Source organism: Cuculus canorus, chromosome 2 (assembly GCF_017976375.1).
Source record: "Cuculus canorus isolate bCucCan1 chromosome 2, bCucCan1.pri, whole genome shotgun sequence".
Classification (NCBI taxonomy): Eukaryota; Metazoa; Chordata; class Aves; order Cuculiformes; family Cuculidae; genus Cuculus; species Cuculus canorus.
Genome location: NC_071402.1, coordinates 11,807,265 through 12,095,622, shown reverse-complemented (window position 1 = coordinate 12,095,622; position 288,358 = coordinate 11,807,265). Strand labels below are relative to the sequence as shown.

Below are 288,358 nucleotides of genomic sequence, written 5' to 3'. Positions count from 1 at the left end.
TTCATGATCTCTTGAAGTCCTCTAAGTCTTCAAGAATTTCCTGCCATAAAAGACCATGAAGTATTTGGAGTAAAAGGAAAGGTGACTCCCTCTTCGCTGATCTCTTTCACTACCACTCTAACCTGTCAGGCAGAAGTACTACCTTCATTTAAAATAAAGGGATGGAAGTAGGAATACTCATTTTTAGCATAACCTATTACAGATTCATTCACTTACCTATCTGCTGAATTGTAGTACTCTGTCATAAAGCCAACATAAGGAATCAATATTTCTAAAGGAATATGAAAGGACTTTTTTTCCTTGGTTTTCCAGTACCATCTATAGTAGCTTTTACGTTACCCTGGTTAAGAGTCAACTTCTGGCTAACATGTATCAGATCTGTCTGAAAAGCAAAACATTTTCTTTTCTGACGGTGGATGTGAAGAATATGTTTGTATTAATGAGTGACTGTCTCATTAATACATTTAATTGAATTATACACTCCATAAAGAAATATTGTCCCATTATTAATATATACTAAGGCAATATCCAAGAAAAACTTCTAGAGGAAATAACACAGTGAAAAGACTTTCCATCTCCTTTTTTAAGCAATGCTTTATGTTTCCTTGAACATAAAGACTGTATTGTCAGCCCACAATTTTAGGAGTTTTAGGGAATTTGTGCTGCTTTCTCCTCAAAACAAAATGTCTTGGTAGTATTTTAAGCTGTGACCACGTTGGTTTGATTCAGACCCACTACCAATGGTTTGCCATGAAAACTTTTGTCTTTTACTCGACACACAGTCACTGCAGAAGAAACTCCTGTGTGGCACTGGCCTCTAATAAAACTATAAATCAACCATCAAGAGCATTGTTTAGCTCAAGAGCAAGTCAAGCTGCTGATGCCCTCTTCCTTGTAGGTGGCCATTCCCTGGTCACGTCCACTGAACAGAAGATGGAGTAGCACTCCCTGATCAATGCACCATTGGAACATATAGGGGTACTGGGGATATCAGGGTATTCCCTCAACTCACGCAGCTCTGGTTTACATGTAGAAATTGCCAACCATTAATAAGAATGCTCACATTGGCTGATGAGCACTTTATGCTGATTTAGCTTAATTTGAGAACAAATTCAATTAAGCTGAATCAATGTTAGCTACTAAAGGGGTTGCACTGATTTAACCAAATTAATTTAGAAACCAATTTAGTTAAATTGGAACAATTTGCATCTGTAGACAAACCTACATCTAGCACACATTCTCTCACTGACTTATTTATTTAAAATAAAAACTCCTTGCAGATCACTTTTCCTTCTACACTTGCTTAAGGCACCACATCTTAAAGACAGTTGGAGTGGACAGGTGAATGTGCATATGTGAACATATATGTGCATGCACACTTATACATAACATTTCTTACAGAGCCTTCTTTCAGTCAATTTTTTTTTTCAAATTTTGCCTAATACCCCAATCCCTTGACATTCTAAGTAAATGAATTTGTTTAAATTAATGTTTACGCTCATGAACACTGAGTGGGTTTGTTTTGGTTCACAATTCACATGCAACGCATCTGCAGAGGATCTGTTTTCTCATCTTTTTTCATCTCTTCTCCAGCACAGCTGAAGCAACGTGCAGAGCATACCACGACGTGCACTACCCACACCCAGAAGTGCTTTACTCCCTCTGCTGCTGTCCTCTTTGATGGAGGATGTCCCAGGATGCCAAGGGCAGGAAGACAGCCATGTGCACTACAGACATGAAGCAGCCAAGGGCAAACATGCTTGGATTAGTCCTTGCCATGCTGGCCAGTGCTGCTGCCTTATGCCACTTGTTCATTTGATATAGAGTCAGAACCAATCCAACATGTCCTCCCAAGCTCTGCTCAGAGGTGGGGATGATAATAATGTTGTGCCACCTCCTCATAAGGTGAGGCTGGCGGGAAAGAGGAGGAACAAATCTTCTGTCACCCTCAGTAGCATTTCAGGCAGGGAACAGGGCAGATTTGAAGAGTGACGCAGTCAGCAAACACATTTCTATTGGCATGAAAACACATGAAGTCCAAATCTCATTCACCATCAGCCTCTTGATCAAAAGCAGCAGAGATTCTGTCCCTTTCCAGAAACTCCCTTTCAGGAGTTTGTTCCTCCTTGATGTGCTGATGCCAAGCAAGCCCAGGTATTTATAGAGCCCAGCTGCCCAGCAGCAGTTTCACAAGGCAGAAAATTACTCTAGTGACATGGTGGTCAAAATGTCATCCCTCCTTACTCCTCAAAAAACCAAATTTAACACTATCTACAAGAGCTATCCCTATGATACATCAAAGAAGTTCTAATGAAATAAATGTAAATATAAATTCTGGCTTTTCTTTTTATTTCATATTTTATAACACTACAATACTGAAATGTAGCCCTGGATGCATGGCCCAGCGTCTTTGTTTATTCTGCTGAAGCAGAAGTTTGGGCGAGCATACCTCCATCACCCACAGCTGCCTCCCATGTCACACCCGCGTGCTTTGATACAGCTGGGTACTGATAAAATTGCAGTTAGCAGGAGCAATATCCCTGTTACCTTTCTCTGTGATTTCAGCTTCCCAAGGATTAAAGTGTTTTCTCTGAAGGAGCCTCACTACATATCGCAACACCAAAGCTCAGCAAGGACAGAAACTTCCTTTGTTGTGCAAAGTTATGACAGGAAATAATGCTGGGTTGGACTGATAAGATTTTCACATTCACCTGCTGTGTATCAAATGTTTGGGAAAGGTGTGTAGCAGCACATTCGAAGTCAACTATTCACCACCAAAGCTTTATAGCAGCTTTGTAGATGGCAGGCTTCTGGGTGCAAATAAATTTATATCTCTTTCACAAAGAAAGTTCGAAAAGAGTATTGATAATGCATGGATAAAATGACTTCCTGACTGGGAATAGTATTACAACTGCTTCCATTCCTGCCAAAAGCAAACCTACAATGAAACAACCACAACTTTATTTTTAATACCACGGCAGCTCTGTGTTGAAATACTTTTGCACATTGCCAGACACCATCACTTGTGCTCAGATCCTGTTGGATCACAGAGGTTTCTAAGCTGCCCATCAGTATTTACACAGTGTTAGCGTCTGTTGTGTTTTGCATGGGATTAAGTATAATCAAAATTCATGTTAACCTTTGCAAGCTAGCATCAGAGGAAGGCATGCATATTTCAGCTAATTAATTAACAGGAGGATGGATGTGTTAACGTGAGCCTCTTGAAACTCATGTTAATAACCCACTAAGGGTCACATTTGCAAGCAGCAAAGTTTCTGTGGCTATACAATGAGCCATAAATTATGGGTGAGGCCATTTTCTTTTCCATTCCTGACTACCTAGGTACAGGCGGCTGTTACGGCTCTATTTACACAAGAGCATGAGGATTGCTTTTTATCCTTGTTTTATGTCTAACTTTTGCTGTGTAATTCATTAAAACCCTCTGAATGGCACTGATCACTGTGTGAGGAAATGCAGGGGTCTCTTCTGCATCCACTCAGAGGAGGCATGGAGGCTATGTAGCCTTCATTGTCTAAGGTTTCCCTGGTGTTTTTCAGTCGGGGACTGAAATTAATTTGCAAGCATCATATCAGCCATGCCTACATCACTGCACAGAAACAGCAATATACTGTAGACAGACGTTTTGTGGAGGCCTGCTGCCAGCTGAAGACTGTCCCTGCCGAAGGTCACATTCCCACCTCTGCTGCAGTGAATCTGTGAGCATCTTAACCTACCGAGACCTATTAGCCTTTTACTTGACAACAGTCTCCCAACATCTCCTACAAGCTGCAAAGAGCTACAAGAGTCGTAGAAGTGGGAAGCAGCTGGGCTGGTGACATCCACTTGTAGCCTCCCTGGATCTATTTCACAGATATGCGCACTGAACCTAAGATCAAAATGAGGTTCAGCTAAAAAATTCAGATGAGAAGCTGAGAGTCTCTGCATCACCTCTCCACACTGCCTGTTCTGTACGGCATTTCCACTGATCTTCAAGCCTTTTTAAAGACTCTGTAAGACTTCAGATGTCTCTGGACAAAATAAATCCTGATAGGGCTACTTGCAGCTGGCAGAGGTGGGGAGCTAGGTCTCCTTCCCCACCATGCTTGGGAGCCATCTGCCAGAGGTTGTGCGCACAGGTCATCAACAGAGCTATGAAGGCCCACACAAAGCCCTCAGCACAGGAAAGACATAGACCTGTTGGAGGAGGTCCAGAGAAGGGCCACAAAAATGTTCAAAGGCCTGTAACACACCTGCTACGAAGAGAGGCTGAGAGAATTGGCATTGTTCAGCTTGGAGAAGAAGAGAAGAGAAGAGAAGAGAAGAGAAGAGAAGAGAAGAGAAGAGAAGAGAAGAGAAGAGAAGAGAAGAGAAGAGAAGAGAAGAGAAGAGAAGAGAAGAGAAGAGAAGAGAAGAGAAGAGAAGACTATATTGCAGCCTTTCAATAATTAAAAGGGGCTTATAAGAAAGATGGGGAAAATTTTTACTAAGGCCTGTAGCAATAAGACAAGGGGTAATGGTTTTAAACTAAAAGAGGAGAGGTTTAGACTAGATATCAGGAAGAATTTTTTTTTCTCTGAGAGTGGTGAAACACTGGAACAGGTTTCCCAGAGATTTGGTGGATAACCCATCCCTGGAAACATACAGGTCAGGTTGGATGGGGCTCTGAGCAACTTGATCCAGTTGAAGATGTCCCTGCTCACTGCAGGGGGGTTGGACTAGAAGACCTTTGAATGTCCCTTCCAACCCAAACTGTTGTACGATTCTATGAAATGCAGAAGACAAGGGGAGGCCAGAGTAGATGGTTGAGGAGTGTCAAGACCTTTTTGGGAAATCTGGTTCAGCAGCAGTCTGCAAGGGAAACAAAAGGTGGAAAGTGGAGGAAACAGAAATTTTTTGATGGGGACTACTCTGCTGCTGGGCTGTACTGCCCACCTCTCCAAAAACAGCACAGTGAAACAGAGCAGAGCCATGTGCTCAAGCCAAATCCCTCTCCGTCCTGTTGAGTTCAGGATTACAGCTACCTTGACAGCTTTGTCCTGTAGTGGGGTTGGCAGGGCCAAGCATGTTTCCCACTGGGCTGGCTTTGTAGGAGATGATCTCTGGTAGGGATCAGCAAAGCTCCAGCTCCTTCGTAACAGGGCCGAAGCGATACCACAGTGACAGGCAGCTCCAAGTAGGCTGGGCTGGGAAACAGCATCACATTATCACTACCTCCTGCTGCAGCGATCCTCCAGGTTTAGACACACCCTGGTTGTGTTGGAGATGTGGCATTTAGGACATCAATTTTCTCAGACATCTTGTTCCCAGGTCTCTCCACCAGAAGATCCTTTTATTATTTGGAGAAGTTGCAAATATGTGGTGTAACTTCTCTAATGACAACACAGAGGGAGAGAACAGACTCTAATAAAACAGGAAGATCCAACATATAATCTGAGATGTTAATTTCAATTTGGGATGATTACTCCTCATGTTTTATAGCTACCATAGTTCTCAGCTCCTAGAAAGGGTGCAACTATATGGGATATGTCTAAAAAGTCTGATGGAAAGAGTAGATGAAATTGCCCAACACATTCATCAATGAAGTGCCCTGGATACAGGTTTCTTTGCACAGGTCACTGGCTGCAATCGAGAGGCTTATGGATCTTGCCCCGAGGAAAAGGGCACGTTGAAAAGCCACTGAACAAATCTTTCCCACAGCATTTAATTCCTGCTTAGTCCTGTTTGGAGTTGGTGGGTTAATGCCTTAAGCACTTCTAACAAAATCAGCCAGCTTAAGCACCAGCGAGAGTGGGAAATCATACTGTTCATCACCGCTGAGCTTGCATTTATCTGTATGAATCAGAGCAGACTCTGTTGCAAAGATACCCAAGCTGAAAACGGAGGGAAATCATATCTTAGTCATCTCGTTTGCCCACACTTTTGAGCTAGAACAGCAAAAGCATTTATTTATCTGCCCCTCAGTGGCAGATGGGTGCACATCTGTTCCGAAGGCATGTTGCACAGGTCACAGACCAGGTCTCCGCTCCCTGACTTGGGAACCTGAAGGTTCTGTGCATAGTTAGGCAAACAAATCCAAATACTACAATTATATCCCATGGTTACTGTTTCTCCCTTCAATGCTTTTGCTGGGCAGTTTACAATTCCAACCGAGCAAATGAGCTGCCTGCCAAACCACTCTGATCTACCTTAGGGAGAGGACCCAGGCAGGGATCAGTATTAATTGCATTTCTTCATCCCAGAGGGATCCCACCAGATCATCAAAGGAACAGGGACTGTTGTAGCACCATTCCAAACAAACATGATCAAGAGCTTTCATCAAATGTCTTTCATGTGTTTCAAAATGCAGATGGTGTTTCCAGTCACAGCTTGAAGAAGCCACCAACTCCTGACTAGTTTGTCAAAAGGTTTCATTTAAAGACCTCTTTCTCACTGAACACTTCTACAAGAAGCTGAGCATCCACCAGCGTTAGTGAAGAGATTGTCAACTCATCATCGGTCTCTTCTCGTGTTTTGAAGTTCAGTCCTCCAGATCCAGCAGTGTAACTGTATGAGTTGCTCCCTACAGCTCCCTAATGCTGCCTCATTTGCTCACATCTGTACTCAATTGTTGAGACTAAATAATTGTTCTCCTTTCTCTCTCTCTCTCTGCCCCAACTTCACAGTCCAATCCTTTCTTCCACCAGCTGTGGCGCTCACATAACCCTTTTGGAGACCTGATTCTGCTCATTCACGTAGCAAAAAAAAAAAAGTACATGGATGGATGTGTCAAGCACCTGAGTTACTACAAGAGACACAAGAGTGTCTGCCATCAGTGGCAGAAGCAGGGCTGTTTCTATTTGTTGACAGTAAACAGCTCTACTTCATTTCACCAATGTCTTAACCTACCTTTTAAAAAAAAATCATAGCATGAATGAATAAATAAATAAGCAAATAGAGGAAGGAAGGAAGGAAGGAAGGAAGGAAGGAAGGAAGGAAGGAAGGAAGGAAGGAAGGAAGGAAGGAAGGAAGGAAGGAAAGAAGGAAGGAAGGAAGAAGGAAGGAGGGAAGGAAGGAAGGAAGGAAGGAAGGAAGGAAGGAAGGAAGGAAGGAAGGAAGGAAGGAAGGAAGGAAGGAAGGAAGGAAGGAAGGAAGGACTACAAGTTTTTTACATTATTTGTTTAAGCCCGCATCATTTGGGGGGGGAGGGAAGCTTAAAGTAGAAAGGAAGAACATAAGCACTTATTTCAGGAGGAATCATAGAATAGTTTGTGTTGGAAGAGACCTTAAAAATCATCTAGTTCCAACCCCAATGCCATGGGCAGGGACATCTCCCACTAGATCAGGCTGCCCAAGGCCCCATCCAACCTGGCCTTGAACACCTGTATGGATGGAGGCATCCACAACTTGCCTGGACAATCTGTTCCAATGCCTCAAAACCCTCACTGTGAAGAAATCCCTCCTTAAGTCTAGTCTAAATCAGCCCCTCTCCAATGTATAGCCATTGCCCCTAGTCCTATAACTACAAGCCTTCTTAAAAAGTCCCTCTCCAGCTTTCCTGTAGGCCCCATTCAGGTGCTGGAAGGTCGCTATAAGGTCTTCTCGGAGCCTTATTTTCTCCAGGCTGAACAAGCCCAACTCTCTCAGCTTGCCCTCATATGGGAGGAGCTCCAGCCCTCTGATCATCTTTGAAGACCTCCTCTCGACTTGTTCCAACAGTTCCATATCCTTCTTATGTTGCAGATTCCAGAACTGGACACAACACTCCCAGTAGGGTCATGCAAGAGCAGAACAGAGGGGCAGAACCACCCCTCAAACCTGCTGGCCATGCTTCTTTTGATGCAGCCCAGGATACAGTCGGCCTTCTGCGCTGCAAATGCACATTGCTAGCTCATGTCGAGCTTCTCATCAGTCAGCACCCCCAAGTCTGTCTCTGCAAGGCTGTTTTCAATCACATCATCCCCCATCCTGTTTTGAAAGTGGGGATTATCCTGACCCAGGTGTAGGACTTTGCACTTAGCCTTGCTGAACATCATGATGTTCTCACAGGCCCACTTCTCCAGCCTGTCCAGGTCCCTTTGGATGATATCCCGTCCTTTCAGTGTGACAACTACACTACTCAGCTTGATGTTATCGGCAAACTTGCTGAGGGTGCACTCAATCTCGCTGTCAATATCACTGGCAAAGATATTAAAGAGTACTGGTCCCAATACCAACCCCTAAGGGACGCCACTTGTCACAGATCTCCATCTGGACATCGAGCCATTGACTAGTCTCTGAATACAACCATCCAATCAATTTCTTATCCACCAAACAATCCACCCATCAAATCCATATCTCTCCAGTTTAGAGGGAAGGATGTTTTGGGGGACCGTGTCAAAGGCTTTACACAAGTCCAGATAGATTACATTCATTGCTGTAGTTACTTCATTATAGAAAGCCACTAAGTTGGTCAGACAGGACTCGCCCCTGGCGAAGCCATGTTGGCTGCCACTAATCACCTTCCCATCCTCCATGTGCTTTAGCATAGCTTGTGGAAAGATCTGCTCCATGATCTTCCAGGCACAGAGGTGAGGCTGACAGATCGGTAGTTCCCAGGGTTGTCATTTCTACCCTTTTTAAAAATGGGGACAACGTTACCCTTCTTCCAGTCACCAGGGAACCTGATTGCCATGACTTTTCAAATATTATCAAGAGTGGCTTGGCAACCACATCAGCCAATTCACTCAGGACTCTGGGATGCATCTCATCAGGTCCCATAGACTTATATATGTTCAGGTTCCTCATGTGTTCACAAACTTGTTCCTCCCCTACAGTGGGAGGGGCTTTACCCCTCTGGTCCCCATCGTGTTGTCCATTGATCGGGGGGGATGAAAAGAGTGTTTGTCAGTGAAGTCTGAGGCAAAAAAGTTGTTGAGTACCTCAGCCTTCTCCTCTTCTGTTGATACGAGGTCACCGTTTTCATCCATCAGTAGGGGTACGTTCTCTTTAACCTTCCTCTTTTGATTGACGTACCTGTAGAAGCCCTTCTTGTTAGTCTTCACTTACCTTGCCAAGTTCAGCGCCAGCTGCACCTTGGCCTTCCTGACTCCATCCTTACAAAACCAGGCAGCATCCCTATACACTTCCCAGTTTACTTGTCTCTACTTGCACTGTCTGTGCAGTTCCCTCTTGCTCTTCAGATTGACCAGAAGATCTCGACTCAGCCACACTGGTCTCTTCCATTCTCTGCCTGATTTCCTACATCTGGGGACTGTGCACTCTTGTGTTTCATGGAAAGCATCTTTAAATATCTGCCAGCTCCATTCTGCTCCCTTGTCCCTGAGGACCATGTCCCAGGGGGTCCTACTGAGTAACTCCTTGAAGAGCTGGAAGTCTGCTTTCATGAAATTTAGGGTTCTGACTATACTCCTCACTTGTCCCATAACCCTCAAGACCTTGAACTCCACCAGCACGTGATCACTGCAGGCCAGGACATCTGCAGTCTTGATGTCACTGATGAGCTCACTTATATTAGTGACCATCTGGTACAGTATTGCATTTTCTTGGGTGGGAGACTCTACTAGCTAGGTTAAGAAATTATCTTCAATGCACTCTAGGAGTCTCCTGGATTGCCTACAGGTTGCTGTGCTGCTTTTCCAGCATATGTTAGGGTAGTTGAAGTCCCCCAGTAGGATGACAGCTTGTGAGCATAAAGCCACCTGTAGCTGGAGGAAGAAGGCTTCATTGATTGGCTTTCCTTGATCAGATGGCTTGCAGTAAACACTAACTACAAGGTTCCTGTTGGTTCCTCGATTCTGACCTAAAAGCTTCCAACCTATTCAGCCTCGGAGTTGCCAGAGGAGTGAGGATGATCATGACAAACAGACAGGGACAATAACCTATTACCTTAGCTCAGTTCTATCTAGAATAGCATGTCTGATCACAGCCTTAGACCACAAACGAAGCGCCAGAGGTACAGGTTTACCTACTCCACAGATCAGTCATTGTGCCCAGCCACACTCTGCTGCAGCACACCTCTGAGAAACCATTCTAACCATCCTGCACCTGTGGTTTTGCCGACTTGAAACGGTAATTGCAGGCTCAGGACTCAGTCTTTGAAAGCCAGCCTGTTATATCTAATTTCAGGCAGTGCCCTGCCTAACAGTCATGAGCAAGGTGCCAGCTAAAGCTATGCAATGAGGCTATTATTATAGCCAGAGAACAGGAGGCGTTGAAAGGAAAAGACCTTGGCCGCCCAGATGGAGGACTACAGAGACACTTATGGGTATACACATGCTGCAAATAATTACACTTACTGCTAACGGCCCAGTTTCACCGAGCTGCTGCTGGAGTGGCAGAGGCTTTGCAAGCAAGTCAGACTGTTTGTAAGCCTGCCACATTTGCAAGTGGCACAGAAAACACCCTCTCCTTTCCACTTGTTACAATGATAGGGAAGAATCTCATATCTCCACCACCAACTGATTAAAGAAGGGTACAGAAGGCCGTCCCCACCTCCTTTGCCTATCAGTTAATTAGCACACAAGAGTTTTGTGCTGTAAATAAAGGGTTTTCTTCAGCTTCTTCCCTTTGATTTGGCTCTCAAAAGCAGGTCTTCAATACATATTTCTAACCTTGAAGGAAATGAGAAAGTACAGCCACTGATGCCCTCTGTCATGGAGCAGCTTTTTGCATCAGACCAGGGAAGAGAATGGCAATCTGCCTTACTTGAATTTCCAGTCACGTGGATGCTAAAGAAGGAAAAGAAAAAGGAACCTACCACCTACTTCATAGTTGGCTGTGAAAAGCAAGCACCATCCTAATGGCAATTACAGCTTTAATGGTACAAGGAACCAAAGATCCTAGGCATTTTTAGAAAGAAATAAGCCTGTGAATCAGTGGCTCTGGCGAAACTCCAGGCACATAATTTCTGTCTGGCTCCCCGCTATCTTAGTGCCATCGGCTTGATAAGTGACTTAGAGTTATCTTGAAGTGCTGCAGTGTTACCTGTGAAAGCAGTTTCCTTCCAACCTGGAAACAAAATGTATTTCTAACAAATGCCTGGGTTTTATTTATAAATATATGTATACACACATGTATAGATCTTATAGCCTTTTAGCTGGATGTATGTGGGTCCTACTGCCTGGACGGGTCCCTGCTGTTGCTAATGGAATTCTATGCAAGCATGAAAGACTTCTCGCTCAGATCGGGTTCCTTGACAAGGGAACATAAAGTTTGTAGCATAAACTCTGTGCAGGTATAGGACTCATCATGTGTAAAGAACCCCAAACTGTCTGAAAGGGCAATGCATCATACTAGCCACTCAGTCTAATTCTGGTTGCTCTCTCCAGCACTGCACTTTCACTGGCGTCACTGGAGTTTAACCACTGAGAATATCAGAGTACACTTGATTTTTTTTTTTTTTTTATCTAGTTGAAGCTGATTAACAGATTTGGGTGTCCATCACCAATGTTCATGGTAGTGCTTATGTTTTGAAGATATGCAAGAGGTACCCAGTTACACATGTGTACGCATGCCATGAAATGTAGGCAGATAATAATTATCATCAAGGTAACATCTACAGGTTTTGAGTCCCAGGCACAACCAGGAATCAGTTCCCACACTGAATAGCTAACGTAATATAAATTTCAAATGGGTAGAGGACGCATTCATCAGATAAAGAAAACACTAAGAGACAATTAAACAAATAGTGGTCTGAGGGACAAGAGACCTAGCTCGTCAGCTGCTTAATGCTAACATGACACATGAAACTAAAAAATTAATGTCTTCAGAGGGATAACTGTCCCACCCTACACAAGGTGTGTGCATTCCTGCACAGTAAATCAGACAACATAGGAGCAATGTTGCTGAATGGCTAGTGCCACTTGCTATGTCAGAGAAAATTCAGGTGGACATGGCCAGAGCTCTGGGAACTACAGCTGCACAAACATTTGGCCAGGTGGAGCCTGTGAAATCTCTGCAAATCGCAGGGAAATTATGCAACCTTGCTGCAAATGTTTTGGAAACAGTGTTCATTCTTTTTTCTGTTCACTCAGCAGGGATTACGGGCATAGTAACTTCATCTATTGCTTTCACAAGGAGATAAGGGCAAGGAAGGTATAGGGCAGATAAAGCATCTCTTTTTTCCCCACCCTCTTACTTCCTCCAGTGCAAACTTAAAAGCTGCACAATGCAGCTTGCGTGAGCACCTCTTATCTAGTTAACACAATGTAAGAGAATGTACAATTAGTTTATTGCTTCCTGCAGCTGTACCACCTGAAGTTCTGATCTATCTCGTCAAATATTGTAAACGACTGTAAAGATGGTCAGACACATCCCTACCTTCAAAAAGGGACCTCTAAAGAACATGCAATGAGCACAGGGGCCTCTTTCAGAGGCCACAAGATCCAATATCTAACAAAGACAGAAGCAGACTATCTGATACAAAACATGTTGGCTAGTTTATCCTTTATCTCACAGGCCATAGTATGGAATGCATTCAAATTTATTTGAGGAACATTTTTCAGAGACATATTCCAGGCCTATGACTAGCTTCACCCAGTTTGACAAATGTTATTGTTTGCATTGTATAGAACAAATAGAGACTGTCAAAGTACATTAAGACCCTAACTTTACCTAATTTTCAATTCCCTAATTCAGCAATTCCCAAACTTTGTAGTCAATGAAGAGAAGGGCTTTAGAGGGAGATGCTGCTCCTCAGTTTCCCACCTGGCTCTGTGCCCTGGTATAATTTGAATAAACTAACATCTTCTCTCACCTCTTAGAGGGGAGGGTGCTTTGCCTTGGATAAGGTCACTCTGTACATCTCAAATTCCCTATTTCTAAGAGTGTCAGTTCTAGAAAAGACCACTGAAACCTATGATTTTACTACACGTAATACGAGTGTAAATTTTGATAAATGCAAAGTCTGATTACGTCTCCAATTGCTTATTGGAAAACCTCTGAACCTTCCACAGTGATGATAAAAAGCATGTGGTGAACAGCATTTAAAAAAAAATGTCTGTGTGTTCTCTTGAACATTACTTTGTTTATACATGATTTGGTTGATTCCCTCCCCCACCCCCAGAGGCTCTTCTTTGAGGGTGTTTGAGGAACATGCAGTGTATGAGCCACTGACAATATTTACTGAGTGAGTCTGGTAACAATCAAGTAACCTATATGTCTGCTTCTCATTATTAAATATTCCAGACTTTTATTGAAATTATTAGAACCTATTTAATGGCTCACTGAGTTTAGAAACCATACAATTTTCCTATTAGCCATTTACATCTAAATATTTATGATAGCAGTTCAGACAAGAAAAAACAAAAGACACCAAGAAATGAGGAAAAGGGAGGCATTTCCTCAGCTGCCCGGGAGCAAGATACCTGTGTAACTCTAGCATAAACCAGCGGTGCAAATTAAAGGAAGCTAACTGAGAGACACGAAGCAAATCTGTTGATGATGAAAGGAGAACTTGGCCGTGTCTTTAAGAGAGTCTGCATAAATTTGGATACAATGTTCTTTTCCATGATTAAAGAGAATATTTATAACTACTCGTTTAATTTCTTTTGGGTGTGTTAAGGTGTCTTCCAGTCAAATCTCTACCTAGTATGAAGAGATTTATCTATTTCTAACTAGAACATAAGGCAAAATTCCAAAGCATTTTCCACCTGCATACTCAGGGTCTCAAAAACTAAAACCACAGCAGTGGAGGAGGGGAAAAAAATCATTATTGTTTCTTCTTCAGATGGAGTTTTGATGGAAGGCCAGAAAAGTCCCCAAAAGGAATACTTATTTTAAGGAAAACAGTCATGAGAGCTTGGGAATAAATTTATGCGGCCTATATCTTCAGATACTCTAAAGTCTCTATATTTTTAGATACTCTGAAGTCTGAGCTATCAACAGAGCAGAAATACAGAAGACAGAACTGTTCCATTTGTCTGATTATGAGAAAGGACGGTCCTGCAGCCAGAATCCTTCAGTTCTGGTTATTTGGGCTCAATTCTCTGTACCAGTGCAAGCAAAACCAATGCAGGGCAACACCCTCAGACTACCATGAAGAGGACATAGGCTGTTACGATGGATGACCAGCATCTCCTGCTCTGTGCGTGTTCCATGAAGACAGATGTGGTTTAGTTCAGTTGCATCAACATGGCATTGAGCCTGAGTTACAATGCCTTGTCACTAGACCAGAATTATTGGCCTCAGCTAATACCATGGTGCACAGCTTCTGTACAGGACTTGGCTTGCATCCAGCTGGCTTGCAGCACTGGGAAAAAGGATATGAAAAATTTCTGACCCATTCACAAAGAAACACTGAACTTCAAGAGCGTAATCTTCAAAATTGCTCTCCCATTGTACAAATACCTCTAGTTTTCACCTGGGTTGTGTAGGCTCTTAATGCCTCGCTTGAAGCTTCTGTAGGAGTGTTGCACAATACCAAGAAGAGAGAAACTTGGCATCTAGCTCGTTCCTAAACCTGATCAGGAATGTCAAAAGCCAGCTGGTTTTCATTTTGGAAAAAATGAAAAGAGAAAAAGTGATAGAGGTGTGTACAACTTGCCACTGTCAGAAAAGTGAATCAACAACATCACAAAATGTTTGGTGGTTCGGTGGTTTTTCAGCTTTTCCTCTGCTCCAAGGAAAAAAGACTTGAGCAGAATAAAAACTAATTCCACAGACTGCTGTGAAAGCTGGTGTGGGACGGGTTATGTGCAATATACATAGGTGTGACTGGGAATCTAAATATAGGAGTGACAAATCACTAGGCCTGGGAATTCCGGACTGACGTAGGAGTTGTGTTGCTGAAGAAGTGCATGGCTTCAGCTAATTAGGTCATGAGATATTAGCACCTTTCTCTTTACGTTCCCTTTTCATAAGGAAATAAAATAACACAGCACCTACAGATAATAAGATTAGAGAGTCAGTAATTCAAAAGACATGTAATGGAAGAACTGGAGTCATACAAGTGTCTCCTCATACCATCCACATATATGCATGTAAGGGACACTCCTTTTCCAGGAAGTTTCATCTCCAAAATGACTTCTGAGGAATCCTCTTATGACAATGCAAGGAATAACAAACCTCCAACTGTCTCCTCTTCCCTTCTGATTGAATTTGCTGCTCCCAGAATAAAAACACTGGAAAATGCAACTGTTTTCATGCAAAATAAAGTTTCCTTGATTGGAGCTGCTCTAAGTCAAAATGCTAAGCCTTGCAGAAAATCAGCAGGACATGAGAGCTTGTTTACATCTGCTGACTGTCACTAAGATGGGAAGGTGTAGAGATGTCTGGTAGCAGGCAGCAGGATAAGGGACTCTGGAATACGCAGTGATATACATGTACTCCTTTGTGAGTGTCATAAGTGAGCAAGATAGTGGGCATGACAAAACCTGATCTTTTCAGACAGGAACCTCAGGCAGGGGAGTTTGGAGCAGTGACCAAGCTAATGCACAATGTGTGCCTTGACCTATAATTTCCATTAATATCACAAGCTAATGGATATTGGTAATTAGTTGCTTTAAAAACTGAAAATGATTAGCTGCGTGCATAGAGCAGATGATGAAAGAAATTCACCTCAATTTCACACTTCAGCCCAGCTGCCTGATATCGCAGGACAGCATTCTGTAGTGCATGGTGGTAGCTCAGTTGAGCTAGCACCGCTGTAGATATTCCCTCTGCAGGCAAGGGTCCCAGGGTCTTCTCTGTAGGAGGACAGGGACTCCGGATTTGAGTGTGGAATTTAATCTGTGTTCAAAGGCGAGTTCATAGATTATAAACCGACCTCAGAAGAAGGTCTGAAATGTCAGGGGGAAAAAAAAAAAGTCCCTCTCTGTGGAATTGAGTCTTCTCTCTTATGTCCAAATATCTCAATTGCACTATCAAAATGACACCACATAAACTCAGGATAGGGCCTGTTTCCACAAGGCTTCCCTTCTCCAGTGCATGTGCTGTTTAATTGCTCCTCTTCTCAATTGATTGAATAATGAAGAATATGTCATTGCCTACTTTCTTTTTACACTACAGCAAAGCTGAGGCAAGAACATGATCTTCCCATTTTTGTCTATGACAAACAACCAGTTTGAATTATAAAGTACAGTGTAAGTAAAAGCAGGAAATTGTAAGCCACATGCAGAATAACTACAAAAGAGTATTGGTTTTCAGGCTATCCCTTTATCAGGTAGTGAATTAGATATAAAGCTATTTAGTTGAAAGATAATAAGTTTTATGCAGCTAATAAGTCAATCTTATAAGGAATATCGCTGGCTTCATTGTCTGTGTTAAGCCGATCTCTACTTAAACTTCTAACCCTCCCCTGGGTCTCATTGTGTACCCTATGAAGAGAGATTGAATTTTAAAACATCTCCTCCTCTCTGGTACATTTTGAGATAACGAAACACAAGAACATAAGAGCAGCCACACTAGATCAGACCAAAATTCCATCTAGTCCTGCATACTGTTCCCAGCAGGGAGAAGAACAGACAGAAAGAAAAAAAGTGAAGAACAAGGTGGGTCTATAGGGATGCCTTCCCAGAGTAGCCCTGCATCCTGGAGGTTTTTATCTCAGAAATTTCCAGACTGAAAATTATCATATATTGTTCAGAACTGGCCTGTTTATCACTTCTGCTCTTCACTTCTTCATTATGATTGTAGCGCCCTGTCATGCTCCGTGCTGTCTCTACTCAGTCCTGTACACAGATATGACAGAAAACAGAAAACTGACCATCTAGCAAGATGAGAGATTAGAGATGAGAATGCAGGCAGGATCACTGGGAGATCTAGGAGGAAAACTGCTTCTCCTGCTCCCAGTCCCATGACAGCACAGTCCTGCCTAATGCACTCATTTTCTCTATGCTTTTGCAGAAGCTAGACAGCCAACAGGTTCTTCCCCTCATTGTCTCTTCTAAAGTCTCTCTGTTACTTGATATCATCAAGAAAACCACAGTAAATCTTTATTAACACATTCAGTAAGTAGTACTTATTCTTTGTACTGTTCTACTGAAATCTAGTCAAAGCGTTATTAATGTTGATGGAATTTTCCCTTTGGCTAGCTGAGTGCAGGAACAGACGGAGCCCAGCTTTGCTAAAAGACTGTTTTCTCCACACCTACTTTTCATTGCTTCCTGGGGACAGAAAGAGAAGAAGAAAACTGTCACAAGTGAGGAGCAACCCGGATAGCAGTTGCAGTGCTCTATATGAACACCAAAGCTCTCAGTGCTGCAGCAGAGAAGCAGGGGTCAGCACACAATCCAAGTGCCTGAAGCCCTTCAAATACCTCATTCCGTGACATACGCCTGAGCAGTGCTGTATATGTGTGCATCTGAAATCAGAACAGTAACCACAGCTTAAACTCTTGCATTTTCACCCACATTGCAGCTTGATGTTCAAGCCATGGTCTTTGCATCTATTTTTCCTCTCTGATGGGTTTGGAAAGTGTGCACAGTAGTGTCCCTCAGCAAGTATGATCAAACAGCACCCTGATTTCGGATGTGGTTAAGCTTTCAAATGAGATATCAACTTTGAGAGTTTGGGAATCAGAAAGTACCTACTCTGACCCCTTTTCCAGTTCTTCCTCCTAAGGAGACTGACAGATTTTTCTAGACATCTTATGATTACGCAGATTAGAAATGCAACGGTCAGTGCAACTTTTTCTATTTTCAATTCCTACCTTTTTATTTTTTCTTTCTTTTCTAGAGTGTGCTACACAGATCCCGGTGTGAAAAAAACAAGAAGAAAAAATTGCATTTGATAACATAACACAGCATCATATGAAACAAAACTCTGGACGTCATGGGAAACGTAAATGTGATAGTGATAGTTATTTTGTAATATTTCAGCATAAGGCAGAGAGTACTGTTTTATCTCTGCTAGATTCAGTTTCCTTGCTGCCACTGAGGCAAGTTTGCTTAACAGTACCAATTAAGACCTCACCCTCTGAAATAACTATTTTCTTCTGCAAAAGAAGAACAGGAGGCAGATCAATGTATTTCAGGATATAGCGTAAGGGAGAGGCACGTATATGAGTTTCCTGGGATGTCATTTTTAGTGGTGTCAAAACTGCCAGGAAGATAAAGGAACTTAAAGGAAAAATATATACATCTACAAATTAGTTCCATCTTTTCAGTTGACAAGTGCTGGAATTAAAAAGAAATACAGGAAAGTGAAAAAGAAAAGGACGGTTACCCATCCATTCCTACTTCTTCAGAAAATCGGCCATGTGAGAAAAAACTATCACACTCAAGAGACAGCTTCTCTCTCTGAGCTAGCTGGCTATGACAAGATGAGCCACAGTGCCACATGCCTCAGTGCACGAGTCAGCTCAGACCCCTCTAGCAGGGGTCCTTGTTGGTAAAATAGCACATTCTGCATTCTGTAAAGTCACTATGCTATTACTAACATTTATTTGTATTGGGGCAGCTTCCAAAAGGTCTCCCTTTCCAGGTCAATGACCTCATTGTGTTAGTAGAGAGAGAAAAGTTGTCCCTGAAAAGCTAACACTTTAAACAGAAACTATGAGCAATAGTGGTAACCCAAATCAAAATTCTGGAGATATTTCATTACTTCTTGTCATCAAATCACTTGACTATAAGTAGGACATAACTGGAAAACAGAAAAGCAGCCCATGCTCAGATATATACTATACTATACTATACTATACTATACTATACTATACTATACTACACTACACTACACTACACTACACTACACTACACTACACTATACAGAATTTCTTACATATTTAAATGCCATGAGTCAGCGATCCCTAGATGTGGGTCTTGCAGCAACCACTAAAAACAAGAGTTCACTGTAGAAACAAATAGGTTAACACCTAAAGACTGTAATCTGCACTAATACAATCACTTAAATGTAGCATTTTCACTTCATTGTGTTGGTTTAGGTTCATTTTTTTGAGCTAAATCACCCATGAATGGTGAAGATACTGTAATTTGATTTTGTACTATATGTAACCAAACCAACAGGGCATCGTTTTGTACGTAACTATAAACAGCACGGCAGAAATGAAAGCATGGGAGGGACTGGGATTTTTAAGCTTGAGAAGAAACCGAGCTGAGAAGTATACTACTATGCCAATCCTAGAGCTTGAGAGAGGACTAAGACAGGCTCCTTAGTCTTCACTGGATAAAATATATTCAAATGCATTAACTTCCTCAATGTTTTTATTTAAGCTCAGGCATCGAAAAACTGGAAGGTTAACTCTGCTCTCTGGGTGAAGAGGGATGGGGAATAGCATCATCTAATCATGCTGCAATTCCTGGGGACCAGGTAGTTCAGCTCATAGAATCATAGAACCATAGAATCATAGAATGGTTTGAGTTGGAGGGGACCTTAAAGATCATCTAATTCCAAGCCCCCTGCCATGGGCCGGAACACCTCCCACCAGGCCAGGTTGCTCCAGGCCCCATCCAGCCTGGCCTTGAACATCTCCAGGGATGGGGCATCCACAACTTCCTCTTCCAACAGCTCCATACCCTTCATATTTTGAGGATTCCAGAACTGGACACAATAGTCCAGACGAGGTCCCACAAGAGGGACAGAGTCACCACCCTCGACCTGCTGGCCATGCTTCTTTTACAGTTGGCCTTCTGGGCTGCAAATGCACATTGCTGGCTCATGTCGAGCTTCTCATCAGTCAGCACCCCCAAGTCCTTCTCCACAAAGCTGCTCCTCCATCCTGTTTTGAAAGCGGGGATTGCCCCAACCCAGGTGCAGGACATTGCACTTGGCCTTGTTGAACCTCATGAGGTTCTCAGAGGCCCACTTCTCCAGTCTGTCCAGGTCCCTCTGGAGGACATCCATTCCTTTCACTGTGGTGACTGCATCACTCAGCTTGGTGTCATGTGCATATGTCAGGGTGGTTGAAGTCCCCGAGTAGAATGAGACCTTGTGAGCATGAAGCCTCCTGTAGCTGGAGGAAGAAATCTTTATTGATTCATCCCACCAAGTTTCAGTGATAGCAACCAGATCACAGCTTTCTAGTAGCATGGTAGCTTCCAGCTCCTCCTGTTTGTTGCCCAAGCTTCGTGTGTTTGCATAGAAGCACTTCAGCTGGGCTGTTGGGTGCATGGCCTTCTTAGTGGAAGACCTCTGATTTCCCTTAAGGTGTTCTGAGAAAGTTTCCTTCCTGGCATCTACTACCTCAGGAGCCTCCCACTCATCTCTATAGGACTTCAATTGTGCCGCGGCATCCCCAACATGCCCCAGGGCAGCAGGTGGAGGACCCATACCAGCACCCCATCCCTCCAACCATAGTGTGTCCTCCCACATCTTGTCACTGGCAAGCCTGATATTATATCCCCCCACTTCACATCTATTTTAAAGCCCTACCAATGAGGTCTGCAAGTTCCTGAGCAAAGACCCTCCTCCCCCTTTGAGAAAGGTGGCTCTCATCTGATACGTGTAAACCTGGTGCCGTGTAGGCCATCCCATTGTCAAAAATAACAAAGTTATTACAGTTCCACCAGCCATAGATCCATGTATTAAAAGACTGAATCGGTCTGATCCTTATAATGTCGCCACCTGTAACTGGAAGGAGGGAGGAAAAAATCACCTGGGCCCCAGATTCCCTCACTAGCCATCCCAAGGCCCTAAAATCTTTTTTAATCATGCTTCTCGAGGAAGTGTAGCATCTCTGCTGAAAATTCAGAGCGGTTTAAAGGGACACATTTAGAGATGTAATGTGCAGAATTTTATACCTATATGTTAGCTGATTCAGCTCAAATAGAGCTGGATTGTTTGTAATTCCTTGTTTTCTCTACAATTTCCTCACATGAGTGATTCCTGACTTGTGGCAGCCACGCCATTTAGATTACAAAAGTGAACAAAAATCTACCACAGTAGTAAGAGACTCCAGTCAGACCGCATTTACCAGAACCAAAACCAGCATTTTTGTTAAGATTTGTAATGTATCACTGACACTCTGAGAGCCAACAGCTTGCATTTTAAGTGAGGTATTGATGAGTCTCCGTTGCTCAACCTTTTCATTTAAAAGTCGAAGTATATCCAATGGCTCCAAATACAATTCTTTTCTCTTTCACCAAAAACCACAACTTTTGCATTACAGTTTCCTGAAGCCAGTTCTCCCCTCCAATGGAACTCCTCACTTGCTTTGCTAAGTTCATTCTGTGAGGGTAACTTCAGATCCACGACCTTCTTAGCAGCAAACACCAGCAAGTAAGGACATTTTCATCCTGCAAGTCCCATCCAGTGTTTTACTCTCATTCTGTTCTTGCCCACATATCCCATTTCCAGATATCAGAAAAGGCCTTTCATGACAGATGGCATGGTGAATGGGAAGTGACTCTCCATGCAACTTGTGCACCAACTGGTTTCAGAAAACTAGTAGGTTTAGCATTAGTAGCACTGTATTTTAAAGCCAGGTACCTCACGTTATATATCTACATAGATAGGTTGGTTTTCATGCTTTCTGAGCACCGATTTCCCATTGGCTGGTTATATTTTTGCAGTGTACTATGCACAGAGTAGATGTCCCAGATAAGAGGTAGTCCTCAGTAAACAACAAAGGAGTTTAAAAAGACTCTTAGCAGTCTTTTCTCAGCTAGCTAGTCACAAGCATGCGTCTTTAAAACTAAATTTCTGCTTCATCTTTTCCTCTAGAGTTAAGTCTGGCTGAATTTTTAATTCTTTTTTTCCTAGAAAAACTTTGTCATTTTACAAATTCTTATTTTCTTGGATGTGGTATGAGTCTGAGAGTCTTGGCCTTCCTTTTCAGTCATGGGTTACAGCAGAGTCAAACTAACTGGACTTATCAACTTCTCTCCATTAACATCCCAGACATGACTTTGAATAAAAGAACAGATTGCACAAGTATTCTTAGGAGAAATTTAATTTACACTATTGAAATTACAATATTTACGGAAGAACCAGACACAATCTCAGTAGAAGCTTGTATTTACCCTTGGGAATATCAAAACACAGACCTTCTTCAATCTTTACAGGACCATAGTGTTTCTAACAATCTAAAACATAATTTTAAGTAAGAATACTCTGGGCATTGTGAGAGGTGCTTTTGAGGCCCCAGGATCTTCAAGCCCTTCACAGTCCAGTAAAGGGTGTGGAATTACCAAGGACAGATAATGGTAACGCCCTTTTCAGCAAACTGGGTTGAGGTCTGCTGATGAAAAGCACTAGAAAAGAGTGAGATACTATCTATGCCAACACTCAAATCAGACAGCCTCGTGTACAATCTGTTTATTTTTATAGTGAAGTATATTAGACTGCCAAAAGGACACTTCATCATCTATAATAAATATTCATCTACATGTATCATGTACTTGAGCTGCATGAACGATGAGATCAGAGTACAGAAATGAATGAGAAACTCATAAGATAAATGTCATCTTTCAGTGGTGTTGTTGGGGATAAATTGCAGATGGATATAAACAAAGTCAGTTATTTCATGCAACTGTTCCTTGATGCAACATAAGCTGTTCCTTATGCCTGTACTAAAATCCTAAACTTCATAATTTCCCTTTCATCAGAGAAAAGCACGAAGAAACAGCATGAAGTGCCACTAAATGAGGATAACTATGTACAGTAACACATAAACTTCACTACATATATTTTCCTAGTAACAAAGTTCATAAGCTATGTTGTAGAACAAATCCTCCCTCAGCTGTGCTTCCTAAAAACCTCCATTAACTGTGAAAGAAATATTCTGATTTACGCTAGCAGAAAATAGGGCATATTAACTGAATTTCTACACCAGCAATGACCCTGAAGCATGGCAAAATACAGTTTCTATGACCTAGGTCTAGTAAAAAGGGAAAATAAATTTATAAGAATCCTTTGCTGACTTTTTTTGATTATACAAGGTTTAGATTGGCTGGTTTTGAGTATACGAACACTGTTTTAATTTTTTTATTGTTGTCCTTAATTTTGTTAGGCAAGGAAATCTTTTTTCCTGGAACAGTCTTTTATTTGGTTTTGAACTGTGCAGCTAGTCCATGAATACGCAACAACTGCTTTACATGAACAACATGAAGAACAGTAGACACAAAACCTGTAATTTGTAATATGCCTAAAATGCAAAGTTACATAGTGAGACGGGCCCTGTTTCCTATGCTCTGTCATCATCAAATAAAAAATAAATAAATAAAAGCAGAAAGAAATTGTCTTGAAGAAGCAGTTTGAAGATTCAGTAACTCATGAGTGTTAATTCTGAAAATGTGTTACATGCTAGCAAGAAGATAACATTATAACCATGACCTGGATTTTTTCTTTTCAAACTAGAAATTAGATGTAATTTTAAAATTAAAACCTGAACAGAATCTGAATGCGATCACGTTGTGTCTGAGATACCTATACATCACAGTTGGTCCACGCAACCTCAGTCATGAGGCTCTACACATTAATCCATCCCAGGTAAGGCAGCTCAATTTACTTTGTCTCACAGCTGAGGCAGCATTAAAACAGGGCGGTTACTTGTTCAACCAGCTTCAGCTCCACACTTGCCAATACACCCAAGTATTTTTCTCTCACACTGTCCAATAGTGCAACCCTAAAATCCACGAAAGTCAGCTACATCACTTCCAGGACCAAGGGTTTGGGCTTTAAATTTTCCTTGCTTTCTGAGTATGCAGGGAGCCTGTTTTGCCAACACTTACTGACTCCAGTAATAAATGTGTTGCACGCGTTGCCTTGGGGGATGCAGCTTAGCATTTTGCGAATAAGTGTTTGCAAGATCTGACTCTGTGCCTCTGCGCCTCTGCAACAAGAGCTGGCTGGCCCTGCCTGCCGTTTTACTGAATTGTGGATTAATGAAATATAGAAGAATAAACAGAGATGTTCTCTTAAAAGGCACTACATTTGAAATTTGGCAGGCTGCAGTACATTATACCACCAACCGCAGGGTCATAATGTCTAAATGCATTGTATATAGAAAATAGTTACCAAAAAGTAAGTATAGTCAGCATTTGTAATAAATAATAGCTAATAAATAGCAAAAGTATTACATTTTAGGATGTAGGATCCTATGTCTTCCATTATTTAGCAATTTATTATATGAAACCCATTGACCTTTCCAAGCTTTCCTTTTCCCCTTTCTTTTTTGGTGAAGCAAGAGTGTTAATTATGCTTTAGCTTTTTTTTATTGAGCAACATTAGCATACAAATAGGCCATCAATAACCAATTACAATCTCCATCTCAGAAGGAAGAGATCTACAATATTACATGTGGCTAACACATACACACAAGCCCTTTTAAAAAAAAAAGCAGAGTAACTCAGAGTTGAATAAAATGCACAGGAAAAACAGACAATGATAGATGGATAAATATCAGGCTAGCTCTCAGGCAGGGAATTCAAAAAGGTCTTTCTTATTCATCAGCCAAATACAAGTCTATCAAAATAACCCTAGTTTTCCCCAGACTGCCCTGCCAATGACTCCAGAGATTAAAAATCCATTCAGAACTCACGCTGGTAACATTTATGAATTTTACTCAAGTGGAAACTATCAATTGTGTCAAATGGCACTGACTTATGTCTTAAGCAACATTTGACTTATTGCCAGCGAAACATTAAATCTGCTTGCTTCTTTTTTATAGTGGGGGAACTATATGGGAGAAAGGGTTATTTGTTGCATTTATCACTGTAAGAGTAGGTTTGCACTAAAGATGAATAATAAAACAATCGCTGTAATATTTTTTTCTGCAAGTATAATGCGTTGCTGCTGTGTCTTTCATTGAAGACATGGTTTAAACCTAAAGCTGCATTGGTTTAACTAAATATGTTATTTTAAACCTTTTTAGTCAAACCAGTTTCACTTCATACCAAGGTCCTAAAACAGACTTCAAATGCAAATAGAAGGTAAAATAATTTTAAAGTGTCCACACAAGGTATTTCCACATGTTTACCAAACATTTAAATCAATTTAATCTAAAAATCAGTTATGTCTAAACATATGGTCAATCTATCAATGAAGTTATAGAAGTCACTGACCCTCAGCTGAAATGCAGTAAATAACCAGATGTTGGTTCATGGACCATTGTGAAAAATGTAAATGGCATACTTTAAAAACCATCTTTGGTTGAAGGATGACCTCTTACACTACATGCCTTGATCTGTTGCAAGCTTCTTGTCTGAAGCAGTTTATGCATATTCTGTTAGGGGAGTCCATGCTTTATGGAAAAATATCGAGTAAACACCATGAATTAATGAAGTCAAAGCCTACTGAAGAAAAACCTGTCTACAGCTTTCATGCAAGTTATCTTGACCTCCTGCCCCTGTTTTTTTCCATCAAAATGACAAATAAATCTTTGAAAACTGCGTAACGCTGATTGTCTAAAGGATCTTATGCTGGTTTCGGGCTTCAGCAGACAAGTTGTGCCAAATTCTGCCTCGCTAGTTGTGGAGATGATCCCTTCAGCTGCCCACCTTGCCTGTGAGCAGCAAATATCATCTCCAACAAAGAGACGCATACAGGCATTCTGTTGGCAGACAGAACAGTTTGCAACCTAGCATTTTTGTTTATACAAAGACAGATCAAGTTGTGAATTTCAGCAGCCAACATGCCAACACTCATTCCACTTTTCCATCTCCCCTGTGAGGGTGTTATCTTCTCAGCTGCCCAGGAGGATTCAAAGGACACACACGCACACACACCCCCCTCCAGTTTTCCTCCACTGCAGGAAAAATATGAGCTGCAAAATCTTAGCTGCTGTCAGATGATTCCTCTGGTTTTAAAATACAATGTGACGTGCCTAGATTGACAATTATGTTTTAACTCCACTATTCTCTTCAGTTCTTGTAAGATCTCAATTTTATCCTCTAGCATTTCAGTGTTTTACCAGTGAAACTATGCATGACATTTTCTCATGGCTTTTTCTAGTGATGTTAGTATATGGGTTAATGACACTGCCAAGAACCATACAGAAGAAATTTTCCATACCCTAATACCAGCACTGCAAAACAGAATGGAAAAGACTTGAGGGCAAATGTTCAAAGGATGCCGTCCCATGAGATGTGGTGAGAAAACCTAACAACTCATTGTCAACAGCTTGGTTGATATCTTTTGAGCCACTAGCCCAGCACAAATTATGCTGTAGGTTGGGAGGTAGAGATCAGACAGCAGTTTCTGCAAGCTTAGGGAGCTGAAAGAGCTCACAGGAAGGATACTCAAGGACCAAAGTCAGAGAGAGAGAGGAATGAGGTGGTATAACCATGATGTGGCACTGTTCATGGAAAGGGCAAGTCACCTGAAACCAAACCCTAACGCAATTTCTAATACGGTAGGATGTTTCCAGTCATTCTCAAAGGGTTTACTGACCTGTTTGCATGATGCTTGCTCTTTTGATTCTTTGAGTGTGGAAAGAATTACTGTCCAGGGAGTTCTATGGACAGAATGATCCAGTATTGTGAAGGAATACATCGTATACAGACTTCCCCTATGGATATCTTCGTACTTTTGGAAAGTACTTAGAGAATACGGCTGTGAAAAGATAAAAGGGTCTCAAATTCTCCACAATGAGAGGCAGCAACAGGGAATTGTTCTTTGATGTACTAATCCATTAGATGATTAACTAAATTCTAGAAGATTATTTTTCCATGGTTAATGGCACAAGAACAGTCTTACAAGACAAGGAAGAGGACTTTTCAAGACTATCCATCCAAAATCTTATATTGGATTTCTGAACACTAAATGTACACATTGCAGTCTGAAATGTGAAAATTCACTTTTAAATTCTACTATTTTGTTAGTTTTAAAATTAATATATTTCTTTGAATCTTCCCTATTTAAAATACAAAACATAATCAAAATGAGCATTTTCCCAAAAAAAAAAAAATTAAGAATTCTCACTCAACAGGAAATCTTTTTCTAGCAAAAGTGAGCTCTCAATCACACATAGATTTTAGCACTCTCTTTGTAACACTGCACAAGTATGCCAAGGCTAAGCTTTTGGAAGTAATTATGTTGCAATTCATTTTCAAGATATTTGAAATCAGCAGCCCAACCCAAAGACATCCATTCCAATTTCAGGATTACTGAACATTCTCATTTAATCATAAAAACACACTTTAAAATCACAGCTGTTATTAAAATAGAGATAAGATTAATCTTAATTAACCAGTTGTACATCTGTAAACAAATAGACTAATCATATTCCCTAAATTGCAAGGGATAGCTTTACATCAGTCTGAGAAGAGATTTTTCTTTAATTTCTTGCTGATTACAAATTACAGTAATAGAAAGTGTGCATTATGAAAACAATAGATTTGTAACAGCTCTTTTAAATTTATCTCCATGATTTAAATTGAAAAAGGGGGGAATGAATGCACATTCTTATGCTTGTCTTCCTAAAACTGAGATATAAGTCAGGCTAGTAAGTGACAACTCATTTAGTTATGGTGGCAAATCTAACACTGGGGCAACTCCACTAACTTCTTTGACGTTGCTTTCGCTTCTCTGAGAAATAAAGTAAAAAGGAGAAGTTGAAATCACAGCTCTGATGCTATCTTGGCTTTGCTGACAACCATTTTCAGATACCTCCATCACCATTTTGTTGCAGTTGGGAAATTCTGACATGATCTATGCCAGTGGTTCATAATCTTCCCAGTCTTCAATAAATATCTACATATTACACCTCCGTAAAGACAGAATTCTACATCAATATTACTGACAGGCTATTTCAGGATTATTTCAATGACATTTTTATGCCTCTTATTGCTAAGTCAGGTGGGGGGGAAACCTTCTAATTTTCTTTTAATTTGAATAAAACTTACCGTTTCTGTGATGTGTCAGCAACTCCATTAAAGTCTCTAATTAATTTTACACAAGTGATTGAAATAAAAGCAGATTATGCGAATTTCTGTGTCTTTCTTCCTTTGGCTGCATCCATCCGACTAAGCTAAAGCAAGAGGTTATGACTTATTACTGTTCATAGTCACACAAGTAAAGAACTGGAAGTGTGGATTTTAACTGATTAACTCAATGGTATTTCTGAAATGACTAATAGCTACTCATGAAACAAAAATTGATATCATCAGATTGGGTTTGATGCTGTCATTTCCAGTGAAGGAAAAAATGTTGCCATTTCTAGGTGTGATGGAATTTCATTTAGTCTAGGTGTGTTTTCACTACGATGAAGCTAAACTACTTTGGTAGAAGAGGTTAAACAATTGCACTGAAAACAGTCTTGACTGCAAAAGTGTTTTAAAAGAAATAAGTTTCTAATTTCCATAATAAGTGTTGATTTTTTAAAACATAAAACTGTAAAGGAAAATTATTCCTTTGGTTTGATTTGGGTTGGGTGGGCTGGGTTGGGTTTGAGAGGGAACAGCAGAAAACTTTCAGGGAAAACTTAACATTTCAACAGAAATTTTACAGTTTTATTTCACCAAAATTTTCAAACAGCAAAACTTGCTGCCATGTCTATTTTTCATTCCTCATGGTGTATCTTTGATTGCACAGCAGAAGTCTACACAAAAGCATTCTGATATTCCTTAAAATATCAAAACATTTATATAAATAGACTTTCCCAGAAAAGATAAAAGCACTTGCCAAATGTTAACCAAAATATTGAAACAAGATTAGAGTACAGAGAATATTCATACTACTCTTAAGATACGAGGTTCTAATCTTACATGGATAAATTCACTCAAGATTTTTTAATTACTGAAGTGAGAGGCTGAAGTGTAAGTTTGGCTTTGTTACTCATTGACTGTTTAATTACAGCAAGGAAAGAAAAGCTACCAAAATTTCCAGTGAGATGTGGTTGAAAGTATTTGTCTTCTTTATATGCTTAATTATAACCTTTCCAAACTTCTTAGAACAGCAAATTGATTCAAGAAATTAACAAAATGTTGACAGGGTGTATACATTGGTAGGAAATTCTTAATGATGTGCAAAATCAACCATCTATGTCTGTCATATCTACTTGTCCAACAGAAAAGTATTCCTAGATTAAGGTTGAAAATGTTACCGCAGTAATGACAGGGATAAAACTATAAATTTAACATATTCTACCAAAGCCAAGAAAAAATAATCTTAGACTGAATGTCTACTCCTATTTTATACTAGGAAAACAGATACTAGAATAAAACTGAGATAGGGAACACAACTTTGCCTCACCTCTGTGCCTGGGAAAATCATGGAACAGATCCTCCTAGATGACATGCTAAAGCACATGGAGGATGGAGAAGTGATTAACGGCAGCCAGCATAGCTTCACCAGGGGCAAGTCCTGTCTGACCAACTTAGTGATGAGGTAACCATAGCAGTGGACACGGGTAAACAAACAGATGTGATCTATCTGGACTTCTGTAAAGCGTTTGACATGGTCACCCACAACAACCTTCTCTCTACATTGGAGAGATATGAATTTGATGAGTGGACAGTTCGGTGGATAAGAAACTGGTTGGATGGTCATATTCAAAGAGTAGTGGTCAATGGCTCAATGTCCAGATGGAGATTCGTGACAAGTGGTGTCCCTCGAGGGTCCGTACTGAGACTGGTGCTGTTTAATATCTTCATCAATGATATTGACAGCGAGATTGAGTGCCCCCTCAGCAAGTTAACCTATAACATCAAGCTGAGTGGTGTAGTTGCCGCACCAAAGGGGTAGGATGTCATCCAGAGGGACTTGGACAGACTGGAGAAGTGGGCCTCTGAGAATCTCATGAGGTTCAACAAAGCCAAGTGTAAGGTCCTGCACCTGGGTAGAGGCAATCCCCAGATTCAATACAGGATGGGGAATAATGTGATTGAGAGCAGCCCTGCAGAGAAGGACTAAGGGATGATGGTCGATGAGAAGCTCGACATGAGCCAGCAATGTGCGCTCCCAGCTCAGATGGCCAACCGCATCCTGGGCTGCATCAAAAGCATGGCCAGCAGGTTGAGGGACATGATTCTGCCCCTCTATTCCTCTTTTGTGAGACCTCATCTGGAATACTGTGTCCAGTTCTGGAATCTTCGATGTAAGAAGGATATGGAGCTGTTGGAACGGGTCCAGAGATGGGCTACAAAGATGATCAGAGGGCTGGAGCACTTCCCATATGAGGACAGGCTGAGAGAGCTGGGTTTGTTCAGTCTGGAGAAGACAAGGCTTTGAGGAGCTCTTATAGCTACGTTCCAATACCTGAAGGGGGCCTACAAGAAAACTGGGGAGGGACTTTTTACAAGGGCTTGTAGTGATATTACCAGGGCAATGGGTATAAAATGGAGAGGGGCAGACTTAGACCACACACGAGGAAGAATTTCTTCACTATGAGAGTGATGAGACACTGGAACAAGTTGCCCAGGGATGTTGTGGATGCCCCATCCCTGGAAATGTTCAGGGCTAGGTTGGATGGGGCCTTGTGCAGCCTGATCTAGTAGGATGTGTCCCTGCCCATGGCATGAGGATTGGAACTAGATGATGTTTAAGGTCCCTTCCAACATAAACTATTCTATGATTCTATGAGTCTATGAGTCTATGACTAAATAAAACCAAAGGAAATATATTGCATTTCTAAACTGTATATTTTAAAGAGGTATTTGGATGAAAGACTTGAGATAACGCTACCCATTCCTTCTCAGTTTCTCCACCTCTTTCCTATTTGGCTTCATTACAAAGCAATAAGCACCATCTTCCTTTGGAATTTTGTGCTGCTTTGCCCATGGCACTTCTATGAAATTTCCCTTGGGCCAGAACTTGCTAAGCAATCTTATCTTCCCAGAAGTCAGTGGTTTCAGGAAGGATTGAGAGCACCTTGAAATCACAGATTCCTATCACAGGCTTTCTGCCTATGTGTGTCTGGATCCCATTAACTCCCAGAGGGCTACACAAAGAACTTTAGTTGTCCTTTTTAAGGACCAAGGATGAGAATGTCCAGAGTTTGGGTCTTTCTCTCTCTCTTTCTCCTTTCTTTTTCCCAAATGAGGTAGGTAGGGTTGGGTTTCACAGGTTTTTCCCTCACCATGAGAAGAGAACTTGAAATTATAGGGTCCTCACAAATCATAGGCCTCAGGTCCTGTCTGAGACACAGATGTGGAGTTGAATATCTGAGGCCAACATTGCACATCAAACCAAATCCTCTCTGACTGCAGAAGACTGCAGGTCCCCTCCTCTCAAACAGTAACAATGTGTTTCTGCCATCCTTCTCCAGCAGATCTAGAGGACCTGAGGCTGCAAGGTGAGACAGTTTGCCTTGTTGATCAGATGAAAAACAATCCCCTGGTTGTCTGAAGTGTGATCTGAGCTTGCTCATCCAGGAGCCACAAGCACCCAACATCAGACATGGGGTGGGCAGATTGGCAACATACAGTTGGAAGCACAAAGAGCAGAACATTATCAACATAACCTTGTTCTCCTACAAAGAGTAATATGGAATTGTACTGTAGGTAATGTGTCCTCTGCAAAGTGTTTTCTGGGGGACACTACATCCCAGAAATGCTTTGTACAGTATCACCTAACTAAAGATTTTATTTCTAAAATAACTGCAGTAGAGCATTAGCAGATAAAATGAGCTAGAACTGCTGTTCCCACAGGGTAACATAGACCCCCCTCAGTCCCAGAATAAATGTTACAGGAGTGTCTGTGTTACCTTGATCTAATATATGAATTAACTCAAACAATCTGGCAATCAGTTAATTTTGGAAGAAAATTTCTCATCTGCACATGCCCCCAGCAAAAATTAGGTTTCTTTTTCTGTCTGATCTCTCTCCCTACTTTCTAAACTCCCCCATATGAAAGTGTATCACCCTTTAGCTGTTCCCTAGCACACAGCCTGCAGCTGGCATACAACCAGTGAAACTCCAACCCATAACAACATCAAGAAACAATTCCCACTCCTGCTATCACAAGAATCCTGTTCAGCTTTGGGGGTGGGTGGCTCAATCAGAAACTTCATGACAGATCATCCAGGCCAATGAACAATTCATTTTTGGAGCTACAGATAAAGAAATCATAGCAGGGTGCAAAATGCCACCCAAACACCTCTCAGGAATTATTTTCATATTGTGGAGATTTATTTGTAGTAATATTAGAGAGATTACTGTTTACAAGTAGCTTTGTATTTTTAAAATGCTTCTAACTAATATGTATTGGACGTTTCCACACACAGACAACCTTTATCTCTTGGGTTTAATACATTATCAGCTATGGAAAACTATGGGCATACTTAAAACTTCAAACAAGCTATTAATTTTGTAATTATGGAAATGAGTAGAGTGTATTTTGTTTCCTAGAACAGTTTTTCCCGGGGGAGCTGAATACAGTGCTTGGAAAAGCTTGTTTTTTAAAAAAAACCACACAAGTTGTTATTCACTGAGGGACCAAAGCAAGAAATCCCTAAATATAACCCCAGATATTGAAATATGTATAGAACAGGCAAAAAGATTTTAAAAATCCACAGACAGAAAAAAAAAGTATTCTGGAGATGAAATTCACTTAACCTGATGAATATCTATCAAAGTATGTGTCTGTATACAGGCAGGTCACCTGAAGAAGTCTTCATAGTCAGCAGAGAATTAGATAAGCAAATTAATGAAGATGGTGACATAATTAATCTCCTTAGTTTCCTACATTCTTAATTGCATTTTATGAGTTCTATTAACTGCTTTGACTAGATCTCCCTTGGCTATAATAGAAGTTCATGATGTGGGGATCCAAAAAGGACAGACTTCACCCTAATCTGCAAGGTGTTCTAAGTTCTCCAGCACCAGAACACCTTCATCGCAGTCCCTACATACTAAAGTTCACTTTCACATCTGTATTTAACCAGAATCTTTCCCCCATTGGAAAGCTGTATTGAAATCCACAGTTGAGGCCCTTCTAATCCATGCGTAACCATTTGAGAGCCAGTGTGTACAAGTCTTTAAATGCTATCCACTTTAGAGGTCACATTGGATACAATGCCTAAATAAGATTCATCTGTCTGAAAATTCATTATTAAAAATGTGGTGTAGGGTACATGACACATACTGACATGCCAGCTTGCCTACTACCAGCCTAACTGCTCATAAATCACCTCTTCAAAAATGAACCAGTAGAGCACAAGAAGTTTCTTGCAAATATCCAGTGGCCCAGTATCTATAAAATCCATGCTGTCAGAGTATGAATATGTTTAAGACATTAAATCATTTGCTTCTATTCTATAGTTTAGGCATAAGGCAGCTGAAGAAAAACCAACCAATCAAAAAACCTCCACCCTTGTGATACTGTGTCTATCATACAGATGATTTGCCTGAAACTTTCCTGTTGCCCTAATCTATATGACGGACAAACAGATACACAATGCATCCAGCTGTCCCAGGCAAAAGAGTAGGTGCAGGCAATGGCCATTCTACCTACATCTGCTCATGAACAAGCCCCAAAGTCCACAAAGAGCCCCAACTGTGAACGAGGAGGGTATTGAGCTATCTATATAGGAATTAATCTCCTCACTTTTGTAACACTTCCTACTTTTGGTTTGAATATGAACTTTGTCTCCCTTCTCAAGGCACAAACCGTGCCCTTGTTTATCAGCATGATGTTAGCGGCACTTGCAAACAACTCTCTTGATGTTCTACACTAGGTTTTGCGTAAGAGAGCAATAAATCACACTACTGTTGAATAGTGACCGCACGTTTTTACCCATACTTACCAGAAGCAAAGTTGTAGGAAGTTCAGAAACATAAATAAAAACAGGATTTGAAAGTTAAATCTTCAGGACTTGCTATCTGGGTCACATCATGTTCTTCCACAGACTTCCTATGCCCATTTTGATGTGTGACCAAGCCTCTTTGTGCCTTATCATCCTCTTCACACTAGCAAAGCAAGGAAAGCAGCACTTCCCTGTCTAAGGCTGAATGCATCAAAGAGTGTGATGTACCCACATATTTTGGCAATAAAGTTGTAGCAGTATCTCAGATAGATAAAATCTCCTGCAAACAAAATATTGGATTCTTTTAAAAGAATATTTTTTTCAGTTCAATCAAGCTAAAGGAACAATATGTATTATACAAGCAGGTTTTCTGATTTAATTAGCAGGGTTTCAAAGTCCCCTCCTGTACTCAACACTCAGGGTTATGGAAATTGTTGCCAAGCAATTACCCCTTAAATTTGCTTTAATCCATGCCGATCATTTCCCAGAGTTGATCATTACTACAGACTTTAATTGCTTTTGTTGGCTTGTATGTTGCTGGAGTTCAAACAGAACAGATTAACAGAAGGCTGCCAGCCGCAAAACTCTTTGAAAAAAAAGGCGGGAAGGTGACTTAAAAAACCCATGGTGTACTTTATTTCAAGGACTTCCCAGAATTGTGGTTAACACCTATATTAACCTCAGAAAAGGTTTGCAGGAGTTAGATCCTGATCTCACTGCTATCAGTTTTATAGCAGTGCTGGCCATCTGTGTCATATGGAGTTGCAGGAATGAAAGTGAGTACAGAACTGGAAAAACAATGGCTGAATCACAGTAGAAAGAAGGGAAAGAATATTATCTTGAGATAGAGCAGTATGCAAAACAACCAAGATACTGAGTGCATGTAAATCACAAGCCTATGTCAATAGAAGAGATGGTCCCACACTGTCACTTCTTGTGTGGTTTGGGTTTGGAGTTCTTTGAGAGAGAAGGGCATTCTCCTATGCTGAACACACAGCCCAGTTCCCAACACTTCAGATCATGTAATTTCTCTTAAGGAAGCTACCAGGTTCAGCAGGAAGTTGGATTGCATCCCTGATAAAAGCTATCGTCTTCTTCAATAACATGGTTTATCTATTAAGTGGAACTGCTTTTAGAAGAGGCTCAGTATGTTTGCAACATCCCCCTGGTAATGAGGTTAATGCACCCAGTACGGCTGATCCTGTGGTGTGTTCATCAGGAACATCTTCATTTAAACTCCGGCTATATTTGCAGCCATTCAGCACTTTCCCATCTAAGACAAACTCATCCATTACTCTTTTTTTCAGTTTGTTTCCTGCATGAACATGGAAAACCCCACTACATTTCCCTACTCCTAACACAGACTCAGGCTACTATAAAAGAGAGGGAAGTTTTGTCCACACACTACATTTTTTTTCCCTCCCACACCATCATTATCTCTTTTCTTTTGTAGCTCAGTAACACCTAGAAGCTTTGGCAGCACACCAGAGATTTCACTAGCTCTCAGCATTGTACAACTCCATGGTAGTCTCAGGCTTTAATCAGGTTGGTATCACAAAACCACAGCAAAGGAATGACAAAGTATGTACATGCAATATGCTTGGGAATGGGCAAAATCTGGGAAGAAGAAAGGGAAGGAAATCAAATGAACACTACATACAAATATGATGAGGGATAACTGGATCTGCAATAAGGTAGTGGTAGCACACTGTCATGATAGAGTGACAAAGTTATGTTTACGTACTTTACGTGGGAGGAATATGTTGGTGGGTGCTACAGCCACCAAACGATTATCAGTCATATTGTATGTTTACACACAGTTGTGCTATGACAAGAACAGAATTTCTAGGGAGGGAAAGAAAAAGACCTAATTTTGAGACATTGATGTTGCCGTGTCCACCCAGCACAATGTGAGCCCAAAGCAGTCCTAGTCTTTAGATCAGAACTCATGAAGCATATGTTCATACAACTCTCAGTAGAGGTACCCACCACAACCTCAGAATAAAGTCCTGGAATGAGAGGCATGTCAGATTTGTAACAGCAAAAGTCTGCATTTCCATGCAGAGACTACAAGCATCATTGCTCCAAAGTCCTTCTCTTTCATCATTCCTTGTCTAGCTAAACGGATATTCTCTATCTAGTCAAAGCGGTATGTTCAACAGAGACGTGCAATTGTGCTATGATACTCTCCAATGCAACAGGCAACATCTAGTATGTAGCTGCAATTTGGGATCTTGCTACTACCCAGAAAATTTATTTAAACTGAACAAAGTGGGAAACGAACATTAAGTTTTTGTACACTTTCATAGTACTTTTGGAGAAGAAAATGAGGTAAACAGGGAATTTGAGAAACACGAAGACATTAAGATGGAGGTCATTGACTTCAAGACAGAATATTTTAACCAAGCAACTGATGTTGCAGAGGTGGGAGGCACTCTTCACACTGCATGGCAAAAGACTATCATACAAAGGAGAACAAGAGAAACTTGCACAACAGAAATAGGCTCAAATGCAAAAGGACTAACAAAAGTCCCACATCTGGGAATTACCACCATTAATATTTATCATTAATAGGGGCTTAGGAATGAGATGCAGAAGAAATTATGTATACATTCCACAGAGGACTATATCACCATGCTACAAACGTGAAAAAGGAGAATGTAATCCTAAACTGTTATGGGATACTTCAAGAAAAAATGAAATGGGATTAAAAAAACACACAAAACTGTGAGGGTTACCTGTACAATTCTAGCCATATATTCTCAAATCAAAATAAAATGGGAATGCATAGGAAGAAAATTTACTAGCATAATCCATATTGTCAAATGAGAAATATTTTTTTTTCCTATAGGGTATGAGCCAGGAATAGAAAAAAAAACAAAACTATTTAAGCTGAAGAACTTCGTTGACTCAAGAGGGGATCAAGTACACACGAGCCATAAATACAGGTTCAGCAAACAGGTTCAGAATGTACCAGACATAAGACTTATGGACATACTGAAACAGTGCATCATAACATAAACCTCCTTTTCTTTGAAAACAAGGTTAAAACCCCTGTCCTAAAATCTAGAAAATCAGGTAAAATACACAAGAGTACTTGTATTTATTTTTATTTTCAAGACTTGGCTTACAAAGAGCCTTCCTACCACTCTGTGGACTCCTCAGCCAGTTAATAGACACAGGAGTAATTCCTGGACCTGTAGAAGAAGCAGGGTTTGGATTCATCCCATGTCACACAGGCAGAAGACTTTCTCTATATTCAATGGAGATGGAAAATATCAGAATTGCTTCCCCAAGACTCCTCCTTCTCTATGTTGTTGACAGAGAAAGTCCACAGTGATTATGGTCCCTGTAATGTCAAGTGCTGGCTCTGGCTGGAGCATTGTGTTCATCCTACCACGACATGTCCACTGGCACAAGTTGTTCCGGAAGAGTTTCAAAAGCCTGTGAGCAAAAGCTTGATCCAGGGCTTATAAACACTGCAAAGCATGCTGGCTTTCTGAAATGAAGGGGGATGGTGAAAAACTTTTTGTGTTTCAGGAACTCTAAATACGGGTGGCAACTATATCACTTATACTAATGATATGAGCATGGCTTATTTATAGCTCTGGAATAAGGAAAACATTTATTGCCTACTTTTCGTTGATTTGCCATTTTTACGGTGCCAAATCAAGTTTTTATAAGTGTTCTCTGTCTTTGCACGTTAATTCCAAAGTGTGTAAGGTGAAAAGAATGCGAGGCTGGTGGAAAAAATGCATAGGATTTCTTAAGGAAATTTTATATTGTGTGGCAGAGACAAGAGAACCAAAGGGTCTTTTATCTGTAAAGCACAGAATTTGAGAAACAAATTTTAGTCAGGAAAGTCTACAGTTTTTTTCTACTTCCTTTGGCCTCAGGAAATGAAGTATCACTTTAAAGTCGAATTGTGAGAGAATGCTTGAATTTCTTTTCCCATTTCAGTTCAAATGGGTGCCCACTGTAGACATTTCAAATAAAAGCAAGACTTTTGAGCAGCACTCAGTCAAACAAATCAAGGGTTGTCTCAAAGAGGAAAGTTAATCCACTGAGTTACAAAACCTGTTGCAGAATAGGGAGATGGAACAGATTTTTTGGAGAAAAGAATGCAAGAATATTAAGTGAGAGGGAAAAAAAATTATCTAAGGCACATCGTCAGACTTCAGCTCTGTCAGGTTTGAAGTTGAAGTCTGAACAAACACCTGGGGCATATATAAAGACCTATGTAATGGCATCCCATCAAAGCCTACTGAATCAACTTTGCCACCTTCACATTTCACAAATACATATTAATCAACAAATGTCATACTTGACTGCATATGTCTGTAACCTTCTTGAGCCAGAAAGCTGTATCTTGGTTGCCGCTAATGTACCTATTTTTTTTAACTTCCTCAAATTGATACTACTAGATGTTAGCTACAAGAGCCGCTTCCTGACACACTTAAAAGTTCTTTGTACTTTTAGTCATATGTTCCAGTATGTATGCAAGGTTTGAAATATTAATCATAAAAGTATTCTCCCTGCAGAAAAAGTATCATTATCAGACATTGCACAAAGTGCATTTCAAATTGTTCTTAACTTTCTGTCATTTAAGACTTTTAATTTCTGAATGTAATTATAAAAATGAAAGATTTGCTCCCACCTTAAGCTCTGTTAATCACATGGTTAAAAATTGGACAAACATTCTTCATCAACAAACCCAGCTCAGCCTGTATATGGTTACAACCTTCACCCACTGTGAACAGATTTTTTCCTTTCCATAGGATGCAAGAATGAAAATGTTTAAAAAATACGATGTATTGTATCTTTTTCTTAATCTTGCCTTGTTTTAATAATCTGCTGTTTATTTCTCCTTGCACTGGCAAATCAGGAAGCCAAAATAAATGTCATTATTTATATCACCCTTAAATATCTCTGAAAAACCTTCTTCCTCCTTTAGTATACTTCTAGTGAATACATTTTTCCATCAATAACTTTGGCTTTGGCCTTTATTTGAGACACCACCCTCTAATATGATGTAATACACAGCATTCACACGTTCATTTTGAATCCCAGCTCACACAATGGTAATGAATGCTTTAGGAAGGCAGACAGGCAGACACCTAAGTTTGAGCTCCTGTTCTGATTTCTTGCTATCGGTATCCCACAGTCCTGCCCCATTCCCTGCCTTTGCTACCTATTGCCACATCATAGCTAAATGCAGGGCCTGACCATAAAACCTCATCTGCTTAGACAGATTCCTGCACCCCTCTGGAGCCTGACACCTCAGTTTGGCTCCTTGTTGGTGTGAAGATTTGTTTACAGTCCTGCAAAAGCCAGATTAGCGCTGATGTGGATGAACTCCTCAACATCATACTCTGTTTGGCAGTAAAACCTCAGACATGTTCACAGAGCTGAGCAAGTTCACTAACACTGTGAAACAGTACGGAAAGGACCCACCAGCAAATTCATTTTACAAAATAATATTGTGTCAGATCTGCAGATTGCACTGATGTCACCAATACTTTCATCACTGGGTATTAAGATTTCTTTTCCTTTCCTTTAATCTTTGAAGATACAACTTTCCACCTGATAAAAATCAGTAAAGTATGTTGATAAGAACATAATCAGCTACGCCTTTAGATTAGGTTAGATTTGATTTAACTTTATTAATTATTCTGCTTTCCAATGAGTAGTTCAGCCATCTGATTGCCTACCCAAACCATAGCAAAACATCCACATGTATTTTGTAACTTGCAAGTGTGCTAATCTGAAGGATTCCTCAGGGTATAAAGGTCTGATAGAAAACTTAATGAGCTACATAGGAATTTCTTCAATAGCTACAGTCATCTGTAGGCCAACATCTGGATACAATGTCCAGTTTGAAAAGATAGGACATATAAGAACCAAAGCAGAAGCAGAAGGACTATATGTCCCAAACACATTTTAATGTCAATAGCTTTCATCCTTTCTGGGCAATAAAACAGTTGAAGTTGAAGTGTCAGAGTAGAGCCTAGGAAGAACCTAAAGTGAGCACAAGAATACAGATTCCCAGCTAATAAGAGTGCTCCACTGAAGCAAACAGACAAGAAAGTGTGGTCAAAGGAACTACAAAGCTTTATGCCAATCAAGGGTGCAGTCAAAAGAGTCTTGTAAACACACCAAGAACACCAAATATTTCTTCATAAATTAAAGCCAGACAGGCCCATTAAAGGATTAAGTCTGGCTCTTGTATGACATACTCCATCAAACCACATACTACAGTCCTGGGCTGAGTGTAGGAGTTTAGGTTTCACAAAAGCTTATCTTGCAGAAATGCATACTGTCTTGATTTGAAAATGAAAAGATCCAGTCTTTTCCTTCAGGATTCTACCCCTGACCAAAAGGTAGAGAAAAAAAAAAAAACAAAACACAAAACCAAAAAAATAAACAAAAAAAAATCCAACAAAACAAAACAGAAAACCCCAAGCATCTTAGCGACAAAATCAAAATTCAGCTTCCAGCCCTTGTTTCTCATTATGCCTTTCTCTGCTAGACTGAGCAGAGTTCAACACCCAATACTTTCTTTCCTGGAAGTATCTCTATGCCACAGTCAAGTCATCCCTGTATCTTTCTGGCTAAATTGGACAGATGAGTATCATTAGTTTGCTTTGTGTTGCTTCTGCTTAGAAGAAAGAATTTTACTACCTAGATTAAAATTACACCTAATAATTACAGTTTGCTCCTAAAAAAAAAAGAGTAAATTCAACAAGTTATTCAGTAAAACTGACAACTTTTCAAGGTGAAAATTGGCAAAGAAGAGAGAAAACTAATTCTAATAAAAACATCAATCCAGACATACAATGGGGAGTTTCCATGTGGTCTGTTATTCAACCATTAGATGTCCCCATGCAGCATTGGGATAGGGAACTGGCCTGGCAAAATGGACCAAGCAGCAACTCAACCTGAACAGAAGCCTGTGGGTTTGTTGCATTCACTGTGTGTATTTCATACACACTGCTTGAGAGCAATGATGATTTTCTGAACGATGACAATAACTGAATGGTTCTAGAGGGAAAAATACAAAGCTGAAGCTATTATGAAAAAACTCACTCAGGATCTTGTTTAAACAACCACAGGTTGAACCCTAGTTATTAATGTCAGTTGTCTCCATACAAAGAGTCAAGATTGGAGTAGACAACAGAGGCCAAGTTATTGCTGGATATGTATTTAAATACAGATCAGATCTAATTATTCGGTTCTCCTACACGAGTGGCCAAATTGCATTTACCTAGCAGAGCCACACTTGACTTTAGAAAACAAACAAGGCAAGACCACATCTTCAGCTGTTGTAAATTAAAACAGGCAATTACTAAGTTAATCTCCAGCACAAGTGAGATGGCTGGAGGAGTTAATGCTCATAGAGATTGCTAGCCCTGCCACTAGGGCAGCCTGACACAATGCCCCAAAACCACTGTAGTTTACAGAAAGCCATGTGAAAGTAAACCTTCGTTTGGGGTTCCAGTCATGGTAGTTCAAAATCAGCTTCACCAGCATTTCAGTAGGATGATGACCACCAGGAAAGAAATGGTGAGGACAGCTAGCTATTAAGCCATTGCTTAATAACTGCCTTGGTCATCCCAGTTCAATCTGCCTGTGTCCATGAGTGACCTCCCTCCTTCACTGACAAGCATGAACACCTTCAATGACAATTTCAGTTGAATAGCAGGTGGTTGAGAGTTTTACCTTTATTTATTATTGTAATGATGAACTTGCAATCTTAGTTCATCTACTGAACAATGCAAATTTTTTGCTTTTTATGTACAAAACATTGTGGTATTCTAAGCAGTATTAATTCTTTTGTCCACAGAATCCTTTCATCTCTTAAAACAAGCACAGTAGGTGATCCTTTTTAGCACGACTTATTATCAATGTTTCTTATGGTTCAATGGGTAATCCACCAAAAAAAAAAATCATTAAGGAGTGCATTTCTAGATTTACTTAGTCAACACACAGGAACATGAAGACACTCTCCTTTTCATTAACCTAGGAGCCAGCTTGGAGATGGCACAGGGAGTTTCACAACACTTCCTTTCTGCAGTGCAGATGAAAGGCTGCAGATTATTCAGTAGTGAAGGTGTGCCAGGAGAAGACAGGAACATCCAGGATGACAAGGCTGTCCACACCCATTACCAATTTTTAACCAAAGACTGAGCCACAAGCAGATATGTGCCAGTTACCTCTATAAAACTATTTTTTTTTAGATGGTTCAAAGATAACACTGCAAAGACTGCAGAGGAGAATTTGTTAGTAGCCCATGTGAAGAGCCCCCACCAATGGGCCAGCACTTTATTCAGTTAAGATGTTGGTAGGGTTGGCCCAAGTATCTTCATCTGGAGTTGAGTCGAGACCCTATGTGGAAAAGCTTCTCAAGGCATCTGAGAACATTGCATTTTTCTGTCTCCAATGCTGTGCAAGACATTAGTGGCACTATATGCTTTACTTGGAAAAAAACCATTAATTTCATACCAACACACCTCTCACTTCTGTCATGCTAACCAACAGGACTACAGGCAGGAATATATGCTCTTCCTTTCTGCCCCAGTCAGCTTTCTCTCCTCTTGAGACAGCAGGTACTTAGTCTGGCAGCTCTGGAGCAGTCAGTTTCACAGACATACTTGGCTCATCCCACAAGTGGTTAACCAAGACACCAATAAACTACTCAGCAGCGGACTCCAGAAATTTACCACCGCTGAGTTCTCCCTTGCGGCTGGATTCCAGTAATGTAAAGCCAACTTCTGGCTCCAGGTGTGCTAGGAGATGGCCAGAGCCCCAGACCCTGCTCTCTGGCTCCCTGCAGGCTGCACACAGACCTTGGGTTCTGGGGCCCCATAACACATCGCGTCCCCCTCATTTGCTTTGGCTGCTCTTGGATGGCTGGCCTGAATCTTCCCTGGTTGCTGTTGCAATAATGGTTTGAGAATCATGGGGTCAAGGCAGGCCAGGAGACCTGGAAGGCTCTGGCTGGAATAATAAGGGATTTGTTCGACCAGCAATAGGCAGCAGGTTTGACTCTTTTCCAGGATTAGGGCTATGTTAGAAAACGTCTGAGGTTTGGACTCCAGGGCTACAGATGGCAATTCAAAACCTCCTCATGTAGATGCACTTTAATGCGCCAAAACAAGCCCATATAAAAGAAGTTTCTGCCAGGAGAGTTTCTTTTAGGTCCCCAAGCAGAATAAACAGAGCACCTCTGTGAAGGAATAAGGGCATGCTCACAACAGCTTGGTCAGTCTAGAAGCATCGCCTAAGATCTCAGAGGCTTACCTGGTGTTTGGTACATCAGCAGAAGCTTCTCAGGTAGTCCTGGCTGCCAGCCAACCCAAAAATGAAGCGGGGGGTGTGCAGCAACAGGCTCAGTGTCACATAGCATAACGAGGGGAGCCCAGCTCCCCTTGACTGCATTCTGATGTAAAACCAGCCCTTTCTATCAATGCAATTCTCCCTTTGGACACCAGTGAGTAAGGATGACTGATGCAGGAGAACAGAGCATACTCAGCTAGCTTGGGGGGAATGAGGAGGGGTAAACCTACCACTCCACCCCCCCTGTAAGCATGACTACTAACTCCCAGATATGGAGGAACGTTCTCCTCTCCCTCCTGGCTTGTCCTGCCACTCCTCCCAGCTGTCTCACTCCTGCCAGCTTGGGAGGTCCTTAGAGCAGTCCTGAGGTCATTTTGGTGAATTGGAGTGACAGAAAAGTACCTATCACTTTTTGCTGGGTCACTCAGGACAGAGTCAGATCAGGTCCCAGACGAGCCTGCCTCCTAGAAAGTCATGAAAGGATTCAGTAGCTGGAGTGGAATTGTGATAACCCTGACCTTGAAACAAGATGCAGTTTCCTAGGGGTAAGGATGATTAAACACTGAACAGTTTACCAAGTGAGAGGAGGATTCACTTTGCTTAGATCCTTTATAACAAGATTAGATTTCTTTATCAAACCTATGACTTAATCCCCATTCTGGGGAGAAGTTCTATAGTCTAAGTAAGCCAGAGAGGAGAGGGGAAGAAGTTTGCTAATCACTGCCTCTTTCTTGACCTGAAGCCTATTTGTCTCTGAACATACCATAACTAATGACAGTTGTGGTGCAACAAGATCAGAAACATTTACTCCTTCCTCCAGCACACCCTGCCTCAAAAACAAACAAACAAAAAACCCAAAAAAAAGAGGTGAGGAGAGTGCTGGAGGACCTATGGATTTCTGTTTTTTCTAACCCTGTATATGAGATTTCATGAGTCAGTTTAACAAGCAGCATTGGAAAAGGAGCTCTTCCACCAAGTCTCTTATGGACATAAGGTTGCCCTTTTTTGCACACGCACTTTGTTTTCCACACACTGCACTTCCCAATCCTGATACAAATGGTAGCTTTCCCCAGTAAGCTACACTGGCCCCTGAGGTCCCATAACAAGAATGAGGTCAGGTCACCTTGCTGCCAGTGTCTGGGATGAGGCATAGGGCAAGTGAGAGACTCTCCTAGATAATACATGATACTTGACAAGCCTGAACACAGCCAAGTAGGTTTCAGAGCTTCCAAAGATTCCCTTCAAGCAACCTGATTTCCACCAAAGGTGACACAGATAAGCTGTTGTCCCCATGCCCTTCAGGCACGAGGAAAGGAGCAGAAACAGAACCTGCTCTTACACAGTAGTTCACACCATGGCTAACAGCATGTTCCTGCTGCATTTGGCCTTTCTGTCCTATGGCTTCATACTTTCCTTTGCCAAAAGCACATCAGTTCACCCTCCAAACAAGATAGAAAATAAATAAGAAAAGAGGTAAAACAGAAATTTCCCAGCCAACAATCTCTGCAAGATTATTGTTTTTCAGACAGTGTAAAATATTCTGAAACTTTAAAACTGGTAAGATATTGGACAAATAGACATTTATATTTGTTGGATTATTACAGCATCCCTACCAGCACCAATCTCACAATGTATGGTTCACAGATTTTAAGATCAGGTGTTTAGGATAATCCAGGCAGCATAACACAAACCACTGAATTTCAGCCAGAATTTCATCCACATCAATTCTGTACACTCAGTTCAACATATTGCTTAGGCAAAACCTTCTTTCAGCTCAGTGAGATCTTTGATTTGTATACAGACAGTTCCTTTCCATTTCCTTTGAAAACAATGGCTAACATTAGAGGAAGACAGGAGACAACAACAAAGCCATCTCCCTCCGAGGATCTCCCTTTCCCTCCCTAGAAAGTTAGGAAGGAATTCTGAGTAATTTGCACCAGAGGCACTCACATCTTATGCAAACTGCTGTAAAGTGGAAAATACCAGGTGACAGCTCCATCCTGGAGATGCTGCAGCCCTCAGCGGGCTTATATAAAAAGCTATAATCCACATAAAAGTCTAATGTGCCTTCAAAATTACCTCATCTTTTATTTAGAGGTTATTTCACCCTTGCCTTCCTTTATCGCATTTTTATATGAGTCAAGTGGGGAAGCTGGACAAAATTGAAGTAATTTAGGTTACTAAGTGGAACTAGAGTTTATGGTCAAAGTTAGGCTCCGGAGGAAGAACTCCCCATCACCACCTCCATAGCCAACCCACCTCTGCTTTACAGTTAGCTTAATTTTGGTATTTCTTCCCAGCTCCAGCCCCCATCCTCTGTTTGGTGATAAGGTCATCTACTGAAAGAGGAAAATACAAACAGCAAGCTATGGAGAAGAGTTGAACAAGTGATTAAAATAGCAGCAGGGATTTTTGTAGAGGCATCCTTTGTACAACCAGAGTGAAAATTCTGGCAACATTTCTACTTCATGGGGTCACTTTCTCCAAGGAGGGGCGACACACATACATATGCACACACATACCAAAAAAAAAAAAAAGAAGCTATAGGCTGTGCTTTGGGCATGTCAGTGATGTGACTTAGAAATTACTTTTAACTATGCAAAGATAACACCCAGGAAAACAGTGGAAACCCCCTCCTAGAGCAGTGTGTGATGCAGAACACAGGAGAGAAGTCAGTTCTGCTTCTCACAGCTCCAACCTGCTTGGTAACTTGAACTCACACTGCTTTCCCATATCTTTTTGTTGTCTCCCCTCTACCCCTTACCTATTTTGAGGCTATTTGGAGCAAGCTGCCTCTATCTGCGCAGCACCTGGAAGACTGATTACAATCTCTAGGCTCTACTGTAACATAAATATTGAGATTTCAGTTGGCTCCAAGGTCCACATATCTCACTGACTATTAACAAGTTAAAAGTTCCTACTTGGGGGGAAAAAAAAAGTTATTAATTTTAATATTAGCAGTAGCAGTTCTGCAGCTAATATTTTCCCATTTAAAACAGAAATAATGCTGAAGAGCAAGATGGAGTCATTCAGGAAAAAACGCCAATATTATTTTTTCTTCCTTGACAGAAAATTCTTTATACTCCCAGATATCTCTCTGGTGCTTAATGGTATAAATTATCCTGAAACCTATGGAGATTAAGACAACAGTTGCACAGAGACTGATTATCTCCTAATGGTCTGCTACAGCCTTCCAGTGAAGCTGCTAATACCAGGTATCTTCCAAGACCAGATCCCAGATCCTTGTCTGCAATTCTGCTTCAGCTTTTCTGTTGTATTCTGTTCCTGTGAAGACCTTTTCCAACAACTGTTATAACGTAATCTGCCAGTGATATCACTGATGCACTCCCCTCATCTGGCTAGATTTGGAAAACTTTCTGCAAACTGCTGAGCAAGCAGGCTTTGCTGGCTCCTGCCTCTTAAAATGCCAAAAAAAAAAAAAAAAGCTCCAGATCCAAAGCTCTGACTGTCAGGAGAATTGAATTATGCAGTGAATTCAAACTCTGAAACTTCAGTTTAGATGTAATTTGAATGCAAACCTGTGGCTTTCAGTCTTGCGATACACCTAAGAGGCACCAAATAAAATGTTTTCTGAAGTTGACTAAGAATTTAATTCTTCCCTTCAGGTAGATATTCCTGTGTTTACTTTAGAGGATGACATAGACGTAGCTTAACTCAGTAGCTAATCAATAATTTAATTTTGATTCCTAACTAAATGGGGCTTGATAAATATCAGACACTTTTAAATTGGGTTTAATTAGTGTTTATGGATGTATTTGAGGTCTCTGATTCATAAACTGTGGCAACTCCACACTGAAGCAACCTAACCTTGTCTTTCTGCTAAAAGCTACTGCTCTGTGCCTGTTTCAGAGGATGGTCCTCAGACACTCACGGCTTAAGTGCCTACATCCTTACACCCTAACGGGAAGTAATCTCGTAAACCTTATCACAACGCTGGCGTTCAAAGGAAGCGATGTTGGTGATGAAGAGGGGGAGAACATCAAAGAGGCAGCCAGGGAGGGGCCCATCTTTGAATTTCCAACTGTGGGTAAGAGGCGGTTCAGGAACAGCTGATGAGAGTGATGAGCAGCACAGAAGACGTCAGCACGGGGAGAGATGGAAGAGATTGCATCTGTTTCCTTCAGAGAATATGCAAACAAGGAGTGACATAGTGGAAGCACGTATAAAAATTAATAGTCTAGAGAAGTTCTGGCTACCTAACCCGTCTCCCAACACACAAGAGACCCTGTAGTAAACCAGAGACAATTGCACTTCAGCATATGAGTATTTTAAGGGTAATAACATCTGCAGATCCCATTTTCATCATTGGTCAATACCAAAACTACACCAGAAAATGAAGTACAGCCACGGTGATCAGCTTGCAGTTGGTCTTACAGAGAAGACTACCCTGCTCTAGGGAGAAGGAAGGCTTAATCCTGAGCACAAGCCATGCCATGTCTCTCACCCTCTGGGCTGGAGCGGGCTCTGGCCTGCTCTGTGCACCAGCGCAGACAGAGCTGGTTGGGTGGAGAAATTAGCTGGAATCCAAAAGGTGCGAGATCCTTATCAGGATCCACTGTTGCACTGAATGGGGAAGGAAAACATGAAGGCAGAAACCAGTCAGTCATGTGTTGGTGGAGTTTACAAAGAAATGCTCTCTAGGGACATATTATTCCTGACACTTCCCCACTCCTTTTCATAAGGAGGTTTGGTGAACCATTGGGCTGACACTGTAGTTATCAGGCTTTGGTACTCCAAAACTGAAGCTAACAGCCACCACTGCCTGATGGAAATGATCACAATGCCACCAACTAACTAGGTCTGTCACCTTATGACTTTCCTAGACATAGCAGAAACATAACTAGCACATACTGGACTCAGTGTAGGAAAACTGCATGCCATGGGCAAAGGAAGATATGCTTCTAAACATGCAGTTTTGCCAGTGTAACCACATTGGCCCTTAGGATGTCTGTCTGAAAAGCTGTGGTGATGGAAGTTCATGCTTCCTCATGTCCTGACATAATGAAGGGGCGAATTTATGCATCATACTTCATTTTAAATAAATATCAATATTTTTTCCTCTGGGCTCTCCTTTCTCATTTTGTCAAGAGTAATGATTATATCACAACCAACATTATTATGCAAAATTAGAGGAAATTAAATGCATTAGAAAGGTAGCATCACCTGAAGAGATGTGATGGCTTCTCATATTAGCTCAAACATCTTTCTCCCTGAAGCCTGACCGTAGGTGCAAATTAGTGAAGCATGACGGGACATAGAAAGAAGTACTATCCTGTTGACCCAGTTTTCATAGAGAGTAGTGTGTATAATTATTTTAGCCACTTGCAGTTGATAAACCAATCCCATGTGAGGTTAAAAATTATCCAGGCATTTACTAGTGACACAGCAGTGTGCTAGAAACCTGCACAGCAAATCTGTTCAGCCACAGCTATGCTGGAGGGAGGTGTGGTGAGGCATGATCCAAGACTGAGACAGCTTTGCTGGCAGATGTCCTCAGCACAGAGAAAGCTCTGTTGGCTTCTTTATTTCGTTCTGAAATGGTAAAAGAAATAATATAAAAAACATCATATTTTGCAATAAGGTAGGAGCTGCACAAGGGCAGTGTGTACAGTACTCCAGCCTGCAGGGGTACCAGTATTATTCAGCAGTAAATAAAGCAGTTCTGGAACTACTGCATTGCTGCAGGAAAACCACTTCCGATGGGAAAAGTTATAGTACAAAAAGTGCAATTTTGTCTATAAATAGCATCAGTGCAAAGGATTTCTGCCAGAAAAGCTGTGACATAGAGTGCCCCTTCTTCAGGCCCTGGCAGATGCCGTTGTGTCTGCAGAAGTCCACAGCAGAGACCAGGAGGAATTTGCTGAGATAGCATCCCTCCGGGTCTGTGCTGATGACACCACTCCTGTACATTACCAGGCTACGATCACCCACACTATAGGTTGCAGTGTTGAGCTTGGCACTTTAAGTTCAAATAGCAAGTTTTCCCCAGGGATGAGGCTGGTGCTCCCAAGCAGCAGGGCAGCACAGGTTAAGCAGCCAGGTGTGAGGACGACCTCCAGATGTTCAGTGGATTCTGCAGCCCCGGTAAAAATGTTTACAAAAGAAATACAGCTTGGTGACAAATCACTGCCTTGTCACCCCCTTTTGTCATCCCTAACACAGCCTTAACATACCTTCCCTCATTTATCAAGTTTTTGCTTTGTATATCTGTATAATTTGGAGTGTAGAACCTTTTCAGACCACCCACCTGGAGTGTGAGAGACAAGAATTTATATGTTTTCATTTTTTCACAACTAAAACTCGTTTCTTTTTTGTATTTGATGTGTTGCAGAGCCTCAGTGAATCCTCAGAAATAAATACTGATAGAGCTGTTACTAATTCATCTAAAATTAGGTGACCTACTTGGTAAAGAATTTTCCCTGTAACTTAAAGAAAGAGCACAAATGAATATAATTATATAGGCATAACTTTCTATTCTGTCTTGGTTTTGTTTATGTCATTTGGGAAGGGATTTAAGTCGAGCCAAAACATTCCAATTTCTGTTGGGGAAAAAGGTGAGACTCTTAAGGTAACTGATAGTTACACTACACAGTCTAATACTTTGGTATTAATGGTAATGGTATAATGCACCATAAAAAAAAATATCTAATTCCCATCTCTTCTGTTACAGCTTATATCCTGATTTCATGCAAAATTGGAGTAACCTATTAATAGCAGTGAACTTCCTAAAGTTTTATTCCAAATTAAAAGATCTTCATCCGCTCTTAGTGTGCAAACTGCAAATACTAGTCTAATACAAACACAACTGAACAGTAAACCAGCTCATTACATCCCATGTCTGTGCTAAGTAATGAGCATGCTACATTAAAAATATCAGTACAGGCAAGTTCTCTTTCAACAAGACTTCTTCAAGACTGGTCAGATAAGGATTGGGGTTTAATTATGATATTAAACCATTTTTCCAGGAACTATTCCGATTTGCTCTCAGGTACAGAAAGTACACATCAGAAATAAGTAAAAATGTACCCATGGTTCACCAGGTCTGTGTGGTCCACATCCACATGAGATACAATATTTATAACATGCCTTAGTCATATCCACCAGGGAAAACCAAATCATGCTCCTCGAGACACTCTGTTGTCATAAGCACAACAGTCATAAGCACAGTCATAAGCACAATTCTGCTTAGCAAGCCAACCACTTCACAGATCTTCCACTGAGAAGAAAACACTTTCCCTAGCCCCAAAGCTAAACAGAGATTATTGTACAGCATCCCTTGTTTACACAATGCCACTTTGCTGTGGAGGACAGGCCCAAATCCAACCCAACTGAACCCTCCTTGGTGGCTAAAGCAGTGTCATGAGACCCTGATTGCTGCACTGTTGGGACTGCTATGCCCTGGTGGCACTCAGATGTCACCCACTGCCAGCTTGGCGTTGACAGCCACCCTGTATGAAGTGCTGTGTGTGGGAGAGGCAGGTACCAGATCCTCCTTTACTTCTGCTTCCATCCTGCAGAGATTGTGCTTTTCACAGCTCAGTTATTAAGACAGATGGTTGCTTGCAGAGCCCAAGGCATATGGACAGATGGGCTCTCCTCCCCTCAAAACTACAAGCAAGATCTTGCTGACCTTGCCTGTTTTCTCGGCTGGAATTGGTCAAAAAAAGCAGTTTAGCATAGCTTCTACTACTGCTTCCACTTGTGGTAAACTGAGACCAATGCAAATCTTAGTTTTCCTTGTCTGCCTACAGAGACCCAACATTATGTTGGGGCTTGCCAATCAGAGATGAATCTGAGCTAGTCCTAAGTTCTGTGGTGCTTGATCTCCTTCTGAACTCAGATTGCTCCCCTGCTACATTTGTTCCAGATCTGACCAAACAAGGAAACATTTAGCACTTCACCCCTATATACACAAAACAGCACATTACATTTTTTCATGTTGATGATTACATGCATTTATGATACCATAAATGCTTAGAAGAGCCTTAAGGATCCATGTGGCTTAGGAGGAGGGAGGAAGAGATAGTAAGGAATATTAGGGAAATATTGATATGGTAACATGCTGATCTCAGATCACATTTAAACTAGTGTTGGTACAGGTTCTCACATGGGAATAACTCTGACCCATCACCTGCTGATGAGGTCGATCTGATTCTGTTTCCCTGGAAGTAGACATGACAAACTATAGAGGGAAGGAAAAATAGATGTAACACAACCAGCGCTACAAACCACTGAGAAATTTCAACTCCTAGTCTCCAAAGGGTGTGAAAAGACAATATGCAGAGCTTTAGAGAAGGCTAGTTGAATTATGGCAGTCCCTTCAAATCTAAACTTTTCTATTATTCAACTGGAGAGGAGAGGAGAGGAGAGGAGAGGAGAGGAGAGGAGAGGAGAGGAGAGGAGAGGAGAGGAGAGGAGAGGAGAGGAGAGAGAAGGGGAGGGGGGAATATCTCAAAATATCCTTCGTGGTGAGAGCTAAAAAAAATCAGTTTGGTACATTTGCAATCCATACAAGCCCTTCTATAACTGCTGCAGCAAAATTTCAGATATTGATGCTGCGGGACCCACAGCCAGAGCAATGAGACAAGCAAGTACTTGGTGGGACATTGAGGCCTTTGCATTTGGACCAGAAAAAATTGCAACAATCAGAAAATTGCACCAGTCATGGGCAAGAAGCCTGTAGAAATTAACAAAGGCTATATGAGCTTTAGCAAACCTCTCAAGAAACCTAATTTGAAATCTAGTTTGAATTTGTGACAGAATTCCAAGTCTATCACTTTACTGAAAATATTACGGAAGTTAATTTGCTTTCCCTGCTTCTTTTATAGTAACATTGCCTTGTATTATTTCCCTTCCCCAAACTCTGTTCTTTGCTCTGCTTTGTTGTCCTACAACCTTCCACTCAAAGATGTCAAACCACCAAAAAAGCGAGCAATGTTGCATCCAGCAGAAACAGGAGTAGAGGAGACAAGTGACCCCATGGAGTATAACGGCACGGCAAAGTATTTTGGTGTCATGAACCTGATGTTACAATTTCTCAGTAACAACAGGGCAGATTTCCTGAACTGAAGAGGAAAACTGCTGGCTTTTAGCTCACAAAGCCCTTGACTCACTGCTGAGAAAAATCCTTCACCTACTTGCTGAAGTCTGTCCTGCCTCACTCCAGCTATGGGAATCACACAAGTGACCCATTACTAAGTGAAAACTCTACTCCAGCAGCCTATTTGGTCACCACATCAGGAGGTGGCAGGTGAAAATGGAATGCAGTATTGCCTACAGAGATTGCTCTAAAAAAGGGATTACTGAGGGAGCAGAAATCCAGCACAGAGACTGGGAATTTAATAACTCCTCTTTAGATCCCCATCAAGAGCGGGATCAGCAGATGGGACCCACAATGACTTCATCATCCTTGCAGGGCCTGCAAACACCCTCAGGCATGCCTCTGAGTTCCTAGCTACACCACACTTCCATCTTATTCCCAGCAGACTCAGCCTAAGGCAATGCGGGGCACCAAAGTTTGCCCTCAGGAAGAATATCAAACCATTCCCATGCCCCAAACTTTTCCCTTCACACACCCCTTTGGACACTGAGTTAACCCACATTTCACCCTCCAACCTATTTCTGTCTTCTTTCCAGAGGAAGCAGCGTTTGCACCAGTCCAAATCCTTCAACTTGCTCATGCACAGGCTACTGGCCTCTATTTACACATCACCTCCAAAGCTTTCATTTGGCAGTCAGTCTGGAAAATGCCAGCGTGCTATATTAACCTGCATTTCTCTCTTCATTCACCACTCTTAATCAGTAATTGGGAATGTATTAATGTGGGACTAAGCCACGAAGTTTGCATCTGGGCTTTTCTCATGTTCAAAGGAGCTAGCACCAGAGTCTGCTGAAGAGTCACCCCTTCCTCACGCAGCACTTGAAAGCTAGTGTATAGCAGCGACTCTCCATCACAGATTTCCCTCTTCTGCTTGAATATATAGTAATTGTGATTCTTTTCCCCTGCTTTCCCAGCTCTAAGCCATCAAATTGTCATTTGGTCCAGCTACTGAAACTGTTTTGAAACTACCAGCATTTCTAGCTTAACCAAAGTCTTTGCCTTCAGGTAGTGATGTAACAAAAAGGGATCAGTGATACTGGATGAGTTAAACAACATTAAATCTCTCTGTAGTCACTTTAGGAATGAATATATGAGCCGGTTATTACTGAGTTTCATGTATATGTGTGATAGATAAGCCTAAGTTTGCAGCAAGATATATATTCTGGTTCCACAGGCTCTGAAATAGCTGCAAGGTCGAAGAGAGAGGCAGAGGAAACAAGATCTCCTCTCCTCTGCTTTGCCTCAGGTGGCCCATCTCCCCAGCAAGGTGTCAGGATGCAAGCTGAGATCTGAAGTTCCATTGTGTCAGTTTTCATAGTGCAATCTCCCCATCATGTTGCCATGCTTGGGAGACAGATATGTTCATCAACATCCGTGGTTATGCAGGTGTGAAAGGGTCCAGAGGTTCCTGAAGCAGTTGGAAGGGACATTAAGAAATGGTCCTCACCATCACCCTCTCCCAGGGTCTTTGTGTGGTCACCAAAATCGTAACCACCATGCTGCCCCCACAATGGAACAGGGAAACCTATAGGCAACAGTCAGAATTGCCAAGTGAACAACCTTGCTAAGGATAACTACCTGAAACAGCACTATGCCAGGGACAGTTATTCAGACAAGCTTCCAGTGCAAATCTGTAGATGATCACGCGCCTTCTTCCCTCAGATCTTTTATTTAGGTTTGCAGCAGTAGTAACCAGTTTGGCAGCAGGGGTAGACTTACACTGCAGCTTTCATACAAAGCAGTAATGCAGTGATGCATTGATACATCTGAGGCATCTTAGAGCTACCCAGCTTATGGTACAGCCCCTTCTCCACAAACTGCTGATCTCAGAAAAGGCTGTAAAACCTGTATGGGCAAACCAAGGTAAGTAAATGTTGTCTAAGCTCTGAGTTGCCATGGGACTCCATGGTACCCCTAGTTTAAAGCTGCTTAGTTCTGTCTTGACCACGATAACACAGGACTGTGACACACATACACCTCTTTGGCTCTATTGTTTTAACTGAGTGACCTACAAACAAATTGTCCAATTTTCCAAGTACATAAAAGCTAAGGGCAGTCAGGAAACATCACCACACAAAAATAATCGGAGAGATTTCTCATTTTTTAACTTCTGGAGAGAACCTCATCTACTCAGTGTTTATTCTGGGTCTCTGAAGGAGGTGTATAGCACCTCTCACACTGCCAGCAGTACAGAAGACAATGACCAAGCAAGTAAATACAAGAATGTAAGGATAATCTTGCACCTTCCAATCAGAAAGGTCATGACTAAATTCCACTGCGCATGCGCACACACACTCTCACATACAATGCCTTTTGCTTCATAGACATAATATCATTAGGGACTGTTTTCTTTTGATTTTGGAGGAAAAAAAAATAAAAAGGGAAGCTCAAAAAACGCATAAGACGAAGGCAGAGATATCTTTTGGTTAAATATCAGAGCACTTACAACATAATAGATGTAGCACATTGTTAGCACATTGTGAAGCTTGTCATAACTACCTACCTAAATTTCTCATCACATGTGTGGGCAGAATTTGAAATTGTGAAGCATTCAGTAACCTCAACTCTTAACTCATATTTTTATTTGTAGTGATCTATTAAAAGAAAAAAAAAAAGAGAGAGAAAAAAAGAAAAGAGTACATAGTCCTTAGTAAGGAGCAGAGCTAGATGGTCCTAAAGTGATATATTCTTATTTTTTATTTCTCTTTTCACCAAAAGCAACATCCACCTCTCATTGTCCTTTCCCATGATGTTCATGGGAGGATACATTTACACTAGAAGACGTAGACCAGAGCTATATTGGTACAGGAGGGTTACATAGATCATTTAGCTGCCATAGTTTGGATCTGCAGATAAATCCCAATGGAAGTGAATAGTAAGCAGAGATATACTCTTCTTTGCAAATGCACAGGCCTCAATAGGTTAGAGAAAATCTAGAGCTTCCCAGATTCCCTTGCTCTATTCCTGCATGCAGAGTTGGATCATGCATTTTGGTCCTCTATACCTCGCTTCCCTCTCCCCGAGACACACCTCACAAGCCCTCTTAGTGCAAAGGCAGGCAGTACAAGGTCAGCAAAACATACTTGGCCCTACACAGGAGCTCTGAGCATGGTTAAATGCCTTCGCAATACAAATGATAACAATAACAAGAAAGGCTGTAGCTCACTCAGGACCTCTTCTTTCCTTTCTAAGGCTGGGTGTAAGTAATGTTCTTATCTTCTAAGAAATACCTCTGGGATATCTGACTAGGCGATAAGTAGAAAGAAGAGAGACTCTCTTAACTGCTGATCAAGAGGGAGGAGAGTGATTAGCATCCTCTGGGGAACACCTTGTTGATGATGGCTGCTTTGCATTGTTGAGGGTGTAAGAAGCACCTAAATTCCTCCTCCACAGAGCTCTCAGCTGCTGATGAAGTTAGTTCTGCATTAATCCCTCAGCACACTCCTTGTCAGGTCAATATCTGATCAAAGCTTTTCTTGCTGCAGTTGTAATTGCAGCTCTCTGTAAGCCAGCCCGTTTTGAGAAAGGGATGTAGTCTGAATGTCAGTAGGAGGAAGGACTGGACTTAGGCAACACTAAGAATCTTCCGAAGTAAGAAAATAAACCGAAAGTGCCCTGCAGGGGGACCAATTAGTGGCAAGGCTGAACCAATTTTTGGAGTTTTCATGTTGGGGTTTGTGGCCCTGGTAGCTGATTTGATATGCTGGGTCTCAGCAGTCTCCTGGAATTGTCCATCAGTGCACAGTGCATAATCCCTTCTAGAGATGTAGCCCAGTTTCTGCCATGCACAAACTCAACAAAGGCGAGGAGAAAACAGGCACAGTGAGGCAGATTTCTTCCTATCAAGTCAAAGCCTGGACTAGCACTCAAGCTTTCTGAAGCTCAGACTTAATCTTGAGGAGTGGATCAATGCAGATGTGTGGGTACAACCCACTGCATTGACTTGCATTGGTAGTTCCAACAGATCCAAGTTCTCTCTGACCACATCACCTTCAGCAGTGGTAGTAAATGGCATGCATGTGGCTCTGCACTCACACTGGGATCCTGTATTGACAGTCTGGCTCTGCAGCCAGACCTGAGGTGGTTGGTTTGGGGAGTGCTGCAATGCACCCTACCATCTTGTTGCTGAGGTCTCCACAGTCTGGGCAACAAAACACAGATATAAGCACATGCCCGTTTAGGCTCTTTCTGCACTGAAGGATCAAACTGTGCTTTACACATCTCAGAAAAGAGCTGTGACAGAAGTTCGCTCCCTCCCAGACATGCTTGCTCTACCAGCAAAGGTGCGCCCTCATTTCGTGTGGGTGCAGTTGCACAATATGAAACAAATGCCAACCAGATCAGAAATACATCTCTGTCTAGCAGCAACCTACATCTGGATGGTCTAGAAAGAAAATATCACCTCACACTTTCAGTTACAGTCCACCTTTTAAACTAGGCAATCCTAGCCAGTAGCAATGATGTCCTTTCTCCCCTCTTTTTACAGTTTTTATCTCCCCATATTACTGCTCACACAAAACACCCATTTTCAAGCATGGAATTTCCCCTTCAAATAAAATGCAGCAGGAGGTTTCACAGGTTAATTATGAATTGGTTTAAAGAGCATTTACCAAGAATTGTTTTAAATCCATGTCCCTTAATTTCATTTGATGCTGCATATGTCTTGCAGTGCAAAGGGGAGATGTGGCTCTATTGCCAGTATCTGCCAGATGAACATGTTCATCATCAACAGTGCAGGGAGTGATAAGTCCCTTATCTGATAAACAGAGACAAAACACTCCCTCTTTCTTATCAACAAATTGAGTTATCAGCCAAGTGAAGTAGTTTTTCGGTAGCCTTTCTGACTGCATTTTGCTTTTAAATCCATACTGGCAGCAAATGTTCATGGATGTATTTCCTTCTCTTATGCTTATTTCAAAATGCAGCAGCAGTCGCAGATAAGAACGCTTCATCTCCCCAAGACATCTGGTCTAAGTGCTGTTAAACAGTTCTGAATTTGGTCTGACTGCTGGCAAGTGAAACTACACTGAATGTAACAAAAATTATACTAAAACATCGACAAGATGATGGTTTTGAGCTTAAAGGAATACAGAGGCTGTAACACAAAGCCTGAAGACTGAAGCTTGCTAACATAACCGTCACTGACGGATTAAGCCACGCTTCTTGGTGCTATCTCTCACTTCTGGGTGCCTGATCTAAGACTATTAGGACCCGAAAACATTGACCAAGGTAATGTTTTTGCTATACCTGGCTACACAAGGCCAAATCCATTCAGAATGTACGGAACAATATAGTAAAATTTGAGAAAAGTTAGGGGTATCAGACACGTGACATTATTAGGAGATTCTAACAGCTGAGTGCATGAAAAGGTTTTTAAGTATGAAGAGTTAGAAACTATGCAACATCTTTTAGGAATCAGTTTGATAGAATGTTCCCCACTGGCAAGCTCAGTGCTTTAGGCAGCTACTCTGAAAGGCTTTGCACAGTGCTACCCATGAGAAAGGTGTCAGCATACCACCAGCAGAGGATGAATGCGCTGTGTCAGCATCACACTAACTTGAGCAGAGGACAAATGCGCTCAGCTGTTTCTCAATGTGTTTCTCAATGCACTATCATTTTGGCTGAATCTGGCTGGAAAGTTAACGTCAATGGGACAGCACTGAAAATTATTTCTCCTTGACCGAAGAGGCCAACTATACTTATTCCTAGCTCACCAATTCATTTTTTTTAATGTGACTGTTCCTTTGCCTGAAGCAGCCCTTAGAAAACATGTCTTGATAGAAGAAATTCATGGAGGACAGACATCTTAAGTCAGAAATGTTTCTTGTTAATACCTACAAACTTCTTGCTACAAGCTCATCTACCTCCCTCCCATAAATGCACGGTCAAACAAGAGCTCCAGGACTAATATAGGCGTTGACAACAAGAATATCATTATTCATCCACTGCGCAAGAAGAGCAAAACTCATGAGTGCTCTTGAGCTTCCTCAGCATGGAGACAGACAGGGAGCTCAAATAGTCTATGTGGGCAGCTTGAACCAGAGCTCTGGACTTTGCATTGGTTCATACAACCTTCCAGCTCTCCAGAAAACTGACTACAACCACATAAAAGCTGTAATAAGACTAGTAACACCTCCATTCTCCAGTGCTTTCCAGAGCCCACATATATATATTTCTTTAGATGTTCTTCCTGCTTTCTTTCCCAGAAAGTTTTCCTGTGGCTGAACCTGTTAATTTGGTAGCAATCAGATGCCTCATCCGTATAGCAGCTATTTTGCAACCAGCTGCGTTATTCCTGGAAGAGTTATATACTCTCACCTGTTTGTAGGTGCAACAGGACTGTTGGATATTAATTCTCGAAGAGACAAGAGATAATTATAATAATGGCCCAGCTGACAATAGTTTCAATAGTTTCCAACCTCACTGTCAGCTGACACATTCCTTCCTCCAGATAATATCTGATACACTCAGATATTTCTGAAGCTGTGCCTCCACAGGATGTGCTGTAAGAACTACAGAGAGCTCCGCACTCCTCTGCTTTCATACCAAACCTGCAAGGAAGTTGCTGCAAGAAGGGCTGTTTATTTTTCTTGAACATTAATAAGAAAAGCTGCTGCATAACTTCCAATCTGTCCCTTCTCTTCCAGCTATTCTGGCGCTCTGGACCTTCTTCCCACCGGGTGCACAGGTACTGCAGACCCCCTTGGCACCACACTGAGTGGAAGGGAACTTTCTCCAGTTGCAGGTGCAATATGGAAGTGGCTCCACATGCATGGGTAGGCAGAAAGACTCGTTCTCGCAACCTCACAGACGATATCCAGTTCCATGCAGGGTGAGGAACAGGGAGCATCATTCAGAAACTCTCTCCTGCTACACTGAAAGGCTGGAGCAATGTGATGGGAGAGGCTCAGATCCCATCTTAGCTCCAAAGATCAAGGCTTCTAAAATGAATGAAAGTCTTGAAAGTTGGTACCTGAAAGGATCATTAAGTAGTTGCAAATAGCCTTACTACTTTAAAAATGACTTAATCAAGCAGAGCTAGGACGTCTTAACAATCTGATAATTGTAGCATAAAATTTAGGGAATGCAGAGTCCTGGGGATGCATGATTGCCCTTTCTGGGCTGATTGTTCTGAAATAGCTCTTCTTTTTCTTTTTGAAGAGAAAACTACCCAGATTTTCAAAAATAACTTTATCTTTCACAAGAGCCTTGAAAATATTCTGATTTATCAGTGCAGATTTCCAGTGATACACCCTTAATCCGCAGCTGGACAAAACTCTTTTTCTATAAGGGAATGCCAAAGCTACTGGTGTTAGGTCAGATCCCTCCCAGTTACTCACAGCAAAAGTAGTTAATTTGTGTAGGAAGGGCTAATTCAAGCTCTACTCCCATTTTCCTTCAATAGGATGTAGATTAGTTTACAGGTAGCATATTTAAACAATATATACTATTATGTAGCTGGTGTGGAGATTTTAAAATGGTTGCATATATATTTGAATAGTTTTATTTTATATAAATAATATATTTATAAAAATAAATATATATTTATATTTTATTTATATAATATTTTAACATATATTTATATAATCAAGGGCTGCCTGTTTGAAAATAAACTAATAACTGTGATAGTTTGAAAGAACAGCAAATTGAAACTGTAAACAAAGGCAAATTAACAGCTGTGGTAATTTTACCCTGCAGCAAATAAGGGGAAAGGTGGCACAGAATGGAAAGACTAAAGCTGGTGAAAAGGATTTTATTCCCCACATTAAAAAAAAAAAAAAGTTAGTTACACTACATTGAAGGTATTTTTCCAGTGCTATCTTCTATTTCACAATCACATAGCACGGGATAAAGGAGGACGCATATTTTGATACATACCTGCATGATGCCAGACGTCCTTTAAAAATAGCTAATGTTTTAGTCTCACTAAAGATTTGATTTCATATGCACTGTCAGATTAGAAACCCAGCTATCAAGCAGGTTCAATTTCTAAAATATTTGGTTTAAAAATTAAAAAATGAAAATAAAAAGTCCTAACTCAGGATCCTGAGCAGGACCGTCTCAAATCTCCTCTGGTTTGAGCTGAAGATTGGTGTTTGTAGCGCAAGCCAAAGTAGAAGTTCAGTCTCTCTCCTAATTCTCTGGATGACAAAATTTACCTTTCTGGCATTTCAGTGGGTTTCTGTCAGGGGCACGGTCAACATAACACTTTCTTTCCCCAGGCCTCTTGCCACTTAGTTTTCTTCTGTTTTCTTCTGTGTGCTTCCCTTTTCCTGATGGGAATAAAAGTTGTGAAATTTTCCATAGTGAGGAGCACAGGCTGATAGATCACCAGAAGAATGGGGCAGAGGAAGAAGCTGCTGTGTTTCCTGCAAGTACTCTGGGACACATATCTGAAAGCACGTGGGAAAGTAAAATAAAACATTTACAGCAGATGTTACTGTCACTGATCTCATGACATCACTGTCTGAAGGTGGCCATCCACAAGGTGAGTATGAAAACAGCCTTGTCTTCTAACAGCAGACAAGAGTTTAGTATTTGATACCCACTATTTCTGGTTTAAAACTAGAATTATTTTATTTTATGATACTGTTGTGATCCTCTCATTCATCTTTACTGATGCACAGCACCCACAAAACCCACTGCTTTCTTCTGCAAACTGCATTATCATTCTAAAGACTTGCAGCCCAAAGCTTGGGCTGCTGTACTGGGCTGGTCGTGATGGGAGCTGCAGTGGTGCTGGTCCCTCTACATCTTTGACTGGAAGTGTATTTCAGTCTCTGTTTTACAGCACAGCACACAGACAAGGACAGTGGCCCTCCCAGATGTCTGTATTTCTCTTTTGCTCTGGGGAAGTCCATTGAGAAGGTACTTGTTAGTGCAGCATATGAGTCTTTCTGAGCCTGGAAGGGGTGGGTAGGAAGACGGTATTGATTTACTCAATGCTGCGCAGCTTGCAGAAACGCTGTCAGCTTCTGCCTACGCACATCTCACCTCCTATTGTTAAAGAAATTACAGCCACTGAAAGAGATGAAAAAAATAACACATTTTTTTTACTGTTTTTCATAGTAATAACAGAAATCCAGTTCATCTTGTCCCTGTGGTATGGACTGGGGTCCTCTGAGGGACTGGGGCAGCTGTGGAGACATACTTCCCTGCATGGGTGCCATCAGATGCACATAGGTGCAATTAACCTATTTTAATGGTTCTTGAGTGCGCGGACCACATTTGTTTGGGTAAATCTCATGTGCAAGGAGCCAGTACTTTCCAGGACTAATTAATATCCAGCTAGTGCTTTCCTATTTCTTACCAGTGGAAGACCAGCAACCTGCAAAGCTGTGGAGAGCTCCCGTGAAAACTTCAGCAGACCTTTCTGAAGATAGATTGAAGTTCATGGTGATTCTAGAACTATTAGATGGCTTATCATTGGCTGAAAAAGAAACTGCAGATGTGGTGTCCCGAAAATAAAATATGCAGTAAGTAGCACAGACATGCATGGCATTACAAATTGTCTCAGGGGTTTCCAGGCTCAGCGAGATATGAGAGCTTTTTCCACCATCTCCACTTCTCTCTCAGGTTTTGCTTTCATTTCTGCTTCTCGCAGGTTCCCCCTCTGCCATCACACATAAATTACACCCAGGCTCCTGGCTCACCCCCCTTCTGTTTCCTATTTATCACTATTTATCTCACGTCAAAACGATCACGTTGACTCTGCTTTCCCCTTAATGTTATACTTGTGTATTTATTCTTCCCATATAACAGCTATTTTGTCAAAATTGCCTTTTTACTGGAGATTTATGCTCACTGATTTCATATCTTGCCTGTGTTCTTTTACAGCTGGGCTGGATATCAGAGCAAAATGTCTTACCCATGCTGAAACTGTCACGGAAGACCTGTGCTGGTACACCTCAGAGTGGGCTCCCCAAGAAAAGCAAACTTAGAGTCTGTAAGAGAGATGAAGAAACCCTATAGAATATTTTAAAGACTGTTTACTCTATAGGCTGTATTGTTTCAATAGCACATTTCTTCCAGTCCTCTTTTCCTGTTTTTCCATTCATGTTAACACAGGGTATTTTTAAGAGTCCATCTGTTCATGTCACTTATTCCTCACTTGAAGTCACAATCCTCTGTGACACTACAGTAAACTGTGATACTACAGTAAATTGTTCTCTCTCTGACTGCAGAGCATCATGAACAGGAATATGATTTTCAACCTTATCTGTACTGGAGTAGTTTCAAAGTATTTCTACTCTTACCAGCTCTGGCTGAACTTCAACATCTTTTACAATTTTGAGGACATTTATTGTGTATGGCTATTCTGATGCTGTTCCTAAATAGACAGAAGTGCCTACACCGTGCTTTACTCTAGTTATAACCAGATGAATTTGGATCTTGTACCTTTCTGGCTGGGTTCAGTCCTGCCTTTAGTCACGTTATTTCCATTCACAGCAGCAAGATCTGCTACAGACCGGGGGGTGATGGCTTTCAAAAATAGCATCACATATTTTAAGCCACCTCTGAGCAAGGGTAAATTCGATTTTGAAAATGTCAGTAGGTGAAGCATCCACATTATGACTACACAACGGTTCTTGGTTGTTTTCTGATTCTTTCTGCGTAAAACTGTCCCTCCTTTACCAACAACACATGGGACAGCAGAAAACGGTCCAAACTCTGCCTGTAGCTACTCCGTGATAAGCGTGATATTTGTAAAGACTCTGCGTGCCGAAGTGCTGCTCAGCAGAAACAGAGCGCTAAACCGAAACGGGAGTTATTTTGCGGGAGGAGGTTGAGGTGGTGGAAGAGGGGGTTGTAGGTGTAGAAAGGGGGTTGGGGTGGGTGGGAGGGAGGTTTCGGGGGTGCGGGAGAGAGTCGGAGGAGCCGCAGGTGCGCGGGGGTGGGCGCTGCCTCCCGCGGGCGCGCTCCGGCCGCCAGAGGGCGCGCTGCCCCCACGGTAGCGGCCGTGGGAAAGCGGGGCCGCCCCCAGCGCCTCTCCGGGGGTGGGGAGAGGGCGTGGGGGTCCTCTCGCCTGGCGTTGGCTTGTGCTCAGAAAAGACCTGGGAGAGGGAATAAATAAATATATCGATAGGAATACCCCCTTCCTCCCCTCCGCCTGTCTGGAACCGTTTTGAGGGCGCACCGCGGGGTATCGCTCCTTCTCCAGCGATACGGGGAAGGATGCGCGGGAGAACCGCAGGTGCGGGGGCTGCGCCCGGAGCGGGTCACGGTGTCCGTGCGGGCTGCCGGCGGCATCTGCCGGGGGGGCGGTCCCCATGGGACCCGCCGCGTTGCGAGGACACCCGGTCGGGGCTCGGCGGCTGCTCCGCGCCCCCTCGGGGTGGCCGAAAGCGAGGGGTGCTGGTCACCCGGGGGGGAGTCAAAGCCGGGGAGGGAGCGCACCCGGCGAACCGCGCGAAGGAGGACTCTGCAAGGTGACCCCCGCCTCCCCCCGCAGCCTCCTTCTCCCGGTTTAATCCTCCGCAGGCGCCGGCAGAGGCGGGATAATGGAGCGGCGACCGGGGCGGGGGGTGCCCGAGCCACACACGCTTCTTTGTGCCGGGAGCCAGCGCCTCCCCCTGCCCCCGGGGCCAAGCGCTTGGAGGGGGGCAGGGGAGAGAGCGAAGCCCCTTTCCCTGCCGCCGCCATCGGGGGGCATCGCGCTCTCCCTGCTGGAAACCCGGCGGGAGGAGGGGAAGGCGAGGAAACGCCTTTTAATCCCTACTAGTATGGAGCGTGTGGTTTTTTTTTTTTTTTTTACTATGTTTACTTCCGACCTCTCCTCGTAGTAAAAAGCCAACCAAGAAAAAAAAATAGTAAAATAAATTTAAAAAAAAAAAAAGGTGGCGGAGCTCTGCATCGCCGCCTTTCCCGGGAGGGGCGGGGAGCGCAGCGCATCCCCGCGCAGCCGGAGGTGAGCGCGGAGGCTGCGCGGCTGCGGGGCGGGAGCGCGCAGGGGCCCCGCGGTGCTGCCCCCGCCCCCGCGGCGCCTCCCGCCCGCCCCTCGCCGGCGCTTTAAAGAAAGGAAAACCAACTAAAACTTCTATTGTACCGGACAGCGCGCGCCGCGCCGCCTTGGATCCTACAATCTGCCGCACGCCGGGAAGGCGGCTTCTCTCCGCTGCTCTGTGTGGTTTATTATTTCTTTATACACCGTGGTGGGACGAAGACATCTACGTTCTTTCGGCGTTTTGTCTTTTTTTTCCCCCTCACCCTCGCCCTTTCCGGAGGGTTTTTTTTTTTTTTTAATTATATTTTACTGCATTTTTTTGCCCCCCTTGTCCTGTTGTTCCCCGCAATAATTGCCTCGCTACGTTTCGCAGCTGGCGCGTTGGAGAAGCCGGTGAGTCGCGGGGCTCTGCTTTGCCCATCCCTCGATCGGTCGCGGCGTTTGGACTGACGCGGTGACACTGGGGGTCCCTCCCGAGGGATGTTCTCCGTGGGGGCACCGGTGTCCCCGATCCTTTTTCTTGCGTTCGGATTTTAATTTTTTTTTTATTATTTTTTTTCTTTTTTTGATTCGGCTTTTTAGCTTAGGTTTTGGGTTGGTTTTTTTGTGTTGGGGTTTTTTTGCGTTTGTTTTTTTTTTTTGTTTTTTTTTTTGTTTTTTTTTTCTGAAGGGGGGATTTGTTTCTCCCGCGTATACGCAGGCAGGTTATGGTTATTGCACCTATTGCGTATATGCATATATATATATATATATATATATATGTGTGTGTATATATAACGAGATTGGGCAAAGTTTGCCAAGGTCCTCTCGCAGCTCGCCCAGGTGGGCGGCTGGGGAGCAGCCTGGCTCTGGGCTGGAAGCTGCCGGGCATGGGATGGGGATGGCGCTGCAGCCCCGGGAGGGAAGGAAGGGGCTCGGTGGGAGCTCGGTGGCGGCGAACGAGGCGCCGAGCCCCAGTGGAGCTGCCGGAGCCCCTCGGGGTGTAGGGGGGGCGGGGGGGCGTACGGGGAGGAGGGTGGTCTTCCAGCCCGACCCCTCGGTGATCGTTGTTCTGCCGAGCGTGGAAGGGAGGGAGAAGGGTGCGAAGGGGAGGGAGGTCGAGCGTAGATTTTTTTTTTTCTTTATTATTCTATTTTTTAAGTTACGAAACGCGGCTGCGCGGGGAGCCGGGAGGGAGCGCTGCGCGGTGGGAGCCGGTCCCCGCCGCTCACCCCGGTCCCCCCGGTCCCTCCCGCAGGCACCAGCCGCCACGATGCCGCTCAGCGCCGGCTTCCCCAGCAAGAACTACGACTACGACTACGACTCGGTGCAACCGTACTTCTACTTCGAGGAGGAAGAGGAGAACTTCTACCTGGCGGCGCAGCAGCGGGGCAGCGAGCTGCAGCCCCCGGCCCCCTCCGAGGACATCTGGAAGAAGTTTGAGCTGCTGCCCACGCCGCCCCTCTCCCCCAGCCGCCGCTCCAGCCTGGCCGCCGCCTCCTGCTTCCCCTCCACCGCCGACCAGCTGGAGATCGTGACCGAGCTCCTCGGGGGGGACATGGTCAACCAGAGCTTCATCTGCGACCCGGACGACGAGTCCTTCGTCAAGTCCATCATCATCCAGGACTGCATGTGGAGCGGCTTCTCGGCCGCCGCCAAGCTGGAGAAGGTGGTCTCGGAGAAGCTGGCGTCCTACCAGGCTGCCCGCCGGGATGGGGGGAGCAGCCCCGCCGCCCGCCCGGGGCCGCCGCCCGCGGGGCCGCCGCCGCCCGGCATCGCCGCCGCTTGCCCCGCCGCCTCGGCCGGGCTCTACCTGCACGACCTGGGCGCCGCCGCCGCCGATTGCATCGACCCCTCGGTGGTTTTTCCCTACCCGCTCAGCGAGAGGGCTCCGCGGGCCGCGGGAGCGCCCGGTTCCAGCCCCTCGTCCCTGCTGGGCGACGACACGCCGCCCACCACCAGCAGCGACTCGGGTGAGTGGGGACCCGCGCGCGGCCGGGGCTGCAGCCGCCCCGCTCCCTTCTCCCCCCGCCTGGGCTGTTGCTAAATGCCACGTTAGCGAGGCGCAGAGAGGCTCCCGAGGAATGCATTTCGTGGAAAACCAGCCCGGTTCTCCCTCCGGAGGAAAGGGGGTGGGAAAATCAAAAGATCTAAAGAGAGAGGGGGGTAAACTTTCATATGGGAGTCAAGAGTGGGTCTCCGCCGCGGTGTCCCGGTGCCACGCGCGGGCTGGGAAGGAGTTAACTCCCTCCCGAGAGCCGGGGGGGAATGGGCAGGCAGGGAGGTGCTAGTGAAAGTGACTGCACAAGGGTGGATGGGGCTGGGAAAGTTTTAGAAATGCTTCCTTAGGTATTTGACAGCGTGTTCCGCTCCCTCATAAATTGGGTTTAAAAAGTGAGTTTCTACTGAAAGCGCTACAGCCTTCCTTTTTTTCCCCCCCTTTTTTTCCTCCCTCTCTCTTGGATTTTCCACAAATTAGCAGATCGAGAGAGATTCAGAAAACGTCTCTGACTACACATATGTGTTAAGTAAGCTTTCTTTTGAGGCGTGGCCAAAGCCTTCTAAATCCTTAATTAGGAGCAGCTGAGTCTGGGAGCTTTATTGCGCTGTACTGCTGACAACCGAGGTTAAACTTTCCTGCTATCTTTCATACGCTCCTCAGAATTACGCAAGATCTCTGCAACTTTTGAAATCAGGGATCCGGGCATTGGAACGCGGTCTGTGTCCTATTGCACTTGAAGCTTTGCTTCCTTAAAGGGAAGGTTGTTTAGGGGCAAGTGGAGTCCAGCAGCATCAAATGGGTGTAGGAAGGGTTTATAGATGAGTTCCTTGCTGTGCAGCTCAGAGTGACCTCTTATAAATGAAGTGATCTTGAGACTATTTTTGCACAGATCAGCTTATAAGTCTTTTTTTTTTTTTTTCCTTGCAGAAGAAGAACAAGAGGAAGATGAGGAAATTGATGTCGTTACATTAGCTGAAGCAAATGAATCCGAATCCAGCACAGAGTCCAGCACAGACACATCAGAAGAGCACAGTAAGCCCCACCACAGCCCGCTGGTTCTCAAACGGTGTCACGTTAACATCCACCAGCACAACTATGCCGCTCCTCCTTCCACCAAGGTTGAATACCCAGCTGCAAAAAGGCTAAAGTTGGACAGTGGCAGAGTTCTCAAACAGATCAGCAATAACCGAAAATGCTCGAGTCCCCGTACATCAGATTCAGAAGAGAATGACAAGAGGCGAACACACAATGTCTTGGAGCGCCAGAGGAGAAACGAGCTGAAGCTGAGTTTCTTTGCCTTGCGTGACCAGATACCCGAGGTGGCCAACAATGAAAAGGCACCCAAGGTTGTCATCCTGAAAAAGGCAACAGAGTACGTTCTTTCCATCCAGTCGGATGAACACAGACTGATTGCAGAGAAAGAGCAGTTGAGGCGGAGGAGAGAACAGTTGAAACACAAACTTGAGCAGTTAAGGAACTCTTGTGCATAGGAACTCTTGGGCATCGCTTAGAATAACCCAAACTAGACTGAAACCATGATAAAATATTAATGTTTCTAATATCACTCATGAACTACACCAGTCCATCAAGTATGGAACTATTGCAACTGCATGCTGTGCGATTTAACTTGAGACTACACAACCTTGGCTGAATCTCCCAAGGGTTTGGCCAGAACCTCAAAACTGCCTCATAATTGATACTTTGGGCATAAGGGATGATGGGACATTCTTCATGCTTGGGGATGAACTCCCCAACTTTTTTTTTTTTTCTTTTAAAATTTTGTATTTAAGGCATTTTTTCATATGAGAATCCAAAAAGCAAAAAAAAAAAGTCGTCCCCAGATTGCTGTATATATTTACACATCTTATTGCCATGTAAATACCTTTAATAAAGTCTTTATAGAAAAATGTGCAACATTAATACACAACAGTTGTGGCAACTGGATTTATACTTGTCTTGAACTTCTGTGCCATAACATTTCACAATTTTGTTTTTTATTTAAATACATTTTTTCTTTTAAAAATATTTTGTTTTTAGATAAATAAATATTTGCCCAAAATATAATTAGCTAAATCCTGTGTAAAGACTTTGCTTTGTCTCCCACTGTTGTCATTAGATGCTTATTTTCACGACATCCATGTCATGGCAGTGACCTGACAAAGGTCAAAGAGGAGTTGGGTGAGAGGTGATAACACTTTTGCAGCTTAGTAGGGAGCTGTTTTTTTCCTCTCCCCTTCTATTAATTCAAATAGGTGAAATTGTTAGACTAACCCACTTTTCTGTTACACCAGTGTCACAATGAAGGTGCAGGTAGCAATGTCTGTCTTGGCTGAGTTCAGCTGCCTGCTGAAAGTAAAGTTGAGGTGCTGTACTTTTACACCAGTCACCCCTGTGTTATGGGCTCTGCATTCCTTCCAAATACATTTAATTACATTTTCAGGGCATGACCTCCATTCTGCACTAGAAACACAGCTACATATTTGGAGGGCTGCTTTGTAGTAGGCTCACCTTAATTGCTTCCTGTTTGATTTTGAATAGAAGTTAAATGGGATAAGAAAACAAACTGAGATGGTGAGTGTTGAAGTGGTTAAAACAACAGCGGTTTCCCTTTTTAAGTGCTGAAATCAGCAGAGCCAATCTTCCTGGTCAAACACCTTAACGCTTTATTAATATGAATAGTTACTTGGGATTTCAAGGAATACAAAGTTCAAGGACAAGGGCATGGAAAAACATACTATGGGAGCAAGGGAAAAGAAGAGCTATTTCTCACCTGGAGACCGTGTTCAGACAGATTCCTAACATTTGCCAGACATATTAAATCATATTTACATCTAGGAATTGTTTCATGATCAGCTTTGGGTGGACCATAAAGTACTTGCTTGACACAGCTCATAAGGTCAGATTGGATTTTTTTTTTTCCCCCTACTTTTACCCACTTACCTCCACTCTGGTAAAAACTTAAGCAAGAAATCAATGAGCCCTTTGATGTTGAGGAAGAAGGTGCTTTTTGAAAAAGTCGAACCTTGTATTTTTCTGTTTTCATAATCCCCATTAAATGCGTATTTGCTTGGTTTCTAACCACATGGTCAGATAACACCAGTGGCAGCAGCTGAACTGTGACTGATAGTTCAGGTGTTCTATTGATTTTGAGTTCAGAGCATGAAGAAGAAGAGTTGAGTGTGGATGTACATGGGGTGGAAAGCGGAAGGAGCTTTTTAAGGTAGATGCCAATGCTCTCTGCCCTACAAAGCCTACAGTAAGATTCCGAACAATTTTGCACATGAGGCTTCCAAAAGGTGTGTCTGAACCTCATTCGATGAGGTGCTTTAGGTGCTGGGCTGAAGACTTCTTGGGGAAATAAATCATTGTTATAAAACCAGGAGAAAGTAAGCCTTTTTCCTTCAATTTGTCTACACTACCCGCTTGTAACTGGCTTTATAGAAATAGTCTGCAGTTGTTTTTTTTTTTAGTGTGTGATTCAGAGTTTCACTTATGAAGAAAAAGAATGATGCGAAATGAAACTGTTAATTGTATCTGAACTGTAAATCAGGGCATCTTCCAGGTCTGAATAACAGAAAAGTTCTATCTTTTATTAGACAAGATAACTTATTTTAAAAGAATATGAATTTCACTTGCCTTTTGGCATGCTCCCTATGTTAGCTATTGCTTTGGAACAGAAGCTAGCTGTGTTTGAGAATTTCTAGCTGCATCCCTATCCTCCAAGACAAACCAGGAGGTAAAGATCCATCCACAAACTATGAAAAAAAGTCTGTCAGCTTTGGTTCCCTCTTCCATGTGTTGGGAAAAACACCTCACTTCTTCCCATTAAATGAGGTTAGACCACAATAATTAATAAACTTATTTGTCGGCTTCTTAAATTATTTGGAGAATATTTTGGGGTTGTTTTTTTTTCTAGCTGCAGAAGTTTCTAGGTCTTTCGATGAACAGGGTACTTGCAGGATACAAGCATCAGTTCTGCTTGCCACTTTCCGACTTGAAGAGTACACTAGATCATGAAAATGATCACAACTTGTCACTCTTAAAGACTGATTTTTCTGCGATGACGTTTCATATTTGACATTTCTTACTTTGTTGAAAGATTACAAGGTACCGAATGAAGGTAATAAAACTGAAATAAATTTAACATTTATTTAATAATTTAAATAAATTGGTGAGGGGCTAAAAAAAAGCCTCCTGGTCACTAAACTGCTGCTACAATAAAGAGGAAGGTGGCTTCCACTTTCCAGCTCCACACAAGAGGTTAGGACATTTGGAAGACAGATACCCTGTAGGACTTTCTGGGATGCAGTTAGCAGCACATTGTATGTGGATAGGAAAGTGTTTGGTTTTGCTGCTGTTTTGGAGCAATAAAGGAGATGAGCTTATAAAAGAAGCTTCTGAGCCTTGAAATAAAATACAGTATTTACAGTGCTTGCCAGACAGCTAAACCAAAACACTACTTGAAATACAAGAGGCATTTTTAGCTTCATCTCTCTGCTCCTTTGCTTTCACAGGAGATTTCAAGCCACTTCTCTTCCAGAAAAGCATTAGACAAAGTATGGCAGCAAAAGAAACTAGAAACAAACCATCATAGTGAAAATAAAATTGCTTTTATCATATAGTCTCACTATTCTCATTTAATAATACTGAATTTTAGGGTTCCATTTTAATTTTTTTCCTGTGTATAAGTTCGTCTTTCCAGCCAACTAATTATCTGAATGACTTCAGTGTATCAACACAGAACGTGCTGGGGGACCATCGGGATGTACAAAAGCACCTGTGTGGGCTTAATTCACCTCCTGTCTGAGTATGGGGCAAGTTCATGTTTCTTCCAGGGAAACAGACTCATGTCAGCAGAGGATGCTCTTGAAAATTTTATCACTGCCTATAAAGAAATCACTTTACTTGCCCCTGCCATAACCACTCTTGCTCCTTTAGCACTTTGCAACCATTGCAGGCACTTGAGAGATGACAAACATTTCATCAGAGTTGTATTAAAAGCAGAATTTCAGGTAAGTGGAATAGAATTACTGTAAACTGGAAATAAGCCAGGCCACTACAGTTAAAATCTGAATGTATTTCAAAGCGGAAGGTAGAGGTGGTTGTTTCATCTACAGAGATGAACCACCTCCTAATATGCTGGAGATTTTTTTTTAATTTTTTTTTTTTTTATTATTATGAATCCATATTAGAGTCACCTGGCAATGAATTAACAGAAAAATAAAACTGAATGATAGGGGATCCTAATATAAGCAGGCAGCTTGGGAAGAGACTCAGGATTTACTTCCCAGCTTATGGGTTTGCCATTTCCTCATTTTAAAGGGACATCTAAGGGAGTTTCTGAAAAAAGACTGCTGACTGAAAACTAAGCCCTGGTTTCCCTTTGAGGTTTCCACTCAGATGAAGCCTAAAACTATCTAGTAAAAAAAAAAAAAAATCAAGAAACGAGAGAGATGAGCCAACAAAGCTGGATTTCATTTTCAGTATAAAACATTTGACATTCAGCAGGTTTTGCCTGCTTTTGTGCCATTTACTCATCTCAGTCATAGCTGTAGAGTTAGTGAGGACAGACAACAGTGCAAACATTATCAAGATTCAGAGTAATAGCTCAGAAGTCAATGGGAGGGTCCATGGATTTGGAGCATCTTGCTGATGGCAGTGGACTCAATGGTTTCAGTAACGCACATCACAGAACGGCTCAGTTACTGTGCATCCAGGTGGAAAACAGGGTTGAGTGAGACACTGGCCAGGCAGTGACAATACCACCTTTTAATCAGTTCTTGACTACACAGTAGTGTATTTTTTCACATTTTTCTCTGTAAACAGAGACAATGAACCTTCTCCCTAAGTGCCCCCAGACTCTATCTTCCTAGGAAATGAGATGAGTTCATTTTTGTGATAATAAAGAGTATGACCCTTGGTGCTGAATATTAGTGCATATGAAAAATTTTTATTTGCCACTTACCAGAACCATTTAATGTTTGTAGTTACCGAGCGAACCTTGCTTCAAGCTGTGACCCATGCATGGGTACCTCAGCTACAAGGCACATCTGCACGGTCATGCTTGAAGCCATGAGATGTGAGGGAGAAGTCGTTGGCTGAGAGTGGAGTTGTACGACTAGCTGACTTTGATGGCAAAGTATCGTATTCCCAGAAGAACTGCAGTTTCCAGCTTGATGTAGGACTTGCTGAGCTATTCCTCGTTCTACATATCTGGGAGAAAGCAGCTAGACAGATTAGTTCCTGACATTATTATGGTGACTGCATTTTGTTGCTAAACTCACCCTTCACATATGTCTGTTTATGGGTTTTGCCATGGCTTCTGTTTTGTTGACACATTTCCATTCAAGACAAAACCTTTCTTGCAACCATGTATAACTTCTCTTGCAGGCTTCTATGCTCCAATTGTGTGGAAATATGTTTCCCCTGTAGGATCAAAATAAACAAAAAAGAAGAAATAAAGGAAAAAGTGTTGTGAATGAAGAGGTTTTAAAATTCAAGCTGCAAAACAGAGCAATCTGACTAGGTAACAAAGACTACCAAGCAGAGAAACACTGCTTGGAACTAATTAGCCTCATCAGCTCCTTCATGCTAATTTATCCATGATGACTGAGGACAGGAGAAAAAAAAAAAAAGCAACATAAAAATTACAGGAATAGCGCTTTATGTACAACCACTATGAGAAGACAAACCCCTCAAAATTCTGCAGGCTGAAGTGATAGCATGCGTGATCAAACGCAAAGCCCTGCTCCTGCAGCCACATCCCTAGGGACATCTCTGGATCGCTGCAGGTTGCAGCTGCACAGCAGCACTCCCCTTCTCCAGCACAATTTTCTTCCAGGCATCACGCATGTGCAAGGGGCTGCTTATAAGGATGCAGCTGCTGGAGTGCGAGGTTCTTTCCACTTCTTCTGCCATTAATCTCCTCTGTGACAACAGCAGAACCAAACAAAGCCTCTTAGTGCAGGTAGTTTCTGTGATCTAGCGCCCAGCTGAGTGTATGACAAAGCTCTTGTTGGCTTATAACCAAGGCTGCGCTGCGCTATGGATGAACTGGGGAAGAGGGATCAATGCTGCAACTGTGCAGATACAGCAAATATGAACTAAAAGTCTGCATGCTTCCCCACTGTACAAAAACACCCTCTCTCTTCTTCTCTTGTAGAAAAGTGGTGTCTACGATACCAGGTGGGCTCCTACCCCAGCACTGGACAGACCCCACAATTCTCAGCTTCTAAATTTTTTCAGTCTCGTTTCTTTAGTTCATTCAGGTTTATTCAGTCTGATATGGGCAATGCTGTTTCCTGGAATTCTTTGCGTCTTCATGTGACTGCACTGCAATCAGTCCTTAAATAATTTGGTTTTATTCATGTTGCATGTGTCCCAAGAAGAAAATCTGTTCAGTAATAACTGCTACCAGAACAAGACTTTCCAATGAGGAAGGCCAGTGTTGAAGTATCAAAAACTAACTAAAAATGTAGACAACACAGTGAGAATGCTGGATTAGACATCAAAGAAGATCTTCCCACCCCCAATTTCTGTCATGGTTTTTCCACTATTCCATGCTCTACTTTTAGGCTACACATTAAATGCAGGAATAGAGGAGTGACCAGAATTTATATTAAAAGGAGATAGCAACATATTTTGCCAGCATTATGTTATAGTCCATGTTCCAGGCACATAGAAATTTCAGAGAGAAATCAAATATTGTCAGCTAGTTTCTCAGGAACCTGAGTAAAGATATTTCTGCCTTGAACAAGACTAAGTTTTCAACTGTAAACAGCATAGCTATATAACAGCTACAACCTAGCTTTTAAATATTAGGTTTTGTTTATATTGTATAAGTATGATGGACGGGAGTGGAAAAGGAGCTGGTTTTGTTTTCTACTTTTATTAACCAAGTATTTTTCATAGATAGAGATTTTACAAAAATTATCCCGACAGTTTCTAATAGTTCACCACGTATTGGCTGCAGACACTGTGATTCACAATGGATTCAGAGAAGAAAAGACATTCTATTTTGATAAATTGTACTGTTTAGTAATATTAATTTGATCTGCAAAATTCCTCTCATCTAGGGTAAAGTAGAATTTTCTTTGGGCACAAGTAAAATCTTATGTGTTCTCATCTTTCATCATTATGGTAAAGAGTAAGATAATATTGTATTGTGCCTAGACTTCTACACTTTGAGGGAATGTAAAAGACTATATAAATATCTTATGAAGTGATTGCAAAATAGAATTGACATCAAAGTGATTTAACTATGTAATGTATTATTCCCTCCCTGTAAAATTGGATTCATACTGACAAACGCTTTCCTCCTTTTGCATTTGTGAAAGAGAGAAAAAATATTACTCTTCTGCCCTTATGTAACAATATAGCATTTCTTCTGTGTTTTGCAAGGGCAAAAGCATTCATCAGCTTCTGTACTTTTATTCAAATTTAATTTTTGGCTTATGGGGTTTAATTAAAATTAATCCACCCCTTTCCCATTCATTTCAGCAGGCTGCCATAAAAGTCAGACCTGAGCGTGACACCAAAAACAGTGAACACAAACTGAAAAAGCATTAATGGGGCTCTGAGAACCGAAATAATTGCCACATAGTTATGACCTCTTAGCAGCTGGAGCAAAACATCTGGGCAGTGAGGTGACTGCCACAGAGGTCTGTGCAGCTGCACCATGCTGCCTGGCTGTGCGGGTTCTCCCATCCCTCTAACTCCTTTTCCAGTCTCTTTTTCTCTAAATCAGTGGCCAAATTCCCATTAATGATGTCATGCACTACTGTACGGGAATGCTACGTGCCAGAAAATTTTAAGGTCAGTTAATGTTTCCATGCGGTTCCTCTGTATATGTGGCTGTTTCTGGCCCTTGAGGAGCTTGCTCAGAGGAACAGTAACTCCCATCGAAGAGTGCCAGCTCCTGCAACAGACACACTGCATGCATACAATGCAAAGTACCGATGCAGTGTGAACTCACTTTGCCAGTTCAAACCTGTTTAAAACACTTTGAATAAAAAGCCTTGTCCTGCCAGATGTTACGGCATATCTGGTATCCTATGACAGCCACTCTAAAGTCATCATGAACACCCCATAGTGTGCAGGTCAATGATAGCATTGATACGAATCGTATTATCCTGCTGGATGCTCCAGCCATGCATGGTTTCGATTTTGTGATTATAAGGTCACCACAACTTATTTATTCCCTAATTTAATTGGCTTTGTGTAAATTAGCTTTCAATTCATACTTTAGTTGTCTTGCTCTGCATTGGGAGCAAAATCTCGGCCTCTTCACGAAGCACCACACAAACCACAAAACACTTATTGACTCCAGCAGGGCCAGGATTACAACCTTAATTTTGCAATCTTTCTTTAATCTTCTCTTAATTAATTTCATTCTGATATCATTATCTAGGTTGCTCCATTCATTTAGCATCACAGCATCTATCTCTTCATTCTCACTGGAAGACTTTTGTAACTTTGCAAATGTTGCAGTTCTATCTCCCGTTCCTACCTTTTGATCTTTCCTAATGATCTTCCTTTAATGTCTGCTGAGCTCAGCCTTTTATCAGGCAAAGCACTCCACCCTCCCTAGTAGAAGGGGGCACTGCTCTGATCAAGGTAGGTATGAGGAGCTAAACTTCTACTGTCTGCCTCTCAAGGTGATCCTGCTGGCCCGTCCTGGCTCTACAGCCAGTTTAGAAACCGGTTCAGCCAAATCCATTTTAAAACTAAAGGGCAAACAGGATTTCATAAAGTTTTGCAGCCCATTCCTGTTTTAACTAATTTCAGGTCCTGCATTGTCTCTAGTGGGGGGTTTCTTGGTAACTGCCTTGGGTGGACAATTCTGGTATGGGTGGGAAAATGCAGTAACTCCACTGCTTGCAGCAGGCAATTTAAGTTGAGAAGTATATAATCCATACTGTGATCTCATTCCATTTACTTTGGTTTATGAAATGAGCTCAGCTGATGCTTTATTTTTTTTTTTTTTTTTGCCTTGCCACACAAAATTACCGTGCTGCTGCCTCCATACAGTTAATCTTAATGGGAACACCTAAGTATAGAAAAGCTGTTTCCTCTTCTTGGCTTCCGTGTGACTGTGGCTCAGCTGATGTGAAGCAGAGACCCATTGAAGAGGACAGGCAATGCAGCCAGGTCAGGGTGAGAGGAGCTCAGGTGCCAGGGTGCAGACTGGCAGGAAATGCAGCAGGACCTCCCCATTGGCCCCCAATCCATCCCATGACACTGGAATAAAAATGCTTAGAATTGTTTGAGTTGGAAGGGACCTTAAAGATCACCTAATTACAACACCTCTGCCATGGGCATGGACATTTTTTCTGGTATAATCTCTTCCTAAGTGGAAAAAAATATTAGCATGACTATGCCCTTACTACATCACTGTAATGGACTGGATTTTTTAAAAAAATGTGTCTATCTTGGGATAACGAGCTTACAAAATTGCTTAGGCAACTTAGACTGTGGCATTACAGAGTAATTTCCACTATGCCACACATGATCTACCCCTTTGATCGCTGCAGTAAATACCTGGTGATTTATCTCTATATTGAGCTACTATCTGCTGATGGCAGACCACGGTGAAATAGCTGGCATGCTGGATATCTTCATGGTCTTCATCAGAGACTCACAGATAAACTGAGGTTGGAAGGTACCTCTGGAGGTCATCTTGTCCACACAACCTGCTCAAGGAAGGCTACCTTGAGCAGGCTGCCAAGACCATGACTTTTTGACTACAACCATGACCTTTTGACTACAACCATGGCTTCTGAGTATCTACAAGGACAGAGACTCCACAACTTCCCTGAGTAACCTGTGCCAGTGCTCAGTGCTCAACATCCTGGTCATGACTGCTTTGCAGGGTGGGTCTTGTTGTTACACAGCATTTAATACAGAGTGCGTCAATATTCAGAGGAGCTGAGCAGGTCTCATTGCCTTCAACTATGGCTAGAGATTGCTTTCAAAGATGAGGCAAAAAAAAGCTGCTGCAGTTTTCATCTCCTGAAGTAGTAATGATTTCTGGGTGAAAAGATAGCAGAGAGAGGATAGGTCTGGGATACAGACAGATGCAAGTGCACTGCCTGCCCTCTGCCATTTTTTCCTGGGTAACTTTAAACTCTGATGCACTCTGGCTCTCAGGCAAGGCACATTTTAAGAAGTTCTCAGATGTCAGTGGATGCATAGCTCAGCTAAAAACAAGCACAAATGGAAAATCTTGTCCTTTGGTCTTTCCTGTCATACCAAGGATTTGCTTTGACGTCTTTAAAACTTACCTAGTCTGCCCTCATCTTCTCACTTCCATTCACTTGTACCTATTGGGATCATTTTGCCCTAAGACAAATCATCCGAACAGATTGGGATAGCTTCACTGTTGTGAGGTGAGGAAAAGAAGACACCCCTAAATCCTGAGGGCAGAGACTGGACACTGTTAGGGAGGCAAATAACAGCACGCAGCATCTGTGTGGTGCTGGTTTTCTTGAGTTTTTCTTGGTCCATTTGTGTGATGCTTTTCATACAAAGCATGCTTTCTCTGCCCATCATCACCGAGGTGAATCTATGCAACACAACAACAAAGAGCTCTGCCTAGTAGTGGAAAGGTCTTTTCCCAGCACATACTACAGTTTGCTTAGATGAGTGGCTAAAAATGGTATGTTGATTCTAACAAAGATTGATGGTCAACATGAATATGCCGCCTGCCTCACTTCTCTGCTGGACACTCAGCAGAGAGCCTGGCAGAGCTTAAACAGTGGGATCGCCTGTTGATTTGAGGATTAAAAGCTGTCTGTTAGAGAGTGCTCTGAGAAAATGTGCTAAGAGCTTCTGCTGAAGGGGCTAATTCATAATCTAGTCTAGTAGCTTCATAACCATGTCTACCATGAAAATTTGTTATCAGCATACTGTTTGAATCACAGATCAATGCACACTGATTTTGACAAATCTAATTAGATTTGATGGGGAAGAACATGTTTGCATTTTTTAGGCTCTGTAGTTCCCATCTCTTTATGTGTAATTTCATTTTTGATCTGTTTAACAGTGCTTAATGGTTGTGAATCATGATATTGCAGACATGTCAGCTATTGTTATCCCACTCACTTAGCCAACCCCATCAGTTATCCTGTATTGAGAACGGGAGACTGGGAGTCAGTACTCCCACGTCTCCCAGTTACACCAGCCAGAAGTCAATGTGTGCTCCCTGTATGGCTACAGGCAAGATATTTTACATATCTGCACCTCAGTTTGCATATCTGTGAACCTATGTGTACATATATATGCATCTTAGGGGCATTAGAAGACTTCATTGATCACTACTGCTTCTAAACTGTTTCCATCTCTTCTGCTTCCATGGCACAGCTCAAAATTAATTATCATTTGAGATGCAGAAGGTGCAGAGCCTTGTGCTTATCTACCTTTGTGAATACTGTGGCTGCTCTGATTTCAAATTTGCCTGTAACATGCAGTTGCTTAAATCTCTTCTTGGTATAGCGAGGTTACCACCTACATGGGTATCCATCATGAGGTCGGGGCTTTAATGGGACTCTCTCTGAGACTAAACTGGTGTGCTGGTGAGAAGCTTATGACAGATACCCACACCAGATACTTCTCACACCTCCTTAGGTCTTTTCTCCAGTTCCTGAGGAGTTTACTTAGCAGCTGTTAACCACTTTGTCTATATATTTATATTCCCAAAGCAGGGGTAATCCTGTACCTTGTAGCACGGGAACAGCAGCATCACGCCTATGAAATGGGCTTCCAACTCCCAGGACATTATCCTCTTCCACTGCACACTTTACCTCTGACACAGAAGGTGGGAAGAAAGGGGCCAGCACAGGACAAAGGCTGAGATGCCTCATTGCACCCAGGCTGCAGCCAGGGCGTGGGTAGCAAAGAGATGCAAAGGAGAGTGCTGAACCAGGTCTCCCACTTCTTACAGAGGTGCTGGATCCTTATATGAAATGCGGACAAGTGGTGCCACCATTGCTAGCTGTGCTAAACAGAGAACAAATCTCACAAGTACCTTTGAGGAAGATGCCAGCCCTGCAGCCACAAACCAGCCCCCCTGAGTCCCCAGAGGACCCAGACCCAGTGCCTGCCCCATGCTGCACCCACATCCACGAAGCACTTTGGGAAGGTTTAACTCTAAAGGTGAGTGCACATACAGCAACAGGGCTTGAGAGAAGAGGGACCTCAGGTCCAGCATGGGTTTCACATACTCCCATCCTGCTGCAGAATGAGGACTGTGAATTGCCCTCGAGCATGATTCGTGGCTTGGTTATGTCAACATGGCTGTTGTGACACTCTAGGAGCTGCCGGTGTCACTCTCCCTTGAAAACTGCTCACATGAATGTTGTATATTTGTTATAGATGGAGAGATTAGCGTGAAGGCTAAACCACAAAGTAAACAGAAAGGGAAGGACCCTGGGGATACTGTGGTGGTGTATGCCAGTTTGGCTGGTCTGACCTGTTCATAATGTCTAACACAATAACAGGTGCCAAAGAATAATCAGAGAGTTAAACAGTTTCCTCTTTACTATTTAGCAACAGGATCCTTGTGTGAAGAGTGCAGGGCCCCTGCTGTTTTCCCACGAGCTGAGTCCTTCAGATACGGGCAAGCAGACACAAGGCTCTTCTCCAGAGGCTGGTGGCATTTTACCTGCTCAGTCTGTCCTTTGCTGCTGTTGAGACATACAGTCTTCATGTGGGCACTGCTAGGTGCACAGGGCTCTCCTGCTCTCCTCCTCTCTTCACAGGGCCAAGGAACCCAAAACAATGCACCCTGGACCTCTGCATCCCCATAGCTGGGTAGCTCCAGTCAATTTGCAAGCAAAGCATCTCCTGGAGGATGTCCTCTGGGTTCACCACACTTGGTGTGGCTTAACTCCCAAATGCTGCAGCATCGGCTTCAGTGGGCTTGCACTGTGTATCTCATCTCCTGTGACCAAACCAATGGCAATTACCTCTTGTCTGACTATGTCTTCATGTTCTGGGTTTTCTATCCCTGCTGACAGCACCACTTTTCACTTCCTCTCCCAGGCCTGCAACTTCTGTCATGATCTTTCACCCTTCATACAAAACAAATAAGCTTGACTCCTCCCCAAGGACTCAGTCAGTCCTTTTCTCAGGGGCTTCCTTGGGAAATGTGACCGGGACTCAAATGATGCTGTCTCTGTCTCTGGAATTCTCTCTTCTTTCTCTCACAACATTTGCTTTTTCGCCACTGATGCTAAACCTCTGCTTACACTTTTGTTAATTCTCTCCCAAACTGAAGCATGCTCATCTCTGGATCTACTTTCCATCCTGACAGACCAACACAAATTTAGTAATACAGACATTTGGTTTCACTTTGTCCCACTGCTTTCTTGTTTCTTAGATCACATTCAAGCTAGTCATTGTAAATACGCTCCATAATATCAAATGGATTATTTTCAGCTCTCTGCCCCACAGAGCATCTTGCTGCAGACTCAAACAGGCATCACTTTAAAACGTCACTGTTTTTCTTTTTCTTTCCTAATTCTGCAAACCTGGGAAATATATGGAGCATCTGAGTCACATACTCCCATAGTTGGGCCATCTATGACAAGCCTGTTATTTCTGTGCTTCGTATCAACTTGCATATCCTCCTTCTTTGCTCTGGAGTCACTACTAAGCTACCCTGAATCAGAGCCTTAAGAAATCTCCCACTGCTTGGAAGATGCTCCCACTTTTTTGCAAAACACCTTCCCTACAGTCTTGCACAGAAGGTTTAATCACACAGTTTTGGGGTCCTAGCACAACTGCGACCAGCTTCACTAATATAGCTGTCTTACAAGATGGATTATCTTTCTTTCTTTTATCCACTATCTTTCTCTATGCTCAATAAAGCAATCGAGAGAGGTACTAGCCTACATTTATGGATAATCTGTATGAAGAAATGGACAGGCAGAAATATAGTGACAATTAAATTGGAAAAAAAAAAAACCCAAACATTCTGGGGAGTGGAACTGATAATGATGATGGTATACTGTGCTCCCACAACTTTGGACACAGATATTTCTTACATGCTTTGATAGTCACCATACTACTATAACACCTTTCCCCTCTCAATCCTTCATCTTACATTCACCACTGACAGCACATGGAAGGCAGCTGAAGTCTTATCAACAGCTTCCAGTCTTTGCTTCTGCTCTATTATTGTCACTCAATCCTAGCTCTTAGAGCTTTGTCCCCATCAAAATCATAGGTGAGCCACCATTGCCTAGAGATAGACCACTGTTCAGAAATAGGAATGCATTTTCTCTAATACAAGAAAAATTAAAAGAGCAGGGAGTAGTAATCAATTATGATAAGCACTATTGCCTTATACCATTATTTTACCATGGAATGAACTTGATTTCAGTAAATACAGCAGGAAGGTGTGTGCATGGCTGAGGAGAAGAGCTGGTTCTGTCAAATCATGACACCTGCTACAGAACAAATGGGTGTACACTGGCTTTGAATACATTCAGGATGGAAATTAGGAGGTTTCTAAACTTCAGAGAAGTAAAGTTCCAAGATAATAACCAAGAAGGTGAAGTGAGGACAAGACACTGATGCTCAACTTGATGACTTCACGGTCAATCTGATGTGAAATGATAGCTCCTATTACGAGAGGAGCAGATGCAATAACCCAGCCCTTTCTTTGGAACATCTGAGATGACTTAGGTTTTTAGACAGTTCCAGAATTAACCTGGAACAAGATTAATGCCTGGACAAGGGAAGGTATAATTATTGCTATGACTGCACGTTCTCAGCTGTTTTTTTTCTGCTATGTCTCTCCATGATCCATGTTGGGGGAGGAATGTGTAGTGGTTTACCCCAGCCTCCACGGCACCTACCTGCCCTGGCTTAGGACTCTTCACTTTCCAGATGCCTGTGGTTACCAGTTGGAGACTGTCACCTCTGTGCTACGCTGACTGCAGGGAGCACATGATCACTCTCATTGGCTCCACTGGCACTTCACCTGACTTGGCCAGCTTTGCCTGACATGGATTAAAAAGCACTCACATGATCCCTGAAGCCAGCAAAGCTGGTGGAGCCATACAGAGAGGAGCAATAGCAGACTGCTGGAGGGCAGAAACCTTCAGCTGGCACAGCCTTGTTGCAGCTTGGCCCCTCATTTTTGCCTCAGATCTTCTTTTGGCCCTGAAAGTGTACACTGCATCATTTGGCCTTGATTTTGCTGTGTTTAACTTGTAGGTGTGAACTTTGAGCAATGTAATTGCCTCGTGTAAGTGTCCTAAGCTGCCGTAAGGATGATTATACTCAAGTGCTTTATTGACACGGCCTGAATATACTCAGGTTGTAATACAAGAGGATTTTTAGAGTACAACCATTAGAAAGTCTGCAGGGCTGAGCAATGCAAACACAAAATATATATATTACGTGCCTGTGCAAAGAGGCTCTTTGTGGTACCTCCTGCAATGAGAAATGCTGTGTGTGATGGAAATGGTAGGTTCCCCCATGACTGTGAGGTTTCAGCCATGCCATCACTGCAGGAAGTGCTTGGTGGTCACCTACCATCCCCTTGCCAGCCTCCCTCAAAAGGGTTATGGTATAAAGAGTGTTGTGTGCATTTTCACAGGGGTCTGGAGCCTGACTGCCAAACCTTGGGGCTGTCTCACAGTGGATGGGAGCAGCATGTCCTTCTTCACTGGTCACACCAAAAGGCAGGCAAATGCTTTCACTCTCTTTTGCATGACGTTTTCCTGGCTTTGTCATGCTGTTAATTGTATGCGAGACACCTGTCTCTCATCCCTGATTCACTGAGCTGTGGTCACAGCCAAGCTGCTGGTGCTGTAGTGACACACAGGTAAGTCTGTGGCACTGGGAAAAACAGTATTAATTTGAACTGATGTTTAACAGGAAATTTTGTTCGTATTTTGCCAAGTAAGAAGGGAGTCCAAGGCAGAAAGGAATGAAAGCTCAATTTTCAGGGCTATTCGATACACATTTCTCTCCTGCTCTAGCAGCCAGGAACTGTGACGGAGCCATCAGGGCCCCATTTAAGGGCAACACCCATGTGAAGCCAGAGTAATAGCTTTACACCGTTGCTTCCCCCAAACTCTGGAGCAGGAACAGGCTTGGGAATTAAAAAAAAAAAAAAAAAAAAGTGTCAGGCTTTTCCAGCATTTGGTCTCTTTTCAGCTGACAAAATGATCTTTTGGTCTGAGTAACCATAGATTTTAGCTGCTCTCTCAAGTTCACTGAGCTCAGGAGGTAATTTATTTAGGACTTGGTCTCCAGCCAGCTGTAGGAACATGGACCAAAGCAATCTCCTGCACTCGTCTCCTGCTGCAGCATGTTGCTGAAGGGTATGGCACAAAGACCTTCAATCTGCCTGATCAGGAGGGCTCTCTCTGTGTGCATGCAAAGCCTCTTCATCCAATCCAGCATTGTGTCTTGCTTAAACTGCAGCACTACAGAACTGTAGTTTGGATAAGTTCCATTTTATCCCATAATTTTGTACCTTTTGTGCTAGCATTTGCTCCTCCTGTAATGACTGGGTTGTTCTTGTAGATCTGCTTTTTATTGCAACATTCAAAGCATTGTAGGGGGTTGGGAACATATTTACTAATTAAATGAAGCAGCATATGCTATCCATATTTTTCAATACTGCTTTGCAAATCTCAATGTGCACAATATAGATTTCCCCTAAGCAGACGCTGATCAGCCTTTCATGGCAGAGTCAGCTCCCAGATCGGGCACCACAACCCATGCTGGTGCGAACAGGTACTCTCGAGTTGGGCACATGCTAGGGGAGCCACGCTGCAGCTCCCATGTTGTCGCAAAGGTGCTGACACAGAAGGATTTTAGATTCTTCCTGGTCAAAGCAAAAACAGTATGGGGAAAAAAATCATGTGGCATTGAAGCTTCTGCCTCTTTGAGTTCCAGCCTGGAATCGAGAAGGATATATTTAATTTTTCCCCGCTTTGTTTAAAAAAAAAAAAATTAAAAAGCAAAATAAAGCTTGTTTTATCCATATGCGGAAGATCTGCCTTTGTTTTACTGCTTCACCAGTCTGCAGCCTGTTCTGTGTTGTTGATGTTTTTTTAAGGGACTGCGAAGCTACTTCCTGTACTTGAATGTGGGACGCTTGTATCCTTCTCTCATGTGATTATTTGGAGACATCCATGGTATTTCAGCATTTGAACTCGGAGATAATTGGATATTTTTTGAAATTCATGATTTCTATTAGCAAGCAAACTCATGGAATTTGGGAGAAACGTGTCTGGAGGCAATTTTTAAGGTTAAAAAGCAGCATAAGATGAGCTGCAAAGGCTTCAAATGCTTCACATTCATTCCCTTATGTTGAAGCTGACCTCGCTCTTCTGCAGCATGTGCCATCCCAACAAAGCTATCCCACTCGGGACAAGGGTGGTGAGGCACTGGAACAGGTTGCCCAGGGAAGTTGTGGATGCCCCCACCCTGGAAGTGTTCAAGGGCAGGTTGGATGGGGCTTTGAGCAACCTGGTCTAGTGGGAGGTGTCCCTACCCATGGCAGGATGGGTTGGAACTGGGTGATCTTTAAGGTCCCTTCCAACCCAAACCATTTTATGACCCTATGATTCTTTGATTCTACGATTCTATGATGTGGTGCCACAGCCTCCTTTCCCATACATGCTGCTGCAAACCATTCTATGATCCTATGATCCTATGATTCTATGGCGTGGTCCCGCAGCCTCCTTCCCCACGCACACTGCAAACCATTCTATAATTCTATGATTTTATGATTCTATGATCCCATGATTCTATGACGCAGTCCCGCAGCCTCCTTCTCCATGCACACTACAAACCATTCTATGACTCTATGACGTGGCTCCGCAGCCTCTTTCCCCGCACATGCCGCAAACCATTCTATGATTCTGTGATTCCCTGATTCTGTGATTTTATGATCCTATGATCCCATGATTCTACAATGCGGTCCCGCAGCCTCTTTCCCGCACATGCTGCAAACCATTCCATGATTCTATGATTCCATGATATCACGATTCTATGACGTGGTTCCACAGCCTCCTTTCCAGCTTCACCGCAAACCATTCTATGATTCTGTGATTCCCTGATTCTATGATTTTACGATCCTATTATTCCATGATTCTACCACGCGGTCCCGCAGCCTCCTTCCCCCGCACCTGCGTGTCCGGGGATTCCTTACCCATTCATTTCTCTCTCTATCCATCCCCACGCCGTCCCGGGTCCCGCGGGTGCCGCGGTGGGGGGGGGGGGCGGGCGCTGCCCCGAGGCTGCGGCCGGCGGCGGCGGCGGCGGAGCACGGGGGGGGGGGCGGTGACGTCACAGAGCCGCTCGCCAGCACAACGTTCCATTGAGGCGAGCGCGTGCTCGGGCGAGCACATGGGCCCGAGCGGCTCCTGCCCCGCTCCGCACCCCTTCCCGCACCGGGTGGGCACGGTGAGTTACCGGGGCTGCACTTAACGGCGGTGAGGTGAGACGGGAGGGTGTGGGGTGCTGTTTGCATGCTTCTTTTCCCTTTATTTATTTTTATTATTATTATTATTTTATCCCTTTTTATCCTCGCTTTATGATATGTGTCACCCCGGTGGGGGTTTTGCAGGTCACGGTGGAGTTTGCAGCTTGTTTCTTTGGCGGGGTGGGGGGGTTCGCATGTGGATGGGGGTGGGGAGAGAGGAATTGCGTTTCGGTTTTATTTATTAATTTAGTTATTTATTTATTTTTAAAAGGCTGGGCCGACGGTAGGCTAAAAATAGCAATCGCCAAGCCGAAATCCGTGCGGATGGGGGGCCGGGGATGCTTTCCAGCGTCAAGGCATCGCTGCGCTCCAAGGGGTCCAGCTTTGATCCGAGATAACGCGGCGCGCATCCCCCGCGCATCCCCCCGGGATGCTGCTCCGGGGCACTGGGTGCCCTCCTCCTTCTCCTCCTCCCTTGGCCGGGGGAGGATCTGGGGACAGGGTGATGATAATGGGGTCCCGCAGCTCTGTGGGGGGCGGCAGGGGGGAAGGGGTTTGGGGGGGTGTTGGGTGTTTGCGCCCTATGCAGTTGCGCGGAAAATGCGCGCAAGCTGCGTGTGTTTGCGGGGTGAGTTCAGGTGCGGGGCTGCTTTGCTGGGGCCGTCGTGCACACGGTTTTAACCTGGGTAGCACGAGGGCTCGAGGAATAAAGAGGGAAGATTTCTTGGAGGCTCCAAAGACAGATTTTACAAAGGTTTTTTTAGGCCGTCTTTTCCTTAAAAAGCTGTGGATTTTTCAGCTATAACTTTCCTAGGCCGCATTTTATTTTTAAATCTTAATGTTATTGAATTGTTTCTATTGACATGGGGATTTAGGGACTTCACATTAAACTGTGGATTGCTGCATCTTAAAATACTGTGCAGAGAAATGCCAGCAGAACCCATCATTGCATATGAAAGATGCTGGAGGCCTTCCGTGAGGTCTTTTTAATCCCACTCAGATTGACAAGTTTAGACATGTTTGCCTGTCCACGTATCTGGTCAGGCACAGCGGGTTGTGAATCCCGCGCTAGTTCCGCTTTACGGATATGTTAAAAACCAGACATTATTTAAGTCATTGATTGGGAACAAACAGCTTTTCTGGGGGTATATTACGATATATTAGCCATTGCTAAGTAAAAAGAGCATGATACATTATGTACACGTTATGGCGTGTGAAATGGGAGTATTTATTTCTTCATGGAGCAGAAATACAGTCTCACTACTGTCAGTCTGTACCAACTGTTCTGGGTTATCATAAGAGCACTTGTGTACGTTGTTTTAAAATATGACTATTTTAAAAAAAAAACCTAGCACTGAGGTGTTAACATCACTGTAAGTAATAAGGATATAGTCTGAGATTCAGTAGTCTCTCATAAACATCCGGTTTCCTTTCAGTTGTGATTTTTAAAATTAGTTAATAAGTATGTATATTTTCCAAGCACATGGACCAGTCAGATGCTCTTTTGTGCTAGATGCTGCGTATCCCTGGTAAGCCGCAGGGGGTTTCAAGCTATCTTTTACATACTTTGCATCATTTTAGCAATGCATCTTTAACTTTATTTTTTTTTCCCCTCTCTCCTGTCTTTTACAGCATTAAGTCATGAGTCTGGCTTAGAGGTAGCTTAGCATTGTTGTAATTCTGATGGATGAGACCATAAGTTTGTGTATTTTAAGTTATACTAAGGTAGTCAGTTGTACAGGTGCAGTTTGTCAGCCAGTGGGAATGCCTCTATACCTGGTAGGAGTAAAATATACTGTACACCTATACTTCTAGCATCCCTGGGAGAGAGACTGTGCCAGACGGACGGCATGGGGACAGCGAGAGCAGTGCCAGCTCTCTGCCTCGGCTAAGCCTGATTTTTCATCCTTTGCATCTGTACACTGATGTCCACGCAACGTCAGAGGAATTCTACAATAGTGAAAATAAGGATGGGCTTAGGCTTGCCACTGTTGAAAGGCCCATCTGTTGCGGAAGTGGATTTTGTGTCTGAATTAGTTCTTAAAATGGAATATTGGCTCCCTGGCTGAATGTGCATGCTTGGAATATGACTTCAGTGGGAGCTTACAGCTTTTGGAGATGATGGTGAGTTGTGTCTCCCGATGGCACAGAATGTTTGTGCAGTTCTGCAGTCATGGTGCTCTCTCTGTGTGCCCCTGCAGACCCGAAGCATAGACTTTGGTTTAATTAAGGACTCTGTCTGCTAAAATTGGAGCTTATGCTTAATTCTTTGCAAGATTTGAGCCGCATCTTCCTGTTTTTAATCAGAGTGCTTTTCAACGCTTATGCTTCCTGGCTGTATGTTTTTCACTAACTTTATACAAGGATTTGCTGGCAGGGGAGGATACCGGCGTTGCCGATGTTGTGGAGCAAGGCTAGGGAAAAAAAAAATGATAGCTGTATACTTTTAGGATATTGATACTTCTTGTGTTCTTTTGTCACCTTTCAGCTGAAGATGTTCAGTGAGTTGTTTCAGTATCACTGTTTTTCTACTGGCTTCTTTCTTCAGGCTTTCTCTGTAATTATGCTGGTGCAGCTCTACTAGGAATTGCAAGGTAGGGCTTAAAAGTATGACATCTTAATAAAAAAATACATCTTTTTTTCCCCATTGGTCTATGCAGACAAAAACATTGGCAGGCCGTAAGAAGGGGAAACGCTGGCTTTTGTGACCTGGAAGGTGTTTTCTGCTGCTTACAGGAATACTGAGAGTTCGTCTTTTGCTCCCTGTAGGTGAATTTAATGAAGGCTGGTGTCAGGTACCCGTAGTGCAGTGCACAGCAGCTCTGTATCTGTCAGTTGAGCAGTGCAAGTGGATCCGTCAAAGTCACGGTGGAGCGTCTCGGCTGATCTTCTCCGTGCATTGCTGCTGTGGAGGCCGAGGTGGTAGGCACACTGCACACTGCTGACCAAGGGGACAGCAGCATGATCTGGGGTCCTCTGTAAGCAAAAAGAGTGCAGAGATGCAGACTGAACTATCAGAGACGAAAATGCCTACCTGGTCAGGAAGCTTTTGCGTGCCTGCAGCAAAGTGATTCAGATCTTATTTTGAAGCACAGTGCGTTATTTTCTGTCTCCTGGTAGCTTTGGTAGTAAACACCTGCATAGTTCCTGGTGAGATTTATGAAGAATGAGGACGGAATAAAGGCTTAATCTGTCTCTGAGACCCATTAGCACTGTGTCTGGGCCACGTTTTCCCTCGTTGCAGCTGCATCTGTTCCTCAGCCTGTCTTCTTATGGAGCAAAGTGCTTAGCGCTCTGGCAAGAAATACATCTGCAGCTACACATGGTTTATTTATACCTGGAGATGCAGTACGTGCTGTTTGCTTGCAATATTGGTACAGTTCTGTGGAGGATAGAGGGGTTTTTTGTGATTAACAGTGTTGCGATAATGTAGCATCCTGAGTCTTTTCTCCATTTTCTCTCTGGCAGGTGCCAGAGGTTGTTGGGGATGAGGCTCACGGTGGTGCTTTTTTCCGTGTTGCTCCAAGGGTGACAGATAAGAAGCAGCAAGATGCTTACTTGCTGCATCAGCTCCACTCAGCTGATACCAGCAGTCTGTAGGGTGACACAGACATGGGAACCTACCAGGCGTACGAAGCGGTATGGATGGTTTGCAAGCATCCAGATATGTATGATCTAAAAGCCTATTAATGCATCCCCGGGTGATATCATTCTTTATGTGAATTCAAAGCATGATACGAATATCATTGTGGAGCTGTATCCTGCAAATCAGAAGCTGGGTGAGTATCACTCAGAGTTTCCAGGCAGGTTTGTGCCGTCCACTCTGATGCCTGTGCTGCCATGTCTTTGTTGCTTGATAGCTTTTATTTGTCAGCAGATACTGCAGTTGCATCCCCCATCACCTCGAAGGAAAAATGATCTATATGTGATTTGCTGCTGGTGTAGTGCATCAGGCAGTAAAGGGCTCTCAAATGCAGCCGTGACAGGCAGAGCCAGAACCGGTGGCTGGTAGATACTTAAATTTAGAAATTGTGGAACAGTTGAATAGCCAGGGTGATTAGCAGCTGGAACAAATGGCCAAGACAAGGGCACATTCTCTTTCTCAGTCAATTCTGTCTTAAAACCTGAGTCAGGAAAAACAATACAAATTGAGTAGAAATTATTTGGTGGATTGTTGCAAATCAGCTCACTAAAAAGTCCCTTGATGGGAGAGAGGAAGTTTGACTGTGCCCGCCCCCTACCATAAGGTTTTGTTGGGTGAGCGTGAGTGACCTGTGCTGCTGGAGAGTGGGCTGAGCTGAGATGGGGCAAGAGAAACACCCTGGTGAGAAACAGCAGCCCAAAGCCTTGGAAGGACTTATTTGCATGGAACAGTGTCATTGCCATGAGATGTTTCTGAAGACAATGTTTTGTCACCTTTTCTGAGTGTCTCCATCAGGAATACTCAGGGCCAAAACATGTACATGGCCAATAGCTGCAGGACATTGAGAACTTCCAGAGGGGAGAGGATGGCATCTCTGGGGTTCTCACCTACAAGCTGTGGGCTTCTCCAGACACAGGACTCGGCTCTTCTCCCAGGGGTAGGAATGAATGGCCGAGAAGCCTAAAGGAAGCCCCAAAAGGCTCTCCCTGTTTTGGGGAGAGAACGTTCCTACCACAAGAGCAATGCCCAGAGCTGCAGGCTGCTTCCTTGTGGGCAGGTGGAGAGCAGAGGTGGTGGCAGAGACAAGACCACAACCATCACATAGTTTATTAGGCAGCTTGTGGAGCCCACAGCACAATGCCAGTTGTGCTGGGAACCTCCAGGCTCTGGATCAGGGCAGTGCAGGGATTTTAAGGTGGAAAACTGGTCCAAGTCCTCCTAACCACCCATCATCTTTCCTTTCCTCCATCCAGCTGATATGATCCAGTCCACTTCTCGTTTTTCTCTGACCATACCTTCTGTGCTGCCTGGTTTCCCTGGCTAACAGCTGGTTGGATGCTTGATCGGCAGTTTAGCTTTACTGGTGGAGTTCAGCTGGTTAAGGGGTATATCATGCCAGTAATGTCTTTAATGTGGATGCAGCATCCTGATTCCTTGCACTGATAGAAGCCATCAGGTTAGTACTGCCACAAACTCTTCTGTATTTTGCAAACCCTACAGATTCAAAGTCAACAAGAATCAGGTATGGACCAGCCTCTCTGCTGCCCTGTTATCTTTGATCTCGGGACATTTTGTGCCTTTCCTGAAGTCCCAGCTGCTGGATTTAAGAGGTTGCTTGCCTTGCTTTTTTCCTCTCAGTCAGAAGAACTAAAATTTTTGATGTTTTCAGTGGTGCTGCAGGGGCATCATCCTGTGGGGCCCTGTATAAATCTCAGCTGGGGTTGGGAAGCTATTACTGATGACTTAGAAAGAAGAAGAAAAAACAAGAGCCTTTTTTTTGAAAAACAAAACCAAAACAAAAAAACTGGCAACTTACAATTCCTGATTGACTTATCATTTTGTATTTTGAGTCCTGATTTTCGTCATATCATAGCCATCTGTTTTTGAAAATGATGACTGAGCAAACTCCTGAACAAAATAAAATCTATTATGTTGCTTTGTGCAGTTCCCTGCGCAGGTAGCGACTGAGCCCTGAATGCCCAAGTGGAAGGGGCTTGCAAGGCTGTGCAAAGAATGAGTGGTGCAAGAGTGGTGCATTACTGCCTGTGTAGGTTTAGGGAAGGTGGCTTTTTGTGGCCAGCTTTCAGCCAGATGCTGTGTCCTTGTACCCCAGTGGTGGTGCATCATTGCATACACGTGATGTTGTGTGTGCTGGTTCGCATGGTGGAAAAGGCAGCTGTAGACTTGTGCCCGAGAGTGTGGGATGTGGCGCAATGCCCAAAGCCCAGGCTGTATATTACATCTCCTTTTGCATGGAAAAAGGTCTAGCATGTGTCTCTCTTTGCTAATATTGAAGTTTGGTATTATTATCATCATCACTATCATTATTACTATTATTATATTAGCTGTGTTGCAGACATAAAGTTTATTATACATTAATATAGTCACACTATAGCAGCCTCTACATGTGAGGTACAAAACCCCCTTTATGCATCAGCTGATGCTGTAAATAGGTAGCCACACCTATCAGTGCAATGACCTATAATTTAGCACACAGAGCAAAAAGCTACCATGAGTCCTTTTGGAAGTATTTAGCAGTGTTTCCAGCCCTATTAAAATAATAATAAGTTACTTGTTTTTTTTTCTTCCTTCATAAAAGTAGGAAAGCCTGAAATACACTTTCCCAGAAATGATAATGGGGGAGCAGAGGCCAAGAGCTTTGTTCTGCAGCACAGGCAGTTGAGGTGCTGCTTAGGGGATGTAGATGATGATGTTTTCTATGTGAATTGCTGGATCATTTTATTCACAGGTATCTCACATCTGGATCTGGTTCTTCTTAGTTTGTTTTTGGAGGCGGAATGGGAAAAGCTTTATAGTTTTCTTAAATGTTAAAAAAGGTTGCTACTAGCTTGTGTTCTGAAAGACTAACAAAAATTACGCATGTTTGAAGTTACAGAGGAAAACAGTCAGCCTTATTTACAAACTGTGGGGTAGGACTGAAGACTCCAGAGGGTTCTTCTCACCAACACTTATGTTTCTGTCGTTACTGAAGAAAAACTGAAATGCTGAGCTTCAAGTCTCTGTGGAATGAGATGGAAGGAGGCCCAACTGTCATGAATGCACAAGATTAGTAAGAAAACCTATTAAGGTGAGCACATTCAGAGAGGAAGAAAGATGCTGCTCTTTGCAGCTTCAGCCCAAGAAGCTGAAGCAGTGAGAAGTTAAGCTTGAGATGTTTTCCTTATCTTGGTTAGTTATTATTAAGACTCACCAGACCTGCTGGTTATAAGTAGCTTGGATAGGTGATGGGATTCCCAGTACTCATCTGTGGATAAGATTGGGGGGCTTTTCTCTCAACAAGCCATTTCTTCTCTCTCCCCTTCCACTCTTCTGCTTACCTCTTTCGTCTATGGACATGTTGGGGTAGACGCTGCCTTTTGTACAGTTGTTCACAGCTTAAGAACAGTAGAGCCCTGATGTCAGCTGAACTATCAGAGCTTCATGGAAAATTATCAAGGTCCTGCACTTGTGCTTGACGTAGTCAGAAATGGCAACGGTGACTTCAATAGGCTGCTGTCTTGGAAGGGGAGGTCTGGTGGTTACAACCAATGCAACTAGACAGGAAAACATACTTCTGAAAACTTCTTATCAAGTAGCTATATGGGATCCTGCAAGTGCTGAAGGGTGTGAAAAAAAACTTTCCTTAGCCCTTAGCTTAGTGTGATACGTAAATGTGAGTACTGGCTTTGCAACTTCGTAGGATCATTGATGAATGATCCCATGCCCATGATTCTTCATATGGGCAAGCAACAGCAGGAAAAGGGGATAGGAAGAGAGGTTTCCGATGATTTTGTAATTTTAGTTTTAAAGATAAGTGCATCAGATAAAATTTACAGGTTACTAGGTGATAACCACCTTTCAGACAGATAATACTGGCCTGTTCAGAGCTCAGGATGTTGTCTGTTAGCATAAAACATAACATTATGTTGCTTGGTGTTGTAGGCTGTAAACTACTTTTGGTACCCAATGCCCCTGCCTTCCTTATAAATCTGGAAAACCTAACAGGCTTTTAGCTAAGGCCTTGTTTTGCAGGATGTTCTCAGTACCTTTTAGTGAATATTTTTCTTGGGTACTTTTGTGAGATGGATTACAGAAAATAGGATTACAACTCTGTGCATCTCTGTTAATTAACTGCTAACATGGCCTCATGGAGCAGGGAGGTATGGGAGCAGAAAGTATGGGAGGGATTAAGCAACATGCGGTCGCTTGTAGTGATACAGCATGACTTGAAGAGCTTTCAGTTGGTCTTGCCAATGCATTTCACCTCCTTCCAATAATATTAGGAGTGCTAATATTCGTAGCGACAACCACCTATATTTTGTTCTGCTTAGAAAATCTGTTGTCTCCACTGTGGCAGCAGAAAGACAGCTAAAGCTCATGAAGGTACAAGATACCACCAGGGAAGGGGGCAGCTTGTGGGATCCTGGGAGCTGTGCTTTCTTGGAAGTCTTGAAGTCTGGGCTAAATTTGTTTTAGGCTTCCCTCAGGTGTGACAAAACCTGTAGACCCATGAAATACTGCTTATAACATTAATATTTCATTTGAAGGTATTAAGGGGTTTTGATGCCTTTTAGAAGTTTGCAAGTGTTAAAGCTGAGGTTGTGTTGCTGTGGTTTCACTGGAGGCCTCACCAGCACAATGAGTCTGCCCAGAGAGGCTGTCAACCTCCTTCCATGGTGGTAGGCTGCCAGAAGAAGGAGCCTAAAGTCATGTCCAAGCCCTTTAGGGTATCTGGTACCACAGAAGAATTGATGAGATTGCCTCTTCCCATCAGTCTACTCTGCTGTTTACAAAGGCTTGCAGTGATAGGACTAGGGGCAATGGCTATAAACTGGAGAGGGGCAGATTTAGACTAGATGTAAGGAAGAATTTTTTCACAGTGAGAGTGGTGAGGCACTGGAACAGGTTGCCCAGGGAAGCTGTGGCTGCCCCATCCCTGGAGGTGTTCAAGGCCAGATTGGATGGGGCCTTGAGCAGCCTGATCTAGTGGGAATGTCCCTGCCCATGGCAGGGGGCTTGGAACTAGATGATCTTTAAGGTCTCTTCCAATCCAAACTATCCTGTGATTCTGAGATTCTATTGGAGATCCACACTGGCATAGCAGTAGGCAACCTGGCTGGGCAACCGGGGATCAAATGACCAGGGCATGAAGATGATACATAGTTGTTTAACATTTTGCCCCCAGCAGGACACCATTGGCTCATGGGTAAGGAGCTGCTCTTTGGAGCTGAGCTCCAGCAGTGCAGAAGAGCTGATCAGCATGAGGAAGAGGTTGAAGAGTCTGCCACTGCCGTGCTGGCTTTGTTGACTTGACAGTACACGTCCACAGCTGGTCAGTTGAGTTGGTGGCTTAGGAGCAGTCTTGAATTTCTTCTGATCATGAGCTCTTCTCCAGCAGTGATGGTGTTTCTGTCATCTTTGGCTGATTAAGAGGTGCAGCCATATCTTCCTGGTGAGACTTCTCTTGGTCTTGACAGTCATTGCATCTTGGCTTGACAACAGCTATGATATACCTGAGTACAGAGCCTGCGAGGGGAGGAAGCTCCAACCAGTACAGAAAGCTGCAGCCCATTTCCTCTGCTGTGTGAGCAGCCTGCGGTGTCTTTCTATGCTGGCTTCTGCTGAAAATACAGATAAAGTTTTGAGATCTTTTGTTCTCTTTTTAGGGTGCTCCCTGTATTGCTTCTGGTAGCAGAAATACTGCTTAAAGCTTTGTGCCAAATACCATAGGAGCTTTCTGCAGGGGAATGAAACTCTGCTCTCTGAGGGTTCAGTTTCACATGGACGGGGCCACCCCAGGAGATGAGGATCACCACAAACCTCATCAAATTCTGGTCCAAGTGCGAGGTATGTTCAACTGAAGGTCCTTTTTCTAAATATTTAGCAGTGTTTTGTATAATGTTTAAATACAGTTGAGGAGCACATGAGCAAAACAAGACCATGGGGCTGGGGGAAAGAAGGGAAATAACATGTATCGGATGTTAGTTCATTACTTAATACAGTACCCAAAGGATAACCTGCTGAGGACTGCATTATTTAAACTGATCATTGAGGAAAATACATTTGACTGTAATCCCAGTTTACTTGCAGTGATTTGTGCCCCTTAAGAAAGTAAAAATATTAGGAAATAGCAAAATGGAGGTATTTCCCCAGACATCCTTAACTCTGCTCTCCCTTTCCTCTCCTCACCCCTTTTAAACTAGGGTTAATTAGCAGGAATTTTCTGCAGAGACAAGATTGGGTTGTAACATGCTGTCATTTTAACTGGTCAAAACAAGCTATTATAGCTAGCTCATGTGTTAGATGCTAATTTTAGTTTTCGTTTATTTATAATAATGTTGCCTCCTTTATCACCTTGTGGATAGGATAATAGATTCCAAGTTAATTCGTATATGACTCTTGGTCCCCATCTGTTTTGTATGCGATATTTAAGTAAACAAGCACGCAAAAGAGGAAACGTGAATTCAAGATCACGATGGACATTGCGGCCATGTTAGTTAGGAATTGTTCTCTGTGTGGTTTGATGGATGTGGTGCTTCTGATGTGGGTTGCTGCTTACTGCTGATTATTTCAGTAGTGGGGGTTCTTTGCACCATTTCCATTAGTGGTTTAAGTGGGATTTCAGAGAATCTTTGCTTGCATTCTGCTGTGGTTCACCCCTTCCCAGCTTCCTGTCTAAAGATTTTTAGATGTGCCCATCCAGGGTTGCTGTATCTGGTGAGATGATGGTATCTCATTTTTGCATGTCTTTTGCTCCATTCTGGTCACTCTGCCTTGTTTGCTTGTACTTTCTATCTATATCTTGGTTTTTCCCTAGATCATTGTGGCTCTGGGACAGAGACTGGCTTTTGTATTCTAATTTTGTATGATGTCCAGCACAGATACACTCGGTATCTCAAGCTCTTTGGCGATGCTATATGTAATCCAAATAACTGATAGCAGAGATACTCTTCCTGAGGATCTGTGCATGTGATGGAGCTGTGATGGTCATAAAAGCGCAGTTGTAGCATGAATTTTCTTACATGGTTTCTGTGTTGTTATAGCTCTGAATAGCAGTAAATGTGGGAGCCAGCTTGGTAAAAGAAGTGCAGGTGAAAACTGTCTATACTGACCTGTCAGAGAGAGTGGCCAATGGTGAAGTCTTTGGTTTTATTCATGGCAGTGTAGATAAAGCATGGCACATTTTTTCTAATTGTGTGTGTATGCATATACCTATATCCAAGTAGCTTTTATATGCCTTTTGAGATATATATACACGAACATATGTGTGAAAGCATCATTATCTAGCTCCAACTTTGCTTCCTCCTCCTGGTTTCCCTCTGCTTCTCTTTTTCTGTTTCACTTCATGTTTGAGCTTTATGCCTGTGGTGTTTTTCATAGGTCTATTTCCCTTTTTTCTGACATTTTTTCCCCTTCCTTTCCTATTAAGGCTTTTCATTCTTTGCCTTCTTGTCCATGTGTTTCTGCTCCAAGTTGTTTTATAATTTCTCTTCTGCATGGCTCCTCCTTTCTCTCACCAAGGCAGGTCGGCTGAGCACGCTGTTAGCATCTTTGCACACTCTAAGAGTTCATAGCCTGAGGAACAGATGCAGCTGTACCCCTTATTTCTTTGAAAAAAAGAAATAAAAGACTCAAAGCTGCTGTCGTTTCCTTTCTCTCTAAATGGCTCTAAGTTTTGGCTTCCCTTGCCTGGTCCAGATTGCAACTGCTGTGGCCAAGTAGATGTTTCTGAGATCTGATGGTAAGAATAAAATTGGGGTTAATGGCTGTAGTGCTTCTCCTCTGCATCCTGGGCTTGGTGATGCTAAGTGGTGGCCTGTGGTCACCTCCCTTCCTTGGCAGTTTCAATCAGCACTCAGAGCCTTAGCATCCTGCTGTCACTTCTCTTACCTCTGTGCTGCTAATTTTAGTAGCCTACTGGCTTGCTGCAGGGCTTTCCCACCTGGTTTTAATCCTGTTTCTGCGGATGGGATGTGGTCCTTAGAGGGCTGCCATGCCCTGGTGGCAGAGGGCTTTCAGGCACATGAGCAGTTGAGCAGGCAGATTGATGCGTGCATTGGTGATGGTTCAATTGATCTGAGCATTCCCCATCCTCCTAGGAAAATGCTGCCTGGAGAGTGAAGGAAGGCAGTGCTGGGAGCAGATGGAATCTTAAATGGAGTTGGGGGCATACCTCGCACATTGCTTCCCGCTTCTGTGCGAGCACAGAGTGCTGTGAAGCACAGCGTCTGTTAGGGTTTGACTCATAGAGCATAAGGCTGTTTTGACTGCTTCCCATTACAGAAATGGAGAGATATGAAATGGGAAATGCTTTGATGTTGATGATCTGAAGAACATTCTCAATATCACTTGACAGCAAACATTTTATTCTTGGCTGCATCAGCCTTGCAGCAAGTGAATTGGTTGGGTGGCTTTGCTTGCACAGCTGTTTTTTTGTTTGTTTTTTTTCCCTCAAAATCCCAGGACTCAGCACTGCATTTCCCATGGTGGAAAGCCAACGCTTCCCAGCCCTGGTTTGTGGCATTGATTTCTTCGATGGGTGGCAATTCCTGAACATGCCCAGCCTGTGCACTCCATGGAGGTCAGGTGGGGTGAGCTTGGTTTAGGCAAGTGGATCTGTGGAGGGAATTTTCCTTTGGATGGATGGAAAGACTTTTTTTTCTTGGAAAGATGTAACGCGAGCAGAAAATTTTAAGAGATATCATCAAGGTGAATAAACAGAAACCAAACTCCAGACTTTCCCCTTGGTGTCACTGATGATAATACGTTCTTAAGTGAAATGTGAACACTCAGTGTCGTGTTTCATTTAGGATGAGTCTTCATCTCTTTTTTCTTATTCCTTCCCCCCCCGCAATGCAGGCCACTTGCACAAGTGTTGCAAGTGTCCCATGCCATCCACCCCACAACCTGTCAGCCCCCTTGGACAAGGGGCTATTTCCGGCCATGGTCATAACCTGATCTTGTGGATGACCCTTGCACCCAATGATCACTTAATGCCAATTGTTAGGGTGCTTTGCAATTTTTGAGATTCTTGGGCCTGATCTTATTTCCCTGGCACACCCAAATGGGATTTTTTTTGCCCTGGTTTAGTTTGATTTTGAAACAAGTTGTTTATCTACTCACAGTTTTGGTGCTGTTAGTCCACAACACACAGCAACTGAACTTCTGTAGTAGTTGCAGCCTTTGGGGTGGGACACTGAATGACACTGGTTGACTTGGGGGATGCAGAAGACCTTGCCTTGGGAAGGATAAAGAGCAGGTCGAGGCTGAGGCAGCCTGGCAGGCAGCTCAGAAAAACTGTTTTTGAAAGCCAGATCTACTTAATGCAGAGCCATCACTGAGCAGGTTGACCCAGCTTCAATGGTGAGGCTTGCGATGCTGCTGATGCTGCATTTTTGAGCTCAAGGATGGTAGACTTGCCCCAGGTATGGTGTACTGGGACAGATGCTTGTGTTTTTCTTAGCTGGCATTCTGTCTCTGGCCCTGCTCAAAGCTGAATGTTTCAGAAGAAAGAAGTGGGAGAAAGTTAAATAGATGGCTAACAAGTACCAGATCATATGAGCAGTTTTCTACCAAAACATCTCAAGCTCAGTTTGACTTGTGCCCAAGTCATGCCTGCCTAGCAGAGGGCTTAGTGATGAGTTGTAGGTGGCAGATTTCAGCAAGCTTACGGCATGTAAACAAATGAATGTGTTTCTTTCCCCTTCCTGACTCCAATATCTAAGTGTGTGGCCTTTGCTACTTGAGTGTCTTTCCAAGCAGCTAAAAAGTTTTTTTGAGTAAGTAAAATATGTTTCTATGCTGCAGTTGAGAGATAAATATAGCTAGTAAATTGAAAGAAAGCCATAGTATGTGTTATGTTGCCTTACCCAATATTTTTTTTCTTCTTTTTGTGGTGATTCTGTGCTAACTTAAAATGGAAAACCTCCTGAAAGATGTTATTTTTCCCACTGAAAGAAATTACATGCCAGAATGTCATCCATTCCTTCAAGCGCAACCAGTAAAGGATTAAACTCCCCACCCCTCTTCTTCAGCTGAGTGTTGTGTATTTGGAAAGCAGGAGTATTTGCAGCTGAGCCCGCAGTAATAATCATAATTCAGGTTGAGAAGCGCAGAGCAGCCTGTGATTAGCAAAATAATTATTGCACAGTGTATAAATTGAGAGGTGAGTTTTTGACATGTCGAGAAGAACGCACGCTGCAGCTGCCTGGGGAGGCAATCAGCTCATGTCACCTTGTCGATGTTCTCCAGTAAAACTGAGTGCAGAAACCACACAGAGAAAAACATGCTTGTAAAATGATGATTGCTTTTGAGCTTTCCAGTAAGTTCTACTGATGAAAGAGGATCCAGAGATCTTGTAAATAAGAGTTTTACTCTGCTTTGCTCCCCAGGGTGATTTTCTTTCTTTTAATTTGGATGCAGTTATTGGATATGTTCTCTCTGCTTGCTGGGAGACCAAACTTTGACTATCTATTTGTTGGCTCTAGGACCTAAAAAATGGGCTAGGAAACCTTCCAAAACTTCTCCTTCATGGGTGCTGTTTCACATCTGGGTCAGGAGGATTGAGAGGCATCTCTATTATACCATTCTGCTCTGACATGTATAAAGTCAAGTTTGTAGGCTCATAGCTGGTGACTCGTTGCCTTAACATCTAATCTGCCCTGCTGCATAACAGCAAGCTGGGCATTTTACACGTGCTTTCCCTTCCATGCACTGTCAGCAAAGGCTGGGTTTCTCCTGGCGGAGGGCAATCAGATGTGCCGAAGCTGCCAGTGCAGGAGGGGTTGGGAGGTGGCACCATGCAGACATGGGTGCCGTTTGCCATCACTGGTGCAAGGCTTTGGGGCAGAGCTTACTCCTGGGATGTGCAAAGGCAGGGCCAGCCTGTTGGTACTGACCTAGGCCCCCGAAAATCAGCAGAGCTTGGGAAATGCTTTCTAAGGATGGTGTTGGGATTAGCATCCTCAGATTTGAGCTGTTGTCCTGCCTCTGCCCAGGCTGCTGCCCAGCCTGTATACCCTCTCCCTTTTTTTTTTTTTTCTTTTCTGTAATTTATCTGCCTATAAATATTGTACCAATAGAAATAAGTCTTTAAAATAAATAGTTATAGGCTAAAATGAATATAGGGTACTCTTACAGGTTTACAACAGTTTAACTGAAGTCTAGTAGACAGCTGATCTCTTCCAGACTGCCTTAAGTATTTGCATAGGACTCATACAAATAGGGCTCTGATTTTCCCCCATGATGCCTGCTGCTGCAATCGGCAAATTATAATAATTGAAAAAAAAAAGCCTTAATTAGGCTTGTTTTACTTGAGGCAAGCAGGTGGAGTGCATCCTTTGATCCTTTCCAGCCTTTGTTTTCTGTCATTTCATCTTTTTCTTTCCTATATCTCTTTTGTTAACAATAATCAGAAGGATGTGTGTGTTTGTGCATGTGTGTGCATGTACAGATACACATACCATACATTCACATACACATACCTGCTCTTTTTCTGTATTATAAAATACATACCTTTTTTCCCTGTATTAAAGACAACTGGTATTGCCTACATGCAACTAAACAAGCTATTGAGATAATACCACCGTGTATATTGAGGTAATACCACCGTGTTCAGGAAAGCCCAGTGAACATTATTCTAATAAGAGGATATTCTGGTCGTCTTGATAATCAGCCCCACATTGTAAACTCATTTTGAGTCACAGCTTTAAATCTTTGTTCCAGTGGAAAAGACTTTTATGGGCAGCTCAAAGAGGCATTAAATCTTGTTTTTTTAGCAGAGTTTTAGTAGAGTTGCTTAAAATAGTACAGATTCTGAATCAGAAAAGTGACTCCAAGGGAAAGGAGAAAAATTGAAACAATACAAGTCATGGTTTGGTGGCACAAACCTTTTGTCCCACCCCAGACCCTGACAGAAATTTGGCAGAGGCAGCAGGCTGAGTTTCCTCGCTGCATGAGACTGCATGCTTGCGATTGCTCTGCACAGTTGTGTTCCCATCTTCTCTGCTGGTGGTCACCCCTCTTTTATTTTCTGGCCTCCCTATGCCAGAAAATTATTTTGGAAGTAAAAACTATGCCAGTTTTATGCAGACTTATTCCCCTGCTTCACACACCTCCCCTGTGTTTGCAAGAAAAAGGCTTTCCTGGAAAACATGCCATCAGTTTGGAAACATGGTGTCTCCATGATTTTGGGGTTTGACCTCTTTTTCCTTTCCCTTCTTCCATACTGCAAGTAGGACATCACCAACCTGTCCCTCAGCTCTTCCCACTAGTTTATCCATTGCCTTTGTTTTCAGTGCTGATTATTGCCATGGCCCTTGGGATTATGGTTTTGTCATGACAGAGCATTTTATTGAAACAATCCATGCCTTGGGGAAGGTGTGACTTGTGTGCCGATGAGGTGGCAGGTGGCTCAGAAGAGTCAGTGCCCAGGTCAAGATGAGTCTGGGAAACCAGTCACGATTTTCCAGTGCAGTAGAAGATGCTTCTGGATGCATGGTGAATTTTGAAGGCAGCATTGCAGCAATGAAGCTCAAAGCTCTTATATCTTTTAATCTTCTGAGACTCCATCTGGACTCCTGTGTCCACCTCTGGAACCCTCAGCACAGGAAAGATATGGACCTGTTGGAGCAGTACCAGAGGAGGGCCACAAAAATGATCAGAGGGCTGGAGCACCTCTCCTATGAAGAAAGACTGAGAGAGTTGAGGTTGTTCAGCCTAGGTATAAGGAAGAAATTTTTTACGGTGAGGGAGGGAAACACTGGAATAGGTTGCCCAGAGAGATGGTAGATACCCTATTCCTGGAAACCTTCAAGATCCTCTCCAGGAGAGGTTCAGATTGGACATTAGGAAAAATTTCTTCACTGAAAGGGTTAGGAAGCAGTGGAACAGGCTGCCCAGGGAGGTGATTGAGTCATTATCCCTGGAGAGGGATGGATAGATGGAAAAGATGGGTAGATGAAGTGCTTAGGGATATGATTTAGTAGCGGACAGGTATGGATGGGCTTGTTGATCTCAAAGGTCTTTTCCAACCTAGTGATTCTATGATTCCATGAACAGGGCTCTGAGCAACCTGATCTAGTTGAAGATGTCCTTGCTTATTGCAGGGGGTTTGGACTAGGTGATTTTTATATGTCTCTCCCAACCCAAACCAGTCTATGATTGTATGATTCCTTTTGCTGTTCATTCCTGAGACGTCGAATGTTGAATGGCGGCATACATAATTTTCGTCTTCTTGTCCAGATGCTGATCTTAGTGCTGGTGCAGCAGGTTGGGTGCCCCTCGTGTGGCATTGCCCATGCTCTTGCTGTGCTGCGGGTGATGGCTGCTTGGCTGTTAGTGCAGCCCCTTTCTTATCCTCCTGGATTCTTGATGGGGGACCTTTTCCTGGCAGGTGGGAAGGGCTTTCCCCTTAACTGGCCCAAGCTAGCTCAGTGAATACCTCTGCTCATATGCATTTAGCCTGAGTAAACAAGAACTGTGCTCTCAAAGCTGCTTTATCACACAGGAACAGCAGAAATGTTACAAAGAGCTCTTACACTGCACAGGGCATGTATATGCCTGGATTTCTCTTCCTCTGTCTCGAGTATTTCCTTTGTTCTCCTGTCTCTGATACTAGAGCATCTTTCCAAAATTAAAAGATGACAATGATCTTAGTCTTTTCCTTATAGCAGTCCTTGAGCAAGGAGGAATGGTGAGATTAGCATATGGAGCTCATATATTTATTATTGATGATGCCTTTAAATGATTAAACAACTTTTCCTTACATTATTTAGGGGAATTATGGTATTCATCATTAATGGAAGGATGTCTGGGGAAGTGTGTGATTCACACTCACAAATACTTTATCTCCTCCTTTTGTTGTTTACCTCTCCTAGCTCTTGCTTGTCCTTTTGGAGTCAGTATTTGTCCTTCTGTCAATATCTCCAGCTGCTTTCCTCCACGGTGTAGGTGACCCGTGGCTGTACAAAGGTGAGGTATCATTTCTTCTAGACAGGTAACTTAACTTGCAGTGTTGCTAGCACATAAGGAATGTGATAATCTGGGTAAGGAAATAAAGTTTAGAGACCCTTAAGTACATTTGAGAGCTCTTTCTAACAAATGTTTTTCATATTAATATTCTTTATTTTACTGTCAAGGATAACTGGAAGCGCAAACAACTCTGGCATTAGGTGTGCTTACCTCTCCACAATATGATGCAGTATCACAGCTGCGTTTTATTGCAAAATGAGACAATGTTAAATGATAATTTGGTTGTGACAGGATAGGCTTCCCTCTGCAGAAGATGGGAGTCCCTCTGCACCTCTTAGTTTTACTGGATCCATAAATCATTAAAGTACTTTTTTTTTTCCACACAGTAGAAACACTGTTACCATACTGCCCTTTCCAATTGGAAAATGTGTCTGCTAGCTTACCAGCTATCATACAGGGCATCAGCATCCATTGGCGGAGCTTGGATTGACCTCTGTATAGTAAATTCATTTTTTAAGTCAGTTGTCTTAAATCATTAATCTAAAAGCTATTTCTTAAAGAAGAGGATATTTAGATGGAATCTTTATTGTTGATATTCAATATTTTGGCTGAAATTATCTGGCTCGTGCAGAGTCTGACCCTGTGAGGTGCCTCCACGCTCTATATGGAGATAGGAACATCAGCTTAAAAAACCTTTTTTTTTGAGTCAGTGGCTTCCTCTAGAGCATACAGAACAGAAATAGACTTAAATAAAAGGAAAAAAAAATCTAAATAAGAGATTATCCCCTCCATTCATTCTTCTTCCTGTCTTTATTAATATTTGTCCGAAATTAATATTTCGGACTCAAAACTCCTCCCTGTAGGAGCCTGGAAAAGGGTTAATGCTTTTGTAACTTCTCTCCCTGCAGCTTTATGAGGAAAAACATTTTTTTGATACTTCTTCACCCTGGTTTGTTGATGCCCTGCTTGCCCAGCTTCTCATGCTGGAAAAGGGAAGGTGCTTCTCACCTGGGCTCTCCAGGTTGCTTGAGTGCCCTTACATGGTCTTTCTGGGAATAGTTGAGTAGTACAAGCAGAGACCTCACAGAAGTGTGGCAACTTCGGAACACAGTGATTTTGGGAATGGACTCAGAGGAAGCTCTCAGATATTTCTGCACTCCGTGTTTTGCAGCCCTCATACTTTGGGCAAGCTGTTGAACTTGGAGGCACTTGGTTATGCAGGACACTGTGGTGGTATTGGGGGAAAAGAGGCCCCACTCCATGGCTTTCAGTGCCTATCGGTTCAAGTCCAAGAACAAAAGGAGTTATTGTTTGGTTTTTTTTATCCCATCTAATCTCTCTACAGAGGCTCTGTTTAATGTCATACTCATGTTTGAAAACTGGAATTTGTCTGCTACTATTATTATCCCAATGCAAAGGGGCCACGAGACTTTTTGTTTGGTTCAGCCTGGCCTGGATCACTTCGTGCTCGGGTTCCTGGCTGCAGGATGGGCTGCCCAGGCCACGTCCTCCACAAAATAATGCTTTCCCCCTTATTCTACAGCAGCCTGTCCTATAGCTACAGCTCCTTTTGCTCTAAAAATCACCAGTGGGGTGACAGGCTATGTGAGATGCTTCTGGTGGTCTCCTTCCCTATGACAAGGTATACTTCATCACCAGCGATGCTGAAGACTCAGAGAAACCCCATGCAGCTCCACCATCCTGCTTCTGGATTCCTTCACAGCAAACTAACCCATCTTGGGAGCTAAACCGGCTCCTTTCAATATAGGCAGTGCTGCTGCATGGATGCTTCTTGTTGCCAGCATGAGACTGCCACCTCTCTGAAGTTGTAGTCCCATGTCAGGTGTTTTCCTCCCAGGAAGCACTTGGCATCCAGCTGTCCCCTGCACCGTGGATAACAGCCCATTTATCTCCCTGTTTGCGCTGCGCCTGCGCTCATGGCCAGTCACGCGGCTCCCACGGGGCCATGCTGGCTTTGCCTGCGCTGAGCATCCACGTGGGCACGTGGTCAGGGCGTGCAGAGCTCACCCTCTCTGGCCTCTGATTTGGCGGGGAAAGAAGGAAAAAAAATCCCTGAATTCTTCACCGCTGACTGTAAAGGGCAATTATTTAGTAGGCTTTTGGGCAGAGAGAGTGCAGAGTGGTGAGGCTGCTCTGAATCTGAGCTGTGAGGCTGCACTGGGTGAATCATGGAGGGGGGGGGAAATAATCTCTGAGTCATAATCCCTAGATTGTGAGCGGATTTGCTTTGGGCTTTTTTTTTTTTTTTGTGCTCATGCATGCTGACTAATGCACAGAGAAGCAGCGAGAGCTGGGGGGGGACCATGTGCCAGCAGCTGTTTGTGCCTCTGCCACCACTGGGCAGCAGGGCTGGGGAGGGAACACGCTTGAAATAGCCCCATTTTGCAACCAACACCTGCTCTTTGAGCATCTCAAAATGATTTACAAAGGGGTTTAATACGCTGACAGCCACCCAGCACCCACAGCTTGGTGATATAAATACACTGAAGAGCCGTTATCTTCCTGGAAATGTCCCTACATTAGGCCTTAGACTAAGACTCTGAGGAACATGAAATCTGTGTATTTTTACAGGATATCTGATGTTTGGCATTTTATTCTGTCAGCCAGCTCTCATTGTGAGACGTATAAAATCAATATTCATTTAATAAAATAGACCTGCCCCTAGCCCTTTACTTGCACTGCAGTAGGGGCAGGGGTGGAGTATCGAACTGACTCCCCAGAACTGGTGCCATGCGCAGAGGTATCAATGTTGAGAAGCAGTGGGCATCCCCAAAGATGTGGCGAGAGACTGTGGTGGTTGCAGGTGGTTAAGTTGTGGCTGCCACAGCTGGTCCCCCCAGGAATGGCAGCTTGTGCCTTGGGAGCCAAGTTTTTGGCTGTCTTCATATTGTAGCTGATTTCCTGGATGAAGTAACCAAGCGACATTAATTATGTTATATTGCCAACATGAGCTGCTGTTTTACACTCTGTGTGTGTTTAAAAATATTTTTGAGTATTTCTGTTGCTTGAACTGTACAGAACTGAAAGCTTAATGCACAGATGCACACCCGTACTTGCACACACATGCAGAAGAAAGACGTGAGGGTGGTTGAAATTTCAGTGAGCAAGTGTTTTTGTTGTGATATGAGACTGTTCTTTTTGCCTTATGCTGTCCTTAATTAATTTTTCATCATTGTAGGTATTGGTGTTAGGATAAATATTCCTCCCCAGAGAGTAGCTGGTGGCATCCCAGTCCAGGGATGACAGCTCAGAGCTCCTGGTACTGAGTCCGAGTTTCATTGCTCCGAAAACTGCTCTGGTGGAGTGACAATACATAGCACGGAGCTTATACGTTGATTTGGGGTTTTGTTTGCCCTATGTAAGATTATTTTTCAGTTTCCTGATTGCATTTGCCACATCCCCATAGGAAAGGAGGTGGCAGTGTTTTAGGGGGACAGTACATGTTTGAGTGATACAGATGTCACCTGTATCTGGTGAGATTACCCACTCCCCTGCCACTGCATGTGACTCATTCTGCTGGGACAGCCAAAACCAGGACCCAGAAAGAGATAAGCTTCTCCAGAAAAAAAGGAAAAAAGAAAAAGCTTTTTCTGATTTTCCTTACCGTTTGCCTCCACAGAGTTATTTCTAAATTATTAACATTTCATTGGCATAACTACATTGGTCGGGGGGGGCTGTGGGTCTGTTCTGGAATTTATTTTAATTTTCTTTTCATCCTTTTACTGGCTTCTGACACATCTTAAGTACAAATCAAGCCAAGGCAAATCTGAGATGTCTTGGTTTCTTGTCTGTGGAAAGCAGCTATATGTCTTTGGGTGTGAGGATGGGAAATTTGCAAGTCTCTGGATATGGATTTTCTTTTTCTGCCGTGTGTGCAAGATTGAAGGGGGAAAGGAAGTCTTTGGATAGTACAGTAAAATTTGTATTTTTTGAATACTAAAGCTTTTGACTGCATGGAAAATCTTTAGTGTTTTGACATGTAATTATTTTATTTCTTTTTAATCTATTACTTACAGCAATGGAGTATATATTCTTACTTGGTTTTGCTGACCTGGAATACTGACAGACTTTTTCCCAGTCAAATCCAACACATTAACATAGGGTCACTTCGCCAACCTGCCTGATTGCTGCCTTCAGTCACTGTCTCAGGCAGCCTGCTTAGGCCAGCCTTGCCTGCTGAAGTGATGTGACCTGCAATGCTGTGATGATAGCAGCCTTTGGCACATGATCAGGCTGGGCCAGTAGTAATGTTTTAAATAAATATCCATCCAGCTGAGCTTGGTCAGGGGTCTGAAATGAGAAGTGGATTCCCTTTGCAAACATCCTCTTCCCTTACACTGAATCAAAATAAAATGGAGATACTAATGAAATTAATGCACTCCTGGCACATAGAAGAGGCTGAAGACAAGTGCATTAAAGCAAGTGAAACAATCAGAGAAGCTTTACTGGGGGTAAAGCTTCTGTGAGGCTTTGATAGAATGAGGGCAAACTTGTATGAGATACCGAATTTCCTCTATGCTTTATAATTGCATAATTCCCTGTGCTTTCACAGGCCTCCTTACTTGCATATGGTTGTCCAAACGTTAAGTAATCCTCAGCAGCTTGGGTCTGTTGGTGGCTGTAGTTTCTTGTCTTGAAGGGCACAGAGGCTTCATGCTAGATGAGGATTTGCTGAAGGCAGAGATCTTCCAAGAGATTGGTACCCAGCTGCCAGCGCCTAGGACAACCCATCCATGCACAGAAAGATCTGTCTACACTCAGGCTTGTTATATTCCAAAGTAAACTACGGTGCTACCTTAATCTGGATCAAAATTCCCAGTTATTTATGAACAGCTATGACTGGAGCATTTTAGGTGATGCACCCTGTGGTTTGTTGTGCTGGAGGAGCTTCGGATTTGTTCCCAGCTGGTTGCCCCTGTCCTTTATTGAGTCTGGAAAACCTGGGCTGAGTTTTCCCCTGTGTCAATGAGATGTATCTCAGCTTAGGTAAAGTCGGTGCTGCGACTGTGCCTGTATACAGCCAGACTTTCCCATCCACTTGGCTGAGAATTAGAAGGCAGACCTGGGGAGGGAGCAGCCTTGTAAAGAGGTGGGGCGTCCTGGCTGATACAAACCCACTGGTCTCATGAAGACCCTCATAGCTCCTGAGTCAATCCTTATGTTAGAAGGCAGTGGAATACAAGAAATGAATCTGTTTGTGTATCCTGGTAGTTGTATTGGAGTCACTGGGGATGACCAGAAGGAAATGGTGTCACACATTGGCAAGACAACAACTGAATTTACTGGCTTAGTTTAGATTTGGTTGTTGAAAATCTGCAGCTGAAAGGCTAAACTATGAGCCTAGGACTTCAAAGTAATTGGTGTCTAAACATATGGATCTGAAAGCTGGAAACCTATCAAAGGTACAGGCAAAGCGCCTTTGAAAACAAATGGCTTGGAAGAAATTTAAGAGGTAACCTCCAAAGATAACCCAAAGAAGTGGTAGATTTATTTGGAGGATAAGAAACCAGAGTGTCTGCTGGACAGTGTAATGGAGTCACACACTGGGAGGTGGTAGGGACAACCCCTCTCTTGAAGCATAGTCATATTATATGGCATGTATCATAGCATGCATGGCAACCATGAATTAAGAAGAGGAGTCAGCAAACCTCTTACTTACATGGACTTACATAGGGCAGACTTTGGCCTGTTCAGGACATTGGTTGAGAAACTCCCTTGAGAGACAATCCTGAAGGGCAAAGGAGTCCAGGAAAGCTGGACATTCTTCAAGAATGAAGTCTTAAAGTCACAGGAGCAGGCTGTCCCCATGTGCTGAAAGACTAAGTGGTGGGGAAGACAACTGGCCTGGCTGAAAGGGAACTTTTACTGGGACTAGGGTCAAAAAAAGGAGAGTTGATCACTTTTGAAAGAAGGGGCAGGCAACTCAAGGAGAGTACAGGGATCTTGTTAGGTCTTGCAGAGAGAAAATTAGAAAGGCAAAAGTCCAGTTCAAACTCAATCTGGCTACTGTTGTAAGAGATAACCAAAGAAGTTTTTGTAAATGAGACTATACTCATTTGTTCTTATGCCAATACTGTCCTTCAGCTTAAATCACTAGCTCGCTCTGCCTTCTCAGCTAAGAGAGGCTTGGCATTCCACATCTGCTCCTGGCAACTCACCCCTCTAATGGGCTCTGTTCAAATGCGTCCTACCTGAACATAAGCTCCTAGAGGGAACACAGCATCTTGGAGGTAGTGCATCCTGCTGTTACTGGTATAGCCTTACATCTTCTTTAAATCTAGCAGAAATACTTTGTTCTCTGGCATTCTCCAGGGTGGAGTCAGCCTGGAAGCCCTGCTGACCTGACATTCCATTCTCTTCCCAGTCTTCAGCAACAGCCAGGGTGTTCAGCAGTAGCAGTGTGGTGTTGGTCATCTTCTGATCTGTTGTGCTTGGGGAAGTGTGGTGTTTGATCCCAGCACACCTGCAGAGAAAGCTGAAATTTCCAGTAGGACCAGCCTTAACTAAAACCAACCTTTGCCCGAGTCTGTCACCAAGCCCTAAGCTTGGTATCTTGGCAGAAAGAGTATGCAGTACTTGAAGGAGCATCAATGAAAGTTGTTTATTTTTCATGGCTGAGTCTTTACTGGGGTTGTTTGGCAATATGATGTATAAAAAGTATGTGTAATATGAGGGCATTTTTATTTTTAGTTATAATTGTGGCAGATTAAAAAGACATGGTTGTAATTCTGCAGTGGTTTTGTTATAGTCATGGGAACTCATCGCTTTAGAGCCAATACCTGAGCTACCAAACTGGGGAGTTGAGGTCAGGATGCTGCATAATCACAGTGGCATAATAGACTTTCTGCTGCTGCTAAGATGAAATTTCTGCCTCCAGTTTTCTGAAGACTTTGGATGCCTCAGTACTTTGTTTAAACTATTTGCATCTTTTTAACTGGGGGTCGCAGGAGCTGAAGCAAAACATCAAAGCTTTTAAACAGTGCCATGGTTCACCTGGCTTTCAAGAGGCCTTCCTCTGTCTGTGAGTTTATTGCAACTCCGTCTACTCATGCAATGAAGGCAGGACAAGCCCCTGCTGTAGGCAGACAAAGAAGCTTTTTGCAGCAGTGCAGTTTGAAGTAGACGTGTACTCTACTGTATATAAGGGTTTTATCTCTGGGAGAGGTTTTTCTGTCCAGTTGTACTTGTGGTGCTTGTAATTTGAGGTCCATCTGCCTGTCTGGCCCTTAGGAATGAACAGTCAGGGCAGAACAGATGCTAACAGGGCCCTTCCTTTCCTTGCTTCATTACTTTTGGGTGGAAGGGGAAGGAAGGGAAAAAAAAGAGAAAAGCAAATACAGGAGCAGAATATCTGCTGCAGCTGTTTGAAACAGTAAATGAACCACAGTGTGATATTGTGGGTGTTTGTTTTATATTTCCTCATCCAGCTTTTATTATCACAGTCTTGGCAGTGGGAAGGACCATTCTCAAGACTTGATGCCTTGCCTTGGTGATTCCCTGAAACCAGATGTACTCCCATTTACTAGAGTGCAGAACCTGCCCAGTGCTCTGGGTGGCTTTGCCTTTACTAAGGATTATCAATACATAATATTCATGGAAACTCATTGCTGCATCAGCACACTGAAGTCATCTGAAATGGGTTGCTGTTGGTGTTGTGTGATCTTATATAGGAGGAGCAGTGGGCAGCAAATGTGTGGGCTGTCTTACTTCCACTCACCTGGGCTGGGGAGTCAGCACCCTCCTCTACTGCCAGACGTGAAGTTTTACCCTGGTGACATTTGGAATAGGTCTGATGGAACAAAAACACATGAAGAAAAGTATCTGAGGTAAAATATGTATATCTATATGTCTACATGGAAGTATATGGTTGGTGACCGTGTGGTTCAATGGGGCAGCAGGGGTGGTGGCAGCTGGTCTCCCAGCGATGCAGCCACTCTGGTAGATGTTGTCATCTCTGTCAGCTGTTTTCTCTGCTTCCCAGAGGCTGCCAGTCTTGCCATGAGCGGCCCGAGGGGAACTGTGTCAGCTTCTCAGCTGCTACCTGTTGCTGCTGAGGAGTTGGTTTGAACTGTTGATTTAATTAAGCTGGAGAATGCAGCAAGTCCTTTGTGTGCACTGGTGGTAGGTTCTGGCAGGAGTGTCTTCTCACACCTGCCAGTTGCATGGGTCTGCTCTCCAAAACTTCTGAGGCTGGAGACTGGATGTTGAGCAAGAGCAGTGATTGGTTTTGGTCATGTCTCCTGATTCCTTTGTCACTATGTTTAAAAACCATCCTTTTCAATGGACGGTTCATCACATGGTCTCTGGAGGGTTGATATTCTTCTGAGTTATTCCTGATCCCTTTAGATATGCAGAGCTGTGGTCTTTAGGTATGGTGGCTTAAGGTGCCTCAGGGCATCCTAATGAATAGGACTTCATTAGTGCAAATGAACCACTTAAAATAATATACAATAAACTACTGCAGGGTTCCGGTTGTGCCATCCGGTTGTGGCATCCGTGGGGATGCTTGAGGGCTTGGATTCAGAAGGCAATTTCACAGAGGTCCCTTTCTGGGGGGCATGAAGAGGAAGAGGGTGGCAGGAAGTGGTGATGTTAAGGCAGTTGAGGATCACAAGGTCCAGTGTCCCACAAGTGGGGCTATTTGTAGTGTTTCATTATGCTGTGTTAGAGTCAGAAGAGGACGAACTCCCCCAATCCCTCCCAGTCTCATGTGTACTCTTCAATGACTTTATGCTGTCAATGCTCATGAGAAAACAGGAAGATAGGATGCTCTCATATCAACTTAGGTGCATTGATGCAGATCTCTGCCGATGGAATTGTTTTGGTTCAAGGAAAATAATCAATTTCCCTCTTTTTTTGGGTCCTGACTGTTGGTGGTGCTGATACATAAACTACATGGGGAAGTATGTGGCAGCTGTGCATGTTCCCAAAAATGGCTGAGAGTGGTCATACCTCCTCAAATATAGTTAAAACGTGCTCAAAGTTGTTGCAGATACTTAACATCTTGCTTGCAACAAGCTGTTTGCATCCAACTAGAGTAGCCAGGTGGACCAAGGTTGGCAGCTGTGAGAAAATATAACCCTGAGAGAGTGAATTCTTACACAAATTTGGCTTCTGTCGGTGAGAACAACAGTTAGCAGCTAAACTGGGCTTTGTTAACTCAAGGCCAGATCTTTGGTGTAGGTATGGAAAGAGCAGGCTGGCTTTGGCATGTCTGGATATGGACATGATGCATTTACTAGTGGTAGGTGGTGGGAAAGCCCACATCTGCTGTGAAATGAACACTGCTTTCCTTGGAAAAGTACTTACTGAGATAGTGATGATGGACAGGTCTCTCTTGATAAATGTGACTTCACAGATCATGTTTTCAGCATCATGGAAAAAAAATGGAAAAGGTTTTGTAATCTGTCTAACTATTTAGAGGACAGATCTGGGGGTTAGAAGGGTTTACATTCTAAAAATAAACATTAAAAATAATTCATGAGCTTAGACCAGGTTATTTCAGGATCAAAATCAAGGCCAAAGCACTCCAGCATAAGTTGCTGGGTAATTTTTGTCAGCTTTCTTAATCCATGCTGCTTTTGAGGTAGGAAAAAATGGTAATATATACCAGGATCTTTCCACTCTTTTCCTAAAAGGATTTTCTTAAGAAGTCCTGACTCTTCTGTCAGTTTCAGCCCTCTTGGTGTGTTGTGTGATGCTCTTTTCTTTTGGTATCAGTTCACCCATCAGGAATAAAACCCGAGCTTTGGTGCTTTTTGTATTATCAAGACTCTGGTAGCATCTTTTTGCTATGGTTATGTGTATATAGTGGCAGCATGTGGATGACTTGAAAGTGGTTTAGAAGAACTGAAAGACAGATACCAAAACAAACAAACAAGCAAATAAATAAATGTCATCAACATGAATCCAGACAGGTAAACCAAAACAGTAGCAAATAGATAGCTAAATACATGGGTTTTCTGATGCCTCACTGGTTGGCTCCAGTAGTTCTGATAGCTTAGAAGTACATCCTAGTGGATGGCACAGCTGAAGTGAGTACGTGAGCCAGAGCCATCTGGGCACTGGAGAGGATGTGGAGGAATTATGACCAGGCATGATCAGCCTGGTCCAGCACAGGAGGCAGTGAGAGTGTTTTGATTGAACTAACATCACACCGAAACATCCTCTTCGTGGCACTTTCCTCTGGGGTGATGCATTTCTGAAATGTTCTCCCTCTGTGAATCTCACAGAGATGCTGGCTCTCAGATTCTTGGTCTGTTGTGCTTCGTTGCTGGGCCATAGAGCCAGGGAGCTGGTGCAGGAAAATCCATCGCAGCTTTTTGACATGCTGATGATGTTCTTGCTGTGCTGTTCCCTGGTGGCCCTTTATGGAAAGGGAGCATCAGTCCTCTGCTGAAGCTGCTGGGGCTTTTGCTTGCATCGTGGTGTGAGGCAACGCATGTGGAGGGATGGATGGGGACTGAGCTGTAGCAGGAGTCACCAGGCATGGGAACAGGCTCCCTTCTCCTTGGACAGCCTGTTCTGATCCTCCTCGCTATGGGGATGGCTTTGGGTCTGGGTCCCACCATCCCTGCCGTTAGCTCGCTGTGTACTGTGAAGTTGTTACTCTGATCCTGGGACTTGTTGGAACAAGCAGCCGTGACGGAGATTGTTTTTCCAATATAATCTTTTATTGGGAAAGCAGCTTGGCAGATGTAGGTGAAAGGTGATGCCAGGAGGCTGCTGGCACAGGTTGGCCAGCACTTTCCAGGCTGCCTCCTTGGCTTTTTATAGCCTTGCTGCATCATGCTGCAGCTGCCACCCACCTCTCAGTTGCTTCAGGATCGCAGGGCAGTGTTGGGACTGTGTGTGCTGTGTCAGCGGCAGGAACACATGCTGGAGGTTGAGTGTGCAGCAGTGTAAGGTTTGCTGGGTTGCATCAGGCACAAATGTGTCTAATCTGATAGACTGACTTCCAAATAAGCAGCATTAGGTGGGTCAGAGGAGGGCAGAAGGTGTCATCTTTTTGAGAAAAAAAATGATTAAGTTTATGTCCTGTAATAATTTTAATTTTTTGTTCTTTGTTAGCCCTGAATCATAAAGTTCAGTTGTCACTATGCAGCTTACTGTGATACTCTTGATGTGTTTAAGCATCCCCTCCTTCTTTCTTTTCTTTTTGTTAAACCATGGGAGCTTCCTTCATCAAATATATCCCACAGTCAGATTATGTACCACGTGTGTCATCTTTGCATTTGCTCTCATAAGTAAATGGGGAAAGTAAATGGAGAAAAGTGGCTGGAAAGGCCATTAACTTCTGCTCCAACATCATCCTCAGCAGGAATGAATTCAGACCATTAAGGAGTTTGGCAAAAAGGGTATCTTGATGAACAGTCTTCAGAAAGAAGTTATTTCAGATATTTCAGCCAGATAGCCTCTGAATCCTTGCAGGCTGGATGAGGATTTACAGTTTGGGGCTACCATTGCTTGATTAAGGAAAGATAGTATCTGCCTGCAACAATGCAATAATCTCTCTCCATTCTTGGTGATACAGGAAGGGCATCTAAATAAAAACAACCTTCTGCCCCTCTGCCCTGTCCCTGGGTCAGATCATGACCATGAGAGAGAAATTCTGACTCCGTTGAAAGTAATGAAAAGGCTGAAGTGGGACTCTTACCACCTGGGAAGAGTAAGTCAGATGCTTAAGAAAGGCTGATCATCTTCTCAAGCAGCTCTTGGGAAGGAGAGGAATGGTGCTTCAGGCACAGGCAACAGCTTTGCATTGAGTGCAGCTTGCGTGCTTCAGGCAGGTGGTGACAGATGGATTTCCTTTTGGTGTTAATGTGCATAGTAGGTAAAAGACATCCCTGGCTTTGTGTGTGGGTTTGGTAAACACGTCTGTGTGCCCTTCTACTCCCTAGAAGCCTGTATGGATGTTTTAACTGAGTCTGGAACAGGGGAGCCACAGAAGCAGAGCATGGCCAGTGCTGCAAGAGCAGTTGTACATACTCCAGGTATTTTTCCTCCCCATCCAGTGAGCTCAAATGGAGGCTTAAGCTGCTTTGTCCACCTGACCATTGCTTGCTTGCTTGCTTTTTTCGCCCCCCCCCCGAAGCAAATCAAAGAGCAGTCACCTGCATCACTCTTGGCACTGAGGCAGTGCTTCCAGTAACATCAGCAGCCAAGAGTAAAGAGGGCAGTAATGCCTAACCATGGGATGTCTTGACAGAGTTAACCCCGCACCCTGCAAAATGTCATCCCTGCAAAAGAAATGGGACCTTATGGAGTGTTTTTCTGCTGAGACTCACTAAGCAGGTCTTGTATATAAACGCAGTATTTAATTGCATTCACATACAGCAAGTAGTAAGTGGCTGGGAATTCCTTTGATGCTTTGAAATGCTGGTGTAACAACAAAATAATCCTGTTTTAGTTATTTTTCTCTTATTTTTTATCATTCTAGTCTGAACACCAACATGTGGCATTCATTCCAAAAGCAGCATGCAAGCTCTTCAGAAAACCTGGTTATTAAACATTTAAGAGCCTGGAGATGACTAAAATAAAAATACTAGTACCAATAAATAGGTGAGAAGAGGTGCAGTACGTCGCCAGTCTTGGAATAAAATTTAAAAAAATCTCCTCTCTGAAAAGAAGGTTGCAGGAAGATTGCAGGAAGGTTAGTTGGTTTTGCATGCACATTTGGGCATCAAAATGGTGAGGATGCTACTATCATCTATCTATCTATCTATCTATCTATCTATCTATCTATCTATCCATCCATCCATCCATCCATCCATCCATCCAGCTGAATTGGAGCCTGACTGCTGTCCTGTTTGTGCATGGTGCAGGGTTGATGGGAGGCAGTTTCAGGAGTGAGGAGCAAACAGATGGCTCCCTGCCACTATTAGGCTGTGTAGTTTTTTGGCAAACACAGAGAGGGTTATACAGAAGTCAGGCATGTTTTCAAAGGCCTTGTTTTTTGTGTTTCTGGTTTTCTTGTGTTTCTGTTTTTTTCCCTCTTGATTTAGGTGCAATAATCTTGACAAAGGATATAGGTGTTGTACAGGCAAAAGCTGAGTGATGGACACGTAGGGATGACTTGGTTTTGGTGAGGAGGGTTAAAATCATGGTGCATGGTAGGGAGTACTCTGCAGGTATGAGACAGTGAGCATGAGATGGGGCAGGTAGAAATGGAGTCCAGTCCTTTATGGGAATCTTTGCATCAGCAGTGAAGGGGCTTGCTCTTGGATATCAGCAGAAGAATTAGTCTTGGGCTGCAACTTCATAGTGTAACTGTGTGATGTAATAAATAAGACTTTTCCATGCTGGATTTAGTTAAACCAATGCAACATCTATGTTTGGATGGAGCCTAATCCTACACCACTATGAAAACTCTCCTAATAATAATATTTTCTTTCACCTCAAGAAAGTCTTGAGGTCATGCCTGCTGACTTCACTGAGCTGCACATTAAAGAGTGGGCAGGCATTTATTTGGATTTGCTAGTTGAAATGAGTCAAATTATTCCATGGGTTTCGGTTTAATGGCAAATGCTTTCTGTTATTATTCATGGAATATTGAACATGTGTCCTTAATAAATGAGAGCTTTAAAAAAAGTAACAGGAAGACAGAAGCCTAATCTGCCAAAATGTCTCTGTGTTGCTATTCCCAGAGATGTTTTGAGATCTTCACCTCAGTTGCCTTTATGGAGCTGTGTGCCAACCCCAAGCACGTGGGGCTTCTCCTGGGTTCTGCGGGGGTACTCGAACCTCAAGCCAAGTGTGACAGTGCGCAGGGAAAGTCACTACCACTAGGCTCCTGTCTGGTTCTCGGAGGAGGAGGCAGCCACTGAGAATTTAGCTTTAAAAACAATGAAGTATTAAGCTTGAAACAAGCCAACCATGCAAGGGGTGATTTACACTCATTAAGAAACGGCTATTTCATTTAGCCCTTGCCCTCTCGCTGCTTCTCAACTATCTTTGGGTTGGTTTGCTTTAATTGCAAAAAGTACTCCCAGCAGGAGCAATGTGTGGTTTCCTTTGGGTTGATGAGTTGAAGTGGTCCAGAGGAGCATGAAGAGGAGCAGTGGGCTCAGAAATGTCCCCTTTTGGCCCTGTTATACCAGCAAATCAATTTTATGTGCTTGAGGCTAGAGCTGGATTGGTCCTATGACACAGTGATCAGGCTTCACCAGCACTGGGATCCTTACCTGAGTCTTCGCCCTGCTGGTACCTTCAGACAACGAACCCCACTATCCCAACTCTGATGGCTGGTACATCTCTACCCTCTTGGAGCTGAAGCAACAGCAGTGTGGATGCTTTAACAGGGAGAATTGCAAATCCAGTTAAATAGAGAGATTGCAGGAGGCTACAGGGGTGTGTATGTGATGAAAGCAAATGTCGACTGCAAAGGAAATGCCCTGAATTGGTAGATTTTCTCTTTGAAATTAAGGGGCTTGTGTCTTCTGTTGGCTTTTTTTTTTTTTTTTTTTATAGCATCTAATTATTCTCTCTGTTAGCCACTTTATAATTTTAGCACAACTCCTTTGCTCTTGGAGTGGTGTAGTCTTGTGACAATTTCAGCATTTGTTTAACTGTAAAGCATGTTTTTAGCCTTCATGGTGACAGCCTAGATCCTGAAGGCTTAAAGAATAGGCCTAAGATAAAGAACTGAAATTGTAATGAGCAGGAGGATTATTTTTGTAGCTGGGTCAGTGATTTTTCCCCCCATTTATTGTAAGCCTGTAGCTAATGCTGTAGACTATAAATCATAAATAAAAGGTAGCGAAAAATTGCTGGAAGCTCAAGACTCAGCCGTGCTCTGGGAAGCCAGGCTGGTTCAGGATGACCAAGCCAGATTTGGAAGGTTGTGGGTTATTTTAGCCAAGGCAAGAAGTGAGTTTGTTTCCCAGTAATCCTGCAGTGATGCCCATCAAGGGACCCAAGCACCAAGCTGCACATCAGGACGCAGCTGAGGAGCACTGAAGATGGAGCAGCAACTCCATCTTATACCTGTGAGAGCTCTTGCAGATCTCTGGGTCTTGACGTAGGCTGGTGGCAGAGTAAATCATCTTCTTGCTGCCATGCGCCTGCATATGGGACCCAAGGAAAGAAAGAAGCTCTTGTTTGCACATGCCAGTGGCACGGGAGGTGAAATGGTGCCCATTTGGGTGTGAACAATGGGATGGAAACCCAAGTGAGCACCAGTTTGCAGTGGATGGGCAAATACCAAGTGTTTGTTTTGTAAAGAATTAAAAGAATTCAATAATTTTATTAAGAAATTGTACTGATTAGGCTCCCAGTCAGGCTGATCTGGAGCTTCTCCTCTCTGGTATACAAGACAGTAATCAATGCATGGTTCGAGTGTCCTTTTTACAAGGCTTTGCTGAGTATATGCAAAACTCCACTGGTTGCATCCCCACTAGATATAATAAGTGCCTTTTCTTTCTTTTGGAAGAGAAGTCAGCTGGTTGAGAGGGGTCTCCCCCAGCAGTGTTCACACAGAAGTGGTTTTTCTGTGTGACTGAACTCTTTATCATCCCTAATCTCCCGTTTGAGTCTTTGTCGTGGCTAGTGGTTGCCTCCTGCATGCTGTAGCAACTGTGGAGTCACCAAGGGCTTTTTGGAAGTAGTGGAGGTTTCAGTAGGTTGATTGAAGTGCTTCCCTTAACAAAACTGTCAGGACCAGCCCTTTCTCCACCCAGATGGGGGTACCTGCCTTTCATTTTGATGCACGGATCTTCTCTTTTCTTTTAGTAGTTAAAGTTGATGGGTAGAGATTATTGATTTGAATAAGACTGTTTTAAAAAAGAAAGCAAACAAGTAAAACAAAAATCCATTTCCTCCTACACTTGAAGGGGCACAGCTTATCTCTCTGCAAGCTTAGCCTGGGGGTCAGCATTTTGTAAAACAGCTTTGAAGCCAGAATACACAATCCTGGGAGAGCAGAAGGCATGAAGTGCTGTCCTTTGTTTTACATCCCTCTGCACCAGATCTGCAAATCTGATTTCACTGTCGTGTGCATGCCATGCCAGCAACTGGAAGGAGAGTGAAGGGGTTGCAAAGGAGCTTTGGTCTCACCTCTTCTCAGCTGAAGTTGTAATTTCAAGAGAAGGGTAATTTGTACTGGGGTCTTGCACAGCTCTTCTGAAATGAAATAGGAGAAAAAAAATGGATTAGGGTTTTTTTAATGAGTCAGCTCACTACTGAGTGAGCCACACTCATGAAGCATCACTCAACGGTCTGGTGGGTGTTCCTCCTACCCATCTTTTGCAAAGAGGAGAGTATATGGAGTGTCCTGTTCCCTACTAGAGGTGATTTTGATAACATAGCACGAAATAAAATTATTTTTCTTAGTACTGTCTCCTACTAAGTTGGCAAACATCCTTGTCTTGAATACTATAAAAGGGCTAGTTAATATATACCTTACAATTTGTTCCTTTGATGTTTTCTATGCAACAGTCTTCCATTTATTAGGAGAGTGTCTCCCTCCACAACTCATTAGGGGATATATTGAATTTTTTTCCTCTTAGTATAGCTATGTCATCTGGTACAGATGGAGGTTAAGATTATTAAATCTTACTTTGAAAGTGGTCCAAGATGACATTAGGTGCTTAAAAAGTCAGATTGTGGGACAGTTGCTTAAAATTTTGCTTATTGTCTTCAAAGCCCTTCAGGGTTAGAGGAACAGGATTTATAGTAAGCTATCCCAGCAGTGTTTTAAATAATAGCATCTCTGCTTGTAATCCTCATTTGGCATAATTTTGTGAAGACAAAATAGGATAGTCATGACCTGCATTTTGTGTGAGACCTTGGGCTGTAAAACTACATCTCCTCAGTCTCTTGGGTGTTGGTTCATGTTGGTTGGCAGATCCATACTGAGTGTGGATGAAGAGTCCTGGGGATGCAAAGGAGAAGGATTTGTGTCATAATACCTTAAATGGAATTTCCAAGCTTACATTTTAGAAAGTGTACTTTCTTGTGGAGGTTTATGAGAATGAGTAGTTCTTGGAACCTATTTTCTGTTGCATGTAGTTTTATTGAAGAACACATCTTTGGGATGAGAGCACGTTGAAGATCCAACCTACCAGGCGATCTATCTGTGCTTATATTTCTCCTTCAAACATCTTTTGCTTGGAGTTAACAGGAAGGAATTGACTTTTGGGATGAAAAATGATAGAGTGGGACATGACAAATGATTCTTGCCTCCATCTTGTTTTCCTAAAATACTCGTAATACAAACAGTGGGTTGTATTACAGTGAGCATCTAAGACTGATATGCAGAGGCAAGTTTACCAACTGTTGGGGGTTAATGAGCAGACTGTAATGGTCTCCTCCTGATTTGCACTGATATTTGGGTGTCTTTGTGTCTTTACCTGGTCCAAGGCTGGTGGAGCATCTGTGAAGTGTCCGCCTCATTAACCATGTCCCAGCCATAGCTACTTTATCTGATCAAAAGCCCTAGCTCTAGAGACCGCCTGGGGTTGGCTAGACTTGTGAAGCCCTCAGAAATATTCAGGTTACTCCCAAGAATTCAGTGTTACTGTGGGAAAGGAAAAAGGAGCAGCAGCCTTTACCTTTTTTTTTTTTTTTTTTAGGGGAAAAGGTACATGAAATATTCTTGATTTCTCTGTTACAAGGATGTAAATACAATAGGCACATGGTAGAAGAGACTGTTACTGGTGTCCTTCAATGATTCCAGAAAATAAGCGGGTTCATGATTCCTTTGATACAATACTGAAGTCCTGTTGACCTTAAAGCCTCTGATTTTGCCACTCTTACTGCTATGCCAGGTTCAGTCTCTAGCTTGTTTAAAAGTACACGCCTAAGAACAGGGAGGTGCCTGGGTTACCTACCCACTACTGAACTGCTGCCTTTCAGCAAATATGCCTGCAATCATTTACTTAAAGCGAGCTGGAGGATTTGGAGAAAAATAGAAAAGTTGGGTTTTTTTCTTATTTTTATCTTCCTCTGCTAGGTAGCATTGATTTTAATAAGCAGTCTCTGCATCTGGAAATCTTCTATATGGAGATGCAACAAAACCATTTTGGGATGTTCACTCTGTGTTTAGGAAGGAAGTTTGATGTTGAGCTGAGTACATGCTGTACACTGTGCCTGGTGGATGGAGCAGCAGAGGCAAATGCCCCTGGTTGCATTCTTGGCCATAATAAAGTTGTGGCAGGAGCTTACTACAGCAGGTTGTGAAGTTTAACAGGACCCTCACTGCACTTAGCTCACATGGCTGGGTTGTAATGAACATGCTGAAGCGGAAAAAAAAGCCCTTTCCTTAAAACAAAACCACAGGCATAGAAAACACCCTTTGTTTTTTAAAAGCAGTGCACTTGGGACTTACTAATCATCAAAATTTAGCAGGTGGAAACTCCTTATTCTTTTCTCTTTCCCTCCATATTTCTTAACTAATTACCAACGAGTCTCTTAACTTTTTTCGTGTGGCTATTAATCATCCTGGGGCTTTCCATAGCAAGGCATGTTTTGCTTGCTGCTGGTTTCCTTCAGCTCATGTTGACTTGTTCTTGCTGATCTTAGAGACGAGTCATGGGCTCAGAGTGCTGCTCTCTGTGTTGAAGCTGATGTCTTGTTTACTTAGAGCTGGACGTGTGCTCAGCGCATTGCGTTTCTTCATGTGAATGATTGGACTCTTGTTGTGTACTAGTAACAGAGGTATTCCTCATCAAGGGATGAGGAGGACAAATGTGTTTTTCAAGGGGTGGCCCATGACTTTCAAAATCTGGATATTCTTTGAGGCCAACCGACCAGATGACCTTCAGTAAGTTATTTATGGCAAGACCTAAACTGTTGATGTTTGCAAGGAAGACCCTTCGATTTAAGGGGGGAGCAGAAGGCTGCTGAGAGCCTAGAGTGCAGTGAGCTGGACGTGGATGTACGATCTTCATAGCTGGCAGAGTGCTTAGCTTTAATGACCTGGTGCGTTTTAAGGGAAGAGTCCAAGGAACTGGAAAGTTGACTTTTCAAGGCGTCTCTCCTGGGCAAAAGTTTGAACTTCATGTGCATCCCACACTGGGAAGCACTGAGACAATATCGTCTGCTTACATTCGGTTGTGGAAAGTGCTGAGGATCCCCCATACCATGAAGGAAGATACTTAAAATGAACATTATTCATCTGTCATTGGTTTATCAGTTGTCCTAACCCTTGTATCTGACTAGGAGAAGCCCATATGCTAATGTAAAAATATGACGTGTGCAAGATGCTAGTCCCCGAGTTTTTCCATAGCCCTTGGGTCCTGCTGCCATCCAGCTGGGCTTGAAGGCAGAAGATGGGAATGATATGAGTGGAATGGTGTATGCGAAGTGGAGGGAGAAATAAAGGAAAAAAACCAAGAAAATGATGTTTTTTGCTCATTGGACAGTGAGGACTGTTGGGCTCATCTCCCAGGAGAAATGAGCAAAGTACATATTGACACATCCATGGTGGAAGCAGGACAAAAAGCCCTGCTGCTGCTCTGGAAGCTGCATGACGAGAGGCTGGGTCTACAGGGCGAGTCTCATTTCTCTGGTAAAGAGATTTGTCTCTGTTTGCATATTCTTATTTTGCAGGTAATTGGTTTGTAGAGAAAACTATTAGCGCAAGGATTTTAGGTAGGTGTTCCTGCAGTAGATAAATAAGTTTTATAGGCATTTTGAGTATCATATAGTCATCAAAGTGGCTGAGGTTCATTGTGTAATTAGTGGGATGGGAGTTATTTTGGGGAATTCAAGTCCTTTTTCCAAAATATTCTTATCAGTTCAGAGGGCTGGGTCAGACCTTCTCCAACTTTGTTTCATTTAGTGGAAGGGAAGTTAGAGAATATTTAATTTCCTAACTCTCCCCATCACTGGAAGAACCTAGAAGCAAGGGCAAGGCAATTTAAATTTCTTTTTCCATGAATTAGCAGACTTCAACTGCAACTCCATCTGCGAGCCTGTCTACAGATGGCAGGTTGCCTTGTACTGATTCACATGCTGAGTTTTGTAGTTAACAACAAGTAAACACATTGCAAAGATACCGGATTTTCATGGGTTTTGTCATCCAGTCCCATTGATGGCATCATGACCCAGGTTAGCTTGGGTTGTGGTAAAGCTGTGTTTTTACTGTAGAGAAGGCAATTCTTGTTTTCTCTAAGGAGGAAGAAGTTTTGATTCAAAGCAGGTTTTTGTACTTGAGGTGATATAAACATGATCAAATTCAGTGGATTTTTATTTAAAATATCACATGATTCTCCTAATCAACCCTCTAAAGGGAGTATCTGGGGTAAAAATCATAGGGTTTTGTACATTTAATTATTCACTTGATTTTTTATTTTTATAGCTGATGACATTTCTGGTGTTTGAGGATAGCTATTGACACAATTGGCAAAACAAATGATTGTCACGTCTTTTATTTAACCGTGTGCTATTTGATCTATTTGCTTGCACTTTCATTACTCCTTTGCTCAGTTACATTACGCAATGGTATCACCTTCCTGTGCTGCTGCAGCTAAAATAAAGCAAAAAAGCCCCTCCTTTTGGCTCTCAGCTGCTTTCTCCTGTTTTTATTACAGATGAACCAGAAAGCAATGTTGGGCAGAGTTATTTGAGTTCCCTTTCGGTCCTTTCAGTGCTTGCTGGGCATTATTTCCTGGCCTGGCAATAGCTTGTGTTTGTGCAACAGTTTTCATATCTTAAAATAACAAACAAAAATCCCAGCAACTCTATTCCCAGCACAATTAGTATGATCAGATTAAAAAAGCCCACAAGAAAAACACTTCCCCCTCCACCCCACCCCCCCTTCCCGATTATGATGGTTTTATATACATAAAATACTAGAATCCTTATGACTAATTCCCTGGGTATTTTGAGCCACTTTGCTGAGACATGTTTATTTTCTTTGAATGTGGAGGTGGGAAGCATGGCTCTGCCTGGTAGGAGGTCAGAGAGGTTTTTTGTGCTCTAGAGGTGTATGTTTCTAGGATCTCAGAGGTAAGGTCTTCCTCGTGGATTGGGACAGACCTGATGCAGACTCCTAATGCTGCAAACCATCGATGGATATGTACCTCTGAAAGCAGAAGGCAGGTAGGTGGTCCTGCTGACCTGCTGCCTTAAAACTCTTTCCATCCTTGTTTTCCCTGGTAGAGAAAAAACCTCATTAGATTTAGAGAGGGTGGAAATAAAAGAGAGGGGAGGAAAACTGTCTCCTTTCCTCTGAAAAAAAATCCAACAAAATGAAAGAGGGTTTTGTAAGGACCTATTTGTTATGTGAGAACCCTTACAGTTGCTGGCTTGTTGTCCTACTGTCACATCATCTGGCACCTGTGAGGCATCTGGAAGGTGTGGCCATGGTGTGTCAATACTCAGTATGAACCTCATTTAAATAAACCACGCAAATTGAAAGAACAAGGGAAAAAACTTACTATTGTGCAAAAATAAATCAAAAGATATGAGTTTGCTTGGGAATAAGCTTTGTCCAATGTGCTAAGAACTGTTGTGTAATGGCCTGTCCCCTTTCTTTCTCTGAAGGTCCCAGTCCTATGCTTCCCAGTGGTCTGGAGTAATGTTTGGAGGAGCCTGGCAGTGTGATTCTTTTGGAAGCTCCAAGGATTGTTAGGATCATGGAATGTATGGACTCTCAAAACCCTCTGGAGAACGTTGGCTGCAGATAAAAGCACCTGGAAATTCCTGCCATGTTTTTACACTATTTTTTCCTGGGTGGCCCCATGTCATTTGGGAAGGAAGCCTCTCTGGCCTGAGGATTATAGCAAACTGATCACTTACTGGAATACCTCCTCTTGTGTTTTCTCAAGATACAACCATTGCTTTACCCAACAGAAGGATAATTTTTTCTTCCCCCAGAACTTTTCCAGTCCAACAGAACTCATGTCCAGCAGGTATGTAGATGTTTTTTTCACTCATTATCCAGTTTACTTCCCTGATGTTTAGGAGTTAAATAGTTTTGTTTCATTACTAGCCTCTGCTGAAGGTACGACTTTCCAAAGTCCTTAGTGCCATGCTCTGAAAGCGGCTTTTCCTTGTTAGGACACAGACCTGTTTGAGCTATTTATGTGGAGGACTGGGTTCAGCTTCTCCTGAAGGTTTTGTGCCTAACCTCAGCTTTACATGTAAGGAAGGGGATGGGGCTGCTCATACCTATTGCTCCTTATTCCTCCTCCTAGATCATCCCAGGCCCTTAGGCAGCTACTTGCTGTGTTCGTAACCCACTGCTGGCATTAGCCATGCGTGGATATGCTTATTGGGCTTCGTTGTCTGGTTTCAAAGGAGATGACATGTTTTCCCTCTTCTTAATTTAACAGTATTTCTGCTGAAGAACGTCATTTTGAGCATGATTTATCCCATAAAAAATGAGATGGCTTTAAATTTTAAAATTAAAAGTATTCCTATTCAATATAGACACGGATAACTCAATAGCTGTAATGATAATAACCAAATTTGCATTTTTATAGTCATTTGCAATGAGTTAGATGTTTTTGTGATGCTGATAAACTTTTTCCCACCCTTTTTTTCAATACCAGAGCTGTGTGGTTGTGTTGGTCTCTGTGGGTATCGGTTTGCTGTGGAAGTCATCCTTTCTGGCAACTGTGTTGGTTTGAGTTGAACCTACTCATGTATGTGGGCAAACAGATAGCGCCTTTTAAAGGACAGATAAAAAGTTAGCTCTTTGAGTCTGGCTTAACTTATTTATTTTTACTATACAAAGAGGAGGTGCTGAAGGGAAAGAATTGAAAATGTTTTGCTATACATTTATTCTGCATTCCCATCAGCATTTGTGAAGCACCAAAAGTTTCCTCTTCTTGCTTTGTGTGATTTCGCATCAGATTAAAAGAAGGAAATGCCCCCCCATTTGTAGAACATTTTGTAGAACATGGGTGTAGAACATGTGCAAGGGGAGACAAAATTGGTCACCTCACTCTTGAATTTAACGGCAGCCCATGGGCCAAATGGAGATGGTAGACAGAGACTGAGTATAAAAAGGTTCTTTCCTTTAACTAGGAAGACAGGCAAATGCTTCCTGTGCCTCTAACATAGTCTAGAATTAACCACGGGGATTTGATGGGTGAAACACAGCATTGTGCCAGATTGTTGGGGGTGATTAGCTGTAAACCCGTTTGACAGGGTTGTATGTTGAGATGTGACCTACTCCAGGAGGAAGACTGCCTGGAGGCTTAACCCAGGAGAATCTGGAAGATGCCACTCCTCAAAGAGGATGGAGACCCTCTGGTGTTGCTTTCATGGGCTTTATGCTCTGCTGCAGAGGTGTCTTCTGGGACCAGGATGCTCAGCATTGGACTTCCCTCCTTGCTGAACTGTGCTCCTGCTATGCTCACTTGGCATATAGCAGTCCAGCTCAAATGATGTAGAAAATACACTGAGAAATGATTGAATTTCTTCTGCGCGATGCAGTTCCTCTTCTGTATGTCTGAAGGCTTTCTTTGGTGGCCAAGAGAGAGCAGAAGGATAATTAGAAAATCTATATTCTGCAGCTGATTCCTCCAGCCACTCCATCTGCACCTTTGGTGAAGTCACCAAATTTTGCTTAGGTCTTCATGTGAAAGGTGATACCATCATGTATAATGGTATTTAGGTTTTCTCTTGTCCCCTGGCTTTTTGTTGTTCAGTACAGAGAAGCAATTTTCTACACCCGAATAAATGTTGCTAAGTTTTACCTGAGCTCACCAAGCCAAACTCCACTCATTTAAATCTGCTGCAATGTGCTGGTTTGCATCAGCAGCGATGGCCCTGGCTGGGGTTCCCGATGGCCCTGGCTGGGGTTTCCTATAGCTTGAGCATCCCGGGATCCCACTGTCTGATAGCTTGGGCATCCTGGAATCCCACTGTCCTCCCATCTCACTGTCCTCCCTTTTCACTGTCCTCTTGGCCCTGCTGGGTCTTCTGCTGGTGAAGCTGGAGGTGAGACATGGCCAGACTGTGCAGGATCTGTCCCTGAGTGCCACTGTAGAGCAGCTTGAAGCCTTCTGATCCCATGCACTGAATAAAGACTACTGAAAATCCAGAATTTGGCTGTGTCTTTGGCTTGGGTCACAGCCCTTCAGTTTTCCTTCTTAACCTGAACTAACTTGCATGGGTGGCCAGGCCCCGTCTCTGTGGGTTAATCAGGAAAGTTGTTCAGCCCATTTTTCTCTCTCAGGAATTCGGAACACAGCTTTCCCATCACTGAAATTCCTCCTATTTTATTAACTAGCCCCTAACAACTTCTAAGACACCTAAGAAAGATGGATCACCATCAGCGTGAGCTTCTTATCTACAATTAAAGCAAACACCATTGATATCTGTAGTCCTTTTTTTTTTGTGGCCAGCTGTTTGATAAAGATGTAGCAAACCACATCTCCACTTGTTCCTGTGAGATGTGAAAAGGTCTTTTGTCAGCAGTGCATTGTGGCAGAATGAGCTTTATCTTTTGTATGTAAGTAGCAGCTTGGGCTTCCCTCCTTCCAGGCAAAGAAAAACCTGGCTGGAGCCCTGAAGACTTGGAGCATATGTTCAAAACGTGTTTTCTGTTCTCCTCCTAGCCCTTGTTGTGCAGCCTTTCAGGAGGAGCATCTCTGTAATTTGATGTGGGGGAGGTCCTTGGGTTTTTTTCTTGTTTAGGGAGCCAGAAGAGGTTTAATCACCACTTGTACACAGGTTTCCTCATGGATCTTCAGTATGAGGAGAGGTGTTGGCTACAGTTCTGGAGTACAAGCAGTATTTGAGGTCACCCCAGGAAATGGGATATCAGTTGCTCTCCTCTGGTGCTGCAGTCAATTTGGTGCTTCTGGAGACCAAACAAAACCTTCCCATTGCCTGGTAACCTCAAGCAGCCTCAAAGGTGCTTGCCCTCTGCATTGCATGGATCTGTGCTGACACCAAACAAGGAGAAAAGTCATGGTAAATGTATCCTGAGTCTTGCATTCTGCATCACCCCTTGCAAACGGAATCACATAGGGCCTCCAGGCACCTGAGAACCTGCCAGTACCTGGAGGGGTTGAGGGTGGGGGAGAGACTGAGAATTGCAGCTTGGCAAAGAAAAACGTTCTGTTTGCAAATTTACAGCTGTCTTTTATGAGGAAGAAAAAGCATCTTGGGTTTTGTTCAGAGCTGGTCTCACCCTGTGCAGACATGGGACAGCTTCAAAGAGAGTGTAATGTAAGGTCTTTCCCCTCCGTCAGCAAGAGCATCCGGGCTGAGGGGCTGCCAGGTGCATTCCTGGGTGCTAGTTAAACAGTGAACTCCATCAGCATTTAAAATGCTTGCTGTTAAAATAGCAGAGACTTTCAGCCGGAGTGCAGAAGATAGGGTCAAAATGTCCTTTAGGGGGTAGATCTGTGGACAGATGCATGTTATTAATTATAAAAAAAAAAAACACAAGAAAGCTTCAGTCTGGCTGCTTGTGAGGGTAATGTATTTGGGTGTGTGTTTCAAAAGCACATAACTGATTATAAAAATCACCGATGGGCTAAGTTGGTGTTAACAGTGGTTGGATGACAGTGAAAAGCAGCCACGGCACATTGCAGGGATGTTCTTGCCATGACTAACCTCTTTCACTCTCACTGGAGAGGAATTTTTTAGTGCCCAGCACAGACAAGCACTGAAATTGCAGGTTTGCAGAAGTTTTCAAATCTCTCCCCAGCTGGCAGCAAATAAAGGAATCACAAGTATTTATTGGCTTAAGGGGGAAAAAAAAATAACCTCAAAGCTATAAAATAAAAAGCTTCATGCCATTTTTTAGGGAGTCTTTCTTTATGGGTTTGTGAGTCAAATGCATCGAAGCCTGGCAAAGGAAGAGGATTTAATCTACAGATGCTGTCTCTTCTTTGATAGTTTCCTGCTTCTAAAATTACTCCCAGTTCTCTGGAATTGGGGTTGAAACTAGTTTCAGCTTTCAGTTTGTGGGCAACCTACCTTAACACTTCAGCAAGCTGCAAGGGTTGGGGGCAGTAAATGCAACTAAGTGGTTTTTAAAGTTTCTTGTCTTGGCTGCCAGAAGTCCATTTGCCACTTTTAAAATATTTACAACTGAATCTTTTAATTCTTTTCTTCCTCTATTTAGGAAAAGTGCTGAAACTGCTGATGCTGAAATTGTGCTTCTGTCTTTCTTTCCCTGTCGTGCCTGCAGGGTTTGGAGTAGAGTGTGCCTAGGGCAAGGGGGGATGCTGTTGTGCTCATCCTGCTACTGTTGACCTCAGGACTGCAGTGTGGACTACATTGGCTTGTGCTCGCTGGGCAAGGGTGAAAGCCAGCTTGAGTGAAGCAAATTGAATGTTTATCTCAGTCCTTAGGTTATGCTAAAGCTTTCCTCCCTTTTGCAGTGTGTGTTTTTGCTCCTTAGATCTGCCTCTCTCTTGGGGTATTTGCTTGCAGCATCTGGTATTTGTGCCCAAACAGGGTGTCTAATTTGGGATATACAAAGCCATATTTCATTTATTTATTTCTATTTCTGTTTATTTATTATTTATTTTTCAAGGTCTGAAATAATCCTGCTAGTATGAATTGAATGGTCCTCTATTTACCACTTGGAGATTTTTGCTCTGCTCTTTATATTGACTAAAGCGTGATAACCATTACTTTCAGAATAAAAGTGTTTCTTTATGTGAGATCTTTGCTTTCTCCACGAGCACCTGCATCTGCTAGCTTACTATGCACAGTAAATACTTAACTATCTGCTGACTTACTGTGCTGCTTCAGGTTGCAAAGAAGCGGTGAACTATCACAAGACATGTCATGCTAGCAAAGCAAGACTTATCTGCTCAGCTCTTGAATCCTTTGCGTTGCTTTGAGGGGCTCTGGAGAACTGGAAGTGTAGACAGGCTATTTTCTTGGGCTCCCTTCTGCTGAGCAGCATTATGTGGATTAATATTGAGGAACTTGTAGTGAAATTTGTCTCATGCCATGAAAATGTAAAGCCTCTGAAGCTGGCTGGCATCCCAAGGCTGCGAGAGGCCCATGGAGGGGCCGTTCAGTGAAGGTGGCAGCATTTGCACTGTCCTAAAGCAATGCATGGGATGTGATCTGAAGAGTTTGCAGTAAAGTTTTAATCGTCTCGAATCTGCTCTGGCTTGTAGTTTTGGGCAGCAGACAAAAACCACCGGCCAGGAATGGGTGCCACACAACCAGCCTGCCACCAAGGAAAGGCATCTGCCCGATCTTCTGGTCCTGCAGAAGCAAGCCAAGTTTAGCAACACAAAATATTGGTTTGGGCAGTTTTTTTTCTGAGGGTGTTTCTTGAGCTGGAAGCAAATGTCACACCCATCCTTGTGGCTTTTCCCTGGCAATGTTTTGCGGATCCTGTGGTTTCACTGGCTTTGCTTTTGCAGGAAGGTATCTCCTTCTTTTTACCTTTGCAGTGTCAAAGCCAGGAGGGTGAATTAGAGACCTGAGGCTCCAGCAGCAGAAACGGGACCTGAGTGTGTGCTCTGCTTGTGTGCAATAAAACCCGTGTATATTTTTACATAGGTTATCACAGATAAGTTGGGGAGTGAGGCACAGATGCATCCCAAACCTGGTGCCTATGGAAAGTGGATCCTTGGCCACCATCCAGGCGAGAGGTCCATCTCCAGCCCAGGCTCGACACTGCAGTTTTCTTGGCCAAAGGGGAATGTTGGAGGCATTCACTAGGGTGCTGAACGATGCTGGGACCCCCACAATGCTGTGGTTCCCCAAGGGCCACAGGGGCTGTCATTGCCCTTTGGCTTGTCCTCCTCCACAGCCTGGATCTGCCCTCCTGCTGACTGACAGCAGCTCTGTGGCAAGTGGATGCTGGAGTCACCATTGCCTGGCTGTCACTAAGCTTTTTGCAAGGAGCATCTGTTTCTGCTGGGCTCCCTGTACAGTTTAATCCAGGGCTGCTTTTGCATCAGCATCAGGTGGTTTTTGTTTGACCTTCGCTCTGCTTAAAAATTAAATACTGAGGGACTAGAAAGAGAAGTAATCTCCCAGATAAGCAGTTTTCCCTGCTCTTCTGATATTCATGGGGGAGCTGGCCTACCCTGCCTGTGGATGACTAAGGAGGAAATTCTTTTTTGCTTAGGATAACGCTGAAAGTTCACTGGAATTTTTTTTATCATGAGTTTATCACTTCCTCCCTTGGAATTCCTAACTCTTACTGTGCAAGGCAGGAAACAAATAATGGTGACCGCAAGATATGGAATTTGTCTTCTGTGGAAAAGATGCTGAACAGCTAAATGGTGCTGTTCTCAGGTTTACTCTGCCTTGCATGGGGGAGTTGCTCCATATCCAGTTATATAAACAGGCTGGGTAAGAGTCATGAATATTCTAGCAGCTACCATCTTTCAAATGTGTTTGGGTTTTTTTTAATGTTGGGGTTAATTAATTCTCATATCTCTTGGATATAGGCAAGCGTAAGCCTGCTCATCACACAGATGGGGAGGAGGTTTGGATTTATTACAGGTCTCTGAGACATGGCAGGGTCAAAGTCAAGTTTATGTGTAAAGAGTTCCTGGTTCACTTTGTTAATCTCCAAACCTCCCTGTTTTTGTAGAGGGAATCTGGCTGTATGTATCTAGAGAACACAGATGGAGTTTGGTCAGATGAGCACCTTTGAGAGACTGTGTTTTTCTGCTAAACGTGTGTTTATTCTCTCAGTGTTTGCTTCCCAGTGAAAGCTTGACAGTTCTGCTGGAAAGCTTTGACACTGCAGAGCGTTGTTTACTTCTGAAACTATTATTATATTTTTAATATCTATTATTCATCTTTTGTTTTTAAAGTGACATTATATCATAAAATTGCTCCTAGATTTCAGAGCTTTGAGGAAAAGCTGTTTTTTGTCCCCGGCTCCCTGTGACAGCATTGGGAAGTGCTTTACCCTTTGTATCTCTGTAGTCCTCTTTTATGAATGGTGAGTGATGGCAGGAAAGTATAAAAGAGCGCAGTGAAGCTGGTTTTGATGTTCATAAAAGACTTTGATAAAAGATGCAGCACATAGACGTGTTATTTTTCCTATTTTTAACTTCTTAAGACCATAAAGCACTCAGATCCAATATTTATGTAAAAGGGAAATATGGGGGCTGTATTTCTTCTTCTTTTTCTTTTCTCTCTTTTTTTCTTTTTTAGGATCAGGTGAATTTAAATTGAAAAGTTTCTCTTTTGCATGCCCCAGTAAAATTTGCTTTCTTTCATGAAGCATCGGTAAAGCAAAGCCCGTGGCATTAATGGTGTGAGTGATACTGAAGGAGACCAGCTGCAGTTTTGAAGGCTCCTTGGTCACAGGCTTGTGCCTTCAACCTCCTGGTTATGGCTTGCTCCAGTGGACCCACCAGCCATGGTGATGTGTGTGGTGAGGCGTACGCTTTCAATAACAGGTTTCTCCCCAAAGATCTGGGGAAATAAAATGTGGAAAAGCTGGGGCAGCTTCTTTCCTTTCTCTGGAAGTCCAATTACAGAAAAGTCATCTCTGTAATAAGCAGCTTTGCTTGCTCCATAGAGATGAGAGGCTATGTGAAGGATGGGTAATTGGGGTTTTACTGATGAAAGCACTTGTCATTATTTCCAACCTCTTACATGTTGCAGTCTCCTCTTTAATCTCATCTAGCAGCGTGGCTTGCTTGCGGTGGGCCTGTGTACTCATGCATGTTCATGTGGATGTACATGCGGGCATGTCCATAAAACTTCATCATATGCTTTCCTGTGCACGTGTGCATAGACATGCCTGGATAGAAGACACGTGTGAGAAGGAGTGCAGATAGCATGTGCACACATGGCATGGCCATTTGCAGGGTTGAGTTCTTTATCCGTGCAAGGGCCTTCATGCTAAATATTGAGACATGTTGTAATGATGGCGGCGTGTAAACCTAACATTAACATCCACCTAATGGCAACATCCTCTTGCTCAACACCGCATTTTTATTTTTATTGGGGTGAAATGCCTTGTGGAACACCCTGTGCAGGGGAGAACGGGTCCTGTTATCCCCTGGAGAACCCTAGGACAGAGCAACATTGCCGAGTCCCACCTTGCTGCAGTGCTGATAAAGGGTTTATCTTGATGGATGAGCGCAGTGGGGGTTTTGAGTTCTTCAGCAATGTGCAGTCATCCAAGGGGCTGTTCAAATCAGGTGCTGGGTTTGAAGAAGCTGGACTTGGGCAAAGACCTCTCAACCTCTCATCCATCTGAGCTGACTAAGCACCTCCTGGCCAGTTCCTCATTCAGGAACTTGTATGCGAAATTGTAAAAGCAGAGGAAATTGCCAGCTTTGGGTGATCTTCAGAAGATGCTGAGGTGTGTTTTTATGGGTGGTTCCAAGAGGAACTCCCTCTGCTGTTCCTCTTGGAGCTTGCGAAGCTGGACACTGAGCATCTACAGGGTGAAATGTTCCTTTGAGGTGTTTTTGGCATAGCACAGTGCCTGCTTGATAGCCTCACCTCTCATGTGCACCTTTGTGATCGTGAGTTCCCAGTTATATACCAAACGAAGGTTCCAGGACTGTTTAGCTGGGTCCACACATTACTCTATGGGATGAATAACTTGAAATCACCACATCTGAAGCACAGTCTGATACTTGTCTTGGTCCACCCATGAAACTATATAACACCAGATGCAAGAAGGTGCTGTCATCTTCTGCTGTGTGACTCGTTGGACTTAGCTGGCTTATAGCAGAAGTGTGTTGACATATACAGGTTGTCCAATTAGCCAAAAAGTTTGGGTATCCTCAGTTATTCTGTAAGATATATAAAGACTGTTTTGCCGTTGGAATGGACACTATGGTAAACTGGAAAAGCCATTAGTGAATCCAGGAGAGACGAAGGGACAAGTCAGGGTAGGACTTGTTCTGCTGGAGTAATACTGTGCTGTGCCCCACCTGCGTCGGGTTGGTTGTGTGGGCTTGGATTCTCAGAGGTGTTTGCAACCTGTTGTTGTGCCTGCTGTGCAGCAGCTCAGATGCATCAGTTGTATTTTCTGAAGTAATCCAGCCACCTTGCTGTGAGTTGGAGAGGACACACCAGGGGCTCTCCAAACTCTGCTGCTCTGTGTCATTGGACAGAGCTGTGCCAAAGCATCTGATGAAACATGGACCTTGGCTCATGGTAGCTGCGGTTCATCTTCTTTTGAAAGAAGCTGGGAGAGGTGCTCCGGAACAACCACCAGAGAAAGTGTCCAAATCAAAGGTCTGATAAGTGTCAGGGTCCCCTTTGCTGTATTTTCAGGCTCTTCCGTAATCAGTTGTCATTTTGGGATCTGGGCCTATTTGAGCTCAGTGAGTATGAACTGAAACTTAAACAAACAGTGGCTCTTCTATAAATATTTAGCTCACACTGTCTAGGAGCTGTAGGGAGCAGAAGAGAAAATAAATTTGAAGTTCATAACTGTCTAAGAAAGCTATTGAAGGATGGCACTTAGACACCAGATTGGCTGGCACATAGTTTTTGAATAGCTATTCCACCTTTTTTTTTTTTTTTCTTTTCCTTTTTCTGAAGAAAAAGATGTATTTAAACATCCTTTGCAGAAACATGAGGTTGCACCCTTCCAATGTTTACATGGCTGTCTTGCGGATTTAAATCAATGTAAAGTTTTTCTTCAGCTTGGCTGATTGAGCTGGGTGTTCCAAGAGGAGCCACAGGATAGAGTAAATGGATGATGTTCCCTGGCCCTGTGCATCTTTCTTTGCAAATTTGGACTGGTCATCAGAAGGATGTACATCTGTGTGGAAGAGAAGGATGTGTCTGAGTGTGTGCTGTTATCTGGCCACCTTGATAATAGGACAGTGGTTTGCAACCGAGATGGCTGCTGACGAAGTAGCTGGGGTCCCCAGCAGGGTTTGTGTAGACAACGCTAAATCTTGGGTTGCCACATTGTTCCTGCTCTTGCAAAAGCCTCGATAGTGCTGTAGACCTATCCCTGTCATCCTTTTTTGCCTCTTAAATATGAAGATAATATCCTTTTTTTACGTTGCAGAGCTCTTGCAAGAGTGGGAAAGAATGAAACATGCTGATAACAAATGGTATCAGTAGCCGAGATGGGGAAAGGCATGTGTGCTTTGAATAAAAGCAGGGAACTACACTGCACAGAGGAGTCTGGTATTATTGATTAAAAAAGAAAAAAAAAGTTCAATCATCGATTATTTTCTTTCTCCCTCTGCCCCCTTTTAGCTGAACTGAACTATGCCATGCTGTGCTATTAATATAGCAATAAACCTGAAGTATTTGGCATGCTCTGTGAGGCACATTGCAACTGCTCATACTGCGCCTTGCCCCTGGTTGCAGCATCTTGGCTCTTTCTGTATCAAGATGCTTGTTGTGCCCTGTCCCCGTGGTTTAATGCTTTGCCTGGAAGATTTATGGCAGAGAAGCAAATGCTGGGGAAGGGCAGGTAAGAGAAAGGTAAATTTCTCATTTGCCAGCTCGTTGAAACCACTGTTGGGGTTTGAGAGAAAATGTTGGTGTTTGAGTTTGATGCTGTGGTGGGCTTGATGTTTTTTCTCTTTCAATAGTTTCTTTTACTGCCCTTCCTAATTTAAAAGGAGAGGTTTAAATTATTAATGTTTCACCTCCAAAGCAAAGGGATTCCAAAGCCTTTGGCAAATCTCTGCTGAAGCATCTAATATAGAAAAGAACCTCATTATTTTTCCCAACTCTACCTTTGACTGAAGCCCCTCCTTTTGTCCACAAGAAGCACTCTGCAGAAGTGAACAAAGAGCTTGATTTAAGTAGAAGGAGATTTTCTCTGAAGATATTTGCCCAGAAAACATAAAGATGATAATGATTTTTATTTTTTGGCATACCCTTTGCAGATCTCTGTGTTCCTGACTCTTGCTGGAGCAAGGCTCTGCTGTGGGCAAGTGCCAACGCTCAGTCTTGGATGCTTGGGTGCTGCTTGCAAGGGATGGGTGTCTTTACCTGGTCATTTTGGCCACAGTCCCTGAAGCATCCTGGAGATGAGAAGCAGCTGAAGCTTTTGACATCAACCCACACCAAAGCTGTAGTTAGAGCTCAAGGCTCCTGTTAGATTTATGACATATTTGCCCTCTAAACTCCTAATTCACTTTGGATATTTGTCCTGATTTTATACCAAATCTCGTTCTTGCTACTTGAACTAAAGAATAAAGTATTATAACTTTGGCTCAGGGCAACTGTCCAAGGGATATATTGGAATACACTTGGCCTTTGAAAAGAAGGACTTTAGTCTCCAGCCCTGTCAGTCCCTCTGGCTCCTGGAAGTTTTCCTTCCAAATGGTTCCTTCAAACCTCAGAGAAGAAATTTATGGTTTTTTTCAGAGCTATGATTAATACCATTTTTACGCTTCGTTGCAAAATGCCGCACAATGAATGAGACCAGCAGGGTGGTGGTTAATGGGGGGGAGGAAAAAAAAATCATCAAACACACACTTTCAGATGCTATTTAGGAAGAGGGATGTGTGTGTGTGTATTATATAATCTCTTATAAACTGTAGGGTTGCATTCCTATTAAAAGGAAGGAGGGAAAAAAGGCTTAAACCTCATCTATGGAAAGAATGTCAGAAATAGTCGAGAAGCTGAATAATTACAGTCTTTTTGCACCGAGTCAGTGAAAACCAAGTTAATGGACAGGACTGCTCTGCAATACATCTTTGTATTCACAGAATCATGGAATAGTTGAGGTTGGAAAGGACTTGTAGAGGTCATCTGGTCCAACCTCTCAGCCCAAACAGGGCTGCCTGCAGCCAGTTGCCCAGGACCACATCCATATGGCTTTGGAATATTTCCAGGAATAGAGACTCTGTGACCTCCCTGGGCAACCTGTGTTGGAGCTTGGTCATCCTTGCAGTAAAACTAGGTGCAGTGCATTGTATTCCAGCAAGTCAGTTGTAGTTCGTTGGAGCTGACTTGAGCATGCAGGGGAGATGGGTCTGCAGCTGGCTTGGGCTCACCAATGCCTGCTTGAGTCTTGTGAGCTAGTTGGGCTTAGCATAAGGTGCCAAAAATGGTCCCCTCTCCATCATGCTAGGAGGCTTGCTGCATGATGACAAGGTGTCCGAGAGCTTGTGGTCCCTCTGGTTTGGTTTTGAGGCTGTGCTTGTAGCTGAACCTTCAGCTAGTTCCTCTGACTTCTGCTTCCATTCCCTAGACAACATGTGCCTATTTGCAGTCAGCCAGTCACTATGCCACTGGACTCTGGGACTCGTTTATCAGTATAAAATGAGGCTAATTACACCTTTGAAGTGGTCAGCATCATCAGAGCTGCAGCATCAGGTTCTTCCCCACAAAGCTCCATCTCGTTGCCAGATGCTAGGGAGAAGAGGCCAGGGGGTTTACTGTGGCTGTGTGCCCAACGTGTCTTGATCTTGGGGACGCAGAGGATGCCAGTGCATGTGGGAGGTCACCTAAACCCCTGTGGGGACACTGAGATCAGCATGGATTTGCATCCTGGTAGCTTCATGTGCACACATGGAAAACAAAAGCAAAGCCTAAGACTGTGCACAATACCTGGTTCCTCTGCTTGGCCTCTAGTATTTCCTCATGTCATAGAATCATAGAATAGTTTGGGTTGCAAGGGACCTTAAAGGTCATCTAGTTCCAACACCTCTGCCATGGGCAGAAACACGTCCCACTGAATCAGGCTGTTCAAGGTCCCATCCAACCTGGCCTTGAACACTTCCAGGGAGGGGGCATTCACAACTTCCCTGGGCAACCTGTGCCAGTGCCTCACTACCCTCATTGTGAATAATTTCTATCTAACACCTAATCTAAGTCTTTCCCTCTGTGATTTATAGTCATTTCCTTCGTCCTATCACTACCTGCGCTTGTGAAAAGTCCTTCCCTGGCTTTCGTGTAGGGTCTCTTCAGGTATGGGAAGGCCTGCTATGAGGTTTTTCTGAGCCTTCTCTTCTCCAGGCTGAATAACCCCCCCAACTCTCCTAGCCTGTCCTCATAGCAGAAGTTCTCCAGATCTCTGATCCTCTTTGTAACCCTCCTCTGGGCCTATTCCAAAAATTCCATGTCCTTCTTAGGTTGGGGATTCCAGAGCTGGACACAATATTCCGTGGGATGTCACAAGAGCGAAGCAGAGGGGCAGAATCACCTCCCTTGATCTGCTGGCTATGGTTCTTTTGATGCAGCCAAGGATATGATTGGCCTTCTGGTCTGCAAGCACACATTGTGAGCTCATGTCAACCTTCTCGTCAATGAGCACCCCCAAGTCTTTCTCCGCAGGGCTGATCTTAATCATGTCATCCCCATCCTGTATTGAAATCGTGGATTACCTTGACCCAGGTCTAGGACCTTGCACTTGACCTCATTGAACCTCATGAGATTCTTCCCCCCACAGAACACAGTAGCCCTTGTTTGTTGTCCTGGGTGTTTTTTTGTTGGTGGGTGTTTTTTTGTTGTTTGAGTGGGGGGTTTTTTGTTTGATTTTTTTTCCCTCTAATCCACTTTCTTTTCATGCTGTTTTGGTTGCTGATAAGTGATAGGAATAGCAGGAATGAGATGATGGTTCCCAGTGAATGGTACTACTGTCCACAGATGCATCCCATCACCACGTTCAGCCTTCATGCTACTGACAGCAGTGTTTTCTCATTAAAAATAGACCACAGACAATGCCACTTCCCGAGGACTGTGATTTATCATTTAATAACAAGTGGTTACTCATTTCCTTTGGAAAACTTTCTGGAAGGGTTATTTTGCTTTCTCCCTTTGCTTCCTTTTTTTGTAGATTTCCTTCAGAGCCCTGCATTACCCTTCAGAGCCACTGAATCTGTTAAATGAAATGTTCCCTTTTCAAGTGGGAATCATATTTATGATTTAAAGATCATGAAAAAGCAAGTCTTACCTCTTTGGGCATGAGATTTTCTTTGTAAGCTCCTTGCAAAGTTACAGCTGAGTAGGTGAGTCTTGGAAAAAAGTGGTGGTGGTGCAGATCCTGGGTGTGGAATTAAAGATCTGCATGATCTGACTTTAAAGAAAATTTCAAATAACTTCTGAATTTGTATTGTCTGAGTTGCCAGCTCTTAACTGTGATACCTCTTGGTATAGCAAGTTCTCCTGAGGGATGGAGGGCTTGCAGACCTATTTGGCAAACTCATACAAAGTGTAGTGACTTCACAAAAAAAGTGCTGAAAGCTGTTGAGTAGTTCTTGAGGAAATCCTAATGGCTCAATAAACAAACTTGGGAAATGTGCAGAAGATGAAATCATCAGAAGTGGATGCTTAAGAAGTTAAAAGAAATGGCTTATTATTGGATCAGAAAGGCATTTTGAGGGTCAGTAGCAGACTGCATGGCAGACTGCAGAGGATATAGAAGATGAAATACAACCAGAGACATTGCAGGTACTTTAGGTCATAGTACCTTCTCTCACAGTTGTTTTAATCAGCTACAGGGGTGGTTTGAAGGCAAGATAAATAAATGCAATGAAGACAAGTGCAAAAAAGTGCCCTTGATAATCAAGTGCACTTAAATACCCAAAATGAGCAGTAACGGACTAAGTGCAGAAAGGGATCTGGGAACTCCAGTGATTCGCAAGCTGGTTGTGAATCAACAGTCACGTGCTGTAACAAGAAAGGCAGATCTTGAATAGCCCACATAAAAATGGGAAAGGTAATAATTCAATCACGGTTGTCATATAAAACCTTGTGTGAAATACAGCATCCAGTCTCAGCCCTTCTATTTTTAATAAGAAAGAGGCAGCTTGGGAGGATTAAGCTTCTGTTTGGGAAACTTTACTTATGAGGAATAAGTGGAAGATTCGTATATGTTAAACTTACGGGGAAAAAAAAAAAAAACCATCCCAGACATGTCAGGCATTAGTTTGATAGGATGCTCAGTTCAGCAATAGTTTTGGAGCCAGATATCTCGCTTTCCTGGTGTTGGCTATACCGTGTCTCATCATGTGATTGGTTGTATAGACACTGCTTATATGTCCACACTGTGAGCTAGGACAAGGAACTTCTGTGAGTACAGAAAAAGCCAAAAAGTGTCCCCAAAATTATTTCAAAGAATGGCTTTGCAGTTTTGCTGAGACAACAGATAGCATACAGGAAGAAGCAAGGAAAGGAGAGGTGGTTGAGCATCTGTTTGGAGTTGACACATGAAGGAAATACAACAGATTTGAGGCATCCAGAAAGGTGGTATAGTACAGCATGTGATGTATGTCTGTGTCTGTGGACAGGACTAGAAGAAGATTATGAACAGGGAAGTGCTTCTCTGGATGCTGTCTTCCAGCGCATCATCTCTGTCATGCCTGGTAGCAGCAGGGTAGGCTGGCATTTCTCAAAGTGTAGGTGCCAGCTCCTGATGGTGGTGGTGAAGGAGAACGAACTGCTGGAGCTTGCCCAAAAAAGCATTAGAAACCGCTTTGTTAGCAGCACAGTGGCCCTTCCCGGATGGTGGGGTGAACAGTGCTTGTCGCTGAGAATTGCAGCTAAGTCTTGCTTCCTTCTTGGCAGAGCTGAGCTGGTGTTGCCTTGGAGAGCGGCATGAAGACAAACAAGCCAAGAGAGAGTTCAGAACCGGCTGGCTCTCTGAAGTCCCTTCTGACCCAGTGTTTCTGCAGTGCTTCTATGCAGACTTTGGCATGACTTCTGCCCTTGTGAGTTCTGCTGAGGCTGAGTGTCCCAACACCTCCTACTGTTCTGAGTCCAGATTTCTGACGTTACTGTATTGCACTTGGTTTTTCAGCTCTTGGGAGTAGTTTGGTTGACCACAAATTGGTCACTCTGTGCTGCGATGCAAGCCGATGCTTTCCTCCCTTGTAGATGCTAAACCAAATACCCCTGCAACTGCCTTATGACAGTGATATTTACTCGGCTAGTGTGTGCAGCTGGTGGCAGTGCTCTGGAGCCATGCAAGACTAGATGATTCAAGCTGATACTTTGGCTTACAATTAAATGCTAAATGCCTGGTTGTTCTGCCATACCAGGGTTCCCTTTCCTTGCTACTTCCTGCACAGTGCAGCGCATAGCATCTGTGCTAGCTGTCTTAGAGGATGTAGATGTGAGCATTACTAGGAAGCCTTCAGTTATACCTATGTTGATGCTATAAATTCACCTAAAAAATTTAAATTCTTGTTATGCTTGCTTGTGACGTGCTGGCACTGAATCTGACTTGTATTGATCTTGGTTGCTTAAAAAATTACAGCCTGGTAATTTGTCTTAAAAAGGGCACAAAGAAAGCGAAGAAGAAAACAAGTGATTTGCTGCTATTCATTGCCTTTTCAAGGCTAACAGGCTGAAGCTTACACCGGGGAGAAGTCAAATTGCACGGTGTAATATCAAAAGGAGTGACCACAAAATGAAGTTTGTTGGTGAGCTTGCAGGCGGGCTGGTGTGGCAGGATTGCTAATGATGGAGCTTGGGAGTTCTTCAGTACGGTTGTAGTGGCAGCTCAGGGATGTGTCTTTGGGCATGCAGGAAACCCATCTTCTGCAAAATGCAGTGAGTGGTTTGGGCAATGCAGAAGGTCTTTGATTTTTCAAATGCTCAAAAGAAGCTGCGTGAGCCGTGAGCATTGAGGGTGAGGTTTTTTAGGGATTTTTCCATGACTCCCTCCAAATTTGCACTTTTGAGGCATGCAGAATAATGTCTCTGCACTTGCTATGTCTCTTCTTCAGTTTGCTTCTGCTCACTTTGGCCACTTGCTTTCCCATCTGTCTTATGGAATTTGGACAAGTGTTGCCCTCTTTCCTTTTCTCACCTGTTACCTTCCTCAGTGCTGTTATTTCCCAAAAATGAGAGTGAAAAAGAACAAGGAGACATGGAAAATAACTACTTTTCTCCCTGGAGGGCACGAAGGCTGATGCCTGAGAAGTTGATGGGCAGCCAGAGGGGAGCATGCTGGCCTCAAAATGCGGGGTAGACTCAACATGCAGAGCTGCTGCAGGGAGCCTATATTTTGCTGGTCACTTGTTTCATGCACAGGCGTGCTCTTAGCTAGCATCACCCTTGCCCTGCATTTTTCAGGTGTTTCTCTGTGCAATAACAGATGTGTCATATTAAAAAAAAAATAAAATAGGACTGGTAGGAGCTGTGAGGCTTGTGAGCTGGGTTGGGTCACTGCCTCTTCCCAGCCTGCTAAGGAAGAAGGAACTCCCTTCTGCAGAGCTACAGCAACTGAGTCCTCTGGCCAATAGCACTCCCTGTGTGCAGCTGGCCAGGGCGCCTTGGGGCAGCACCAGCTCCAGCTCTGTGCCGAACAGTGCTCTGCCTCATGTACTGCCACAGCCACGAATCCTGTTCTGTGTGCTGACACGGGGACCATGCTTGGCAGCATCTCTTGAGGATGGGGTCATGACACCGTGGCACAGTGCTGTACTTTAGTCCATGGGGGTAGTCCCGATGGCTCTGTCTACTGAAACCTCTGGCCACACACAACTTTTTTGCCCAACTTTTGCAAATGTTGGTGGTGCTCCTTTCTTCTCTAGATTTGTACCCCGTAATCATTATTATCAGCAAGTTTTAAAAGGGCTCCTGCTGGTGTGCGCTTTCTCCTCTCTGCTTGCACTTGGTAAAAAGCTGTGTGGAAGAGTTGATCCATACTGCGTCCAGGGGAGACCCTGCGTCTGCATCTGTTCTTCTACCCACCCACATCTAATGGGCAGAGGAGTGTGTTGGAGTAGAGGAGCTCCGTGCTAGCAGGTCCCTAAGTTTCATTCTCCCCATTGCCTTTCATCTGTGTTCTGGATGGAGAGTAGCTGTTAGGGTTTTTCCACCTGCCAGCCCTGATCTGATTGCACTGGTGGTGGGACTGTGTGCCTGAGAAAGCGCCTGTACTTGGAGCCACCATAGCCACGGAGCCCTCGAGCTCTGATATGGGTGGAAAAGGGGGTCTTGTGTTAATTGATACAAGGTTCACTTTGGAAGTGTGGAGGATGTCTGTGGTCCAAGCTATGTGTCTCATGGTCCCCTCAGCAGATACCACTTAGATTTATTCTGATCCAGGATCAGCTGCTCATCGGGGGGCAGCATCCATCCTGCTTGGCCACCATCTGTCTTGCCTGTGTTTGCCTGCTCCTGAAATTGTTCCCAGAGTCTGACCTGGAGTCATAGAGCTGGCAGAAGGAGTAGGATGCAGGACTCCTGATCCTACCAGGAGATGTTTAATGTCTTTGTTCTTCCCTCAGTGCTTTTGTCTCAGAGCTGTTGGTGCTGCAGGGCATACTGAAGAGCTGGATGCCAGGCAGCTTTTGTATCCAAGTGGATCATCCATCCTCTGGTCATTTCTTCTGTGAAGACATCTCTTGGGTGGGTTCATGCCTCGCCTGGTCAGTACCTGTGTGTAGCATCCCTCTTGCAGAGAGCTCTGTGCCATCGTCCCGGGATAGATGCTTGTGCGTGCAGGTCTGCCGTAGCTTTGTTTTCACCTGCTCATTAACAGGCACTCTTGCTTGGGGCGAGGCATCAAATGTGCTGAAAGTGGAGAGCCTCTGCTGGCAACCGCCAAACAGTGATGGACTGGGCACTGCTCTCTGCCCTGGCTCCCTCTTCCTGTTACTATCCTCATTTTTCTACTTTCCTCTCTCCAGCTCCGCAGCTGGGGGCTGCCAGTGACTCTCCCAGTGGTGGAGCCTTGCCCTGGCACCTTCCTTTGCTCTTCCACCCTACATTTCCCTTCCTCTTCGTCTGCTGGGTTGCTCTAATCGACTTTGGCTCCTGTCCCAGGAACAGTCTCTCAACACACACAAACCAGGAAGGCTAAAATAACACTTAAAAATTGTTAAATAAATAGCAATCGGGCTTTACTAAATGGGAAACACAGCCTAATTTGTTAAAGGGGTTTTTTTGTCCTCCCTCGGATGGGGGATTTGGGCATGCGGTGTGTATGAAGCATTTCTTGTAGCTTGTAATCTGCCCGTCATGGCCCCAAGTGGGCAGAGAAGGGTTATGCGACTCAGAGTTACTAAACACTTACAGTAAAAGTGTAGTCATCCTGAATCTCATCCAAAGAGTTTTAGGTTTTGGGGTTTTTTTTGTTGTTTCTTTTTTACTCTTTTCCCCTTTCTCCTGGCAGGATGCTGCTGCGTCACTTGCATTCTTCACCCCAGCTGCACTGAAATCATCTGAGCCAGGCGGTAACTCTTTTTGGGCTGCCAGCAGCAGCCTAGGCAGTTACATCGTGCTCCATTCTCTCTCCAAGAGCTTTATGCACAGGGCAAGTGCATCCCATCTCCTTCAGCAAAGGAGCAGCTACTCACATGGGCTGAGGTGCCCATTTTCCTGAAACCTGCAAAACACTCATTCTCTCTTGTGCCTTTTCAGATCTTGAGCAAAAATAGAGAAGCAATTATTATTTTGTGAGAGAGTGGGGATGGGAAGGTCTGGATAAGTGTTTGGAAAACACCCAGGGAAAACGAGTGCCGGCAAAGGCTCTGCCAAGTGGCAGCTGAGATTGACTTGGGTACCAACATTTGTGTGTCAGAGTGAGAAATGGACTTCTCAGGCAGAACACAGGGAACTGGCTGCATCCCAGCCCACACCTCCCTCCTGGAGCTCATTCTGCAGGAGCCCAGGGAGATGGCACAAGACAGGAGGGGAGGCAGCAGTAGAGGCACTAAGACTGGTTGTCTGCTGTGCTCCGGTGCTGAGTAGGTTGTCCTTGCCAGTTCCTGCTTTTTATTCTTTCTGTCATCTCTCAGAAGATGCTTCTCTACCTGTCTGCCTGTCCAGGCAGGTTTGGTGCCCTGCTGACCATGTGCAGAATACATTATTAGATCTTTGCCAGGTAGCTCCAAAGGCTGCCTTAAGGCTCAGTTTATTGGAAAGCAAGATGCTTTCCGAGATTGTGCTGGCAGTTGCCTATCTTAAGCATCACAAGGTGCCTCACTAAATTATTTTATGAAGTGAGGGATACAGAAATTGCTGTTGTGGCTGGGGCAGTGGCCTTGGCTGCCGGCAGCAGTGTCCTGTGCTGGGGAAGGCTGGATTGGCGTCTTCAGCGTTAAGGCACCTGCACCCTGCAGAGCTGTGCACTGAGGATCGGGTTGTGCTGCTCTTTGTAAGTAAAAAAAGAGTCACAGAAAGTGGGTTTCTTTAAAGGTCATTAATTGTACAGTCAGCTCTCCCCTGGCTTTTGCAGGGACTGCTCCTGACAAGGACTGGTTTCCATACTGACTTCGTGGAGGTACCAGGGCTCCACAGCATGGGACTGAGCTGCAGTGCTGCTGGGTATCAGTGCATCTGCACTATCTGTTGCAGGCATCAAGTTTCTTCGTTTTTTTCTGGGTTACACCATCCCACCTGCCACCCCTCACCTATGGTGGGGATGCATGAGCTGCGCCTGAGCTCACCATCTCCGTCACTCCTCACTCAACACCACGTTTGAGTAAGGCAGGTGGTGTGCTGCTACCCTGGGACCTGCTGCTCTTTCAGACTCTTCTCCATTTCGTTTTACACATGGATTATCCCAATCCACTGTTATGAATGGTACAAACGTCTATGTATTTTGGGAGACAGTTGTTTCTTATTAACTAGCTGAATGGGGTAGAAATAACCTTTAGTCCCTGTAGTGGAAATTGCATAAGTGACAATTTTACATTTCTGTCTTCAGAGCCCCAAAACTGCTCATGTAAGCATGAGTTGTCTGTCAGAGAGGGGCTTTGCCCTCCTGCTGCACTAGCTGTGAGGGCTGCAAGGGCTGTCTGTCTGTCTGAATATGCAGTGAGAGCAGAGTAAAATTGCTGGCGTGGCCTGAGTGGGAATACCCCAAATTGACTTCAAATGGAAAAGGAGTAGTTGTCTGAATACAACCTGCAAGCCTTTAATTCTTTGTGACAGTGATACCTGAGCCTAGTTGTGAGCCTAGTTATTCTATGGAATCATAGAATAGTTTGGGTTGGAAGAGACCTTAAAGATCATCCAGTTCCACCGCCTCTGCCATGGGCAGGGACACCTCTCACTGAATCAGGCTGCCCAAAGCCCCATCCAGCTTGGCCTTGAACACCTCCAGGGAGGGGGCATCTACAACTCCCCTGGGCAACTGTTCCAGTGCCTCACCACCCTTATTATGATTTTTTTCCAAATACCTAATCTAAATCTTCCCCTCTCTGATTCATAGCCATTTCCCTCATCCTATCACTACCTGCCCTTGTAAAAAGTCCCTCCCTGGCTTTCTTGTAGGCTCCCTTCAGGTACGGGAAGGCCTGCTCTGAGGTATCCTCTAAGCCTTCTCTTCTCCAAGGTGAACAACTCCCCCAACTCTCACAGCCTGTCCTCATAGCAGAGGTTCTCCAGTCCTCTGATCCTCTTCGTAGCCCTTCTCTGGACCCATTCCAACAGTTCCATATGCTTCTTAGGTTGGGGATTCCAGAGATGGACACAGTACTCCAGGTGGGGTCTCATGAGAGCAGAGTAGAGGGGCAGAATCACCTCCCTCAATCTGCTGTCCATGCTTCTTTTGATGCAGCCCAGGACACGTTTGGCCCTCTGGGCTGCGAGCGCACAAGGAAGAATAGGTATCTCGAATATCAGTGTTGCAGTGGTGGTGGAAGCGCCGATTCTGTATTGGAAGAGGAAGGTTTGATAGAAGGTATAGTAATCTGTCTTAGATGGTTTAATTTTTCCCTTTTCATCCCAAACTGTAAATGCATAGTTTCATCCACTTTGAATGGGTCTTTTTATGTTGGCCTGCCTTTCAGATTAGGTAGACTCATGTTTCTTCAATATATAAAATCAGTCTGGCAGCCTGGTGTTACACTTCAGCCTCCCAAAGAGACATGCAAGCATAAAGTGAGAAGATTCAGTGTGTACTAAAACACTCCACATATTAAAAAAAAAAGTAATAAAACCCTCTGTGAACATCTTATTTCAACTTTGTAATAAAACTCACTGGTCAGTAAATGGTGGATCTCCTGTTCCCATGGAGAAAGGCACTTGCAGACTTAAGAGTTTGCTGTGGGAAAGGGTAAAAAAAAATAAATCAAAAAGATCCACTCTTGGTCTTGCAAACAAAGGTTGCCTTGGATTGCAGTCACATGTTGCAGTTCAGCTGATCTTGCTCATGCCAAAAGGGGAAAGATTCTAGTACTTGCCTAAACCCCACTGAACTGGTTTAGGGAATTAATTCAAAGAAAATTATTCACCTTTTTTTTTCTTACCTATTTTTCTCTTAGATCTGATTGCCCTGCATTGGCTCCCCAGGTCAGTGGAGCCAGAGGAAACTGAGACAGTAGCACCTCCTTGATGATGTATGGCCCTTGTGTGAATTTAACTGTGATTTAAAACTGTGCCATCAACAAATGTCTTCTGGCTCTTCTTTGTTGAGCATAAAGGACTTTCTCAGGTACCCAAATGGGAGATGCCATCGAGCATTTTAAGTCATACCCGGTGGCCAAGTAGGATAGAATATCCAGGCAGAAGCACCTGGAAGAACATTTTGTCGTTAATTGCAACCCTCAGACACATCAAATGAACTGATAAGCTAATATTGGTGGAAAAATCATTGTACATGTTTTTGTATTCAGTAAATACTCTTGGCCAGGTCAAGCTCCTTCCCTTGGGTACGCCTCTCTGTCCATGCTGGATGGAGATATTCAGGAGACCCTCATATGGCTGGACATTATGTGGAATTACACTAAATTCACTGCTTTGGCTTCACATAGTTGATGTTTAGGTAGGTATGTACAATACATGCATTATATATGGCTTTTTGGAGCAGAGCCAGTGGAACAGGTTTAGCTTTCTTCCTGGGCAATTTTCTCACGGTTTGGGGCTTGCTTCTAATCTTTACAAACTGAATTGGGTCCCCGGGCTTCAGAGGGTACTTTCTCCAAGGGGTACAATCTCAGCAGAGCCAGATATTGAAGTTCTTTCCAGGACTTTGTCATCTTACCCGTGTGTGCTGGGTCTGGCAATCTCCAGGAGTGCCACTGCCCAGATCAAGCCAGATTCTTGCCTTTGTGGTACCCCACATATCTTTAATTGGAGGAAAAAGTCAATTACTCGTAAGGCCCCTTAGACCTTTTAATTTTGAATGAGCTGCTGGTTATTTTTTTTTACCCCAAAGTGTTATGATTAGGGCTGATGAATTAAAAACAAGGAGTGTAAAGCCATTTTTTCTTTTAATTTTATAGTGAGAAATCATATCTCTGTTTCTTCAGCACGGGAGAATGAAATATTTGCCACTTTCCAAGTTTCCTGTGCTGCCCTGTGGCATTGTGCACTTTTGTCTACAGCACCCTGTGCTGAAGATTAAAAGCTTTGGTGCGTGCTCCCTTCAGGGCAATGTGGATTTCTCCTCAAAACCCTCAGTTCTAGTGACTGGTTTTATAAATGCCTAAAAAATGAGGCTTGTACCTTATCTCTTGGGAGATCGTTGATGGATCCATTTCTCAGAAAGATATTTTATTCAGTCCTTTAATGCTGTGCCACTCCCTTCATTCAGATGCCTGGAGTCTTTTATCACGTCTCCTCTTACTCATTGCTTAGCCAAGTTGGGCATATTTAGTTCTTTTAATCTTTCCTTGCAACTCAACTGTCTTTAATCATCCTTCTTGATGTCAGAATGTTTGATGCCCACTTTTACGGCAAACTAACCTAGTTTTTTTTCAGCGTGCATGTGAATCTTTTGGTAAAGGTCCCAGGAGAGCAGTCCTAGCTCCACAGCCAGTTGCCCGGGCTCGTGCCTGGTTTCCTCAAAAGCTCCCTCTAATGTCTCAGTGTGGGCGCCAGGGAAGATTTTTGGCTCACCTTGTATGCTGTTGGACTTGGCACCCTCTGGGAATAATTAACATGTTAATTTGTTGGATGTAGGCAGCAACTCCCCCCAAGATGCTTCATGGGTTGGGTTTCCAGAGACAGGCTTCTCTGGGCATGTGTAGGAAGGTGCAGGTGCTGATGCTGTTCATGCAAAACAGGCCCAGGTTACCGTAACCTGTGTTTCCTTCCTGTACTTGCCAGCAACAAGGGTGAGAGAGATGTTTAAGTTGCTTCCACAGTCACAAAAGCAAAGCCTGGTGATCAGTTTTTTTCAAGTGCTTGTGCTGCAGGTCAGGGCAGTATTTCTATGTTCTGCCAAGGTTAGTGGCCCCTTCTTGCTGCTGATATTGATGCTATATTTGCTGCTTACAAATCTGTTTTGTATTCAAAAATAGTCATTCACAACTTCTTAAATCAATTTGAACCTGTGGATTGCCACTAGCTGTTACAAACTCAGCTCTGCATCCCCTTAGGGCAGGGTCTTTAGGCTTGGCTGTCTGAAGTTGAGTGCCTCTTTTCCTCCATGGAGATGTCCTGAATTGCCTCCACATGCCTCCTGGAGATTTGTTCTTTCAGTGGTAGCTGTTTCAGAAAGCTCAACTAGATCTTTTTCTTAAAATAGCCGAGCTTAGATGCTGACTCGAAAGGGTTAAGGCACCCGATCTCTAGGTTTGCTGGGTCTGGGCCAATGCTGTACAGCTTGGGGTAGCATCCCTGACATAGACTTTGAATTACAGAGGCTTGACAGGGATTTGGACGGACCAAAAGCTTGCCTGTCCCTCCCCCACATCCCGTTCTTTGAAAATGCTTCTCATACTCTCCCAAATTTAGCAGTGCAAATGTGGCTGGGTTAAGTATGCTGAGTGATGAGGCTATTCTGATGGTAATAAAGGTCCCCTTACCCCACTCTGCCTCAAGCTGCTGTATGATATATGGCTGTGTGATGTATGACTGCTGTGACAAGAGGCCCTGTGGCCTGGGAGGAAAGAGAGGAAGCGACCCTAGCTGGTGGGAGAAAGCAGACTGCTGGACCACTGACTAGCGTGCTGGTGGTGACCAGAGCAACGGCCTGATGTTGCTGTGGCTGTCCTGTGCAACCCTTGGGCTAATACATGGGGGTTCAGCAAGGCCTGGAGGTTACCACGAGAAAAATCTAACGTCCTCTCGTTGATGCTGCTGGGATCCTCTGGGTCATGGAGCAGGGGTCCACTGCCTACACCTCTTTTCCTCACAGCTCTTGGCCAACCCTGAGCGAGGACCACAAGAAGAGCGTTCCTTCACCATGTTGAGCTCACTACCTCTCCTGTTTCCTCCCATTACTTTTGAGGAGCATTTGAGGGATTGCTTTAGAGCTGACAGTGACATCTCAGGAGGACCTCATTGTGTTTGCTTTGGTCCCCCATTGCTTGATCGTCACAAGTGTTCGTTGTGGGACAGGCTGTAGAGCTCCATCTCTGATGCCAGTCTATTCACTTCTGCAAAGCGTGCTGGCACCTCAGCCACTCGTGAGAGGCTCCTCTCCACTCCCCAATGTATATGTCTATTTAAATATAAAATATAGGTATTAAATGAATATTTGTATATTAAAATATTTAAATGGATATGTAAGCTGCAATTTATGTAAAATTGTTTTGCAGTGGAGCCTTATTTTGAAGAACAGAGGTAATGGATCTTCTTGGTTGGTGGGAGGGGCCAAAATTGGGCTTGCTGACATTTCTTTTGTTACAATGTCATATAGGTCTCTGTTGACTGCAAGGGAGAGAGGAGGAGCATGTGGAAGGGAGGTCATATCCTGCCAGGGTTTCCTGGGGAATGAGGTGAGTGGTGACAGCTTTCTGCACTCATGAGCCTGGAGATAAAAGCTGTCTTGGGCTCCCTTGCACCCCTTGGGTGTGAGACCTCTTCTGTTGAACCTCCTGACTTATTTTTTGCTTTGGGTTTCCCTGTATTTTGCCTCTTCAGGGCTGATGGGAGGATTTTAGACTGCTGTTATGCATGGGGTTTTAGAAGGGCTGGAGACTACCTTGAGCATGCTGAGGTCTGTTCACTACACAGACCTTGTTTCTGCCTGTGTTTGGACTTCACAGCAGAGGACTTTGCTCCTCTGGATTGAGAGATTTCTGCTGCAATTACCTGCAACTGAACTAGACACATCCCAGCCTCCTTTTACAGTCCTGGAAGGAGATGGATATTTTTAGGAAGTGCCTGACCCTGACCTGCTGTAAGCATCTGCATGGGATGAATCATTCCCCACAACACCTGCTCCTCTGCACTGTCAGTGCAGCACTGACAGTTTAGTTGTATGTAGGGTCTGCAACACGCGTAATGTCTGCAGTCTGCATAGGACTGGATTTTAGGATGCTTGCTGGCGGCTGGTGGTGTCAAAACCAACTGCATGAAAGCTTGGGCTTCTCCTGAGCTGCCCTTAAATTTTCTTCAAGGTTTGTACACAGCCTTAATCTGTGAGCTACTTGTCTGAGCTCGCTCTCAGTGTTTATACACCTTGACTGGCACTGTAAATATGTTCCTGAAGAACAGGGTATCATCACCATGGCACTTTCAGTCCAACTGGGTCATCTGACACTGGCTGTTGCAGTCCCCGTGGGGACCAACAAGGTGACTCCAGCCCCAGGAGCAGCTGCATGGAGGTTTCAGGGAGGCTGCTGGGGCTTCTTGGGAAACTCCTAGGAGCCAACCCCGGGCTGCTCTGGCCTCTGGGTTTACAAGCAATGTGGCTTGTGGCTTTTCAGCCACAGGAGGGTTTGGAACGATGCTTACCCTGGCCTTATGGGAGCCTGACACCTGTAGCAGGAATATCCACATCCCAGTAACTCTGCTACTGCATGGCAGGCATCAGGTGCAGTAATGTGAAGAGCTGAGACCTCTGTATCAAGGCTTTGTTGATTAGCATCTCCCTTTTGTGTATTTGCTTTGTCCCTCCCATATATCTGCTTTTGCTGGGCCACCTCCTCCACTTCCTCTCCTCACCATAAGCTTTTTTTTTTTTTTTTTTTGGACAGGAATGTTGTTTTCTCTGCATGTTATCAAAGTGCTCAGCATGTGCTGGCTAGTCTGTATTGTAGTATGGATAAATATTGGGTAGAAAAGGTTAGACTCTAAATGTACTAGCTGTCTTACCTAAGCAGCTGCGACTGAAAGATTTTTGGTACGCTTTTGTTTCTGCTGATGCTCTCAATATGCTGTCCGAGGTGCAACCTGTTGAGAAAGGGATTGATGTTGATAGTTGATACAAGACTGTCACCTTAAATCAAGGAATAAATATAATTTCCTGCAGTACATCACTGTTGTTTAGTTTTAAGTGGGCAAAGGGAATGTATGTATAGGTTTTTCTTATATATGGAGTTTCTACTGCAATTTACTGTTAGCTTTTCTGTGTTACTAGAAAGTTAGAGTCTTTTCTCTGCAGTCCTGGAGAGAGGAAATACTCCCTTTTACAGTGAGGGAAGCACTGTCACATGGAAATGGTGTGGACATTGCCCTTTGCCTGAGCACTAGCTATGTGCAGGAGGGGGACACATGCATCTTCTGCCTTTCATCTGTCTACCTTAGGGACCAGAAGATGTTGCAAGGACTCACGGTGCCCATGGGTTTGATGCTTGCTTCTGCCACTAGTCTCTTTGCTCTCACGTCGTGCCTTGACTCTCTGTCCAGAGAATAGAGATAAATTGAGTCTTTGGAGTTGTGGTGGGAGTTATGTTAAGGACGAGCAATGTAACAGGAGATCCTAGTGTTGTGTCTAAGCAAGGGCAATGCTTTCTGCGGTATCAGTAATTGCCAGCAAAAAGCCTCATTTTTACTTCTCTGCTGTCTGACAGGCTGACTTTTCCATGATAAAGTTCACTCCAGCTTTTTTTCTCTTCTCCATCCCTCTGTTTTGGAAACATCTTTGTGCTGGGCTGATACCTTGAACACCACTGATGGCATTCAGAGCTCAGCTGTGGAGCCGCCAGGCTCATTACCTGGTGTGAGGCTCTCCACTTCCCTTGAATTTGGTTTGCTAGGGTGCTTTGGGATTCTGGGACAGTTAAGCGGGGAATGGGCTCATCTCCATCTTCACAAAGGTAAACTGGGCAGCCTGCATGAAGTAGGTAAGATTTTGCAAGTGGCAGTGGGTGTAGAAGGAGGGTTTTCTATCTGCTTCCTGGCAGCTAAGAGCAGGTGTTTAGTCAACTGGGAGTTGCCCTAAAGGCAGAGAATAAGGATGCAAATGACCTTTGAAACATAAAAGGAATCATCTGAATGCCCCTTTCTTCAGTTTACCTCCATCCTGAGTAATTTGCATGAGGCAAGTTGATCAGCCCTGAGAAAAGGCAGTTGGGTTGAACATCACAAGGTGACTCTGTCAAGCCTTGTAAGGATCTTGCAAAAAGGCAATATCAGGGTGAAGTCCAGAGGCCAGGTCAGGAGATATGTACCACTTAAGAAACACAAAAGGGCGGACTGTGTCAGGGTGAGCAGTGGATGTTCAGGCACCAGCAGCACTTTTGATAGTGAGTAATTGCACATGGAGGCTAGCTGGTGCTTGTGAGGTCCCTGCAATGGAGCTTCCTCCAGGTTTTGCAGTAGTTCAGCTATATCAATGCTGATCCCTGGTATAGGATTGTGCATAACAGCTTAAAAAGTTCTTTGGTCAGGGCAGTCTGAGGAACGTTTGGTGAGTAGAGCTTGCTGAGCTGCTGCCCATTATACTGTTGCAAGCGTGACATAAGACCAGTTAGTTTCAACCTACTTGTAAGGATTTTAGGCTGTGCTTTGCCTTATGTTTGTTGCAGTAGCAGTACACAAATCCAGCCAGTTGCTGCAGCTCAAGGGGGTAACTGTTTAAGTGGTGTCATCCCTTCGCTTGAAACCACTGTTGACTTAGGAGCCTTCTTGGCCAGCATTGTGATGCTCAGTGTGGTGGGGAGTGGTGCTAAACTGGGATGCTTTTCCCATCCTGCCCTGATGCTACTGTGCACAGATTTTACGCATCGCCTGGACTTACACCCAGCCAGGGCTTTTAATGAAGTTAACTTTTTTTCTGTGATTCGGACCTGCACACGTGTCCCGTGAGTCACCGTCAGCTCAGCCGTGGCCACAGACAGCTGATCTCCCCCAATCTCTTGCATGTGCTTTCCTGCAGTGTGACATGTCCCACTTTGTTTCATTGATAGTTTCACTAATTTTCCCAATGGTAGTGAACACTTCCTCAATACTCCCCAACCAGATGCTGACTCTTTCACTGTGAGGGTTAAATGCTTATTTATTTTGTGGGCTTCTCCTCCCTCTTTCTGATTTCACTTGATATGTGCAGGATGTGATGATAAAAATCTGTTTGAACTGTCTCCTATTTCAGACATTTTTACTTTTTCAAAGTAGCTATGTGGGATGATGAGCATGTGTGTGTATACCTGGATGGGGAGGTAGGGAGGGAGCAGCAGTCTGGGCAGCCCCATGCTCTCTGCAGGCTCCATCCTCACCTCTGTGGGTACCCAGACGTTTGATCAAGGGTTTCGAGGCATTATATCCTCTCACAGCCATTGCTACAAATCTGGAAAAAATAAATGGTGATGTTCAGTCTGATCTTCCCTCAGCTTGTTGCATTTTCCTCTTCCAAGATTTTAGCTGCTTCTCCTGAGTCACTCCTAGCATTGTCTGGACTAGCTGGCAGCTTGCTACATGCGATGGTTACAGGTATGGGTGCCTAGAGAGAGCATGGCATTGGTACAGATTCATGCAATTTACTTTGCAAATTGCGTGGTATGGCTGTGTGGGTCTCGTGTGTTTCTGAGGGGTCCAGTAGCAGACAGTTTATATTTAGTTATATCAGGTGTTTTCTGGTCTTCCTTTTTTTTTTTTTTTTTAGGTTTTGCATCAATTGGTTGCTCAGTTCTGCTGCTTCCTGTTAAAGTTAACGGTTTCTATAATTGGTTAAATCACAAACATTTTAAAAGCTCCTCTCAGAGACAGTTTTTATCATCTTTTTGTCCTCTCATTTTCACCATGTCTTTGCTTTCCTTTCCATGCACAGAATGTCCTGACCTTGGTTGTCTCCCCAGGGTGTGCATTGTGTTTCCTGGGAAGCTTAGGGACATAACAAGGGGAGTTGAGTTGAACGAGATCATCGAGACATGGTTTATGGAGGGAGTGAAGCTTGGGGGGAGGCAGGAAAGTCCTGGGGAAGCAGTCAGGCCATCGGCATCTCTTGCAACACAACAGGACCCAAGGGAGAGCCTCCAACACACCGGCTGGGAGGAACCACAAGATAACTAGTGCTACTCGCACTGGAGGAGGGCAGCTAGCACCTCCGGGGATGGAAATGTCCCCACATCTCCAGATGACTTCTTTCAATGCTGTACCACCTTGCTTATAGGAAAGCTTCCCCCAGTGTCCTATACAATCCTCCCAGGCCACAATCTATGGGTTTTGCCTGCCATTATATAGTCTGCTGTCTTGGCTGTGATGAGGGGGATGTTGGAAGGGCTTGGGAGGAGGCAGGGAGAGAGCTTCTCTGGGCGACTTGTGGGCAACAGAGTGGACAGTGAATGCATTAGCAGCGTGTCCTGTAGAGGTGTCTCCTTCAGGAGATGTTGTCCTTGTGAGAATGTTTTACCTTAATAAATCTGACCTCTTTGCAGAAGATCATGTTCATTTTCTGAATTATGAAGCTGCATATTGAAAACCAATATGGACTAAAGGGGGCTAAGAAGGATTAATTATTAAACATGGGGCGAATTCTGCTAACCTCCGTGTGCTCTACAGGTAATGTTTCTAAACAATAAGCCTGAGTCATAACTGCTTGCTGTATTGCAACCTGCAGTCTGATCACTGTTGGCTTGGAGAAGATGGCACGCTGGAGCCAAGGGGCTTGACTAGTCCACATTGATGGGCTGATGGGTGCATGGTGCCAGTGCATGGAAGTAGGGATTAAAACTGGGTGGCAAAACACATGAACCAAACTGCCAAACATCTGCGTATACTGGACTTGGATTTCTTTTTCTTTTGTTCACATGTGTTTTCCTGATTTTTTCAACTGTATTCTCAAAACAAGAGGACCTGAGAGGTCTTTAACAGCAGTAGATAAAGGAAAGGGTCACCTTTATGAGAGGGGGTTTATTGCTCCAGTCAGGCATGAAGCTGATGACTCGTAATGAGATGGATGGTGTTTTTCCATCTTGTCATTCCTTGTGGTCACGACAGGGAGAGCTGATGTTCCTGTAAACTGGCCATGCCTAGTGACATGCCAGGAATACCTCCGTACTGGGTTGCATCCTTCCATGGGAATGCATCAGATATACGTTGTGATGGGGATTAACTCATTAGGCCTTACCGTATAGATAATGCTTTACAAATTGTCTTTTCCTGGGGAGATTTCCTCTCTGGGCATAGTCCCAAAGTGCATAAAGTGCATTACTCTGGCTGTTTTATGTTACTCTCAGATGCTTTGGTATTTTGGATAAACAGCAGAAGTTGCAACTGTTTCCCTGTGCTCTTGCCTGTGGAGGTGCTGCTGGTGCAGGCATGGCTGCTGGTCAGTTGAACAGAACCAGATGGAATGGGGCAGAAAGGGCATTCCTCGTCCACCTGCTGGGAGATAGCCTACCACAGAGGTTATTCTGGAAGAGATGTCTTATCAGTGGGAGAAAGTGGATTGTCTTGCTGAACTGAATTTTCATAGTTCTGTAACAGTTGTGCTAAAAAAAAAAAATTTTATACTTCTTAGCATTAATTTTCTTGTGTTTTCTGAAGGCACAAATGAAAGCTTTTAAAGAGGCTTCATTTTCCGAAAGGGGGAAGAGCTCAAGCTTGAGTGTGGAGCACCTAGTGTTGCTGCATACTTCCTGTGTGACCTTGGACAGCTAACACAGCTAGAGCAAAAGTGTCCAAAAGAGTGACCCAGAAGCTAACATTCTGGCCCACTTGGAGCTGTTGTAACTTCGTGACTGTGCCAGTTGGAGCTGGTATTTGGTGTACTTCACTGCCTCTGACTGGCTGTGGGTAGACGTCAGGTGAGATTAAGTGAGAAGTCTGAAAAAAACTGCGATTTCTAATGCAAGCTCCACGTAAATTCAGTGGGAAGAGAGGGAATAAATGATGCTTTGGAGCAGTCTGCTTCTCCATGGACTATGGAAAGTTTCCAGAAAGTTGGCTTACACTAGATATCTAACTTCTAGACAGCTAAGGTTAAGGAGTGAGAATTCCCTGCTTCTAACTTCATAATGTCTCTGTTGCTTGTGTGCAAAATGAGTTTAATATTAAGTCCTTGTTTCCGTGAAACAGAGGATAAATACAAAATTTGAACCTGCTGCCTGGCTACATCCTCTGGGGGAGAAGGGGATTGAGTTACGCTGTGCCTGTAATTCATCTCTTGTGCCCACAACCAAATAATCCAGCAAAATTGAAAAGGATGGGAATGCTAAGAAAACTGCTTGCTGTAAGCCAGGCTGGGCAAACGATGCTCGGAGCCGTGTTGGTGTTTTGGGCACGGATTTCTGTTTGCAAAGTGCTGGGGAGGGATTTCCCCCAAGGTTTTGCCATAAAAGTCCTCATATCTGTCCTCATGTCCATAAAGTGTGGAGCAGAGTGTGCCTCTTCAGATGCACTATGCTTGCCCCATAGGGGCAAGGTCTTAATTTTTAGGTGCAATAATTCTCTTTTATGCTTTGCACTTATTACTGATTAGTATAAGTATTGCCTTCATTTGAATTTGATTAATTATTGTTCAATATTATAGTAGGCTTTATTACAGATCAGTACTACCTTGTATTTATTAGTCTTACCTTTCTAGAGTTGTTAAATGCTTCCCATGCCTGCTACCCTTGGAAACATTATCCAGTTTTAATAAAAGCTCTGACTCATTTTCATTCATGTTCAGTCTCGTTTTGCTCTATAACTTGATTGTTATGAAGTCATTGAACTGACTATTCTAATTTATATGCATTTAGCATTATTGACCTACTTGTCTTATCTTGGTTAAGACTCAAGGATGTCATCCTGACATTCCCTGTCAACATTATTTTTTATCTATTTAATATTGGACACATTTAATATTGTCTATTTTATATATTCCTTCAAGGAATTTATTTTGAAAAGTTATTTCTGAGGTTCTGTGATTTTTGCCATGTCAAAGCTGCATGATTTTAAGAAAATCACATTTCAGCAGGAGGCTGGCCTAGACAGCATGCTGCTCCGTTTCATGATGCCAAGGAACCTGCAGCATCCTAATGCATGTAATCCTTGTTTCTTATGGGATATCTCCCATGGACCATCTGGCTAATTTTTCTGTTGTGAGATATGACTTGGTTGTCATCTGTTGTGGTATGTGGGGCTCCAAGCTAAGAATGTCCGTTGGTTTTGGAATGTTCATTATTGTTCAAAATAGTCTTTATTTCCATGATCTTGTTAGATTAATGAGAAGAATTCTGCAATGGATGGCAAACTTGGAAGGAAAATTCTGATTTGGGTATGGAGATCATTAATTGGGGCAAGCTGGTTCCCCTGTTGTTTCTTACATACCTTACTTTGCTACTTCACTTACTTTGCTTTCCTAATGTGCTTGCTAGGATTATGTGGACAAATGTAAAAACTAGGTAAAAGGACATTGACAGTGCCAACACACTTTTGGGGCAGAAAGTTAACCATGGGGTCGAGTCACAGAGGAAATATCTAGCCTCGTGGTCAACTCCAACATGAAGGAACCTGTGGAACAATATGCCCGCTTAATGTCCAATCTTTTGGTCCTGCTTGGAAGAGGACATTCTTATTGCATGGACATTCATGGCCTTTGTTAATGATGGCATCTTTTTAAAGCCTCTGCATGGTCTTTATGGTTTCTACTAAGGAGTTCGATACCCGGTCTGTTGTGACTTTGTCGGTTGACATATTTGCCTAATGTAAATCACAGTCCAACTGAAATGTGATGGACTTTGTTGTAGGCAAGTAAAGGTTTCCAATAAGATCTGGAATTTCTAGATTGATGACCTGAAAACAGGCATATAAAAATGTGTGTGATGTGGAGTGGAGAGGATGGTTTTCGCCTTTGCGACAGTTGAGTTTTTGCTTGGAGGAGGATACCAGACTGAAATTATTAGAGGTAAATGCGCTGTGTACCTTGACTGCCAGTTTTGAGGTTGTCAGCTGAGACACGCATTACTCTAGAGCAGAGTATCACCACCTCTGACAAGAGTCTCAGCTCTGGCATGACAGGGCAGGCTGTAAACTGGATTTCAGTTTGATTTTACATCATATTTCTGGGGTGAAGGAAGAGGCAGCTGTCGGTCTAAGGAGCGCCTCAGCTTGCCACTGGCAGGGCTGTGACTCTTATCTATGCTGATGGTCCTCCATCCTTTCTGCTGGAGTTGTTACTGGTGGCTGAATCAAAAATACTTTTTTTCTGTGAAAGAGGAGACCTTACAGTTTGATAAAGGCCCCGAAGGTTTGTTTGAAACATTGAGCCTGAATTTTGTCACAAAATGTCACCTCCAGTCAGGAGAGCTCTGAAGATGGAAAAATTTCAGCAGTGTGAAGTTACTGAAGGAGGGAACACACTCAGCATGATTAGCTTAATACTGCTCAAGCCATAGGGAGTTCAGGATTGGTCAGTGATTTTATAGGCATAAGGAATCCTCCCAAAATCGTTGTGGATTGTATCAGCCAAAGGGGATTTTTTTTCCCCAGGTTGGATCTTAGGCCTTCCAAACAAGACAGATTGAATGTCATTGTAGCTACCTCTGCAGGAAGACTGTGACTGACACTGTGGCAACAACACTCAAAAATATGTATTATTCCTTTCACAGACAAAGCTAGAACAAGAAAAATGTCTTGTGTCAACCTGGCCTTTGAAATACAAATGAGAAAGACCAGCCTCACTTGTAAATGTCATGGTGTGCTTTGTGCGCTCACTGTGTAATGTGGTTGCTTTTCTTTCTTGGTTTAATGTATTTTCAGGCTTTTGCTTCAAGTGATGCTTTGACAAAAGGGAAAGGAGAAAAGAAGAGAGACACCGTGCTGTGTGTGGTGTCCTGCAGGGCTGTTTCCCCCCTGGGGAGCCGCATTGACCTGAGGTCAACTTGAAACCATTGCACAAGCTCTGTACTCCTGTGCAAGTCCAGCTGCTGATGGAAGTACCTGCAGCCTCATTTTCTTATGTTGTTAAATCTGAGGGAACGGTGCGCAAAGGGCGTCTGAGCAGCTCTTTGTTTTGACAGCCTTGGCTTTTTCTACATGCTGTAAGTCCTACTTAGGGTCTTTTTTGTCGATCTGTCAAGCAGTACGTGCTAACTGGATGAAATGCATTTCTCCTGTCGTAAGGATGAGTTATCCTGTACTGGACCACCAGTGAGTGGCCATGCCCAGCCAGCCAGGCAAGCTTGCTGCAAGCCAGAGCACTGTGCTTGCCAAATCACCTTTGGAGGCAGTTCTTTACTGCCTTAGCATGATGTAGTTTTGGGGTTTTGCAGCTTCTCTGTGGACTCCTTCCTTTCAAAACTGGATCATGAGGCACATACAGAGCTGAGAGTAGAATAGGTTATGTTGCTTCTGCTGAGGAGCTGGTTACAGAAACTAGTTTTGTTATTTTGGGTTGTACAGTGATGGACTTGCTGGTTTTGATGATGTTTCTGTTCTGTTTGTTATTAACCTGATAGAGACAGTAAAACAGAAAGTAATGTAAAAAGTGAATAAAAACTTCAGAATGATAGTTTGGGTGTCAGAGGATGCTCATCCTCAAAACATAATTGTTTTAAACTAATTTGATGATTAGTTCAGGTTGGCTTTGCAGACTCCTGTTTGTGTAATGGATGTTTCTGTGGAGTTAATCAGAAAGAGCTGCAGTTTCATTTACTAAGAGCAAAAATAGCTCTCAGTCTGAGGACAATGTGTAACAGCAATGACTGGATCTGTTGACGTAGCCAGAAGTATGCAGCCAATAAAAAAATAGTCTGGAAATGTCTCAGAGGTCTCTGAATCTGTGCTGAAAATCTCTCCGGAGCTTTATTTGCAGTTGGTGAATAAAGATGTTGAAAGGAGTAGCGAGAGTGTGGCAGTACAGGAGATGCTCTCTGGGTTCAGGTGAACCACAGAACTGGGACCATGGAAGTGCTCATCCTCCTTGTCTCTCACTCTGCCCATCCGCAAGGGCTGAGCATCTCAGGCTGAGCTTAACCATATGCCTTTTTACTTCAGTCTGAGAGAGGAGGAAAGAAGCTTGTGGGTATATGGAGTCCAAGGCCAAAATTTTGGTTGATGAGTTTTGCTAGATCAGAGCTGTTCTCTGGATGTGATGGAGCCTGGAGAGGGCTTATCCGTCGCAGTTTGGATGCTGCAGTTCAAACGCCTGTAGCCAATGGTAAGATGGTGGGTAAATGAAGTGACCTGCCTGGCACGAAGGTGCGATGGTGCCTTGGTGAAGGGCTTCCCACGGTATCCCATCAAACCAGCGTTGTCCAGCATTTGAGGTCTGGGAGATGGACTGTGCTTTCCTTAAATCTATGCCTATTTGATGGCAGGTGAGGGCTGGGAGCTGGGATGCACTCCCCTTTCTCTGCCTTGCTCAGGGGGGAGCACTGCGCCCCTCCTGCATCCCAAGCTGTGGCCCTTTCTCCAGAAAATGCATCGCTAATCCAAACCATTTCAGTTTGGCCGGATATTGAGGTACTATATGGTGTGGAGGGGACAGCGACCATATGCATCCTTTCAGGTTGGTTTATGTGCTAGCTTGCAGTGAATTTTTCCCCCCTCCCTCTGTGTTCACCATTTTAGTTAAAAACATAAACAGCTTGGTGTTGTTTAACAGGCTGCTGGGGCTGTTGCTCATCCCCATGATGTTCAACCACGGAGGATACACGCAGGAGCTGATGCTCCAGCCCTGTGCCCGGGTTCCTCCCTGTGCATGACTGTGATTTAAAAAAATGTGGTGAGAGCTTTCCCAGACTGAAATGGGCTCAGCTTTTCTTACAACACTCTGAGCTCAGCTTCTTTTTTCAACACTCCACTTATATGGGTTGATATCTTTCCAGGAACCTGGAGTCAGGAAAGAGATCCACAGCCAGAGCACCGGAGCCTCTGCCGGAGCTCCATGGACAAAGCACTGAGTCTGCTGCTCCTTTGGCAGGAGCCTGCCAGGCAGTTTGCCCATAAACTGCTGGTATTTAGTATGGTAAAACAGAGGGTTATAAAAAGGTTTAGTGATGGCAGGGCTGTACCAGTTTGCTTGGTTGTGTTCATAAAATAAATAGTGTTGTTGTTTGAAGGCAGGTGCTGAAATATTCCCTGTAACCCCTTGCAAACAGCCTTTGTTATTGGCAAAGATTTAGTATCCCCTCTCTCAATTTCTTTTGCTGTGTCTTTTCCATCTCTGTCGATAATTTTGAATCTTTCTGCTTTGTGTTTCTTTTAACTTTTTGTTCGCTTAAAAACTTCTAAGTCGTGCTGTGAGTTTAAATGCTTCTGCCTTTTCTGTTTCAAGTGGTACATGCTTGTTGGATCATTGCTGTTATATAAGTTTTCCTATATCTTCCCGCAGGCTTCTTTTGATTTGAAAGATCTATTTGTTGAAAAAAGGAAGATTTCCACAAAAGTGCCCATCATACCTCTGAGGCTTTTAAGCACAACTCCTGTTGAGCATCTATTCTATTCTACCTTAGTCGTTAAAAAACGATTAAAGGAGCAGGAATCCCAATTTCATCTCTTTGTATTGCGTGTGTGACTTTGCATGCATGCTACTTTTGCAGCTGGATGTCCAGCAAACTGGTTGGTGATATTTGCAGGTATTTTCAGGCATGTGCACGAGCACGCAGCATCACTGCCTGTAGCAGGAACCATAGCAGCAAGCATCGAAGTGGTGGCCTCTGGGGAGATCTGCAGCAGTGACTGGAAGGTTTGGGGGAGTTCTACAGGGGATAATGTGTGCTTGATTTCACTGAGCTTCCTTCTTTGGAAACTGGGAATAGGTCAAAATTTACCACGTATTGCACCTTACCTCCCTGTGCGATCTCTCCTCTCCTCTCCATCCAGATGGCTTTCCAGTTTGCAGCCTTGCAGCTGACACAGTCTAGGGAGGAGCATCACGGGCTTCTTTGCAACACATTGGCCTTGTGCTACCAGGCTGACTTCCTTTTGTGACACCCCAAGGGACAGTGATAGTGATAGATACCCGCTTTCATCTAGTGATAACCTCCTCAGCCCAACCCTCCTTCACTGGGTGTGTTGTCCGCTCTGCATAGCGACAGCCAGCAGAGTCCTTCAAGGCCTGAGTATCACCTTGTTCAGGTGGAACCTCTCTTGGATGTGAATTTGCACATGAAGTTTGATTGAGGTTAGATCTGAAGCTTTTCCAAATTGTCATGTTTGGAAAACATTTCTATTTTTTGAAGGCTGCAGGGAGGCACAGTGTGAAGGCTACCACTGTAGACAAGGTCAACAAGTGTTAAGTGTGTGGTGTGTAGGGGCTGACAGGTGGAGGCTTGTGGGCGAGGTGTCACCCTGGCAGTGGCTGAGGTGGGTCATTTATAGTATGTCCTCCCTCACATGTGGGGACCTAGTGGCTCTTCATGTGCTGCAGCGTGAAATGCTGAGGGATGTACCTATGAGAGGATCTTCAGAGATGCACCATGTGCATCCTTGGGCTCAGAGAGGAGCAGTGCTTTTTTTGCATGGGTGAAGCAGTAAAGAGGCCAACTGGGACCTCGTTGAAAGAATTTCAGAAGAAAACCATTAAAAAATTAATAATAAAAGAAGAAAAAGTAAAAATAAAATGTTGAGTTGTTTTGAGGTCTTGCAGCTAAGGATGAACCTCTGGCGGTTTGCAATTCCTATAGGAAAGGGAGCTGGGGAGAGGAGGAGTTTGGGTGGGTTCAAGTCCAGAGAAGGACACTGAGATAGAAGAGTTACCTTGGGAAAGGTGAGTGTAATGTCATTTGTTGAAAGAGCAAGAGGAGGGAGTGGATTAGTTGGGTGCATTGGTTCACAAAATGGTTTATTTCTTAAATTGCAGATGTTTCTTACTATTAGCATCCAAATAGCACCAGCTGGTCTTTGAGTCAACATCTTGTTGAGAAGCAAAGAGCAAAAGAGGTATGGGGAATACAGCATTTCTTTTATTTTTTGGTCGCTGAATATATTGCTCTGCAGAGTTGACTGTGAGACTGTACGTGGCTTATTTTGGGAGCACTATTTCTTTGAAAGACAAGATGTTTATCAGTTTTGCTCCATCTCTTCTTTTTTTCTATGCTCTTTCTTAATATTCAGACTTGGTTTATACAGAAAACAATAAAAAGCAACAAAGCTGTAACCTAATTTATTTTGCACTTGCCATTCCCTAGTGCTCTGGATTGTAAAACAACAGCAGGAGCTACTGTCTTGTTTCATTCCTTCTCTTCCTGAACCTGCTCTCAGGCAGCAAAACTGGGTGCTGTGCGGTTTTCTGCCCCTGTGCCCTTCTCAGATGCTGGTTTCATGATGGTTACAACCCATTGCTAGCACCGCAGGGTGAGCCAGCAGCGTGGCATTGATCCAGATCAGCCTTAGGCGTTCAATTGCCTTTCCGTGGGATCAGGCTGAACTTGCTGTGTAAAGGTTACGTTGGCTTGATGTGTTTGGGCTGGCTTCATGCCGGCTGTGGGAGAACAGATGATACAAGATCAGGTGCAGAATTAGTGGGGCGCACGAATGATGCCTGAGACATGACCTTACCTGCTACCATTTTTGAGCAGACCTGGACTGGCCAAGCATCACCACATCATGCCACTTCATGGAGGTTCTGCAGTGGCAGCAGGGGCTGCAGAGCCCGTGCCAGCATCCTGCTGAACTGCAGCCTCAGGTCGAGTGATGACATTATTATACACAAATTACATAGGGTTTTTTTAAGTGACTGAGTGGATTTTACTGTGTCATTTACAAAAGTATTTTTATCCCAGCTCAGACTGTTAATCCAGTGAATCATGGCTGTATACTCTCTGGTTTGTCCCCACAATACTGGCCTTTCCTGCCTTCCTCTGTCTCTGTAACATTGCCACATTGCAATAAGACTCCTTCATGCCCTTCCATTTTATGCCCGTGTTTTAATTCTTACTGCTTTTACACCTTTTGTTAAGTTCTGCCATCTGTCTTCTGATGGTTTGGAAACCTACTTGGGATTTTTTGTGTGCTCACTTTTCTGCAAGTCTCTTGTCCTGCAATGCTTCCTTCTGTGTTCGAAGCATCCTCTGCACACTCATAATATCTTGTAGTGAAGCCATAATACAGATGACCAGCAAAACTTGTCTGAAAGGATCAGAGATCTAGTGATCTTTTCCAGAGTCTGCAATTCATGTGGTCATGCATTCATGTGGTCCATAGGACAACAACAAAAACCTTCAGAGAGAGGAAACTGCACATGGGACATAGCAGGGACATGCTGGGAAATGAGATCCTGTGTGCTGCAGGTTGATATATCCAGCTTTGTTTGCTGCACAGTGCTTCTGCTCTCCCACCAGTGACTCGTCCTCCCTCGACCACCCAGGACCAGTTCTCCTCCTGCCGGGCAGCAGTTGTTTGCCTCTAGTCCCTCTGTCCTTTGTCTTAATTGTGGCTCCTTGCCTGCATTGCCATAGCACAGAGGTGTGTGCCATCCACTGCCCTGACTCAGTCCTGTTGGAACATCTCTACTCCCTTGCCTGGGGCTGCAAATTTCTGGGTGTTCATTTGGGGCCATTTATGATGCCCAGTAATGTCAAACTAATCACCTCTGACTCAGTCCTTGCATCCCCAAACTCCACAACCTGACATAGAGCATAGCCTGCCCGCACCATCACTGATACTGTCTGTGCCCTACAGCTTCAGCCACCACATTGTCCCTTTGAGCCTGGTTGTGCAAGGGATGCGTGGTCCAGCTTGACTGAGGGTGGGATACATAGCACTATAGCACTAACTCTACAGATCGCAGCTGACCTGGAATGAAGCCTGGTCACACAAAGGAGGTTTTTTGTGCAAGTGCATGTTACTGCTGATAGACAGGTTGTGATGAATTTAGTTTGTATAAAAGTGACCTTAATAAAAAAAAAAAAAAAAGATTATCTGTTGGAATTGGTGGTTCATGGTGCTGGGTCATGGCCATGCTGCTCACAGGCAGCAGCGCTGGTGCCAGAAGGCAAAGTATGACCCAAGAGGGCAACATCCTTAATCCAGATCAATGGAGCGGCAGCAGAGCCACACCTCAATTCTGTTTTAGCCCTTTCTGGCAAACCACTTCAAAAAAAGCTGTGTTCTGGTGCGGTTTAAGGAACAGAAGGGAAAGCCCAGCGTGGGGCGCACACAGGTTGCAAGGCAGGAGTTACCAGCTTGCTGGTATCTGTAGGAGTGATCAGAGCTTCATTCTCCTATGAATACAGTACTATGACATGAAGGACAACAGGGGTGAGAGCAACTTTCCTGTCTGCTCACTTGCTTTTCTTTCCCACTTGAGTGTTTTGTGCAGTTTTCAAAGCATTGTGTGCTTATTCTATTCTCTTCTCCTGGACTAAGCAGTTGTCTTCTCCTTTTCCTTGGCTGGTAGGGAGTGGCTAAATATTTTTTCAGAGATAAAATAAATATATTCATCTAGTCAGGAATCTGGGGATGGGTGATACCTGAGAATAGATTTTGTTTAAAGCGTCTTGGAATTATTAAGGAAAACCAGAGGTGTTTCCCTTAGGTTGAGCAACTTGCAAATATCCTGCCAACCAGGCTGAGAAACCCCAAGCTAAACCAAACTCAAACCCAACACTGTTCTCTTCAGGTGCCAAATTTGCATCTGATTTGAGATTTTAATTATAGGCAGCTTCCCTAAACCAAAATGAGCCTTTTATATATATACATATTATCTTCTTCCCTTCTTCCTCCTCCTTGTCTAACTCTCCCTTCTGCTGCTCATTGGCCATATGCTAGGCTGTTCTGGGAGGTGCTGGGCTGTCATCATTCCTGCCGCTGAAGGAGATGATACCACTGGCTTCTCCAGCTCCCCTCAGCACTTGTGCTGTCTTCAGCACTGATCCATCTATAGCTTGCTGTGCTGTTGGAATGTGAGCTTGTGTCTATGCTAGCTGAGCTTTCTGCTGGTCGGTGTGCTGCATCAGCTTCTGGAGTGGTTTGATGAGCACCAGGGCCAATGGTGGCTCTGGGGAGTGGGGAAAGGGAACCTGGTTTTGGTGGTGATGAGGTGTTAGACTCATGCCACGTCCTGGTCCTCACCCTTTGAGGCTGTATCCACATTATCCACATAAAAAGTTTTCTTTTCTTTTCTTTTTTTTTTTTTTTTTTTCCCTCTCCAGAAAGGTTGACTACTTCAGAAGTCCTGGAAGTGTAAAGATGTAGGTAATTGATTTTTTTCTCTCTAAACTGTCTTGAAACTAATCCAACATCTCCATAGATAAACACAGCATGGGATATAAGTTTATTATTTCAACAGAAGGCAGAAGTCTAGTACACCATAAGCTCCTTTCATTTCAGTATATGACTGTTTTGTTATCCATATACATCTAAAAATGCTCTTTCTTCTCATGTGTTTACTGAGGTGTTGAAGCTAAGAGTGATTGAGCCTGGTGGCTGCTTGGATGTGTCATCCAGCATTCCCAGGTGCCCTCTGTACACTAGGAGGTTGACAATGCAGCAAACATCCCACCTTTAAGGGACAGACGTTATTGGAAACGCCTTTTGATGGTCACTCAGAATCTTAAAGCCTTTCATTGTACATTCACATTTATCTTTGTATTGGCTAAATTTCAACTTACTTTCTTCCCTGTGAACAACTTCTTTTTTGTCGAATAAACTGTTCCTCACAAACCATAGCAATGAGATCACTGCTGTTCTGGAGGTTTTATTTGGCTTGGTTGGGTGAATTTCCCTTCATTATGCACCTTCTAACTGGTTCTCCAAATCTTTCTCACCTTGTGGATTCCTAATTTGATGGAGGTGTGGGATCCTTTCATGGAAATTTAAGTCTTCTGACAATAGAGTTGTGTTTCTGTATTATTTTCCACAGACCCACACGATATGGCACATGATTCCCCACGGACCAAATGGCTTGAAAGCCGCAATTCTAACAGGGCACAGTAGTGCAGTTGTTCACTTAAATCTTGTGTTTCTAATAGTTAGTAGTTATGGTTATTAGGAGTTTTTTTTGGTCATTGATGATTTATAGCCGTTCTATTCTCATGTAACTGTTGTGGAGGATAAAATCAAAGGTCTGTCTGGCATTTGCCCAGGGCACTCAATTTGGGCATATGAGCTTGGGCAGAGTGCTGTACCTTTGTGGCTCTGTGGCTTTTGTCTTAAGCTGGATTGAATTCCAGTCAGCTTTGGGCATAAGTGGAGCAAGCTGAGGTCTGTCTGCACATGTCTGGGTAGACACATCCCACTTGGATCATGTGAAATTCCTGCTCATCAGAGCCTTAGAGGAACCTTCTTGCCTTTGGCTGTATGTGTGAACTGTGTAGCACTGGATGTACAAAATAATCAAAGTGAGCCTGAAAATGCCTGTAATGTGAAATTGTTGCATTAATTAAAACAAAGGGAGTTGTTTGTGTTCAACCAAGCAAAATCTTGCTGTTTCCCAGAGAACAGTGTTTTGGTCTTGCGCTTCTTGGAGAAAACCCGATCAAAAATGGTGGTAGCTGACCTACAGGATAGGTGATTGCAAGGTGATAGGCCCATACCCTTGCCCAAGAAACATTTTCATGTGCCTGTGTGCAAAACGTCTGGTGTGAGCCATGGGAAATGCTTCTCACCGTGGAAGGCAGAGCTTGTTTTATGCCTAAGGTCTGTAAGGTCTGGCTTATGCCAGGCTTCTCTTGTTACAGCGTCAGTTCAGACCAAGTTCAAATAAAGGATGAGTGAGAAAGAGGGGAAAACAACCAACCCTGCTGTGTGCGCATCTCCTTTTTGTGCTGCGGTGCACAGGTCTCATGTGGCTATTGGATTTTCGTCAGTCAGCAAGCTGATGGCACCATGCTGCATGGGGCTGCCGGCACGGATGGTGGAGTGAGGCAGGCTCAGCCCTGCCTGTGGCATGGACAGCCCTGGAGCCTGGTGGAGGAACTTGCCTTGCAAGCCTCTTCTGAACAGCAGAGGGAAAGTCACGTCTGTGTGGGCTTTTTTTCTTGTAGTGTCTTTCAGCCTGCTAGTATCAGGCACAGAACCATGCGAAGTTGTGATTCTGTGTCAGAGATGGCTGGGGTGTGAGCTGTGATACTCACAGGTTGTGGTCCCACCTGGCTGTGTATGTCCTTTATTTGATAGCAGAGCTGCCAGTGCACATGTAGGGGCCAAAGCTGTAGGCAGAGTTTGGACCAAGTGCTCTGAGGTCTTGCTCAGGGCTGCCTCTGTCTCTGGGACTGAATGACAGCAGGAGCTGCTTGGTAGTTTTCACGTTTGAATGGTAGTCAGAGATCCAGACCAGCTCATCTGATCCTTGAGAGCATAGTGACTTTGATGAGGAAAGGCTGTGAGAGCTGAGATTGTTCAGCCTGGAGAAGGGAGGGCTCCAGGGAAACCTTATTGTGGCCTCTCAATACTTAAAGGGGGCTTATAGGAAAGTTGGGACAAACGTTTTAGCAGGGTCTATTGTGACAGGACAAGGGGTAATGGTTTTAAACAAAAAGAGAGTAGATTGAGACTAGATATAAGAAAGAATTTTTTATGATGAGGGTGATGAAACACTAGAATGGGTTGCCCAGAGACGTGGTAGATGCCCCATTCCTGGAAACTTTCAAAGTCACATTAGATGGGGCTCTGAGCAACCTAATTTGGTTGGAGATGTTCCTGCACGTTGCAGAGGAGTTGGTCTAAATGACCATTAAAGGTCCCTTCCAACCAAAATGTTCTGAGTCTGTAAATCTATGATTATGTGATTTCAAGTCTTGTAGAAAGAATGTCACTGGAGTGCAGTCATGGTCTGGTAGTTAGCATGGATCTTGTTCTTGCAGGCAAGGATCACACCGTGTTCTTCCACACATAAGAAAAATCATCATGGGATCCCTTCCATGCTACCAAGAGTGGTGAATCAAGAGATGTTAGTAGCAGCCAGTGGTGCTGCTACAGCAGCTTTGTGCTGTGATTTGTTTGGGAACAAGCAGGATGTTTTTGTAACTAGATACAACAACAGGGCACCTGGATCTTCGCGAAATGTTCTCAGGTGACATCATGGCAACATTATGCAAATGGACTTCTTGGCCATGGTCTGTCCTTCAAAGCCTGAGGATCATAACTAGTACAAACAGATATCTCAACCTCGATGGGTGTTTAAACGTGCTATTTACTCCACTGTGACACACCAGAGTCTATCGTTCTTTGTACAAATGTTGAATCAAAGGGTGTCCATCCCCCAGGGAGCTTACGGTCTGGATCAATGATGGAAGGTTATGGTTTGATACATGCAGACAGGGTGTTAAAATGGAAATTCTAGGGCATTATTGATCATCTTGACAAATATGTCTCAGGATACCAGCAATCTCACAGTTATTGAGTTTTCTTGTAAATGTCAAAGCAAGAGAGAGTTTTGATGAAATTGATGAGGTGGTTTAGTAGACATTAGAGAGGAATTCCTATCAGGCAAGAAAGGGGCAGGAAGGGAGAAAATACTGTTCAATATCAAAGATATTTTCCACTGGCTGACCCAGGAGCTGCCTAAGCAGAAGTCAACAGAGAGTAAGAGTCAACAGCAGATAGTGAGTACAGCAGGACATGGGTTATGCCTTGAAAGTTAGGAAGCTCTTGTGTGATGAGATAGGGAAAGGGAGGAGCCTTGAGAAGGTGAAGTGGGATAGAAACATGATCTATATGGTGGCATACCCTTTGGTCAGGAGAAGTCAGGTTTCTCAGGGAAGGATAGTTCTGTTGGCTGTGATGTGGGAAAATAGGAGCTTTGATGGCAACGGCAGATTTGGGTACTGAAAGGAAGAGCATCCAAAATATGTCCAGGGACTTAATTTTGTATTTAAGGAGACTAGTCTGGAGTAAAGAAGAGTGTCTGTAAGGGGAGGGCTAGATGTGTATGTCTGGTGGGGGTGAAGGGGAGGTAGAGAAGGACTGTGGCCAGAACTGCAAGGCCAACGGGGAGGGAAGCCTGACGTTAAACTGGGGGGTGATGAAAAGATAGAAAGGGCAAGGTTTTGGAGTTTCAGAAGAATGAGAGGTGATGCAGGAAGAGACAGGTCTGAGGAGCCAAGGCCAAGCACAGAGTGACCTTTAGATTTTGACCGTCGGCTAAGGAGGATTTTTCAGTAAAAACATGAATAAATAACATTATTACTCCCAGATTCTCTGCAAATAAATTGATGCAGATAGCAAGAAGCTTTGAATGTAGCGTCATCAGAAATGACATTGTGTGCATGCTTTGGTCAGGGGCCTGTGCTGCACTCCCGCCCAGTGAGGTTTCTGCCTGGCTCTAAGCACTTTCTATCCCACCTCCGCACACTCGTGGTGTGGATGCTATTCTCATAAAACAGGCATGTGCTGATGTCTCCACCTGGTTACACAAGATGGCTCTGGAAAACCTCAGCTCCTAGACTGCAAACATAGCAGGGCTCTGTCTGCAAAGGTGTAAGGTTACAAAACACACACCCTCACACTCCCATGGCTTAACCAAAACCACCTCGTTTTTAGCAGTTTGTGAGGGTTTATTCACTACTGGGCAGCACAGGAATGCAGGAATGTGAGCAGCATTAAACCTATTCATTTGGCAAGGAGGCATCTCCTCTCCCCTGTTCCAGCCTGCTTGGCTTTAATGATAATTGCACCTCTTGAGTCGTTGAGCTGGAATTTGGCCATGCTGGCCCTCCCCGCTCAAATGTGTGTGGCGCAGTGCTGGGAAAGAAGGCTGAAGCCAGGAAAGAGCTTGTGCTGATGCCTTGGAGGAGGGCTGTCCTTCCCTCTAGGAAGTGCCCCGCATCCCACCCTGCATCCCACACTTGCACCCCTTCGCAGTCTCTTGTGCTCTAGGCAGCTGCCTGCTTCCAAAAAGACTTCTGCTCCTCCTGGTACTAGCTCTGCTAGGGAAGAAAAACTTGCAAGAGCCTTCTCCCCAGCAAGCCCTCAGCCCTACAAGTGGCTTCAGCTGAGGTTTGAATGGCTCCTGCCTCTTACCAAAGAGCCTGTCCTGCAAGTCCTGGGCCATCCTGCCTGGCATGGACAGTGAGATGGGTGAATGCTCTTTTTCTTTTGAAGCTGGACAGGGAAGGGGAGGGCAGTCACTCCCTAACTCTTGTATTCTGCTGAGGAATTTATATTACTGTTACTATTACTATTACTGTTACTATTACTAATTTAGTTATTTAGTGCCTTTGATTAACCATCCTCAGATGTGTCTAAAAATGTCCTGGCAGTTAAAAATTAACTATTGATTTTAAAAGCCTTGTCACTTTAAAAATGGGGAATAAAAACAAGCGGAAAAAAAAAAGTAGCAGTAATTTTTGTTGGCTTGTTAAGAATTTGAAAGATGCAATAAAATCGGCTTTTATGTTTATTTGCACTGTTAGTTCCCAGAGGAGGAATGTGATGCTGAGGAGCATGACCTGGCTACTTGTGGTAGCTGCTGCCATCACCACTCATGGCTCTGCTGCTGGTGTTTCACTTTAAAGAGAACTTGGGGAAACCAGTAACACTGGATTGATAAAGCAAAGACAAATGCTATGTGTTAGCTGTGGATGTAGAGACCAGGTGACTACAGAATTTGCTGGGAGAAGTGGGCAGTGAGGGCATGATAGCACTGTTAAGCTAGTGGAAGAAGCTGGTACAGTTGAATTTGAGCCAGAGAGATATGTAGAGGCTTTGTTGAAGGTAGTGTTAAGGTCTGTGTTTAAAGAACACCGGTTTTGAAGGTCTGCAGTGAGAATGGAAGCAGCCTAATCCAGTCACGTAACTGGGGACCAGTTGCTAGTGGGGAACCCCAAGGCTTCTCATGCTGTGCAGCACAAAGGAAGAGCCATTCTGTGCCTAAAAGACTACATAAAATTAGTCTTGCTTCAGCATCTGGGATGCATTTAGACAAAGTATATCAATTGCACTAGAATGGTAAAATTTTAGTTAAACCTTCTTTACCCATCAGGACTGAATGATGGGGAGTTGAGCAGTAAAGAGATTTGCATAGTGATCCTGGGTTTGGGTTGTTCAGTGCTTCCGTACCTAGCTTCTGACCTAGCTTCTGAATTCTAGGCTGAGCCACTAAGCCACTTTGTGCCTATGGTTCGTAGCTGAACAGTGAGAGCTGGGGCAGAGGTGGTCCTCTATGCTCTGTATCAGGCTCGATTTTGGTTATAGGTATCGCTGATAGATAGCTTCTGTCCAGTCTGTCATGATCAAGTTGGTGGACTTATCTGGAGGTGTAGCCTTTAGGTATGTAATCCTTAGTTGCTATGATATCTATAGAATCATGGAATTGGCTCAGTTGGAAGTGACTTCTAAATGTCCTTTAATTTTTTATTTTTATGGTAATTTAAGAGGTTACAAAAAGGCCAAATGAATTAATATGAGGAAGATACGGATATGAGGTGGACAAGACAGATTCACTAAAGCAAGTGGAGGAAATAAAGATGAGCAAATACCTCTGTGGAAAGGTGAAAGACTTAGGACTGCTGTCTCCATCTGGCACATTCACTGCCCTAGACTGAGAAAAAGCAGTTGCTTGACAGCATGCTGGAGAATATGGCAGATAGAAATACTTTATTTCATCTTATATTTTGGTGTTCTTTCAGTCAGGGTGGACCTGTTGTTCTCCATGGTACCAGTGGCTGAACAGTTGAGCACCATCACAGCTGCAGCCCCTGGCTTTGCATCTGCTGTTGCTGGAAGGATCCAGCTTTGCAACATTTGGGCAACTGTTAAGGTCCTGTTTGCTTTGATAGGGATTCTGTACAGTGAGGTCCACTCCACATTGTGTGTCTCCTGTTTTTCTGAAATGCCCTCTCCTGGTCACCCTGGCATATAGTTGTTTAATCAAGACCTTGGACAGGGATGGTTTGGGACTGGACAGTGGTAACAGAATGGAAATCCTCAGTGCTTTTCGGTGGGTTTTTTTTTGTTGTTTGTTTGCAAACACCTGCAGGCACTGATGTTATTTCATTAACTGGGAAACTGAAGCACATCTGCCACCTCCTCTGACAGCCCTTGCTCTCTCGAGAAAGTCAGCATTCCCAAGCTTTAAAACAAGCTCATTTCTGATGGGAAGAAAAGAAAGAAAAAGAAGAAACCCCCAAGTCATGTATTTCAGACTGTCTCCTTAGGAATGACAGTGGCTACTGACAGTGGCCACCACTTTCCACCTTGTGTGATAGTCGGGCATGCCCCACCCTAGGAATTACATCAGTATCATGTAACTGCGCCGGCTCGACTGCCGGTAACACATACCCTGCAGCCAGACAGCATGGTGGGATGGAGAATCTTGTGCCAAACCAGCCCTGCCTTCTCCTCTCCCAGCGGGTTGTTGGGCAATATTGGATTGGTTGCTCAACCTTTCCGAACTGCAGTTTCTCCATCAGGGCGACGATGCTAACAGTGCTTAAGTAGTCTTTGGAGTGCTTTGAGATTTATGGAAGTGAATTAGAAGAGATAGAAAAGGGTGTGGGGGAAGGGAAGGGATGCAGGAGCCAGGAATTTAATTGGGAAATCTTTCTCATTATATCGCCTTTGTATTTATTCTGATGCCATTGCTACCATTGGCTTTTTAGACCTATATCAAGACCATGGTTAATGCAGGACCCTGAACCTTGCTGTTGCTGCGGAATGATGCTTGACATCATTACTGTGCGAACAGCAGCGGCAAGGCTGATAAAAAATATTTGTGTCTCCTCTTCGGGATGGGAAGAGGTCCTGGCACCATGGTTTGCCCAGATTTAACTACAGGTAATGGAGTTTTTCCTGCCGACGTATCAGGACGATGCATGGCTGTATGGCATGGTCTTTCATAGCATCCTTGCTGAGCCAGCCCTGCTCTGTAGGCTTTCTTGTCTGGCAACAGGTGGTCAGTTACCATTTTGGGACTTGGGCCATGCCAGCCGTGTGTTGCTCAGTCAGGCAGGGAACAGCTAATGACTCTGCACTTGCTCAGCAGTTGTTGCATCCCTCTCCTGGGATCTCTAGCTGAGCTCAGCCCCGCGTGTATGCACACGCAGGGGAATGGGATGAATTCCGGCAATCCTTCCTCCTCCTCCGCAATGCTGGGACTGGCTGGTGAGCCAGCATCAAAGCAAAATTTCCAATTCGTGTCTGTTTTCTCGGAGGCTGCCTGGCTCCAGCATTAGCTCTCAGTGGCGTTGAAGCTTGCCTGGGAATGGGCGCGACTCCCGCATAGCTCCTGGGTCAACTCTCATTAGAAAGGGCGTATGCTTCAGAGAGGGTGAGCTGCGCCTCTCGTTTTGTTTTGCCGCATAGCAGCCAGGATGCAAAGCCAGGATGCAGAGCTGGGTTTCTTCCCCAGGGCTTGTTCTCACCAGTACTCATCCTGGCTGGCAGCCCTGGGTGGTGCAGAGCGGTGATTAATGCCGTCACAGTGGCGATGCCCTGGATGGCTAAACCCTTCCTGCGTGTGCTGGGCTGCTCTGCTAGAACCCTGGGTGAGTGCTCCATTGGAGCTGCTCTGTGATTTGGGGTGGGGGTCTCACCCCTTGCCCTGAGTTTCCCCATGCACTCTGAGGTGATGAAAGATATCTCCAGGGTAGAAGTCACAGCCCCCAGTTCTGGTGCTACTATCCTCCAGCGCACTCCCAGAGCTGGTGGCCCAGTTATAGGAAAAAAACCCACAGTGGGTAGTTTTAGGTAGAAAGAGAGGAGTGGTAAGAGAGCTAAGGAGTGAGTTGTTCTACCCTCTCCAAATGAAGTGGAGAGAGACAGTCTTCAGAAGCTCCCAAAGGGATGATTCCCAGCTTGGCAGTGCCCAGTGTTACTGGGATTACTGAGTGAAACACAGAGGTCCTGTCCCCACATCTTCCCATTGACCTGTGTCATCATCACTCATGTTTTGGGTTCATCAGGGTGCAGCAACCAGAGTAGCTTGGATTCTTTTAGGAGGCAGGGGGTGTGTGTTGCTCACACTCTCCTTCAAGGAGGAGGATGAACAGGTTGCTCAGAGAGGCTGTAGATGCCCCATCCCTGGAAACATTCAAGGTAAGGTTGGACAGGGTTCTGAACAACCTGATCTTGTTGAAGTTTGCCCCGCTTATTGCAGGACGGGTTGGACTAGGTGAACCTTAAAGGTTCCTTCCAGACCATATCATTCTATGATTCTATGAGGGCAGCCTAGATGGGCAAGTAGGGTGAAGAACATCCTCCTGTACTGCACCAGCATGTAGTGGAGTGGGCAGCAAAGCAATGGTTATGTGCATGGATGGTAGGTCTAAGCACTTAGTTTGCTCAGTTAGAAACAAATTGCTCCCAAAGTGGGTGTTTCTGGGCCTTTTTAAAGGCCACTGCTGATTAACGCAGACCCAGTCTGTGCCTCCTTTCTGTTAGTGAGATGTATTGGTCTCAAAGCCATATGCAGAGACCTGTTTTATTGTGTCTTCCCACAGGACATGCCTTTTTGGGCACCGAAGGACAGCTCTGCATTTTTTGGAGCACAGAGTGAATACTTCCAGCAAATACTAGAATAAATACACTTATCTGTTTCATGTGAGTATATACAAGGCTGTGCAAGATAACTGCACTTGAAGAGATCAGCTACTTGTTTTACCCCCACTGCTTGTTGGTCGGGGAAACTGAAGTCTTCATGTTTCTGGCGTTATACCGTAAGCCAGTCAGCTGAAAAACTGGATCCCTTAGACAAATTTAGTCCAGTTTTTGGGTAGTGCACATAAAAAACAGCTAAAAAGAGAGGCACGTAGCCACATTTGGTGGCTCATGCCTTCCACAGCCAAACAGCATTACCATGAAATCCACACATCCTTCTGCACTGCTGCACCCAAAACCATTTCAGTCTGCTCATAGCAAAGGACGTCATTGAGCCTGCTTGCAATGGGGAACCCACCTAGCTGGTGTGACTCTATTTTCTCTCTTCCCTGGGAGTTTATTCTGTAGATTCGGTTCCGCGATCTAATTCGCAGTTTGGTGTGGCAAAACCACAGTGTGCTGGCATGGCTGAGAGGGAGGAATGAATAGAAACAATATCATGAGTTGGTCCTGGTGCAAAAAAAGCTTGTGTGGGGAGGGTCACAGACGTAATCGCATTGAAACCTTGGGAGTTGCAACTGAATGGGGACCAGCTTTCTGTCTCTCCATTCTGCCATGCTCCTTGTGGTGATTTGGTTGACAGTGTTAAACAGAAAAGTCTCTGTAGCCAAGTACCTGCGCACAGTTTGTTCCTTTCAGCTCTTGCTCTTACAGTTACCAGCACAAAGTGGTGGATATGGGAGAATTTTTAGTATTTCTTCTCACATCCTAATCTTTTCCTATATTTACATCCCATCCTGGTACTCTCTATCAGCATTGGTCCTAAGCAAGACCATCAAGGTATGAGGTTGAGAGGAACTGCACCACGTGCCAGGCTTGGGGCTGGATGCCCACACTGGCCTTTTTTGTCCTTCTTGCCCTGGATGAGCCAAGATCTTCCTCCCAGCCACCGAGTTTCTGTATGGCACGTGCAGAACTGGGTTTTGAACCCAGTTTTGCTGGCTGATTTCTCAGCAGTGGGTTGCTTGCTCATGTCCTCACTGCAGTGCTGAGAAGGAGCCACCAATGCCCAGTGCTGTGGTCCAGCAGGTGATTATTTCTAACTGGCCTGAGAGAGCCCCTTTTGGAAGAGTGGAGAGGGCGCACATCCTTCCTCTCCACAGCCTTCTTCCAGCACACGGCATTTCTGAGATGCACCTTTTCCCCAGCTCAGTGTGCAGTAACGCCAAACCTTCACTTTTCTTTGATCCAGGCTTTTAAAGAAGCAGTGTGATGCTCCTGTGCTTGCCAAACAGCTTTGATACTGCCGTGCAATCTGGTGAGCATGTGTCCAGGTTGACAGGGCTTATAAACATCCATTTCCTTGCAGAGCTTCCCTTGCAGAAGTTGAGAATAAATGAAACCAAAGCTCACTACTGCAGTTTGAGTGTGTAGGGGTATTTTTTCCTAATGACCCATGTCTTTTTAGAATTTATTACTAGATGCAAGGGGATGCTACATCAGTGTGTACCTGCTGTGTCCCTTGGTAGCTCATAGCTCTCATCCCAGGTGAAAGAGAGGACACTAACAACAGCTAGGTCCCCAAAAGGTGCTTTCCTGTAAAACGGATGAATTGCTTTAATGGTAGGTGGCTCGCTGCAAACTTGTGGCCAGAGGAAGATGGATGGTTTTGAGCAGGAGTGTTGTGACCCGAAACTTAAGCCTGTAACTGGGTCACTGCCCTTCTTTCAAGTTGTTTTCACTGGGCTGGAAGCTTTATTGTTACATCCAGTGAGGATCTGAAAGGTTGCTTAACCCTTTGGTATGCAGTGAAAGCAGAAAGAAATGATAACACAATAAATCCAGAGCAAGGCAGTGACCTCAAAGAAAACCCTGAAAGGCTGGAAAAAATCCACAAAGGAGTATGCTGGGTTTGTATTGCCTGCTCAGCAAACAGCCTGCATCTGAGTTGGGCTTGCACCAGAGGTTTATTCAGAAATTCAGTGCCATTCAGGATGCAACGCTGGTAACAGCACTTTCTTCCTCTCCGCTCTCCTCCCTTCATCTTTACTCTAATGCATTTGACTGAATTACAGTGCAAATCTGTGGCTGTATAAATACCAAGGCAGGGATGGAGGGGGAAGCCAGCAGAAACCACAGGCATTGTTTAGGCAGTTCTTTGATGTAGTTCACCCATGAATATAAACTCTGTGAGCCTTGTGGGATGGTTTTGGGCTAAAAGGGGCTTGAGACTGTTTTTTTGAGTGCCTTATAAAAACACATCAGAGACATTTCCCTTCCCATCCTTTCTCTCTTAAGGTATGTTCTCTGCAGAAAAGGTGCTTGTGCTCTTGGCTCCCAAGATTAAGCCCCTTTTTTACTGCACCAATACTGCTTGGGATCCACACAATTTGCACATACATTAAATACTCAAAGGAATTAAGTCCAAGCCAGGCACCACGAGGTGTGATAAGTCACACTTCCTTGCATATGCAGCCTGTTAATAAACTTTGCCCATAGAAGACAAACAGGAAAATCATGAGTGAATGGGTCGATGAGTCTTTGGAGTATAGAGACAGGAACATAAGACAGTGAACAAAAGGTAGAATTTCTTCTTCTAAATTAACATCTTGGCCTTTGCTGAGCTCGTTGGGAACAACGGGTCACTCGAGGTGGATCCTGCAGCCAGTGTTGGAGTCAGGATCAGGACCACACTGGCAGTGCTGGGTCTGAGGTGAGGAAGGATGTGAATTTATTTGTTTGGGAGTGCCTGAGGAAGACTAGTCCATGGTGCTTAAGGCCTGATGCTTAAGTACCAGCTCCCAGGAAATTGCCATCAGAGTAATTAGTGTGTGCTGACTTATTTGTACAGTGATAACAGCAGGAAAGTATCGAAGTAGGAAAACCAAACACATTATTCATCTGAACCTTCAATCCGCAGCCTGTACCTGACAGTACACTATTTGCGATATGCAGGTCTGTTTTTAGGCTTCCAAGTCAGGCAGTCTATTTTTATTTCGTTTTGTGTTTTGTTTTTTATTTTGCTGACATAATTTGAAAATAAATCTGTGCTTAGAGATAAACAAGCACATTTTTAAAATAAGCCTTTTGAATACCAAAGAGTGTTTTCTGGGTGAGTGCTGAAGCACCAGTACAAGGCTTTCAAAACTTGTGTCGTTGCAGGTGGGATGGAGATTCTGCAGACAGCAGCCGGGCTTGGCAGGAAGATCTCACTGTGCAGACGCGGCTTTGGATTTTGAATGAGATCCCTATTTCTATGGGAGCTATTTGGTGTGGCTGTGAACATCTTTTTTAGACCAGATTTCCCTGCTCAAGTGAATGAGTGCTGCTTATCCAGCCATGTTAGAATTGCCTTTTGAGATGTGAACATGAAGGAGAAGGTTTAGGAACTTGGGTCATAATTATTATCAAGGAGAGGCTGTGCGAGAATGGCACAGGGCCATAGGAGTTTGTGGTTGTGAGGCACCTGAGAGGGATGTTTGAGGAAGGGCATCCCTGTATGTGTGAATGTATGGAAGAGCTGGTAGAGAGCAGGAACTGTTTGGAAATCAGGAAAGAAGCGGGTGTGGAGAAATGCATGGATTCACCTTCGAATAGAAACAGTGGGAATGAACATGTTTGTTCTGCCATTCCTTTCCATCCCTCCCCTCTCCTTCTGTGGTGGTGTCACTTCTAGCCACCCACAGCAGCAATTCCCTGCCAGACACTTGTGTGAAATCCTTTGAAAGCTCCTCTTCTCCTTTGACAATTATAAATAAAAAGGGTGGAGGCAGAAGACAGGCTGTCTGCAGGGGAAGAGACCTGGGAGGCCCCAGGGTTTCTCCTGGAAATGGATTTTGTGAACAGCTGAGGAATCACCAGGCAAAGCACCTCCCACAGCCAGCAGCTATGTCTCAGCACCCCTATCTGCAAATGCAATGCAGATAAATTGGAGTTAAAGTGCCTTTTTTAAATACCAAAGGCTTTTAAGGATTCGAGCCAGCCATCAAAAAGGTGAGTTACCATCTCGATATCTTGAGATCTTTGCATGGAGCCTGCATGCCTCCCTGGGAGGTGAGGCTTAGGCAAACACTCTGTGCTAAATGATTGAAACTTGTGACCTCCCTTTGTGACCTCCCTTATGCAAGATTCAGCCTGGTTGACCCATTGGTCCTTAATGTCTTACAGTGATTGCAGTGCTTTGCAGCCCCAAAGATTCATCCTGGTCCCTAGCTCCTACTGAATTCCCCAGCCATCAAGTGCAGGTCCAGGTCAGGATGAGACTGGACTTTGACAGCAGCTTCCAGGTTTCTTAAGGGACAATAGCAGCTCCTTGATTTTTTGTGCTATAGGTTAGTTCACTCTTAATCCTATGGCTGTCTGAGTAGGGCTGCACATTTTAACCTCTGAAGGAAGGAGGGAAGGCATTACAAAGACACAACCATAAACCAATACCATGATGATTAGAACATCATACAAACCATCCAGGAGCTGGGATCTGCTTTCTATTTGCAGGAAGGACTGGGCCAAGGCTTTTACCTCCTTAGGGCTTTTCAGCTCTCTAAGAAAGGATGCAGTGAGGAACCACATCCAGGGACAGGTTTTTGTGGCTTAGAGGAGCCCAGCAGATATGAAAGTCCTGGAGTTGAGAAGCACATACGAAACCTGGAAGCCTACGTATGATTAACAACAATGGGTGTTTTGGAGCATCAGAGTTGGAAGCTTTGTTCCCAAGTAGGGAGCTTCACTCTGGTGCCTTTAGTCTGTGGGCATGGACCTCCTTATGCTCATTCAGCCTATGTGAACAGGAAAATTAAGATGTGACAGTAATAGAAGCAAAGCAAAATCATTAGCAAGGCATAAAACGACAGCAGATTTAAAAAGCATGCATGTGTGCATAATGTACATATGCATTTATACATAAAGCTAGATGCTTAAGACTATTTTTACATATCTGTGACTTTTAAATACTGTTTATGATTTTTGAACACTTCCCAATCTATAAACTTTTATAGTCTCTCCTCTGCTTAGAAAGAAAGGCAAAATTTTGTTGTGTGTGTTCTCACATGACTTCAGAAGCTCTAGCTTTTGAAAAGTGCACCATATCTTGAGAATCTGAATGTCTTGAGAATCTGTGTGGGTCTGGATGAAGTTGCATGGTTTTATTTGTTGGGGTTCCTGTTGGAAGAAAGAAGGAAACCCAAGACAATACACCCTTCCCCACCAGGAGAGCTGGTGAAGCTCTGTATGCTATGGATCATGCTAACAACATTTTAAGGGAAGCTGTGCGCTCTCTTCTGGGGAGAGTAGGCTCTTTTCCTCCTACAAAACAGTCACGGGGGATCAAGTAAATCCCAGAATCACAGAATTGTTTAGGTTGGAAAAGACCAATGCAATCATTTGCATCATTCAGATCCCAAACTGGCCTGCCACCAGGCTTATGATAACATTGACAGGAGTTGTGGTGGTTTGCCTTTTGATGATGTTGTGTCATTATTGCTGCTGCTGGAGACAAGTTTTGGCAGGGCTCCATTCCACACACACATCCCCAGGTTAATTAGTCCTCCTACTTCCACATTTTCTTCCCCACCCTCTTCCTAAGCCATTAAGACCAAGTGTGGTCAGAAGTGAATCTCCATATTAAAATATTTAGAGCTTTTCTAATGCCAGATGCCAGAGAAACAGTTCCTGTGGGCTTCACAGCGTTTGAGCTGAGTGACTTCAAAACACCTGTATTAATATAATGTAATACTAGCTTGGAAGAACATGTATCAGCAGAAATTAATGGGTTTTCTTTAACAGCTGCACGCAGCTCTCTCAACAAATGCACTCAGCTCTGATTCATATCTCAGTCATCGCTGGCACTTCTTCTCCAACTTGCTTTGCTGACCCTTGATTTAAGAGCACAAGAGATGTCAATTGGGATCTCCAAACTATCTGCTTGCCATCTCTGAGTTTTGGGGAGCCACAGATTTGCTGAGAAGGTGTTGTTCTGCTAACAGGTTTTTGAGTGATGGGCAGTCTGATGTATTGCCTGTGCTCTCTATAAGATCCTCCTGAACATTGTCTCTAGCCTGGAGGCAGGATCTGATATTTATCCTTGTGGCTGCTGCATGAGAGAGCAGACCATTAGCAGATGGGGCACTGAGGCGCAGGCTAATTGAATTGCTGCTGCCATAAGCTGGACCATGGGGAAGGAGAGGAAAAGGCTCGTGGTCCAGTGTGTCATACATTGCAGTGCCAGTCGGTAGGCGTCACAGCTCCAGGCTAAATCACAGCTGTGTCTGGAAAACCACATTTTCTGCATCTGAAGCGGAGAAGCCCAGCAGCCCTTAGGTAGCTTGTCCTGAAAAACTATCAGTAACTGGTGAAATCTCAAAAGGAGGAATTTAGGAATGGTGTCAAAACATGGCTGGTCTCCATTACTTTTTACTGCTGTTTTAAGAAGGTCAGAAAGTCACCCTGCTACGATAAATAACTGTCCTCTTGCTCACTGCAGTGTGACACCCACAGAGACCTCCCTGGCTTGTACTCACTGGCTGGGGTAGCAGGACCATGCTCCATGATGGGGATTTTTGGCTTAAGCATCTGTGTAAAGTGATTCCTTTCTCAATTGTATTTCCATTTCTGCATCCACTAGTAAATCTGACTGCCAAATGTCTGTGGCCAGCTCTGCCAGAAAGCTAATTGAAGGGACATCCCTCCAAACAATGGCCAATATTCAGCTCTGAACTCCTTCTCTAGAGGTAAAAAAACCCCAAACAAACAGGGAAGTTTTGTATACCTTTCATAGAATCGTAGGCCAGTTCAGGTTAGAAGGGACCTTGAAAGATCATGTTCCAACCTTTCATGGAAAATGGGGTGAGATTATCTAGCACCCTGTCCAGCTGTAACTTGAAAACCTCCAGTCACAGGCACACCACTGCATCCCTGGGGAGATTGTTCCAGTGATTTGTTGTTCTCACTGGAAAATATTTCTTTATTACATTCTGCTTTGTTTCTGCCCTATCTGTGTAATTTTTTGTCTGGTTGTGATTTTTCCCACTTCCTTAGCTGGAAAAAAGTCAGGGTTGATTTCTTGGTTTAACAGCATCACACATAGCCGCTCGTGGTGGGGATCTGGCACTTTTGCCACCGTTCAGCAAAATTCACGTCTTAGTTCTGATGGGATGTAGAGGATCTGCAGGCTGTGAAGTAATCCCTGGGGCTGGAGGGCCCCAGTCACCAAAAATCTAGCCTCTTATTCTCTATACTTGATTGACATATAGGTTTTAAGGTCATGGTGCTTGTTTAATTTCACCTACTGTATAACAGAAAAGCCTTGAATTAGTTTCTGCTCTGGATTCAGCAGTTGTGGATGGAGCCAGATGAGCAAGAGAGATAAGGTGGTTGGAGGTGTTCAAGGCCAGGTTGGATGGGGCCTTGGGCAGCCTGATTTAGTGGGGTGTCCCTGCCCATGGCAGGGGGGTTGGAACTAGATGATCTTTAAGGTCCCTTCCAACCTTAACTACACTATGGTACTGATACTATGATCTTATTTAAAAAATTGCCAGTGCTGGACCATTGGCCGTGCCAGTTAGAGGACTTTGCCCTCTGTTAGTTAGCTGCAGTGTTGAAAAACAGTATCTTTGTTTATGGTTTGTGTTCTGTCCAGCTTCAACTTTCAACCTTTGGTCTTGTTATACCTTTGTCTGGTAGACTGAAAAGCATTCTTTTTGACAGGTACTTACAGGCCGTGAGGTACCTTTCAACATTCTCTTTGATTGACTTCCTTGAGCTTCTTGGTACAAGCCTGGTTTTGTTCTTGCAGTTTTTCTCTGAACTCTCTCCAGTTTTTCCAGAATTATTCTTGAAGTGTGGGTACAAGTATTAAACCTCACACTCCCATTGACTGTGCCAACCCAAGGCCCAAAGATAACCGGGCCCCCCTGCTGGTACGTGACATCCCTCATTTGTGTGTCCAAGTGTTGTGGACCTGCCATGCAAGCTCGTGTTGGGCTAATTATGCCTTTTACCTCAGCCAGTCCTGTAGGTCTCATATGTTTGAAAAGTTTCCATATAGCCATTTTTTTAATATGTCAAGTGTCTCATTAGTCTTTTTGATGTTTTTTTTTTCTTGGTTTGTATTCTGAAAGGAGTTTTAGTCCAACTTTTCTCATTCTATCGACCACATATCAAAAATCTTTATATAGCTGAGAGCTGCTAGGAGCATATTTTACAGAGCTAGGGGAAGGAAGATGGTTCACAAGAGGGAAATAACACTGAGATAACACTCCAGCGTGTGGTGGGACAGGACAGACTGCATGCCTCTGGGCTTGAGAATCCTGCAGTTTTGTTGACCTCTTCTGCTCTTGATGGATTGTTTTCTCCTATGGAGATTAACCATGGCGATGGCTTACGTGCAATGCCCATTGAGCCAAAGCTGTTGTTGCTGGGTACAGAGCATAGCACCGAGCTCCTTGCTTCGGAGGCATAGATTGGCTGCCCCTGTTGAGGATCTGGGTCAATGCAAGTGTATTACGAGACATTTGACACAGAGGACTGACTGCATTTTGAAGTGAAATTCTTTTATTATCATTTTTATGTTGTTTCTTACGTATAATGACTCAGAGGAAACAGAGGTGTTGATCTGATGGGAAAACTAGAAAGACTCTTGGTAATAACAACCAGATGTTTCCTTAGCACATGTGCTTAAGCCACTGTTGAAGTTGGTGCATTCAGCAGCCCTGCTGGTGCATTTTACTGCCTGCTGCTATGTGTCACGTTAATTTATTAGCAATGTGGGAATGGAGGAGGGGGAAAGTTCGACAGCATCTGAAGCAGGGATAACCAGCTGCTGAGGAAGCGTGGAAGAGGAAGGCAATCCAGATCGTAACCCAAATTACTCTTGCTTTACCATTCTGGTAGAGTGTTCGGAGGTAGTCTTGCATGTAATTGTCCCCTGTTGTAAGTACTGTGCCCCAGGTTTGCTTGGTTACAGGTCGCTATGTATCTGTGCTATTTCAGCTCAGTCATGCAGGCAAGACAGTTGTCCGTCTGAACATTTTAAGGTCCGCTTGTGCAGCAACTGATGTGTGAAAAGATACTCCTGTCTGACCCCTTGTTTGTGGGAAGCTGTTTCACTCCCTGGTTGTATCTGCATTTAGCACTTCAACGCTGCCTTGCTAATCCCTGTGCCAGAGTTGTCAGCATGCGGTGTTCCTCCCAGAGAGGGTCGGCTTCAGGACAACTCATCTGCCTTGTGCCAGGGCTTCAGGCAGCCAGGATGCTCCTGGAAGCTGCGCTTTTAATGTCACTGTGTCAGTGTCATGTCTGGCCCAGGGGAATATTGCTGGCAGCCTGAGGATGTTACTGCATAATTCCAGATGCCCTGAGCTGTGCTGTCTCTTTCTAGGCTGCACATTGCAAACCCTCAATTGACAGTCACAGTCACAGCCCTTCCAATGTGTACCTGGCCCTAGTGCGTAGTGGAGCTCCTCACACCAGACTGCTTTTTCTCCATCTTACTTAATGAATTCTGTTGCTGGCGAATTTTTCAACATCACAGAGAGCATGTCTTCAGAGCAGTCTGAAGTTTGTGGAGCTCATCTGAAAACTCTGTCATGGACATCTGATCTTGAACAGTGCTCAGCTGCCGGAAGTTCTTTGAATAAAAATAGAATCTCCCATCTCCTTAAATCAGGGCATCACCGCCTTTCAGGGATGAAGAGGTGACACTGGAGGTTGTCCAGGTTAAAATGGGGGAAGAAGATGGAAGCACGTAGTTGGCATGTGGCAAAGTACTTCAGTGGGGTAGAAACACTGATGTGGTATCTGTGAGATGGATGGCCCAGAGGCGTAAATCTCATCCTATTCGTGTTTCTTCCTCTCTAATGAGGGACACAGCATCACGACCGGGCCAAGGACGGGCCATCAGGTACATTTGGTTACATGGCAGGGAGCAGACCTGGTCCAGTGATTCACGGGATGGAAATGCATGTCATGAATATGCTGGAACTAGATGATCTTTGAAGTCCCTTCCAACTCTAACTATTCTATGATTCTATAAATAGTGCTGTACAACCCAAGAGGAGCCTGCAGTGACTTGGTATGTGTGTGTGAGGACCTCTAGAGAACCAGGCCCCCAAAACAGCGTAGCAAGTTTTGGAGCAAGAGAGTGTGGCATGCAAATGCTTGACACATAATTACAGAAAGCAGCAAGAGATGGTCATAGAAACTCATCTCTCTGGAGCTGCAGGTAGTATTGCTACCCTTGGGCGTTACATGCTCTTTCCAATTCCTGTCTTCCCAGTTGTCATTCCCATGCAGCCAGGGAGTGCCAGAGTGATTTGTTTCCTCCGCACCAGTTAGGAATTTGTTTCCCTTTGCAGTGAAGTGATCTACCTCGCTCAGCTTCCCTGACCCTCCTCTCCCAGCTTCCCCAGCAAAAATCTTTGAGCCATGGTGGCTTTGTACCTCCTTTGCCATACTCTGTGGCCAAGGGAGGCATTTTTGTCAGTCTAGACCAACCCTTCTGCTTTTCCTGCCAGCCTGTCATTTCACAGTGGTCTCCCTGACTAAGAACATTAAATCTTGCCATCCAAAGAAGACTTGTAGACCTCTCCTTTGCTTTGATTCTCCATCTCTTTCAAATTTTCCCTGAAAGCAGATGAAGGCTTGTAGTGTCTTTCTTGCGACCATTATGCTTGACAGCCAGATTGAGTGCGCCCTCAGCAAGTTTGCAGATGACACCAAGCTGAGTGGTGCAGTTGCTGTACCAGAAGGACGAGATGTCATCCAGAGGGACCTGGATAGGCTGGAGAAGTGGGCCTGTGCGAATCTCATGAGGTTCAACAAAGCCAAGTGTAAGGTCCTGCACCTGGGTCAAGGCAATCTCTGTTTTCAGTACAGGATGGGGGATGATGTGATTGAGAGCAGCCCTGCAAAGAAGGACTTGGGGGTGCTGGTCCATGAGAAGCTTGACATGAGCTGGCAGTGTGCACTCGCAGCCCAAAAGGCCAACCGTATCCTGGGCTGCATCAAAAGAAGCGTGGCCAGCAGGTCGAGGGAAGGGATTCTGCCCCTCTATTCGTCTCTTGTGAGACCTCATCTGGAATCCCGTGTTTAGGAATCCTGGAATCCTCAACGTAAGAAGGATATGGAGCTGTTGGAATGGGTCCAGAGGAGGGCTACGAAGATGATTGGGGCGCTGGAGCACCTTCTCTACAAGGACAAGCTGAGAGAGTTGGGCTTGTTTAGACTGGAAAAGAGAAGGCTCAGAGGAGATCTTATAGCGACCTTCCAGTATCTGAAGAGGGCCTACAGGAAAGCTGGAGAGGGACTGTTTACAAAGGCTTGTGGGGATAGGACGAGAGGAAACAGGTATAAACTGGAGAGGGGCAGATTTAGATTGGACATTAGGAAGAATTTCTTCACTATGACAGTGGTGAGGCACTGGAACAGGTTGCCCAGGGAAGTTGTGGCTGCCCCATCCCTGGAGGTGTTCAAGGCCAGGTTGGATGGGGCCTTGGGCAGCCTGATCTAGTGGGAATGTCCCTGCCCCTGGCAGGGGGGTTGGAACTAGATGATGTTTAAGGTCCCTTCCAACCCAAACTATTCTGTGATTCTATGACTGTTTACATCTGGCTGGTGTACACGGCACAAGCTCCTGGAGATTCTGAAAATCTTTAGTTCCACATAAAGTAGCTACATACTGTGTTTCTGCTTCTGTCTGTACACGAACATCTCCTGTTTTTGACAAAACTTAGAATTTAATCTAGATCTGATTTTTATAGTTTTTCCTGCCTCCTTGTTAGACCAGTGTTTTATACCTCATGGAGCAATGCCTGCATTAGCATTAGTCAACATGCAATAGAGTCATTTTGCTAGTGTTTATGAATCTGTAGTTGAGCACAGAAATTCTTCTAGGATAGATTTTAGATATAAAACTAACTTTATTGCATTAGACATTAAAGTCTATTTAATTTGATTCAAGTAGCTCAATGTTTCCTTTGTCAGCATTTGAGCTGACTGTTTTTTTTTCGCTATTGAAATTGAATGCACCCTTGGGAGAGAATCAGCTTCAATAAATACCCCTTTTTGGGAAAACCATAATGACATTTCTGAGAGGGCTGGCTAATGACTATACATCTAAATTTTCTGACTGTGTTTGTATTTTAAATGACTCTGTTTCTAATGCAGGTTACAACGAAAAGTGTAAAAAGTAATGAGACCTAAAGCAAATTTTCAAACTGTTGAAACAAAGTGCTTCAAATCAAAACAAGGTTGAATTTAGCAACCTTCAAAATTTCAAGTTTTTATTACTTTTTTTTTTTTGTAACTCATTTAGAATGTGGGGAAAAAACCCCAAAGATCATGAAAACCTCCAAGGATGATAGAATTGGTTTTTTTCCAGCTCTCTTTGACATTCCTTGTTCATCTCTGTTTGAGTAGCACCTTCTGTTTGCAGAATTTGTTGGCAAGAACAAGGTGTTCTTCTATCAGCACTGCAAGGTCAGGTTATCCCTTAAAGGGCAAACCAGACACTGCTCTCCCATGGGGGTCAACATTTCAGCTCTTTTAATACTAACAAAAATCATGTATAAAACCTGAAAGTTTGTCAGTCTGTCCCAATCCTTATATTAAGACTCTGTTTCTTTTATAGGTGCATCCATGGTTTGGATGATGAAGCTTGATGAGCTGCAACTTGGCTTGGATTACAATATTTCAAAAGACTTGCTGAATTTTTGCTGAATTCTCCAGGCAACATGCCCTCAACTTTGAGAACAGGGAGGCTAAAGTTGATACCCCCAATAACACAAGGAAAAAGAAAGGGGCTGGCTGCTTTGTACAAGTAACTAAAAGCACTGCTTTGTTGCTGTTGAGAGCACTCAAAAGGAGAAAAATCTAGAGTATAGCTTTTGTTTTAGAGACGTGGGTTTTGCCCAGGAGAAAGGCACACATGGGAAAATACAGAAAGAAGGAGGAGAGGTGATGCTACAAGCCTGTTTCCTGACCTCTAGAACAGGACTGAAGCTTCACAACAAGGTAAAAAAATACCCTAAACCAGCCAAACGTTTTTTCTTCTTCCCACCTCACTCCACTATCCAACATATAAGAAATCGTGTGAGTCTAAGCATTGTTTTTTGATGAGTGGTTTCTCCTACTGCCCCAACCTCCCTTTTGCTCCTTTGCCCACTTCCCATGTCTTGTGTCACCTGTGCCTGCTTCTGCAGAGCCCATCGCAGATGCCAGCAGACACTTGAACAGGCTTCACATAAAAATAATGAACAAATCTCTGCAGTCTTACTTATGCACATATCTAAGACAATTTTTCAAGCTTCTCTGCTCACTATCACACCATAAATACATCGCTGCTGGAGGAAGCTCTGTGCCTTTACTTTGTGCCAGAGGAACTTGCTGCTTTATTTTTGGAAGTGAGTCTGACAAGTCCCTCACAATCATCTGTACTCTTTGCAGCTCCAGAGGACAGCAGTGATGTATTTTCCAAACTGATGAGATATGACGAGAGCTGAAATACTGGGCTTATCACATTGCCTTATCCAAAGCCACAAGAGGATAAAGAAGGGAGCTGGAAAACACAGAGCAAAATTACCTGATTTCTATTTACCGTATTTGGAGAGTTGAAAAGTATTTGTTGCAGAAAAGAAAGTTGAAGCTTGATATGTTTTTGTAGTTTCCCACCTGCTGCAAATGATTTTCATCTTAAACACATGTGGCTCCTCCGTCATCATGCCCTGGGCTCAGGAGTGCTGGAAGCATTCCTCATAGGGGAGGGCTAGCTGAGATAGCAGAAGGTGTCTTGAGGTTGGTCTGTGCTAGAGATACAACTCAATGGATGTGAGGGACATGTGGCTGTCCTCTGCTGCACTTTGTGTGGTCCGGCTGGTTCATGTGATCATGTGAAGGCTGTGTGGTGGTAAAGGTGAAAAGGGTTGATCAGACTCTTCCTCAGAGGTTGCTGTGCATAATGTTGCTGTGAAGGCCATGCTAGCTTGCAAATGTAGTTGTTTATCATCATATTAACATTGCCTAGTAAATTTGGCAATGATGAAAGACGCTGGACTGAACTCCATTTAGGTTAAAATCCTCTCATTTTTTGTGGATGAGAGGCTTCCCTGCTCCCTCTCACTCAAGTGTCTCAGCACTGAGCTGGAAGGACCATCTTTTAGTATATAGTGAGGAGTTTTTAATCTCTGTGACTTATTCAGTCGTTGGTTTAACTGCTGATATTTCCAGTAAGAATAGCAATGACATGGGTAGGTCTTGTGGTGGGAAGATACTGCTGGCCAGGAAGCAACATCGATTTCATGTCAATGAAGAGAAGACTATCTGACAAAGTCTGTAGCTACTACAGTTCTTCAGCGGGTTTGTATCAGAGAGAGGAAGTAGACTTTCAAACTGAGTCTGGCCCAGTTCCTTGGAAGCACCAGATTGAAATATTTGCAGGTGAAGCATCAGTTTCTGTTTCAGAGTGGACATTGGGGTATTAATCTTTAGCCTGAGAGTGAAATTCCCCCATGTAAAGGTCATGGGGGGGGGAGTATGTGATACATGTTGAACAGCAACCATGCCGATGGAGATCAGAGAGCATAAAAGTGGCTGTACATAGCGAGACTATCTAATTTGATATCTCCCTTGATCATAACTAAGAGACAAAAGAGTATAAAAAGTCAGGTCTCTGGAGGTGAGCCTTCCCCAGCAGACCCTCCCAGCAACCAGTGGCTAAACATGCTAAGTGCTTCTTGGGAGTGTCCTTGAGTTGTCCCTGTGGATCAAATGCTCCTGCCACGGCTCAGGTTAGGGTGTTCATTACTCTGAGCTGCCCAAGCAAGGAAATGTCTGGCCCAATATCATGTTTGTATGGATTAGACCAGGTCACCTGAATTAGAGGTGCTAAATTGGACTTGGCAGGGGAACATCACAGCATCAAGTGCACCTATGGTTCAGCAGGCCAATAATTTTAAACTGTGCTGTAATGACTAGGGCTTATCTCAGTCCTCAGTCCTGTGTAATTCTGTCACTTAACTCCTATACTGCCTACCCTGGATAGCATCTACTGGCACTTCATACAGAGCAGCGGTCGTATACGTGGGTGTAAGTTCCTGTGTAATGAGTAGGATTTAATGAGAGGAACAGACCTTAGAAAATCTTATGCGGCCCCATCTTCATTAGTTGTGTAGTACTGTTGTCTCCTTAGTGGCTTGATGCTTGGAAGACGAAGATACAGCCCTTTGTATCTCACAGGAGCCTCTTCCAGGTCTCAAAAGAAGAATGGAGTGTAATTTGGCACTTATTATTTCATTGCATCAGCTTTTCTGAGTCTGGGAGTGCTCTTAGCTCAAGCAAATAAATTACCCATCTCATTTTGCTGTGTGCTCTGCAGCCAGCCATATGTTTGAGCCTGATAGAGATTCTTATCTCGCTGTCTAAAATTACTCAATGGAGGATGACATTTCTTATCAAGGGCTTTGCTGAATCAGAGAGTGGCCCTGGCACCCAGCTCTGAGACACTGTTCCTCTTTGTCCAGCCTCCCAGCCTGGCGGTAAATGGATTTGTGTCTGTAGGTCAGAGGCGCTTGCATCAAGGTTTTGCTGCAGATCGAGGCTCTGAGGACTGCAGGACAACAGGAGACTGAGGAAAGGAAACAAGGCTGTTCATTTAACTGAAACCGAGGGGCCTACAAATGTGCAAATACATCTTCATTTGGAAGGTCCTTGCACGCACAACTGATAACTGCAGGATTCACAGCCACTAGGAGTGAGGGACTGTCCTCTCCCTCTGCATGGGGACACTTAGCTTGAAATTAGGTCGTGTGCGTAACCATCCCCTTATACCAACAGCCCTAGCAATTCTCCAGACTTACTCACAGCTTGTATAAAGCTTCGTCTCTCCATCCTCCCACCTGTTTAATGGACTGGTCCCTTCTCTCTTTCCATTTCACTCTTGTGTGCTTTGGAGTTTATCTGGTAGCTGCTGATGATTTAAAGTGCTATCTGGATATTTAGCAGGTAGGAGAGATTCAGGAAGAAGCAACTGTTCTTCCTTATAGCTTGTCTGCATACAACATAATCCCTTTGCCTTCTCTTTGCCTCTTTGGAGCACAGAAACAAAACTTTGGGTTATGCAATATCTCCAGGCAAAGCTTTCAGTGGAGAGTGGAGGGATCTGTTGGTGGATTGTCCTTTCCTCTCTCTGGGCTCTGTCAATGTAGGCAGATTTGTTCTTAGGAGCCCTCCTGGCAGAAAGCAAGACCACCTACCCACGAGCCACCCAAGTACGGTCAGACTCTTTCTAAGTGGTTCCTGGAAAAGGCAGCTCTGAATTAGCATCTTGGTTTTCTCTGTGCAGGTTAGTGTCTTCACCAGGTCAATATTCTTCTTACAGTGTTGTACTAAGGACAGGGAAGGGTCGTTGTCTCAGCACAGGATAGGTGTGGAAAATGCTCCCTTCGGTGTGTAAGGATCAAAAGAAAGCATCTTCTGCATGTGCATCATGAGTTTCTTTTGCTAAATGGTCACTTGTGAGTTTTTCAGATTTTCTGTGACCATAGCAAGTTACTTCACTCACCGTTTATCTACAAGTATCTTCAAGCTGGCCTGAGGCAGCTGCATAATGCACAGCAGGAGATCAAGTCCCAGGAGTTCAGCAAAGACTTTCCTTAGGTTGTTATAAGGTTGGTGGCCATCCTAGGTATGGTGAGGACATTGCATCTGAAGGTCTCGCCATGAGTACCCTCACTGGCTCAGCCCTGGCATGTACTTGGGAGCATGGAATAGATTGAGAACAATGCTGCCTCGCACTAGTGAGAAGACCACTTCACTTTGAAGAGCCAAACCGACAGCACCACTTCCTGCAGCACCCTGTGAGATGCTCAGAGATAACAGCCCGCCGTGGTGTGGCAGCAGGCCAAGATCGTGCCATGGGTGGTTCCTTTGGGAGGCTCTTCTGCCATTTGCAGCAGCCATCCTCTTTGTCAGCCTGTGAGAAATGCTGGGGCTCGTGGATGCAGTGTCCTCAGGGAGCTCTGTCCCTAGGGGAAGGCAGTGGGGGTCTAAAAGCAGGACGTGCTGCCCTCTTTGCAAATGGCACCATCTCTGGAGACATGCAGCCTTGCTGCTCCTGTAACCATGTCAGCAGCCTGATTTTGAGGTTTTTTTCCATGTCCTTCCTCTGGCTTTCTGTAGTGCAGTCCAGCACCCTCACAACTCACAGCACCAGGGTCCCAGGCATCTCCAGGTGCCGTCATATGTGATCTGGGTCCCTCTCCCGTCACACTTTCTCTCTTCACTGTTTTCCTGCCCAAATCATGCTGAGTCACCCTGAGCTCGCCACAGTGACCTCGGGCTGGCCCATCAGCCTCTGGCCTGTTGCCACCAGTTGAGCAACTGCTGCCCAAATGCCAATGCCCTGAGGTCACATTGGGATGGAAGTCTCCGGGACAGTAACATGACTGGCCAGCACTTGGGCTTCACTCCCTGGCCAGGTCCACGCAACATTGCACTACAGTCAGGTTTTCCCTGTTACCTATCTCTTGCTCAGGTATCTGTTTATCACCAGTTTGCCTTTAGTACAGCGCTGTGACATCCTGTGGCAGTGGGTGGTTGCCTCAGGGGTAGGTTGCAGGTGGTCACAGGGCAGTGTCATCATGCTCAGGGCTGGTGACCACCATAGCCAGGTCACTCCCAGCTGAGTCAGCCTGGCTCATCCTGCACCTGTTCTTTATCAAACTCCAGGATTAAGTTGGGTTTGTTAAAAAAAGAGGTTTTCCCCCTAACTACTGACTGTGTGATCTGTCAGTTCTTCATCTAGGGTGTCAAGTCTGTCTGGCTTTGAAGTCCTTGCAGATAACCTCGGTTGAAGTGTGGACTCAGGCAACGTACCTTTGGGTGATGTTGCAGCAGAGACCTGTAGAGCCACATGTTGGGGCTGCCATTGACTGTGGCTGGCAGCCATCCCATGTGTATCTCTGGGAGTTTGCGAAATGAGGCTGGAAGGGTTGAATTACTAAATATTCCCAAGTACTTGCATCTCCGAATCTGTTCAGTGAAGCTGCTGCTAGCCTGGTAGGAGTCGTTGTGTCTAGAAGAGCTTCTGAAATATCTGCTCTATGCTCAGGACTTCCCAGAGCTAGCATAGACTCTTGTGTATGAAGGGGGACAAGACAGCAGAAATGCATTACGTGATGGGGAAGAAGCAGACAAGCTCAGTCCTTCTCATTCTGTGCAGGTCAGAAAATGTCCATTAGAAGGAAAATCTTCAGTAAAAGTTAACTGGGAACCTTTTCTCTATTTTTTCTCTGTGTCTTGAAAACACAGAGCCTGTTTTCAAAGGTGCTGTAGACAAATACTGTTTCCTGCACTCTGTGCTTGCTCAGGCAAATTCTCTCAATTCTATTCAGTTTCTGTCCTCACATCCAGATTGTACTTGCTCATCTTACTACCTGATGTGTTATAGTGGCAAACAGCTCATTTAGGTAGTTGCCATATAGCTTTAATTAAAATTCTTGATGGCTTTTTGTTCCAAAGAATGAAAAAAGTGTTTCACCTTTATTGCCATGGGGTATTGGAGGGTAGAACTGGGTGCACTTGACTTTGGCTGTGATTAAGTACACGTGCTAGTGCTTTCCTGATCTGAACCAAAATTACAGTAAATCTTGATGACTTGCAGCGGCAGTCTTTCATCTGCATGAAGCTCTATGTAAGTGAAGGAAGCATTGACAACTCTTGTAGCCAACAGAATGTAAGTCCTGGCAAGGAGGTGAATTACCATGGAGTTCAAAGCATGACATTCTTCTTTATATACTCTAGCTCAGTTGGCAGGAGGGAATTAACTCTTAAAATGTGATGCTAAGGATGGAGATCGGGTTGTTTTGTCTGCCAAGTGTTCAGGAGGGTGGGTGCTGCCCCATCCCATGAACTCTAGCTGGCTAAGCATTGTAGGATGCTGCACTGGAGTCGCTCAGTTCCTTTGGTACTGCAGGAGTAACTTTACAAAGCAGCTGGTCCATAGAAAATATTTTTCTGCTGGTCATGTCCGTAGCTAGCAATTGCCCTATCTTTCTGGGAGACAAAGGCAGGAAGAGTGAAGGGCTAGCTGAAGGTCCTCTGTTTGCAAAATCAATCTGATTTTATTTTATTGGTTTTTTTTAAATACCTGATCTCTGGACTATTCTTTATGGTATCTTTCAATGGGATTTGCAGAATTATTCATTTCTTTTGAAAATTTTAAAGAGGGAGGTGTCCCAATGATGTTGTGAGACTCCAGAGGACTGCATGAGATGCAGACAGGTAGTAATGCCAAGAGAAAGGCATTAGAGGTCAAAGCAAATGCAATTTCTGCAAAGTTATCATAAAGAAATTCAGCCTGGTGAGGGCATTGAGGAGCAAAACACCTTTCCAAGGAGAGACAGAGCATCACTACTTTGCTTGTGTGATGCAGGGAATGATCCAGCTCTCTTCCCTAAGGGATGAGCTGGTGCATCTTTTCCATCTCTAATGTCTTCACTTCCTCGTATCTGATGTAAATAATTTAGAAGGATGGAAACATGATCATGGGGCCGTCTGTGCAGGAGGAAGGCTAAAGCCCAAGGCCTGGCAGCATGCAGGGGCCCTGGTACCTAATGCAGTGCCTGTTCTTCATGGGCAGTGTGCCAGGCGAACAAGTGCTGTATTGATGCCTGTGCCTTATAATGTGACTCTACCCAGTTGTTTTGTTCTTTCTATCCTTTTCTCCATGTCTGCCCCTCCCACCCTATTTTCCTTCCTCTTCTTTTTTTCATCCCACCTCCATTTTTTTTTCCTTTATGTCTTTCCCTTTTCCACACTATTTGCCACATGTTCTGTGTGTGAAAAATTGCTCTTTTTGCTGGGCAGTAGGAGTTTTGCGCTGTAGTTCATCTGCAGGTATTTTGGCCGTGTAAGAGCTAAAAAAAGGAGGCTGCCACTTTTATACTGGGGATGAAACTTAAGGATGAAAAATCACCTGTGGATGCAGAAGAGAAGTCTGTGTAAAGCTATGCTGGCAGCAGGGTGAGAGATGGCTTGAGGTGGCAGTACCTGGGAGTTTTTTCTCCATCTTTGAATTCAGAGTATATTAGTAGGCAATGAATGTAAAACCCATTTGGAGGCAATGAGGCATGATACCTGTGGAGCAGCAGTTCAAGGTCAGGTTAGATGGGGCTTTGAGCAACCTGATGTATTTCAGACTAGATGATCTTTGGAGGTCTCTTCTGACCCAAACCATTCTGCAATTCTGATTCTTTAAATCCTGCAAGTTGTGATGCCCTTGTGCAATTGATCTGTTTGCATTAACTGAGAGAGAAGAAACGTGGCAGCTTCAACCCATTCAGCAGCAGAGAGGTGCTCATGCCAAGAAACCGCCAGCGGCTGCTGTGTTTTGAAGGTGGCAGGTTCAGTAGAAAGGTGGAGGAGTAGATGAGCCCAGAGCCTGAGCATCGCTTCACCTGTGCAGGTGTCAAAGCACCATAAAAGACCACAGACAAATATCCATGAACTTAAAAGAAGTATTCTTTCAGAATATCACTCTTCTCTGGGTCTGTGGGGAAACAGGTCAGCGTGGGACTGGGGTCGAGCATAATTACATTGAAAAGTTGCATTTTTTGGCTTATTTCTTCATGAGTTTTCTCTTGGCATGTCTTGCGCTGGTTTTTGAGAGCTCATTTAAATGGGCGATTGCTTGTCCCTGTGCCTGGGTGGCTGGCCTTGACAGTCTTCCCAGTGTCACTCATGGATGTAAATTGTGAATATATATATTTTTAAACTCAAGGCTTTCATTGCATCAGATGCAGTGGCATGGTCTCCTTTTTGTGATGTCTCAAATTTATCCCTCAAATGTGTAATCTTTCAGCACCATTGCAAAGTATTCCAATAATATTATTGTAGACTCCAGTATTACAGTTATTTGTAAGAGCAGGATGCTCACGATTTCCTGTGACTCTACAGTATTTTCATTTTTTGGCTTCTCTTTGAGACCTATGTAAACTACTCTTTATTTTCAGCGAAGCGTCTGTTTTAGCTTCAGGATTACTTTGTTCTTTAGATTGAAAGGGGCCTCAGAGCATTTTAACCTCCTGCTTCCCCTGCCCTGTAATCTCCCCAGGGTTTGCCAGGCTCCTTCCCAACATGAATGGGGGGCCGGAGTAGGAGGAGGGAAAGCGGGGGGGATTTGCTTCCGATGAAGTCAGCTAAACTCCATCCTGCAGCGGGTGAGCCGGGAAGGACATGCTGCATCCGCTGCTCCAGATGGTGCCAGCACTGGATTAGGCAGTGCAGGCTTGGGCTAGGAAGCCGGTGGTGACTGTGCTCCCCTGCCAGCGACCTTCACATGGCAAACTTTCCCTGACAGGAAGGTGCATGAAGATGTTAAAAATGTCTCTTTTCTTAATTTGATTTCACTTTGCTTATGAGTTAAGTGATAGAAAAAAGGAAAAAAAACCAAACTTATTTTGAGGGTTTATGTATTTTTTTCACTTCAAAGTGTTTTGTTCTACCTTTAAGTAGAGAAAAATCCTTTGGTCCATCAGATATGCAGTGGCTATCAGTAGTGGAGAACACCTCCATCTCAAGGAATTGCTGTATCCCAACATAAATGGATATTTTAGAAAAAAATTGGATCATATGTTTGAAAATGTTCCATCTGCTTGAAAAAGAGGAAAGAAGTATGCACCTGGTGTGTCCCATCTTTCCTCCTGTGGTCATAACTTGGTTCCTCTTTCATTTGATGTTTCTGTTGGTGGTTTGCAGGGTATTGCCCCCGAATCCTCATCCACAGCAATGACTTAATGCATTGTACTGTCCCCATATACCTGACAAAGTTCTGGGCTACAGAAGTCCTGCAACTGAATGTCTGTGATAAGCAAAGTACAGAAGAGTGGCCATCTCCCTTGCTGCTGCAGAATCTTGTGGGAGGTCAAACATCTCACCCAAGCTCAAGGAGGAATACTGCACGGTAAAACTGGGACTGAAGCACTGTCGACTGAAGATGTCCCAGCACCTCAACCTTGAGATAGGTCTTCTCCTGGGGACTGGTGAAGCTCAGAGAAAAACTTGGGCCGCCTTGGGCCACCCTTAATTCTTGAAGCAATTTTGGATTTCTCTGAGCGTCTGCTCCTGAGGGTGATAAAGGACTTTATGTCCACAAGAAAACATGGCAGGCAGCAGGTTCCTGAGTAATTTGGTATCATGAGAGCAGGGAGGAAGGAAAACATGGAGAAGGGAGGAAACTGCTCCTCCTTCTTCTATCTCTTCCTTCCCCACTTCATCCCTCCATCCTTTCTTTTCCCGTTTAGTGCTCTGCCTCTTGGACTCAGCCTCTGATTTGGGAAGTCCCACCCCTCTCCTGGTTGGGGAGCCAGTTGTGCAGCTGATGGATGCTGACTTTTTGAAACTCTGCTGCTTTTTTTGGTTTGTTTTGTTTGATCATCATAGAGATTAAGTGTGGGAACAGTTGCAGCCTGAGATGACGGTAGCTGACAGTTACATCTAACATATTTTTCAATTTTTGTTATCTTCCTGCAGCTATTTTCGCAATACTCATATGAAAGGTCCACTTATCTCACTCCTGCCACAGTAGAAATGGCTAAAGAAAACATCTTTGTTTGTTTGTATTGAAACTGGTATGGTTTGTGGCTTTTATGGTTTTTATGTTTTTTTCTCTGTTTTTTATTTATCATCTTGAACTCTTGAGCAGAAGGTAACAAAACACTCAAGGGCAGAGTCTTATCTCTTCTACCTCAGTGCAAAGGTAGGATAACTACTGTCATTTACCATGGGATTGCATCATTTAATTTTCAGACTTGGAGTCTCTCTTTTTTAAATGAATAGTTGAAGCTCTCTGGAAATGCTGGAGTACATTATTTTCCACTTTTCTTAGTCATTAAGGTATGTTTCATTATAATTATTAGGAGGCCAGTCTCCTGTAGCATAGCACTTGCATTGTCATCAAAGGCCATTTTAGAAATTATTCTGCACAAAAAGCTGCATCAGAGGGACAGATGTAGAGGAGCTATTTGGCATCCTGGGGCAATGCCAAGATTGCTTCCATGCAACTGTAGCTTGCATGGATGGGCCAGAGTTTGTGCACATCTAGCTGCCCTGCACATAGTCATCAGTGCTGTGAGGTTTCAGAACTAGCCTGGGAGCTGAGGAGATGATGGCCTCAGGTATGCAAGGGTGCCTTGATACCCCTGAAAGACTGGTCAGGGTTTGAGCACTGGAGCTTCCATGTGACATCAAGGATTTAGGAGAGGAGCTGTCCCTCCTTCTTCTGGTGGAGGATGTGGTCTCATGCTGCCAGGACGGTATTCAGGAGGTGTTCTTCAGCATGGCATTTATCCAGCCTGGAAGGGTAGTCAGGGGCTTGTTTGCTTTTGTAATTAGTTTGACTGAGAGGTTGCAAATTGGGGGAAGGAAGGGGTTGATCTGTCATGTCTGCTCTCAGGCGCTGGGCTGAGACCGTGCTTGTCTGGTGCAGAGGCAAAGGGTTTTATTATGTCTTTACAAGTATTTGTGTCTCTGGGCATTAGTTAGATGCAAATCAGAAGATTTTTAAATTGGCTAAAGTTTGCATGGAGTAAATGAGTCAGACATTTCCCCCTTCTCCATGGTCTTCCTGCCTGCAGATCAGTGCTGGGTGCAAACCAATATACTAAGGGCTTTGCTTACTGCTCTGCTCTAGCAGCTCCAGGTCAAGTGGAAACACACTCCAAAGCCTGTGTTCCTTTGATCATCGATTAGTGAACTCAGCTATTTAAAGCAAATGTTACAGCTTTCTGGGAACTGTCACCTGAGTTGCCGCATAAACAGCGTGAAATTAGTGTCAGGGAGCCAGTCCAGCCAACACAGGAATGTTTTACTCTTGCATGGAGGTACAGGAGAGGACTTCTCAGTGCTCTCAAATGTTGAGGAATTCAGCCTCTCAGCCCTTCTGAGGAGCGATTTTTCTGCCTGCTTTGTAAACTGTAAAAATGAAACACACAGATGAAGAGATTTACCCGAGATCGTGTAGGATATTGCCGTGCTCGAGATGAGAATCTTCTTCTGTGTCCCAGTTTTGTGCTCCATCTATTAATACACTGATGCTATTTTTAGCCCTCTTAGTAGCCACGTTGTTTGTAATTAGCTACGCTAATAACTGCCATTCCATACGCTGCAGGTCTCATTAGTGGAGCAGCATGCTCTTCCAAGCAAAGCTAAACACAAGGGCGACTGATAAAAGGCATCCGTATTTCATGTTGGTTGTTCTTGAGCAGACACGTGTCCTTGTGATCAGGCAGCTGCCTAAATACAGCTCCTGTACCTTGGTTAAGGACGAGGTGTTACTATTTGGGGTTTCCGGGGCGTTACCTTGCTGACCTTTGAAGAAAGTGAAGAAGCACCATCTCTCTGTCTCCACCGTATGCTGAGTCAAGGCTGCTGCTTTCGAAGAGAGATAGCATCTCTCATTATTTAGAGCCGGAAATTTAATTAATGGCTGTAAACATCTTACATGATGGCTATATTTACACCCTAGTGTACAGCAAGAATTAGTAGCTGCTGGAGGGACTGGAAGGTGCACTTGGAGCAGCTGGATGAACCTGGGTGACCAAACCAGGTGCAAATCCAGGAGCAGATCGACTGTAGAAGTGACAGTGAGCTGCAATTTTCTTATGTGCCACTGGTGGCTGTGATTTTGCTCCATGAAAAATACAAACACTTAGCCAATTCCAGGGTAAAGGTACTATCAAAGCAATTGCGTTAGTGGTTAAGAGGAACAGACTATTTTTCTTAAGAATCCAGTCTCCAAACTTCCAAGCCTAAAATAAGGGACCCAGAAATGTTATCCAGCTTGTAGAAAACAAGGAATTGGATGATTGCAGTGCTGTGTCACCTCATTGCATGCTCGCTATGTAACTTTTGCACCAACAATGTGTAGAGCAGAAGTTGTGGGGGCAGCCAGATCAGCCTACCTTTCAGAAAATGCCCACGTCAGAGGGGTTATCAACTCCAGAGCCATGACCTCTTGTGAGAGCACTACGTGGTTGCCTCAAGATCTGCAAGATCTGTGCAAACGTCACCATGTTTTGCATGCAAGATTTTTTTTTTCTTTCCTTCTTTGATATATATATATCAAGATAGTTATCTTTAACTGTGCATATATGCATGCAAGCCAAGCTGGTTCACTGAACATCAGCACAAGCCATGTATGCTTAAACCAGCAGTCTTTATTCAGGCAAAGCCCCTGTTGATTTTTCCTTGCTTCTGTAAATTCCAGAGCCTCGGTTTGAAGCTGGCAGTGCACATTTGTTTGCCTTTGTATCGTAATACAGATGGGTAATCCGTGTAATACGACTACATTTATTTACCGATAGAAATGTGTAGAGCTGTGATAGGTGGCTACATAGATAATTATTGGTGCCTTTTTTTTTTTTTTCCCTGCAAAGCTGGCTATTCTAAATGCCATGTTAGACCAAGTTTTCAATTGATTTAGATCTGAACACCTTTTTTTTCCTTCACCAAAAATTATTCACAGCTGGCAAAATGGTCTTTTCTTTTTCAGGAATCTCCTTATCTGTGTCTAAGTTTCTATCATACATGCTGCAAAAGCACCGCTAGGTCTAGATTACAGTTGTGGTGAGTTCAGTTCCTACGCAGCACTTAATTTGCATCTTGACAAGTTAAGATGTGGCATTTTTTCCACCTCTTCCCCTGTATACTGATTTCCTATGATATGTTTATTTAGACGTCCGAAAGGCATATGCAATTTTGATTATACAGCTCAGAAAAGAGAAAAAAACAAAAAAAAAAAAAAATAAAAACCAAGCCCAAATCCAGAGTTAGTCTTCAACAGTCTTCATGCCAGAAACGTCTCAGAGCAGCAGGTCTGTACCTAGAAAAAGCAGGGGAGATTTCCTAGAAGGCAGGTCACTGTCCTGAGACAGGCTTTTGACTGGATACAGTTCTTGTGTCCTCCAGATAAATTCAGGTGGGAAGAGGTGGATGGGAGGGAAGGGCTAGGAGGAAAGAGATCAGAACAGCACACTTTACTCAGCCCAGTCCAGCTGTATCAGAAAGGTGATGACCTATTGAAACAGAAGGATGCTATTGGTTCAGGAGCAAATGGATCTCACCTGGCATGACTGTGCTTATGCTGGAAATGAGAAGAAAGTCAGAAGAGAGGTTTTGGAGAAGCTTCTTAATAAGAGCGGTGGGAGAGAAGCGTTTGATTTGTTTCTGGGCAGGATTATGTGTTTTCCTGAGGTAGATTCAGATGGAGTTCATGGTCCAGGGAGGCCCTTCACAATCTATATTTAAAAAAAAAAAGAGAGAGAGAGAAAACTTATATAATGAGAATGAGTTTCAGGATTCAGGAGAGAATAACTTGGCCTGGTTTTATTTCTAAATAGCTGTCCCCATGCAGAGCCTGTGCTGAAATGAAGGAATCAGTTTTATTCTGAGGTTGATGGTTAAATGCCAAGAGTGACTTTCCCAGGCCATAGTTACGTGGCCCTTTTCATCTCTTGTGAGCATGTCGGTGCCAGAGGGGATGGTCCCACTGGCTTTCCTATCCCAAATTTGTTTCCAGCCCATCCCTGGGTCAAAATGCTGACTGGAGCAAAATTTAACCCAGAATTAAAAAAAAGACACAGTCAGCCTTGTTCTTAACAGAGTCGATTCCAGCCCTTGCTTTACAAGAGCTCCCATCCCCAGACAGGTAGGGAAGATGGAGCTAATCCTGAGCAGTGCTGTGGGGTGCAGTGCTGTGAGGGGCAGTGCTGTGGGGGGCAGCATGAACCTGCCTCAGCAGTGGAGTCCCCACTACAAGGACGTGGAGCTGTTATAGTTGGTCCAGAGAAGGGCCACGAAAATAGTGAGAGGGCTGGAGCATAAAAGCAGGAGTTGTTCAGCCTGGAGAAGAGAAGGCTCCAGGGATACCTTATTGCAACCTTTTGGTACGTAAAGGGAGCTTGTAAGAAAGATGGGGACAGACTTTTTACTGAGGCCTCTAGTAACCGAACAAGGGACAATGGTTTTAAACCAGAAAAGTATAGATTTAGTTTGGACATATGGAAGACATTTTTATAAGGAGGGTGGTGAGATAGCGGACCAGGATGCCCAGCAAAGTTGTGGATGCCCCATCACCAAAGTGTTTGAGGTCAGATTGAGCAACCTGATCTAGTGAAAGATATCCCTTCCATGGCAGTGGATTTGGACAAGATGGTCTTTGAAGGTCCCTTCCAACCCAAACCATTCTGTGGTTCTGTCCTAGCCTTGACAGAGCTTATGTTTGTGAGTCCTCCCAGGTAGGAGGAGATGGAAGTGACCGTCTGGGGCTTCGCACTTGAGTGTGGAGTCTTGAGGTTTGGTGTTAAGGGGCGGATTGGTCCCCATGGCCGTGTTCTCTTGTCTGGTGCCTGCTTACAGGCAAGCCTACAGTAGCATTGCACCCACCCTTGAAGCTCCTTTTCCCTCAAAGCCTCACAGTGAACTGCGGGAACAGCAGATGGGCTCCTCTCTGCTGGCAGGAACCTCTGAGGCAGCTCATGTGAGATGCTTTGGCGGCTCTGAGATATTGGGGCAGTGTGATTCATAGCCGGGGTTTTCTCTTCCTTTCTACCATGTGAAGCTGGGGAGGTGTTGGGAGTTTTCTCCCCTCTGCACCCCCGCTCCCCAGCTACCCCTCCAAAATCTCCATGAGGCACCCGTGTGATGACTCAGACCCTTGGGACACCCTTAGTGTATTTCACCTACCTCCCCAGCAGCAATTTTTCCGGTGAGAAAGTCCTCTAAGGCTTTGACCTTAGCTCTTGTGGCTCATCAGATCCTGACGAGGTGCAGGCAGGCAGCAAATGCAAAGGTCACATACGGCTGGGTGCGAAAGAGCAATTGGCATCATTCAGGTTTGCTTTCATGAGACAGATTTGAAACAAGGTGGCTTTGTCTTTTTCTTTCATTAATTGTGCCATTGAATTATTTGAAATCTAGTTGCTGAGCTTTATTAAAAACAAGGTTAGGTGAAGAAGCATCCCCTGTGTTCAGGATTGCTTCGCACCCTCTGCATGGGTGAGTTGCCATGCTGTTCAGGATTTTATAGACACTGGCCTCAAGCAGCTTTTTACAGGGCACCAGGTCCTTACTTGGGCCCACGCTCACTGCCAAGCACTTCTTGCAGCAACGAAGTGATGAGCACTGACCCTCAATCTGCTATATCTTCTGTAAATTTGCGTCACAATCCCAAAAGCTGTGTCACATACAAACACTGCCATAGGTTTTTGCTGCAGCGTCTGCTGATAGGAAGGGTCACGTTATAGTTGTTTTAATGGAACATCACCCATACCCTATTCAGACGTTTATAGTTGTCTTTCTCCTCCTGATGTGCATTTTTCTTCCCCAAGCCAACTTTCCCCCTGCCACTTTGATGCTGTCTTGCTGTCCAGGTACCATCTTCCTCCTTTTACTTCTTTGATAACATGTTTTGATAGGAATTTTTCCCCCTTGTTTTCTTTACAGATTTATCTGGAAAGTATGACCAGCAGGAGCAGCTTACTCACCATTAGATAAGTATTGTGAATGACTCATGCTAGAGTATCGGTAACTGTGCAGCTGAAATGAATATGTTGTTTTATAACAGCTGTAGCACAATGCCAAGAGCCAGGAACCTTAATTCCACCATTCATGCTTTTCCACAAATGTGCTTTGGGTCTCTGGCATATTTTTCCCCTTGGTTTGTCCATTTAAAGGGTTCACAGAAGAGTTTTTGCTTCTCGTGGTGTGGTGCTGGGCGTGGGGCAGCTCATGTCATTTCAAGCTGCACTTCAAGATGTCACCTTAAAATGAATGCTAGTGTTGAAAGGCTGTAGCTTTGTAGCTGTTCTCCAAGAAAACATGCAGGTTTTGTCTTTTAGTAGATGCTGCTAGAGGCTTTCCTCGATTCTTTGTGCGTGTTGTTTTTGTTTTCTTTCCAGAGCCATTATGCTTCTTCTCCAGCAAGACAACCCCGATGGTGCAGGAACAGGTAAGACAGCTGCTTTTGCAGCATGTTAATTTTGAGTCCTTAAAGGCAAAATAATGGCTGCAATAAAGTAAAAAAGCTCCTTGATTCAATGTCAGTGAGAGTTGTACCCAACACGGTCAGCTCCATGAAGACACCTGGAATAACATTCTTGGGGGCCAAATTTGCTGGCTACCTGGGATCATGCACCCAAATCTGCCTCTGCTTCCATAAACACTGATGTTAAAGCTGCTTGAGCAATAGGTGATGGGATTTAAGAAGTGATAAGCAAGGGGAGAAACCTGTCCTCGGCAGAGATGCAGAAGGATCAGAGCTGTGAAGCTGGGGCTATGTACAGGACAGTGGGAGTGTCTGGGAAGATGTTAACCCGAGGAGATTGGCAAGAAGCTGCAAAGGCGTTAGCTGAAGGTGGTAAACAGCTTGGAGGGGTGCAAAAGGCCATGCAGGAATGAAGGACAATTGGAAGTCAAAAGGAGACATTTTGATGGGGAAGCACTTCAGTCAGGGATGTGCCAACTGTGTCACCAGAGACAGCTTGTACCCCACCTGGAACATGCACTTGGACATCATCTCCTGCGGCTCACACCATGGCTTAAACTGTTGAAAGCATTTGGTTTCCGCTAAAATGCTGAACTGAGACCCCAGATAGCTGCATCACAAGGAGCACATTCCTTTCACCAGTGTCAGTCTGGGGCAGTGACAGCGTGCTAGGTGCTGCATTCAATTTCTCAGTGAACCTGAACAAGAGCCTCAGTGTGTTAATGCACGAGAGAAATTTGGCTTGAGGACCTGTGCTTGTGTCCTGATCATGTGATTTGTGTCGCTGCATTTACTGTGAGAGAGGTGAGGCAGTGGACCAAGTTGCCCAGAGAAGTTGCGCATGCCCCCTCCCCAGAAGAGTTCAAGATCAGGTTGGATAGGACTTTGAGAAAAATGATGTAATGAAAGATGTCCCTGCCGGTGGCAGGGCGGTTGAATTAGATGATTTTTTAAGGTCGTTTCTAAGCCAAGCCATTCTTTGATTCTATGACTTTGATGCTCGTTGCAAGAACTGATGAGGGATCTACTTTGAGAGGTGTTTTGTGCTGAGGCCTATATGAGAGCTTCTGTTCTTCAGCCTGTTGTGTCACTCTGGAGTAAAGAGCTATATCCTGCTTGTACTATAAAAATAAATTACATTTCAGCTGGCTCCAGGAACAGTTGTTGTAGCAAAAGCCTCTGTGCGACAGCTTATAACGTAGGCTCAATTAGGTCCCTGGCCAATAAAGCCAAAAAATGCCTTTAAGATTTTCTCCCTTTAGACTCTGTCAGATATTCACATGCCATGAACTGATCTCAGGACTAAACTGTTCTGAGTGATAATCTGGTTTTGCAATTTGGGGAAGGGGTGGGAGTTTGGCTGTTGGGGATGGTGTAGCATCAGCCAGTGAATGCAAGGATAGGGACACTGGTAATTTTACCAGCATGTTTTTCCACTTTGGGCACGTCCTCCTACAATGGCATGCCTAAAAAAAATCCCCAAAGCCCAATCAATGCCTTAACCATCGCTTAGTGGAAATAATTTTCGTGTAGAGAAATAAAAATACCAGCCCCTGCCTTGCTCACCTTGCATCTCTGGGGTCAAGATTACAGCTCAGAGGCAGGATCTGGTGCTTCCCCGTGGGCGGCCTCAGCCGTAGGTATTCAAATCGAGCACTCAGGCGTGTTGCCTCGCTGCAGCATGGGGCTGAGAGGTTCATGGGGGCTTTCCAGCCCCGTGGGCCATTATTAGTAAGAAGATTTGTGAGTCTTTTGGTTCAAGCTGTGAACTGCCAGCAGACTCTAAAAACTGCTGCTAAACCCTGTAGATAATATTGCAAAAAGTTTCCGAGAAGCATAACGACTTCCCTAAATATATATATTTTAGGTCTAAAGATGCTCAGGCATGCATTTGTGCTGAAAGTTTGCTGAGCCCAGTAGGGGATGTGTACTCTGGCTCTTGTTCGGGAAGCTCGAGGTAGCGGATAAGGAGGTGATTGCTGAGGTTTTGCTTCTCTCTGTTTGGGAAGGTGGATTATTTGGGGCATGTTTGTGGGTTTGGTGAGTAGGAAGAAGGATTTAGAGCAACATGAGTGACCTGCATGGTAACTGAGATTGCACCAGCTGAGTGACTCGATTGGGTGTTAGGGATCCCAGGGCACCCAAAATCCAAGCAGTTTTTTAAATCACACAAGTCATTTTAAAAGAGATAATTAAGTTCCTGAGTTACTCAGTAATGCCGACAAATGTTCCTGCAAATGGCTCATGAAGCACTTACAGTCTCTAACTTCTGCCAGAGGTAAATGCGCTATTAGGAGCAAATTAGCTGCCCATACAGCATTTTCTGTCTTGAAGTCTCAGGGTATTTTACTGAGATGTTTTAATACAGCTGTGCCAAATGTACCACTCAAATCTGCATGCTCTGATAACCATTCTCAGGTGAAATGAATCCTGATGGAGCCATTTGAGATATTGCTGCTCCTGTTGCCAAAAGCTGCTATGCATGGAGGCTGTGGAATTGGCTACATGTGCATTTGCAGCATTGTCTGTATGAGCACAAACCCATTTTAGCTTACTGGAACAGCTAGAGAGCAAGGGGGCAAAATCAAAATGTGGCATATCCCCTTGCTAGAGGGATTGGGGATTAACCACTGGAAGCGCACCAGCATTAGGACAGCAAAATTTCAGATGCTGAAGTTAGGCTTTCAGAGCTTTTTTGCCCTCTGGAAGTCTCTCCTTCTTTCCATTTCCCTAGTTGGTGTAGCGAGAGTCATCAAATGGCAGTCCCTATGTAGGCTGGCAGCACAGCATTTGATTTCTGCTGTAGTTAGTGGAGACCTAGTCAACATTGTCCATCGGGTTTAAGGTGTGATGGGTGTGATGAGTGAGATGAATTGCACCTTCTGCTTCCCTGGCTATGTGACAGGTTCTTCGATGACTTGTTCGGATGCAGACAGCAATGCTACAAACACCTTTCTTTCGTTGGATGTGACATGCCCCTAGCCAACTCGCTTGGCCTAGGTGCATACACTTTAGATGGCTATAAGGTAGCTGAGATGAATCCGACACCTGCTATAGCAATGCCCATGGTCCAGTCTATGGTGCGCTGTTGGGCAGGAGTTCTAAAGCCAGTTTTGTAAGCTCCTCTTGCAGCAAGCGTTGATTTCTATACATTTCAGGTGAAGAAGGTGGTCAGATCAAGGCCAGCTTGGAGAAGGCAAAACTCTTGTAGGTCATGGGCAGTTTGGCAGTGGCTGTGTCACCTGCAGGCTCTCTACCCACTGCAGCAGTGGTACGTGGAGGTGATGGGGAGGCAAGGGCTGGACTTCAGAGCTCATGAGGGGGCTTTTCAGGGGTAATGTTACTTAAAGCAGTATGAGGAAAGCAGGTGGTAAATACTATCCTCTTTCCCAAAGATTTAATTAGTTTTGTGGCAAAGGTTGCTCTGGGTCTTGACTCAAGGGTTCCATCATTTTAAGACTTGACATTTTCACGCTAGTACCTAAGTCGTACAAAATGTCACTCAGTGCTGCCAGCTTGAAATGAGAGGGAAGTATTTCCTTTGCTTGGACTCAGCTTGCCCATATCAGCTTCTTCAAACTGCAAGGGCTGATGATATGGGGGAAGGTATCAGGCTGAACACCAAACCACAGGCTGTGTTTGGCAGGGGGAGACACAGGAGGGACAAGATGAGCTGTTGGGGGCGTGGGCTGTAAATGTCCCCTTGTCTCCCAGAGCACAGCAGGAATCTCATTCTAGCACATAGGTGAGAACCTGTGAAATTGCAGAAGAAAATGTTATCTCCAGGAGTCACCTTCACCATTCTGGATGCTCAAGGCTGGAGAGATTTGTGGTTGCTTTCTTGTTACTTCTCATTGTACCTAGGTTGAGGGGGCTGCAAAAGGAGAAAGCAACTATAGTTGGGCACAAAAAATCAAGCCTCTTGTTTTGCTGGGCTAGCTGCTGCCTCTGGAGTTCCATGGGCCATGTGAGCATGGGGAGCATAGGGAGCATGGGCTGATGGGTGTTTGGTGAGCAGTCCTCTGTTGGTGCATGGGGATGTTTGTGCCAGTGAGCTCTTGCCACGTCCTTTTCTGGGTTCCAGCACCCTCTCTGCCTTCTAGATGGACTCTGGTGCAGGTGTACAGGGGCTGGCTCTGCCAGCTGTGTGGGTTACAGTGGCAGCACTTCCCCGTCTGCAAGGGGAATTTTCCTTAGCTGCCACGGAGGCTAAGCAATTAGCTTATAAAGCACGGCCCTGGTATCTCAATAGATCTATAGATGTATCATGAACAAGGAGAAGGGGAAGCACCTGGAGACACATCTGCATCGGACCATGTTGCGTGACTGTCCCAAGTGGGCAGCAACCTCAGCCTGTGCAGTGCCAGAGTCCTGCCTGTATGGATTGACCGGCCTGGCTGCCTGTTCTAGGCAGTGCAGGCAGTGTCAGCCTGGGTAGGAGGCTGGTGTTTGCTTTTTGCTTGGTTTTAAAGCTTTGATTGCAGCCTGATTTCAACCCATAGCCTTCTTCAGCTTCACATTTTTCTTTACGTTTGGAGTTGCAACCTGAAAACACTCAACCTAAACCCTGTGCCCTAACGGTTGCTCATCTGAAAGCGTGGAGCCAGCTTGCAACAGCTGCTAAAACTGCAGAACTGAAGAGGAGAATGAAAACTGAGATGGTGATTAAGACCTGGTTTCCTGTCACAGCCCCACAAGGCTCCCGCCAGCAATGGAGACAGACGTTGGTGGCATCGACTGTGGTGGTGTGAAACGTCTCAGCCATTGGCCTTGGCCTGGCTGAATCACTCGCAGGCTCTCCTGTGCTGCTTAGTTCTCTCGAGTACTTTGCAGACATTGGTGAGTGTGCTGGTCTACACTGGTGGGGACAATAAGGATACTGTCTTAGGAAAGGGGTCAAGTAGGGAGCCCTTGTGGGGTAGCCCTGACTGAGTTGGGGTTGGAAGCATCCACAGCGAGACCTGGCCCAGCCCCAGGATAGGCTGGCATTTGTTGCTTTGTGGTGTCTAGAAGAGCTGAAAGAGTGTGCAGGATTTGGCAACACTAGGGACATTGGTCCGCTGAATTTTCTTCCCATCTCTTCCAGTAAATTGCTTTAGACACACCATCTAGGACTGGCAAGAGTAAAATGCTGCTGAAGGGATGGTGAAGCTCCTTAGCTGGTGATATTAGCTCTGAGGGCATGCAGACTGTTCACCCATCCTACTGTTTGACCCCTCATGTAGACAGGTGCCATAAAAGAGTAAATGCGTGAGAATTAGTTTTATCGTGTTTGGCTTGCTTGCACCAGAGGTTCGTGCAAGGAGAAAGCAGCTGAGTGCAAGGACATGCTGAGCTAGTGGCTGTTCCTCTGAGGACACTATTTCCCGTGAACTCACTAGCAGGCAGTGCCTGTTCATTAGTGCCAGAGGCAGCTTCTGTTTTCTTTCTCACCCTGGTAGTGCAAATTGCTGCTCTTCTGTGTGTGCTCCAACAGCTCCTAGGTCGGTGTTGTAGAGGATTGAATCTGCATTTCAGCAGTAAAGATCATATCATTGTAGATCATAACCTTTCTGATAGCTAATGGAGCAATGATGTGCAACGTGGATGTGGGATTTTCCTATGCCACCTTATCCTTTGGAGAAAGCCAGTTGCAGAACCCACTGCAAAGAGGCCAGAACTCCCATAAGCTGTGCCATTTGCTCCGTGCTTAGTAGTGACTCATCTGATGTCTCAGCAAAAGAGCAGCTGAACGAGCCCCTTGCTGCCAGAGGTGGTAGCAAGTAAAGGGGAGGAGGAGAGCAGGTTGTTGTCTGGGTGCAGAGCACCTGGAATCGGCTCCTCCACTTTTGCAATAAGAGCTGTAGCTCTTTCCCTTCTCCCTGCCCCCCCATCCCAGCTGTAGCCATGTGGCTTGATGAAGGCAGCGCATGACCCAGCGTGCCAGGGGCTTGCAAACTGTGGTGTCTGCTGTGGTCCCACCATGGGCACGTGGCCCAGAAAGGAGGACCCTGGCTACATCCCCTGCTGGGTCATCTCACAAGGAGATGCCGCACACACCAGAAGTTGATTATTGCGGCCCTTTGGCAGGATAAGAAGCAGCAGACAAGACAAAGTCTGCAAGCCCACCTCTGTAATTAAGGTTTCCTTCCAGATCTGGCTTCGCTGAGGGGTGCAGGAAAGGTTTCTGTCTCTTGTCACAATACTTGTGTGAGGTTTTGTACCTCTCAACAAACCACCTCCTATTTCTTTTTGAGTTTGAAAGTTACAGCAGCTCCATCAATCCTGGTGCAAAACCCACCAGATTCTTTCACTACCTTTTGCTGTGCAAAGCACGGTTGCTGCTTAATTTGTAGTTCTGAGGGACCACTGCTTGTAACACAGTTCTATGTGACATTTGGTCTTTTTGGCCTCTCTCATGATGATCACTGCAGCCAAGGTAATTGCTCTGGATTGGTATCCTCTGCTCCCATTTATTTCCTCTGATCCAGGAGTATATCTCTGCTGGTGTGCAGCCTGGGGCACACATGGCCAGTGCACATAAGGTGAGGAAGCAGGCAGAGGGGAGAGATGGCCTTGATGCTGTCATTAATATGTGAGGAGAGAGAGCTTGCTTGCGGAGAATTAACTTCCTGCGCTCACAGAGGGGATATTTTAACTCTTATAGTGCTGAGAAAGGGATAAGCAATAGCTTTTGCATGAAACATCCTTCCCTGCCAGGAGACTAGCATCTATGGTTCTAGGAAGAGCTCTCCGTGGCCAATTCTCCACAGCCAAATCTCTGTAGGGCAACTCTCTATGGGGACAACTGTACACAGGGTATCTCCAATCCTAAGCATAAGCCTGACCCTAATCTTAACCGTCACTCTAATGGCTCCTTGCTGACAGTTGCCCCCACAGAGAGTTGTCCCTGCAGAGAGCTGACTGCAGAGAGCTGTCCCGCAGAGAGTTGACTCACAGAGAGTTGTCTGTGGAAAGCTGTCCCTTCCTGGCACGTACCACTGCAGCTGAGGTGCTGGGAGCTGGAGCTCTTCAAATGCACTTACTTCTGCTGGTGAGTAAAGTAACACCACAGCATGACTTCATTTTAGGAGTCTAGAGCAACAGCTGCCCTAGGTTGAGAATTTTAGGAATGATCTCAGGGGAGGGTGGGTTAAAGGAGAGGAAATAGCTGATATGGGAAGGTGAACAAGCTCCTTTTGAGCACAGAGGCCAAGAATGGCTTCAAGGCAGTAGCGGAGAACAGACTGTGGATTAATTTGCTGTGCAAAGTTCCATCATCCAGATATAACACTCTTCTCTCTTTGCTAGAGAGATATTTCATATCGATCTAAGGAGAAAATGCTAGGCTGAAGGAAACAGCATAGCCTTGGTCTGGGCATCTGGAGTATTTCCTAGTCCTGGTTCTCCAACCCAGGAATGCTATAAAAGACCTGAAGGATATGGAATAGACAAGTTCGCTCCGAAGATCAGAGGTGTGTTCTTCAGGGAAGATCCAAAAGCCTCTAATTAAAGACTCCCTCAGTAAGGAATGGCAGTTTTGCTGGGATCTGCAAGCCATGGCACAGAAAAGTGGCAGGCCATACCACCGTCCTGCCTTCCAGATGGTAGTTGCAGGGCAGGAAGGATATGGCAGAAGTGGAAGAGCTGGTGGAAGGGGCAGGATCTGCTGCAATGAAGAGCCAGCAGAGGTTGGACAAGGCTGTCCTGGTGTCAATGTCGGGCTGCAGAAGAGAGCAGGAGTTGGCAGCTCACTGGCTGCATCCCTATGCGATGAGGGATGCTGTCCAAATGGCAGCTCCTAATCCTGCAGCAAGAGGACCATGTCTATCTACTAGCATGTCTTGGATGGTTTCCCCAGCATGAGCCCATGTTCATGTCCACATCCATCAAGTAGCGCTGGTGTACAGAGGATCTTGAGAGCTGCACAGGAGAGCAGCCAGAGGAGAACCTGGGTGCAGTGAACTATCTCTGGTGGCCTCCCTACTGCTTTCTGCATTTGCTCAGTCTCATGGTGGAAGATCATACTCACACCTTGCAGCATGTTCAGCCCAGCCCAGATGCTGCAGGCCGTGCTTTGATATTCCTTCCCTTGCCAGCTTGGCTTGCTTGCCAAGCCTGTGTTCAGTGCAGTGAGTGTCAGCAGCAGAGCCAAAGGATCACCAGCATGTGGTGGACTCTACTTACAAAGCCTGTGAGAAGATAGAAAAGGTCATTTCGTCTGGGGGGCTAGAGGAGGAAAGGGGCAAAAGAAGTGATGCCACGTGGGTTTGTCACATTCCCTTGAGGGAAAAAAAAATCTCTGCAATGACAGGAGAGCAGTGGGAAAACAGCCGAGAGGTGAAAAACAGCTCTCCCCTTAGTAGCCCTGTCTTGCATCTTTCCTCTTGTGTGTCTCTTCACCACCAAATAAAAAGGAAAAAGAAAAAAAACAAAGCAGCAAGATGGGTTTTGAATGGATGCCAAGGTTGATTTAATTGATGTATTGAATTTGTTAACTTCTGAATGACGTGGCTGCCACGCGGCACAAATGACGAGCAGCGGCAGCAGTGTAGCTGTGACCCGCCAAAAGGTTCAGCAAAGCAGAAGGATTGACCTACTTCCATTGGCTCTGCAGGGAGCACAGGCAAATGCCCTCCGCTCTCCATTGCTGTGCTCCCTGGAGGGCTGCATATCCCTCTGTGCAGAGGAAAGCTCTCCTCCTGCGCTAAGGGGCTTCTGGGGAGCCCTGTGTCACCCTTCGACTTCAGGGCTGGGTAAATGTCTGCATGCCCATGGAAGGCAACTGCCTTGGAGCAAGGACTCCTATTTGTGCTGACTGCTGACTTCTAGCTGATTTTCTGCTTCTCACACCTATTGCACTCCTAAAAAAACACTTTGATAGTCTCTCATAATGGGCCTAAATGCTCTTGCAGCTGATAAGGATGATAAAATCATCCATGCACACTGCCATAGCAACCTACAGCAATTGCTCTTGAATCTTGATGTGTCTCTGCTCTTTAGTGTGAGCACAGATGTGTGTTTTTTGGCTGAGAATTGCCTGGAAATTATCCAGATCTGGAGGATTTGACTGGTTATGAGCGCTGCTGTGGATGTGAAACTGCTCCTCCTAGCTTGCTGGCTGCCCCTCAGAGCACAGAGCGCTTCCTCTTATGCTTTACTGCGAGCCCTGGCAGTGCAGATTGCATCTCGAAAGAGTTGTTCTCACTGAGGGGGAGGCTTCTGCAGAAGAAATTTGTTTCCAAATGAATTTTATAATGATTATCAAGAGAAACAGCTTGCTATCTGCTCTCAACCCCACCGTCATGCATGCTGTCAACTGCCAAGGTCCTCAACACAGCAAACAACTGCAGGATCCCTGTGGGGTTAATGTAGTGCCTCCTGGTCTGGAAACCTGGCTGGAGAAGTTCAACAACTGAGTTACATCCTGATGTTCTGCCTCTGGTACCAGCCACAAGCCAAACCCTTTCCATTCATTTGGCAGTCATCTCCATCGCTCATTAGTGTGAATGCAAAAGTGTTCTGTGGATCTGGAAGTGTCTGTCAAGTGGTGAAGAGAGAAGGTGGATCTCCTGAGCCACCAGTGCTCTTATTGTAGGGAGTGTTTGACAAGATCTTTAGAACTATAAGAGATGTTCCTGGCACAGAAGTGCTGTATGAAACGCTGGTGAATGTTGTGTTGAAGATCTTCATGTGACTAAATGAGGTGCTTAGACAGACTGCAGTCTCCCCTGATTATTATCAGTGTTAACCCTGGATTGGTAATACCAGGCCTACTGCACTGATCCTGGTGGTAGTTCCCCAGAGTGGTGGGGAACTTGCTAATTCAGTGGGGAAATGAGGCAAAGTAGTGTTGGGGAACTTGTCTGAGGTCACACAAAGGAGGCAACCAGAACATTGTTTCCCACCACTGAAGCTCTGGGCTTTTCCTCTTCTTGCGTCAAGTACAGTTTCTTCTCCTGACCCGACAGCAGCCCTCAGCCAGAGCAGAGAAGGGTTGTTTGAGTGGGGAGATGGAAGAGGGAATATTATTTCACTGAGCAATGTCAGAAAATTATACAGGAAGAAGAAATAGAGAACAGATGGAAAGAACATAACTGCCTGCTTCTGTGGAGAAGACATCTCTTCACAGCATAGAGACTGCTTTTAGGATTCATGATTCAGCTTTCAAGTTAGTTGTTGATAGTTAGGATGTTTTCATTTTGACTTCATCTGTTGACAAGAGCCTCGTGAGGACGTGTATCTCTCCATCAGGTATGACTAATTGTATTGAGACAGCCGCGTGCGATAACACTTCTGTTTTTCTCTAGAACAGCTCCATTACAGAATGCCTGGTAGCCGAGCCCCGAGAAGTGTTTTTGCGGGAGTTTTGCTGATTGTGCAGCCCAGATAACCTGTGAGTGAGCAAACATGGAAAGCATTGAATATTCAGCTCAAAACCCAGAAGCAGACTTGTTTCACCGCTTGTCTGAACCAAGCTTTTAACCGCATGTTGTCAGTGCTTTTCAGGAAACTCATCTTGTCTGAGACACGTCATCTGGTGATGATGTGCTCCAGTTTAGGGACAGCCACCAGGAGCTCTGCAAAGGCCAAGGTTCATGGCTAGATGTTGGTGTCTTTGCAGCTGAGTGTTGTGCTTTGCTTTCCCCATCTTCTCCTTGGAGAGGAAAAGTCAGTCCATGCATAACAGATGCATTTGTAACCAAGAGCAAGCAATTTGATTTCTCTTAGTCTTGCTCTCAGAAAACAATCTCTTCAGAAAAACCAGCACATGGCAGAAACTGGTAAATGCTTTCTCTGGATTTTCGCTGCTTTTGATCCTGTTTCTGCAAGAACTCAAGAATTTTGGTGCTACCTAAGGGCTGACTTTAAACTTCTTGTACTTAAAATGGTTGTCCCTGGGCTCCTCAGGGTGACAGTTGTAGGTATGCATGAAAGCCACACTTCTATCCCTGAAGAAGAGTGCCAGCGTAGATGAGCCTCTGACCTCAATGTATCATCTCAGCAGTCAACAGCCTAATGCAGAAAGAGCTTTGAGGTGCAACTTTTCCACTTGGCAGAGTTTAATCTTGTATGGATCATATGATGTACAAGAATGCTATATCTTATATGGATCTTGTATGATGTTGTATGGATTACAACAAGAGGCTGTGCAGGTTTAAAGCCAAACTCACCTTTGATGGAAATAATTTCTTGCTCCTCAAGGAAGTTTGTTGTCGTCTCAAAGCTGCAGTAGAAGCATGCAAGTGGGCAGTCTGTGCACCATACAGAGGTAGTGGAGATATTCTTGACTCTTCCTCTGCCCTTTTTCCTGAGAGGGAGGAACGTTTTCCTGCCTGCAGCAAATCATCCCTTCTGGTCTGGGGGTGCAAGACTCCTTCCATCATCATGCCGGCACAGGGCCATAGTTTTGAGTTGGATGTTAGAGCAATTAGTCAGTAGTAGTCAGAAGGGAAATATACCAGGAGGCAGTCAGTCAGTGTGGTCTTTCTTAGGGTAGACTTTCTGAGGGAATTGACTTCTCATAGTGAATTCACCAAAGGACCATTTTAGTTTTCTTCTCTCTTTGCTATGTTGCCTTGTTTGTTTGTTGTTGGAGGACAGGAGTTGCCTAAGGAGCTTTGGGCACCTGAATAGGGGGGCAGAGCTCAGGATGCAAACTTGGCAATTGAGGACTCCAAGGAAGAGACTGTGCCTCTGAAAGTGTGAGAAGGCTGTGGACACTTAAGACAGGGCACATGGCATCATGGCCTTAAGACCATGGTTTATCCAGGGTAAACTCAACACAAACGAGGCATCCTCCCTTCCAGGAGTTATTCTATGTGTCTGCATCTCTTTAAAATAAGGATGATGTCTCATGGACAGGAGTGACCTGTCAGCACTGAGGGTGGTTCCCCTTGCTCCTGTTGGATGCGCCGCGGTGGGAAGAGGAGGCGTGCTGGCTGTCAGTTCGGCTCTAAAAATGATGGCTGTGCAAAGTCCACCCTTGTCTGGACTCCAAGGAGCTGCTGCGCACAAGGCCTTCACACAGTTTCCTTAACAGGCTCCTTTTCACTTTTTTCCAGGGACTTGCACTGTGCTTCATTTCAGAAGGATCCAGTGAATTAACATACTGTTGCTGCTGCCCAGGTAATTGCATGCCCGGGGTCTGCTCTGCTCTGACAGTCTTCTCAGACAGAAACCACCCTTCTCCTCCAGCAAACAAGGCTGCAAAGTGTTGCCCTGAGACCTTGCTTGAAGGGTGGAGGAATGGAAGGGTGGAAAGAGGAGGGGAGCCTGTTTCTGAAGACGTATCTACTTGGAGACCTCACCTATCAATGAGGAAGAGGAGTTGGGGTTTTTAATCTTTATTTATGTATCAAGGCACTAATTGTGGTTTCTCATGCCGATTTGTGCAGACCTCAGTACGGGTGCAGTTATAGAACTGTAAGCCAGCACGAGTCAGTAGAGGGGCTCAGAAACTGCTTGAAATTAGCCATCCTGGGTCACACAGGAGTTTTCAGCAGAAGCTGAAACTGGGTGATCTGATACCCTCTTCTGTACTGAAAATAAAAACCTATGAATAGGTAGGTATAAAAGTGCTTACTGGTGCTTACTGCTCTCACTTCCGAGTACAAAAAAACCCACCCACGTGGATAAATCTTTGAGCCTTCTAAGGCCCTGTGAGAATAGAGCACATCTCAAAACACGTTGGTAAGAGTATCTTCAAAGCTGGACCAATTTCTTAATGTGATTGCAGGTTTCCATTTTTAAACAATGTTATATGGTCAGGACTGACTTCTTGTGTGCAGCTGGTATCCTATGGGCTTTGGTTTCCAAAAAGAAATGTGATTATGTGCATTGTCAGAAGGGCATCTTTACCCCGTAATGTAGATTGGCTGTAAAGCAGAGGTGTGAAGAGGGAAGGGAGCATCAAGACTCTGGGAAGAGGTTGGTTCATGGCTCTGCCACTGACTTTCTGCATGACCTGGGGCAAGGAGTTGAACATCTCCTCTTCCACCTCCTCCTTTCCTGCCTACCCAGTGCATGTGACAAGTTTTCTCATGTTTTCTATGGGTTCTTCTAGAGAAGCCAGAGCTCAGCAGCTCTGTCTTCTAGGTCCCATTTCATCTTCCTGTTTCTTGGCCATGTAAGTTATTTTGACTGGAAACAAGATATCCCTCCAACATCCTTTTCGACACAAAGGATGGAGAGTTGGGGAAGGCCATGCTGGCAGTGTAGGTTGCTCGTCCTGCACTAGAGCATTGCAGCTTTCAGGGCAGAGGGAAGGCTTCTCGAGGCATCTCCATTCTATGGAATAGAAGTTTCAGCCTTGGGCAGTACAGAGAGCGCTTTTATAGCTGATACTATTCACGGGGATTAGGAAATCCTGCTTGTTCTGTAAATATGTGTGTATGGGGGAGGGAGGAGGTGTGGCTGCCCTCCAACACTGCTCTTGTGTGCGCTCTGTATGGGACATGGGCAGAGGTTCCTCAGCCACTGATGCCCAAACTGAGGTGGACAGTTTGTGTCTGGGTCACTGTGGGACTGGATGCAGAAGCGAGGTTTGTCAAGTCCCAAGGAGAACATAAGTTAGTGCCTAAGGGGATCTTCTGGGCCTTCACAGTCTTGGGTTGTGGTTTCTTTCAACTCTTTTGCTTGGGCGGTATCACAGTACCCAGTCACTTCCCACTCTTTCGTCCTAAGCCTCTGCACTGATGGCAGTTAGAAGATGATATGTAAGACTGTAGGATAATTTGGGCTGAAAGGGACCTCAGGTGGGTCAGCTATGAGATCAGACCAGCTTGCTTATGACTTTGTTCAGCCAAGTCCTGAAAACTTCATAAGATGAGAGTGCACCGCCAGCTCTATGGCTTGACTCTCATCACATGGAAAGTTTTTCCTAACATCCAGTTTGAACCACTCATGTTTCAGGTGTGTGTTGTCTCATTCTTCTGACAGACACAGCAGTGGAGAACCTGACTCTCTCTTGTCAGTAACCTGCCAGTAGGTGCTGGAGGCTGCTTCTGAATTCCTCGAAGTCATCTCCTCCCCTAGCTGAATAAGCCCAGCTCCGTCAGCCTCTTCTATCTGGGCAAGTCCTCCAGTCCCTGGCCATCTTGGTGCCCCTCCAATGTACTTCTCTAGTTTGTCAATATGTTTATTGTATAACAGTGCCCAAACCTAAATGGAGTATCTAAATGCAGTCTAATGAGTGCTGAGGTCTCTTGCCTATGCTCCTGCAGCCCGGGGTGCTGTTTGTCTTTGCGGCATTTTTTTCCTTTCTAAGGTCCCAGTTGGCCAGCGGACCAAACAACTGCCAGTCCAACAACTGAGCAGTGGCAGAGCTGCTCAGCTGGGACCATGGGATGTGCCTAAATGATCTCTTAAATAGGACCCATCACTGTCCTTGGAAAGCCTGAATGCTTCTCATTGGCCAGGAGGAAAGAGGAGATTAGAGGAGCCTTGGGATGAGAAAGACCTCTTCTCTCTGCTAGTGACATGGAATCCCACAGGGAGTGGGACCAAGCCTGGACAAATAAGGCAGTGAATGAATTCTGCAGAAAAACGCAAAGAGATGTGGTCTTACTATTTCCACCGTCTCACTTACTCATCTGTAAAGCAAGTTTTCACTCACCACTGCGCTTCCCATGTGGCTGCAACTATTGATGGCCACTGAGAGCTGAGGTCCTGCAATACCAGTACAAAGGGGTTGTTGAACAACCTACACTGGCTGTATTTGCTGCTTAGGATGAATCATGATTCCTGGTAGCCCTGTGTAGAGGAGTTGTATGCATGTAAGGATGTATACTATATTGAAACAAAGTGCTGTAGTTTCATTCTGTACTGCCAACAGTTAGTGTGCATTTCAAATCAGCCAAGAGCCTTGGGAAAAGATTCATTTTTTTAATCTTGCACTAATTTTAAAAGTGCTGGGGTTTTTTAGTGCTGTGTGGTAGAAATAAAAGACAAAAAGGAGAAAGAAACTACATATAGACTAGTACAATTGTTGTAATGTTTTTCTGCTTTTCTGTTCATGTTCTTTTCAGGAAACGAGACCGACTACATATGGGATAGGGATGAAACCACATATCACAAGCCACTATCAAGTTCATGAAGTGACCACATTGAAAAAAGTAGTGAAAAATGTGTTTTTACTAGCACCTTCCTGGCCTGTAGGAATCCTGACTGTGGCTTGCAATTGTAGTAGGGTGAAGATTTGCATTTTCAAGTTGGCGGTTTTCCTTTTTACTCTTCCACTTCCTACCGGCTAATTTGGTACTGTGTTAATTGTAAATCTGGAATGCAAATCAACTCACCTGCTTGTTTTTCTTTCATTTTCAGATTTTCTAACTATGGAAGCTCTCCTGAGGAGCTGCATCGTGCACTGCTTCCCCCAGGATGGAACGTAGAGCTGGGAGTGAGGAGGAACTGCAGTGTACTGCTATGAGTTTCTTTAGCAAGGAGAGAGACTTTATGGTATGTCATATGGTGCCGAAAGCCATTCTACCCTTGACAGCAAATATCCTTATCCTTCTTGTGTTTTTTTTTCCAAGACAGCAGAGATGCTTTGTATGCAAATCGAGGTGGTACAACAGAAAAAAAGTCCTGAAAGCAATCTCACGGATACCACCAGACCATTGGGGAATTCCTGCTTATTTTTTATCTTTTCTTTTCTCAATTCTGTTTTTTCTCACAGTCTTTAATGTTGGTCCTGCCAGACCTCTTGCATATGAATTACAGTTTTTCTTCCATTTTGCAGGGTTCCATGTCAATCTAGATGAATAAGAGGCTGTAAGTGTTGGGAACTGGTGTTAACAGTCCCTGTGTTTCGTCTTTGCCGTCAATTGTTCTGGTGCTTTCTGATTTTTGAGAAGGACACAAACCTTGTAGTACGGATTGCCCTGTGCTTGTAGTGATTGTTTACCTGTGAAGGTGAGCCCAGAAACCTTCAGAAAGCTCAGGGAAGGAAAGGGAAGAGGTGGGAAACAAGAAGAAAGTAGGAAGAGTTTGCCTAGTAATTTAAACAGGAGCAGAATTTGACCCTCCTGAGGCACCTCAAGAGATGTCATGCTCAACACTGCACTAATGCAGCAGCATGAGTCGGTCACCTCCTCGCTCCAGCAAAGCAAACTCCTGTCTGCCCAGCCTGTACCCTGGAGGTACCACTAGAAATGCAAGGGGCTAATCAGAGCTGGGCTCCCACTCTGCTGCCAGCAACAACAGCACACTGATGCTACAGGTTGTTGGGTTATAAAAAAGACTTGTAGAAGCAGTGCAAGAAAAGGACATGTCAGAGCAAGAAAGAACTGCAAAACTGCAGAGAATATTCCCATGTGTGTCCAGAGATACTCACTGCAGCCTGGGTCTTGTTGAATCACGCTGTGGTTTCACTGGCCTTTGTGTGGGTAGTGGTGATAATCACTGTGTGTGGTGTTGGGTTTTATTATTCATTTTTTCTTAAACGTAAAATTAACAGTCAAATTTGTGTTGGTAGGGCAGCAAGCCTGGTGTGGCTTTTATCTACTCTGAACCTGAGGATAAAGGAGGAGAAGAAAAATTACTTGACCAGTTCATCAGCCTTGCGCTTAACAGTCCTGGAGTTCAAAGCAAAGGATGCAACAGTCAGATACCCAGACCTTCCTGGGCTTCTACTGATAAGTTGTATTTCAAAGCAAAAGGCAACCTTGAAGGGGCTCTGTTGAGTAGCTGAAGCCTCCAATGCCGAGTCTTCTATAAAAGAGGATTTCATAAGGAGTAATACGAACAGAAATGGCTCTTCTGTGGTTTTACACATTCCAGGCATGCCAGGACTGTTCCTGTCAAGGATGGGCAGTCCCTGGGGTTTGGAGTTTTTATGGTTTTTTGTTTTGTGATTTTTCTCCAAAATATTTGCCACAAACTAGCAGCTGAAATTGTGAAAAATAAATGAGAGTTGCAAAATCATTACAGTAGCAGTCATGGAAACTGTGAGGCTTATACTTAAACTGGCTGTGGGGTTTCACCCTGTCTACGCTACTGTGCTGTCGGGATCACTGCTTTTGCCTGCTATGACTGCTTCAAGATGGGTGATTTAAAAGGAGAGCTTCAACTATTGATTTACTCGGAACCTCAAACAACAGTGCTTTAGGCTTTTTTCAGAAGCTATGCATTTTCAGCTGAACGGCTATTGGGTATGAATCTCTTTAATATCAGTGCAGTTATGTGAACATACAGCACCTTTGTGTGTATTCCTGCTTCAAGTGCACTTATTTTGACTTCAACCAGGTTGTGCCAGGTTGGTTTGCACCTGTATGCTTTGACACAAACAGGTTTTTAATTAATTTAAGACCTTCCATGCAGAAAATGATGTTGCCTTAAATGTTAAAGAAGAGCACTTTAACTGGGCCTTAAAACAATGTGAAGTTTCAACATGCAGTAAAGCATGACATAGTTTTTGCAGACCTGAGCTGATAGATGGGTGTTTAATTAATAAGCCTACATACATATCTTGTTCTTCTAGGTGTGTGTGCTGTGCTGCTCCTGTTGCTGTATTCCTGCATGCCGTGTAGATAGCAAGAGCTCATGGATGGCTGAGAAAGCCATGGCCAGAGGTGTTGCTGCCATCATCTCACTAGCTTGATTCGCTTGATTCCCACAAGGAGTATGGCTCTAAAAGCGTATAATTAGATGTGAAACTTTTGCCTTCTTGAGGCACCCTGCGCAAACACTCAGCGCCTTTAATCGGCATCACTGTACTGACTGCAGCTGGCTTAAGACCTCTACAAGCTGGAACTGCACCTTTACCTGCTCTGGAGGCTTGTCCCACCACACGAGAGGAGAAAATTGAGCCAGGCTCATCCTGGCAGAGGCTGAGCCATGGAGCCCTAGATATCCAACCTTAGAATTTAGTTCTCAGCCTGGGTTTAGCCTTGGCAGGAGTGCAGTCAGAAGGTGAGATACAGAAGGTGAAAATTGTGTCTTTGAAAATGATGGCAAAAGAGACCCTTTTGGAATGAACCTTCTGGCTTGGTGCTGTTAAATGTGAATATGATTATTTAGTGATGAACAGGAGTGAGAGTGGATTTAGGACGGAGTGCCTGACGTCCCTTCTCACCCTCTAACACAGGCTTATGTTACAGAGAAATCTCAAGTCTGTCCCTTGGGCTGTTGTAGGTCTGTGGGTGGAGGAACTTTAATCACTGTGGTCACCATCGAATGCTGCACTTGCAAGATACAAGGAAGGAAAAACTGGTGTTAATTTGTTGCTCACCTGAAAGGAGTTTGGACTTGTAGCATTCTGGGTTGTTTGCCATTTTGGGCTTGTTTCCATAAAAAAAAAAAATAAATGTTTTCTTTACCCTATCAGTGCTTCCAGCCACAGAAATTTGGAAACAAAAAGTTGGAAGGTGTGGTCCGCACTGAATGGTGTTTTTACTGGGCCTGTCTCACAGGGGATGGTATTGAAGTCGATTTTGCCCTGGCCACTCAGGGTCTCTGATGAGGAAATATTTATTGCTGTGAAACTGTGGCAAGCTTTACAAGTGGCAGAAAACCTACTTTTGTAACTAAATAATTGTGTTTTCCTTACAGGTCGCACAGATAGACGTACGTTTGGAAAATTTTTATTTCCAACCAAAGTAACTTTTCCACTGCGTCATCTAGAGTGGGAAAACAAGTAGACGTTGAGTGGCATTTTAATGTAGATTTCATCCATTTGACTGCAACAGAAGGTTACTTTGAGATGCTCTGTTATCCTTATCTTGGTGTGTCCTTGCTTTATGTTTTCTGCTTCAGAATCTCCATTTTCCCTGTTTTTGATGGTTTGAGAGTTTTGGTAGAGAGGGCAAAAACACATAAAAATTTTCATGTCCTTGGGAAGGCTATGGCAAGTTATACAGTGGTGAAGAGATGCTGACAACCTGTAGAAGAGCCAGTTTTTGGCAGCATGGGAAGTGGTTAGCACCTCATTTGATGTCCTCACATCAAAGCTGGACAGTAGGCTGGTCATGATGCTCTGTTTGAACCACAAATTACTGGGCTTCGGGCAGAAGTCACTGGATGAAATTCTGTGGTCTTTATTAGGCAGAAGGTCAGACAAAATAATTTAGCTGGCTTCTCTCGGCTTTTAGAATTTGTGAATCACATAGTTAGGGGTTTTTTTTGAGTTTCCATGAAAACTTTACTTTGGTAGCAGGCAGACAACAAACCCCATCTGTTCTCTTATCCTTTTTTCGTAGTGTGTTAATTTCAGATTGTCCTAGAAGGAGGATAAAATTGGGCTTGTTATTTAAATTTTGCTAAGGGTGGCAAAAGCAACTCTACTTTGATTATTGTGGGCCTCCCATGACCACAGGAATGGATGATGCCTAATGCCAGCCCTGCTTTAACAAACATCTGAAGATCAGCTCATCACCGCAGCGTAGCCATCAACTGTCTTCTCTCTGTTCCCCATGGGAATTGTGCACCATGGGATTCTGCAGTGAGGTAAAGATGGGAGCTAAGCTCATTAGGCAACATAAGTGCTTTTGTGAGTGGCCAGATACTCCATCTGCAAGCCTCTGAACCTGGGGCTGCAGGAACCAGCAGGAAAGTAAGAGACACCTTAGTTGTCTTGGTGTGTAAGAGTCCCTGAACACTCGTCCTACAGAGCCCCTTATTACAACGGGAGAATTTGGGAAAGCCCAGAGTGATGCCATAATTGGAGAAAAGAAGAGGAACGTCATGTGGGAGAAACGTGATGAAAATAAGAATAATTTGAAACCATGTCCTTTACTTCCCCAGTGTGTAACTGGGCTGGAAACGCAGGCACGAGCAGAGCACTTGCTCACTGCAGCCCTTTCCCTCTGAAGTTTTTAGCATTTCAATGGACATCCCTGGTTGTAAGCCTCAGGTTTGCTGCCTTTGTGTCAGCTTGGACCCACTTTCCTTTGTAAGAAAGAGCTCCCACACCCTTCCTTGTCCTACAGCAGACCTCTATCCAGACTCTCCAGTTTTCCATGTTGAGGGCCTGCAAGCAGCTGGTTATTGACAAGGGTCCATGTTGGCTCCTAGTCTTCATTCAGAAAGGTGCTAGTTGTTACGGCTAAGAGGGTGTGAAGGAGCAGTGCAGCAGAAGAGATTGAATACCTGTGTCAAGGAATATCCCCTTGCACTGTGTAAGCATGTAATCAGCCCTTGTAGGATGTATCTGATTAAATAGCACCAATGCAAAAAAAAAAAACAACCCCTCATTTATGGCAGTCAAATGTATTGCAGTGTAGTTGGGAACGAAGAATTCAGGTTCTGTTTAAACCCAAAGTGAGACTGCATGGGTATCACATTGTCATGGAGGGAGTTTAAGGGATGGGTCATTGTGTGTAATCTTGTGAAGGTGAGCTCTCGAGGGAGCAGCGGGACAGAAAGGATGTCTGCAACTCTAGAGAGCAAATAGAAACAGGAGGTGACTTTGTCCCTTTACAGAGCAACACACTGGCTGATGTCTGCGCTTGAAGAAGGATGGGGAAATGCCAGAAAGAATTCAAAGGAAAGTCGTGAATGGCTTGGAATTACCAAAGCAGAACTCTCGGCTTAGGCAGCTCCATTTAGTTGGGATTTGTGGCGTAAATTTTTTTAATCCTCAAATATAATTATCAGTTTTGAATAAATCAAATGTTTTTCATGGGACTGAAAAAGCTGGGACTTTTCTACCTTTCTTTTTACAGTGTTGTTTTTTTGTTTTGGAGTTTATATCATAAAAGTATTTACTCACATACAAAGATTTCCATGTCAGTAAATGGTTTCTGATAAATGAGTTGGTGGCAAAAGGAAAGTGAGGATGAGAAGAAGCCTAGCAGCAATCCTGCTCTGACTGTCAGGAGGTGTTTTCAGTCTTCTCTTATGATTATTTTTTTTTTTTTAGTTACCAGTAGCAAATTTCCAGTGAGTGGAAGGGAATGAGGAAAAGGAGCCACCAGCATTCCTCTCCGCATTTCCCTTGACTCCCTTTCAGGTGACAGCAGTGTGTTATCTCACAGTCACCACGGCTGCATCAAGTACTTTGTTTTTACATAGAGCTCATGCACGCAGATAAGTGCAGGTGGACAGATGGGTGTTTGCTCTGGTCCCGGAGCTCTGGAGCCTGCCATTGGTGCCAAGGCTGAACTCAAAAGCCTTGCTTAGAGGAGTTGTAGAATAGATTGGAAAAGATCCCCTTAAGGTCATCAAGTCCAAACATAAACCTAACACTACCAAGTCCACCATTAAACCATGTCCCTAAGCTACATCTCTACACATTTTTTAAATACTTCCAGGGATGGTGACTCAACCGCTTCCCTGAGCAGCCTGTTCCAAAGCTTGACAACCCTTTTGGTGAAGAATTCTTTCCACATTTCCAATCTAAACCTCCCCTGGAAGGGTACATCAACTCCACTTAGCAGCATGGAAGCATGGTTTCAATACTTCCAAGCTGAGCAAGTTCACCAACGGCTCGCTCGGCCTGGGTCTTGCTAACCTGTTCTTCTGCACTGCAGTTTTGCCTTTCCACTTGCAGGGAAGGCACACCAGAAGCTTCAGCGGGGTTTGAAAATGTCAGTCCCACAGTGGCTCATGTTTGGTTCATGTTGGTTCAGGTGGGCTCAGTGGCTTTTCTTCATCATTATCAAAACAGCTCACTTTCTGACAACTTGGTATTCTAAGTTTTGGGTTTACAGTACAAGGAAGGGTGGGAGGGGGAACGTGGTGTTGGAGTTCCTGAGCCCTTCCTCACAGGCGTACTCTGCCAGTACCTACGAAGGCTGCAACACAGATTTGCTAACTCTGAAAAAGGAGGTGTTTTTTGTTGATACAGTCCAGACTTTGCCTGTCTCTGCTTTTCTCACTGAGATTGAGACACTTTATAGTCTTCTGAGCTGGTAGGAAACTGGCCAGCTGAGCACCTGCAGAAAAGATCTTGGGCAGCTAACCCAAGAGGCACGTAGAATGCTAGTACCATCTCCCTCGTGCCTGGAGCGATGCTGTAAGTGCCCGGCCTGCGCTGAGCATGGCAGTGACACTGGCAGACTGGCTCTGTCCTGTCTGCTTGGGACCCGATAGCCCTGGGGCACTGAGATGCTACTGAAACATAGTGCTGTCTCAGCCAGATCAGCAAAGAAAGCAGCACTCTGCTCATAACTGGAGGGACATACGGCTCTGCTTTGCTTTTTCAGAGCTGCCTAGAGTTTGTACAGAGCTCTGTATCCAAAGCCTCATCTCTCTTTTCCTGGTGGGTAACCACCGGGTGACAAGCAGAGGTGCACAATCCCTGTCTTCAGCCATCTGCAGAGAGAAGAGGTACCCAGGGACCAGCCCTGGCATCGCTCTCTTAAGTTGGTGAAATTATTACTTCCAGATGTCTTGCCTGTCCCCTGCCTGTCCGGTCAGGTTTATTAGCCTCTAGAGCAGATTGGGACTAGGGATCAAAGGGATAAAGCACAGTTTGGGGTCTGTGGATGGTTATGGAAACCTGGGGCATGGAGATGGGAGCAAGGAGTGATAATGTGCTAAGCCCCTGCAGGTGCTGGATCAATGCAGGATGAACCAGCCCCTTGCTGCTCACACCAACAGCAGGCTCCCATGGCGCCGTGCAATTCAAACGACGGAGACCTGGGGGAGATTTGCTCCTGTGTTTTGGCACCTCCTCTTGCCCTAGTTGGCAGCCATCATTGGATGCGTTGCCTTGTGCCAAACCTATTCATAGATGCTTAATCCTCTGCAGTCAACGCGCTCAGTGTTATGGACTTCCTTTCAGGAGCCAGATATGTCAGTACCATTATCATGTGGCTTTTGAGTGACTTGTGCAAAGCCAGGCAACAAGCCTGTGGCTGAGCAGGTGTCAAAATCCAGCTCTCCCAAGCTTTGGTTTGGCAGTCTTTCCACCAGGAAATCCTTCATTTAACTTCCCACTGCAGCGGATGAGGTTGCATCCATGTAGGAAGAAGACTCTCATGTGCTCATACTTCTATTTCAGCTCTTCTTTACCTCCCCACACCTCTCCCTGAAGGCACCTACTCTCAAGGAAAAGACACTGAACTATTACTTGGTGTTCAGGAGAGAGCAGGAACTGAGCTTGGATTGCCTCTGGCACCATGCACCAGAGAAAAGAACGGGACAGTTTTGGGCAAGGTTCAAGGCAGGTTGTGCAAGTTTGCAAACTGCTGCTGCAGGGCTCCATCGCAGGCTCTTATCCGTGAGAACCCGTCAGGTGTAGCCGCAGGTTTCCGTGCCACCCTTCACTTCTTTCTCCTTCAAAGCAGGAACAAGCTGCCCTGGAACAGGCTGACCTTTGGCATAATTATTTTTTTTTTTTTCTTTTTTTTTTTTGCCAAGGAAAGCTAAAGCAACCTTAGCTTTTTGTCAGCTTTCCTTGTGACAGTGACAGGGTTGTTGTTCTGCTCTTGGCATTAAGTGAGAAATCAATGTTACCATGGAAGCAAACTCCCAAACAGGTGGCAATCACACACATAGTTACGTGAACTGGAGTAGGAGGCACCACATCCCCCCACAGACACACTGAGGGGAGAAGAGATCTCATCGCCCTTTCTTTGTGCTTAGAGTGTGGCTGTCTGGAGGATGGTGCCCAAATAGATAAGGCTCTGGGCACAGATGTCTGGTTTGATTATTCCTTTCCTTTTGCTACAAACCATATGGCAATACGGGCAGCACAGATAGCTGGCAATCAAAATTCCTGGGCTCCCTCCCTGACTTCACCATTCAGTCATTTAATTTTCAAAGAGGTTTTCATGCATCAGCAAAACTTGCTGCCTTGAACCTCCCCACCCCTTTAAAACAAGAGCTTTCCCTCGTTACTGGAGGTACTTTTGAAAATAGTAATCACATCTTGCTTTGCTATTGCAAAATTAGATGCACTTAATGGTTATAAACTGCTTTGGAACCAGTAGATAAAAGGTGTTACAGACAGGTTGCTAATCAGTTTGATTAAGTAAAGTGTCTAAAGTTTGCCACTACTGCTGAAGAATTGCAGGCTGATCCCTCTATAACCCAGAGGAGTAAGATGAATTAGGTATGATAAGGATTGTTTGGTTTCTGGTCCGTCAACCGGTGAATGAAATGACTTGATGTTTATATGCCAGGTCACAGAGAAAATTTTCTTGTGATTGGAAATGATTAGGCACACTGATTGATGTTTCCAGTGCTCTTTGATCCAGAGCTGCCAGTTGGAATGAGTCTTGCTGCAGAGAGACATCCCGACTGCATCATGGCGAAAGTGCAGGGGGTAGAAAATTGACTGAAAAAATGAAGGTGGGGATGGGAAAGCTCTACCATAAGATACGCTCTTTTTTCCATCGGAGTCTCCAGGGCTGCATTCTTTGAACCATCCTCTTATTCCTGGAAGTCAAGGCAGTTTGTAACTCACATTGTGCTTGTCAGTTTTATTCATTTTAAAGAAAATGTTCAGGAAGATTGCCAAGTTATCTGAACTTCCAGTACTGATAAGGACCTCGAGATCTGCTAAGTTAAGAAGAAAGCATCCCAGGCTCAAAAAAAAGCTTTAAAATGTATTACGGTCTCAGTAGTCTGCAGCTCTTGTGAAACTAATGATGTGTCTCTCATTGTGGGGGTGCCATCTCCTGCATACCTCCTTGTAGGGGACGTTCCTTCTTTTGGCCATAGGATTTCCCATTTTTAACCCTCAATTAGGATATCTCCCTTTTGTCATAGATGAGGTATTTGAAATAGTCTCCTAAGACTAAGACACAGGAAAGTTGGCTGGATAAGAGGAATAATCCCCACCACTTCTTATCATTTGGGCATCACCACCCTGTTTGTCTTCATTATTTTGTGTCTTCATCATACTTTGGGCTTTATGGCTGAACCGTGAACCAGCTGGGAGGCCACAAACATGACTGTGTTGCCCACTGCATTTTTGTTATAACCAGGACTTGCAGTGCTTGTCATCCTCGCTGTCACACCTGTCATCTACGCTTCATCCTTCTGGGGTGATGTCCTTTTTTTGTGCAAAGTTGTGTATTTCAGGATGGGATTTCTAATAAAAATCAAAATGTCCTGGTCCCAGAGTAACCAGTTAGCACTCAAAGGAGCTCTGGAAAATATAAGGTGAAGACCCTAAAATGCCTGGGTGTACCAAGGAGCTGAATTGCAGATGCCCACGACAGAGGGCATTAAACTATTCCCAAATCACTTTCTACTCACTGTTTTAGGAAGGCCCCCAGATTTGAGCAATTCGTCTCAAAATGCTTCTGTTGCAAACCCAAGTGGGCCAGCACTTACAGCTACTTCTGTTTAGGGAAGACAGGAGGCAGGAGCTGGGGCTGCCCCTTCTTCAGGCAGCCCAAGGTCTTCCCTGCTGTTAATGGCCACCTCTGTTCTTGCAGGGAAAGGAGCAGAGCAGTGGGTGAGCTCTGGGCATCCTGGCCATCCCACCTTTCTCTTTGTATTTGTGCTGAAGATGCCTGAAATATTCAGAAGCTGAGAAACCAGTGGATTAAAAATGGTGCCCAGTGAATCCCACTGGGGTTATATGTCAGCATAAGAGGAAACTGCAATGTAATTTATACCAAACTTCACTGTTTCTTTGGGTGTGCCCGCTTTTCCCATGTTTTATCAAGCACAAGAGCTTGCAGAGACCAGCACTGAGCAGTTCCTCTTTAACATGGGAAGCCCACGTCCCATCTCCCACTTAAGTCTCTCACCTGTCTGGATACCTGCCCACCACCATTTCATGTCTCCGGAGAGGATCTGTGCTTTGCTTGCACTCACAGTCCCAGGACCACAGCTGTTCCCATCCAAAGCCTCTGTATCTCTTGATAGTCTGTCAGCTCATCCCAAATTTGGGCTGGCAGCTTTAGGTTTTCTCTCCTCTGCTCAGCTGTTTACACACAATTGATCAAAATCTCATTATCGTTCAGTTCTCTGACGTGTTTTCTTCCTTCCAGCCAATGTATTCATCAGAGGGAGGACAGACAGACAGTGATCCCCTGGACCTTGTTATGGGGGAAACCAGTCTGAATATGAGCATACATCAGTTTCCTGCCTTTATGAAGCTGTCCTTCATGCCTGTTTTCAAGACTGAGTTGTCTTCCTGTGCATGGCCTGCAACAGTTAATATAAATTTAATTGCAGATCATTTTCACAAAAATAGGTGCCTACTCTGCCTATTCTCTAATTTCTAAGTGGCTCCATGGTGGCTGCCTGGCTGCTGCCTGTCCCACTAGTAATGCTTCCACTTTCTTCCCTGGCTTGCGTGGCTGCTCTGGAGTGCTGCTGGGACAGGGAACAATGACGTAGGCTCTCCTGGAAGCCTGTGGATGGGGCCAAGCAAAACATAGCTGGGCATCATCCCAAGTACCTCAAGGATTGCTGCACCGAACGGGTTCCCATTGTCTCATTGTCCTTAATAGGGATGGAAGTTGTCTGTATTGCTCTCGCTTACAGCAAGCTAGAAGTGGGGGCCAAGAAAGAGAGTAGTTTGGAATTAGACATGTCTCCAGCTTCTCAGGGTAAGAATTGCTGCTTATCTGAAGCATATTTTGGAGGGGTATTTCTATATGAGGCAATTTTGGAGAGGTATTTCAGGTGCAGCTTCCACGATGCAAATGATTTCACACTGGTAGAAGCCACTCCAAAGGTGTGCCATGGCACTTGGTGGCCCTGATGCCTTTCTAGGTGAAGGTTCTGATGCCTTGCTAGGTGTATGCCACCAGTGCTGCCCCAGGTTGCTGCCATTCTTCTCTCTGCTTTGCTTGCCAGCTGCCTCGCACTGAAGCCAGCTCTCCTCTTCTCCTGCCCTTGCATGCAAGATAGGAAAGCATTGGTGAGAATGATAAATCCACCCTCCTTATCATGTCTATATTGATATAGATCCTGTCAGGGAAATGGCAGGTGGGATTGTGAGTTTAAAGGTGCTCAGCCAAAAATCACACAGCTTGATTGATTTGCTTGTTTATTGGACCATGTTTAACCTTTCAGCTGCTGGCCTCAAAGTAGTTTATCTGTGAGGCTCTGTTCATCTCTTGGGCTTGGAGCTCAAGCCATGACAGGGACTTTTGGTGAGCTGAAACTGCAGGCAGTTTTACCTTTGCCAGTAACAACTGCCTTTCTTTCCTCGCTTTCATGAGAGGTTGCTGCGCCCACTCGCAGGCCAGCTCATGTCCAGGAGGCAAAAGGGCGAGACTTGTGCTTTGAGCTGGCACACGATGTGGAGCATGAAACAAGTCAGTAGCCAAGGGAAGCAAGGCCAGGGAGAAGCATGAGACTCACTGTCCCTCTGGGCAGAGTTAGACTGAGCAAAAACCTGGCAGGGAGGATGTCTGTCAGGTGTTCAGGTTAGGGTGCAACCCAGGCCTTTAAAAGTCTAGGTATGTGGGAACTGGAGCTGCTGTCTAAGCTATCTGCTCTTTATATCTTGGACACTCACAGAAAAAAATACTGTTTAATCCTCTCTGCTTTCTGCTCTGAGTTCAAAAGCTCAGGACATTTTTTCCCCAAGATAAATACATAACAATATATATATTAAGAAATGGAAAGAAATCGCAGACAAATCTAGTTTGGAAGGAACTTCTCCAGACCATCTCGTCCAACTTTCTGTTGAAAGCAGGGCCTTAGATTAGATTATTCAAGGCTCAGTCAAGACAAGTCTTTAATACGACTAGTGAGGAGGATTCTGCTTTCTGTAAGCAACTGGTCATACTCTTTAACAGCTCTCACAGCAAAGAAGTCTTTTTATTATATGAGTGGAACTTTCCTTGAAGCCACTTGTGCCTATTGCTTCTCCTGTCACAGGGCATCCTCGTGAAGAGATGCATCTTCTCCATAACTACCTTTTAGGTACCAGAAGGCAGTGATTTGATTTCCCCACCTTATGTCTTCCCTTCTCAAGGCTGAGCAAGCACCATTCTTTCAGTTGTGAAGTTCTCCAGCCCCCTAATTTTACTGGTCCCCTCTGGAACATGTCCAGGTTTTCAACATCTCCCTTGAATTTTGGAGAGAAAAACTGGACAGTGTGTTCCAGATGTGGCCTAACATATTCTTAGTAAGCAATAGTCTTACTAATTCAGCCCAGGATGCAGTCGGCCTTCATTGCTGCCAGGAGATATGGCTGGCTCATGTTCAGTTTTCTGTCTGCTGAGACATCCTTTGACAGCAGAGCAACTGTCCAGCGAGCAAGTGCCCAGCTGGTGCTACTGCTGGCCATTAGTCCATCCCAGATTCAGGATTTGATGTTTATCTCCACTGAACCTCATGGTAAACCTCATTCTTGTTGGCCAGACCTCAATAGCCTGTTGAGATCTCTCTATACGGTTGGTTCTCCTTCAGCACATCTACCTTCTCTCCCAGCTTAGACTTATCGTCAAATTTGGTGACAGTGCATTCAATCCTACCTTCCAGATAATTTATGAGGATGAATTGCAGTGACTCCAGAAGAAATTGATTTGTGCCCAGCTGTCGGCATGACTTTGAACCTTTAGCTACTACCCTCTGAGCTCAACAATTTAGTCAGTTCCTCAACCATTTTGTTTTTGTCTGTCCAGTCCATATCTTAAAGACTGATCAAAAAGGATTTTGAGGGAAGCTGTGTCAAACGCCTTGCTAAAATCAAGGTAAATGATAGCACAACTTTCCTCTTATCCACAGAACAAGTTGTTTGATCAAACATGATTGACCCTTCATTCTATCCATGTTGAATTTTCACAGCCAGCTTCTTGTCATTTGTGTACCTGGAAATAACTTTTGTAAGGTCCCCTTCCATGGTTTTCTCAGGGAATGAAACAAGACTGACTGGTCGGTAGTTTCCTGAATCTTCCTTTTTTGCCCTTTTTGTAAGTGGACACATATTTTTCATCACCACTCTTCAGACTGAAAGAGCCTCCTCCACTTGAAGCAGGAAAGGGACAACTCTCTGCAGCCAACTCTCTGTGTCCAGCTCTTTGTGGTGGCCAACTCTCCATGGGGCAACACTCCACGGAACACCTCTACACAGTAAACTGTCCACGAGGACAACTCTATGTGGGGATCCCCAACTGCCAGGTTGATTTATTTGTTCTCTTTTTTTGAGTTGTGTTTTTGTTTTTTAAACTGAGAGACTTATGGGCATGGCATCCCAGCACACCAGCATCCTCTTCACCCTCAGGCAATCAGGAACGCAGGGAACCAGCAATCACACAGAGCTGTCCCCATGAGGAATTGGCTCTGTAGAGGTGTTGACCGCATAGATCTGGCCACAGGGAGTTATCCTAAATCCCACAGAACTGCTACTCTGTTTCACTTCCCCTGCATGGGGTAATAATGTGATTGATACTAGACAAATTCCTTAAAACACTATGTATGACAGCATGCAAAGAACAGAAGGTCCTTGTATGTATTGATACCAGTCCAAATTAGTTAAACAGGACAAATTCTGGCCTGGAAATAATAATGGTTCATGGTGACATCTAGTCATGACCTAAATTCTGGATATGGTTTTGTTGATAGTGGAATAATCCTGCCTGCAGATCTGGGTGAAGTAAATTGCAGTCCTGTCTAGCATGATCTATCATTAATATTATTCTTGGGAGTTTATTTAGCAGACATCAGTTGTTGGTGTACCACACATTCAGCAGTCAAGATTTTGGCCTCTCTGCCAGGAGCTAGAAGCCAGGACTCTCCAAGAAGTGAGCTTGATCTCACAGGACTATTGTGATGTTGAATACTGGTGTCTGGTACCATGATGGGGGTCATTAGATGGAACTGTCATCTCCTGAGAGGTAGATAGAGTTCTTTTAGAGGTCAATTATTAGCTGAAAGTTAAAGTTTGCACAGACCAGTGCAGTAAATGGCCTAATTTTGGACTGATGTTGCTATCAATAATGATAGATATCAATATGTGTTTAGTGGATGCAATTAGTCAGCATGATTACACTGGCTCTACAGCAACATACACTTTCAGACCTGTAAGTTTCTGTCATATTGCAAAACAAACTGCACATCTTTATCACAGACTTTCCAGCTTTGAAATATCGGGAGTTATCCAACAGTACCTTATTAGTTGCCTTGGAACCTGCTATTTTCACATTTTAATAGCCAACACATTGACTAAGACTGGGAAATATGTGCTGTCCACTGCCAAAGGATGGGTTTTTCTGCTCCAGCTCAACAAGTGACCACATCCTTCATATATCAGCTGTTGTTGGCTCACAATCTGGCTTCTGAGAAGAAGAGAATAGCAAGGGCTGAATGGGAAGTTATAGAAAGACCATGAGGTTCATGCAAATCCTTTGAATGATCCTACCCTCCTAGGCAGTGATTTGCCAATGCACAGTTGCACATGGGTGTCCTTCCATATCTATGGATTCAAATTTTAAGGTGTAATTGTAATGACAATTGTAAGTTGATTGACATGATGTTGCTTAACACTGTTATTAATATTTACAAAGCAGGTAGCTATGTGCTGTGTTAAGCTTCTTGTATCTTTACTAATGTTGCATATCCCCAAGCCTTCCCTCTAGGAAAGTGGAAACTTGGCAGCCACCCAGGCTCTGTTAATATAAACCCAAAGTTATTTCAAGATGGTAAGAAGGAAAGTGTACTTTCCTTCTCCCCTTTTCCAGTCTTTTTTCTTATTTTTCACTAGAATTACCCATTTCTGATCTGACTGGAAAGGGTCAATAGAAAAGAAGATACCACTGAGCCATGTCATTGATCAGTATTACATGTGTATACTTTGTCCGATGAGTTTAAATAAATATGCAGAACCCCGTTTCTGGCAGAGCAAAAAGTGACAGCTGTTTGTGTTGGTGTTTCCCTTGTGCTGTGGGCTGCCTGCTGGCGTTGCAGAGGTGGGACTGTTCGGGGTGTCATTTGCTCGAAACACTTTATCATGGCTCCCCACAAGCCCTCCCTCCGTCTGTCTGCTTACAGGTTTGCAATGAAAGGCCCTGTTCACACATGCGGCAACTCAAATTATCTCTAAATAAACTAGTATATGTGGGGAGTAATTCATGAGCACTTCCAGTGTGATGATAAATGGCAGGCAGGGCCAGTGCTTACAAGGTGGCCCCTCAGGGATGTGTCTCCATCAAATTATGTAGAGATACTGTAGAAGGATGTGAAAACACTGCCTTAAATAAGAGCTGTGTCTTTTTGAGCTTTATGTATCAGACTGTGACAGGCATGTGGTATTTGATCTGTCACCTCTTGTCTAACATTGTATCTCCAGAATTGACAGAAACTTTGGGGTTTACCCTGAATTCCTCCCTGTGTGACTACCAATCTGCATCCTGAAAAACAGCAGTCATCTTAGCCCTTAAAAGACACCTTAAACAGTTAGTTCTGATAAATAATAACAATAAAGGCTAATAATTTACTGTCCGTCTATTTTCCAGCCCTTGCAAACATGGTTCTTGAACTGCAGGTGAGCTTTGGCTGAACAGAGGTCATTCTTGCGTGATGATCCAGAGAGAGAGGAAACGCCTGCAAATACAAGTGCTGTAGGAGGTTGTGGCCAGGTTTATCCCAAGAGGTTAAACAGGGACAATGAATAGCCCTGAGCAGAAGTGTTAGCCTGTTAGTACAGCTCCAGCCCACACTGGCTCGTACTTACCCAGACAACGCCTGGGCACTGTCTGGGGGCTCGCACTGGCCAGGGGCCATCCCCAGTAGTAGTTTGGCTGCAGGCACCTTGTTCTGGGGAGGTGAAAGGGCTTAGCTGTCTGGATACGGACTGCTGGGCAGTTGCTCCAGTGCCAAGGAACAGTCTCTGGCTTGTCTTATTTACATGTGTGTACAAGATGAAGGTTTTGGGATACAAGAACCTCAGTGGAGGTACAATATACATGGATTTTGCAATTCTGGATGCAGTTTTGAAATGCATGTTTCTATTGAATTTTGAGGTACTGCTTTCACATGCTGTTTCTCGTGAAAGCCCTGCATTTGCAGAATATCCATTATTGCTCCCATACGGCAAGGAAGGGAAGAAATCCTTTATCTCCGGATTTCACATTCTCGATAATGTGAAAGAAATGTGAAATGCTCAGGGAGGAGTTTTGTTCCAGTATACAGAGAAGCTGTAGGAGATTCATAGATTGTTGCTGATACAATTAAAAAGCATACTGCATCTCCCTATTTGTGAAAAGAGGGAGAAGAAGCAGAGGGAAAGATAACTCAAAACTGTGGAAATATAAACCAGAAATGGTAGGCAGTCTGAAGTATGCGATCTTACTTGTCACATAATGTATAGGCTTTGTCTGTACACATCTGTACCAATCTCAGCTTTTTTATTAGACATAAACTCATACTAAAAGGCATCCACTGTAGTCAAACTGGTCATACTTGTAATTCCTGTTGAAAAAAAATTACTCTTCTGCCCTTAAACTCCCAGCTGAAACTGATACAAATAAATAAGTAGCCTTTCTTCTAGGGAATTATGTTCCTGGGAAAAAAACTATACTGTGATCTGAATCAATGCTGCAAAGCTCATCCTGTATCAGTCATTAGTCCTGGAATCCAGCATAGGTGAATTATAGATGAAATGTATTTTGGTCCATTATGTCACCACATTGCTTGTATTATGGAACCCAAAACTGGACACAGTGCTCCAGAAGCAATTTCACAAATGTCAGGTAAATGAGAATTATTACTTCTTTCAACTTACACAGTTGTTAAGATAGAAAGTAGCCTGGTTGGTCAGCCAAGAGATCAATGGCACTCTGCTTGTCTACACTCACTCATAACAGGTTACCTTCAGAGGAGTTAGTGTGGTTTTGGTTAAGGTATTAAGGCTAGAAATGTGTCTGACTTGTAATGTAGAAGGTAAACCTGGGTCCTGTTAGTGTATCTGCATGACCCATTAAAATGGAGTCCCATGAGCCCAGGGTGCATTGTCAAGAGCAAGCATGTGAATAGATCTGAAGGCAGTGGGGATTTGCCTGGTATCTCAGAAGGTTTAGGGACATGAGACTGAAGTCAGGCATCTCACTCTGCCAAACTGCTCTAGCTACTGGAGCTGCCAAAGGGTTTACAATATGTTTATGCTAAAGTGAAGAACCATGTGAATAAAGTAGTAGCCCTAAAGTGCTGAGAACAAACACTTTGGGATGAATTGAGGAGATGGGGAAAAAAGGCCCTCTCTCCTTGCCCTGCATCATCTCACATCCCATCCTTTGACTATGCTTACCAAGGCGGGTGAAGGGATTGATAGATGGAGGAGGTTATAAATCTCTTGTCATGTTCCCAAGGTCTGAAATCGGTTGACAAAATGTGAGCAACCACAGAGCAACCTGAGAGCCTCTCTTCTCAGGCTGGGAGGTCTGAGCATTGCCAAAGGCTTCTGGCCCCTTCTCCCAGCCTGATGTTTTCAAAGAATGTCTTTTGGCTTCATGACACTGCAGGTCTGTTGACTTGAGCCTGTATGTTTGTGCTTGGATGTGTGCACAACTCAAAAGCAGGTCTGAGGTTAAGTAAAGCCCCTTGCTTGGTGGGGAACCTTGATCAACATGTCACAGAACGAGACAACTTCCATAATGGTTTTTAAAAAATGCATATGGGATTAGCTGCCAGCTTCCAGAGGAGGGGTAGGTGGTAACCAATTGAAATGTCTAACTTTTGGGCTCTGCCCTCATCTCCACAGCAGTTTTGAACAAATTGTTTGATTTCTTTATACCAGCCAGTTGATCTGTAATACTGTGCTATTTATCTGACATCTTAGAGTTTTGTGTGGCTTATTGAAGAGCTTTCCATGTCAGAGACTTAATGTAGGGTTTGGTGATTTTTTTTTTTTTTGTGTTAAATTGAAAAAGTGTGTCTTTTTTTTTTTCTCTCTGTATGGACAGGCATTTAATACTTCTGAAAATTTACTCCTTTTATCCTGCCTTAATTCAGGCATCTAAAAACATGGCCTGTTTTGAATTTAGGCCCAACACCCCTACCATGACATGACACAGTTTTCTGTTTGTTGGGAATGCAAACTGACTCGACATGTGTGAGTATGAAGGTGAGAGTGATAAAAAGGTGGGATACTGCATATCTTGGCTACAAGGACATTGCAAAGTTTTGCCCCATGTACATTAGTTGCAGCGTGCTCCTCCAAGGCAGTAGGTTTTGCTCTTTATGGAAGGCCCCTGTAAGTATGAAATACTGGAAATAAAAAGGCAGCTCAAGGCAATTCAGTGATTATTATGGATTTTTATTTCAGGAGCAGTGTGACTGTTTGGGTCAGTAATAATACCCAGCATGGGCCTGCTTTTCCTATGTACTAATAAACAAGTCTGGGATATTCATGTGAAAAGAAGAATGCTTATGATGCACAGCAAAAAGTTTTATTAGGTAGACAGAAACCCAGAATTATGCCATATCCTGCTTACCATCTTCTAAGGACCTTTTCTGCCAACACTTTAGTCATTCACCAACAAATTCATTTACTAGATCCTTTTTGGTAATACACTTCTGCTACACATCTTTAAAGTCTTCAGACCTGAAGTAAAACTGATTCCTGTGTTCCCACTGGATTACGCAGATGCGAATGAAAATCAGGTAAAAGGTTTATGAAAACAAATATTTTTGGCTCAGCCCTGATAGGACAACAGCTCCATTGTTTCACTGTGATATTCAGTTAGTGTGACTCATCTGTAGAGGACTTTCTGGCCCATTTTCTTTAAAAATATGCTCTATCCAGAGAATTGACTGAGGCTTTCTAAAACTGGAAACAGTGAAAAAGAACACTTTATTTGTTTGTTGGGTTTTGGTTGACCTTTTCTACACCCCCTCGGCTCAAAAGGTGGAATATGTTCTCTCATGCACTGAGGTGTATTCAACCAAGAGTTTTTTATGGACTTCTTTTCCTTCTGGAAGAAAGGAATAATGGAGAGGACAGGTTTCAAGGCTCTCATGGAGAATGAAGTCAGAGACCGAGTAGGTAATGGCTGCTTCAGAGTGGGAAGAATTGGCAAGATGGGAAGAGGCCACTCTGAACCTCACCCTGGCCTCTGGTCATACCTAGCTAACTTCTTGTTTCTGAGAATTTTCCATGTCTTTGGGAGCCCCAAAGCATGAGGACTGCTGCCAAGCTTTGTGTGTGGCACAACTAATACAAATATAACACTCAGCAAAGAATCTGGAGAAAAATTGTGTTTGAGTCCCCCTGTTATCTAGGAACCAGGAATGCCGCTTTTCCTCAAATAGGGAAAAATGAAAAATGTTTTCTTCCATCACTCAAATATCAGAAAGAAACATGTTGGAAAGCAAGGGTCAGGGAGAACTCAGATTTGTCATCCTCCTGGGGAGGACATGGTCCCTTCTCACTTGTGCATTTTCCCTGAAGATATAATTTTAGGCTGCACTTGGATTAGATAAGTGCTTACTTAGTGTAAAGCTGTGATTAATCTTTTTCTCAAGTGCTTTAAGTACCAAGTTGAATTAGGACTTTATAAAGGTAGGTAAAAGCTCCCTTTACCAAGAGGAGCTTCCATGCGTGGAATCTGGAAGTGATCTGATGTGGACATCAGTGACCTGCTTTGTTAGCGGTACATGAAATCTGGCTCTGCTGAAACCAGCAGCAAAACTGCTATTGATTTTAAGATCTGAATTTCATCGCCAGTATGTTTATTTGTATTAATTTTTTCTATGCTTTTTTTCCATGCTTTTTTCCATTACTTTTGGTATGTAGGCATGGAAGACTTGTGGAAAATATTGATACGATTGAGACACTCTTATCCTTATGGCAAGGGATAGATAGATGCCACTGTGGGAAGACACATTTAGAGTTCTGCACAGCACTTTGAAAGGCTTTTCATTTTTTGCTACCTGCCTTGCTTCAGCTTTCCAGGTTAAACTTGATCAAGAATGACAGGTCTTATTATTTGGAGTGTTCTGTGTTTTTCTTTGTTATTTAGATACTGAACTTGGTAAACATTCCTTTTTGCAGGGCAATTGGTTCTCAGCTGGGCCTTAATGAGACCGGTCCTCCCTGTCCTGGGAAAGTATGTGCCTCTGGTGAGAGAAACCCACCTTTCACAAACCACAGCTAAAACTTGGGTTTTTTTTTTTCAGTGAAACACAAAGCAGACAGCTGCTTGCAAATGTCATTTTTTCTTACTATGAAGAAAATATGCATTTTTTAAATGTGGGACACAGACATGTTTTGATGTGGGTCTTGAACAAGGCTTCAGTATAGGGATAGCTCATCTTTAATTTATAGTTACACACAATTGAGCCATTCCAGGAAAAGACATTTTGTGGTTCTTGGGTCAGGAAAGAAAAGGGATAAAAACTACCCTAAACAGAAACAGTTACAACACATTTCCCTAAATGAAAACTTTGTGTAAAGCTCTTGAAATGTTTTTCAGGATTAAAATCACTGAGAGATTGTTGCTAAAACTCTTTCAAGTATAACCTATTCTTTCTCTGGGGAAACTAGAAACACTTCTGTTTGCTTGCTACCTCTGTTGCCATGAGCAAATTAAGTTAAATCCAGTTGGTGGCTGGTCATAAGTGGTGTTCCCCAGGGCTCAGTTTTGGGGTAGGTTCTGTTTGATATTTTTATCAGTCATCTGGATGAAGGGACTGAATGCTTCCTCATTAATTTTGGAGACAACACCAAGTTGGGTGTGAGTGTTGATCTGCTTGAGGGCTCTATAGAGGTTCTGGACAGGCTGGATCAATGGACCAAGGTCAACTGTATGAGTTTTAACAAGGCCAGGTGTTGGGTTCTGCACTTGGGTCACAACAACACTACGTGAAAATGAAGGCTTAAAGAAGAGTGGCTGGAAGGCTGCCTGGTGGAAAAGGACCTGGGGTTGTTGGTCTGTAGCCAGCTGAACACGAGCCAGTGGTGCGGCTCAGGTGGCCAAGAAGGTCAATAGGATCCTGGCTTGTGTCAGAAATAGTGTGGCCAGCAGAACTAGAAGAGTGATTGTTCCCCTGCACTCGGTGCTGGTGAGGCAACACTTTGAATACTGTGGTTAGTTTTGTGCTGCTAACTACAAGAAAGATACTGAGTTCCTGGAGCACATACAAAGAAGGGCAATGGAGCTGGTGAAGAGTCTGGAACACTAGTCTTAAAAGGAACTGAGGCTGTTTAGTCTGCAGAAAAGGAGGCTGCAGGAAGACCTTATTGATCTACAGGTACCTGACAGGAGATTGTAGCAAGGTGGGCGTCAATCTCTTTTCCCAAGTAACAAGTGTTAAGGAAGTGGACACAGGCTGCACCAGGGGAAGGTTGTATTGGATATCAGGAAAAAATTCTTCACCAGTAGGGCTGTCAAGCATTGGAACAGGCTGCCCAGGGAAGTGGTGGAGTCATCGTCCCTCAAAGTGTTTTAAAGTTGTGTAAATCTGGCATGTAGGATCATGGTTTAGCGGTGGACTTGACTGTGTTAGGTTAACGACTGGACTTATTGATCTCAAAGGTCTTTTCTAACCTGAATGATTCTAAGCTATAATCACATGTTTTAATGTTATTATGAGACCTGCTGCAGGAAATTCTCTTGCATCTCTTGTGCCCAGGGTTGGCTTAGTTAACCAACATGGCATTTGTGGTGCAAAAGTTCAACAATTATTGAAGCTCAGTGGACAGCTTATGGTAGTGTGAGATGTCTATAGAAGGACTTACAGTCTTTCAGGAGTCAAAGGGTTTTTATAAACAGTTATTGATTCATGCTTTCCCTCCATGAATGCAACCACCACCAAGGATGAGGTCTCTCTCATTTTTTTGCAGAGGATAGCAATGTGGAAGATGTAAGTAGGCATTACATAATTGTAAAATAATGGAATTGTATCAAAACATTGTGTTCACTCTTGTAAAAGAGCTATGGGATTTTTTTTTTTTTTTTAAGGGTTCAGGTTGGGCTATAGAGCACTAGCAGTAATGTCACCTTTGGATTGTGTTTGGGTTATTGCTTCTGTACTAACAATGGGAATGTGTTTCTGGATTATCATTACTTTAGCCTGGAATATCTCAGTGCCCTTTGATCAATATTTCGGTGAGAGAAATTTCATTGTACCTCTTGTTTGTTACTGCAGGCAACTGTGTACTGCAAATACAGCTGCGTGTCTGGCAACGTGTTGCCTGTGTGCCTACCTCTTGTTCAGACCAGTTGGCTGGTCTCCTTGTTGAAGGCTTTTATCTCAAACAGCAGAGTTGTTCTACAGTGTGGTATATTCAGCCTTTACTGATGTTCACCACAGCTTCTCCTGGAAGGAAAATGAATACTTAACCAGTCTGTCAGAAACAGACTTGTCCTAAATCACAGGAACAAAGTAAAGCTTGTAAGGAAACTGTTGCCCTATCTTTATCAGCCAGCCTTTCCTTATTTCCATTACATGCAGCCTTGCTTATGTCTCTGACACTTGTGGAATACTCAAATTCTTCTCCTCCTCTTTTTCTTTAGACCAAATGGCTTTGGGTCTGATCCAAAACCCATTCAGTTTGGGGGAAGTCTTTCTAATGAAGTCAGCTGGCTTTGGATCATCTCCCTCACCTGCACCCCTTTCTGAAGTCAGAAGGCACGTTTAACTTATTCTTAGAAAACTGATCGCAGGAAGACAGAAATCAAATAACTTCAGTGTAGCACCTGAATGCTCTTGTTGAAACAGTTCTGTCAGAGGGTTGCTCATCCCAAAGGAAGAAATAACAAAGGAAAGAATTTCTCTAGGATACAGTGTGATTTCTAATATTTTCCATTAAATACAACTCAATAGAAAGAACACAAAGCTATAATTTTTATTCAGCTTGTTTCCTCTGCTCCATGGACAAATTCTGCTGGACCAACTTCTTAAAGCAACCCCTGCTTTAATTATCCCTGCTGTAATGAAAGACCTATGAAACTAGTCAGCTTTCACTATTTAATATAGGCTAATATGGCAAAATGGGCTGAACCTGAATCAGTACTGGCCAATATCTGTGGAAACTAAGGAAATGGGCTTCAGATCTTACCCTAGAACCAGCAATGAATAATTTGGATTTTTTTTCTTTAACACCCTCATCATTGAGAAGGTGTCGCTTATGGAAATAGAAGTTTTCCTTATTTCTGTTTTACTAGCCAGAGGTCTAAATTAAAAGTGCAGCTGATCTTGAGAAGTCCCAAAGGGATGGAAGACCACAAGGGCAGAGGGTCCTTGATGGCTTCATGGTGCAACAGGGAAGCATAGGGGGAGCCTGGAGGTGCTGAAGAACAAGATCAATGGTGCCTCCTCTGTGTCAGGATTTATGTATGGATCACATGTTCCATTGTACCCCAACTTTGGAGCAAAGCATCACTGGAGCAATTACCAAAAAAACCAACCTGTGAGCACTCCTGGCCAAGAGTGGTTGGCAAAAGTGACAGCTATCACTAGTCACTCCAAGTGGATAAGTTCATCTGCTGAGGGAGCATCTGAGCTGGAAACAAGGATAGCTAAAATTTCAGCTGTTCCCCATCCAAGCTGTACCTCCTGGTGCACACAGGGTGGTTCTGATCTGAGGATCAGATGGGAATTCTTGAGAGCCCTGGTCACTCAGGAGCCTCTACTGGAAGAGGGAAAGCTGGCAAAACTGCAAACTCAGCTTCTGCTTGGCCTGAAAAAATTTAATGAGGGCAACTATATGGGGCGGATGGAAGCTTGAAGAGTAGCGGGTAGTGTGATAGGAAGTATGGCTGTGTTTTGTTTCCCTCCTTTCACTAAAGAAAGGTTTTCAAGTCTTTAATTCAATACTTTCTAGAATTAATATTGCTTAAGCCTGAGAAAATATCAGCTGTCCTCCTAAGCTTCTGGGCTGGGACTAGTGCTTTTTTTACTGCTGCTCTTCAGCAGGCGCGTTTGGAGACTAGATCTGACCCCTTCAGGGCTTGACAGAGGAGTTATGTGTGAGGTATCTAGTTCTCAAAGGCCCTGACTGGAGCATCCAGATGCTACTGAAATACTTACTTAGAATAGGAATGAGGACTTCTTTTATTCTCTTTGTTCTGAGTGAGATTTAGCTTTTAGGGATAGCATCTATGTCTGCCTGGAGAGCACTGGATCTAACACAGAAGAGTGGTGGGGAAACTGTAACAAAGGTCTGGATGTTCCTATCCTTTTTCCATGGAACACCTGAAATCTGAAAAAATGCTTGTTTATTTGTTGTTTTACCTTGGCTCACTTTCCTAGCTTTTATAATATTGCAGCTACAGAGGTGTTAATTAAGAACATTGGTTGTGGTCAGCTTTGTGCGCACTTAAGGATGTTATAAAAACAACGGCTACTGTAAAAACCTTTAAATAGTTATGTCAGTCTTATAAAAAAGAGGAAACTTGCTATTTTCTAATCAGTATTTTCCTATCATGGAATAGGATTAGGGGATTTTACAGGATGACAAATTGTCTATGAGTCAGTTGGGCAACATGGTGCTGAAGGAAGCTGCTCTACTGGGCTGCAGGCAGTTCAAAACCCAAATAAAAAGCACCCAGACACTCAATTTTCTGCTTTCCTCAGCAGTGCGTGGACCACAGGGTTTAGTTTGGGGCTTCAAGTTGTAAAAGAGGACAAGTGGCAGTCTGGAAAGGAAAGCACAGCGATTATGGAAAATAAGAATCAGTATTTTTGCAGAGGAGGGGTGCTGGCCCAACAAGAAGAGAAGCGAGCAAGGACAGCTCATGACATTTGTACACAGAAATACTCAGACACTGCAGCAAGGCACCTGATCATCAGAAGTGTTCTGCCTCTGGAACCCTGCTCTGTATGTTATTAGAACTGCAAAAAGAATTTAATTGATCGTATCTATTAAAAAACAGAGACTCAGCTCTTCATTCCATTTGTTCTTTTGCTTTTACAACTGATCCAAATTTCAAGAGAACTAATACCAGCTAAATACAGTCAGAAAAGCATCCTGGGTGGCTTAAGCCCAAACTCCTTGGGGAAGAGTTAATCTGGAGGGTGCAGTTTTATTGTCTTGACTGGCAAACAGCTGATCTGACAAGAAGCTTGTGCTGCTGCTGAAACCTCATAAAAGTATTTGAGAAGCATCTTAATTCATGGCTCATATCTCGGTTAATGCTTCAGCAGAACTGGTTCCTTTACAGTAAATCTTTCAGCATCTGAGCCCCGCTGCCTCTGCCTTTTTCTAACAATAAAGACAAGGGTCAATTCTTCTCATTTGTCAATAAGAGCTGAATTTAAAAATAACATGCTGATGTTGCTGCACAAAAGTGTTTAAGTTGGATTAAATATGATGGGAAAGTAAATTGAGGAAGACCAAGCTACAAAGCGAATTGCAGATTCACTTTTCAGTCTGAAAGATTTTTAGGGCAGGGACTGTCAATTATTTTGTTTGTACAACAGTCTCAACTTAAATGGGGCCTCTAGCTACTTCCGCAACATAAATTATTGATGTTAGTAGGATTCACAAAAGACATGCCTAGCTTTAAGCACAGGTGTAATAAAACTGAAGTTTAGAGGAATTTTTTAGCTCAAAGTTAAATATGTGCTTATGTTCTTTGGGCTTCTTGTGGCTGCTTTAGGTTGCTTATGTACCTGACATGATCTGGGAATAAAGAAGCTGGCCATGCTATGATAGAGGATAGAAGTCTGAGTAGACACACTTGTAGGTTCCAGATAATTGTTACGACTTCTTGGAGAAACTCGGCCCCATTGACTTTGCAGGAAACAATTTGAAATAGATAGTCCTTATCTGAAGTGACAGCAGGTACACAATACTTATGAAAGAAGCCCTGACCCCTTCCACATCATCCTGTCATTGCGTTACCCTGCCTGACAAAGGAAGGCAGCATGCCATGATCTGAAGAAATCTGAGGTGACACTGCATCCGATAAGGCATGCCAGTTGATGGAAAGGCAGGTGGGAGGTAGGGGAGCGGGACTGGAGCCACCCATAGTTGTGCCTCAGTGCTTGCGGGTTGCTTTGCGTTGGGTGGTCTGTGCCTGCGCTCCTGGCAGCAGATGGGAGTTTGCGAGGTGCCAAACTGAGCCTTGACTAAGCAGAAATGACAAAAATAAAATAAAAAGAAGAAGAAAAAAGGGTTAATAATCCTCAGGCACTAGGGCCTTTTTGTCTTGTTATTCTTCATCCCAGCCTTCAAACAACCTGCTCTACAGCAGATTGCAGACTCTTATGGATTTGCCAGTCCTTACCCTTTGGAAAAAGCCTTGCTTTGCTTTTGGCTCAGTTTACACTCCTTTTCGGCCATCTCTCCCTTGCTCAGAGGTGAGAGTTTGCAATGTATTATGCATGATGTTATTTAAACCTCTGTGTTGATCGTGGTTGCTATGGGGCCTTTTTTTTTTTGTTTTCTTTACTGTATCACCTGCCTTTGGGAGCAAGACACTGCTGTCTCAGCTGTCCTCGCTGCTCAGGTGAAAGGGCAGAGGGAGCTAAGGGATAGGAGCCCTGTGCCCTGCAGATACAATGCCAATGGTGATCTGCAAAAGCTACCTGATTGCATCTGGCTGTTTGTCCTGCTTGGGCCCTCTGTGCTCTCTGAAGCTCTCAAGCTCTCTCCTCCATTTTCCCTTTCACACACTTGCCTTTTCCTGAGGGATGAAGTCGCTGGCAGACAGTGGGAGGCAATGCCTGTGCATTCAGTCAAGGGAAGATCCTTCAGGAGGAAGATTGAAGGCATCCAGCTGGTAGAAGGGAGCTCTGGATTTTCCTACTCCTTTACTTCTCCTCAGCAAAGGGAGACAAGCCACATAATGCCTTTGGATCAGCTCCTTTTCTGCCCAGTTAAGTATAGAGCTGAGGGGCAGGTTTCTATATCTTACAGTGGAGTTGTCACCATGTGGCTCTTTCTTTCAGCAAGTAGGTGATGCAAAAAGCTTCTGGGAACATGCACAGCAGGAACCTATGAGAGATCTCTACCCCATCCCTGGAAGTGTTCAAGGCCAGGTTCGATGAGGATTTGAGAAACTCGGTCTAGTGGAAGGTATCCCTCTCCACAGCAGGGGAACTGGATGAGCTTTAAGGTTCCTTCCAACCCAAACTGTTCTATGAGTCTATGATTTTATGATTCTATGATTCTGTGATCTGCCCCTGATGAGGCTTCTGCACCCAGAGCCTGGGGAGGTGGGCTCTGACCTCCACAAGCAATGCTGTTGTCACCCCAGCGCCTCCTGTTGTCTCTTAGCAGGAGATGATGCCTCCAAAACCACTGAGATTGTGCCTTAGTGAGAAGCTGCATCTCTCAGCTTTGCCAAGTGCTCAGGAGAAGGCTTGGTTCTGCAGAAATACCGGCAAACTCAGGACATCCCATACAAGGCGGCAGTTCCTGCCTCTCTGGCTTGGAAGGGGATTCTTGGCTGAGCCTGGTGGAACACATCTTGACCTCTGGTCTGGGAGATCCTGCTAAGTGTGGATAGGTCAGAGACCACCCGCAGTTCTGAAACATATCTCTCCCAACTCTTTGCATGCTGACACCTGAAGTGAAGATGTTCCCTTTCTTCCAGCTCCTCGCTGATTCCTCAAAGCCTTCCTCTTCGGGAAAAGTCTTTTTCTGAGAATAGGTGTACAAATGACCTCTATGGAGCTGCCATCAAAGCTTTGTTCACAAGGTGCAATGTTATGGGAAGAACAAAACTGATGCTTGAATAGAAACTGAAAGAAGAAAAAGAGACGGAGTCTGTTACACAGATCAGGAAGCCTTAGGTGATTCAATGACATTTTTGCCTCTCCAGTGAACTGTGTGTGTAGGTGTGCGATTTGACTGTGCTTGATCAACCCCACCAAGTGTAGTGAGACTACCACCTAGGGTAAAGAGATATCCTTTAAATAAGGTAGACTTGGGATTCGTGCTAGTCTACGTGCTCCTCAAAAAGCCATTAGAGATGTTGCGGACATGCTTGCAAAAGGCAGTGCTGCTGCATCTTCACGGTTTCTCCATCCCCAGGCTCCGTGTGCTGCAGTCACACTGCTTGGTGGCAGCGGAGATTGTCTCTCAAATATAGAAAACATCTGTACTACCAGAGCATCGGTGTGTTTTGAGCAGCCATGGCTTCCTCTGTAAGGCTGTCACCTACCACTTGTCCAGGCACTATCTGTAACTTGCCAGGTTTTAGCCCTGGAAATCAAGTTTGGTTCATCAATATTTGCAACTCTTTTGGCAAATAACTGGTTGAGTATCTTCTTGGCTGCACCAGGCTGAGCAGAGTAATTTAAGATGGAGAATGAAAGAGATTTGAGGTTGAATCTATGGGTTTTTTAAATTTTGTGGGAAAGCATTTCTTTCTTCCCTAGAACGATTGGGGTCCAACCCTCCCTTTATGATGCCGTTGTGGCTTAGGCAAGGGTTAACATCTGAAAGTCACCCGTCCCACTGCCCACCCTGCAACAGGCTTAGCTTGCCTTTCCATTGTTTGGACTAAACCTTCCCAGATTTACTTACTTCCTTTTGATGTCTGGCAATGTTTGTTTATTAGCGCCAGTGGCCTGTGTTAACTCTGAGTAAGTCTTTGACTAAATCCTATTCTCTGCCTTTCCTCCTCCCTTCACGGGCTTGTGAGCTGATAAACTTCAGTGCTGGCTTTCAAACCCAGTGAGGTTAAACATGAACTTCTTTTACACCTGCCTGCTTTCCCAGCTAATGGACTCCGGTGGCTGCAGAGAGAGGAGTCCTTTTATGGCAAAGAGAAGTCTGTAAAGGTTGAATTAATTTCTGCTTCGTATGTTCAAGAAGAGGGGTTTTAACTCTTGGAGAGGGAAGGATTATTTTAGTGAATTCCCTCTTGTCCTGAGGTCATCTGCTTAACCACAGCAAAGAAATAACAACAATACAGCTATTAGCCGGTAAGTCACGTAGTGTTATATATAGTCCACTAAGCACTATTTCATTATTCCCTTTTTTCACTGTGTTTAAGTACCATTTTGGAACTCAGAGTTTAGTCAGCTTCAATCTGAAGTATGAATCAAGAGAAAGAAGATGAGAGCTGTTTGGGAAATGATAAGTACTTCCTATGGAAACATTTGCAACTGTTCTGCTTTCCTTTAGTGATGGGAAAGTTCCATTAAAAGAACAAAGCCTACAAAAAAAAATCCCCATTTTTTTTTCATATTTTTAATACTTGAAAATTTTTATTCTGTTGTGGGTTGATCTCAGGGGAGGAGGTATTGAAAAATCCCCTACAACTATTTGTACCTTTTCATTTTAAGGCACAAAAATTCCTGACTATCTTTCACTCATGTTATTTAATTACAAACATAAGGCCTATTCTGAGAGTTATACAGGTTTTGTGTTCTCTGTTAACATGATTATAATATAAGAGTATATAATAATAAAGTAAAGAATCTTTGGATTTTTATTACTCCGCTATTTTGTCTTCTAAAATCTCTTCCTCAGCAATGATTAAGTCTTGAGTCATCGGTATCGCAGAGTCCTAAAATACCTTGTGGTTGCTTAAGTATTTCTTCAACAGGATTGACAAATCCACTGATTTTTTAAAACTGTGTTTCGAGTGTGTACAGATGTTCCAGCTGGGACAGTGACTCTGTAGTAACAGTCTGCACTTTTCTATGCAGCCAAACTTTCTTTGCCACCTGTCAGTCACCTCCAGTGTGAATGGGAGTTCTTTTTGGCAAAGAGGAAGCATTATAGATTATGAATTGCAGAGTGAATCCAAATTGCACTGAAAGGTTTTATAATTCCAGCAAAAGTTTGTGGTCATCCAGAACTGGATCTACTGTGACAGTCAGATGATGTTAGAAGAGGCCTTCTTTTTCTCTCCACCCCAGTATTTTTCCTTCATATGTTTTGTCAAACTATAGCATTTTGGGGAAAGGCTTTTGCCTCTTTTTGGCAGTGATTCTTTGAGCAGTGACATATTTTGAGGCCTTTTGGTGTGATGATGAAAAGACCTCCACTGAAGGTTTCTGGGATGGTTTAAGAAGTCGTCACCCAGCCCCTCTTCAGTCCTAGCAGAGCAGTTCAGGGGAACAGATGCCTGCCTTTCTGTCCCTCTGTTTCATAGCCCGGATTCTCTTCTCCATCCCAGCCTCACAGTAGCTTCTTTGCCAAGGCACCATGCCAACTCAGAGCAGGAGATGCACCATGTGGTTCTGTCAGGAAAGACCACCATCAGGATCCACAGGGAACCTTATAAGCCTGACTTCCACCTGTTTCCACAAGCATCTGAGACCTGTTCACCAAGCCTGCAAACCAGACTTCTCATGATATTTAGGCACTAAGAAAGAGACCAGGCTGCTATTTAACTTTAAAGATCAAAGCCTGACACTGCCTGCCCGTAAGCAGAAATTTCTGTCTATTTAGAAACCTTTTGGTTTCAAGAGGTCTCTGATTTACACAATCATGACTTCCTCCAGCCATTTCTGCAGCCAGTCTAACACCAAGGTGTGCAGAGAAATATTCTGCAGAAGCCTGGAAACAGCCCACTTCTTACTGTGACCCTGGGAGCGCTATTTTTTAACAGGTCAATGTTTCTTAGATTGTTATGATAACTGGTGACAAAAAAACTGGTTACATGGAAAACAGTGTTGATGCAGCTAATGTAGTTGCATATCCCAAGTGCATTTCAGCACAAATCTGCATATAGACACAGTTCTTTGTAAATTAACACCCTGTTTCCATAGCAGGCCTCAGACTAGGCATGGCTTTGTCTTGTCTTTAACTAGGGTTATGAGTCACAGAGAAGTTTTTGTTCTCATTTTTGCATGGACAAACCCTTGGGTCTTGTATGTTCCAAATATCTTCCTTTAAACGTTTATTTGTTTGTTGCAGTGCCGGACTGCTTGTGCCATTTGCCTGAGCAGTCAGCCAGTTCTCTTTGAAGTTGTTTACTAATTAAATCAGAACAAAGAGGGAATGAATGTTAAGCACCTTCAAACACTTGTTGCATGCTTCAGTTCATGACTGTACTTCACAAACTGCCATAAAACCTATAAATTTCAGAACACACCAGATAGTGATTCCTTTAATGGATTCTCTTTTTACAGGTTAAGGAAAAAAAAAATCTAGCTTGTTTCAAAGCCTGTTTTTCACGTTGCAAATTATACGGTAGGAAATGTGCACAGTCTGTTGGATCTGGCAGAGCACTAATATCCAGCATGGTGGATCCTGGCTCCAGTTGTGTCTTTAGGAAACTTACTGACTATGATACTTTTCCTTGTCTGCCAAGCATAGACTAGTACCCAGAGACATGAGTGCGAATCAAACCCCTGGCTACCAGCACTGCCAGCTTCAGAGGTATCCAAATTCTGAATAACCCTTATTTCTAGGATCTGGGGTAAAGTTGCTTTCTCACTCGTTTGGGTGTGACGCACTTGTGCTGATTTCAATAGTTGGAGATCTTTTTAATTAAAGAACAATGATAAAAAGCCACATAAAATGGGTTGCATCAAAGCATCATCATACTACAAATGCTAATTATTATAATTATATAAGATTGCTCACGTTTATTTTCTAGGTGGGAAGGCACACCAGCTGACTGGGTTTCGACGTGTGGCTTTTTCAGCAAAATTTTAAGGAGTCAGACGTCTTGCCTAGGAGTTGTTGTCCCTTGCAAGCTGCTTAGCTATTGACAGTCTCTCTCATAAAGCAAACATATCACTCAGTGCGTGAAAATTGCCACCAGAGACTTTCTTTAAGCAAATTCCAGTCTTCATAAACATTAGAGACTTTCTTAGGTTTTCCTGTGCCAGGGACACTTGGTCTCTTCCCATTCCAGACTGAATAATGCTACTTTCAGGGGAGGTAATGGAAGTGCTGTTAGAGCAGACAATGTCCTAGAAGCCTGCTGTTGTGTTGTGTAACTATCTCTACTTAGCCATCCCCCTGTAATTATATCAGGATTTAAACTTTTGGCTCCTTATAGAGAAATAATAAACTCTGCATGACCTGCTCTGTGCAGGAACTGGGATATGATGTGCAATAGCAGTGGCGTCGTTTTCCCCACCAACAGGCTGGTGGGGAGGCTTTCTGCGAGAGCAAATCTGGAACCACAGCAGGTGCTGTTTGGTTGTTCCAGATAAATTACCTAGGGGAGGTTTGTCAGAGAGCTGGGAAGGCATACAGCCCTAGGAGCACTGCTCTGGTGTAATGACTGAGGTGGAGAAGGACCCATGATGAACTGGAAATGGTCAAGAGACATAGGAAAGCACAAGCTACTCAAGGCACAGGAGGAACTATGTCTTGGTTCGACAACTCTTTCGAAGTCTGTGACCAAAATTTGTTTTACACTAATTATGTTAAACTATGCTTTTGGTGAGCTAATGAGCAGCCTCAACACACACCTTAAAAAAATCAAGACTGAAGTACTCATCTCTATATAAACAAACTTTGGGAGAGGGCTAAAACCATCTTGTTAGGTCCAAACAAATGAAACAAAGCAATTTTGAATCATTCTCAATTAAAATAATTAAAGGCTGTTAAAAATTCTGTCTAAAGATGATGTGTTTTCTGAATAAAATCCCCAAATGAAATTGTTCCAGAGTGGGGTGTGTCATTTTTTGAACTAAAACAGTTCAGTGGGTTAGATAGAAACTTGTTAAAACAGGAGTTGCCAGCTCAAATGTATGTTTTTTGCTAGCTAAAGAAACACCTTAAAAACACATTTAGTTGAAATTTTTGTTTATCTTTATTTCTGAGGCTGGTGAATGCAGGGCAATGGAGATGTGAAAGACAATTAAGTTAGAACCACTTGAGTGTTGAAATTTTTGATCTGTATGACCAAAGCATGAATTGGTTTAGAAGTGACCTCAGGATGTCTCTGGTCCAGATCCTTGCTCAAAGCAGAGGTAACTTTGAGACTGGACTGCTCAGGGCTTTATCCAGTTAGTCCTTCAGAATGGAGGCTAACTGTACACTCTTCTTTATAGATGTGTGAGGTTTTGGATATTCCCCAAAAGCCCATAAAGTTGCTAAGAGCAGTTGTTTTCAACTGGCAGTGCCAAGAGAGGGCCATGGAGTTGCCCCACTTCTGCTCACTGCCCTCATGGGTCAGGGCCTGACATCCTACTGTAGGCAAAGTCTTGCTGGAGAAAAATAACATCAAGGTTATTGCTTAGTATTTCTGTTAAAAAAAACTGTTTTTCCTGGGGCAAAAGCTGTATTATACAGTTTGTCCAGGGGCAGGTACAACGTCACATTTCAGATCGTCAAAGCCAAGGGCAGTGATTTGAGATAGGAAATTGAAGCAATGGGCCCATCTGATGAGACAGAGAGGGAATACCCATTCTGGACACAGAGGACTAGCGATGCCTGCTACCTTCCTGTTATGGTGGTTCCTTTCCAGCACTGGAAATGAAGTCACACAGCTAAATTTCCATGGGCTTACCTATTGTCTCCAGGACTCAAAGCTGTACAGCAAAATTCCTTTCACCTTTCAAGCTGCAGATTTTCACTGTGATTAAAGACGCATTTTTTTTCTGCCTAGTGAAGTGAAAGATGAACACATATTTCCATTCTTGATTTTCCACACTACTGCTTTAATACAACTTCCCCTTAATAAAGACAAATCAAGAGAAAACCACTGCTGAAAAGCTCCATGAGTAGCAAAATCAAGGAAGTTTCATTTCCTATACATTCACATCTTGAGGCTGAATTTTGGTGTGGTCTCTGTGGTGTCTAGTGATAGCTGAATCATAGGATGATTTAGGTGACAAGGGTCTCCTTGAGGTGCCTAACCCAGCATTGAGGTCAGAGCAGGACTACCTCTGGGGTTAGATCAAGTAACTCGGTTTCAGGTTTTTAAATCTCCTGGGTTGGACAGTGACCCGCTCTCAGGGGGTCTTCTTCCAGCACTCAACTCCTTTGAAGGTAAAACTATTTTCTTTTGTCCAGCTAGAACAGTCCTCATTGTAAGTTACAATTGTTTTTTCTTGTCCTTTCCCTGTGCATCTCTCAGAAGAGACTGACTCCATTTCCCCTATTTTCCTTTGCAGTAGAAAACAGCAACATGATCTCTCTGCATTAAGCTTTCTCCTCTCCTGGTTCAACAAAGCTAGCTGTCCCAGCCCCTCCTTGTACATTATGACCTTAACACCTCAGTGTTCTTTACTTGGACACCTTCCAGTATATCTACCTCTTATAACAGGTTGATGGTCCCAGGAAAAGATAAAATATAGTATTTTTTTAATGTGATTATTATTGCTATTCCTTATCCTCCTATTTGTATAACTTTTGGATCTTTGAGTTTTCCACCTCTATCAATGTATTTATTAATTTTTAAACTGATAATGGGTTTTAAAGTTATTGCTGGGAAGGGAAGGCCAGCGTACTGGTTCATGCAGTCTTACTCAGTGTGATTACACAGGTTTCATATTCTTGGGAAAGAAGGCTAAAAGAAAACACCAGCAATGATAATGTCTTGGTCTGACAAGGAAAGAGAAAGGAAAACCTGATGAGGGCTAGGCAGATATACTTCCAGATCACTTGTGCCTGTAGAAGAGGTTATTCTTTGGGGGTATTTATCGTGATTTCTCACTGGTATTTACCAGTCTTTCAAAGAAAACTGCTTCTTTTAAAATCAACTGAGTTAACATAGACTCAGACTTGAGTCTGTTTCATCTGTTCTGGTGGACTCTACTTTATGCAAGTACCAGCAGAATATCAGTAGGTGTTTTGAGGGATGATCTGCTTGGCACTCACCTGTATTTGAAGGTATTGAGCCTTCAGACCTGTCTGCTAAGCTGATCTCTAGCTGACCTAAGAGGGTAGAAGGAGGGAGTTGAAGACACAAGTCATCACCCTGCACATGGGCAATCTAAAAGGATGTGCCCCTACAATCTTGTATCATAAGGACTTTTGTCAGCACAAATGAGACCTATATTTGTTAAAAAACCCCTGTTTTACACTAGAATAAGATCAGGTCTTTTCAAGTAATATATTTTTTGCATAGAAAAGGGGGCTGCAGGTTATATGGGCAAAACTCCTCTTTTGCCTGTGTATAGCTTAGTGGAGTATTCTGTGTGGATTAAAGCACAGCCATTTGGAAATCAGTTTAGGCTGGATACTCTTGTCAGCTCAGTTATGTCTGTCACGTATCGTAGCCCAGCACACCCATGACCGATGTTTTCCAAAGTCTGTATTGTAGACATGACCTAAACAGAACTATTATAAACAATTTTGCAGTAGTATATCTGTATTGATTCTTGAAGGGTCAATGGTTCTGCTTTGCTTATATAATTACTGCTAAACTGGCAAACTTTCCTGAGAAGTCATCTCTGTTCAATGGCAATTCATTTTCAGTTTCTTAGGTTATTGTGAACATGGAAAACATCGAACAAATGGATTGTTCCTGCAGAAGCAATGGATGGAGATTGAAACACCCTTGAGGACGGCTAAGTTTTCAGACAGAAACAGAGCACCATGTCTGTCTTATATTAATTTAGTATATTTATTTAGTGTTACGCATTCAACGTAGCAAATCATTGCTCAGCTTCCAAGGGCCCTATCTAAGACAAATGGGCACTTTCAGAAAATCCACATAATACCATTTTTAGAGGAAGCTGGAAGCTGAGGTTGGAAACATACATTTCAAGTAGTTAAAGCCAGGGCCTTTTCTCTTTTAAACTAGTGGATTTGGTTATATTTTCTGTAAACCAGCTGGTTTGTCTCTTTCCTGTGCCATTTCATGCCTTGTCTACATGTAAACTTCTGTTCTTCCACCCTCCAGTCTTCATCCAATAGTCAGCATTTGAAGGAGCACCCTAAAATGGCAACAGATAATGAAGTTGGCCCTTTAAAGAGTCTTCAGGTAAGAAAATGATCTGTGGGTTTTATTTACCACAAGTCATACAGAAATTAGCATGAACTCTTCACATTTTCCAGTGCTTTGCACATATTTATTTCCATTTTTTCCTCAAAATTTAGGTGATAGAGCCCACTAAGGAAAACATACTCTTTTCCTGGGTATGGAGTCTGATCCAAATCATAAAGCATGTCTCTAACAAGCAGACTTCTTTCTTTCCTGCCTTGTCTCACAGGCTGTCTTCCGCTAAGCAAATGAGTCATCTGGTGCCTCACTACCTCCCAAACTTCCTTTGGTGCTGAGTACTCTTCCTTCATATGTTCTAGTCTGTGTTTTTCTGCTTGGGGACTTTTCCACTTTTCAGCTCTTCCTTCTTTTGGACTGTCTGTACTGGATGTCTTTTCTTACTCAGGGAATTAATTTTCTTGCCTACCCTTCATGAAAAACCCTGTCATAAACTCCTTCATTTTGCATAACTTTTTCTAGGCAGGATACAGTGTGTGCTGAAGGTCCTGACAGCCAATGGATTTACCTTACATCGAGCATTTCAGAAAATTTTAGTGGCGTTTAACAAACCATCACAGTTAGATTTAGATCTCTCAAGCTGTCTTACGAAGCTGTTTTATATACATCTGTTTGCACACACAGAAACTCTAATATTACGGAGTGCTCAACATCAAATTGAGCATCAGTAACTTAAATCCTAATGAAATCTAGATTTCAGTGGTAGCCAAACAACTACCTCGCAGCAAGGAGAATGTGCTGTTGATAAACATTTTATTTATTAAGGTTGTCTTTCCAAAAATGCAATAGAAATTGTTATGTTCCAGCTTTACGGGTTTTCACTGTCGGTTGTTATCTGGGGGCAAAACCAGAGGGAGATTTGAGACGGAACAATTGTAGTGGCTCAGACCAGAACCTGCTGCATTGTCTGTGGTTGGATTAGCACCTTAGCATCACTCATATCACATACAAAACTAATGCTCTAGAATACTACAGTGTCTGCATTGTACAGTCATCTTTTGCCACCTTTGCACCCTTGTACTGGAAAAAAAAAAGAAAAGTTAAGGTTGTGTCTTGATTGCTCAGAAAAGGAGTTTTTCTGAAACAGAAATGAAACATGCAGCAAGAACTCGCAAAGTTCGGGCCAATCACAGTTTTGAGTACAGCTCTGCCATGCACATGAGAAAACCACTTGTTTTAACACTGTATTGCCCTGTCATTAGCTTTCAGGAGATGGCTAATGTGCTTTAATTAATCCCTGTGTGAAAAGCTTATTTTGTAAGCAACTTGGACAAGGCCAAGATATTGGGAGCTGCAGTTTTGTGACTTGCTTTACATCAGGGAAATGTCGTCTGCGTAAGGAGGCCAATGCGAACTGCGCTTTTTGGTCAGAACTGATTTACTGAAAAAGATGATAACCTGACCTTAGCTCAAGAAAAAAAGATCTTCATAAGTAGAGAAATACCATGGGAAATTGCAGTTAATCATGAAGACATGATGGATCATACAAAATGGTGATAAATAGTGGTGGTGCCACAGTATAATGGTACAGCAAGTTCAGATATACTGTTCTGTATAATCTAGACATCATTTCTGGATGTAGCATAAGTACTGTTGTGATTTTTTTCCTTTTTAAAAATTTTTTTTAAATCTTGATAAAAAAGTTAAATCCTGTCTTAAATCAAAGCATTGATAGTCATGGCAGGTACACACTGTCACTTTCAGCCAGAAAAATCTCAAATCTCTTTGTAGACAAATATTCAAAGATTGTTTTGTCCACAGCTGAAAACCAGCCCTTTCTGCAATAAAAAAGCAGAAAGTAGAAATGTGCAGAAATACCAGGCCAGGAAGTGAAGACTTCCTCTTCCAACTGAAGGGCAGAGGAACAGTTAAGTGATTAAAATATTAGCCAGAAGACTGACATAACAAAACTTATGGAGCCATTCCCCTTCCATCACACTGGTTTTGAAAGGAAGGCTGAAGTAAAGGCAGGAATATAGAAGGTACATGACTGTTGAGGAATGGCTTGACCATAGGGATGGTTGTGGAGCAGGGGTTTCAGTTTGTGCAAAACTGTTTATAGGTGGAGATGAAAGCAAACAAGAAAAGCAACTGGGATGCCATGAAACAGGTAATGGTTTAAAAGAAGGGATAGCTCTAGGGAGCAAGTTCCAAGGCAGGGAAAACAAACGCTCAGTGCTAGTAAAACCAAGCTAGATTCCTCTAAAATGCTCAGACCAAATCTGTGATGGATGATTTTGCCAGTTAGTCTACTTATCACGGAGTTCCAGCTGAGAACAGAGTTTACCCTGCTTTGCTTTGGCTGGTGATTTAGACCTCTCCTCTCCATCCTCTGATCATGAACAAAAAAAATTCCGCTAACAAGAACAGAGTTTTGATGGACCATCTTTCATTCTGCTACATTTAGCACAACTATGTCAGTACAAATCCAGCAAAGTTGGACTGGCAAAAATTAGTGGCTTTATCTTGGCCTCAGATTATGCCACGTCATCCTTTTTACTTTCTAGGATGCTGAAGCTTTCTGGTTGTAATGTCAGATGTGAGTTTTCAAAGAAGAGCAACGTCTGGTTCTGGAATTTCCTCTATGAATGGCATACATTTCACTGTTATGAGAGGAGAAGGGTTCACTGCATGCACCGTGAAATGGCTTCTACCAGCTCTGGAAATGAGGGCAGATCCAAGCCAGCTGCAGAAGTTCATCGACGTGCATATCTTACACCATCAGAGACTGGTGACTACACTCTTAGGTCACTTTAAGGCTAAACAGTGGGAAACAGTAATGCAAATACCTTCAGATTATTATCCTTACCCAGCAGGTTTCAACCCTGATTTATGGTGGGAGAGAGGTATTTTTACACACAGTGCTTGGTCACTGTTTGACTTGCCCACTAAGATGGGCAATAAGAGATTTGTTAGGAGCTAATGAGAAGTTCAAGCTAATGGAAACATCTGAAGACCCTCCAGTGGGTTCTGCAGCAGACTTTAACAGGATTTCTTTTCGTAATTTGTAGATAGCTCTGTGGATGGCAGTTTTAGTAACTGGACCGATGTTCTCAGGCAGAGTCTAACAGCTGCTCCAAAAGACCAATCTGAGTAAACCCATTTACGTAAACAATCTAGGAGTGATTGGGTAGTTGCAACCACTTGTAACTGACCATATTTTCCCAGTTTTAATCAGCATAGCCTCTTCCAGTTGGGTGAAAAACCTCTGCTCCTTCCAAGAGACCTTTGTTTTTGGGTGAACAGGAAGGCTGTGTCATACTAATAGTAGAAAAGTAGTGCTTTCACTCTGCCAGAGGGACAGGAGATGGATAGGCATTTTAGAAGGAAGAGTGGTACTTACCCTCAAAGACATTTGTGTACTTGATTCCTATTGATTTTCTTATGATCCCAGTAGCATGTAAATACCAGGAACAATCTGGCCAGAGATAAGCTGGTTTCTCTATGAAGCTATGCTGAATGTTAAACAAAGCAAAGACTCAAATGCTGAACGGAAAGCTGGAAAGCAAAAAAGCCACGTGACTATTTGGGGCCATGATGAAAGGCCTGAAGGACAGCCAAGCAAGAACTGCTCTGAGAGATCTGAAGGCATTCTGTGCTGGCAGTTCATCGATGAAGGTTGCTCATTATTTACTTATTTTGAACATGTTGTTTGCTGAAGGCCAAAGCCTGTCAGATTTTAGGAAGGCTCTTTTTCAAGAGCTTTTGTTGCTTCAGCAAACAGGTCATGAGTCCAATCCACCCACTCTACAAACAAACATTTCTCCAAATTATCAGGGAAATGGATTTCATTTGACAGACATGTCAGTTCTGTAGAGACAAATTGCTTAGGGTGTGGGGCTTTTACTGTGTGTGTCCAAGTCTTTGCCCTCTGCTCCTCAACTTTCTCCTCATGTATCCTGTATAATGACCCCGTGTGTGAGTTGATTTTCTTGCTTTTGGAGATGCTTACCTCTCTAATTACACTCACTAAGTATTCAGTACTTCAGTTGGCTGTGTTCCCATAACAAAAGCTAGAGCTGAATACAAATAACAGAATTAAAATGTCATTGGCTTATAAGCAGAGGAAGGCCCTGTATTGCTTAGGGAGTCTGAGCTGTCACTAGAGCGGAAAGGTAATTCTACCTGCTCACATGTAAATTGGATACCTGTCTGCTTTCCAAACCAGGCTCCATACTTACATATCTGCAACGTTGCTTCTCCTGGTGAGTTTTTAGTGGACTAAAGAGAGATAATTACAATAATTAAAGTAGTATATTGGTACAAGGAGGAACTGTAAATAGTTAGGAGTATTTTTGAGACACAAGAATAACTCACATAATGCCTGAACTTGAGTAGAGGAGCTCGAATGTTGAAATGGAAGTAGGGCAGGAATTACTTAGAGATGGTATCTAAATGATGTTTTAGTGGAAGTCTCCTGCAGAAATGCTGTCTTAATCTTGCTGTTCGAGAAACCAGTTTGATTCTGAGAAAGAACTGAAAAGAAGAGTGGGTGAGAACAGCTTTCAGAATAAGTTGAATAGGTTGTTCTTCCAAGAGAAGGGAACACAGAACTAACATGTGCAATGAGTTTATCTCTCTGCACTGGTGATTAATTCAGAAAAAAAGAAGGAAAAAAAAGGCTAGAAGACTAAGTTCATTGTGATCTTACATATTCATTTATCCAAATTGTCAATAGCTATTAATTAGAAACTACTTTTATCCAGATTTTAGCCCTTGGGTTTGTTTTCATTAGGGTTTTGGAGGGGTGGGCTTTAGGGTTTATTTGTTTTATCTTTTTTTAAATGTGGCTGGTGGAGTTCAGATATGAAGTGCAAAAACATTAATACAGGCTTTTTTCTTATGGAAGCGATTCTGATGAAATAGTCATGAAATTAAGCCATCCTAGAGTATTATCATTAACTGAATTTTTTTTGCTTCTGATTTTCTGTGCTTTACTTTTTTCCTGTTGACTTTCAATTTCCAGTCTTTAGCTCTGTGTTAATGTTTTCTACTTATTCTAATCCACAGTGCATCAGATGTCTGCCTGCATGGAGTACTAAAATCTAGGACATACCAATATAACTTGGATTTGAAAGAATTCTTTAATGCATTAAATGCCCAACACCTGGAAAGTTCTTTGTACCCCATTGGTACAGCTCCCAGCTGATATGAGACAGTGTTGTTAAGCTAGAAGGAAGGCTAGAAGAGTGTTAACCTGTTCCTGCCTAGAAGTGTCATGTAGATATCCTGGGCATACCTGAAAATAGGTATTTTATACCAAAAGGTTTGCCAATGAGAAGGGAAAGGAGGCATCAGGGATATTTCAGGCCTCTAGGGCACATTTTTGAAGGTTCTGGATTCTTGCTTTGATTTTACAATGACCAAGTTTCCCCCAGGGCCAGAAGCAGTAAAGGAGTCACAGCAAACTTTGAAATAGCTCAAAAGAACTCAAAAGGAATATTTATCAGGCAGTGGTCCCTCAGACATATACCTTTTCCTTCATCCTTACCATCCTCCAGCTCTGAGGCTGTGAGGATAGGCGGAACTGTCTGGGTTTCCTCTCTACCCATGGAAGGCTTTGTACACACTGGAAAACTCCTCTGGGGAGATGTGGTCTGTTTCCCTTTCCCTTTGAGTGATGAAGCAGATCAGCTGGTGGAGGTAAGGGAAGTCCTTAGGCTGTGAAAGGTGATATCCTGTTCCCAGAGTCCTCAGGGCTGGAGTGGAATGCATCTTTGAAATGTGTACACGACTCCATCTCCTGCTGTCCTGGTTGGGCTGTCATGACAGAGCTCTACCACGGCCTCAAGACAGCATCAAAGCACCTTTGAGGCATCTGCTATCAGAATTTGTCAGAGATGGTTTAAGTATTCTTGATCCTCTCAGGGAATGAGCTGGATTGTCTCTTGAAGCCTTTGCCAATGCTACATTTCAGTAATTATCATTAACAACAGGATCTTTCTCTGAGAAATGCTCTTCTGTGCTCGTAGCTGGAATGGCAGAAAAGAAACTGCAAAGCAGATATCTGTTTTTGTCAAGCAAATGCACGGAGTCTAACCTTGTGTTTTCTGAGCTGCTCATTTTATCCTTCACTAGTGTGAAACATGACGTATCAATTTTCTGGCAGCATATGTTCTGTTGGTGTTTTTTCCCCTCTGGCTTACGATTCTGCTTATGAAACAAAAAAACATATAAAAATTATGGGATAAAAATAGTTTAAGTGAAAAAAGATTATGAATGAATGAAAAAGCTGCACCTTTCCAGCTAGATTATGCATGAGGACAACATTCAGAGTGGCAGTTCTTCTCAAACATGCATTAGGTTTGTGTGGCAATGGAATATCTACTTCTACAGGTGGATTTCACAATTACTTCTGTGATCCAGATGCAATGGGTTTGGCTCATTTAAAACTCATCTTTGGCCTTTAGGAAGAAACCGTGCTGTGAAGTTTAGAGAAAAATAGCTCATGATGGCTTTTCCTTTGGCTGCTGTATTTTTGGAGGCAAGGCCTCGACCAACCTATGAGCATGTCGCCTCTTATGCTATCCCAGAGGAAGTGCGCTGGTGTAAACAAGTAGGGGAAGTTCCTTTACCATGTTCTTTGTTCCTTACACATTTCTTCCCTATGACAGGAATCGCTGCTTTATCTATCAATATCCACATTTATCTATTTTTATAATTGCTTTGGAAGTACAAGAGTTTTGGGGGAGATTGTGGAGGATTTTTTTTTTCAAATTTCAGAGGAATAAAAAGATAGAGAACAAAGCCCTTTTATGGAACATTTGGTTCACAGATTCTTTTAGATCCTTCTTTCCTGGTTAATAGAACTATTTGATCTGATCTGGCATCATTATCTAGTCTTCAGTGATAACAGATCTAGCCTATAATGAGCTCCGTTGATCCAGAGAAAAAGAGTAGAACTGTGGAACAATTTTATTGTGAACAGTTCTTCTGTTAAGTAGGCAATGACATTCCAAAGTCAGTGGTTGGAGGCTGGAGATAGAAAATTATACCTAATTTCTAGTGTGATTTATCTACATACTCAGAATAAATGAGATTAATAATCTCAACAAATTTGAGGGTGCTTTAGACCTTTGGATGCTTGGGCTGGAATTTAGCTCACCCACCTTTGGGTGCCTACAATGCATCAACATCTACTTCTCAGAGCTCTGTGCCTTGTTTCCTTTAGTCAATTATTCAGTCAGAAGAGTTAATGAAGTTTAGAATGTGACTCAATCAAAGGCAGGCACTTAATTTAAGATGAAGTGAATGAAGCTCTGAAACTCCATTGACTAGATTGTGTCCCCAGTGATCATAAAAGGACCACCAAGTGACATTACAGGCACCTACATGCAGGTGGATTATTTCTGTCTCTGAAGGATTTGAACTCACCTAAATGACACACTCTGGATCAACCAGCAATGAGCCTGATACAAACAGAGACGTCAGTTGCCTGTTTTGCAGGATGTCAGAGGGGGTGATCACTGGCCGCTTCTAACCATTGACTTTGTGAATCTCCAACTAATTTCTCCAGCTACTCTTGAAAACTCTGCTGATTCTTTTGGGGCTTTCACTATGAATTCCCCCATCTCCAACCATTCACGCCTACCCTGCCCAGGGTATCAAATGAGGGCCCATGGAGAGGCTGCTCTTCTTGTTTTGGATCTTGGCCCGCTGCAAGGAGAAGTGAGATACTAAAGTGTTTAGCACCTCCCAGCTCATCCTACATTTCAGACTGATGCCAGCAGACATATAGAGCATCACTGAAGACAGTACCATTTTGAGCTAGTTTAAGGACCTGCCCAGTGGAACGTCTCACAACATTAGGGTCTATTTTTATATAGTGCACCCTCAAGTGACCTTCCTGGTTTCACTTACCCAGATTTATTGATTATTTCTTTCAGGCTGTGTATGTCCATTTTCATACAAGAGCTGTTTGCCTGCTGTATGTGTCTTTGCAAGGATTTTCTGTGTGCCTCAAAATGGTTCCCCTTGCCAATGCACCCTGCCTGCTCTGTCCCAGAGGCTTCCCTTGCCGTGGACACATACTGTTCTCCACCTGCTTCAGACACAAGAGACCTATCAACGCATGCAGAGAGCCATACTGAAACATTTTAGTTCCCAGGACACTTGTCCCTTTTGCATTCTCTCCAAGCTTTCTTTATAGATGCTCTTTTAGGCCACTGGTATCCCTCCCACTCATCCACATTTCTCCTGGGAACCCTTCTCCTTCTCCATCTTTTTTCCTGGCTGTCACCCTGCTGGTTCCCTGCCACGCATGCAGCTGGAATATGGTAGAGCCAGGTGGCACCAGGAGTATTTGCCTTCATTCAGCACCCATCTTCCCTCTCCATTTTTCTTATAAGAAAGATGGAGAATGACTTATTAGAAGGGTCTCTAGTAACAGAACAAGAGAGAACGCTTTTAAACTAAAAGAAGTTAGATTTAGACTGGACAAAGAAATAAATTTTTTACAATGGATGTGGTGATGCACTGGAACAGATTGCCCAGAGAAGCTGTGGATGCCACAACCCTGGAAGCGTTCAAGGTCAGGTTGGAGGAGGCTTAGAGCAACCTGATCTAGTTGGAGGTGTCACTGCTCATGGCAGGGGGGTTGGACTAGATGATCTGTTAAGGTCCCTTCCGATTCAAACTCTTCTGTGATTACATATGATAATCATAGAATCATAGAATAGTTAGGGTTGAAAGTGACCTTAAAGTTCATTTAGTTCCAATCCCCCTGCCATGGGCAGGGACATCCCACTAAATCAGGCTGCCCAAGGCCCCATCCAACCTGACCTTGAACACCTCCAGGGATGGGGCATCCACAGCTTCCCTGGGCAACATATTCCAGTGTTTCACCACTCTCATAGTGAAGAAATTCTTCCTAACATCTAGCCTAAATCTGCCCCTCTCCAATTTATACCCATTCCCCCTCGTACTATCACTACAAGCCTTTATGAATAATATAGCTCTGCTAAAGTTTCCATTAACTTTGAAGAAACTTTCTGGGATTTTCTTGTTGACATTTAATTTTTTAAAAATTATTTTTATTTTACATCCCATATTAAGTATTGGCCTGATGGTACATTATCGTATGCCAGATTAAAATACCTTGTACCTTGCATTTCTTTCCCCCTAATACTGAAGTCAAGGTCATCACGGTGTCCTACTTTAATTGCTTTCTCCTGACTCATTTAGTTTATTGCCAAATTTTCTTTAGAATTTGCCATTCTTCTCAATGCTGGCAACAATCCCATTGTTACAATCAAATCTCTAGTAGTTTTGATTTTTTGTTCATCTGTTCATGTCTCTTTTCTGACCTTTGCACCTCGTGGGAAATGTATGTGTTTTTCCCTGTTGTCCTTCTGCGAACATTGCAGCAAAATAATCCCCTTTAATTTTAGATTCACCAGGGACTTTTTAAATGTCTTTTCTGTTCTACCAATAAATTCTGTCACATCCCAGGAGGATTTAAACCTGTCTCCTTTGCTGAACTCTTAGTTTCTCCCAGAGTGTTTTCTGCAAATGAATTTTATTGGTCTTTTCATTTAGCATTTTAAGAAGTATAGTGCCCTCTGAGTAATTTTGGTTCCTTTCCTCCCCCATGACTATTTTTCACATCTTGCTTTATTCAGTTTCTTGTTCATTAAGTTGACTTCATTCCCATCAACTTGCTACAGATATTAAGGTGAACTTTGGGAACACAACACACATTTGCAGGGTCACTTAATGCTTCCTTCCCCTTTCTCCCATTTTTTCCTTGGGATCATCAAGTTTCCCCTAAACTCTTTCATGTGGTCCCCTTCTGACCATGCCAGACCACACTGTACTTAATTTCTTTTTCTCCTATAGTTAGGTCGACTTGATGACCTTAAAGGTTTTTTCTAACCTAAAGGATTCTGTGATTCTGTGAGTTCACAGCAATTGGTGGTATTCAGTGGTTTTGTTTCAAGACAGTTTCTTTGAGCCACAGGAACCAAAAGCATGCAAAAATGTAGTGCTTACACTAACAATTTCTCTCCAGTTGTGATGATTAACATGCCTCTTCTTGGACCAGCACTCACTTGGATGTCTGTGTTTTTGTACTTGTGCTTCAGACCAGCTACTTACTCGATGCTTTCATTCACCATTTGCCACTGTAGTGAATTGCGAATTGATGCAAATGTTTTTTAAGGAGGCTCCACTGCTAATAATGTCTCAGCTGCATGAGCCTCAGCTGGCCCATGTGGGCTGGGGACAGGTGTCTCCTGGAAGCTTCTCACATGGGATATCTGTTGCAAGGTGGGGTCTTTGACAAGAAATTCTGCCTTTTATTTCCCCGCTTGTTTGTCCATTGCCAAAAAAAAAAACGTGTACTCATCTTCTGTCCACTTGGAAGCCGCTGTTTGCCAAGGGATGTTTTACAGTCTTCAAATCCACATAAACCATCAAAGTTGATGAAAGCAACACAGTTAAACCTCTTAGTACATGTTTGTCTTTAGACAGTAAGTATTCTTGAGCAGGAATAGCAAAATTTTCTACTACTTGAAGTATGCAAAGAGTGCCTTTAATATATTCACAAAAAATAGTAAGCTTCCCACAAATGGAGCCACACCTTTTTCCTCCAACCAGAGGAGAAAGTGGATTAAACTCTCGCTTCATTTTTCCACAGCCCCTGCAAAACACCGAGCATTGTTTACTGTTGGGAGCCTGATTATCGTTATGCTTCCTTAGCTCAGGAAAAAACAGCTTTTCCTCATGTAGATTATATTTGCATTTATATTTATTCATTTGCATATGGATTTTTATGCCCTACCCTTGAAAGGTAAAGAGATTCCAGCTCTTTTAAAGGCAATAACAGTTCATTTTACGCCCTGTTCTCCATAACAATAATTGCTATAACTCTGAAGCTCCCCTGGCATTTTAAGGGTAATAAAGAAAGGGGCGGAGGGGAAAAGAGGAGAAAATTCTCCTATTAATTGGTGAGACTCCAGGGTTCTGCTGTGCTTTTACTCCTGTGAGTAATCTCATTATCCTTGGTAGGACTGATTGTACAGAGGCAGCAGGATCATGCCCCAGAAGTCCAGACTTTAATCAAATCTACCTGTTTAAAAGGAACACATGGCTGCCTTTCAGTGGGAGCCTTTAGCTCTGAAACAAGGATGTAAATTAGCCAAAATGCCTCAGAGGGAGGAAAACTCCATCTGCCAGGTTTTCCCTCTGCTCTTGCTGAAATTAATCCATTGGTTGTGTGTGTGTGAGTGTAGGGGGAGTGATTCTTTGCTATTTTTCCTTTTGATAGTCGTTCAGATCCCCATTTACAGAAATAAACACAGGCTTTCTCTATGTGTCTGAGAAAAACACATATAAAGGGCTGTGTTGTATGGGTAGGGTAAAAAGACGTGTAAATCTTTAGTCAGGAAGGGGTGAGAATTTAATAAAAGTAACAAGCACTTTCCAGGGAGTCTCTCTCAAATATAGCAGAAACACAATGGCTCCATAGAGGGGAATGGAAAAGTCTAGAAGTCAGGCAAGACCTGTGGGAGAGGAAAGAGTCAGCACAACAGTGTTGCTTGGCTTAAAAAAGAGATAAAGATAAATGGGTATAATAAAGGTATATGAAATATCGGGTTGTACAGAGAAAATAAAAAATGTGCTTCAATATAACATTTCTCCTGAGAGCTAAATAAAAGTCTAAAGAAATGTAAAAGAGACCACAGTTAAAGAAGATTACTAGTGTTTGTTATTTTTCTTAACATAATGCATGACTTCCTATCACACTAATAACAAAGCAAAAAAAAATGGCATAAAGAGCTTAAATCAAACTAGTTGAATGCTAGTAAATGTACTCAAGAGCCCTAAGTATGAGTTAGAAAAGCAAGTCTTTGAGATAATGTCTTCAATCCGGAGTGTGGTTTAGCCCAAATTCCAGATTCGTGGCATAGTAGGAATTTAGGTCATTATATGTTGCATACAATGTGAACAAATGTTACCACACCATCTGTAGATCTTAGATGGGGTAAAACAGGAAAGAAACATCAACTGTCACATACTAAGACATGGAACGCCAGGTAAAAGAACAGAAGAGATGAAGAACAGTTTCTCTCAGAAAAAAAGTTAAAATAAAACCTCAAAGCAGTCTTGGTCATTTTCTTCTTCTTTCCTTTTTTTTTATTTTTTTTTTTTTTTCTGTGAGAACAGTCAGAAACTGTGGAAAATGAATGAGTCACACCAGAATAACAGCTTGGCTCTTCTTCTACTGCCTCCTTCCTCTGCCTATTCAGGCGTCCGAGGTTCTTTCCAGCTTCTTCCACCTCCCTGGTGGCCTTCAGGAGCAACTCGGGGGAGGCTTATCTCATCTGATGTAGATGACTGTTCTACATTGATTTTCTACTGCTGAGTGTAAAGCAACAAACTACAAAGAGAGGTATTGGTCATCTTTTGGGGCATGCCTCTCTTGGCAGAAATCTTGAGCCTTTTTAAGACATTTTAATCTTCAGCAGCTAATATCCTATAATTGATAGGTAACAATGAAATTCAGGAATGGAAATGCAGATGTCTGGCAATCATTAGACGTGAAGAGCCTGGGAAGGTTGTGCTTGGCCTTTCAAACAGCACTAAAGAGCCTGGACAGCCATTAAAAAGAGACTTTTAGTGCTTGGCTACTTCTCCGGACCTGCTCTTTGAGATCAATTTAAGCCTATCCATTTACACCAAAGAGGATCTGACCTCCAATTTTAGGAAGAGCACCAAACTTGTTTACAAAATAATTGACTTGGCTTCCACCCCACCCTAAGCATCTTTTTCTTTCAGATTTGCCCAAGCTCGGTTCCGGTTATGGTTAGCCCAGGCTTGTATAATAAACATTTGGCAACTTGCAGAGTGGTGTTGATTAGCATGAACTTTTGGTCCTGCGGTTGGTTACACAAGACCCAGCACTGGGTCAGTTGAATAGCTGCTGCTGTGGGACAGTGTTGGTGACAGTGTGGTGAACTAGTGGGGTAGCCACACCAGCCAGGCTGACTCATGCCATGCAACCTTGCCTGACTTTATATTGACACTGTCCAGACCTTTTTCAGCTGTGGCGTTCTATGGGAATCTGTCCCACAATCCCCACAAGTGGATAGCAGGGGACTGGGAGAGGCTTATAAGCGCCAGTGGAACACAGCAGGTGAGGTGTAAACAATGCATCTGGCAGAGGCTGGAGGAAAAGCTGCACAATGTTATGGCTGTTCCCTCAGATTAAGGATGTGGTGTGTAGCTGCTGGTTGCTCTCCAGTACTGAGAAATGTGACACCAGTCACTCTTGTGTTGAGATTAAATTGGAGCACTTTTAAACCAATATTTACTTTTTTAAAAAAACAAACCTCACATTTTTTTTTTTACAACACAGAGACCTTCAGGTTGTTCTTTGTAGGCTAAGTTTGTGTGTGTGAATTAAGTACATCAGGGAATAAAACTGTGTTTGACAAAACACTGTTCAGTATTTGCAGCTTGATTCCCATCCACAAAGAAATAGGGTCAACCTCCTACAGCTCAGTGGGAGACTTGGCTCCTCACTCAGCCTGTAGAGATGACAACCTTCTGGGCAGAGCTAGTTGTAGGTTTTGAACAGATTTATTTATGAAAATTTGATGCAGCTTTGGCTTCATTTGGATGGAAATACATAAGGAAACTTATATGGACCAGATAAACATATGTCATAAATCAACAAGACACAGATAAATTTGTCTTGAGCAACGCAATAAACTAGGAGTCCTCCTAAGAGACCTCCAAACTTTGTTTTCAGTGGTAACTTGACTGTTTAAGTTGGTAGTAGTTTTCTCGGGCAGGGCATGTGGACAGAATCCCTGGGAGCTTGGGAACAGATATTTGGTAACAATGAAGGTGATGCTTACTGTGGGGCAGGTATGACATACAGAAGAACTCAAAAGTCTCTGCAAGACCCAATATCTCAATTTTGTCAGGCTAAAATCCAAAAGATTGTGTGTCACTAGCTGCTATATCACTCCTCTCCCTGTTTACCCATCCTCTTGGACTTTCACTTCCTCACTCTGATTTGATTATGTACATGATGTTGAAACACTCTTTATGTATCTCCTGCTGCTACTATTAGTTCCTTATCTGCTTTCTGAAATCTCATAGATTTGTTTACAGATGAAACACTCTGAACTTCCCCTAAGTCACAACCTTTGCCCATTCTCATGTGGGAACCTCTTTCATAATTTTACTTTTTCATTAATTTTAAAATTTCATATTCTTTTTCTTTTTTTGTTTCTTTTCATGGTATTTCCCTTTACTCTCTGAAATCTTCCAGTGTACAGCTCATACTCTTTTCTTTTCATTTTCCTGGAGCTGTCGATCACAGAAGTTTTCTTTCTCTTCCCCCCATCAATTTGATGCTCTTTTTTTTCACACCTAACTATTTCTTCCTCCTGAATCTGATGTGGGTGGTACAACTGTGATTTGTTTCACCAAGCCATAAAAGAAAGTCTTCCCAAACTAAAATCTCTCTTAGCTTCACTAATTTTCCTACTAACTCTCTAAGGTTTCAGTCTTCTGTGCTTTTCACAGAAAGTCTAAATTTGAGGTTGTATTCTTTTAGCTAACTGATCTTGTCTTGCCCAGAGCAGCCAACAGCGTGGTATTCATGGCACTTGCTTGGCACATGGAAAACTTGAAATCCATCCTCTGACTTTGATCAACAAAGGACTTGAATGTTGGTCTTCTTTGTCTAGCATGGATGCCCTGCTCACCTGATTATTGACGCTTCTGAGACGAGAGGCTCTCAGAGATCTGAGAAAATCTTCTAAAAGTCACAGATTCGTCCTGCTTTGAAATGGGAGACATCTCAAAAGTGAAAGTGATTTGGGAAAACTGTTTCCCACAGAGCTGCCACAGGGCTCACATCCTCTGCTTTGTACAGGTCATCATAATGTGAGGATTGATCTGGTGTGCTGCTAATTTCAACATTCTCCTGGACTTCAGGACTATTTACAAAGAAGTAACCTGAGCCTTTCCCTAATCTGCTCCCCTCAGTCCTGAGCGTGGGCACAAAACATTGCGGAGTGCTTCTCCTTTTTCTTAATCTATCAGAACACTGTGAGTCTCTTCTTCTCCTGCAACACTGTGCATCAGCCCAATTTCCAAGTGTTAATTTGCCTTGGTATGGAGGATCACAACTGCCTTCATCCTGTCGTTTTAGAACAAACTGTATCTTTTTCTTTGCCAGTTTATGCAATAGGGTAAAATTGCTCTTAGGATTGGCAATGCATCTTTTGACGAACACATGCTGGCCGTTGCACCAGTCTATCTCCTAAAAATAAAACAAATAGGAAAAAAAATCCAGTGCCCTGTGTTTCACCAGTCACGAGAAATGAACCTGCGTTTTCCTTGGAAATATTGAAAGTACGAGTGCTCTTATTTTCAGTTAAAGCAAATCAGCCTGTTATTCCTCTTTATTTACAGGTGAAATCATAACATTTCCTACCAAGCAAATCTACCAAACACTATTTTGTCTTTAAACAGGTTTTTTTGGTTTTAGTGTGTTCCCTTCCTCCACTCTCTTTCTTTCCCCTCCTCTGTATGGCAGTTTTGCATTTGTTTTGCACAGGAATGTGGAAAAACAACTCTAATTTATGGGTAATTTTTAAAAGGTGGAAAATGCAGTACAAGATGTAAAGGACAGTAGAACTGGCTTATACATGTAAGACCTGATTGCTCCAGTCATAGCCTACTGTGTTCTGGCCCATGTCCATAAATTTTTGCAAAATACATCTTCTGTTACTGGAACTGGAATGGGAAAGATGAACAGCCTTTATCTGTATTAAATTTAAAATCTGTTAAATGTCAGTAGTGTCATTAACCTGCAATCTAAATTCTCCATCTGACATAAAGACAAACAAATCTTTTCCTTTTTTTTTTCCTCTTAGTTGTTTTGCTTTTATTTTTGTGACCAGAAGTCTTCAGCCCTTTGCCTGCGGGTGAACAGTTAAGTTGTATAAGATTGAAAGAAGCAACATTCATTGCAAAGAAAGTATAAGTAGACCTTCCAAGTGTCATGCATTCAAAGCAAGATTGCTTCATCTTGTACTTCAGATCCCTCCATTGCTGTGACTGTATCACAGAATCATAGAATCACAAGGTTGGAAGGGACCCACTGGGTCATCGAGTCCAACCATTCCTAACACTCCCTAAACCATGCCCCTCAGCACCTTGTCCACCTGTTCCTTAAACACCTCCAGGGAACGTGACTCAACCACCTCCCTGGGCAGCCTGTTCCAGTGCCCAATGACCCTTTCTGTGAAAATTTTTTTCCTGATGTCCAGCCTGAACCTCCCGTGGCAGAGCTTCAGAACATTCCCCTTTGTCCTGTCCCCTGTCACTTGGGGAAAGAGGCCAGCTCCCTCCTCTCCACAACTTCCTTTCAGGTAGCTGTAGAGAGTAATAAGGTCTCCCCTCAGCCTCCTCTTCTCCAGGCTAAACAACCCCAGCTCTCTCAGCCGCTCCTCATAAGACTTGTTCTCCAGCCCCCTCACCAGCTTTGTTGCTCTTCTCTGGACACGCTTCAGAGCCTCAACATCCTTCTTGTGGTGAGGGGCCCACAAATGAACACAGTACTCAAGGTGCGGTCTCACCAGTGCTGAGTACAGAGGGAGAATAACCTCCCTGGACCTGCTGGTCACGCCATTTCTGATACAAGCCAAGATGCCATGGGCCTTCTTGGCCACATGGGCACATTGCCGGCTCATGTTCAGTTGGCTGTTGATCAACACCCCCAGGTCCTTCTCCTCTGTGCAGCTTTCTAACCAGACTTCTCCTAGTTTGTAGCACTGCATAGGGTTGTTGTGCCCCAAGTGTAGGACCCGGCATTTGGCCTTGTTAAACCTCATGCCATTGGTCTCAGCCCAGCCGTACAGCCTGTTCAGATCCCTTTGCAGAGCCTCCCTACCCTCCAGCAGATTGATGCTTCCACCCAGCTTACTATCATCTGCAAACTTAGGGTGTGTTTAATCCCCTCATCCCGGTCATTGATAAAGACATTGAACAGGGCTGGACCCAGTACCAAGCCCTGGGGAAGTCCACTTGTAACTGGCCTCCAGCTAGGAGGCCAGTTCAATCCACCACTCTCTGGGCCCGGCCATCCAACCAGTTTTCAACCCAGGAGAGTATTTGCCTGTCCAGGCCAGAGGCTGACAGTTTCTGAAGCAGAATGCTGTGAGAAACTGTGTCAAAGGCTTTACTGAAGTCCAAGAAGACTACATCCACAGCCTTTCCCTCATCCAATAGTCGAGTCACTTTGTCACAGAAGGTATTCAGGTTAGTTTGGCAAGACCTGCCTTTCATGAACCCATGTTGACTGGTCCTGATCAGCCTGTTCTCTTGCATGTGCTTCATGATAGCACTCATGATCACCTGTTCCATGACTTTCCCCTGCACTGAGGTCAGACTGACAGGCCTGTAGTTTCCTGGATCCTCCCTGCAACCCTTCTTGTAGATGGGCACAACATCAGCCAGCCTCCAGTCCAGTGACACTTTCCCAGTCAACCAGGACCGCTGGAAGATGATGGAAAGGGTTTTGGAAAGGACATCCACGAGCTCCTTTAATACTCTTGGGTGGATCCCATCCGGCCCTATAGACTTGTGGGTGTCTAGCTGGGCAAACAAGTCTCTAACCACCTCCTCTTGGATCATGGGAGCCTCATCCTGCTCCTCTAACTCCTGGGTTTGTACACAGGGGGAACAACTTCCCTTACTATTAAAGACTGAGGCAAAGAAGGCATTAAGTAACTCAGCCTTGTCCTCATCCCTTGTCACTGATGTTCCTTCTGCATCTAATAGGGACTGAATATTCTCCCTAGTCCTCCTTTTCTTGTTGATGTATTTGTGGAAAGATTTTTTTTATTATCTTTCACAGACTTAGCCAGTTTGATTTCTAGTTGGGCCTTGGCCCTCCTGATTTTTTCCCGGCACAATCTCACTTCCTCCCTGTAGTCTACCCAAGATGTCTGTCCCTTCTTCCAAAGCTCATAGACATTCCTCTTCTGTTTGATATCTCTCAAGATCTCCCTACTCAACCAAGCTGTTTTTTTCCCCCGACAGCTCCTTTTCCGGAACATGGGGATGGCTTTCTCCTGAGCTGCTAGGATTTCATTTTTGAAGAGTGTCCAGCACTCGTGGGCTCCCTTGCCCTTAAGGACTGTCTCCCATGGGGCTTTGCTAAACAGACTTCTGAACAGTCCAAAGTCTGCCCTCTGGAAGTTTGATATGACTATTTTGCTAATCCCCTTCTTCATCTCACCTGGAACTGAAAACCCTATCATCTCATGATCGCTTTGTCCCAGGTGTCCTCCAATCGTCACATGCCCCACAAGGTCTTCTCTGTTCACAAACAGCAGGTCCAGAAGGGCATCCTCCCTCGTCTACTCACTCACCAGTTGTGTGAGGAAGTTGTCTTCCACGCACTCCAGGAACCTCCTAGACTGCTTCCTTTCTGCTGTATTGTACTTCCAGCAGATATCTGGAAGCTTGAAGTCTCCCATGAGGACAAGATGTAGTGATATAGAGACTATCCCCAGCTGTTTATAGAAGAGTTCATCAGCTGCTTCTTCTTGTCTGGGTGGTCTGTAGCAGACTCCTGTCACAATATCTGCCTTCTTGTGGGCTCCTCTGATTTTAACCCACAGGCACTCAGTCCCTTCCTCACTGTAATTGAGCTCAAGGGTATCAAAGCACTCTCTAACACAGAGGGCTACACCACCTCCTCTCCTACCCTTCCTGTCCCGCCTGAAGAGTTTATACCCCTCCACGGCTGCACTCCAGTTATACAAGTCATCCCACCATGTTTCTGTGATGGCATCGACATCATAGTCACCTTGCCCTACAACAGCTTCCAACTCCTGCTTCTTATTGCCCAAGCTGCATGCATTGGTGTAAATGCACTTCAGCTGGGCTGGCAAAACTTCAGCCAGGCTGGTAAACCTTCAGCCAGGCTGGCAAACCTTCAGCCCTCATAAAGGGAATAGAGTTCACTCCCAATTGACTGGTCCTTGGAATAACTAACTCCACAGTGCCAGTTTCATCCTTACTGTCCCCAGGTATAATCACCCCCACTTGCTCTGAGGTGATGTGCTGGCGGTCCTCTCCAGCACACCATCTCTCAGTTACTGGAGTTGCAATTCCAGGCTCACTCCCAATTAGCCTGGTCTCGTCCCCTCCCCCCTTCACATCTTGTTTCAATCTCTATCACCCACTGGTGAATAAAAACTGAATGCATTTCTCCTATCAGTGTGCCATGAGAGATGGATTTGGTGCGGAGTGAAAGTGGGAGGTGGGGTGTGTGTGACCATTGTCACCAGGATCAGTGTTGCTCAACCATCAAGAAGATATCCAAGCCACCAGTATCAGGAATCTGATTGTCCTCATTTTCTTCTCATCCTCTGGCTCTGAGGCTCCTGCATTTCCCTGCAAATCATCCCTTTCTGCTTCACCCTTCTGCTCTGTGGCAAGGGAGGGGTGTCTTGTTTGCTGCAAGGAGATTCTATGAGGTTTCAGGAGCTGATGCCTCTGAAGACTTCTGTGGAAAGCTGCTGGCATTTGCAATGCAGCTTCATCATGTAGCTGAAGCGAGCAAAAAAAGTTTCCAGAAAGGATGTGCTGTGTGACATCTGCTGTTTAGACTTCGAGGCATTTGCAGAGGTGAAGTAAGCATAATATTAACTGACTAGAAAGCAAATAATTTCTCTTTAAAGTTCTTGTTAAATGTAAACTGTGGTGGAAGAGGAATGGAAAGCATCAATCTAGATCATTTACTATTACCCCCAAGGATCAGATTCATTCTCTGTTTTCAAAGGATTGCTATACAGCTATGAAAGAGCATTCTTGCTTTCTTGGGGAGGTGGGGAATGTACCCTGTTGCCATTAATTAATAATTGCTGGCATATTTAATGAGTTCAGAAAATGATCGGTTCATTCATAATAACCTCTTCTGTCTGCCCCCTTCAGATCCTCTAGGAAAAAAAAACCCAACAGACAACAAAATAGAGATACTAAATTTCAAGATGACTAAGGAGACTTACACAGTATAAAATGGCAGGACGAGGACAGAATTTTTGTAAGGGATGTTGCTGCTTAGGTAACTTTAGACATGCAGAACAATTTATTTAATTTTTTTTAAAAAAGAAAGTAGAGACAGACATAAAATAACCTAGCTACTGAAATGTCATTAACTTAGTTCTGAGCATGTGAATAAAAGAAAGAATAAAGAATCAAATATTCAGAAAGAGCAGGTCCCCATAAAGGCTAGTTAAACACAGCAATGAGAACTCGGAGTCTGGTCTCAAAGGAGAATCTGGCAAGTGAGAAGGGATTTGCTCTGTGCTGACGTTGCATCCATTTGGGGTGCAGATTTTGTTCTATGTCATTATAGTGCCTAGTAAAATAAGGCCTTGGCTTGTGACTAGGGATCCTAATGCTGATCCCTAACAGCAGCCAGCACTGTTAAATTGTCAGCAAGAGTGATAAAAGCTACCAGACATTTGGGGGTATTGGGAAAGACAACTATATTTCTGCTCTTTCATTTCTAAAAATGGGTACTGGCAGTTACACATCTTCCAAGAATTGCTTTACTCCTAAGGAATAGAAGAGGAAGGAGGAATAATAGGAAAATATTCTATGAAGTGTGACAGCAGACGGGCTATTAAATATGACTCACTGTGTGACGTGCTGGCAAATCCTTACTAATGACCTTGCTACTCGTCGACAACTTCAGCAGAGGTTATCGACTTGACAGGCCACCTCTGCCAGACAAAGGTGAGCCTGAACTTAGCTAGCACCATGCTGTTCTGAGACTCACGATGCCAAAATTGTGTTATCTGAGTCAAGGAAACTGAATTATGTGAATAATTAAAATTCATATCAAAGTTGAGTGTTGTGGACTTTGTGGACACTGAAGTTAATTCTGTCCACAACAACTTCATCAGTCTTTTAAATTGTCAGAGAAGCCCATGCTAAAGGTGAAGGCATCAGATGGGGCTATCTCACCCACATATTAAGTAGGAATATATGGGAGGGGGGATTTGACATAGCAGGAAGGTGACATGCAGTGAACATGCCAGAGCCTTCTACAAATCGATAGTTACGTTTGATTTGTTCTTTACTAGTCACCCAAGAAGTTCACTGTACGATGCATGGTAGGGAAGGCCCCTGCTGTAGGAAGGCAATGTACAGGCTGATCTAATAGTTCATATCTATTTCTATTTTCTGTGTCACAAGTGACTTTTTAATCTTAAAGTCTTAGTGAAGCCCGAAGATCACCAGTTTAGAATGGTTATAGATTCACGCTGTGGGCACAGGAGACTGTCAGGGGAAAATGACCTGTAACTCTGGTGCCTGGTATTGAGAATCCAATACTTTTCTTTTCTGTGGGCTGGGGGGGCGTATGCTTCCTTTGCCTTAGTGGAGCAGTTTCTACCTAGGCTGCTCCAGAGGCCATGGGTGAGCAGAGAAAAGAGTGTGTTCTCTCTCCTGAATCTTACTAGTACGCCTCATTGAGTTATTACAGGGAGCTTGATCTTTGCCAGAGAAACCCTTTTGGGAGGGTAGGCATGAAACTGTTGTCAGTGAGGGCAAACCAGAGGGCTTGTCTCTGCTAAAGGTACGACACTGAAAAATTGGATGGCAGGGCAAGGATGTGAGAGAGGCTGAGAGGAAGATCACCTCTGATTTCCCAGTTCATTGAGGGAGAGAGGAGCTTTCCAGCCCTCTATCGTCACAATTTGCAGACCTCCAACAAAAAAGGAAGTAAATCTCAGAATCTTCCTCTTCAAAACTTTCTCCTGTAGTGAGTTCAAAGGGAATTTGAATCATTCTTTAGAGCACCTATGGGACTCCAGGATTCAGATACCTGACTTATGCAGTATTCACGAAGACTGAACAGTTTAGTGTAGCTCACATATATGTATTTTCCAGATGCCTGCACCGAATGGATAATTAGACTCATTGCAACAAATCAGGTTAGTCTCAGTTCAGTGACTCTCATGGAGTTGTTGGAGCGATAGGGTATAGTCTTGTTCAGGGCACATTCTCAGTGCATTCCTGGGGTTAAGGATTATTTTCGATGGCGCAATACCGGATGTCCTCCTGTCACGGAGAAAGCTCAACAAAGATCGTTCCAGAGCAGTACCAAAAACACAGCTGAAAATTTGGTCTGAATTTTCTTGGGACTTATCCCTGTTCACAGCTATGGAACCCAGAAGAATATGGAGAGGAAGAAGGAAGCAGACAGCTATCTTGTGACAAGAAGGAACCGCAGGTCGTTGTGCAAGAACCCTGCACTACTTTTTGTCCAAGAACTTCATTTGCCACTCTTGCACAAAGCTAGATAATCACTATCTTAGGACTAACGTCAGATTCCTCATTCAGCCCCCTGAGCTTTGGAGGCTAGTGAAACCACTTGCTTTTCCTGATGCAGGAGGACTGGCTGTGTGAACTTCACTCCGTGACTTCAGCCATGTAATCTGTATTCAGAAAAAGATGCTGCCATTGGCCCTCTGGCTGCCTGTCTGGCCGCTATCTGTGCAACTGGTGCAACACTGTGGCAAAGGAAGTGCAGCAGACACAGCTGGAGGCGATGTCAAGGTGGGAGTTGGAAAGACATCATGAGTGGAAGACGAGTGAAACTCTAATTGAGATTCTGTAAGACACTGTGAAAATACTGTGTCCCCTTAGTGAGCATGTATGGAAAATGCAAATAGATCCTTGTCCTGCTTCTCACACTACAGAGTGTCTCTGCAGGTTTCAGTCCATTTCCACGTGATGATTCCTCTTATTTTGCCAAGAAGTGAGGATCCTCATGTAGGAAGTTAAATCCTAGAGGAAATGAACTTGTTTTCCGTCAGTTTCTTCTATTGACTACATAGAAACCTGGGGTCCCTGCAGACCTTCCCGGGACTACAGACCAGACATGACTGTATGTGATGCAAGAAGGCAGCCTGCTCTGCAAGTTCCCACTGTCCGACCTCTACAAGAGATTTTGGACATCAGTCACCAGCCAGGACCCAATGAGTCTCTCTCAACACTAACATGAAACTCATTGATAAACAAGAGTGCTCACACTTCCCATCCTGCCCACTTTTGGACAGATACATGTTGTCCAGGGGAAAAAAACCTTCTTTAATTGGGGATAGGTGGGTATAAATGGATTTTTTTTCTTCTATGCCAGGAATGGATCTAGGCCTGGCAGCAGTGTATCAGTATGGGCAGCTCCTGACCTTTTTACAGCCAAGCCTTTCTTGAGCAAATTGTCCATTTCTTCATCCATTCCTGTGTCCCCACTTTCCTTCCTTCTTGGTGCTGACACCGAGCTAGCAAGACTATCTGAACCTATCTGTCCTTGTAGCACTTTCACCAGGGTCCCCAGAGTGTGCAGACCCTGGAGCTGCCAGAACTCCAAACCCCCTTGTTCACAGAGGCAAACTGTGGCTCTTGCTTGTAAGGTAATCACATTTCAAAGTTGTGGGAAAGAACAACTCTGTAATGTCTCATTCCTGCCAAAAATGGGGCTGCTGGGGTGGCTACAATTCCCAGGAGCTGATATTAATGCAGGATCAGGTTCTTACAGAGGAAAGAGGTTTTAACCTGTTTGGGTAAGAAGAGTTGAAAGGAAAACATCAAATCTTAAAGCAGATCTGCTAAAAGCTCAGAAAGATTTCTTGTGAAGATGACGTTAGACAAAAGAGATAGCTTTGCTCAGCATTCAGTTTCTACAAATTTCTACCCCAGTCAGCTGCAATCATGTAAAAAAATGAATAAAAGAAATGAAGGGCAGAATTTTGCAGTGAGTTCCTGCTTGTCTGAAGATTTCCTCTGGACTGAAAGAATGGCTACTACCACCCAGTACAACGGTGTTTAGTTGTGATCAGGTAGAAATAAATAATCTGGAACAAATGCAGCAGAAATGGCTTTAAGATGTAATGAGTGCTCTGACTCAAAAATAGTGATTTCACATGGGAAAAATCCAAAGTAAAACTGCAAGAACAATGCTAATTAGAGATGTGTCAGGTGCTTGGCTCTGGATTACTGTTATGCTAGTGTGTGCATTTCAAGGACAAATCGCAGGCAAGAACCAGGATAGATGACGTTGAAACCTCCTTATCATTTTTTTTTTTTTTACTTGAATTGGCTCCCTGGGAGTGGAGGCTGGAGAATGAACCGTGCTGAAGGCTCACTAACCTCAGCTAGTATGCTATTTACAGCTGGTTTCATTACTGGCTAAATTGTTAGAAATGTAATACAGAATGAGAGGAAAAACTGAACTCTGTAGTGAAAAACTGAAGATAATTTTTTAACTCTCACGAACTGTTATACTTCCCAACTTCAAACAGGGCTGAATCTGGTGATACTGTCAGAAAAGGCTGCTTCTGGCTACGCATCCTACCTCACTTCACACTGACAGAAAACTTAGCATGAAACGTTGAGCTTCACCACTCTACACAGAACTGCTCCCCAGGGTCCCTACTGGCTAATTAGTGCTCTCCCTGCCATGAGCAGTGATCTTTTCGAAGTCCAGCTTTCTTTCTCTGTTAAAACCAAAAGGCTTTTGCAAGCAAGGGCATTAGCTGCAGGTGAAAGCCTCTTTTTAATGAAACTGGGACCTAATTTCTCCCTGAGATTTTGATCAGCCATTTTGTCTGACTTTTTTTTTTTTTTTAATTTCCCACAGATGTTCTTTTTTATTTCTCATCATACTGATACCACTTCAGCGCTTTCTCCCTGCTTTAGTCTGCATATTGCAAGACCAATCTCTCATCCCTTTCAGAATCTATGAGACAGTCCGACAAGTCTCCAGTTTTGCTGGTTATATAGTGACATTCAGAAAACTTTTCCTATGTACCCTGAGTCCTGGGTAGGAGAACAAATCTCAGCTGATGTGGCTTGTCTATCCTAGAGGAAATTCCTTCTGCTCAAAAGACTAACTTGTTATTGATCTTGCTTGGGAAAGACCCCTAAGGGTTTGCTGTGTACCATCTACACCACTTTCTCTTGTCTGCTTACACAGCATTCAGCCATTTTCTTTCTTACTGCTTTATTGTTGTCTGTTGCAGTGGTTTATGTCTCGTATTTGACTGTACCTTAATGTTAGGATAAAAAGCAGTGGTAAAATGAGACATTTAAAACTAATAAATTGTGTGCATTTGCATGCGTGTCTATGCATCTGAATATCAGCCGTATAATGTACAACAGGATTAATATCTGAAAAAAGTATTTTTTTTCTAGCCGAGCTGTAACTGTGATTTACAAGGGTGTTTAATGCACTGATCCTCACAACACTCTCCTTCTGCTTTCCACCTCCCTGTCTTGCACCCTACATGTGCAAGAAGGAGTTCATCTGTGGTGGGTAGGAGAGGGGAGATACCCTGGCTATAATAGGGACTTCTGGTAGGGCACCCCAACTTATTCCGGTGAATAAACAAAATATTCTGCTCATGGCACATTCTTTCAAGAGGGGAATACTTAGCAGGTGAACTAAGACACTGAAGCATGAATACCATTAGCCACACATGAAGGAAGGAAGGAAGGAAGGAAGGTAGGTATAGTAAGGCAAAGATTCCCTGGTTTAGAAATTGTTTCCTGACCATCTCACCTCTGGCACATACTAGTGAATCTGTTAAAATTCTTCAAGAATCCTTCTGTCCTCGTAAGAGCATTTAACTTCATATACTTCTTGTGAATAGTTCTCCAACAAATGATACTACCTTTATAAGTACCAGGTTTGGGGTTTTTACTGTGTGAGTTTTTTTTTTTATATATAGAAGGGTCTTTGTACACTGATGGCATTACAGAGCTGATGAGTAATGTGATTTACATGAAATAAAAATGGGGAAAATTGCATGAGTAAGATGAACTAATGAAGCATTGAAGAAAGAAAATGTTACTATGTTGTCAAAAAAACCCACCAGAAAACCTCTGTAGGCTGACAAGAAACCAGACAAGTAGACTCTCTGAGTAATAAATTTACCAGTAGCATAAAACATTTTTAGTTTTGATAACGTCTTTACTGGGAATGGTCTGAACCAAACTTTTATGTTTGAATGTCTTAAGATGGGGGTCAAATAGGAACTTGTAAGTGTGCCTCTGTTGATTTAATGGATTGACTGAAAATCCAGAGCCTAATAAGTCTTAGCATTTCTGTCCAGCATTAGTTATAAACGTTCTTTTTTTTTTTTTCCACTTTCACTCTCTCTTAAGTGGAAGCTTTAGGCTTGTAAGGGGTAATTTCACTTATTTGAGTAGTGAGATTTAACTGCTCAGACGTATTTGTCATCTTCACAAGAGGCGGTGGAGAGTAGGAAATCTATGGACATTGGATTAATTTCCCTGGAGTTTAAATGAGAGTCTTGATGTTATTTTTTCCCTTTGCTTCTGCAAAATTCAGCCTATAGATCTTGGTGCCTACAATTTTTTACTTAAGACCTGTTGGCACAAGTTCTCTGAAAAGTCTAGTGTGAATTACCCAAAAAATCACACTTTAAATTATTTGCTTTAAAAGGGCACCAATGCTGGTGCCAAACCCAATCTATAGAATAAAAAAAAACCCCAACCTTTGTGTTTTATAACCTTAAGGGGAAACACTTCAGGGTTGGATCTGTTATCTTGTACTAATGTCCAAGGGCTACAATCCAAAACTGCCATTTACTCTGCCCAGTGGGAGACTGCAGGTGTGGCTTTGTGTCTCTGTTCCAGGATGGAGGCTCCTGTACACCTGGCAGAGCTGTGTTTTTTTCACATATAGTGCATTCATCTGACTGTGTGTCATTTGCATCCCAAATGAATGTGTTGGGTGGTATCAGCAACCCTTTTCAAGATGCCCATCCCTGCAGCATGTGTGTATTGGGCTTACAAATTCAGTTGGTTGAGTGGGTGCCATGGGATTTTCCTGCTTCTTGGCCAAACTTTTGAATTTTGATCCCTGTGAGACTGCCAGTGGGTATGACAACTCAGACAGCAAGGATTAACAATGGACACCTGGGTGGTGTTTCTGGGATTCAGCCTTTTAGCAAACCTAGCACTTGCTTTCAGAGCCACCCTCACAGGCAGAAATCTTAATTTGCATCCCCACCTCTGGAGAATGGTTTTCTCCTTTCTAACTCACTGGCCGTCGTCAGACAGTGCAGGTTAGATAGATTCATCTATCTGTCCCAGGTGACTTTCCCTTCTCCTGTACCCACTAGCCTGTCCCAGACTATCTGAGAAACAGAGGCTGCCGCTTGCAGTGTCCACCAGGTCCCTGCTAAGAGCCCAGCAGCCAAATCCTGCTCTGTACCTATTGTCTGCTTTTCACTGAGGTCATACTGAAAAAAGAAGAAAGCATTGCACAAAGTGATTAAGACCAAAAAAGTCAGCACAAGAGGTATGAGCCCCAGCCTGTATCTAGTTGCATTGCAATTTCTACCTGATACTGATTTATGCTTTCTGCTTTTTCTTTTTAGGTGCTGGTGCTGAGGCAAACTTATCTGATCAGATCATCTGTTCCTTCAGTCTAGCAAGCAAGAAACTTTGCATAAAAATACTCACACCATCGATCTATGTATCCTTTTCTCATTGACTTGTAAGGGAAGTGCCAGACTTGTTTTCTATGCTGAAAGTAATTCTCTTTCCCTGACAGAAGGGACTCTCTCCCTTCTGTCACTGACATTATCATAGAATCATAGAATCTTTTAGAATGGTCTGGGTTGGAAGGTACCATGAAGGTCATCTAGTCCAACACTCCTTGCATCGAGCAGGGACATCTTCAACTAGATCAGGTTGCTAAGACCCCCATCCAACATGACCTTCAATGTTTCCAGGGGTGGGGCATCTACCATCTTTCTGGGCAACATGTTCCAGTGTTTCACCACCCTCAGTGTAAAAATTATCTGATGCTTCCTCTATGATTTCCTCATCCTTCTCCACGTTGATAATGTCAGATATTTTCAACTTCTCATCCACAAATTCCATTCACAGCAGCCTTATATTTTTTTTTTTTTTGGTAATGCTATTAATGATATTATTGTCACATCAGTCTCGAGACAGATTCTTGAGGAACTCCAAAAATACTTTCTGCAGCCCAACAGTTCCCCTTTGTGCACAGGCCTTTGTCATCTCCCCATCAGTCAGTTCCCTCTCTGCAATTTTGGATGGTGCCACTCATTTGGGATCTGCATTGTCGCTGTATGCCAGACATTGGAACATGTCACAGCCAAAGTGCAATGAGGGCAGCTGGCTTCTGAGACATGACCATAACTGGTACTTTCTGGCCAGTCCCTGGTGGCAAGCTCCGCACACATGTTGCAGACCTGCGTGCCTAGTTGCCTAAATTTTGTCTTGCTTCCTATCCCAGCATTAACAGTCTGGGAACATGTCAAAGGTCTTCATCCGTGACAGAGTTTTAATTGGTTTCATACTAATTAGAACTTGGTATGTCACTCTAGACATTGGTCACCATAGGCTGTTCAGTGGTCTCCATTGAAGCAACGCCCATTTAATTTTTCTTTTCAGACTTTCCACCAAAAGGCTTCCTGCCCACCTATTTTTGTTTCTGAAGAAATTTTTCCTTTGCTTTCATCCTCCAAGAGTGATCCCTTTACAAAAGATTGCCAATCAAGCTGAGAATAATACATTCATATGAAGTCAGTAAAGATCCAGTCTATTTAAAACTCAGGTCTTCCCCAAAGATGAGAGAGTTGCACTAAATCCACTGAAAATATCGATATGCACTTACTTCATATGGCCTTTTACATGTAATTTTTTCTATACTGAGCCCATTAAGTGGCTAAACTTGGTGCCAGATTATTGCCCGACTGAGATAATTCTCAATACCTAAATTTGTACTAGCAGAGATTCTGGGAATATAAACTTCTCTGACCTAATTCTTAACCAAAGTAAAATGACAAAGCTCTTGATTTAAGTGAAGATTTGTTAATTCATACCAGCTGAAACTTTAGCTTGTAATTCAGGTTTTTTTTCAATTTCCCCCCACCCTAAAATTTCCTGTAAGTACTTTTCCTGAATGTCACATCATTCTGGTAGGCCACAAGATTTTATAGTGGTTCACTGAGATATATATGGCTGGGAGAAAGGTTAGTCAAATATTTGTCAGAGGAATGTTGTATCTCCTATGTAGAGCAGCTGATTGGCATCAAGAGACTTATCTCCCCCATATCACAGGAAGAGTGGCACCAGGCTTAATTGTCAATAAAAGCAGTATACAAGGAAGACATTGGCTCTTTGGCTGCATGAAAACTGTTCAGACATATGAGAATAAAGAAGTGCAGAAGAAGTTCCTGTGGTGGTAACTGAAAGCAAGAAATGGTGGTCTATGGGATAAAAAAGTTCACACAGCAGAAGTCAGTGAATTTAGGATGAGTTAAGCACTGATCAGCTTCATCCTAGTGATATTCTGAGTGGGATACATCTGCTCTCAACATAGACGGCTTGAAATCAAAACATGAAATTTACCCCAGCCAAGATCATGACCAGATACAGATCAAGAAAACAAAATAAATTTAGTTCTATGAGAAAAACGACATGCACAATTAGGGTGGGAGGTCAGAGGAAGAATATGTGGGTGTGTGAATTTCTAAACCTACCATGTACTTCCTCCTGTTATTGTTTTCCCTAATGGTGGCAACTTTTTTGTAACTTAGACCTTTTGTGGTGGTAAGAACTGTATTAAATACATTCACACCAGCAAAAACTTTTAATTAAAAATATTATGTTTTGATTTCTCCACTTACATTTCTATTTCTTTTTCTTTGTATTTTGAAATTTAGAAGACCTCTCAGTGTGTCTTCCTCAAGCTTGCTTTCCCTTGTTTCCACTTAAAGCTAACTTGATTTTATTAATGAAAAGCAGCTTTTTGTTCACCACCTGAAATATTGTTTAACAAAATATTGATTTTAACAAAAACTTTCACCACACGTGAAGCATCTTGTTTGTTTTGAAATAGCAAGCACCATGACTCCCCATTTCCTTTAAATTCATGTTGAAAATTGAATCAAATCTTGGTTGGTTTTCATTTGACTATATTGACATAATTTATATCTGATAAGAAATAGCAGCCAGATTGAATGAGTCATCAATGGATTAATGAAAATTAGCATGGTACAATGCTTTAGGCTCTCTTGTACCAATGAATCATCTAATTATGAGGTAGGGACCATGTCTCTCATCTATAACACATTGCACAATGGTATTAGAGCCTCTAGGTGCTAACCGTATCTGTGATAAAATACTCAGTGCTGGATATTTGTTACATTAAAACAGTACTGTCAAAGAGAAAGGACTTCAAGAAAGTCTGAGGCCAAGTTAAGAAAAAAAAACCATCCTGAATGCAGGGAACCAGCATGGTTAGATAAATTGTTGGAGGTGTCCATAGCTGGAGGCATCTGAGAAACTGCATTTTGCTCCTCCAACCAAAGTCTGTGTGTAGCTTTATGGATGGAAAGAAACCTTTGATACTTACCCAGAACAGAAATCCATCTATCCATTGTATTCAGATGAGCTTGAGCTTTACACTGAGTTCTTTGCCCTTACAGTCTTCTAAACAGCAAAGGTTTGAAATACTATCTATAACTATCTATAATAAGTGAAGATTCTGTGCAAGCGTATGTACAGCCCAAATTTGAAGGAAAGATTACTGGAATTACCTGAGAGGTGAATCTGGCCACTTTATAATATCGTGCAGAGAACAACAGGGCAAATACCAGCGAACTTTTCCTGAGAAGAATATCCATTATTAGACTAGTACGAACTCCTAAAAGAATTGACACAGCCCTCACAGCATGAGGCTTTTAAAAAGAGATCGGACAAAACACTCAGAAACACACTGTGGAAAGTGTGTCTTCTCTGATGGGCTGGGTGACCTTGCTGCTTCTTTGTTCTGTTTGCCTTAATCTTCAAACAATAGTGCAGTGAACCAGCCACTGCTTTTCAATCACACTTCTGAGGATACAAAAATCCAAGAGTGCCTGCTTACTTTATAGCTCTTATCCCTCATCTGTTAAGCAGGGCTTATAGTGAACAATAGGCATTTCTCAGCCATTGCAGTGCCAGGTATTGATGAACATCCTGTTGAAATTCAGGACTGGTTCCCCCTTTTGAACGCATTAATGACCCATAATTTACGTCCAAATGAAGGAAAAAGGCACCCAGCCTATGTGTATTATTCAGATAACCACAAAGGTAATGCTCTTTATTCCTTTATGATCTAGTATATTTTAACCTTGGGAGAAACATTATCTGAGATGAGAGGTGAATACAAGCAAAATAGCACACTAAACGTAACTCCTGCATAATGCAGGAGCTAAATATTTGGCGGAAGTTTTGCCTCTTATAGCCTCAACTACAAAAAAGCCAAATATTCTAAGTACACTAGTAATTCAAACTCCCTCCGTAGTCAGCAGAAAGAATTGTCTTCAGAGAGTAGCTGATCCTGCCCATACTGATCATTGCTTTCTCTCTCAATTGAGTGCAGAGCATAGGAAACTGCCTTAGATTAGATACT

The 288,358-nt window shown here is 43.7% G+C and overlaps 1 protein-coding gene and 2 long non-coding RNA genes across 12 annotated transcripts; all 3 read left to right on the top strand.

Moving 5' to 3' along the window:
- The first annotated feature begins 64,058 nt into the window (after positions 1-64,058).
- Positions 64,059-68,011, top strand: MYC (MYC proto-oncogene, bHLH transcription factor). The gene is made up of 3 exons (XM_054060589.1): positions 64,059-64,350; positions 65,195-65,909; positions 66,866-68,011. The coding sequence occupies exons 2-3, from the start codon at positions 65,210-65,212 to the stop codon at positions 67,426-67,428; spliced, it is 1,263 nt and encodes a 420-aa protein (XP_053916564.1). The 5' UTR covers positions 64,059-64,350; positions 65,195-65,209; the 3' UTR covers positions 67,429-68,011.
- Positions 68,012-85,277: 17,266 nt separating this feature from the next.
- On the top strand, positions 85,278-225,862 carry LOC128851263 (uncharacterized). 10 transcript variants are annotated; one of them, XR_008448545.1, is made up of 9 exons: positions 85,294-85,369; positions 87,204-87,512; positions 94,698-94,878; positions 124,510-124,877; positions 150,356-150,434; positions 188,849-189,231; positions 204,715-205,219; positions 217,300-217,363; positions 220,559-225,862. It is a non-coding gene; the product is annotated as an uncharacterized LOC128851263 (long non-coding RNA). The 10 variants fall into 10 exon arrangements; XR_008448549.1 differs by lacking the exon at positions 94,698-94,878; XR_008448548.1 differs by lacking the exons at positions 87,204-87,512; positions 94,698-94,878 and having other exon boundaries at positions 85,278-85,369; positions 220,559-225,861.
- A 30,898-nt stretch (positions 225,863-256,760) lies between these two features.
- Positions 256,761-286,430, top strand: LOC128851264 (uncharacterized). The gene is made up of 3 exons (XR_008448552.1): positions 256,761-256,833; positions 284,304-284,401; positions 285,883-286,430. It is a non-coding gene; the product is annotated as an uncharacterized LOC128851264 (long non-coding RNA).
- Positions 286,431-288,358: the final 1,928 nt, after the last annotated feature.

Excerpts from the sequence above, each read along its gene's own strand:
- MYC (XM_054060589.1), top strand. The coding sequence starts at position 65,210 with ATGCCGCTCAGCGCCGGCTTCCCCAGCAAGAACTACGACTACGACTAC. Across the intron at positions 65,910-66,865 it reads CACCACCAGCAGCGACTCGG|AAGAAGAACAAGAGGAAGAT; the intron begins GTGAGTGGGGAC and ends TTTTCCTTGCAG.